This window comes from Phodopus roborovskii, unplaced genomic scaffold, assembly GCF_943737965.1.
Source record: "Phodopus roborovskii unplaced genomic scaffold, PHOROB, whole genome shotgun sequence".
Taxonomy (NCBI): Eukaryota; Metazoa; Chordata; class Mammalia; order Rodentia; family Cricetidae; genus Phodopus; species Phodopus roborovskii.
The window spans coordinates 11570732-11859089 of NW_026125397.1; the positions used below are offsets into that span (position 1 = coordinate 11570732).

The 288358-nt window shown below is 40.8% G+C and overlaps 3 protein-coding genes and 1 non-coding gene across 8 annotated transcripts; 1 reads left to right on the plus strand and 3 right to left on the minus strand.

Moving 5' to 3' along the window:
• Window positions 1-24191: 24191 nt before the first annotated feature.
• On the minus strand, window positions 24192-89456 carry LOC127215097 (tRNA (guanine(10)-N2)-methyltransferase homolog). 4 transcript variants are annotated; one of them, XM_051175481.1, is made up of 16 exons: window positions 89289-89456; window positions 85994-86111; window positions 83037-83106; window positions 81501-81627; window positions 66499-66564; window positions 63473-63546; window positions 61165-61246; window positions 60983-61075; window positions 60278-60412; window positions 59395-59551; window positions 50386-50466; window positions 47220-47384; window positions 46213-46285; window positions 45972-46103; window positions 36359-36479; window positions 24194-24702 (listed from the first exon to the last, which is right to left on the minus strand). In XM_051175481.1, exons 1-16 carry the CDS (start codon window positions 89439-89441, stop codon window positions 24571-24573), a joined length of 1779 nt encoding a protein of 592 aa, XP_051031438.1. In that variant the 5' UTR covers window positions 89442-89456; the 3' UTR covers window positions 24194-24570. The 4 variants fall into 4 exon arrangements, with proteins under 4 accessions (XP_051031439.1, XP_051031440.1, XP_051031438.1 ...); XM_051175482.1 differs by lacking the exon at window positions 50386-50466 and having other exon boundaries at window positions 24192-24702; XM_051175483.1 differs by lacking the exons at window positions 83037-83106; window positions 89289-89456 and having other exon boundaries at window positions 24192-24702.
• A 19025-nt stretch (window positions 89457-108481) lies between these two features.
• Ncoa7 (nuclear receptor coactivator 7) lies at window positions 108482-242397 on the minus strand. 2 transcript variants are annotated; one of them, XM_051175485.1, is made up of 16 exons: window positions 242070-242397; window positions 219392-219511; window positions 177557-177777; window positions 159781-159860; window positions 158068-158175; window positions 155117-155230; window positions 154271-154396; window positions 151841-152025; window positions 148354-149387; window positions 146947-147115; window positions 125262-125409; window positions 118386-118517; window positions 116874-117026; window positions 109932-110027; window positions 109494-109567; window positions 108482-109186 (listed from the first exon to the last, which is right to left on the minus strand). In XM_051175485.1, the coding sequence occupies exons 2-16, from the start codon at window positions 219448-219450 to the stop codon at window positions 109051-109053; spliced, it is 2835 nt and encodes a 944-aa protein (XP_051031442.1). In that variant the 5' UTR covers window positions 219451-219511; window positions 242070-242397; the 3' UTR covers window positions 108482-109050. The 2 variants fall into 2 exon arrangements, with proteins under 2 accessions (XP_051031442.1, XP_051031444.1); XM_051175487.1 differs by having other exon boundaries at window positions 148354-149354; window positions 242070-242396.
• Window positions 242398-249463: 7066 nt separating this feature from the next.
• On the plus strand, window positions 249464-249535 carry Trnae-cuc (transfer RNA glutamic acid (anticodon CUC)). The gene has a single exon. It is a non-coding gene; the product is annotated as a tRNA-Glu (tRNA).
• A 17172-nt stretch (window positions 249536-266707) lies between these two features.
• On the minus strand, window positions 266708-275907 carry Hey2 (hes related family bHLH transcription factor with YRPW motif 2). The gene is made up of 5 exons (XM_051175488.1): window positions 275590-275907; window positions 273518-273596; window positions 273315-273398; window positions 270728-270809; window positions 266708-267677 (listed from the first exon to the last, which is right to left on the minus strand). Exons 1-5 carry the CDS (start codon window positions 275670-275672, stop codon window positions 266992-266994), a joined length of 1014 nt encoding a protein of 337 aa, XP_051031445.1. The 5' UTR covers window positions 275673-275907; the 3' UTR covers window positions 266708-266991.
• Window positions 275908-288358: the final 12451 nt, after the last annotated feature.

Genomic DNA, 288358 nt, shown 5'->3' on the forward strand with positions numbered 1-288358 from the left:
CTTCCAGGGCTCAGGAGATGGAGGCAAGGGCCTTGTGAGCTCAGGGGAGTCTGGCCTACGTATGGAGAGCTTGAGAGAGGAGAGATTTTGTTGTAGGAACCTTGACAGAATTAAGATGCATTTTAATCTTCTTGAAAGATCCTAGTTTATGTGTAAACTTTTGGCAGCATCTTGTAATTTAAAATTCAGTCGTGTTTCAACTCAGCAAGAACTTATTTTTTGAATAATTTGAACTTGAATGTTCTTTGAGATTTATTTCTACAATCCACAGAACCGTCTGTTATGTGCTACGGGGCGGAGGGAGACAAGAAAACACAAATGAAGAGGTGGAGGGTACAGCCCTAGGGTGCTGGGCACCAGCATTCACAGGGCCTGGGTTCATTTCTCAGCCCCACAAAATGCATGTGCATATGTACAGACACATGTTACACAGAAGTAAGGAATCGTGTTTTCTCTTTAATTCCAAACAATGGAAGAAATTATCAGGACATAAGAACTTGTATATGCATGTAAGAGTCATGCTCAGAACAGTGTTAGCTCCTGTCCTGAGCACTTCAGAACAAAAACCCACATCACTGCTCCAACTAAGTAGATCTGACTCGAAACGTGAGATGAAATGAATCAAATATTTCTATCCACTAGCTCCCAGCCCATGCTTTTATCAAGGGGCTGTCAAAGTTCTGCAGAGCATCCTAACTTCAGCACGAGTGAGTGGAGGGAGGAAGGCCTGCTCAGATCACGTGGGTAGTTAGTACTGAGCTGGGACAGACTCTCACTTGCTGGTTCTGGGTGGCACCAGTACAGCAGCATCTAAGAAGTTGTCTAACATGAAAATTCCAGGCTCTGTTCAAGAACTTTCAAGTCAGAGGCTGAAGCATGGGGCCCCAGAAAGCTGTGCTGTCTAAGATTTCTGAACAAATCTGAGGTGTGCTGAAAGTAGAGATACCAGATAACACAATATGGAGAACATTCTAGTTGAGATGTGACTCTAATCCTGTGCCAATCCGCCATCTGAAAACTAAATCCAGTAACTTCTCTTTACTGCTATTGCCACGACATTTTATGTGCTTATTTTATTGTAATATTTATGTTAATTTCTTTGAGAATTTCATGCATGTATACAGTGCATTTTGCTTCATGCTCATCCCCAACTCCTCCCAGAGCTACCCCCACATCTCCCAACTTCGTGTTCTCTTTTTTTAATTGTTATAGCCCACTGGTTCTAATTTGTGATGCCTATATATATATATATATTCATTGGTGTGGGGCCATCCAGGGGAGTGTGGTGGACCAACCAGGGGCCATTCCCTTAAAGAAAACCAATTCTCCCTCCCACAAAACCCATTGACTGTCAATAAGGCCTCAACTAGGGGTCAGGGCTCATGAGCCCTTTCTCCCCCAGCGTTGGGTGTTGACTTGCTTGCTCTGTGTAGGTCTTGTGCAGGCAAGCACAGTTGCTGTGAGTTCATCAGTGCAGTGTTCCTGTCACACACAGAAGGCCGTTTTCTCTACTCCTCCCTGGCTTCTGGGTCTCACAGTCTTGCCTCTCTTCTTGGATTGCTCCTTAGCCTTAGAGGGAGATGCAGGTATCCCATTTGTGGCAGAGACAACACCATCAGTTATCCTCTATACTTTGACCAGTTGTGTTCTGCAGTGAGACTTCTCATCCTGATTGTTCTCGAAAACTCTGGTGAGAGTTCACTGGAACTTCAGAGAACAAAACAGAAAGCAAGCCCATTTTCTCCCTCATTGTTCAGGACACTGGCTTTTATTCTTAGAACTGGGCCTGCAATGAATTATCTGAGAAGATCTCAGAGATCCTTCACTATTCCACCAACACATGAGAAAATCAACCACTCACAATTCGTCTATGCGCCTTCTTTCTGCATTTCCGTGATTTCATTACTAAAAAGAATTCATAGCCTTTGTAATCCCAAGCTCTGTGGGCTTGCAAGTAAACTACTAAAAATGTTATAAGCTCAAACTAATTTGGTAAACAAAAATAAGAATGCAACTAGGACACAAAATGCCAATAGCACAAGTATCTTATGATTAAAACATGGCGTCTCATTTTCATGAGTTTTACAACTAATTAGAAAGATTTATCAGCTTCCAAGAGGAGCCCCCTGGAGGAACCAGGGCCGCACGCAGTGATTAATGATAACCAGTTTCCACACAATGTGGAAAACTACCACACTCTAACTGCTCATGTACAAAGAAGGACCAGTGTCTTGAAAGAGAATTATCAGGCTGAGGACACAATAAAACCACACATGATATTCATCTCCCTATGTCTTTCACGCAGCCTTCAAAGACAAGATCAGTTCTGATCAGCTTCCTAAGCCTTCCTGAGTAAGGGTTAAGGCAGTCACTGTGGCCTGCAAAGGTAAAAATTGCACCCAAACAGGTCTAAGCCTTTTGTGGGGTGCTGGGCAGATTCATCTCTCTAAACCTCGGTTTTCTCATGTGAATAATACTCTATACATATAACTTTTGTTTTAAGAATTATATAAAATAGCACTTAATGGAATACTTAATTCCATTTTAAAATAAATGCCTAGAAAATTATGTTGTTATATGATCATATCACTAGTGTTCAAATTCAGTTTCTGTGTGATCATGTCACTAGCAAGAACGCAACTTCCTAGAGAATAAAGGATGTTTTATTTAATATACTGGAAAGAAAAGAAAAAAAGGTAAGATAAGAGAGAAGAAAACATTCAAAACTAACCCCCAACTGATTTCTGTGGAGCTTCATTCTCTGTTTCAGGTTCCTGTTCTTATGAGACAATTTGATTTTTCAAAAACTTCTGCCTTAGGGACAGTGTAAGATCCTAAAGTCATTTTTATTCAGATTTGGAGAAAAACAATGTGTGAGTGTTTTAGGCACATGAGAGTGGGCAGAAAGAAACGAAGTAGAAGAAAGCTGGTCTGTGCTGCAGATAGTGTGGTAGTCCTCCAAAGGCCTGTGAGCTCTGACCACTCACAGCAAGCTGGAAACCGATTTGAACCTTGATCTTGCTGTGGAAATCCTGGAGTGAAAGCAGAAAAGGGGTGGGCCCTTGGCTCTCTAAGGGGCAGCACATCTGGATCATTGTCCCTAGACATTAATCTCTCTTTCCTGCATCTATCCTCTATCCAGAGAAGTCAGAAAAGTCAAAGTAGCCCATGGCCATTGTGTCATCTGTGTATTTAGTTTGGTTTTTATTTATGTGATTGTGTTTTTGTGGTTCCATTTAACTGCCCCAACTCCTTGCCAAAGGATCAACTGAAAACAGCCACACCTTGCCTCCTCTATTTGAGTCTTCAAAAACAGAGACCATTTTAGCTTGACATCTAGTGTAATTGAATGAATTTACTAGATGCCTAGTGTTAATGCCCTTGGTGAGCTGAGGACCCAGTCAAGGGTAGGGTAATCCAAGAGAAGGCAAGGAGGGAGAGAAGAGATGAAATCATTATTTAACAAGTTCTTTGACTTAGCATTCTTGTGCTCTCCTGGAAACCCCAATCGCACTCCAATGACATACTGTTGCAATCACTCCTCACTTCCAGAGTAGCAGACTCATTTATTGGGGTCACCTTCTCCGTGTGAAATCCCAAGTACTGAGTCATTTGCCTAGCTAGTCCTTGCCCTCTCACAGGTCATGAAATCAAATAGGCCTTGGTCCTATTTGACTTCACAACTGCTACCCCAGAGATGGTTCTTATAGAAACCAATGGCACACCTTTCCACACCTTCCTTCCAACCCTCTGCTCAGGAACCCTTCGACGCAGGGTTACTCTTGATTCCCCCCCCCCCCCATGGCTAAAGAAGACAGAATTCTGAATGTCTACACAGATGGCTCTCAGTCAGGCTTATTCTTGTCTTGACCACTGCCTGCCCTCAAATTGGGTCAATTCCCCTACAATTACCAGCGAATCTAGGCAAAAGTCTAGAAAACCCTGACTGCGTTCATAATTTAGCTCATATTATAGACTCTGTGTTTGTGTTCCCAATACCTCCTCCCAAATGTGATGCAGAAACTCTACCTCCCATTGAAACAGTGTATGGAGCAGTGATGGGTGGGAGGGGCCCTGATGTGGATCTTCTCACCCTGTCTGACAACAGGCTGGAAACTCAAACCCTGATGCCACAGAGTGCCAAAGGCACCAGAACCTGGAAACGCAGGCTGCAGGAGGGCCCTGACAGCAACCCAGGTAGATAAGCCATGGGCTGCAGCTGGCAGAGACACCACAGCAGCCAGGGCTGGCAACTTCCCCACAACTCTCCCCGGCTAGGCCTTTTCTGACCTTCTTTGCATGACCATACGCAGCCAACCAAGGACCAGCAGGCATGCTGTAAACCTGGGCAATCTGGGGATGCACTAACTTTGGTCTAGAATGAACGGGAGAGAGTTATTGGGGGTGTACATTTGGAATCTCCAGATGTCTTGGGAACATGTCACTCTCCACGTGGAACCTCTCAGGCTTTGGACCCAGATCCTGCTCCCTCCCTCCCCTATTATGACAGGAGCTTTGCAGGTTCTTTGTTTGCCCAAGTCCAGAGTGACTGAGCAAAAGCCTGGGGCAGCCAGCCTGCTAGACAAGTGCTCTAGTACTGAGCTCCTCCCCAGCCCTGAGTAATCAATCTGAATGCTCTTCCTCTCAAACAAGGGCGGCCGTCTGCCTAGGGGATTACCTAGGTAGATTTTACTTCTAATGGAAAAGCAGCTTGTAGTATCAGGTAATTACAGGTAATTATCTTTTTAAAACTGACCCTGCTCTACACCACTAGGCAAATGAAATTTTTTTTTAAAGCCTGCTAAACAAAAGATTACGAGTTGAAAATGAAGATTAAAGTTACTCACAGGAGGAACGCCCTGCCATTGAAGGTTCTTTTAAAGAAATATGGACTTTAGGACAGACATTTAACCATCTATTGGACTGGGTCACAGTGCACAAGCACAGCAACCCTTTCAGCATAGACAGGGTATACCTTACTGTTTTGTTTGCGGGTTTTTTTTGTTTGTTTGTTTGTTTTGTTTTGTGTTTTGTTTTTTGTATTTTTTTTTTTTTTTTTTTTTTGGTTTTTGGTTTTGATGTTGTTGTTGTTTTCCTTGCAAACGCCCAAGTTAGGGGCCTGACATTTGTTATCAGAGTATAATTTGAAATACAGGGTTTATTGAAGGTTGTTATCTCGTTAGCAACTGCCACAATTTACTGCATACATACTGTCAAGATTGTTTCTAATCTTTCCTTGTGACTTTTATTGTATCATGTGGGCAAATTAATTACCTTCCTGTGGGCCTGCCTCTCCACCTTCACAATTCAAGTCCACGAGGAAGTGTGATGCACGAGCCCCTGCGTCATTCCTTATGCAATCAAACTTCCCTTACAGCTCTGGCCTGTTTTGACAATTCGGAATCGGGATCCTAACTAGTCTTTTTTCAATAAAAACCTGGATTCAAAGCTGAAAGACCAGAGAAACAGAGCAGCAGCCACTGGAGAGTTCTCACCATTCTTAATTCTCCGACCAAAAGGAGCCAGATATTCTCTCTACCCTACCTTATCATGCCCCCTCTGTCTATAGTCCTCCAAGTCTCTATGGTTAACTAGTGGCTAGCTCCGCCCTCAGACTCTGTGCAATCTTTGTCAGAATACAAGCAAAATATCACACAACACAATCCTGCAGGAAACTTTATGGTACAGATAGAGAAGGGCAGGCGAGGTGGCTCAGTCGGGGAGCGGTGCACACAGTGCAAGCCTGCAGTCTGGAGTCCAGCCTCTGAGACTCACACAGAGGTGCAGAGAGAGAAAACTGGCTCCGCGCATGTGCACCACGGCATGCACCCTCCCCCCCCCCCCCCCCCCACTGTAAGAGGAGTAAATTTTAAAACGCTGAAGAACAGAAAATGTAGTAATCCTTTCTGGGACTCTTTTACAAATTCTCAAATGGGGCCCATGAACTCTGGTGTAGGTGAGGTAGCAATGGAGAACTCAGAGCCCTTAGAGCCCCCTGGGCGGCTGTGGGAGGCACCATGAGTCCAGAGTCTCAAGATGGTGACGCTTGTGCCCTTTCTCCCTCCAGCCCATGTCCGCCTTCGCTTGCTGAATCAGGTGGTACACCTCTTCTTTCCTCTATCCCCACGGGCTCACTCCCAACTTTCCCTCTACAATGGCTGCTTCTGGCTTTTCCTAATCCACTGAGTGGTGGAGCCCTGCAATTGTACCTTTAGGAATATAATATCCAACTTTATCAATAGGCGTAACCAAGGTGGCGTCATGGTCTTACAATTCAGAGGTCCCTCGCTGACTAAGCTCCACAGCTTGATCCAACATTCCATCCCTCACCCCTACTCCTAGATCTCTGACATCAGTTCTACTGTGATGAAACATTTAAGTCCCATGTCCAGGAGGCTCTCGTCTCCCCAGATTTCTGCCCAGAGCTGTAAAAGCTTTTGCTCAATAATTGTTTATGTTTTAGCTCAGAGTGATTGCCAACATCATTAAGACTGACAGGGCCTGTCCACAGACTATTGCCACTCAGAGGAACAGCCTCTGGCTCCATCTCAGCCTCCATACAGACCCATCTGCACATTCAGAAGTGTCCCTGGGGCATTTCTCTGCACATTTAAATTTTAGAAGAGAGAATCTAGTCTAGAAATGTCTCTTATAACACAACGTCAAATTCCTTCTTTTCAAATCCCAACTGTAAGATATCTTTACGAAGTCAGAAAGAACTGCCACAGAAATATTTCTTAATATGTTCTTCCGAATTCAGTTAATTGAAAATAAAGAAGACTTTCTCCCACATGCTCAGGGAAGATTAAGAGTTTCTACCTTCTGTTTTTTAAGGGTTTAGTCTGGGTATCCTGGCTTTAGCATGTCTTACACACACACACACACACACACACACACACACACACACACACACACATATTTCTGAATAACCTTTTGACTAGTACTTCACTATTTTATGTCATAAAAGTTTTCTTTTTGCTAGGTTATTACTGTAACATAATCTAGCCTGGAATTCGCTAGCTAATCCAATACATGGGTGGGGAGATTGTATAAAGTTATGAAGCTGAATGAATGAAGTAGAACTTGTCAATTAAGTAATCTTTGATCATCATTAAGTGGACTGGCCTGTGCAAATATCACCTCTTTTGTGTGCTAGACTAATAGGCTGTCTGTGTTCATGCTGGTCCTGGAGAATACCTTTAACTCTCTTAGAATGTGCAACCAGCACTTGAAGAAGGCCAGTTACAAGTTTAAAAACTTAAATTTGAACACAAACTCGATAAGGTGAAGTGTAAATTACCGCAGGACGATGGACTGGAAGCTGAAGCAACCTTCACACTGATAATAACCAAATGGGAATAATCCAAGCGGAGGCAACATGTAAAGCTGTTCTCCTTCACTGACAGCATGATGGGGAGTCTTCCAAACAGGAACCACGTTTTCTTGCACATGACACTCCTTTGCTCAGCTGAGGTTCTTTGCTGGTTTGGGTTTGTTTGTCTGAGACATACTCTCCACTATGTTAGACACAATTGATCTTGAACTCAACATCCTCCTGCCTCAGCTTCACAAGTCCCGGGGTTACATTACAAATGTGTGTTTCCAGAGGTCTGGCTTCTGAGGTTCTGGCTTCAGCAGGCAAAAAAAAAAAAAAAAAAAAAACGAACTAAAGAGTATGGATATGGGAAAGGACAACAGGAGAGAAAATCAGAACTCCTTGGCACATGGTGGCTGTAAGCGACGACTCGTATACTGTCTTTCAGAGTTTGTGACCCAACAGTGACAAGCCAGAAGGTCTGGATCTATCTATGTAGCCCCTGGTCCTTTTGGCCATTTTCATAGAACAAGTGAAATTCATCTCAGTGGAAAAACAACACACTTCATTGATATGGCTACTCCAGTCACTGGAGGGAGACAGAACTTGGCTGACAGCCCTGTGGCCCCCAGGCTTCTGAAGAGGACACTGTTATTTCCAAATGGAAGGCCAATCCAGCAGCTGAAAGGATAGACAGACCACTGCTTCATTCATTCTGAGAACTGTCAAGAAAGTGGGAAACAAGGAAGTGCATGAATTAGAAGCAAGGATTTACTGAGAAGCACAGCAAATGACCCTAGAGGAAATAGGGCCCTGTTAGCTAAAATAAATAAATGATTAACCTTGATAACAGGCTTTAAGCACTTTGCTGATGACCTCAGGCATCTTTTCCCTCTGCTAGCAGATAAGTAACACATGGTTAACTTGAGTTTAGAGCCTCACTTCTCAGATTTTAATGTCCATATAAATCTGATCTGGGGATCTGGTTGAAGCCCAGGTTCTGACTTGGCAGGCCTGGCATGGGGCCCGAGATTTCTCACTTCTACAAACTAAGGGTGGTGCTCATGAGGCTTGTTCACAGAGGACCCCTTGAATAACAAAGTGCCTGGAGACCACCCGCCCACTCTCTCTCACACACACACACACACACACACACACACACACACACACACGCACGCACGCACACACACACACGCACACACACACACCACTGTGCAGCCAAGCAAATCTGTGACTCTTCACTTACATTAAGCTATCCTTCATTACAACTACACTACTCATCAGTAGTTCTGGTAAGAAGAGGCCACTGGCCTCCCGGCGACTTTCAGAAACACTTGATGGGGAAGGAGATGAAGTCACCACTCCAATGCAATGTGCATTTCATTTACCCGAGTGGCTCTGAGTACAGACACTTCATAGACAATGCTTTTGTCTTATGATCCTAGAGCAGGCAGGAGGCCAATGTTTCCTGCTCAAACAGCCACTAGACTAAGGATTCTAATAAACTGACATTTCCCCTGGCCTCTAAAAAGGGCACCATATGTCATGGGAGCTGAGGGAGGGCAGTCATTTCTCAATCAAAAGAGAAAGGCAAAGCTCTGAGACTCATTGACTGCATGCCTTCCAGGTAGAGCCCTGAGATGACTCTCACCTCCAGTGATGACTTGTCACATCCAGTGAGCAGGGCTATGCAACACTGTGAGTCATGCCATTGTTTGGTCTGTACTCTATTGTGGATGCACTGAGCCGTGGGGAAACATTGTGAATAACTTCTTCTTTCAGGTTAGAGTGTGTCTCGGGATCTAAACTCAAGTCCCATGCTCATGCAGTGGGACCTGACGGCTGAGCCACCTCTCCGGCCCCCTGGGGTGATTCTGCTACTCTTCTGGAGCAGGGATTGGAGGGTGGAGGGCTTCTTGCATTCTTGCTGTCTTTGTCAGTAGGACACCTTGTCTCCCTGGTGAGGCCTCAAAGATGAGACAGAAAGCAGTGCTCCTACTGGTGAAGTACCCAACAAGCCTGTTAGGTTCTTTGGTCAGTGTGATGACTTTCAGAATTACAGTGTTCAAAAGGATTCTGACTTAATTAAGTCCATGCTTGCTAACAAATCCGAATCTCTTTCAATCAATGGCTCACTCTTAACAGCTCCTGAGGTTTCTACACAGAGCAGCTAACAGAATAGGTGTCCCTCACCTCCATGTGCCCTCCGTACTGTCTGATTCTTTCTCTAACACTGAAGGCAAGTGAGTTCAAGGATGATTATCCAAAGACTTAATCATCATCAGAAAGCCAAGGCCACCATAGGCACCACTGGACAGTTACGGGTGAAGTGGTATCTTCTTGCCATGGTGGTTGAGGAAAAGAAAGAGGAGAGAAGAGAGCTACTAAGACTTGTGAACCTGGGGACCATTCCAGTGCTGTGCTTAGACTGATTTGTAAAGGGAAAACAATGTACAAAGTAAGTTTGTTTATTGATTCTCAGCAATAACAGCAACAACAACTGTCACTTTGAATAGGATAAACACTCTAAATGTCAAAAGCTCAAGGTTCCATTGGTAAACCTGCATGAGAACTCATTGATTAAAAGAACATCGGTCCCTTCCATAATTACTATATCATGCAAGATAAATGTGACAATGCATGATACAGTAATTAAATTTATGTAGTACTCTTATGTTAACAACCAGATAGACTCCACGCTTCTATCTCTCTGGCAGTTTTTCCGAGGCCAGGTGCAGGCCTGCAGACGTGAGAGCCTGTTATCTACATCCCTTGCTTCCTATCTCATGTGGATAAAGAGGGCTCCAGCCCCTGGCTATCAGGCCAGTGCCCTTCACACGTGCACATTTAGCAGCATGACAGAGTCTACATTCCTTCCGCGAGTGCAGCATCCTCTGAAGTAAATGGCCAGCTCTGCCCAAGGACACTGGGACATCAAGCCTGGAGCCCTCAATGGCCTGTATTTTCTCCCAACTCACGCACCTTGACCCTATCGTTCATAGACGGGAAACCACTTTACAAGCCACGAGGGCACCAAGCAGCCAGGGAGTAAGCCTCTGCTGACCCCAAAGGTGACAGACCAGGCAGCTATGGACGATGTCCCATTCTTTGCTTAGGCGTGCATCTCGCCTCCACTTCAAGGCAGGTGGTGAGAGAACCAAGAAAGGTCTGAAAACTTCCAGAAAACAAACCACCTTTTCTCCATCACTATTGGAACCAGCAGCCTCTTTCAGAACCGGAAATGAGGGAATCAAATGCTTCTCACTGACAACATCTTGAGCAATTCACCTCCTCACTATAATTCTTTGCCTGATAGGGTTAACATCAGGATTTGGGTCTTCACCTCCCTGGTCTTATTACCCTATTGCAATGACTTTCGAAACACATTCGTCCGCATCACCTCTACAGATTCCTATCCCAAAGAAGATAACAAAGGAATGCATCTTCTGTTGACCAGAAATGCGACCTTAGATGACTGAGTGCCCTGCTAGTGTCAGTTCAGTCGCTGCCATGTTGGGATGTGTTAGGTCAGTTGGGATGTGTTCTTGCCATTGCTCTACATGAGTGTTGCAATTCAGCTTCACACTTGGGCTAGACATTATTTGGCAATGAGCAAAGCCATGTATGACAGTGTAAGGTCTCCAGACAGAGAAACTGGGTGGCCAACCCCCAGGTCTGGAAGGTGAAAAGAAGTGAATTTTTATTCAAGGCCCACTTTTGAATTGTTTTGAGTTTTAAACCATGTAAATGCATTGCCTAGTCCAAATTTTTAAGCTAAAATTTCCAAAGAAGCCATAGAGTTTTATGGAACACCAAGGGAGCATGGAGAGAAGGTGGTGGACCTTTACAGGCACTAAATGAACATTAGAAGAAAATAATGAAGGCATAAGAAGAAGTAACATGCACCAAGGCAGGAAATTTTTATATTAAACTTCCTTTACCATCCGCACACTCACTCAGTGCACCCTTCAGAGAACAATACATAGGAAGTCTTTTTAAAATTATTATTATGTATTTTATATGTGTGCTTCGTGAGGTTGCGTGCCCCACACGCATGCAGCTTTCTTCATAGAGCAGAGTGTGCAATCACTTGTGCTTGTCAGATGTGGATGCTGAGAGGAGAACCCAGGTCCTCTGCATGAACAGTAAGTGCTCGGAACCACTGACCCATCTCTCCAAGCCCCTTCTGAAAGTGCCACTAAGGGGAGGCAGAATAATTCTACTTTTTAAGACAGAAAATATTTTACTCGAGGATTCTGTGTCCCTTTTCAGTCTAAGAAACACGTGTAGTTCACTTTAAGGTCCAAGCAGTTGGTATGTGATGACAAGGCAGTAATGGTAAGGACAAGGCAGGGGGAATGGACAGAGGGTGTTGAAGGTGCCACACCAGGAAAATGACTAGAGAAGTCTCCCCTTCAGTAAAGCTGTTGAGAACGCTACCCAATCTGGTGACTGGAAACAGGCTGAGCATCCTCAAAAGGCTCCTTGAAGGACAGGAGAAAAGGAAGATGGGGAATTACGGTGACATTTTTGTTTTGTTTTGTTTTGTTTCTTTCAGGAAATACTCAGTGCTTTCGGAGCCAGCACAATGGGCCCCACAGCCAAGTTCTAAACTGGGCAACACAAACGATTTTTCATTTATGACAGATCGCTTGATGATGACCAGTAAAACACCCTTTTTGTAGATCAGCAGGGTTTCAGAACCATGACACTTCAACAGCTCGTTTGTCTTGGAGGGGAAGAGCAGCGCCCTGAGTCAGTGTTTGTGTCCTTCCTTGACGATAAAGACAAACATGAGCTGGCAAGCCACCATCCTTGTTTTCATCAGCTGCTTTTCTGTAGGCCCACACCGTCAGCTCTGTGTGAAGAGCGCAGTCAATAGAGAACCATCTTGCTTGCAGGAGGCCAACTCCAGACTGTTTCTTGGCTCCGGAGCAAGTATCTGTCAGTCAGGGTCAGGGAGGTTTCTGTTGCAATTCCTCGAGAAATCGCTTACATATTCTAACTGGGAATCTAGGGGAACTTTCCAGATGGGGACACAGAAGCACCAAGGTGCCAGCGCTTTCCTTCCAGAAGCTTTAAGTACATAGCAATGTGGAGGAGGTCATGAACCGTGACCCAAAATGGAAGGCGAAATAGACTTTGGTGCAGTGGCAAAGCTACCAAGAACTTGGCAGTAGGCCTTTAGTATGGAAGTCGAGCACCTCAGGCAAGGACGCCATTTTGAAAGATGTTAAAGTTTCCTTAAGAGCTGTGACATCACCACAGGTCAAGAATGCCACAGCGAGTGAACCTCCCTGATTATGAATAGATTTTTGTAACATGACCTATCAGTTATTTTTCTGTTGCCATGATAAAAAAAAAAAAATATCCTGACAGAAACAACTTAGGAGAGAAAGCTCTTGTTGTAGCTTACTGTTTAAGGATACAGTCTATTACGGTGGGAAGATCAGGGTGGCAGCAGCTTGAAGTGGCTGGTGATATTGCATCCACAGTCAAGAGGCAGACTTAAGTAAATGCTGCTGTTCAACTCTGTTCTTCCCTTACACAGTCTGAGATCCAGGGACAGCCAGAGAATGCCATCACCCATAGTAGATGGGTGGTCACTCCTCAACCATTATTGATAAACCCTTACAGGCATGCTCATAGGCCCGTTTCCCAGGTGATTCTACCACTACCCATTGGATAACATGTTTTAAAATCCTTTAGGATCCAACCAGCACAGCTTCTCCTGCTTTGTTTCTTCTCATCATCAATATTTAATTTCAAACACACAACTACTTAACCGTTAACAAAAGGTTTTTTTCTAGACCCTGTCCCTTCCACCTAGAACCCCTTCCTTCCTGGCCTCACTGTTTCATGTCATCTGGTGACGTCACTTCCTCTTCAGTTTAGATGTTCCCCTCTCTTACCCCAATCCTCTCCCACCACTTTTTAAACTGCAGGCTTTATTCTTCATCGGGAATGGTCCGGCCAATCAACCAGAAAAAGGTGTGCCATTTGCAATAAGCCTGGAAGGGGAATTATGCAGAAGAAAGAAAGAAGGAGAGGAAGGAGGGAAGGAAGAAGAAAGAAGATTTGTTGTGGCTTCCATGGAAAAGCACAGGCAAAGCAGGAGAAACAGGAATAGAACTAACTGGCTTGAAGAATTTAACTGGATTTTAGAATTTGGGACTTGCTAATGGCTCAATGGATGAAGAAGCACTTGCCATGCCAGTGTGAGGATTAGAGTTTAGATTCCCAGGTAAAATGTGGCAGGTGTAGCAACCACTTATGACCCTCTCACTCTGGAGGCAGACAGGCAACCCTAGAGGCAGGTTGGCAAGCTAGACTCTCCAGAATTGGTGAGCCCTGTGTTCGGTGGGAGACCTGCCTTGATAAATAAAGTGAAGGGTGATCAAAGAAGACATTTCAGGATTTTGCATGCCCATCCATACATATGGCTGCCCACACACATGGGAACACATATACATACATATGGAAAGTAAAAATAAGTTTAGCAGGTTCTGAGATGTAGGCACTTTCCCTATTGCCTTATATTTGGCTGTCGGGTGATTAAATCAGGGAAGTATGTTAAAAGAGGTGGAATGTCAGAGTACATATGAAAGACACAACAAGGAATGCAAATCTTCTAATCTCTAGGGATGGGCTAGTCTCAGGGAGAGTCATACCTCTAAGGTTAGCAAAGGTCTTCATGTCATAATGTCAGAGGAGCATGGCTCCTGCCCTCTCCCACAGTTGAACTTAGTCAGCTGTGACGTCAGATCATCAGGGATTTGGCCTAGGGGAGGAGTCACAACACTTTGACTTTCTTTCCCACATCTAACTTTCAGACCATAACCTCACTGAGTACAGGGGCTGCCTTTTCCGTTGCTGAGAGGTCAACTTGATAGGCTTCCAGGTCTAACATTAGGACCCGCCCAGCTAGGTGACATGCCTTGCTGCATGATGGAGCCTCGTGGGCCACCTGAGTCCAGTGGAAGGGGGTCATGTCTTCACCCTAACACTGCACAACACCAATCTCTCTCCCCCTTCCTTCCCCTAGGGACCTGTTTATCACCAGGAAGGGTCTTTTGTTTTAGTTCTGAAAGCCAGATTTCAGGCAAACACAAGCTTGAGCTGTTTTCAAGTTCTTGATCTTGTTTTTCAAAAGCTAAGCAAGAAAACGAACTAACAAATTCGAGATCAAAACCATTTTTATTCATTTATCTTTCTCCCACAGATAAAACTGCAGAATTAAATGTCAAGGGGCCTTGTGACATTTCTGGCAGTACTTCTGTGTGCAGCTTTTAACTAGGCAGCTTTAATCCAACTTAGTAGGGAGTTCAGAAAAGGCTTTGGGCTAGTCCATGGCTGGAAAGACGTTGCCATGAACTCTGCCAAATGCATGCACATGGATACATAAATAAGGGAAGGAGAATTAAGATTGGTCTTGGCAACATTTTTAATAAATTTAAAAAAAATAAAACCTCAGATTTAATTAATGTATATTATGACTGACTCTATACATTGTATGTTGCTGCCCAGAACCTATTATGTAGTACTTTCAATAGGAGAAGGGAAGGTGTTATAATTTTCATTTTAAGGAATAAGAGAGAAAACTTTCTTATATTCTGAGTTCAAACACTGGTGGCCTGTATATTTCAATACACCCATTTTTCTTAGACAACTTTATAATTTAAGTCCTGATTTTATATATATATATATATATATATATATATATATATATATATATATCTTATATAACAGATAGAATATGTCTACCATCCAGTTCATGCAAAAAAAAAAAAAAATCCTTGCCCCAAAGCTAAGGTTCTCAGCAACTTCGAGTGATACAGTGATGTTCCATCTCATTAGTAATTTGAGCATAAATTTCTTGTAATAAACTTGGAATCGCCTGATCCGGTCTCATGAGTATTGAGTCATGTCAAGTTCCTTTGCCAAACACACATATCATTTAGGGAGAAAAATGCCACAGAACAATCTTAAGAGTTACAGAGAAACATCCATACAAGATGTTTCCACTCCTCACATTAGGAGTCATCGTCTGACCCTGGTCTTCGCTTTGATACAGAATGTCCCTCAAAGGACATGTGTTACAGATTTTACCAGTGTGTGACATTCTCGGGGAGGTGCCCGAATATTTCAGCTACAGGGCTTAACCAGAGGAAATTAGGTTACTGGGCATATCCTTGAAGGAGATATTGAAACACTGCCCTCTTCTCTCCCTGATTCTAGACCCCTATGAAGTGAACACGTTCCCTTGGTCATGCACTTCAGGCCATGATGCATTCCCATGCCCTAGCCCTGGAGTAACTTGATCCATTCGGAACACATCTTGAACCAAGCCCTTCTAAGGCTTTCTCACTCGGATGGCTCCATACCCAGAGGGCTTCATCTACCTTCAGGCCAGTACTCTACCCTTCCTGTCCCCTACCTCTTCCTCCTTTACCTCTTCCTTGTCCTGCTCTCCTCTTCTTCACGCGTGGTGACGGGGATCGAATACTCAGGATCTACTACAATAGAGACATACTCCTAACCTTGGGAGTCTCACCTCTATTCTTACCTCCTGTCTTCCTATACCACTACATCCAGAGTAGTGGTCACTAGAGCCCTCCCTGGCACTTTATTTTGCTTTTTTATCAATTTCATTTCTCCAGGGAGACTGCGTATTTCATCTGGGGTGATTTGAACCCATGTGGGGAACTCCAATAGGCACTGACCAATCACCAACAGGCCAGCTTTAGAAGTGGTATAAAGGAAACACTGAGCCGGGTGGTGGTAGTGGATGCTTTTAATCGCAGCACTCAGGGTGCAGAGGCAGGCAGATTTCCGAGTTTGAAGCCAGCCTGCTCTACAGGTCGAGTTCCAGAACAGCCAGGGCTGCACAGAGAAACCCTGTCTCAGAAAGAAAGAAAGAAAGAAAGAAAGAAAGAAAGAAGGAAGGAAGGAAGGAAGGAAGGAAGGAAGGAAGGAAGGAAGGCAGGCAGGCAGACAGGGAAGGAGGGAGGGAGGAAAGGAGGGAGGGAGAGAGGAAAGTAAAGGAAGGAAGGAAGAAGGCAGGCAGGGAGGGAGGGAGGGAGGGAGGGAGGGAGGGAAGAAAGCTAAAGCCAGCTGTGGTGGCCCACAGTGGTAGCTCTGGCATGTGGGAAGCTGGGGCAGAAGGATCTGTTCAAGGGCAACCTGGGCTACACAGTTGAATCAAGATCACACTGAGGTACAAAGTGAGACCCTCTAAACAAAGAAAAGAAAGATGACACACAAAAACTACTACATAATAGATACAATTGATATAGGGAAAGGCTAACCCCACTGAAGGTAGAGTAACTGGAATCCTGATTTTCCTGCTTCAACTGGAATACCGAAGCATGCCAGAGAAAGAAATAGACAGAGTTGTCACTAACTTCTTTTGGGCCGTGGTTTGTGGGGGAAGCTTCTGAGATTCAGACTCCAGTTATAAACCCCACATCAGTTGAAGGACACGTGTCCGACACCAGACACAACATGACATTACTCAGAGCTAAGTTTGAAGCGATGGGCTGAGTCTTCCCATCATGAGAAGGTGTGGGAAAGGGCTGTGCCAGGGAAAACAGAACAGACAGAGCAAACTCACAAAGCTCAGAAATTCCAGATGCCTGTGGACGGCAGGGAACATGAGACATTGATCGAATGCCTTGACTCTCTGCCCATGGTTGAGTGGCTTTTGCAATAAAACATATAGCGCTGTCATACCAAATGGTCCAGAAGGCCAAACACATGAAATTAATTAGTTTCAAGAGCCAAGGTGGGTATGGCTGATCTAAATGGAACAACACCACTGTAACCTGAGAAGGTGTCAGTAGCAATGGCACAGACCAATAGCTCTAAGGAGGACGCACGGCGTAGAAATGATCAATCTTCCAGGAGCAGGAGGGAAACGCTCCCCATGCAGCATGGTGTTGCTTATCACAAGGCCAGGACTCCCAAGTCTGGTACCAAATGGTAACTGCTGCCTCAGAAGCACAACATCTACTTTGTGTCCTGTCTCTAAGTGTGGTTGTGTTGCCATGTCTTGTCCAAGGATGAGTCCTAGTAATAGGGATGACAATCTGGGTGGTATGGCCAAGCCTACAGATTGATTCTGGTGTCTTCGGGGAATGGATTTCTATAGATTGACCTAGACAGTTCTATTAGCACCCACAATTATTCCTACTGTCGGAAGGCACATGAGTGTCATCTGCCAGGGTAGCTTTCTGAATGGCAGATCAGGTCATACCACACAGCAACATCTAAAGACTAAGAACACATCTAAGATTATTGAGGAGGGCACTGATCAGGGCTGTGAAGACAATCTTATGTTCCATCTACTGAAGACACTTACTTCTCTTTCCTGTCTATGGTTCCCCTTTTGTGTGCATGTGATATATTTATTTATGTATGTATGTATATATGTACACACACACACACACACACACACACACACGTGTAATATACACTTTTCCCACAAGGAAATGTCAATCCCATCCCTAGTACCTTCCTTAACCAAACCCAGGTCCGGCTAAAATGTGAAAAATGAAGAGACAGAGTACAGGCTTCCATGCCAGCATGTAAGGCTCTATCCCTGCTCTGTTTTAAATAATGGCAGCTGTTCCCAGCTCAAGGGGAGAAGGAAAGAAGAGAGGGAGAAGAAAGGTGGTAAAGAAAGGGAGGAAATTTTAACCACTTTGCTCTGCCAAAGGAAAAAGCATAAAATGATATCCATTACACCACTGTGAACCATTGTGATAGCAGAGGTTTATTTTAATCAGAAGGGATTTAATTCCAGAAGGGAAGGTCCACCCAACTCTTCCCTGATTATAACAGAAAGAGCAGAGTTTTCCTGGGGGGGGGGGGTTGCGAGACCTTAGTCTTTATGTCAGTTTCCCATTCTGTACTTCTTGACCTTCACTGACTCTATAAACTCAATGAAGAACAGGAGTGGATGTTAGGTCTCACACTCAGGACAAACGGCTCACTGAGCTGCCTACTAACAAGATGAACGCCTCATCTATTTCTTCTCCCAGAAGTTTGTTTCAAGGGTATCTCCCCGAGAGCGAAAGCTCCATGAGGGCAAGAATCCATTGGGAAGAAAAACAATTTTTATTTACATCTCTGGCCTATTTGGGGCGGGGGTGGGGAGTGGGGGCGGTGACAAGAAAGACAGCCGGAGGAGCAGCTGAGCCATACAGAGCCCAGTTGTTGCCATGTTCCCTTAAAGAGCCATGTGTACCCTGCTACCTTAGTTCCCAAGAAGATGGCCAGAGTCTTAACAACTCACCTAGTTCCTGCCTACTGGAGTATAACCTTTTCCTTTCCCGTGCTCACTGTGTGCATGACTGATCTGCAGGTGGACCTTCAGCCCACTCGCACTGTATCTTAGTCTTGTCTAAGTAGAATGAACTGGAGCTAGCCAGACCACTGAGGAAACACTGCAAAGCCCACATCCCACCAGCCCTAACCACAGAAAATGGGCTGCAGAAAGAAATGGGGACCACTTGGGTCTTGGGGCTTTGAGCCTGCTTCTGGATATCTGCCATGCAATTACTACCTCACTCATCTTAGGGTTTCTGTTGCTAGGAAGAGGCACGATGATCATGGTAACTCTTATAAAGGAAAACATTTATTTGGGGTTGGCCTACAGGTTGGAGGTTTAGTGCATTATCAACATGGTAAACATGGTGATGCACAGGCAGACATGATGCCGATGAACGAGAATTGTACATCTGCAAGCAGCAGAAGACACTTGGCTTGAGCATTGGAAACCCCAAAGCCCACCCCTAGTGACACACTTCCTCTAACGAGGCCACGCCTCCTACTAGTGCCACTCCCGGGTGACCAAGCATCCTAACCTATGAACCTATGGGAGCCATTACTCCCACACTCCTCGTGAACAGGAAATAAGAAGACTGCTCTGTGACCTGGTTGGGCCTGGGGGCTTGTTAGCAATCCCTGAGGACTCCCTTCAAATCCTGTCATTTGGCCAAAAAGCTCATTCTTTCTAGGAAACAACATCTCTGTCAGCATCATACCCTCATCACCAAACTCTCAGAACTGTAAGAGGTTCAAGACTTTGCTTTTTATAATCCAGTAAGTTAACGGCCAGTTGCATGGATGCTGACAGAAGATATGACCTTCCCAAATCATGCACAAAGAATTTTATAATTCATGTCCATCAAGCAGCATGATAATCAGTATAAGATTGAGGTGATGGAGTCAATAGGTTCAAAGAGATACTTTTACACACAATGGGTTTTATCACAAAGGAAAATAGGTAAACTTAGAATGATCTTTTTTTTTTTTTTTTTTTTTTTTTTTTTTTTTTACTCTGAAGAGAAGACACAATTTTCCAAGACTGTGTGCATGCTTGAGCTCTGTTCTGTGACTTGTAGGAGGAGCCTGAAGAAAATCTCTTCCAGATTCCCAGCTCATTAAGGATCAGGTCCATGTCTCACTTAGATAGACATAGAGAATGCAAGAGTTCTAGGGAGACACTCCTCAATAAGTGTATGCTACAGAAAAATGAAAATAACAAAAGCAACACTGGCCCTCCTAAACCCCACATATCAACTTGCTGTTTGTACTGAATGCATTCCAATTTGTGGTGAAATATTCATGCCACGATAGACTGAATGCCTGTTCTTTCATGTGTGAGACCAGACATCACTATGAGCCCAAGCTGAATTCAAACCCATGATCCCTGTCTCAGCCTCAAGAACAGTAGTATTAAAGGTATGTGGAGTTTTGTGGGTTCCAGTCCATGAGTTATACACAAACTTTAAGGGGTTCATAGACTTTAGCGCTCATCTGGTCCAACTCTGACCCATTTCAACAATTTACAGCTTGAATGGCCATCAGAGCACAACTTCAATATCATGAGTACCATTGATATTTCCTGTTTTCTTTTCTTTTTAATTTGCTTAACTTCACATATAGGCCCAACAAATCTTCATGGCTAACAATGTGTTAGTCAAAACAGTTCTCCTGATAAACCCATAGGAAGGTTGAGGCAGTTGATTAAAGGGGAGATTCTAAATTTAGAGGTTAAAAGGACAAAGTAGATCCCTTTCAAGCTATTCAGTTCAGCATGATTAAAACTTGATTAAGTTGGTCCACAGAAAAGTATTCTAAGCACATCCCAATATGCCAAGAAACTAGGGAATGAGTTACAGAAAGGAGGCTGGCGTACCTTAACATTCATACATACATTAAGCTCCACTTTGTTCCATGACTCAAGCTTCTTAAGAGACTGCCATAACAACTAAACTCCATCCTCCTAAGAGCCCGTCTACAATAGCTTATGAAGAAAGGGATAAGAGCCAAATTCCAGGTTGGCCTCAATTATGTGTAAATGTCAATGTGCTTTTCCCACACAAAGAAACATATGCAGGTCCCGAGGCAGACTCTGTTAAAGGAACAGTCAGGTTCTTTCTAAGTTTGTTCACCCCAAAGGACAGACAGGAATGTGCTGTTTCTGTGATTCTATTGCTAGATAGAATCACAGATATGTTTATCATTCCATTATAATTCTTTACACTCTAGACTTTACGTGTGCAAACCGCTCTGTTTTAGAGAAGACTTCAGTGTTTTAGCAAAGTACAAATAGCATCAGTCTAGTGTTATCGTGTCATGTGTATGTTCTGGATTAAGGAACTTTTTTTTTGTTTGGATTATAAACCACATTACTTGATAAATATCTGAGAAAAATGGGAGTGGGTGAGTTGGAAATGAATGTGAACTTCACTTATTCTGTGAATACAATCCTAAGAGGGGAAATGCTTTTTGCAAATGTTTAGTTTTCTAAGTATCTTTGTAATGGAGCAAAACCATATTCTTGCAAAAAAAGTGCCAAAGTTTTCATTTTGGTGTAATTTATTCTCTTTTGGTCAGTAAGGTCACCAACGAGGTCAACAGCTTCCTTGCTAACACCCACCTCCAGTCCACCCTTACACTGCCCTGAACTTTTTTATGCTCGGCTTTAACTACAAAGGTTTGGGGTCTGTTTGTTTTATTGTTTGTTTGTTTTGTTTTGTTTTGTTTTAACTGTGAGAACTGCCAGAAGTTTTATGGCTCAATGGGTAAAGTGCTTACCATGAAAGTGTAAGGACCAGAGTACAAATACAGGACACATAGAAAGCTGGGGTTAGTGGTAGTTTGTAATCCCAGTTCTCCTAAGGTAAGCTGAGAGAGAACAGGTGACCCCTGGCGAGCTACCAGGCAAGCCAGCTTGGCATGTATATGCAGGGGCCATCGAAGAGACCCTGCCTAAAGCAAAGTAGATGATCAGGACCAATACCCAAGGCTGTCCTCTGAACTGTATACATACCCACACATAGGCACACATCACTCAATCACACACACGCACACACGCACACACACACACACACACAACCCATATACACATAAGAATGACTAATGTTGGGTTTATGCGCCTTTTCAAGAGAAATAGAATAAAATGGCATAGAAAGGTAATTTCTCAGTCATCTCTAATCGTAAATAAACATTATCATTTATTCCGTATCTCTTTGAATAAAAAGTACTTGGTATTTCCAGCATACCATGTTAGAAGTTCACCTAACATCAAAGGCATCATATTCAAAAGATAGAGCTGCTTATATTGGCACCTAGGTAATACAGTGTTAACATTTAATTTCCTGATGCTAAAAGCAACTCTACCCTCAGCTTTTAATGTATACTGAGTATAGAACATAGTACCTTAGAAGATATTTCTGTCCCAAAACTCAAATATTCAATCCAATCAAATAACACACTCAGTACATCAGGCAGTGACATTAACTCATTCTACTTTTCTACATCAAACTCAATACAGTTTCTCGTTGGAATCCTCATTTTTCTTTCACTAATAGGGAATCAAGATTTGAGGGAGTTTTCTCAAGGGAAGTAGTGGCAACCTTGAGTTACCTCCCAGAGTTTAGTGTCTAAGACTGCTTTATTGCTCAGTCCGTGTATTTAAGGTTAGTCATAAGGAGATTGGTTGGAAACTGGCTCAAAACAGGCTCATGCTGGGCAGGAAGAGGTCAAGAAAATTTTACCAGATTTTAAACTTAAAAAAAAATCTTCTAGCCACTTTGGCTAAACAAACCCAAGACCACCTACTCCACTATTTCCCTGCAGCTATCACAGGGGGTAAAAAATTCTCAACAGAATGAACAGGAAGGAGGTGCTTCTGATGAGGCACCACTAAGGTAACCATCTGGATTTTATGGCTATTTAATATATGCCAGAAACAAAATTACATACTTTGTCATATTATAAACATTAAGTAGACCAGTCCACAGACCACCTACAGTTCCCTTTCAGAAGATACTGCAAATTTCAAACTACAGATCTTTGTTAGGAGATATTAGGAGCTATTCCTACTGGTAAATGCATGAGGAAAAGGTCACCTATCAACCAAAACCATTTGTAACTTATGCAGAAAATGAAGGTTTTAATTTTATAATAAAAAAGCTTGAGGGCCAACAAGATGGCTCAGAGGACAAAGCACGTTGTGCCCAAACCTAACAACCTAAGCTCAATCCCCAGAATCCAGAGTCCCTACAACAGTGGTTCCTTTCTTCTATACACACACACACACAATTAATAATAAATTAATTAAATAAAAATTTACAGGAGAGAGCATTAAGAAAGGCCTACAACCTAAAGTCACATTAATTAGAAAGTTATCTATCTTCTATCAACTTTGAAGCAACTATGTATGTTTAAGCTTTGAGTGACACTTCTGGAATAAGAAGCCGAACTTACTGATAAGTGTGAAAATAAACCACACAGTTGGAAGAATTGATATCCAGAAATCTTCAATTAATTAACTTGTAAGGACAAAGAGTAAAAGTAGTGTTGTGATTTGGATTAAGTTTTGAGACAATTCACAAAAAGGGTTTTAACCAAAAATTTCATGTTCCAATTGAGTCAGCTATGAAGATTCATACCCATTCCAACAGAACCTCAAAAACTTAAAAATAAGATGGTGCATAACAGAAATACTGCAAAGAAATCCTCCTTGGATACTTTTAGATTTTCCCCCAGAGTAGCACAAATAATATCCAGAGACCCAAACAAGACAACCTGGAAAGGTTTCAGAGTGCCAAAATCCAGTGCCACGTGACAAGACAAGCCGAACTCTGTGGAACACCCGGCCTCCACCCAGAGCACTAGTCTTTCACAGCTCCTAAGCCATGTAAGTTAATATCATTAGTTCATAAAACTCGGCAGTCACAGTAAAATAATAATAATAATAATAATAATAATAATAACAACAACAACAACAACAACACAAATAAAAATAGGCTCTGGTTAAAAAGAAAGGATCCATTTACTGCCTACCCGCTGAGGTTCATTTGACCACCAAAAGTAGAAAGCTATCAGCATCTAGAATTAATGGGTACAGTGGTTTTTCAAAGAAGATATTTCTACAATGGACACAATGTAGACTCAGCAAAGTTTCTCCTTCAAGAAAAAATATAGCATCTTTTCAAAGAGCACTGATCAGGCTCAATAACATTATGGGGCCCTCGGGGATATGAGCAGTTGTCCCTGCTTCTATCAGTTGTTTCTAAACCAAAAACTGGGGGGAGTTAGTTAACTTGACCAACAGTCAAGTTTTAGGAATGCAAGAGCAAATCTGAGGTGCAGATGCAGGGCTCGGGCAAAGGCCCTTGAAGGCGATGGGGTTGTAATCTCTGCGGTTCTCCTCTGAGCCTTCCTCCCAGCAAACATGGCCACTGTTATTACTGACTTGCATGCACTGTTGGTTAAACATTCCTTTTCCTAAAAGCTCTCCATGAAATGAAATGAGAAATACCAAGTACCACATAATCTTTAGAAATTCTCAGGAAAAGTTTATTGGTGACAGTGAAAACAGATACAACTAAAAACCAAACCAAGCAAATTTACAAAATGAAAATATTCTAAATCACTCTTAATTGCCTATTATATACCTGGGAGATATGACTAAAAAGTTAACAATATTTCCTTTGTAAAAAATATAAACACTGAGTCCATCTATATGTATCTGTCCCTGAAATTTAACAAGGTTCAAAAGACATATCAAAATAGTCTCTAAAACAAAGACCATTTTGAAATTATTCAATTTTGATTTATAGCAGTTATTTATATAAAAATTTTAAATCAGCACAGGTCTTCCAGATCAAACACACAAATTCACATCCAAAAGTCTTTTCCATAAAATGCTTATTCTTTCTTGATTGTCAACATAATTTTCATTCTTGGCTTGATTTTTCTTCCTTGGCAATTCTTTTTGTTACACCACTAAAGTATTTCTCACGAAAGGAATTATGACCTTGGTATGGCAGAAAATGATCACTCAGCAGGTGTGAATACTGGTCCCGGTTCTGGTAGGATAGAAAATGCAAAATATAAAGACATGTAAATTATTTCTTCAGTTTCTTTAACCATGGCAGTCATTCACTCTAAGTGAAATCACCGCCAAGGTGCATTTGCTTGGCATTACTGTGAACACACATTCTACATCTGCATCACACTTGAGAATTCAAGGCAGCTTCACTTTACTTCACTGGATACTCCGAACTCTGCATGAAGGAGACACTTCTATTACTCAGGGCAAAGAGAAAATTCCAGAGACTACAACTACCTTGTCATTCCCGGTTTAACACACACTGACATCTTCAGGGCTATGGATAATACCAAAGAAACTTCTACTCAAGGAAAGAGGAATGTACCAAGGAACTGTGGTGGTTCTGTGATGTCATAAAATCACACAAAGCTGTACACTATATCCACATCCATTAGAGCAACAACGGATTCTAACACAGGAGATGCCAATGCAGGGTGAAGAGTGGGTTCCATATGCACAGACTTCACAACCAACAAGGTCTGGTGCTCAGACTGATAGTCACTGAGCACTGGGAAAGTCAATCTGGGTCAGAATGACCAGCATCCCAGTTTAGATGAGAGAAGACTGCTGGAAACCATGAAGCAATAGCTTCTCACTCAACTTCACAAACGATTTCAACTTGTGAAACAAATTTAAGTAAAAGTAAAGTTCCATGTCCTATGTATTTCTTTAAACTCATAGTCACTTACACATGGACTTTTAGGATTTAGTTTAAATTTACATATCACTTTGCTGAACGATACCTTGCTTTGTTCTCTGGCCCAAAAGAATCAGAACACTGACAAGTCCTTCCCAGCTCTGCCTTTCTGTCCACTACTCTCCCTATGGCCCCGTAAAGCCACATGACCTCTGAAAGCATACCGTGGAGCTTCATGGAATACCCTTCCCAGTGAGAAGGACTGGGGGACCAGAAACATGACTTCATCAAGGAGGGAGAGCAAAAGCCAAGTATTGTGGAAAACAGGCTTCCTTTACACACTACAGAGATAGTTTGACAAATTATCATTGAACTAAAGGAGACTAATGAGACAAACATACTACAGAACCAAGAAATGTCCAAAGTGCACTATAGGCACTGATGAAAATATCACACCAGTATTTTGAACAAGAAAAAGAAAAATGGAACTCTAAGCAGTAAGTGCAAAATAAGCCCTAAAAGACTGTTATTTTCCTCAGGCCCTAGAAACAAGGCAGCAAAGACAGAAAGGTGGTCTTGGACTATTAACCACTGAAATGCAAGTGCTCAGGGAATAGCCTCATTCTCTTCATATCACAAGAAGCAGAGAGGAATCTGTGTCCGGTACATGCCTGAGTCCTACGCTCACAAGTCCACTTTCAAGATCACCTATCCCCCAACTGTGAAACAGAAATTACACAAACTCCTGGAGCCCCAAAGCTCTAAATCCCCTACACAGCCAAGGATCTGGCAGTCTTGCTCTGAGATAAGCCAGACAGCTCAGGGACTGTGGCTATAATTTCCACCTACGCAGAAACACCCCAACTGAAAAATGTTCCTCTTGGAACATCCATCATCATATACACAGAAATGCCACATAAAATAATATCACCACAGTTCGAAAAAAATAACAAATTTGATTTGTGTTTCCTCTTTTTTCTCCTCAACCATCGTCTTCAGTTCCCTTTACTGGGTTCACACTTGAGATGATGATAATCAACTCTGCATATTTTCCATCATCTTCACTATTCTCTATTCACATCCGCTGCTCAGGAATATCTGGAGGGTTTTTGCTTCGTTGTCCTATTTTGAAGGCCAGCGTGTTTCTTTGAATGGGGAAGAGTATCCTCAAGCAACAGTCTTTGCTCTTCCTCATTCCCCCAAATATGCCTGGTGTCTGACTTTTGTTTTTCTCTAACAGTTCCAATCCTGTCTATAGCTGTCAACCACGGTGTCATTTATATATCACAGAACCTCAATTCTGTTTTAATAAACATGAAATACTGCAAGCATATGGAAAAAAATAAATAAAAAAGCACATAGGAAACACCCAAAGTGAAAACTGTGGTGACGAAGATTAAAGGACAGCTTTGCCCAATTCAGTAGTCATAGTGCCATTAGTACAGTAGCAATCAGAGAAAAAGAACAAAATATTACATCTCATTACACTATTGCCTGCTGTCATTTCTTAACCAGTAACTAAATGTCAGCAGGAAAACACAGACGCTAACAGCTCTCAGACCTCTTCCCATTCAAAGTCAGCAACTGTAAATGTTTCAAGAAATAGACAAGTTCATTCAAAAAAAGAACTAGTATGGATTTGTTATCAACTGAGTCTTGTCTAAGGTAATTACTTAATTTTCTGCATTCTTTTCATCTACATTTTGGCGACGGAGAAACAGATTGAGAGAGCTTTACCAATCTGCCACAAGCCATGCAGCTGGAATGCAGTACCACCAGACTGTGGCCAGAGTCAGACATCAAAAGCTCATGCTTTCTTCATTATACCCCTGTTCGTCTTAAAAGCTACAAGTTATGCGAACATAGATAACTGAGTCCATTTCCCACATGGCAGATTAGTGGGTCCTTTAAAAATGGAGTTTGACTTTTAGAGGCCATTCCTCCTGAAACAGCAACGTTATGGTAGCACACACTTCAGATCTCAACTTTAAGGCAGAACCCTTTTACCACTTTCCTATCAGCACTGCTAATTCTAAACATAAGCCATCTAGGAATTCTACCGCACTGGCCAAAGGAGCCTCACAAGCCAATGGTTCACTTCTATGCGCACACTACCCTCTGCTGGCGGACAAGGACAGTCCTTCATGGTATTTCCTGATGTGGACTGAAACCGTTTCCAGCTGAGAAGACTGTACATTCTGCTTCATTTGCTGTTTGTAAGACTTGACTGTTCAGAACGCCTACAACCCTCACATGTCCAGTAGGACCTTGTTACTCACACAGCATTATCATCTGTGCACATCATTTCACTCATAAAGAATGATGTAAAAATAGGAAAATATACATGCACTTCATAGAGTCTAAACTGTGTGTAAACCAGAAATGCAAGTCATTCTGTAGAATGAGAAAGGAAGCATTCACAAAGTCATCAATATTCAAGGGAATTGTGTGTGTTAACGTATTGTTTTCAGTTTTGAGGCAGTGTCTCTATTTACAGCCCACATTGTCCTTGAAATCGCCACCTTCCTGTCTTTTCCCCCAGAATAATCTCCAAATTATAAGCATGCATCATTACACTACATAATTTTATTTAAAATTTTGTACGACTTAATGCTACATAAAAAGGCAGGATTAACGGAATTTAAATGGCATTAAAAGGAAAGTCCTGTAGTAACATTAGAAATTGCCATTTTAAGTAGAACTAATGGCACTTTGTATTAAAAATACAAAGAATGTATTTTTAATAGTGCATCTCAAAAAATAAGGCACACTGTTTAGACTGAAAATTTTCCTAATCATCGCCTTCACTCAGAAGTTTGCCATTCTCTTGATCATCTCCTCCTCAAATAAGGAAAGATATTAAGTTTTCCAGTTCAGCTGCTTTTTTTAGTTTGTTTTACACAGAAAGTAAAGCCTACAAGACACTATAGGATTAAAATTGTGTGTCCTGATGACTTTTAAAGAGTAATGGTAACATTTTATTATTATTTAAACAGGGAACTCTTAGCTAGCTCTCTAATTGCCTGTTCCTAGTCTTCCTTAAGATGGTGTAAATTTTGTTCAGTTTGACTGTTTTAGTTTAGATGAAGGGGCCCATATAATCATTGAACAGTCACTATTTGTTGCTGTGCACTCGCACATGGTGAGGGAAAGAATGGAATTCTGTGAGTTCACAGGTCCTGGTGGGAGACAGACATACAATGTTAGCCCTCCAGGCACACATTCACACTGGTATTAAAGGGTGGGGTGAGACAGCAACCATGGGAATATAAAGAAGTGAAAGGGAAGGGCAGGGTTGGCTTCTCTAAGGAAAGCGCACTCATCCGAGCGCTGCAGAATGAAGGTAAACCTTGGAGTGGAGGAAGACACTCAACAGATGAGAGTCAATGTAAAGACACTGAAAACAGAAAGGCGAGCCCACTTTAGAACCTGAGGAGACTGAGGGCTAAGGCTTACTGAACAAAGGATGATGTGACACCAACTGCACATTGCAACATTGCCAGGAACAGATCAGAGTGATCTACATGTTATATAAGAATCTGTAAATTGATTCTAAACTTCTCAGAGTCATCAATACAATTTAAAAACTAGACTTTTGTTATCTATTCCCTTTCTGAAAAATATCCTGGCCACTGTCCAGGAAATAGTGGAGGGAGAATGTGCAGAATTAGAGAAGGCAGCCAGGAGACTTACATAAATAAGGGAGTATGGTTTCTTAGGAGAAGGAAGAGGGGAATATAAATATACACAGGAACAGCAGCAACTCAATCATCCCAATCTAGATTCCTCAGAAGTCTTCCTTAACTCCATCACCTCCATGCCAATTATCCGATCTCCAACCACACTCTTAATTCACTCACATCCTCTGCAGTTTCATATCCTATGGCTTCTGGATCATAGCTCATTGTTGCAAAGTTGTTTGGGGCCTCCTCAGAGCATCCCACAACTCAGCCTTACCTACGTCCTGAAGCCAGGGTACCCTTCATGAAACATCTGTCACCCTGCCAATGAATATCCTTTTCAGGCTGGTCATCACTGGAAGGATAACCCGAACCTGGTGTATAAGGCCTTTCATGTGGGCAGCTCTGGTTCTTCAGGGACACCCGGACGCCGAGCATTCTACTGAAACTGAAGTATCAGGATTCCCTGTATATCCCACAGCCCTTCTCATCCCTCTCTATCTTACTTAAAATGACAGCTACCTACTAAGTGGCCCTAGCTTTTGCCTCGAGCATTATCTGCTTTGTATTTATGCAGCACCTCTCACACATCTCTACAAAGCCCAACACCTTTAAGTTGGAACCATTTTGGTGACTTCCTCCTAAGGAACAGGCTCTTAATGGATAAGGACTAATCCTGATCTGCTTAAGCACAATACTTGACAAATAAGGTCCCACGCATGCAGGTCGATTGATGTGAAATGCAACGACGTCCTCTGGGAGAGCATATAGTCAAGTTAAGGAAAGAAAAATATACAAAAATAGGAAAGGTTAATAAGTGTAAATATGCTCAGTGACACTTCTCACAGCACCTCCTTCAGAATTTCACCTGTGCTCAAATATTAACAGTATGTTTAGTCTCTCAGCAAAAACTCAGTCACAGGGTACCAACGTCCTCAACTTCCTCCCCACACCGGACACCTAATCTCTGTGGCTCCTGCTGACTTAACCCTGAAGCCTCTTCTCGTTCACCACTGAGTACCCTTAACCAAAGTCAGTATTCTGCTTCACAGTGCTTCTCCCTGCTGAGCTAATCTTACAGGATTTCCATCAGTTAACTGATAACCACCAGTCAGATACCTAAGGACAACAATTAACTTCTACACTGCTTGCTCTAGAGGCTTTGGGGAGTGTTCACCTCATACTGTCAGCAAAGACTACAGGGCTGGTGAGACAGAGTTAAGCAAGTGTGAGGAAGAAGGCAAGGGGATGGAAGAGAACAGCAGCAGGTTGGCTTTCTGTCTCCTAATCAGCAAAGAGTGGAATGAAATGTGAACGACAGTACTGGATATAATGGACCTCAGTTCAGCTTCAGGGTAATTACCCATGTCCGGCTTTTGTTTAAAAATCCTGCTCTCCTTATCAAAGCTTTCCACTGTTCTACATCTGGTACTGGACAGTAGCCATAGAAACCACTTGTGCTAAAGTTATACAACTATAAACAGCACTAGGCCATTTCCAAACCAAGGACAAACAGGTCAAAAGTCTGGTATCTACTACCATTATTTCTGTGGTGTTGTTCTTAATGGGAACATAGTAAAGGTGAAATCTTTATCCTTACATTATATATCCACATTTATTCAGCTCCTTATAATAATTATTTAATATATTAAGTTGTCTAAAATCTATGACATTACATTAAAATTTTATCTAGAGTCTCAAAATGACTGATCATTAATAAATAAACTTTGGGTATTAACATTCAGCACAGAATTCCTCCTAAGTGTAAGATGAACAACATGGACATGTTCATGTTTAGCATGATGATACAGAAGTATGACTGATTTCCACATGTATGTACTAAAGTTCATACCTTTATAAATGCAAAACTCAATGTCAAATATTAAAATAGCCAACACACAAGATAAAAGTTTAACATCAATTAACTAAATACTGCATATATTTAATTAGAATTAACAAGAACCTTTACCTTCTTAAAGGGCAAAGGATAAATAACATACAAAGACATGTGCCTATATGCAAATTAACACTTCCAACTTTAGTTCTGGAACAATATGGATCATGAGTGATTTTTTTTTTTAATATTTCCACAAACAATTAAAAGAAAAACTAGTAAAGATGTACATGTGTGTTAAGGCAAAACTGTTTAGCTTAGGGGCAAATTCAAAGGCAAGCAAGACCTGGCTCTTGCATAGGTCAGAACTGGGCTATAACTGCTGGAAGGACATATTTACAACAACAAACTTTTCTAAATGTTTGGAGTACTGCACTGCTCTGTAATCTTGACCTCATAGTGAGGATAGGCACATGCACTTCCTAAGTATTTACCGACCTGTACATTTATTTGCTGAGGAAAACGCAAATAAAATCCGAACACTGGATTCTAGGAGTCATAAAGTGGAAAAGGGATGCAAATTCATATTTGAATTGGAAAACATTTACAAAGCAATTTTAAGTCAAATATCTATGGGTATAAAGAGAAAAAGCTACAAAGTAGAAATTCTGTCACTCACACAAGAGTCACAAAGGAAGCTCCCGAGACTGTACACCGTGCCCCATTTCCTTCATCAACGCATGCACTGGAGTGCCTGAATCAAGTGAGCCCCACCAATGACTATTACACTATGTTTTAATACATTTTGCTATCACTGCTCTAGAGCTTGCAGAATCCTTGTCTACTCTGACGTTAGTGAGCTGCCTGCCCCTGCACAGTAAGACTTAATAGCTATTAGCATGTGTGGCAAGATCCATACATCTGAACTCATCACCCTTGTGGGACTGGTGAGGAGCTGACCAACTCATGGCTTTGTCAGTTTGCTTACCAAATCATTGAACTGAAGAGGAACAAAAGAAAAAATGGCGACTCTCTAAGATTTAAACCCAAGGAAAAGTAAGATTAATAATAAAACCAAATGTCTAGGAACTGAATTCAAACAACATGAGACATGGCATTACTATGCCCCTGTCACTTTCTCAAGACGTCTTCAAGTGTGGCATGCCAAAACAAAATGTATAGACATATTCTGACTTCCCATGCAAAATATTGGAAAGGTTATCTTTTCCTCCCTCATATGTCATATTATGACAGCAATGAACATTGGACAATTAGGCCTAGACAGAGTTGGTGTTCAATTATTAGTTCTTATATAATGTAATTCTACTCAATTTTATTAAACAATGAATGAGTTACCATCTACCAGTAAGTAAGGCACAAAAGCAAATCAGGTACACATGCTCTACTCCATGATGATAACGTATTTATATTTAATCAAGTATCTACTGCAGAGGAGCTGAGAAAGGTTGCTTGGGGGGGGGGTTCTTTTCTTTCTTTCTTTTTAATTTCAAGGCTCTGAAGACATGTGGCTCCATGATTAAAAGAGCATATTATTCTTGCTGATGACTAGAGTTCAATTCCCAGCACCCACATTAGGTGGCTCACAACTACCTGTAACTCCAGCTCCAAACTTCTGGTTCTAGTAAGTTCTATCATCTGGTTCTAGTAGGTTCTGAAAGAAGCCATTGAAAGCATACTGCTTCTATGTAGCTTGCACTGACTGCCTAACTGTTGTATACAATCTGCTCTAATCTAGAGAATTAAGGAGATTAGAATTCTTTTATTTTTGGAGATCAATATTTTATTCAATGAATTTTATGTAAGAAAATGTTTCATAGAGTCATCACAACTATACACAGCACCATTAACTGTGTGCCAATAAGAACAGAAGAATTAACCCTAGTAAAATATATTATATCCTGTCACGGCATCCTGAAATGGTGGCATTAACTCAAATGGATTGGAGTGTTTATAAACAAGCACCAAGAAAACATGGCACTTAATTCACTTAGTTTCTAGAATGTATCAATGAAGGACAATAACAACAAAAAACTGGATTCTTATCAGGCATCTTCATAATATTGACATGAAATAAAGAAATCTAAAACTATGGCCAATGATATAAAGATACAAATATCCATATTCATTAGACAATTTTATGGCTCATTTCTACATTTTAAACAGTGGGAGAACACTTTAACAATGTATCAAGTAACCCTAACTTTAAACTAAGTGCAAACAAAAATCTAAAATTAATATTCATCCACTGCCAAAATCAACAGCACTGAACAAGTCTGAGAACAATTTGTCAGACGTGTGAGAACTGTTTGACAATTCTGTCTACGCCTGTGTTACAAAGGGCTGCGGTCCTGATGTAACTGCAGACACTGCTCAGCAGGAAACAGAAGGCAGAAGTGAAGAATGAATAAAATGAAACAGGACAGAGGAGCACATCAACATGACACTGACAGTCATTCCCACACTGCTTACTTAAGACTTCTTACTAATGAGAGCCTGTACCAATGTGACCATTAGGAGGAGGCTTTCCCTTATTTTAAAAGACATCGGCTTCACCCAGGTGCGGTGGGACAGCACTGAAGCAGCAGCAGGCACACCTCTGAACTGGAGGCCAGACTCATCTACATGTGAGTCCGGCACGACCAGGACTACAGTGGGACACTGTCTCAATACAAGCACACATGCACACACCTGCCTCAAAGAAGAACAGAAATAAAATGAAAATGGGAAACCAAGCCAGAAGCAGCCGTTTCTAAAGGCTGATACACCAAAGGACAGTGAGCTTATCATTTTAATATCCAATAAGACGCTCAAAAGCCTGTTTTTCTTTGACTTTGAGATAAATTTGCTTACAGAAGTACAAATAAATTTGTAAGAAAATTTGTAAGAAAAATGGTAGACTTTCTTAAACTAAGCCCAGGAGAAAGCATATATAAAATCAGTTCACACAAGACCCCAGTTTATTGTTGGTTTCAACTTCCATAAACATAGGAATGGATAAGCATTTTCTTCATATCTGGGTAATTCTTTGGCGCACAATTTATGTAGAACTGCTATTTATGTAGGCATCATGAAGGAAGCTGGTGTCACACAATTGGAATTATATCATCTACAAGTAACATTTCTGTTTTATACAACTGTCTCTTTTGTCCTGACACATAATATATTAGCTACTAATATTATTACTAACTCAAGTGATTATGTTAAAAGCTATAATTTATAGAAATTGTAAAACTATTAAATGATCCAACACTTCACTTCTCTTAACATAGCAGAAGAAAAACATACATATATAAGAGACAGCTCTGACTGGAAAGGGAGAACAAGCATCTCTAACAATAACCAGCCTCAGGTGTCCTAGTTGATATGGTTAGCATAGCTATATCCAGAAACAGGGCCTTTGAGGCAGTAATTAAGGGTAAAAAGATGTCACAATGGTAAAAAGAGGGAGTAGAGATGACACAGGCAGATTGAATAATGAAGGCAGTATGCGGGCAGTCTCACCTTCTAGAAAGCAACCTTTGCACTTTCTACTTCCACAAACGTGAGAAATTTCTGTAATTTAAAATACCCCTATTTGCTTATAAATACTGATTAATACAGTGATTTGCCAGCCTTTATGGAACAAAACCTATAGAGACCCAGTTCTATCTTGCATCAAATAAAAAGAGCTTAGTGTCTTACAAAGCAAACTGAATCCAGGAACTTGAACTGCGATCATTTTCCTATTTCCACATTTTAAAAGCCACATTTATTGACTTATTTCATACTGGAGTGGGTGCATGCGTCATAAACCAGAGGACATCGTATGAAAGTTGGCTCTCTCCTTCCGCATGGGCTCTAGGAGTCAAACTCAGGTCATCAGACCAGCAAGTGCCCTAGTGCCCTTATCCACTGAGCCAGCTTGCAAGTTCTCAGATCTTTCTCAGCAGCAGACTCTGTCTTGTCTTCTAAAGCACCTGTGTTATTTGTTATAGAAATATTAACTCTACTCTTACACTCTTGTTTCACTTATCTCTAACAAGTATTTAGTTAGATTACATAATCACCATAATATTTCTACCTGGAATAAATAGTCCTGAGAACAGTACAAGTAACTCTGGGCAAACAGAAAGTTTAGCTGGTACAAGGAAGCAAGGCTACCATCATCATCAGTGGGTTTGCAGTCAGAGTGGCCAGCACTGATTAATCAACTGCAATGGACAGTAACATAACGGGGCTTCTACTGGATTTGAAACTGACATTTTTGAAGGTTTCCACTCTGCCAATAAATATGGAAACCAATCTCGGGAATTTCTGAATCTGCAATGTTCTAAATAACTAACGGTAAATCATTAGAACAGTAAATCATAGGAATAGTACTTGATTTCCACAAAGGACTCTAGCTATCTATTGTCTGAATATGAATTGCAGAGATGAGACTGGAATATGAACAGGTAATTGTTTTGTTTTGTTACTACTACCATGCATTCTCATCATACCACATATACACATACACCCCATAGAAATACCCACACATCCAGTAGATAACCATCAACTACTTATCTAGATACATGCTGAGTTTCCTGAAGAGTCTTAATGTTGGTGTCTAATTACTGAGGATAATTTAAACCATGCTGAAAACTTTATAAACATTATAAAACATTATAAAAATGATTAGTTAAAACTTTTGGCATACAGTAACATAAATGCAATAGTTTAGGAAAATCTATTTAATAGATAGGAACAAGATAGGAGAAAGATTCAGATATGTCAACATAAGCCAATTATGAGGTAATAAGGATCTGAATTAAAGATAGGTAACGAATGGGAAAGGGATAAAAGACGCAAAGTGACAGATACAAAAGGCAGTGTGTAAGTTACTACTGGGGAAGACCTATAAGGTATATATTAGATGATAATCAATCAAATGAAGAGTAGAGATAGACATTACAAAATATTCAGACACAACTACCCTGCTCTGCTTGCTCTATAAAAACGTGGCTTGTCCAAACAGCCAGTGCATTTGAGAGAGTCTGTCTAGAGAAGGACCGAACAAAGGGCATTCTGTCATGGTACTAAAATTTCATTCAATAAGGTACTTTTTATATCACTTCTAATCTGGAAAGAAAGTAACAAATAGTTTTAAAACTTCTTCCTCAAACTTGAGTGTGAGTGTGTGTGTGTCTGTGTGTATTTGATAAATACAAACATTCAAGTGTACAGTCATGAAGTCCTGCTTTGCAACAGGACATCTAACAAAGCCCACAACCTCAGTGAATTTCTTTCACTCTCCTAGCAAAGCCCTCCATCCTACCACAACCAAATGACACAAAAAACTCCAACTTCTGTTTCTTCCTAAACTTACCTATATTATCAAAATCAAGACTAACATTTCCAAATCCTACTCCAGGAAAGCTGGATCAAGTTTTGATTCGTCCAGAATTTATACCAAAAAAAAAAAAAAAAAAAGTAGGCAACATACCTCAAATTCTTTCACCTTTTCCATTGTGATCAAGCGCCTGGCTGTGTGACTGGAAAGCTTCTGTTCACAATTGCTAATAAGTTTCAGGCAAGGGTGCCAGGGCACCATCTCTTCAGTGTACCTGCACAGAAAACTGACCGTTAGGAACAGTCACATCAGCAGCAGTCACACCGGCACCATGGAAGTCAAGTATGGTTCCCCTACAACCCAAAAATGATCTATCTACTTGTACTTTACAAATATTTTACAAGTGCCAGTACCAAAACATGTAGTTCAGTATTTTAGCCCTTGAAGGGAAGGACAGAAGGACAGACAGCAAGAGATAGTAGAAGGGAAATAGATGGAGGGTGAAGTAGGGGAGAAGGGAGGATCTACCCGTACGTTTTAATGAAGAATAAACAAACCCCAGAACTCCAAAATGGTGATTACACCATAAAGGGTCCACAAAAGGGTGATTACACCATAAAGCAGATTAGACAGATTTATACTCCACAGCTAACCCTTGTCAGTCAAGAGGGATGAGTCACCTGGAGGTTTCTGTAAAGTCTACAATAGCATGCATATATTTTATACTGCAAATGAAGCATCCCTAAAGAACATTAATGACATCTTAAGTCTAAGTTATTTATAAAGTACTTCAAATTAACTAACGACAAATAAACACTACAGACTGTGTTAGCCCCCAGGTCACACTCATTAGAAAGTAACACTGAGGCCAAGACACTGAGTAGTGCAGAGTGTTGCTACAGGGCAATGTGTACATGAACCGAGATGATTCCTACCCAGAAAGCAGGCCAGTGAACACACTAGTCAGGAGCCTGCAGAAGAACGTGATGGATGGAACCCGTTAGGAGCTGAGTACAGAAGAGTAGCAGGAAGGGGCCCTCCCTCTGCTATGTGTGCAGGCTTTATTTCTCCTTTGAAACCTTTATGCTTTGTGTAGTCTCTGCTCACATTTGTTACACGGATAATCTTAACCCTCCCATTCAAAATGGGAAAAGTACTGACTAAGAGCCTTGAGCCCCGTTCTAATGTGTCAGCATCACCCTGACCGCCGCTCTTGGGGACTCCTCTGTGCGTCTCTGACCTTCAACTATCTCCTCTCACCGCTGCAATCACATACTCAAACCCTTCACCACTCACGCACCAAGCAGCTTTCATGCTGTACTTCACCCATTATCAGCGGAAGGAATTCTCTTGTCTTTGCCCTTCCTTAGGGAGCTCATGACCATTTCAGTTTTACCTCATCTACTAAGTCTTCGTACTTGCTCTACAGTCAGAAATAATGTACTTTTTAATAAAACTAGCCCATATCAAATTCAGAATCGCCACAGAAAATACTTATGACATGAAGAAATAACTTACACACCATGACTGAGTAAATTTAAAAATGGAAATAGAAAATATAACTTTGAAATGAAGCTTATATACAGCAAAATCCATGGGTATCTAAAAGAGTGTCTGTCATACTTGAGAATGATGGTCCCATATCCCAGCCCTTCACAATGTAAGAATGTTAACTTTTTAAAGAAATTTTAAAACTTCCATTGATACTGACTCGTGTTTTCAAAATGTCACTTAAACAAGCATAAATGCAAATTCCTTATATCTACGTCTCTTATATAATTATAAAACCAAAAAAAAAAATCAAATCCAAATATAAAAAGTAATTTAAAGTAACATTTATGACATGAATAATGCTAATATTGCTCAAATAAAGTTGCCAGTAGCTAGCTTTCTTTTTTGAGTGAAACCTGGTAAGCACAAACCACAGCATTTTTTTAAAAGCATATAAACTATTGTTTCTTTTTAACCATTAAGGAACTACCTTGAACTACCAACATTACTGATCACCAGCCTCTTACAATCTCCCTCAGTATCTCAGACTGGTTCTAGGACACCTCCCTCCTCATAATCCAAGGATTCATTCAAATTAGGAAATATATGTAATAACTATAATAATCTCCTGTATTCTTTAAATCACTCTAGATTACTCAGAATACCCAATACAATAATAATGTGACTTGCTAAACTGCATTGCTTTGGGAATGGCAAGAATAAATCTGTTCAGTACACATAAAAACTATTATAACCCAAACTCCATTTTGCATCTAAGATTGGCTGAATCTAGATATAGAAACCACAGATATGGAGAACCAACTGCATATTAATGACCAAATCGATGGAACAACATATTTTCAAAATAACATACTGAAAAAAGTTAAAATAGCAGCTTAAAAACATCTTTGGTGCCCTCCCTGTGGAGTGGAGAGGGGTAGGATGGGAGGGTGGTCGGGGGGCATGGGAGGGAGGGAGAGAGAGAGAGAGGGAGGAAGAGAGGAAGAGGGGGAACTGGGATCAATATGTAAAATTAGAAAAAAATAAAACATAAAAAAACAAAAAACAAACAAAAAATCTTTGGTGTATATAGTGTATTTCCTAACTGTTTGAAAACTGTTAAATCTATAGTCTGTCTACACAACTATAACAATACTTGATTCTGTTTTTATTACAGTTATCCTATAATTTACCATCTATTTAAAAGTGAAAACAGCCCAAACAGGCAAATCCACACAGAGTTCGATCAGTGGTTGCCGAAAGCAGGAGGGGTGGTCCCTTCCACACTGGGTTTCTTTGGGAACAATGAAAACATTTAGAGTAGGGCAGTTGTTCATAATGGAAATGGTTGCACAACTTTGTGGAAATACTATAAACCACAGGAGAGAAAAGTGTACGGTGGGGATTGCATGAATACAAATTACATTCCAACTTTTTTAACAGCAAAAAGAGTTGTATACATAAGCCCCTAGCTCATTCATAAATCAATTTTCATAGACACTCATTTCCTTATAAAATTTCATGTTTTAATTTCTAAACGTTATCGATCTCACCTGCGACTTAAAGCAAATTGCGAATTTACTGAACATTCTGAACTGCTTAAGGAATCATTCTTTCCTATTTCCTAGATAAAGATGAAAAGCATGTCCTGTTCACTGATATCAAGAGAATTATGGCCCACCATAAATTTCCTAACCACATTCAAATTTCCAAATCTTAATTTGAGACCCGTTATTAGTTTTTATTTTTTCTTTTCTTTTTCTTTTTTTTTTTTTTTTTTTGGCCATCATTCATTTCTTATGTGTCTGTGAGAGTATACATATGTGTCTGTGCACATATGTATGCCACCTACATGTAGCTTTCCTAAGATGCCACAAGAAGGCCCATGGCTGGAGTTACAAGCCAGTAATGAGCACAGCTCAATGAGGCTGTGGGAACTGACCTGTGGGTCCTCTGGAAGAACAGCAAGTGCTTTTAACTGCTAAGCCCATGTCCCCCACTCTCATACTTTAATTGACAATTATAGCAATAGCTATGGGATATAAGGTTTTGATATATGTATGTCATATTACTTTACTTATTTAGTGAGTGTGCACATGCAAGTTCCACAACACAGCTGTGGAACTCAGAGAACTTTCAGGAGTTTTCTCCTACCACATTGGTTCTGGGTATCAAACTTCAAGTCACTGGGCCCATGCAACAAGCATCCTAATCCACTGAATCATCTTGCTGGACCTGCCATCACTTTCCTCAATACCAGTAGGAGATAGATTTTGTCCTTCACAGCCAGTTTAAGAGTTAGCTGGCAAAATGAAAGTAGCTAACGAAGCTCTATATGTGGGACCTGAGCAAACAAGTGCAGTCACTCAGGAGCCGTGCAGCTCTGAGGACATCACACCTGAGCCACATCTATGCTGCGCTGCGGATGACAGAGCGAACGTGTTCTGCGTCATTGCAGGCAGTGAATAGTAAACCCAGAAAAATCTGAATGTAGTGAAGAGACAACAGAGATTGAATAAAGAGCATCAGAGGCTCTGAAAATAATTCAAATACAAATCAATAAGGAGAGTAAACTCAACAGTACCCTTCCCACTTGTTCTAGGCACACAGCTGGCAGAAACTGTCCCGCAATGAAATGTCTAAAAACAAACAACTAGGTGGAGCCCATTCCTGGCACTGGAGGTTTTACTTAGTGGCAAAAGCTGTCTAGTTGGGGTACAGTCTCCCTGTTACCTGGTGACGCTTTAGACTTCTTTCGTGTGTGTCAACAATTTCCGCTTCTTCTGTAGCAAGTTTCCATACGTCTCCTTAGATGGCCCTCAGTGTTGGTTGTCACTCCACATTCCCTCCGTTCCCATTTAATCCTCCTGCTCCAATCCTGGCCCCCGTTTCTCCATAACTGTATATTCTATTTCCCCCTCCCTGAGAGATACCCTGCAACCACACCTTCCCTCTAGTCCAATGGTTCTCGACCTTTAATGCTGCAAACCTTTCCTACAGTTCCTCATGCTGTGGTGACCCCCAACCATAAACTTATTTTCATTGCTACTTCGTAACTGTAATTTTGCTACTGTCATGAATAATGTAAATGGCTGTGTTTTCTAATGCTCTTAGGGGAACCCAGTGAAAGGGCCACTCAATTCCCCTGGGGTCATGGCCCACAGGTTGAAAACCACAGTCTTGGTCTTGATCTATATTTCTGTGGTTATATGATTTCTGTGGTTATATGATTTGTAGTGTTCCTATCAAATGTTTAAACACTAACATCAACATACAAGAGAAAACATATATTAATTATCTTTTGGGGCCTGGGTCATGTTTTCTAGCTCCATCCCCATTTACTTGAAAATTTCCTGATTCTATTTAACAACTGAGTAATATTCTGTTGTAGTGATACTCCACTTTTTCAGCTTTGTTTGAGCACTTATTTCTTACTGGCCAATAGATATACTATGGTTTCCAATTTTGTGTTTTCTGAACTGTCTGTTTCCTTCCTTCCTTTCTTCCTTCCTTCCTTTCTTCCGAGAGAATTTGGGGAAGGGAAAATGGTAATCAGAATATATTGTCTGATTTTTTTTTTCAATTAAAAACACACAACAAAATAAAAGAGAAGGAATTGATACAATTTTACACTATGTAGCCCAGGCTAGCTTTGACCTTGAGATCCTCCTGCCTCCAAGGCCTGAGTACTGAGACTATAACCAGGGGCCTTCATACCCAGCTCTGTGTCTGTACCCTGTAGTTGTAAGTGTTTAGACATTTTTCCTTGTATATATTACTAGAATAGAAAAGTCACTGAAGTAATATACAGTGGCTACTTGTTAAGGTCTCCAGAAATATAGTTAGTTTAAAACCCTTGAATTTCACTTTAGGTGAAGCGCTGTAAAGGCTTGAAACCTAGGCATGAAACATGTGTATTAGCCTATAGAAATCACAGACGCTGTGATTCTCATGCAACACAACACTGTCCTGTGGGCACAATGTGCCACTGCCTCTTCAACTGGGGGCAGCTATGTACAAGACTGGGCCAGTTAAAGTTCTGTCAGAGGGAGGGGCTCACAGGGCCCACATCTCTAAGACTCACAGGCAATGGTTACTAGAGGATAGGACTTAGGAGGCCCCACCCCTAAGGATATACAGACAATTACCAGCTGCTGTAAGAGATTCTTTTACTTCGGTGGTGTAGCAGTACATAAGTTGCCTAAGTTTCTGTAAATAACCCTAATTAAAAACATTGTTTTTACTAAGCTAGACTGTGATGGGAACATTTCTATGCTGTTGTTGGGACCATGTTTAGGACAAAGAGACATTTGTTCATGTCCTCTTAAAGAAAAGTTCACACAACAATCCACAAGAGACCCCGGATCAGATCTGTTAACGCTCCCTCACCAAGACCACTTCCTTGTTCTGAGGGTGTCATATCAGGACTTTAGGAACAGAAATGCAATATTTGGCACCTAAGAGGAACACAAAAGATCCAAAGCTCAGTATGGGAGAAGTTGCTTTGTCCCTACTACAGATGATAAGACATCTAACCATGTCCTGGCTGTCTTCCAGGAAAAGGGGGAATTATAACAGGAAGGGGGAGATGGCCGGCATCTTTCATGTCTGCGCCTCATTTAGTTGGTGAACTGAATAAAGAAGATGAAATGGAGGTAGGGCTGCCTCACTATTTCTTACAGCTGAGTGAGAAGGGTCAGACTATAAAGAGCACATTCATACCAATACTAAATAGTGTCTCCTGCTGTGCAAAACCTTGGAACCTATGGGAAGAAAAGTACTGGCATGCTCAAGTCACCAAACAAGACAGGGCTGATCCACTGGAACTTAAGAAGTTAGTCAATCCAGCAGAGATACTGGGACTCTGTTTGGCTTTGCTCGGCCCTACAGTGTGTCTGATCTTTATGATGTAGGAGACTCTAAGCCTTTAATGAAGATATGCTTCTGAAAATAAGGCAATTTCTCTATAATTTGCATGAATAGAAAACAAATCTTTGGGTTCTTTTTTTTTTTTTTTTTTTTTTTTGGTTAAAGTGCCAGAGAAGATTTTGCAAAAAAGAAATACTAAATAACCAACACAAAGAGCTCTTAACAAGCAATGGGAAACTCAAACCCCATCAAGGTAAATAGAGTACCTCAGGTTCAGATGACGAGTTAGAGGGTTCTATGTACATGATTCTTACCATTGGAAAGGGAAGCTGAAAGGGTGATGTCCAAGTGTGACCGCTGTGATTCAGAGGACAGTGAAGAGAGCTCATGAGCGGGAGGGACCCTGGAGAACACTCTCATGGCCATAACATGAGGAAACCGAGGTGATACCAGTGCGCGCTTCCAGATTCTTAATCCATTTCTCGTGAAGCACGAAAGTTCTTGACTTTAAATTCACTGTCTAATACACCAAATGTCAAGGGTTTCACAAATGTAGATTTGAAGAAAAAAAAGAAAGAAAAACCAAAACCCATCAAATCTCCAAAGGCAACTTGGAAATGAATGCTTTACTGTCGGGATTCCTTCCTGTCATGGGTTTGACAACTTAGCTAGCATGTTAAGTCATTATACATTAGCTTGCAATAGAAATTCAGACTAATCTGGAAAAACTCTTTCAACTAGTGAAATACCTGGGAAAGAAAATACTTTTGAAAACTATTTTACTAACATGGATTGTGCCAGTGAATAAACTGCTTCAAATAAGGTCATGTACGAAAGAACTTGGAGGAAATTACATCGATCTGTGCTTGCACAGAAAATCTGTCCTAGGGTCCTTTAAAACTTTTAGGGGACTCTCGAGATCTGACAGAACTTTGCTAATGTGTGCCCTAGCCTTACAGGTACGTTGTGCCTTACTTGTGGTAAATTATCATATTTCCAATATGCAGAGCTTGAGTTCGTGCCACTCGTTATGAATTATCTTCGTTCCTTTAGACACTGCTTCCATTTGATTTCTAATTATTGGTTTTAAATACCAAATTAAAATCTGGTTTGTTGGTTGTTGTTTTTTAAATGATTGTTACTTCAATAGTATCCTTGTCTCACGTACGAGGTCATAAATAAAATGACTCTGAGGTGTCTAGTAACTTGGGCTGTTTGTAAGTGTTCCATCAATCAAGATGGATTAGGAAAAATAGAGCAAATGATGGGTTCTGTCCAGGTCTCAAAAGCAAATGGGGCAGCATTTGTGTCGAGCTGGAGTTCCGAGTTCCCAGGGGAAAAACTGAAGAAAGCCAAAGAATCCCAGGATGAGCAATGAAATGCTTCCCTGTGACTAATGACCCTAAGACCCCCACACAACAGGCTTTTGCTACTGATGTTGATTGCATATGAGAACTGAGTTGTAAGAGTCTAGGATGATGTCTAGATGTAAGAGTATGGAAGAGTAAAGATGTAAGGATCTAAGAGCCTAGTAAGATGAACATACTAATCCATGATTCCATACCACTAAATATAAGTGAGTAAATGAAGGGAAGATTCTTGTAGAATGCAAATTTTCAAATGCATAAAGAATGAAAAATACTTTCTCATTTTGCACCACAACAGTGTGGTAGTGATGTTGTAATTTTGTAATACAATGCAACAAGCCCCCCCCCCAAAAGTCATCAATGTGAGCAGGACTTTGATAGAGAAGATAGTGTAATTTTTAGAAATCTCCCATAAAACAGGAAAAAAATAATGATTCAGAGACACCAGACAAAATGAAATGGCCAGATGATCGGAATTAAGATGATTTATAAAGGTGACAGATACTAAGATCAGTTTTATGATGCTCTCACAAAGAAAACATTTTGGAAACATCATATGAGCCCTGGTGGGGGCTGGAATAGTTTGAATCAGAATGGCCTCCATAGGTTCATATATTGGAATGCTTGGTTCACAGCTGGTAGAACTATTTGGGAAAGATTTGCAGATGTGGCCTTACTAGATGAATTGTGTTACTAGGGGCATGCTGTGAGATTTCAAAATCCCACACCAATCTCTCTCTCTCTCTCTCTCTCTCTCTCTCTCTCTCTCTCTCTCTCTCTCTCTCTCTCTCTCTCTCAAATTCTCAGCTAAGTTCCCTAGCACTATGCCTTGCCTGCTTTTTGCCATGCTCAACACCTTAACAATCACAGCCTCTAACTTCAGCAACTGTGAGCCCCCAAATCACATGCTTTCTTCTATAAACTGCCTTGGTCATGGTGTCTCTTCACAGCCATAGAAAAAACAAAAACAAGGGTCTAAACCTGGAAAATCTGAAAGGCTACCATGAACAGATGCCACTGGCAGTACCAATGTTGATTTCTAGTTACTGCAGAACTGGTGGCAGACGGAGAGGCATCATGGTGCATACAGGGGTAGGAAGAGAGCATTTGCTCATAACTCTCACATGGGTTCAGAAGAGATTAATGTAGCCATATGTAGGTGTGCACACCTATAATCCCGGCACTCAGGTGGCAGAGATAGGCGGCTAGGAGTTCACGGCCATCCTGGGCTACAGGAGACACCACCTCAAAAACAGCAAAACAAACACACAAAGAGAGATTAATAATAATGGTGTGTACAGAATAGAGGAAAGGCCACATATGTTACGATCTAGAACATGTGCAATGCTTCTTCTATAGATTTGAAATGTCTTTCAGATTTGGATTAAAACAAAAAGCAGCTCCTCCCTATCACAGGTAGCAAATAAAGAGCTAAGAGACCGCAAGGAAATACAAGATTTTCAGGCAGCATTTAGCATAGGAAAGGAAAAGAAAAAGATACCTGGAGTACCCCAACAGACTGCTGTGAAAGGCCTTGCTTTCCAAACAGAGAAAGGTAAGATTTTTCCGGGTATATGTATTTCTTTCAACTATTTTCTTTAAACATTATATGCCCCAGACTAACCTCAAACCCAGGAGGTAGTCAAGGATGACTCTGAATTCTGACCATCCTACCTATAACTTCCAAGTTCTGAGATAGCAAACATGCATTATCATGCCCAAATTTTCTGTTACATAGTCTTTTGTGAATTTTCTAACAATTATTTTTTAAAAATGAAAAGGTAGTCTTAGCTCAACCCCCTTATAGGAACAGTATGAAAAACATATCTGGCTCAAAGGCTGTGGTTTGTCAGTATCTTATTTAAAAAGGTCAAAATAAAAATCCAACTAGTAAGGGGAAGGGGATTATTTTTTACTAATATAAAAGCTACTGATAAATAGTAAATATAAAAACATGAGCAATGTTAGACGTGAGGAAAAAAGTATGCTTAAAACATGCAAATACTATAGAAAATGACATGAACACAAAGACTACATACTCTGGTGTGTATACTGGTAACCAATAGACTAGTCTTCCACCCAGTACCAGGGTCTCAGCTGCAAAGTTTAACAGGTCAAAAAACATATCACTCAGATGATAACTCAAGGAGACAGGAACGTGGCTTTCTGGACTAACAAAGAACAAATATTACAAATCAGTAAAAAGTTTAAGATTGCTCACAATAATTATAAAAACAAGTTTTTCAGAGTAATAACTTGTTACATTTAAATTTCACTTACCATTTTTCGATTCCCTTTGGTATTTCCTTCTGTGAACCTGATCTTCTTGTAGATTCTCTGATACCATAGGGAGCTAGGCAGGAAAAAAACCAGCAAGACAGTGAAGTTAATCTGTTGCCAATGAGGGACAGATACACATTGTGTGCAATCAAATGTGATATCCACAGAAGGGAAAAACCCATCACCCAGGCATTATTGCACCTGAAAATATTTAACACAAAATGTTCAGGGAAGAACAACTATGCCTTCAAAATGTCCATGGTATAAGGATCTAGTAAAGCTGTGGACATACTGAAGGAAAGGGAACCCAAAACTGCTAAATGCAATGCCTGACTCTAAAGTGAACCTGTATTCAAGGAGAAAAAAAAAAAACAACAGTTCATAACGTTGGTGATTCAACTGACAAAACTGGCTAATAAACTGTAGATTAAATTATTATATTAACATATTAAAATTGATTGCTATACTGTGGCTTTATTCTCAGAAAATCCACACTAAAGTATAGGAGGAAAAATACCATACTGGGCAAGCAAACAGTAAATAATAAAAGATCCCAAACTGTCATAATGCACATTGCACATTCAAAAAGGCATCTTATTGCCATAAAAATTTTCTTGTTTGACTGGAGAGATGGCTCAGGCTCAGTGGTGAAAGCCCTGGCTGCTCTTCCGGATGACCAGTCACAGTCAATATAAAAATACATGCCTCAAAAAATAAATGGAGGGGGAAATGGATGGCAAATTATGTACAGCTATAAATATAGACAGGAAATATATTATATATATATATATATGTTTCCTAAAGTAGAACCATAAACCCTTAAATGCTTAGACTAACAACCTGCCTTCTAGTCATCATTTTTGTATTGTTTGTATGTGTAGAAGAGTGGGAAGGCCCCATAAACAAGCGGGCATTTCTTCTCTGTGTTGATTGATCTACTTTGTACTTAAAATATACCAATTTCAGAAAACTAAAGCCTTTCCTACTTTGTATAAAAATAAACTCACGATCTGTGATGATTGCATCAAAATATGTTCCCTTCCTCCAGGAAGGCTTAGAGGCATCTGAAACCAAGACATCAAGGTAAAACTTCTCTAAGCCATACTGACGAAGATTTGCCCGGATATTTTCATCTGGTCCTCGCCACTTCTGATTTTTCCTACTTGCCTTTCCTAAAAGAAAGAAAAGGCAGAAAATTATTCCAAAGAAAATTATTCTTTTCTTTAGTTCATTTGTAATCTTAATTGTATGCATACAATTATGGAAGTACTATTTCACATTATTACTCTGAACAGTAAAATACACCTTAGTAAAATGGCCAATACTTTGTAATATTCATAACTAAGTAGAACATGTACCTTTCCCACAGCAGTAAAGAGCTCTGTGATGAATGTTTGGTCAGATAAATGAATCAGAAATGAAGAATGTTAACTTGTAAATCGCAGGGGCTTTTAAGCATCAAGAAGGCAGACAAATGGAAACTTGGCTGATGAGAGGTCAGTGCAGAGACAGAAAGGGAAGAAGTTGAAAACTTAGCATTTAGGAGACCTAAGTGGATAATGATGTCAGTGGCAAGATCAGAGAAACCTGAAGAAATAGACAGCTTAATATGTACATTTTGAGATACATAACCACCACACACACACTACAAATACACACACAATGCACACACCACACACACCTCTGCCTCCCTTTATCATGCACCACATGCCCAGCAATTACGCTTATATAACTATACACTTTTGCATTATGATCAATTTTACAGTAAAACAAAACTTTAGAAAAAAATCAAAAGGAGGAAAAACTCCAAACAACATTCAGTATGGTAGAAACAGGGACTTAAAAAATGGATGCTAGCCAGGCAGTAGTGGGGCACTCCTTTAGTCCCAGGACTTAGAAGTCAGAGGCAGGTGAGCTCTGAAAATGAGGTCAGCCTGGTCTGCAGACAGAGTTCCAGGTGCCAGGAGAAAAATAATATGTAAACAGAGATGAAGGAAAGCCCCAGGGTCGTAAAGAGACAGAGATGAAACTGTGAGAAGAGTAAAAGCAGCAGCACCCAGTGAGAGCATCATCCTGGCAAGAGGAAGGCTTACAAAAGTCAACACTGCAGAGCAGGTTGGCTCTGTGCCTTTAGTGGGTGTTTCAAGCTAAGCGGAGGCTACAGGTGCTGCAAGATCACAATTGAGAAAGAAGACCTGCAGCAGATAGCAGGCCTTCCGGCAGCATTGGAGCAAAAGGAAAAGGAAGCTAAAATCCAGCTAAAGGGACCCTTATAGGACTGACAGAAGAGAACTTTCCAACTAGGAAAAACATGAGACTATTATACAGTATAAACTAAGAATCAGGGACAGGGAGCAGAGGACATACATACCTAGTAACTGGACAAACTCTAAGAAACTCTACTCAGTTAGAAATCTATTCCCAGTAGACTGAAGGCTATGAAATAACTTTTTAAAACATTTTAAAAGCTCTGTGTAATAATTACATACTAGGGTACGTTCCAGTGTTACTTACTCTAACATAATACGAACAAGACTATCTTTTTCTAGTTAGCCCATTTCTGAAAAATATTCAAAACTATACTTTTTTCCCTTAGAAAATATTATCAAATTCCTTAAGGGTCAAGGTATAGTGTGACAAGTTATTAATAATATGCCCAACAGCTTCAGGAACAGAAAGTATACAAAAACCTCACCTTTAATAATATACTGAGTGAGGTAAATTGTTTTAAGAACTCATTAATTACAATAGACAAATACGAGCAGAGACACTTTCAAAAGCACAAATGTACCTTAGTATATTTAATACTGTTTCATTATGAGAAATACACTTTTTCACCCTGATTTAATTCCATCCAGTCACATAAAATTAATGAAGCTTTTTAATTTTTAGATATTTTTCCACAACCTCCAAAAAATCAAAGTTACGCTCATTAAAGGCAGAATCTTGAAATCTGTAAATGCCTCAAGTGTTTCAAGTATGTTCTGGTCACAAAAAAAATCTAAATTTTTAAATGTATTCAAAGACAAAATATCCATCCAATCTATATTCATAGCATCAATGGCAGTAATCTTAAATAGAGACTACATATGTTTTCTTTTGTTTTTTAAATGTATTTTTATGTTATTTTTGCATGCATGTATGTCTCTGTGAGGGTGTCAGAAGTTGCCATGTGGGTGCCGGGAATTGAACCTGGATCCTCTGGAAGTACAGTCAGTGTTCCTAACAGCTGACTCACTCTCTAGCCCCACATATGTTGACTACAAAATGGCCACTCCATCTCTTTCACCTTCTCCTTCCCAACACTGAGGCTCACAAACCTCAGTTTGCCTTTTTTTTTAAAAAAAAAAAAAAAAAAACATATTTGATTAAGATGACACGTTCCTGGCTGGGGATGGAAAGAGTTTTTTTTCCCTTTTTGCAAATGAAAAGCACTTTATTAATATTCCCATCATTAGAGAGAAAGGAGTACAGTTCAGAAGGTAAGGCCCCAGGCAAACACTCCAAGGCACCAGGCTAGTGAAAACCTAAGCAAATGTAAGAATGCTGTGACAGCCCTCCGAAAAGTATCCTCTGTAATGTTAGTGGACACCATACTGCAGAACTGTAACTAAGAAACACATTAGTTGGATTTGGGTTGTAAATTCTATTAATCACTTACTAAAGGAATGTTACTTCCAATTTGTACTCTCATCAGAAAAATATAAGACACTGATACATAGTCTGTCATTTTATGCCACAAACCTCAGACAAAGTCATTTAATGAGAACAGCTGATGCCTGGCTTATCTTGGTCATTCTCTCACTAGTTATAAATACAAATTCAATAGTTTAAAAATAATCTGGATTATGCTAAAATGTGTATCATAAAATTAGCAAAATATGCCTTATAATAATTCCTACAGCCATTGTTTTCCATATTAAAAAAGAGTACCTTCAAGGCTGATCTCATTGTGCATGCAGTTCTTAAGTAGGATTATTCATCTTAATATTCTTCTAGTTCACCTTGTATACCCTGAGTGACAATGTCATAAAATGTAGATACTCAAAGAAGTTTTGAGTAAAATTACACTAAAATGTTGTGCTTTAAACACTAAAATGTCACATAAAACTATTATTTTAAAGGCCCATTTGGCTTAACAACAAAGACTTTAACGTTGTAAGTTGTACTCACCCAAGCCATGAACCGTGTTGTAGTCTATGTCCGTCCCACACACATATGCACCAAAGTGAGCAGATGCTATCAGGAGGCCACCTGGAAAACCACACAACTGTGACTATTAACCAGAGTCCCGACTAGTGTTCCTTTCCTGATCTCATTTGATCCAGAGTCTTATGAACTAGCTGCAGGCAGAGTACTCTGGAATGACACCAAGCCAGTTAAATTTAGAAGGGCTCAGAACTGAACAAATAAACCCGAAACTGAACTCGCTAAATTGGCCACAAAGCCGAGCATCAGTGCACATCATGGTGGTGTTGTTTCATACCACCCAAGCAACACTACATTCTTGTTCAAAATAATGTATATGTAGACATTATCAGGTTATCTTAGATTGCTTAAAAAAAAAAAAAAATTAAAAGTGAACATACAAATCTGCAAGTACAAAGATCTAAAATAAACTAATGACTGGGCTTGAGTTTCAAAGAACTAATGTGAACATATTTCACATGTGTAATACTAACTTTAGCGAGTTAAAACATGGCCTCTTATAAAATATTGTCATGTAATTTTCTCTTGGTATAAACTCTAAATATGAACTTCTGAGTAACTTACCTAATTAATAAATTTTTCTGTTAAACAGTGCTATGGCTAAAGTAAGAATAATGTCCCAATATAAACTGACCAGACTAAGGAATATGACAGATGTAACTGGTTCAACAATGAAGGAAAGTTTAACTATTAAAAATGAAATACCTTAAAAGAAAAACAAGTATTTTTAAAATTTTAAGAAAAATTCACAAAGTTAAATAAAAATATTAATAACTATTTTTCATTAAACCACATTTTTATGTAATTTGTGCTTGATCAATCCCCAATTACAATACAGAAAGAAGACAGTCAAGTAGAAACAAGAAATTCATTCTTAGACTACAAAGTAAGCACAGACTTGGACAAAGGGCAAAATCTAGGGTTTTTCTTTCCATCCTTTTAAAATTTAACCTCTAAAAATTTAAGATGTACAAGGTCTTCACAGGTTCAAAACCTTCAAATCATAGATCTACAGCCATTTAAAAAATAGTCAGGGAAGAGCACTTTGAAAATGCACTAATTAGTTTCCTGCTGTATCTCTTGAAGAACATTGGCGTCAAAGTGCAGTGGAAACCAAATCCTAGGTCTTCTCATGCTAACCCCTGAAGCATTTGTGTGAGATGCGGCGTAAAAGAGACCTCAGAACTCTCAGTAAAGAGACGGGATACTCTGTGGGAGGAAAGGTACTGTATGTGATGACTTAGGAGCCTCACAAGGTCACTTCACGCAAATCACAAGGAATTACTACAATTCTGCCAATCAAGGCAGATACTCACCTAGAAGAACTAGTTGTCAAGGCAACAGAAAAGCTTTCCTGTGCTTCCTTAACCAGAACCTTATCCATTGCTTAGTGACTTTTGAGAAGACTCAATTTACAGTATACTGCTGAAAGGAGACGAATAAGCTGTTAGACTCACCTGTTACCTTCTGTCTTTCAAGCTTTTAAGTTTTTTAAATAAAATCATAATGACTTGGTTTCTCTGAATTGATCACTGGGTAATCACTGTTAACATCTATTGCTCTTTCAATTGCAGCAGCTTTTGCATTTTGTTATACCTTATATGGAATTTTCTTGGGCAGATAGATAAAAACAGAGGGTGAAGTGTTGAGAAGGGAGGAAAATGACTCTTCCATTTTTGTTATCCAAAGTAAACTATTAATACCACATCTGTGAGTTAGACTAACACTCAGTGCCTCAATATCTTGCTACTTAAACAGTAACCATTTTAGGGTTAGTGTATACCTTATAGGCAAAAGAATACAATGAGTGGAATTTATTCCACACTATAAAACTTCATTTATAGGTTTTTACCTGTGGAGAGCTAAGGGGAAAGCTTTGAGACTGTGAGGAATTGCAAGACTAGGCTTTGGTTTTGCTAAAGCAAAAGAAGTTGGTAACCCCGTTGCGATTATTTTTCCTCTCTACCTGTTTTATCCCTCTGAAAAACAAACTCGAAATGAACCAGCAGTCTGAGCAAAAGAATATTGCCAAAGGTAGCAATACAACTACACTAACTGAGGCTTTGGGAAAAGGAAACTACAAAGAACTATGGAACAAAGCAGGAATGCTGTAATGATCTACTGCCTAGTCCTCTTTCCCATCCTGCAGTTTCCTCTCAGGACCAAGTCAATGTCCTCACCTGGACCTTATGCCAATCATTCTGCGATGACAAAATTCAAAAGGAGCTGTAGTATTTTCCTTATGCCTACAATGTCTCCTTGGTGGACTCTTACTCCCAGAACTCACTCACCTGAGAGAAGGTAGGAGTCAAAGCTATGGCTTCAGAGCTATGTGCTACATAAAACACTACACACATTTACAAATTTAACCTTCAATTCTCTTGCTGCTACAATAGCAATAGTTTACGAATATTTTGGAAATTAGCCCAAGAGGGGACTAGAAAATAAGTTCATAGTCAAACATTTCATCATCGTTTTGTATTAGCTGTATCTAACGTGTTCATCAGAAATTATCTGTATCCCTACGAAAGTAACAGTTAAGTAATAATAGTAACATAACAGTCCACTGAATGTCTGTCTACCAGTTTTCAAGTAATATTCTAAGATTATATGCACATATTACCTTCCTTAATCTTTACAACATATTACTATGGCCAACTTATATGGAACTGCAATCTAGACAAGAATTTTGTCCCAAGTCATGTTGGAAAAGTACATTCACACTATTTACTCTTTTGTTTAGTCTACAGTACCTCCTCTGGGGTCAGCAGCAATTGAAGTTAAAAAATAAAATAAAGCTAGCTTATATCACACTAAATTACTGGTGTAGTGTTAGATGTCAAATGCCCTCCAGAGAAGAGTGTGTTGAAGTGCTGGGCCTCATGGTGGCTCTGTTGCAAAGGGATAATTTGTCTAGAATGTGAGGCTTAGAAGGAGGGCCTTATTCTAATGAAGAGGATTGCAGAACCCCGGGTCTTCCTCCTCCTGCTTCTTGCCTACGAGGTCAGCAGTTAAATCTACCCTGTGTTCCTTAACTCTGACATCAAACAAGAGCCTACAAGCAATGGGTCTGCCCAGCTGAAACTGAAGCAAAAAATAAGCCTTTTTCTTTGTAAGTTATATTATGTATTTTGTTATAGTAACAGAAAGTTTATCAGCATACCAGTTAGATAAAATAGAAACAAATTCTGTTACTAAGCAAATTAGGTAAACCTCTGCATCCAGTTAATAATAGTTCAAGCCAACAAGGTATTGTATATTTTCATGCTAACCTTAATAGTGTACTCCCTTCACCATTGAGATTTGCTCCAATGGGATGTTTCTTCTATACTTGGAAAATGAAAAAAATGAAGTATTTTAAAAGTAAATGAAAAGAGACTATATTTGCCAAAACGGAAAGAAAGGTATATAACTCTAAGTAGCAACAGATTGTCTAAAAGAAAAGAAAAGATGTTTAGGTAAGAAAAGATCTCAGCCTGCTTGGCACCCTTGAGAAAAATCACAGCCATGACTAATTCAATGATGTGGGATGTCCTTCTGCACACAGCAAATGTGTTGCCTTTACTGATTGATGAATAAAGCTGCTTTGGCCTATGGCGGGGCAGAATATAACTAGGAAGGAAATCTAAGCAGAGATCCAGGGAGAAAGAAGGCAGCATTGGGAAAGCCAGCAGCCACCATAGAAGCAAGATGTAAGGTAATGCCACAGCCACATGGCAATACATAAAGTAATGGAGATGGATGAATTTGATAATCAGCCTGAGCTAATAGGCCAGTTTGTAATTTAGTATTAAGCCTCTGAGTGGTCACTCAGGAACTGGTGAGGAACAGAAAAGCTCTGGCTACATTTGGGAAACTGTCCGCATTTCAGTCTGGACCATTAAAAGGAACACACTTTAATTAAAACAAAACAAACAAAAAAAAACTCTAATATTTGGAAGCCAAACATAAAACCATCAAACAGAACAGAAAAACTTATGGCCAGGAAGAAGGCACAGGGCTACTTCTCTAGTCCTTTCCAAGATACAAGCTGTCTGTGAAGCAGTAGTCCTATAAGGATACAAGCCATAAGGACTCTCTGTGTGAAATTAGGGTTTATAACCTGTTTCAGAACAGAAGTGTCAAAACTGACTTACATTCTAAAGCCAATTTAAACCATAAACACAGATTATGAGAATATATGTTAGTGGCAGATCTTGCAAAGATTCATCGATCAGTTGACCTTACTTGTCTATGTAAAAGTGAAATGATCAAAATAGGCTGTCTACTGTGGGAGCCACCCTCAGCAAGCAGTGAGATACCCTGAGCCCTCACCGTGCAGGCGGCAGGGAGCTCGACTGCTGTGAAGATGGAAGCTTCACTATATTGCCATACTCAACTGCACCAAGAGACACATACTTCCCTTAGTTCCCTATTATGACAATAGCATTCTTAAACTCTAACCTAAATGCGCACACTAGTCATTTTATACACAAATTTCATGTAATTCCACAGTATTGTTTTTACTTCATAAAAAGGGCTGGTTTGTTGGTTTGTTTATTTTAAAGTTTAAGAATGAACCAACAAGGTGGCTTGGTGGGTAAAGTGCGGGTGGCAGAAGCCTGATTGCCTGGAGTGAATCCCTGGGACCCACTCCACAAAGGTGGGAGGAGATCCAACCACAAAATCATGCTGGCTTTCACATACCTACAATGGCATGCCTGAACCCACAAACATACATTTCACACACCTGCTTGTGCACCTGCACAAGCACACACACAGAAAACCACAATGAGAAATACAAATTTTAAAGCTTAAGAACAAGATAAAAGAGTTAAGAGCTGAGCCTCTAGAGAAACACAAATCATAACCATTGTTCACATCCAAAAGAATAAACTCCAAATGGACGTGAGTTCTGAAACAAAATACAGTGTCAAAAGGCCTAGAAGAAAATATAGCTGAATCCTGTACAAATTGATTACAGGGAAAACTGTTGTATGACAAGAAAGCAAATATTGTCGAAGTCAAATAACTGGCAATCTGGAAGGAAGTATTTGAGATTTACTACAGAAATACTGGAGGAGAATGTGCTAATATTTCTATGAAAGAAAGCGTCTTTACAAGAGGCTGGAGGCAAAAGACAGAAAAGTCTATCCAAAAATACCTGTATAATGACCCTTAAAAAGCCTAGATGACATATTCAGATGCAAATTAAGACTGTATTTCAATAACATTTTCACCCAACCAATCAGGGAATCTTCAAAAGCTTGATAGTATAATCTTAGTAGTAAAACTACAGGAGAACAAGAACTCTCTTACATGGTTGCAGAAACCCAAAACTGAGTAACAGGAAAATTCATTTAATAGACTCTAGCAAAACCATGTATTCCCCTTAACCTAGCAATCCCACTTCCAGAAATTTATACCAGTACTAGAGCCTCAAAATTACAAAAGTGTGTGTTTATATGATTTCTCCTTGTAAGCATTATTTTCAAGTATAAAATACTGGAAACTATCAGTACCCAGGTATGTACTGGAGATTATCTGAACAAACTACAGAATACATTCATGGATTAGAAGTCTTTTAGAGAACAAAAATGGGCTGGAATGTAGCTCTGTGATAGATTACTTGTGTTATTTCCAGTGCCACAACAACAAAAGAATGACGATAATCTCTGAAGAGGAAGAGATTTCTAAGAAATACTGTTAAATGGAAAACAACAACAGCAAACAAAAAACCAAGAAACATACAGAGTATCAAACATGAGTACGAGTAAGAAATTTTACCTACGTAAGTATTATCACTGGGAAGAGAAAATAGTAGAATCCACTAGAAAACAAGTTCGTCACCAAGGGAAGGGACAAAACGGAGAGCACACTACTGTGTAGATACGAGTTAACCTCTGCATTGTAGTAAATGTCAACATAATAAAGAGGAGTAATGGCAGGAGCAGAGGACAGAGACCTAAGACTAAGAGCAAGCTACAGCGACTGAAACCAAGTGACTTTGAAAGGAGAAAAAGCAAGCACAGTATTTGAATTTATTGCTCCTTAAGCAAGGATAGAATTGAAAATATGGCAGGAGTGGGGTTTGGATGAGAGTATCCCCACTAGCTCAGATATGTGAACACTCGCTCCCCCAGCTGGTGCCGCTGTTTAGGAGGCACCAGTTTGCACCAGTTTGCTTGAGGAAGTATGTCACTGGGCATGGGCTTTGGAAGTAAAAGGTCTTGTCTATGTCCAGTGTGTTCCTTCTGCTTGCTGCTTATGGTAAAAGATGTCAACTCTTAGCATCCTTGTTCCTGCCACTGGCTGCCATGCTTTTCCATCATGATGGATTCCAATCCCTCTGGACCCATTAAGTCCAAATAAACTCTTCCATCATGACCTGCGTTGGTCATGGTGTTTTATCACAGCAACAGAAAACAAATACAATAGGATTCTTTTCCCCCAGTGGCATGCACAAAACATTCTTGACTATTCTAGATAATTACAGAGCAAATATTTTGAACATAACAACCAGGGTTCTCCGTGAAGAAAAAGGTATCCATTCACAAGGACTGGAATAGGGTGAAAATAAATCTGTGATAATCAGCAGAAATATCTGGTCCATGTATAAACCCATGATTTCTAATAAGTCTATGTGTAGGTTTATACGTGTTAACACACAGGAGTATTTTCATGTATATTTCCATGTGCACTCCCAGGTATATTAATGGACACACATGTGTATTTCTTTGCTTACCCTCTGAGGAGTTTTAGAACACACTCTTGATTTCTGATACCATTTCCTCACAAAAAGGAACAAGGGTTGCTGGGAGAAATGGCTTTGGCATGAAAAAAGATAAGCCAGAAATCTTAGAAGTTCTCTAAGGAAAAAGAAAGAGTAATAGGTCACCAAGACAGACAGATTCAGTGTGAAAGGGCTAGGTAGAACTACTCTAATTTGAAAACGTAAATAATGAAGGGATATCAGGACTTATAAATGACCTGAGGAAAGGGGAGACAGTCATGTTAATAAGTGAAGTTAGCAACAGGAAGTGAAGAAAGATTTCTTGTTTACAAAATGATGAATGTAGATCACTAACACAGAAGTGCTAGAATGCAAACATCAAAGCAAAGACTGGCTCAAACAAGAATCTTGTCACTGGATGCTAAATCTGACTTGTCATGATGAGGAGATATCTGGATAAGGGTAAGTATATTTACAAGTTCTTTATGTACCTCACCACAAATGTACTGACAGCAAGAATATAAAATAAAACAGTAACCACCATATTTAAGAAAATTCAATTCAATTGGTACCGTGATGATTAAAAAAAACAGAAGGGTATGTTAGCCTTAGGAAGGACATAACATCTCTAGTAGGAATGTATAACCCATTCAATGAGAGAGATTCAATCAACTCAAATGAAAACTATTTTAAACTTAAAAGTGTTAGTAATGTTCCAAATCAAAATAACGTTGACAGTAAAATATAACACCCAACTACAGAATATAATATATACATTCAAATATATATAAAACTGGTACTCTTACTAATGTATACTGATGTATTTGAGAGGAATGTAATACAACAACCATCAGGAGCTGGAGAGATGGCTCTGTGGTTAAGAGCACTGGTTGATCTTCCAGAGGACTCACGTTCAGTTCCCAGCACCCACATGACATGTAAGGCCAAACTTAAGTAGACAAACAAATTTTTAAAGTAAAAAATAAAATACACATAACCTTCAAATGATTCAGGAAAAAAATATAAACAAAATAAAATGATAAGGTAAAGGAAGCCAAATGTAAACAAAATTTAAGCTGGGATTGGATATGTGGATATTCTTTGTTCTTATAACTTGTAAATAAACTGAATATTAGTTCCAATAACAAGCTCAAAATGTGAAAGAATGTGTTTAGGTAAATGAACATAGAGAACAAACTGAGAGTGGGATCCATGGAGACACACCGGAGTATAAGAAAAATGCACTGGTGAATTAGTTCAAAACAGATTACAAAAAACACCTTCCATCCTCTAGGAATTCTAGACCAGATACTATTTCTCCCTAATCACATTTGGTCACAGTCCTGAAGTTAATGCAAGCAGTGGCCGGTAAAATGTATGCAGAGGCAGAGACTGCTCTGCAGAAGCAATGAATACATGAACTCCTGGAGTCTGAAGCTGCAAATACGGTACACTGCATAACTCTGATCAGGTCACATAACCTCACGAAGACTTTCAAAGTGTCTACATGCTAGCTGTCTGTCATCAGAATTGGAGTACAGTATAGTTCCTGACACATTTACCCATCCCTTGCATGCCCACTGCTGCAGTGGGGACAGCTGCAGTGACTCTAACTGAACAAGAACAATGGCATTAGTCGGACAGAAGTTAAGTAAGAGTGCTGCCTGCCTAAGGGCTACATCAAGCAAGAACACAATCTGAGAAAAGAAAAATTTCAGAATTAAATGAAGTCAACTTGGAATTTCAGGCTTTCCACAGGTTTAATTAGGAGCGATCCCAGGGAAATTCGAAAGGACGTGGGTTACGGTATCAGCACTCAGGCTCTAGACTATGGCTACTTAGTCACCTTTAGTTTCACACTTACTTAAAAACAGAATCAAAGACATGCTTTCCCTCTACCCAAATACATAGCTTTTATTTAAAAGCATGAATATTTTTTCTTTTTGTTTTTTTTCCCCATTCTTCCTGTAAGAGTTTTCCTAATTAAATAAATAATGATTCTCATACATTTCTACAATGTATGGTTATACTGCAAGACATCTGAGAAAAAAATAAGTCTGATGCTCCCCCCAGTGGCTTACTTGGAATAAAACTTATAATACTCTAGTTACATCCATCAAGTGGCAAAGTGTTAAATATTAGCTATTATACAGGAAAAGTTATGTTTGTCAATTCAATCTCTCACCCAAAACATACTATAATGTTCAGTGCTATAAATAAGCAAAATCTATGCATTAGTGTAACAAATAGATTTATAATACCTGTTCCAACAAATGGATCAAAGACAACATCGTTTTCTTTCACTTTTGCATGGTTGGCCATGATGAATGATAAACCAGCATCCATGCTCGTATTTCCAATAAAATGTCTCTTTTTGACACTATATGACTCAATTAGCTCTCTTTGCCCATCTGCAATCTAGAACAGATTTTTTTCAAGTTAGTCTAACTTATACAGCACAAACTCAAGATAATTACTGACAATAAAAATTACAGCACCTTGCTAATGAGAACTTTTTCCACTTATTTTACTGTTTTAAACTTACTCCTTTAAATTTAAAGGACTAAGATTTTTTAGAGTCAATCCTTTAACTTCTCTAATGCCTTTCCACCTACTTTGTGCTTTCAAACCAAGTAAGCATCAAATTCAGATACAATTATTCTAAGGAGTGGTCCTGAGTTTTCTCATCTCCCTCTGCTCTGTCTCTGAAATGACAGGAGCTCATAACATGGCTCTTAGCTTTCATCCACCTATTCCAGCCTCCAGGAAGTAAGCACAACACTTTATAACTTAATTTTCCCTTAGAATGGAAGACTCAGATTAGAGATTTTCATAAGATCACTGAACCAGCTCAGCACTCTGCCCTCTCTCTGCTTCAACAAGCTCCTTATGTTTCACAGGGATCTTTAAAAATCAGAAATTATAATCACATACTTTTTGGCATTTTTAATACATATAGAGTTCTGACTCTCAATTGCTTCAAATTTTTCCATATTAAAAAAAAAATCAAATACAAAGGCATGGCATTCTTCTTTTGCTCTGGCCTCATGAATACTTGACCTGTGCTCTACCACTGACCTGCATCCCCATCCTGTATTTAGCTTTTAAAGAAAGAGGTGAGCTAGGTAGAAAGAACTTGCTTACCCATCTACCAAAATAAATATGATGTGGACTCTCCGGGATGTGGTTTGGATCCAAACCATAGTCCTCCAAAACTGAGAATACATGCTGTGGTTTCTTTAAGTTCACTTTTCCTTCAAATGGTAGAAATTCAAGGCCCTAAAAAAAAAAAAAAAAAAAAAAAAAAAAAAAATTATCAAAGAATCATAGAAAACAGTGCTTATCTAGCAATATATGCAGTGTGGGTCTGGTGTCAGAACTACACAAGATAGCCACAAACAACATGGAAAGCACCTAACAGATATTATACACCATGTGGATTATGCTCCTTGTTAATAAAAACACTGATTGACTGTGATTGACTGATAACAGGGTAAGAAGAAATTGGGTAAGACAACCTAACACAGAGAGAATTCTGGGAGGAAGAAGGATGGAGTCAGAGGAGTTGCCAACAAATGGAAAGGAGCAGATGAACATGAAATGCTAATAAAGGTTCTGCTATGTGACAGAGCATAAATAAGGAATATGAGTTAACTTAAAAAATAGAAGAGGTAGTTAGTAATAAGCCTGAGCTTCCGACAGAGCACTTGTAAATAATAACAACTCTCAGTGTGCTTATTTGAGAGCAGCTGCGTGACTGGAAAACTCCACTTACAACTAAATATTTATATATATCAACAGCTAGAGTGTATTCACTCCATAGGCCTTGGTTTTGTTAATTTCACTTACATCTATTCGTTTGACTTTTTCTTCTTGCGTCAATGTTTTATTAAACGTGTGAATCTTTATTTTATATGTAGACTCTGAATGCAGAAATGGAGCCTAAAATAGAAGCAGATAAGTTCTGTAAGCTTATGAATGTAACAGAATATGCATACATGCCTATGTAAAATTCACATTTCACTACGCACCATCTTCTCCACAGGGTAATTGTTAAGAGAAGTATACAGCTCCTCAGGAGATTTTCCATGACCCCATAGTTCAAATATAGACCTAGGAAATAAATGGTTGGTACTAACCTCAGTAAAGAACTTAGTTCAGACAGCAATCCATAATAGTTATTTTCCTAGTTCTTTATGCTTGCTACATTAAAACAGTCACTGGCCATGCTTTCCAATTTATTAATGAGAAATATACACACTGGAAACAAGTAACAATATAACGCCAAATCATATAAAGAAGATGAACATTAAATGAAAGAAGGGAAATTCAACATTAAGAGTTTTTCCAATTTTTCATCACTTATACACATATACAAATACGTAAATATACATACACACATATGCTATTAAGGGAAACTAGGGATTGACCCAGGGTCTTCTGCGAGCTAAGCACTCTGTCTACCACTGAGTTATACCCCATGCCCTTTGCATTACACACAATACTGAATTAAACAATGCAATAAAATCACATGCTATTTTAAGAAAAGACACAGGAAAGCAAAATTTTCTCAATGTCTTCCCCATTAAAAGGGGGAAGGGTGGCCAGAGAAAAATCCTATCATTACTTTTTAGCTATTATTTGTTAAAATTTACTAAATAAATTCAAAATGCTGAGCACTAACAAAGTAAGTACCCAGGATTTGCTCTATGTTTCACTTTTGTGGTACGCATAAAATATTCCATTTTAAAGGAGCTAGAGAGACCGCACAGTGGTTAAGAGAACTTGCTGACCTTTCCAGAGAACCCAGTTTGGTTCCCAGCACCCACATCAGGCAGTTTACCACCTCCACCACCCCACTCCCTACCCCACCCCAACCCTGTAACCACAGTTCTAGGGGATCCAACTCCATATGAGGACATCTGCACACATGTACACACACAGGTATTCAGGCAAAAAGCTATGCATATAACATAAAAATATAAAAGTAAATCCTCTAAAAATCTATACTAAAACTATTTGAAACTAATTTTAAGCCTAATTTAACCTTAGAAAATTTTGAATGATTTTTCAATGTGTCCTTGAAAGTCTATTTTAATCATCTGTAGGTTGTAAAATACTGTCCTTGAAAGTGAATTCTTCTTCTATTAAATTTGGAGCCAGCAAGTAATGACACTCTTACTTAGCAGTATCGTAAGGCATATCTCGGCCACAGAAATGAAGAACGACCAAAAGTAAAGCATTATATATCTTATAATATTATATAATTATTCATTTTATTACTCATGCATCAAAAGAAAGGAGCTTTCCATTTATATGTTCTGAGAGCACAAGTAACTATTTTAAACTTAATATCTCTTCTGAAATCCAAATACCTAAAACAGCCATATATTTTAACATGAAAAGTAAAGTAGTATATGTACAAATAGTGGTTTTCATTTTTTTGTTATTTCTATATTCTAATCATGTACATTTAATTACAAGATTGTTAAGAAGCTACAGTTTAAGAAACTAGATTTAGAATTAAGCATACATCTCAATAAGATAAAGTTAGATGAATATGGAGGTAACAGTCATACCACATTACAAAACATTACTAATCATGTGGGGGGGGTGCGTGCGCGCGCGTGCGCCCGTGCGTGCATGTGTGTGTGTGTGTGTGTGTGTGTGGCACACACCTTTAATCCTAGCACTCAGGAGGCAAGTGGATCTATGTGAGTTCCAGGACAGCCAGGGCTACACAGAGAAACCCTGTCCTGAAAAAAACAAGGAGAAAAATAATAATCCATTTCTCTAACAAATATATCTCATGACAGTTCCCATATTTCGCCATCTTAAATTTACTAATCTGATCATTCAACTAAAAATGGAGAATAAGAAAAGCAGTTTTATATTTTGTAAAACTTGGTTACACTAAATGTGGCATTCATTCTCTGCAAGAATATGTCATTCAGCCGGGCATTGGTGGTGCACCTTTAATCCCAGCACTTGAGAGGCAGAGGCAGGCGGATCTCTGTGAGTTCCAGGCCAGCCTGATCTATAGAGTTCCAGGACAGGCTCCAAAGCAATACAGAGAAACCCTGCCTCAAAAAACAATAAACAAACAAGAGTATGTCATTCCTTACCATCCTCCTACTAAACATGGAAGCATTTGTCACCTCAGCTCTAGAAGGTAATTCTCTGTTCCCTCATCACCATCTATGCAACTTCAAGCTAAGATGATGCCCACTCTGCTACCATCCTTTTAGCCTCTATCTTAACCTTCCACAGCAAAAACCAGAACATATGGTTATGAGACCATGTCTATGCACAACACACAACATGAGGAGTTTCTCTTACTTGGCACATACTGTCCGTTTCATTAAGTTTCTTGCAATATCTTCAGAGGGAATGCTAAGAATCCAAAATGGAGACTGAAAGAAAAGAAGTCATGCAAATTACTACTCAAAGGCTACAAGATCTAATATGCTTTGATTCAAGCAGCCAACAGGAAAAATTCATAGTTGCCATGTAAAAATGCCTGACCTGACTCTAATCAAAATAAAAATTATTCTGATAATAAAATGTTAAATCATTTTAGTAGATAACTTGTTAAGATAATATATTACAATATAAGAACACTTTTATAAATGACTCCATAAATGAAAATATCAGTACACTTTTAAATTTACTTTTAAAAAAGAACAACTAGTTTCTATGTATTTAGATATTCCAGACTGGCCATATACTCAAAGCACCAAGATCCTCCTGCCTCTACCTCCCGTGCTGAAATTATAAGCCTGGGTGTGTTATCCACTTTAAGATTAATTTTCACTTGCCTGGCAACTCATTTTCTGGATACCTATGGCTGCAGGTATCCTGTGAATTGATGATGACGTAAAGCCATGGTGCATATTATTGTTATTAACTTGATTTTTTTTTTCAAGACAGGGTTTCTCTGTATTGCTTTGGAGTCTGTCCTGAACTAGCTCTGTAGACTAGGCTGGCCTTGAAATCACAGAGATCCGCCTGCCTCCCAAGTGCTGGGGTTAAAGGCATGTGCCACCACAGCCCAGCTGCTCTAACTTGAATTATTTCACCATTTTATTTGAGATAAAAAGCTTCATCAGTGTCAACAAGGCTTCTTAACCCTGTGTCCCAGCACCCCACATACAGGGTGGTAAGCAAGCTCCACCCTTACAGCCCCTGGCTGGACTTGGCCAAGCACGCGGTGCTCTGACAGTTCGCCATTCTCACACATCCACATTCTCCCTCCATTCTCCTTTTCAGAGAGAACAACAAATGGCCAATGGCAGGAGACTTCAATTTAAGGCCTCTCATCATTTTCTTGCAAAAAATGACTGAGACTCATATTTAATCTGATATTGATACTACACTACAGAAATATTCAAAATAATTTAAACAAAATAAAGCATCTTAACTTTTGATACATACCACACATGGTCTACTATAAATCCACCTTACCTGAACTTTCTCTATCATCTGAGAGCACATTCAAGTGGACTTCAAAAACGCTGAATGAAACTGGGCAATGGTTGCGCACACCTTTGACCCTAGGACTTGGGAGGCAGAGGCAGGCAGATCTCTGTGAGTTTGAGGCCAGTGTGGTCTATAGAGCAAGTTCCAGGACAGCCAAACTATTAGAGCAACCCTGTCTTGAAATACAAAATGCTGGATGATCGTATTTTCAAGGCCAGTGACAATGAAGTATCCTCAGCAACTAAAAATTTCTCTCATGTTTTGTTTCTTAAATATTTTGATTTTAAGATATTCAGATTTTTTGTTTATGATATTTAATATTGGACTTGGTTTCCTTCTTTTTGGGGGGTGGAGGGGGTCAGGGTGCAACAGGCTCTCTCTACAGAGTTTTGACTGTCCTGAAACTGGCTGGCCTCGATCTCAGAGATCCTCCAGCCTTTGCCTGCCAAGTGCTAAAGGCATGTACCACCGTACCTGTCTCCTGGTGAATTTCTAAGTAATGAAAATAATTCAAATCTTGGTTTCTGTGAAGCTGTAAATGAAGATACCATGACCTTTCACTTGATCATGTCTTCTTGCTGTCACTGTTTGTTTACCCTAAAACCCTACCTTATTTAAAACCAGTGTTTAAAAGATTCAAGTGTTTCTACTGCGTGTATGTGCATAGGTGTATTTGTGTGTGTATTTACATAGGTCAGTAAAATTTGGATAAAAAAAAAATCTAATTACTAATTAAACTTTAATTCCATTTACTCTAGCTAGAGATACTAAAAAATTTGGGTTAGTTCTTCTTATCCAAATTATACAAAAGATACCAATCTCTAATCACAACATATACTGATGGTTCTTGATTTAATCTAAAATGCCCTATAGTACAATTAGCATGGATTACAATTTAACTGAATTATATTTGTATTTTACTAATTAAAAATGGGGTACAAAATTAGTGACTTCTTCCAAAATCCCATTTCTAATCTTGGAAATATATATAAAACAGTTCACAGAACACAAGTAAGTGTAAATATAGGGGGAAACAGTCAATCTAGGTAAAACATATATATATATTTTAGTTATTTTTAAATACATCTTCCTTCATCTGTTACCTTCACCACATTAGTCCAAAATGCTCTTAATTATTTAATTTTAGGTCTAGGAATCCTATCATATATCATATGTAAATGTTGTACCAGATACAGAAAGAGTAAAAAAAAAAAAAAAAACTTCAGATCCAGATCGTGGTGATTAATAGTTTTGATATAATCCAGGAGTTTCTTTCTTAATGGTCTTTAACCACTATTCCTGTCCCCTGACAACTGCTGTGCCCACTGCTCAGCCTCATCTACAACAGAATGAGCCTTCCTAACTACAAATGACCTTATAAACAATATACGGCCCCATAAGAGCAAAGTGTGAGTCTTGGCCAACAGGGCCAACTGTGCGGAGCTGGAAAGCAGCTGTGTCTGCAGAAACCGACTTCTACGGAACTGCAGCACCTTATTTCGGACTGGCTTCAGAACCCTTGTCCACCTGTGTGTCAAAACTGACATCCTGAGATTTAAAAAAAAAAAAAAAAAAAAAAAAAAAAAACCCTTTGAAATTACTAACTTATTGGACTACTAGCTTCCACCAATCAAAAGCTAAGATGTCACCAGACAGCACTTTCAGCCTATAGAGAAGCTTCCTCCATTTTTGCTGTAAGCACCTCTCCGATGTACTAACCAACCTTGATTTATGACTTCCTTTGTTCTACAAAACCATGAAGCTTCCACACCAGAACATGGAATTTTGGGTAACCTAAATCTGTGTTCCCAGACTATGGTCACTCAAAATGGCTCCAAAATAAACTACCTATTCCTTTCTAAAAAAAAAAAAAAAAGTCACCTTACCTTTCCATAAGTTTCATGATTGTTAGTGAACTGGCCTCCAAACAGTGATAGTAAAGACTTTATTTCCTGTATTGAAAACACAGAGAAAAAAAAAATATATAGTTATTGTCTGATTAAGAAATGTCCCCCAAGGGCTCATGTTCTAACCAGCAGCCTTAGCTTGTGGATCTACTTTGAGTGCTGTGACACATTGAGGGGTCAGGGCATTGAGGGGTCAGGGATGGCTACGTCCATCACAAGAGGAAGGGTTACTCCCACGTGATTCTAACCTACTCTGTTTCTTGATGTGTATCAAATGAGCAAGTTGCTCTCTCATAACCCTAATCCGCTATACCTTATACTCTCTAAAGTCATGAGCCAAAATAAACCTGTTCCATTTGGTTGCTTCTGTTGCTATTTTGTCACACCACCAAGAAGAGTGACGACGATGTGAGTTTTGAGCACTTTAAACTCAGTCTGCTGAGAAAAACAGGTCTAATTTTAGAAATAAAAGAGTAGGTTGATATCTACTTGAAGCATTTAGGTTCCAACGTCGAACGTCGGGCAATTGCAATGTGGAGCTCTGAGATTTGTGTGGTCCTCACCATGATTAGGCAATTTCTGAGAAATTTTGTACATGAACTGCTATAGGATTTCATCAGGGACTGTCCTTGCTTGTGAAGGTAATAGGTGTTTACAGATGCTGCAGATTAGTAAATAAGACAACAACTAATTAAAATAAAATCAATTATTAATCATGATTTGAAGATGCTTGGAAAAGAAAGAATTAGCTAGGGAGCATAATTGTGAATTCAGTATGTACAAGTACATGGTTAACCTCCTTTCCCAATAGTAGTAATACATGAATATAGTAATTTTGTTTCTTTATTTTTTCAGACAGAGTCTCCTATAGCCAAGGCTACTGTGAGCTGATTCACATGCCTCCATTTCCCAGATGCTGGAATTACAGGAATGTGCCACCATACCTGTTCACGGTAGATATTTTAAAAATCTGACCAAACAGTACATATATTCTTCGAAGGATTATTCAAATACTTTGCCTTGTAACACTGACAAATGAATTCTATTCCTCCACACTGGCCCTATGGAGGAAGTAACTAAGAGGTAAGTGAACCCTCTGCTGGTTGCCAACACTCTCCTTTCCTCCCTGCCAGGTCCTAACAGCAAGCCCACAGCCGTCAGGAGAGGAAGATAGCCACGCCATCAAGTCTCCCATTTCAAACCAAAAAGAATGGGAGATTTGAGCAACAAATTCTACTTCCAGCTTTCCTTTGGCTTTGCGTCAAACTGTTTCTTACATTAGAAAGTTATGAGTTTCAGGAAGAGTTGGAGGTGAATACAATCAAAACAAATTGCACGAAAACTTCAAAGAATAAAAATATTAAGAGGAGTGTGTGTGTGGATGGGTAAGTTCAATTCAAAGATGTGGATGGGTCCCAAACCAGCACCGGCGATCCATAAATCAGTGAAGACGGCCCAATGGCTCCTTTACAACATGAATAACACATGAATAGGACACACTATGAAACATCGAGTATGACTACAATTGCTTTTCAGGTCTCCTAAATACTAGCACATCCTTTGACTCTCCATCCTTCCCATGTCAGTTGACACAGCTACCTGATGGGGTAGCACAGCCATATGTAGAGATCAGCCCAGAAATGGAAACATTCCGACACAAGGAGGTGGTGACTGAGGCTCCGTTCTCTCCTAGGTATACTCTCTTGTACTTCCCCTTCTCATACTCTGATAAACAAGGCTACCTTCTGTCCCTTCCCTCATTTTTTGTTCATTTGCTTGTTTGTTTTTGTTTTTATTTTTTTGAGACAGGGTTTGTCTGTGTAGCCCTGGCTGTCCTGGAACTCACTTTGTAGACCAGGCTGGCACAGAACTCACGGAGATCTATCTGCCTGCCTCTGCCTCCCGAGTGCTGGGATCAAAGGCGTGCGCCACCAATGCCTGGCTCCCTTTCTTCATTTTCATCCTCTCAGAGTAACCTTTCTTTTTAACACAAAGCACACACATTCAATACCACTCCTCTCTGCTCTCTAAGCCTCCGCTCTCTCCTCATATCTGAGTCCCCTATGTTTGAAATGTCGCAGAGTCTCTTTATTTTCCTTTAATGTCAATGCTTCCAAGCATTTGAATTTGGTCTACCTTCTTAATGCCTGTTTGTACGCTTACAAAAGTAAGGCAGGCCTGATGGCCTTTGGAGTCTGGAAGTATGGGGTCCCCCCCCCCCCCCCCGAGCTGGGGTGTAAGCCAGTTTCCTGATGAGGTGCTGGGCATCAAATTCAGGTCCTCTGGAAGAGGTGTGAGTGTTCTAACCAATGAGCTGTCTCTCCGACGCCACTGGCTCACCACTTTTAGAACTTACACTTGAAGAAACCACACCTTTTCCTGGTTTTCTTATGCAGAACAATCACAAATATGTATCACAAGTCTAGATTGTTCTCATCTCCTACACTGCCGTTCTACCCCCCCCCCTGCTCGTACTAGGTTCATTTCTTAATCATTTAACATTCCAACAGATTCTGAAACGGTTTCAACTTCAGTCCTACTCTTCATTTAGCTTTCTATTGAAAACAATCTAATTCTACCTCTTTATTTCTAAACTCTTTAATCTCTCTCCTTAGCAGTCTCTGTCACATAACCGGTGACAGTAATGGGCAACAGTTTACACTTCTAATGTACTTGTTTCCTTGGCCCAGGTAACTAATCCTGTGATCCAAACGCCACCGCCATGAAAGCCCCCACCCCTCGGTGGATCAGAATGCTTTCACGAGCTGCCGCGCGTCCTGGGCACCGGCGCCGCCCACCCCTGCTCCCAGGGCGCTGCAATGATGCTCAGGCGTCCGCGGCCCTCAGCCTGAACCGGAGCAGAGCTGCCTGTCAGCACATGCGCGCCGCGGGGCGCACGCGATTACAGAAACTCTGGAGAATGTTTCTCGAATAAAAAGCGGTTTCCCACGTTCACCGAACGTCACCCTGGAGCCTCCCACAGCCTGAGCCTCGCGTTTCGGCCTTCTCCCACTCCCCCGAGCGGCCTCAGGGTGTGGACCGGCAGCCCGGGACGGGACAGGACGGCCGGGTGAGGCCCCGCTCCAGCGCGTGCAGGCAGCGAACGACAGGCAAGCTGTGGCCGCAGGAGGCGGCCCGCACCGCGCGGTCCCACCCCGGCCCGGCCCGGGGGACGAGGGCGTGCGGCCTGCGCGGCGGGTGCCCCAGGACGGCTCACCGGCAGGCGGAACTCCAGGTGCTCCTGTGCCATGAGCAGCAGATACCTGTTCAAGGCGCCCGGCAGCGCCATCGCAGCGGCGGCCGTGCGCCTGCGCGGGCCCGCCCCCTTCTCGGCCCGGGAGCCGGGTTTCCGCTGAGGCAGAGTCCGGGCCGGAAACGGAAGCTTGGCAAGGAAAGGGGTTCCCCTACATGACACGCCTGGTGGGGGTCGGGATGGAGTCCGGGGGTCGGGGATGGGATGGGGGCAGAGGCAGACCCTGCTGTTTCCAGAGGCGGCGCTACCTTGAGATGCTCCCCCAGTGAGCAGTGCGTAGTTGTAGGCGCCTACCCGGGTAATCCCTCAATTCTCAGAGATGCTCCACTTGCAGAGTACTACCGACTCCCTGCTCACCTCAACTCTCAACGGAACCCGAAAGCTCACTGCTGTGTGAAGACTCCTCTAACTACCCGAGATTCCAGGCCTCACCCGCACCATGCTTTAACACTGAGTGTACTTTTTGTGATTTTGCAAAAAAAAACTTTTCTACAGCTGTCAATAATGTGACCTTGGCTTGCTGTGCACAGAAACCCAACACAAACCTTCCTCAGACTAGTACTCAATAATTACAGTTATATACATGCACAGGCAATGGTAGACCAAAAACATTGGCGGGAGTTGCCCTAATGGATGGGGCTAACATCAACAGTTTGTAAGATACTTAGCTACCCATTCTACAAGTCTCATTACTTTTAAATACTGAACCCTTTGTCCTGTGGAGAGCTACATTTTGGGATTGTTTGCATTCTACCTTGATAACACACGCTGTATAAAAGTATCCTTCTTCTCCCTTGCACCATGTGCCAAAACATAGTGGATGCTTAGTGGTAGTGCTCAAGACAGTCACATAGTGTGGTAACTCTCGTAACTCACACCTCAGTTCCACCAATATCATCCCTATGCTCTTAGCAAAATTGTGTAACATCTCTGAGCATGTTTCCTTATAAAGACGGGAATATCGCCGCCTATACATGACTGTTACAGCATGAGGCCAATAAATGCCATTGAGAAAGTTTTTTTTGGGGGGGGGATTTGTTGTTTTGTGTTTGTTTTTGTTGTTTGTGTGTTTGTTTCGAGATAGGGTTTCTCTGTGTAGCCTTGTCTGTCCTGGAACTTGCTCTGTAGACCAAGCCCGCCCCGAACTCAGAGATCCACCTGCCTCTGCCTCCCAAGTGCTGGGACTCCCAGGGAGAAAGTATTGTTTTAATGAGAATTCCTGAAAAAAAAAAAAAGAAATTTGCATTTGTCAAGAGTTGCTAAAATTCCTTCACAGAGTGCATGTAAGCAACATCTATCCCTGAAGGTCCTAAAAACAAACCAAGGCACAGTGTCATAAAAATATACTCTGGGAAACCAGTTTGTTTTCTTCCAGAGAATCAGCTATAGATGCTTCTACCCCAACAAGCTACACCTGAATCGCCTTTACTGAGCAAGAATGAGGGCTTACCTGCAGCCAAGGGGATGGATGTATTTTCCCTTCCCAGAATGCCTAGTCCCTGGTGCAGTGTCTACAAAGCAGCTGCCAGGACATTCTGCTGAGTCTACCTGCCTTTCTGGATCATGACTCAGAAAGATATAACTGTTCCTTCTCTCTTTCTTCCTTTCTTTCCTCTATTCTTTTTTCTTCTTTCTTTCTTTCTTTTAGGTGGTAGCCAGAGCATAAGTATGCTTTTAAACTCCCTTAACAAATGTTTTGGGCTGCTTGGCTTTTTTCCTAAAGCTCCTCTCCCAACAGGGTATCGGCCTGCCCCCATGTGGCAGATCTCCTTTCTCATCTGTGTGGCTTCAAGACTTACAGTTTGCCTGCCCTGGAGGCTTTTTTTTTTTTTTTTTAATTTCAATAGTCAGGTTTCTGTTTGAGCTCCTTTTTTGTCCTCAAGCTCCCATTTTTGTCTGTTCTTCAATTCTTTTTGTTGTTGTTTTTCGAGACAGGGTTTCTCGTAGCTTTGGAGTCTGTCCTGGAACTTGCTCTGTAGACCAGGCTGGCCTCCAAATCACAGAGATCTGCCTGTCTCTGCCTCCTGAGTGCTGGAAGTAAAGATGTGCACCACCAGTGCCAGGCCAGTTCTTTTATTAATGATACCAAGAATCTTAAGAGGTTACCTAGGTTTCCACAATATCATAGGATATCTTCCCAGACTGGCTATGATTTCCATAGCAGACTCTCCTGGTCCATTATCACTATGAGATGCTTAGAATTCATCAGTTACAGATGAGCAGGAGGCACTAGTTCATCTACCTGAGCTGGTAGTGGCTGGTGACTACTTCTCTCAGAACTTTGAGAGTTGCACAGTTACAGGTCATTTGCTATATGACTGTTATAGTTTGAATGTAATTGACTCCTATAAGTTCATCGGGCATAGCACTATAGGTGTGGCTTTGTTGGGGTAGGTATGACATTGTTGGAGGAAGTGTGTCACTGTGGAGGTGAGCTTTGAGGTTTCATATATACTCAAGGGACATGCAGTGTCTCAGGACACTTTCTGAAGCTTATGAATCAAGATGCAGGACTCTTGGCTCCTTCTCCAGCACCACATCTGCCTGCATGACACCATATTGCACCATTATGATAATGGACTAAAACGCTGAAAATGGAAGCCAGCCCCAATTAAATGTTTTTCCTTTGTAAGAGTTGCTGTGGTCATAGTGTCTCTTTGCAGCAATAGAAACCCTAAAACAGTGGCTGAGCCCAGGATTAGAAAAATGTGGCAGTATCAAGCCCCAAATGACTTATTAGATAAGGGCTTTATGTCTTAAACCAATAAGATAGAGAATTTTGGAAGGAGGCACAGCTGTCCTCTTAGAAACTTGATTCCTTCTTTAAGACTAATATCCTACAAGCAGTGAAGATCCTGGCACAGCTTCCTGTTAGAACTCAGAGACCACTCCTGGGAAGCAAGGGTCCGAAATTGCAGAGAGGAGTTTTCTGTTGTGATTATAAAATGCCACTTCACTTATGAGTGATGGGAGATGCCATTCTGTAAATATGTTTCTCTTATTGGTCAATGAATAAAGCACTGTTGGCCAATAGAAGAGCAAGACAGTAGGGACTAGGAGACAAGGAAAATTCAGGGAAGAGGTAGGAGGAGATTCAAAATGTAGGACCAAGAGAACAGAGGTCCCGCCCCTCTCTCCAGTAAGATAAGACTGTAAGACCTGCAGAGGGCATGGACCCTCAAGCCCCAACTCAGGAAAGGCGCCCCCCCACACACAAATCACTCACGAGAAGCAGTCTTGATGTAAAAGCATGAGGTATTTTATATTCCAGTGCACTGAGGTTCGCAGCCACACTCCACGTGGAAGTAGGGGACTAGGAACCCTGGGTACAGGGTTTAGACAGCTTTTATAGGGTTACAACAAAGCCGGCGCATCATAAACCAATCATCTCATAGCATCCAGTGCGGATCAATTAATTTGAACTATCCAAGCCCAAGCTTAGCCCAGGAAGTCTGCTTTCACTAGGGCTTCTGGGTAGTGTGACAAGGCTCATTTCTTGTTCATTTACTCACAAGTGCTGTCGTAAAACCACCCTGTCGTAAACAGTCAAGAATGTGACCTTTTGCCTACTCCTGGGGTCAGTGGAGAGTTAAGCTAAAATTTTCCATCCTCACAAGACAACATGGAAATACTTAGATTGAGCTAGCCAATAAGAAATGATAGTAACTGGCAAACAGCATTATATCAATTACAGCGTCTCTGTGTGTTATTTGGGGCTGGCGTGGCACTGGGACCAGGCCAGTGGGAAAAACCATTCGTAACAAAATGGTGACCAACGTGGGGCACAAACCCACAACCCTGAGATTAAGAATCTCATGCTCTACCGACTGAGCTAGCCCACAAACATATGAGACTAATAGGACACAAAATCAAAGACACAAAAACTTAACAACTCCCAACAAAAGAGCTCATATGTAACACCAAACCATGCATGCATGTATCTCAGGCAGAGCACCCAACATCTGAAATGGGACTGGACATCACAGAGTACCAATGAGAAGACAAGTTCTCTTCAAACTTTCACACAGGCATGAAGGCGCACACCAACAAATCCCATCCCTTGGTCTCAAGACACTCCAGAACTAATCTGAGGCCCTAACTGCAAACCCTCATAATTTCCCTACTGGTAAAAAAAGTTCTGTGTGTTTAAAGAAAAAGAAAAAAAGCAAGTAAGCAAGGAAGCAAAAAATGTGTTGGAGAGTCAGCTTTCTCTTTTAATCATCCTTAAAATCCAATCCTGCTATAATTCAACTATAATAATAAGTTTAGGACTACAAATTTACAAATAAGTATGTCTGCCTGATTGAGCTAAGCTCCTTCTCCAGGAGCATGACTTCATGTGGGCCAGGAATGTTGGCTCTAACTAAAGCTTCAAAGAACTATTAAAAACAAGTCTAATGAAAAGGGGAATTTGTTCTAAAGGAATGTTGAGACGAAGATAAGTCAGCAAGATGAAGGGGCTATGTGACACTTGCCTATGACCCTGTCAATTTGGTTATTAAATTAAGTATCTAGTGTGGCTGGATTTAGAAACCCAAGAGTTTCACACTTAATGTATCATGGATATGGATATCACCAAGTGAACAAGGCTAGGAATATCAGCCTGCATGCAGGCTATCACATTAACTTTTGGATTGAAAGTTATCTGATTGGATTGAAAGATCATTTGAATGTTTGGTTCCCATGTGGTGACACTGTTTGGGGAAGGCTTAAGAGGTGTGGCCTTGCTAAAAGGAAGTGTGTCATTGGGAACCAATTTCAAGAACTTAAAAATGTATACCATTTCAAATTTGTTAGGAACTAGCAGCCAGCTGACCCCCGCCCCAACGATGGGCGGGATGCTCATGGCCATGTCATCCCTATGTCAGCTTTACCTGGCGCTTACCTGGTGGCCAGAGGACTCAGTTACGCATGCGCAAGTCCCCTTTAAAAGCAAGTGCCCCACACCCCCCCCTCTCTCCTGCTTTCGGTTGGCCTCTAGCTACCCCCTCTTTCTCTCCCCTCTCTCAATAAACTCCACGTGGGCGCTGAGGTGTTTGTGTTTCTTAGGCATTAGCTGTGCAGCAAAAGAACAACAAAATTTGCTTGCTTTACTTTCTGCTTGAAATTTAAAATGTGAGCTCTCAGCTTGCTCCAGCCACCATGCTTGTCTGTTGTCATGTTTCTCCACTGTGATGGTGAGGGCCCCATAGCCTCAGGAACCATAAGCCCCAAACAAACACGCCCTTCTGTAAGTTGCTTTATCCATGTTGTTTTATCACAGGAATATTAAAGTACCTAGTGCACTGATCTTAGGATTCTCAGTAAAACCTGAGTGTGTTACAGTAACATCAGTATCTGTAAGGTACTCAGAGAGATACAGTGGATATGCTGTCAGACATACACATGAAACACTAAAGTAATAGATAAAGCAAAAAGGTAACCCCCTCAATTGCAAAAAGACATCAAAGTCCAATCACAAGAAGTACCCCAACATCTTGGCTACCCTATACAGAAAGTCTATGCTAGGAAAATAAAATACTGTGTATGGGAGCTGCAAAAACTGTATTGTTCAGCAGCTGGAAATGAAAGATACCAGAGAAGACCTCACAAAGTCAGGTGTGAGCTTAGAATTCAAGAGTTAAAAGACTTTAAAAGAAGTGTTTTATTGTACAGTAAAAATGACTGGTACATGGCATCAAAAAGTAAAGCTAAAAAGCCTAATGAGTATCTTGAGGTTTTGAAGAGCAAAGGAAGTACATGATCAATGGGGGGGAGGGGGGTGTGCATTGAGCAGAAGACTAAACTAGCATTTCACCACTGATTATACCATGAAACCTAACTTAGTAATTTAGTCACTTGACTTAGTGAAAATTCTGATGAAAACTCTCAAAAAGAGAAAGTGCAGGCATAGAGGCCAGTGATGAGAGTCTAGGAACATTCAAGAGAAGAAGGATGAGTGTCTGCAAAAACAGACACTGGAGCTGAGAGTGATGGGCCAACTTTTAGTTCAGGTGCCATCATGACAATACATGGGACCAAAACCTATACAAATTTGACAGCAAAGACTTTAGGAGCCAGAAGGCATAAGAGAATATTCAAGCAAGCAATTATGTCTGTTGGTGTAACGGGCTCCGAATAGACTACAGAGTGAACAAGGAAAGGGACTGGAAGACCAAGAGTAAGCTACCACCATACTCTCAGTAAGAAATACCTGGTCATGATCACAGCAGTACAGTACTGGTAGGAAGCGGCCAAAGTGTGAATATATTGCCAACAGATCTGTTAAGTTAGGTACAAAGTATAAAAGAGTCTGCAATGAGTCCAACACTTGTGATCTGAGCACTGAAAGACTGGGGTTGTCGATGGCAAAGATAAGAAAATAGAAGAATTGATTGAGGATAGGAAACATCCTAAGTACAATTCTGCCTGAACATATCTAGCTTATGGAGTGGTTTAATTAATGCATGATAGTGGACAAAGCACAAATTTTACTTGTGAAGTTTTAACTAACTAATCAAATGAGGAGCTGATTCTTAATCAGAGGTGAACTAAGCCATTGTCATTAAGTTAATTTAAGTTGAAATGTGAATCTTTTTTGTATTTATATTTCTAGTATAAACAGATGAAAAAACAAATATCTATGTCATTTCACTGCTTTTGTATACTTGTATCTAGTACATACTGAAATATTTAAAAAGTATCTGACTGCAAAATAAAATAATACAATAAAATAAAGACTGCTATTGCGGTGGTTTGAATGACAATGTCCCCATAGGCTCATGCTTGAATGTTTGTTTTCTAGTTAGAATTACTGTTTAAGAAGAATTAGGAGGTGTGGCCTTGTTGGAGGTGTGTGGCTAGGGGTGGGCTTTGAGGTTTCAAAAGTCCAGGTTAGCCTCGTGTCACTCTCTCCGCCCACTGCCCGTGGGTCAGGGTGTAGAGCCCTCAGTGTCACTCTGTCACTCTCTCCGCCCACTGCCTGTGGATCAGCTACTGCTCCAGCACCACATCAGTCTGCTTCCCGGCTGGCTGACCATGAAGTAACCCTTTAAAACTGTAAGCAAGCTCCCAGTTAAATGTTTACCTTTAAAAGAGTTCCTTTGATCATTGTGTCTCTTCATAGCAATAAAACAATAAATAAGAAAATTCTTGATCTGTGATTCTTTTTATGAGAGAAAAGGTGTGTCTCCATCTCCAATGGTGAAATTTTTATGCAGTCCAATTTATTAAACACCTTTGAGTTGAATTCTTGATTTGAGTAATATTTAGAGAGTGTAGAGAAATAAATTTGACATATTACCTCCTCGTTTTTATTTTTATTTTCTTCTAGTTACTTTACCATAATTTTATAATTATACATTAGTATCACATGCATAAATAATATTATAAATACCATTTTAAACATTTTAAAGACAAGTTATGTGGAGGTTTGCATAAGAACGGAACCCATAGGCTCATATATTTGCATGCTTAGTCACCAGGGAATGGAACTGTTTGAGAAGGATTAGGGAGGCCTTGATGGAGTAGGCGTGGCTCTGTTGGAGGAAGTGTGTAGCCCATGGCAGGTCCAGTGTCTCTCTGCATACATATCAGGAAGCAGCTCCCAGCTACTACTCCAGAGCTGCCTGTATGCTGACAATAGGCTAAACCTATGAAACTGTATGCAAGTCCCCAACTAAATGCTTTCTCTTAAAAGAGTTGCCCAGGCCATGCTGTCTCTTCATAGCAACAGATCAGTGTCTAAGGCACATTATTAATTAGCTTTGTTTTGAACTGATATTGTAGATGGGTAACCAGTATTCAAATGCTACCATAAAGGCTAAGTGGATTTTTTTAACTGTAATGTGATTATTCATCTTTACAAGAAAGTATACATTTAAAATGTTCTTTCAAGGATTTTATTTATTAATTTTGTTATCTCAGTGTATGTGTGCATTTATAATAGGCAGGGAGATCCACAGAGGTCATGTGTGCAGCTCAGAGGACAATTCTGTAGGCTCCTTTTTTTTATTTTCTTTTCCACGTTTACATAAATTGAGATCAAACACATGTCCTCAGGGTTTTACTGTCAGGCAATAAGCACCTTTACCCACTCTGCCCTGTGAGAGGATATAAACTTATACAAACACAATCAACCTGCTACTTAAGGCATTTGAAAAGTTCCTTGACCACCTTTCATGCACTACCACCATGAGGTCAAATACATCACTGCAAGTTCAGAGTAAAACATTCAAAGGTTGTACCTTTCCTGAAGTTTGTCCTGTTTTCACTGGTATAGAAAAAACTGTGATGGTTGGCTATGTAAATGATCAGAAAGATATTATACAAGGCAGTGCTGTAAAAACAATAAATCTAATTTTGAGAGCCTATAGCCTCTACATGCAAATCCCTTTCTGCACCTCTAGTGAATAAGCTGAAATTCAAACATTTGTAAAAATATACAGTGGAAACAGAATTCAAGGTTCTCAGCTTCCCACCACTGTTTGACAGCCTAACACTGAGTCTTGAATTTAGGTGCTGTCTACCTATTCTCATAGTGGTCTCCCTTTCACAGCCTCTTCCCTGGACATTGTCACACTTCCCACACTAAAATCGAGGAAAGTATTTTTGCTTCACCCCATAGCATTGGCAACTGACCCCTATCATTTCTTTAGTTCTGGACCCCAATAGTGTTTGGCATTTATTAAATATTAAAAAATATTTGCTGAATTAATTAATTTTAATTAAAGTAGAGAATGCTTGACTATAGATATTTTAAACAAGCACTGTAATAGTGTTACTTAAAATTACTTAATATCATGCTAAAACAATAAACTAGAAATCTCAGCTGATTTCTATAATGCATTAGTCTTCATGTTCCTTTCTCGCTGCATACATAACACTATTAGACACTACTAGACAAGGTAGAATCGTCTTTCAACACCTCATCTCCCTTTAGTCACTACTGTGTCTGTAGATACTGCTAAAGGACAACTCCCAAATAAACACACTTCACTAACTGATATACCAATATTATTAGCACTATGTATCAAGATAAACTCCTCATCTGTGTCTCTTTCTACGTTCAAATCAAATCTTTCTTCATAAGACTGAGTCTAACCACTGGTTACTTTCTTTTCCTTTGATACAAAAGCACACCACATGACAACTGTCTCTATTAGTTTTCATACATTACTAATTTGTGTTCTAATCTCCTGACAGGTAAAATTACATGTAAATTTTGTTACAATAACCATGTTGTTGGTTACTATGGTTATTTAAAATTACATTAAAGTAGTTGCCTCTTATCTAAAGCATCACCTGTGACCTGACTTTTATAGTGTCAGTTGTCTGTGGCTAACCCAAAACATTAAATGACAAAGTAAAAGCAATAAACAATTAATATATCTTAAATTACATGCAATTCTGCACAGAAAAAAGAAATTTCACATCAACCCACTCTATCCTACTTGGGATATGAGCATCTACACTGCTTTATGCATTACCCACATATAGTAACCAACTATTATCTGATTAACTGTCGCAGCATCCATAGTAGTTGTATTCAACTTAATATGGCAACAAAGCACAACCATGAACACTTGCAGGACTTTAATTTTATCTTGTTATAACTGCTCTATTTTATTAGTACTATTATTAATCTCTTATTATGTCTAAAATAAAACCTGAACTTTAAAAAAATATAGAATGCACCCTGATTAGCAGAATTTGTATTAAGTGAACTGTTAGTTATAGTATCTTAGGCATAAAACCTTATGTAAGTAAGCATCAAAACAAAGAAGTAAGGGACAAAGTACTCACAATAACTATATTACAGATCTCAGAAAATAGACATTCAGAAAAAAATGTAAGGCTACTCAGTGGTAGTGTTGTGTATACTCAGCAAACCTTCAGACTGCAATCAGACTTCAAAGAGAGCAAAGTAATAGCTCATCCTGAGTCAGGTTAAGGAACTTTTCCATGGCTCACATTTTTATTTTCTTAACTTTTCAAGCCAATAATCAACCTGTAATAACAATAAGAAAAAAAGAACAAACATGAACATATGGTTCTTTCAAGTTACCTCTGCCTTTATAGTAGATAACTATGTCCTTGTGACACCAAAGAGCAAGGAACTACATATTTTGATCCTTAAAAATACTTTACAAAAAGAAAATACAATAGTTTTTAATACATAGAAAAGACACTATAAAAACAGGCAGATTCCAAACTACATTAAATATTAAGAAGTTCCTACAAGAAAAATAAATGCAACATTAAAGATTTCTTTAATGAGATATATAACAAGCACATATTACTAAATGAAATAAGTCAATTTGAAAGGTTATATCCTGTAAAATTCCAAATATAAAAAATTCTGAAGGCCCAGTGTAGTGACACACACACTGATATCCCAACACTTGGGAGGCTGAAGCACACAGATCTCTATGAGAAAAAAACCCAGTCTGGTCTAAATTCCAGGGTACCCAGAACATAGTGACCCTGTCTCAAAATAAAAGAAAAGAAAAAATAAGGACGGAAAAGAAAAAAGTAAATTTTGAAGAGGAAAAATTTTGGAAATGTTAAAAATTTTAAGTGGTAACTAAGAAACAGAAAGAAGAATAAAACTGAGAGGCAAAATGTGGGGGTCTAAATGAAAATGAAAATGCACCTTACACTCATAGGGAGGGACATTATCAGAGGTATGGCTTGTTGGATGTAGTGTGTCACTTGAGGTTTCAGAGGCTCCAGCCAGGCCTAGTGGCGTACTGTCTTCCTGCTGCCCGAAGATTCCAGATGCAGTACTCTCAGATACCCCTCCTGCACCAGTCTGCCCGCACACCTCTGTACTTCCCACCATGACTACACTGGGCTACACCTCTGAATTGCAAGCCACCCAATTACATGCTTTCCTTTATAAGAGCTTCCGTGGTCAGGGTGATTCTTCACAGCAGTAAAACTCTAACTAGGACACAAATCATAGAGGGCTTTTAGGGAAGTGAAACCATTCTGTGTGGGCCTACAATGATGGACATGTCAGACATTTGTCAAAACCTACAGAAAGTACACCTGTAAGAGTGGAACCTAAAAAGGGCTTTGGATAGTGATGGTGTATCAGTGTTGGTTCTTTGATGACAATGGTAGGAATGTGATTTGAGGTAGACTGTGTGTATGTACCAGCAGAAGAAATATGAAAATACTGAACTGCATTCAGTCCCCAGGTTCTGCAGAGCAAAAAGAACATGAGCTTTTTAAAAATATCTGTGTATGATCTTTCAAGTAATAAAAGCTGGAATTTATATTCAGATCTGAATTCTGAAAGTTCTGCTTTTCTATGTATGTCCATCTTCTCATCTTATAGAGTTAGATTGCCCGGAAAATTCCCTCAAATTAAAAATATTACTTGGAACTGGGAATTATATCATGAGCCTACAATCCTAAAACCTTATAAGACTGTGGTAGGGGGATCCCAATTTCAAGGTCCATCTGGATGACACGCAGAAGACTCTGTCCCAAAATTAAGATGAGGAAAGGGTTGAGATATCTCAACAGAAGAAAATGTTGCCTACTAGTATAAGATAACCCTGGTTCAACATGCATCAGTGCAAAATAAGTAAGTGTATACATTTTTTGGATATGTCAGTTTGTTAAAATCAGTGTTCAAGCCAAATAGACCCTAACAAGAAAAAAACCTAACAAGACAAAATCGAAAAGGAGCAAACACTTTAAATACGTTGGTATGCTACTGTATGATGGTATTACTTACTGTGACAAACCAGTAAGAATCTGGTCTGTAAATCAACTTTGATAAGAAGCCAAACTGTTTGACTGGTGCTATGACATGAAGGTGCAGATGAGAAATGGAACAGAATGGTGGCATATGGAAACCCATTCTGAAACAGAAGACATTATTGACAGTTACTTCTCAAGTAGTTTGAAAATACTCATAAATCATGTAAGATTAAAAATATACAAAGGTTAGCAAATTACCATTCATAGATGTTTTGTTGTTTTCTTTATGCTGTTGAACATTCCCCAAGTCCCCCATGCTGAAGTTTATAGACAACACACATATTTATCAAAGAAAGCGTCATACAACCTCTGTAGAGTGTGAGTTGCATTATTGCTAGTCACTTCAGTACTTATCATAATAAGCTTACTTCTGAAAAGATATGCTCCTGTAAAGCAAATATACTAGACATTCAGATATCGGGCCTTTATTTTAAGACACAGCCAGTAGATGGCAGGCTTTTACCTCTAATAAAATACTCAGCCAGTAACCAACATTTCTGTAGTAAGATCAGTCTGATCATTACAAAAAAAAAAAAAAAAAACCCTTTTGCCATCATAGAAGGTTGTTAAATACTAAAACAATTTAGATTATGTTAATAATTTCTTGCTTTATAAAACATTTATAAGATTATTCTTTTAAATAGAAAATCATTTAAATTCTTTTAAAAAAAAATCCAATGTTATGGGTTTTTGCTCAAACTTTGTTAAATGCTAGAGTTCAGTTCAGGAAGCAATGAATGCAAGTTAATTTTATGCTAGAAATGTGCTGGTATACACACTCATGCATGTCCAGAAAATGACATTGAGTGTCCTGGTTACCAACTATCATGAGGCAGGACCTTTTCTGAGCCTGGAGCCAGAAACCCTGTCTCTGCTCCCAACCCTGCTGGGGTTACAGGTAAGCTACAGTCATGCCCGGGTTTTTGCCTGAATTCTAGGGACTCTAACTGGGCTCCTTAGGTCTGTACTGCAAGCACTATTATTCACAGAACCTCCTCATCGCCAATGGTTTTGGTTTGGTTCCCCCCTATCCCCTTTGGTTTTTTGAGATGGTTTCTTTATGTTGCCATGTCTGACCTAGAACTTACTTTGTAAACAAGGCTGGACTTGAACTCAGAGATTCGCCAGCCTATGACTCCTGAATACTGGGATTAAAGGCATGTACCACCACTGCCCAGCCCATCAATGTATTTTTAAACCATGTAAGTTTGCATAAGTAAATTCACTTTACCCAATGTTAAAGAATTAAAATATAGAACAACAAAAAAGGGAGGACTTTTAACTACTTTACCTACTTAGTGTTTATGTACACTTGTCTGTCCAAGCACAAGTTAGTTTCTGGAAGCTATTGAGACATAAACAACAGTCATAAACACTATCAGTGAAGCATATTCTCACTTCAAGGACACTGTGTCAGAGGCTCAGACTCTGGCACTGCTACTTCCCTTCCCATGAAAAACAAATCTCATAAAAATCAATTAACAACGGTTTCTACATAAAGCATACATACCTCACATCTGTAAAATCGGTGAAATGATTCCTCTCAAGGACAGCTTTGCCAACAGCTACCATGCTCTCAACTGCGGGACAGCAAAGAAAGGATGTTATACTATGGGATACAGGAGTACACTTCTTTGGGGCATTTATTTTGTCTTTGCTTGTCTTTTTCTGGTATCTTCTTTAAAAATTAATCACTTTTACTTTATGTGTATGTGTGTGTCCAAGTGTATGCTGTGCACCATGTGAACAGGTGTCGGACCCCTGGGAACTAGAGTCATAGACAGTTGTGAGCTGCCTGTAGGTGCGAGGGACAAAACCCAGGTTCAGTAGAAAAGCAGAAAGTGAAAGGTTTTTGGATTTTTTTTTTTTTTTTTGGTTGGTTGGTTTGGTTTTTTGAGACAGGGTTTCCCTGTGGCTTTGAAGCCTGTCCTGGAACTAGCTCTTTTAGACCAGGCTGGTCTCAAACTCACAGAGATCCACCTGCCTCTGTCTCCCAAGTGCTGGGATTGAAGGTGTGAGCCACCACCACCTGGCCCACAGAGAGTGTTCTTAACCTCTGAGCCATCTCTTCAGCACCTTTTCTTTGGTAGACATTTAAGTTACTGATTTTAAAAGGTATTTCTTCTCTACGTATACATACCTGTGTGTATGTGCTGCATGTGTGAAAGGAACCCACGGAGGCTGGAAGTGTGTCAGATCCCCGGAGCTGGAGTTACAGACAAATGTGAGCAACCCAGCATGGGTGCTAGGGACAAAAGGACCCTTCTGCAAGAGCAAGAAACACTCTTAACCACTCTTAAGCTCCTTAAGACTTATTTTCTAATATTAGTATTCAAAGCCACAATTTTTCCTTTAAGTACTTCAGCTATATTCCACAAATTTTAATGTTGTGTTTTTATTTATTTATAAACTCAACAGTCTTTAGTTTGAATTATTTAGAAAAATGTTATTTTATTTAGAAGTTCTTCTTTGAGGGCAGGAGAAATGGCTCAGAGGTTAAGAGCACTGGCTTCTCTTCCAGAGGACCCAGGTTAAATTCCCAGAACCTATATGGCAGCTCACCTCTGTCTATAACTTCAGCTCCAGAGGATCTGACACCCTTACACAGACATACATGTGAGCAGAACACCAATACACATGAAATAAAAATAAATTAAAAAAAATATTTGTCTTGGATACATGTAATAACTATTTAGAAGTCTGTTTAACTTTAAAATATTTACTGCTCTGCGAAATATCTAATTTAATTGATCATAGTATATTTTACAAGATTTGAAACACATAAGAGCTATGGAGTTTGGATGCTTTGAATATGATTTACCTCAGTGAACATGTGCTCTGAAAACCAGGCAAGTAATTGCAATTCTACAAGTGTCAATAGCAATAGCCGGACTTGCCATTGTTATCACAACCTTCACATACATATTAATTCTGTCACTTTATAGATTACATAACAGTTAAGTTCAACAACTATTTAAGATTTTGATATGAAAATATCCAAAGAAAAGCAAGAGAGCAAGCAATATAATGATATTCCAAATCCTATTAGCTTCAATATTTATGACATTTGATATGTACCAGCTATAATAAGTAGCTAATAATTACTAATTATTACTAATAATTGCTGCAGCCTCTATTCTCCATAAGGTTACCGAAGAGGTTATATGATGTCTAAGAAACAGTCAAGGAGTGAAATGGAAATTTTAGTAACAAATACACAATCAGGTAAATATAGGTTATATATTATGTCTATAAACATAAATGCTACCTTGTGGTTATAAATCATGTATGTTCTAAAGCACATGGAAAGAACTTCAGATAACTAAAGAATTTTGTAGTATTTACAAACAAGTTTCAAACTGGTAATTTAGTCATCTACATGCTCATGAACAACACCAAGATTTTTCTATCTAAAAGTTTTCTGGCCTAATTTAACTATGTTGTTGGCTACCAAACAGTACTAATCCCAGGCCATGGTTAGTTAGAAAGGCTACTAAAAAGACTTGAAATAAACTGGAAAAAGTTTTAGGAAAAGATATCAGAAAATGTCAAAGAAGGCACTGAGGAGGAAATACAGAATAATTCTGGAAGAAATAAAATTCAAATCTCCTTTTCAGAAGCTGAAAGTTCAAAACTAAACCCTCATAACTAAACTCTGGCACTAAGTTATCTGCATCTGGAACTGTCAGGTAATGTAAGCATAAATATGTGTGTGCGTGTGTGTGTATTGTGTATATATATATATATATATATATATATATATATATATATATATATCAATCATCAGAACATGTTTAGAATTTTTTGTAGCATTTTCCAATTTCAAAGTCAAGAAAACTATCATTTAAAAAAGCATAAAGCAAAGCCAGGCATGGTGGCACACATGTGTGCCTTTAATACTAGAACTCTTAAAGCAGAGGCAAGCGCCACCTCTGTGCTGTGGGTTCTATGACAGCTAGAGCCACATACTGAGAGCCCATCTCAAAAATGAAATACTATCAAGCATCATTCCATTTCCTCTTTAAAAATTAAATGTCATCGTATCTGAAATTTGCTTCAAATATTTTGTGGCAGGTTACTACATAAAAGAAGAAAAAAAAACATTGCCACAAGTTTATAATTAAAGTTGGAGATTATACTGTTATGTTTTATTTCTAATTTTTTAATAGAATGTATCACATGCTTTTAATCTCAGTACTTGGGAGGCAGAGACAGGTGGCTGTTTTTGAGTTCTATGCCATCCTGGTCTATAGAATGAGTTCCAGTAAAGCCAGAGCTACACAGAGAAACCTTGTCTTGAAAACCAAAAGAGAAAAAAAGAAAAAAAAAAAGGGGGGGGGGGAATGCTTCAAACATTCTTAACTTTCTTCGTGATAATTTTACTATACCTTTCCTCATCGCCACTGCCATCATATTTAAAGACAATGCAATGTGGTATAACCACAGAGAACACTGTCATCATCTTACCCATTTCTATTTGATCTCCGTTTAGTTCCTTGCAATTTCTAATATGCTTCTTTGGCACCACAAGATAATGATGAAGTGCAGCTGGTTTGATATCTCTGAAGCAAATTAGGTCTTCATCCTGAAGAGGATGGCATGTTTTGTTAGTAAAATTTTAAAAATCCCAACATTATTCTGCTGTGCTGTGACTTAAGCACTACAAATCCACAAAAGGAAAATGGTATCTATGTTACAGTTCCTGCCTGTGAGCAATTTTATGACTGTGCCTTACTTAAATTCACAACACAAGCTTCAGTTTCTGTCATGAGTTATTTATCACATTAAGTCAGCTTCAGGGGACAACTATAAGTAAAATTCACTAAAACTTCCTTACCAGAAATGTCAGTTTTAGCCAGTGGTGGTGCACACTTTAAATCCCAGCACTTGGGAGGCAGAGGCAGGTGGATCTCTTTGAGTTCCAGATAGGCCTGATCTACACAGAGAGTTCTAGGACATCCAGAGCCACACAGAGAAACCCTGTAATGGGAGGTGTAATTCTGTAAATGTTTCTCGTATTGGTTAATGAATAAAGCACTGTTGGCCAATAGGAAAGCAAGAAAGGTGGGACTAGGAGACAAGGAGGATTCCGGAAGTAGTAAGGAGTCAACATGGAGAGACTTGAGAGAACAGAGGTCAGGGCCCTCTCTCTGATAAGGTGAGACCACATGGAAATACTTAGATTAATAGAAATGGGTTAATATTTAAGATAGAGCTAGCTGATAAGAAACTAGTAACTGGCCAACAGCTTAATATCTAATACAGCGTCTATGTATGTTAATGTTATTTGGGGCTGTAGCGGCTGTGGGACCGACAGGCAGGAAAAACTACTCATAACAACCCTGTCTTGAAATACCAAAAAGAAAAAAAAAAAATTCACTATACATTTTCCCATCCCTACTGTACGCTTTCTTCACTAAAAATAAAAGTTAAACCAACAGTTTTTCTCAGGAAAATTCCCTGGACACTGTTATCCATCAATGCTCCATCCCAGGAATTAGAATTAAATGTCATGAGAACCTCACACCCCTACTATTAATCTTAGTTAGCTAATTCAACAAGCACAACTACATTTTGAAGCATTTTATTTCAATCTAAGCACTGATGTCGATGGAGTATTTTAGAACAGGTTAGGAAAAAACCACCATACCGTGGGCTGGGGAGATGGTTCAGTGGGTAAAGTGCAAGCCTTACAAGCTGGGAAGCACCACACAAAAAGCCAGGTATAACATTGCTAGGTGGTGGAGAAGGGAGGGTCCTGGTGGGGTATGCTGAGCCTAGTGAGTCTATCAAATCTACCAGCTGCAGGTTGACAAGACTCTGTATACACACATTCATTCTTTTCCTCTTTTGTAGTTTTGGTGATAAAACCCAGGGCTTCACATGCATGGCAAGTTCTGCCACTGAGTAACACCTCTGGCTACTATTACTTCCCAGAGCAAAAAAACTAAAAAGAAGCCAATTGTCTATAACTGAGACAACACTGGTAAACTATGCCATACACTACTGGGACACGAATGCAAAGGATCTCTACATAGCTATGAAATTATTTTTATGATAGTCTAATTTTTCTTTAAAGCAAGGAGAAGGAAAAGCTATCTTGAGTACGGTTCTGTAAGGTTCTACGATGCTGTTCTGTTTGGGTTTATTTTGTTGTTGTTTTGTTTTTTAGTTTTTTGAGACAGAGTTTCTCTGTGTAGCTTTGCTGGTCTGGAATTCAGAGATCTTCCTGTCTCTGCCTCCCAAGTGCTGGGACTAAAGGCATGAACCACCAATGCCTGGATCTGCTTGTAGTCTTATAGACTATTCATGAACTTGCTTCTCCTGATCTTCCATTATTTTTTCTAACAAATACTTCTCAAAATTATTATCATTATTTTGCTTAAAAGAGCTACAATCATTTCTTTCCAGTTATTGTACCTTGATGTTTAAAACAAGGAAGTTCATGTGAAAGAATGTCTTAGTACCATGCTAAGGTGTCAATACAATTTTGATGAACAAAAGAGGAGTTAAATTAGCACTGAAATATTTGCTGAGTATGACCTCAAACATGGTGAAATTTAATCTAAGATTTCTGTTTTTTTCCATTTTCTTTTTCTAAGAGGCCTCCTCCTTTTTTCTCTGTCTGGCCTTGACTGTCCGCAAACTCACTCTGTAGATATAAGGGCTGTGGCACAATTGCCCAACTATTTCTAAGAGCCCTTAAAGATAATTCCTATCAATATTATGAGATACAAATGCCAACCATGGTATTTATGTATATTATATGTATACCTGTGTTGCATACACAAAGAGTAAGATACTGCCTTTGGAATGCGTATGCTCTCTGCTATGACTATGTGGTTTATTTACCCTTTGCTTAAATGAGTTCTGAAAAATACAATAGGAAAACTATACAGAGATCTCTGAAGAATTTTCTCTGACTTGTGTTGGAAAGGTTTCCCAAACAAATTCTTCATAATGCTGGTAACTCTGATTATTCCAAATCAAATAATTTCCTCTGTACTTAATTATGTAACTATACCAGAACTTGAATAAGCCAAATCGGTTCAAGTATTTACAACAAATATGTGTGATGAGAATTTCAAATGCAAGATGATTATTCCCTTTAAGAAGATTAACTCTTTATTCTGGATGATGGGGTATTAAAAACAAAAAAGTTACAGCTAGAGGAGGTGGGGGGGAATTATGGAACAATGATCTCTCCAGGTATGGCAAGGCCGTTGCACTCTAGGACTAGCAGCGGCTACGATTACCTTGATCTGCACAGGACTGAACCTGTCCATATCTTGTAATGAAGAGGGGTTGGAACTCATGGTTGATGGGGGATGACGTGACATTAATCTTCGGCGGTGTGGCCGGCTATTACAAGCCATGAGCTGTCAAGTGACAGTTCGACTTCAGATCCAGTCCCGGAAATCCCACCCCAGCCTATTTTCAACCAAACTTCTTCCACGCCCATCATCTGTTGTCTGCTGTCTCCTCTCTACCGGTAGTAGAAGTGTGCCGAATTTAAATTCACTATCTAGAGAAGAGGGAGGCCAGAGCGCCGTGGCGTGGCAAATGCGCGCCCAGGGAGGCGAGGGTGCCCGACCCGGACGGCTCAGATCCCTCCCAGCAGAGCAGTCAAGGGGTCGCTGCAGCGCTCTGGGTGCCAGGGAGAAGGGAGTCACGGAGCAGTCCAGCTGCCCCACGCAGCGGCGGGTGAGCGGGCAGGGCCGGGCGCTCGGGCTCCCACCCACCCCGGCCTATCGCCGCCCACCTCGCAGTGCAAGAGTTCAGTGTCGGGTTCCTTCCCCGCCGCCATGCGGCAGAACACGCAGGTGCTGTCGTAGTCCCCGGACTCCGAGGTCCCCTCAGCCCCTGCTTTGGAGGCCACCGGCTCCCCAGCTCCGTCCACTCGCTTCTCAGCCATGGCGCCCGGGAGGCGACGTCAAGACCAGACGCGCAACGTGAGGTCGGCCGCGCGCGCCGGCGGCCCTGGAGTCGCCGCCCCTGCCTGGCAGGGAGTTGGCGCCGCGCGGGCAGCGCCAGACTCCGGGTCACGGAGCCAAGCGACGGCGCGTGGCCCCGACCCCGGCCGCCATTAGAGGGCGAGCGGGGACGCCTCTAGGGCGAGCCACGCCCCTGCGCGGCGCGCCGGTGATGACGTGTCGCGCAGCCGCAGAAGCCCGCCACTCAGACGGGGGGGGGGAGAGGCGTGGCAGCTGCCGGTAACCTTGGTCTGAAGAGCAAGAAGGACGTTGTTTCCCCTGCCGTGATAAGAAGAAACAGCATAAAAGTTTGTTTTTGCAAAGTCATTGTTAACGTGTTTCCCGTGGGCTTGTACAGCCACAGTGGTTTCAGGATCTGAAACTAAAAAGCGGCCAAACTGAACTTCCACACCTGTTTACTTTTGGTTGTTAACCGTACAATGCAAATCAAAACAAGCATCTTTCCTATCACATATAGGCCAAAAAAAAAAAAAAAAAAAAAAGACAGTACCTGAGAAGTTCTCTTTGGTTGTCTGATTTGGTTGGTTCATAGCAGGAATTTTCTCGTTTTCCCTACGATTTAGGAATTTTTTAATTTAATTTAATTTATTTATTTGTAACTATCATACCCACAGAGAAAGTACCAGTTCTTAAATATGGTTTGACTTCAGCTTTTTACAATACATGACTGAGCACCAACTATGAACTGTTTCTCTAATTGTGAAGCCACCCAAGAATGACTTTTTTTTTTTTTTAATTACAGCTGTACAGAAAGAAATGGATTCAGGGTTTTTTCTTGTCACTCATATAAATGATGACACAGTTCAAATGACTAATGCTAGAGTGCATAGAAAACTTTCGTTGTTGTTTTACACTTTTGTTTTGAGAAGAAATCTGGATGAGTAGCTGAGGCTGACCTCACCATGCCTCTTTCCTGCCTCAAGCCTCCTGGGATTGTGCTGGCCACATTTCTCTTTTGAGGCTGAAATTTTACATAGACTCACTTATTATAATAATGAGAATGGTGCTTGTCGATTTAAAAATAATAATTAGTGTGACTTTGCATTCACTAATGATTTTATGTGAATTATGCTGTCATCCAACATAACATGTGTTAGATGAAAGTACATGCACATTCAAGACAAGTTTTATTCACTTTGTAGCCAGCACTTGGGTGGAGAGTCACCATAGTAGCATCACAGACCCTAAGAAGTAGAGGTAGGATTCAGAATCAGGAAAGTAGACCTTGCCAAATTTAAGTATTATTGTTTTCCGTGTGTTATTACACTTTCATATGGCTCTGCTTTTTGTGTTTTTGGATGTATGTTTTATATATAATATACCTGTATTATTCTCATATATTTTATGTATAAGTACATATATGTACTTATCCATATATGTACTTGTGCTGCCTCTTGGAGATGGGAAGGGGGCTGATGTACAGATCCTTTTGCGGCTGTAAATGCCCTTGTCAGCTTTCTTGACTCTTAAGGCCATCGAGTTGACGTTGGCTTTGGGAAGGGCAGGGACTTCATTCTTCACTCCTGGTGCTATCAGAGTGTAAAGGTATAAGTAGAAATTTTACAACTGTCTGATGAACAAAAGCAAGACTTAGGTCCGGGGCTGTCAGAGAAACACTTCTGAGTTATGAGAGATGCACATTCACAAAGAAGTCCTTTGTAGTAAATGCTGAAAGAAGTAAAGATCAGGAGTCTCATATCAGGGCTTGGTTGCAACAAAACACCAGAGTCTGAGATTTTGAATTAGGCATTTAGAGCCCTGCCTGCATTCTTGGGGATTTCCTGGGATAGAGGCTTACACACAGTGGTTATAGGGCAAAAGAGTTTTAGTTCTTAGTTCTTTACTGAAGTGTTTCTTCCTGAATAAGGTCAATGCCGACTAACCGTGCAACCTCCACCTGACCCCTTCCTTCCTCTTTATCTTGCTCTATATTTTTCTATTGCACGTCAATTTCCACATATTTGAAATTAATTAGTAATGTGTTACATGTATTTAACTTTTATGCATTTGCTTTAGTATGTACATTCATTCTTACTGCTCCATCTCTGCACTGGCTGGTTTTATGTGTCAATGTGACACAAGCTAGAGATATCAGAGGAACGCACTTCAGTTGAAGCACTGCCTCGCTGAGATCCAACTGTAAGGCATTTTCTCATTTAGTGATTAATGGAGGAGGGTCCAGCTCATGGTGCATAGTGCCTTCCCTTGGCTGATGGTCCTGAGTTCTCTAAGAAACTGAGTTGAGCAAGCCACAGGAAGCAAGCCAGTAAGCAATACCCCTCCATGGACTCTGCATCTGCTCCTGCCTCTAGGATCCTGCCCTATTTGAGTTTCTGTCCTGACTTCCTTTGGTGATGAACAGCATTGCTGGAGTGTAAGCCAAATAAACCCTTTCCTCCCCAACTCACTCTTTGGTCATGCATTTCATCACAGCAATAGAAACCCTAACTAAGACCATCTCCATTGAATGTCATCTCTATGGCAATGATGTTTTGTGCCCATTCATATATGTACCAGCAGTAACCCCACTACACTAGAGTAGTCAAGGACTACTATAAGGATTTTTAAATCTCATAACTGGAGGGCCGAAGCTGCCATTCACCAAGATGGGGGACTCTGTGGGACTAACACGTCGTGCAGATAGGGAAGATCAGGCATTCTGTTCTGGGCATGCTACACTGAGATGCTCTATCATCTGAACTGATATAGTAAGGAGTTTAAAACTCCTAATGTCTTAAAAAAGGTTCATGTCACCGATCTTAGTGGCAAACGCTTTTAATACCAGCACTTGGGAAGCAGGGGCAGGTGGATCTATGTGCATTCGAGGCTAGCCTGGTCTACATAGTGAGTTCCAGAGCAGCCAGAGTTATATAATGCAACCCTGTCTTGAAATCAAACAAGCAAACAAAATGTCTTGACACATTTATATTCATAGCAGGCCAGTTGTTTCTGGTATTTATATAAAACAATGGTATTTGTTCTGGCTACTTTTATATCATCTTGACACAAACAAAAGTCACTGGAGAGGAAGGGACCTCAATTGAGAAAATGACTCCATAAGATCTGTCTGTACGCAGGCCTGAAGTGCATTTTCTTATTTAGTGATTCATTAAGAATACACCATCCCACTGCGGGTGGTGGTCTTGGGTTCTATAAGAAAACAGCTTTGAGAAAGCCATGCGGAGCAAGCCTTCTCCATGGCCTCTGAATCAGCGGCTGCCTCTAGGTCCCTGCCCTATTTGAGTTCTCATCCTGACTTCCTTCAATAATGAACAGTGCTGTGGAAGTGTAACCCAAATAAACCCTTTCTTTCCCAAGTTACCTTGCTCATGGTATGTCATCACAGCAACAGTAGCCCTAACTAGGACAGCATTTTTATAAAAGAAAGAGCACAGTGAACCAGGTGATGGCTACGCAGGCATTGCTATAGTTTGTATATGGTTTCAGTATCCCACAGTCATAGGATAGAAGCTTGATCTTCAGAAAGGAAGTGTTGAAAAGCAATGGGACCTTTAAGAGGTGGGTCTAATTGAGTCACTGGGGAGGTATCATCCTCAGAAGAGGCTGACTTAGTTCTTCAGGAGTCCTGTTTGTCCTCAAGAGAATGGTTGGAGAAACAAACTATATCTATATCTATATATCTTTATCTACATGCCTAGCCTTTAAATCTCTCTTCCTGCTTCTCTATATAGTAGCTCTCACATATTCCCACATTGTGACACTATCTGCTATGAGGCTTTCCCCAGACATAAGGAGATAGATGCTGGTGCTGCCCTTCTCTTCCTTTTGCATTTTTTCTACTCCTTCCTGTTGGGGGCGCAAAGGTCCTCGCACCCACAGATCACTGGGGAATCCAGGGTTGTTAAACACACATCTTCTCAATGGAGGAGATGAAATACCAGTTTAACTAACAAGATGGCTGGGGATGGATCTTATTAATGACCTGATGATCTTTCTGCTATCTGTGGAGGCAGACTTCCCCGAATTCCCAGACCCTTCCCTTCTTGGACTGCTTCCGGTGGACCTCTTCCGGTTCTGGGGGAAATGTGACGTGTTCTTTATAGTCTGTTGACACTCATGCTATCTCAAAGAGAGCATACTAGATGCTAGGCTTAATAGCTATAGAGCCCTCCCTCATGGACACATGTACTTTGTAAAGGAGTTTCTGTGTAGTCACACCTTAAGCTTATTGTGCAGCTGGAATCAGAATGATCGCTGCCTGGAAACCTTTTCCCGAATTGACCTGTGTTTTAAATATGCTGGCGCCTGGCATTAGACTCCTGAAGTCTGTTCCAAGTTGATGACGTGTGTCAGTATGAAATGGGTTTTCATTCTCAAGTTTGCTTCCCTGCCTGAACCTGCAGAGTTCCCCTCACCTCCCTTCCTTTCTGCCTACCTTATAGCTCTTGCTGGCCTGGCACTTGCTATGCAGATGAAGCTAGTCTCGAACATGTGTCAGTCATAACCAGCTTCCCACCTCTGCCTCCTGGGTATTGGGAATATCGGCAAGCACCACCACACACCCAGCTCTTGGTGCCATGCTCTTGAACTTTCAGACTTTTGAACTAAGTAGTCTCTTTGTTTATGAGAAACTCATCTCTGCTCACTGTTCCTGCAACTGACAAGGGACTAAGACACGTGTCTCAGAAATTCATCGTGCCAGTTGCATCCACATGTTGTGGACCAAAGTAAGTTGCATAGCTGACCATGACCTCATCAGAATAGAATAAATATAATCCCACCACTGGAAAGGCAAACTTAAAATAACAACACTGTGGTCTGCCATGTCAACCTGACACTAAGTGACACATCATTGCTAACTGGATATCTGAGTCCAGGATGGAGATGTAAGTTTTAGAATCTTCAATGTACAGGACTTACATCCATGAAATTAGAAGAGACCACCAAGAGAAAAAAATATAAAACAAAACATTTCCAAGGACTAACCTGGGGCCATTGAAGCTTTTCGAGATCATAGAAATGAGAGATGGTTAAATGTAAAAGTAAATAAATAAGATGTATAACTAAATATTGAGATACAGGGAGAGAATCAATGGTGTGCTGGGGGCAAAACAGTGTTTCAAGTAGGCAGGTTTGATTAACTTTAACGGCTGCTAATAAGACAGGGCCTGGGAATGAAGCAAAGGTCACAGGGAAAGATGATAGAAAGCGAGTTTATGGTTGAGCCTCCTCAAAGCTGGGTGCTTTAAGAAAGAATGGCAATAAATAAATAAATAGATAAATAAATAAACAGCAGCAGATATGAACAGACCAAAACATAATTTTAGGGGAAAAAAGCAGAGACACAAAAGATATCAGAAACGGAGCTACAGTAATAAAGACACGAAGAGCCACAGATGCCAGAGTGGTTGAGGAAAGTGACTATTGCCAAGAATGCATGTTTCCATGCTTATCTATCAGGCGTCTCAGGTCCTCACAACTAACAGCCCTTTCCCTCCGGTTTTCTTAGCCATCTTCACCACGTTTAAGCTCTGGCATACTTGCTGTTGTTTTCTGTCTTCTTTTCAATGCCATCGTTCATCTGCACATGCACTGCTAAATTATCCCACGAGTACACGCAGTTTGTGTCCCTTGTCTGACAGATGCGTTCTGGATGCTCCTGGGCTTCCTGCCCTTACAATGCAAACTCCCTGCATGTGGCATGTGGCCTTCTCCCCTGTCATCCAGCGTAGCATCTGCTGCACAGTAGGCAATAGCAAAACGCCAGCTGAATGAGAGTGGATGGGTCGATTTTGCAGTTAGAAAACAGACTTTGTCTTGATATCAGACCTGGTTGTATAATTTTCAACTGAACTTTTCTCTTTGTAGGTTTGGTTCTCACAACACTTCAAACAAATAATTTTTTTCTCTAATTATAACTTCAGATATCAATTCATAGCAGTCTTCTAAGGAGAGCAGTTCCCTGGCAAACTGCCAAGGACTTAAGCAGCTGCTAAGGATGAGGGGCCCGGACCAACTGACACCCACATCCTTTCTCAAGAGGGTCCTTGGCTATCTCATCTCAAAGAGAAGCCAAGTGTTTTCAAAGTGCACAAAATAGATTCCACGAAATAAATTACCTACTGATTTAAAGAGACATTTTTAAAAGTATCTAGAAATGCCAAAAATGTCATTGGAAGATAAATGGCTACTTGGGTACATGTATTTCCAACATACTTGAAAAATAAGACTAATAATTGTAGCATAGAAAAGCGTTTTAGAAAATAATTAGATCAAATTGAAAATCTGTAGTAAAAAAAATAAATGTGTTAAAGGAGCTAGGTGTGGTATGAATGTGGATGGATTCTCCTCTTTCCAGAGGCTCAGCAGGGAGGATTTAGAATTGGAGATTAGCCTATACTAAAGATGAAATGGAGGGGAGGGAGGCAGAGAGGGAGAGATAGGAGAGGTGGGCTAAGGCAAGAGGATCACTGTGAACTTCAGACCAGCCTGGGCTACATAACGACTTCCAGGATAGCCTGTGTTAAATTGAATGATTTTTGCCTCAAAATACCAAAAATAAATAAAATTTAAAACACACACACACACATACAAACCTAAGCAACTAACATGAAAGTAATGAGTAAAAAGTATAGTCAGCTAATCTATGGGAAATTTATTCAACATTATTATTATTATTATTAATTGGATTTTTCAAGACATGGTTTCTCTGTATTTCTTTGGAGCCAGTCCTGAAACTAGCTCCGTAGACCAGGCTGGCCTGAAACGCACAGATATCTGCCTGACTCCTCCAGTCTGGCCTCAAACTCACAGATAACTGCCTGCCTCTGCCTCTCTGCCTCTGCCAGGATTAAAGGTGTGCACCACCAATGCCTGGCTCAATATTCACCCTTATTAGAAATCAAGTAATTCATTTTTATAACTGCAGTCAGAATTCAGAGTTATGGGTAAGGAAGTGTCACATGCAGAGATGCAGTGTACATTACATTCCCGATGACATCATCGGAGAATTTAAGGAGTGAGGATGGGAGGGCAAAGGATATGGGGAGTATAGAACTTTATGAGGGGAAAGCCTAGGACTCTTGATACTTCCTGTGTAACAGACAGAAACAAAGACAGGGAGAACTGAAGCCATCAGAAGAGGACAAACTCCCTCCAAAACGATGACGCATACATTTGGCGTCCTGCCTGTTTCCAAACACAGTCTGTGTTCACATCAAAGCTCATTTCCCATTTACATGCTACATCTTGTCCTTTCCTGCCCACTCAAGAACACCACTTCAGAAATTCCCCCATTGTGTTCTGCGTCTTCGGTTTTCTTCCCTCAACTGGATCGCTGCCATGTGCAAAGAGAGTACAACGTCTCTCACATTCAAAAACTAAAAATAAAGAACTCCCCCCCCCCCAAGTTTACTTTCTCCACTCACCCTTATCCCAAGCACTTTCTGGATTTGCAGGAAAATTTTCTTTTGTTTTAGACAGGTGTGTGGTGGTGAGGTACAATAGCCATCCAGCAAAGGCAGATGTGGAGGTCCAAGTTCTATGCCCTCTATCTATCACTGTCTACCTTTTTGGTTTTTTTGAGACAGGGTCTCCCACTGAGTCTGAGCCTCACTGTTTAGCCAGTCTGTGTCAGTGAAGCCTGGTGCTCTTTTGTCAGAACTTCCACCATTGGGTTATAGGCAGCTACTACTGTGTCCAGACTTTACGTAAGTTCTGGGAATTCACACTCAAGCCCTTACCTTTACGCAGCGTGGGCTTTACCAACCGAGTCTGATGCCATCACCCACAACAGCAAATCCTGTGGGGGGAAAACCATACCTGCCACCGCTCTCCAATATCTCATTCCCCCTGCCATTCCCAACCCAGTCCTTTTCCTAACCATTACTCCACCCAAACTCCTTGCAGCCAAATTCAATTATTAATCCTTGGTTCTTTTCTCAGAGAAAGGAGGAGAGCCTGAGACCTGTTGGTAGCGTTTGGAACGTTTTATTGTTTTGTGTTTTTTAATTATTCTCTCTGTCCTTAATGTGCCTACTCTTGTTTTCTTCTTGTTCTTAAGCCCTGACTATATTTTCTGTGTTTTCCTTCTAACTGTCAGAGTCCTTCAGGGTTAATCTTTGATCGTTGTCACAGACCTTTGATCTTGTCTAATGGCAACTCTAATCCCATCACCTTTCTGCTTACAGCTTCTATTCCTGTGACAAGTGAGACAAGGTAACTTGCAGTATGCCATTCCAGCCAGTGCTGGCAATCCTAAACTCAAACCTAAACAAGCTGCAGAAACCTGAGCACTTAGCCACTGAACTAAGGGAACAGCCTACACTGACAAGATAACAGGGTACCAAGCTTAGTGTGATGCTGTTAAAGAAGTACGTGAAGATTCATGAGGTTACGTTGCATGGCGTATTCTAAAGAGATAAATTAAGAATGTGGTTTTTATTTGTAGGGTATATTTTTATCAATGAAGATGGATTACTTTTGTCATAAGAAAAACATCCTAACAAAATTTTTGTTTTCAATTCAAGTTTTCATATTAGCCTCATTTCTTTTACTAATTCTCTACTTTCAAAATGGATCTCCATGCCCTGGGCAGTCTGCCCCAGGTACCGAGGAGAAAACACAGCCATCTGGAGCCTTGTGGCGCCAGGCAGTCAGGCACTATTACAGTGAGCAAATGTATGGAGTGATATCAGAGCGAGAGAGAGAGAAAGGGAGACAGAGAGAGACAGAGACAAAGAGACAGAGACAGACAGACAGAGACAGAGACACACAGAGAGAGAGGATGGTTCATGTCCCGTGGAGTGGACAGAGGTATTTCTGAGGAGGTGAAAGCACTTAGGAGTGGGCTGGGGTGGGTGGCTTGATTGTCATGGTGATGTCAATCTTTACTTGCAAGTAAAGATGTATGGACACAAAAAGATATACTGTGTGACTGTGTCACACTACAGTTTCCACAATGAGATTTTTCTCCTTTTCTTTTATTAAAAAATAAACATTTTTTAATTTTTGCCGGGGAGTTTATAAGAGCCAAGGGTGGATACGAAAAGATGGTGAAATGAATAGGATCAAGATGCATGATGTAAAAGACACAACAAATAAGAAAGTTTAAAAAATGTTGCATACAGCTTATCATTGAAATTAAAAACCTCATTTCCTAAGTGTTGGTATCAGAAGGTTCAAGGCATTTTCTAGCAAATCTCTTGGCATTTCTGGTGAAAGTGAACTGTTAAGCTGCTATGACTGTGCCTAACACAGTTTTGTGTCTCCAGTTTCTAGTAGTATGTAGAGTTGGTGGGTTTGTCTTAATCCTGAAGCCTTTCCACTTGCATGGTGACATGGCTAGTTAGAAGTTAGCCATCTTGGAAATCAATGAAGATAGACACCTCTTCATACACAGGAAGCTTTCTATGTCCTCAAAGCAAATCTTAAGGAAGAGGGGTACCAGAATTGTACCTCTGTTATCCTTGGAGATTGGAGAATGGTGGGCACTCAGCACTCTAGGGGATTTCCAAATTCTTATGTCTTAAATCAAAAATTAGGCAGAGACATGTGGATAGCAGCAGACAGGAACAATTTGTTAAGAAACAACACACTTCCAAGAGAGGAAGATGACCAGAGCCAGGAGGTTGAGGGAAGGCCAGAGTGAGATCTTGCTATCATACCCCTCCCCCTTTTTAAAGAAAAACAAATTCTAGATAGAAATAACCTGAACATACAAAGACCTTCTCTAGCTTATAAATACAAGGACCAAGGCAAAAGAAAAATATAGATAATCATACCTCTCTCTGCATAAAAAAATACAGCAAAATGGGAAATAGTAAAGCCTGCACTATTTGGTGTGTGTGTGTGTGTGTGAGAGAGAGAGAGAGAGAGAGAGAGAGAGAGAGAGAGAGAGTGCACGTGTGTGAGCATGTGTGTGTATACATACATACACACATATAAGTACACACATATACGTATGTATATATACACTCTCATCTGTTGGAATGAGTGAGTAACAGAAGGGAAGTGCAGAGTGCTTATTTGTAGGAAAGGAGACATTTCCAGCTTCTGATTATTAGGCCACTTAGAGTGCTCTTGAAGAAATACTGGCAGGTGGCCCAAAGTCCCAAGTTGTAGATATTTGAGCTTTGCTAAAAGAGTCAGGTGAGTCTTGGTCTGTTGTACTCAAGTAGAAGCTCTGTAAATCATTAATGGTAGAACAAGGAAAACGAAAAACAAAAAAAAAAAAAAAAACCTTCCTTGTAACAGTTTCCCCATTCCGGCATTCCTGCTACTTCCTGATAAGCAGCTTTTGTTTACTTCACTCTGGAATACAAAGGAGATACTTCTGTTTTTTGTTTGTTTTGGTTTTTTGTTATTGTTTTGCTTAGCTCTTTCATATAATAGAAAGAAAGAAAGAAAGAAAGAAAGAAAGAAAGAAAGAAAGAAAGAAAGAAGGAAAGAAAGAAAGGGGTGGGCATATCCTCAAAGGAGGACAACAAAAACCATTGAAAGCAAAGCCTTTTTTACAAATCAGGAACAAGGTTATACTTGTCCTCTGCTTTCCATGTAAAGACACTCTGCTCTATCCAACTGTGATGTGAGCTACCTAGCAACTCTAACATGACTTTCTATGTCATTTTATGATTTTGTAGGTGTGTTTGTATCCGAAACAAATTTGATTTTGATAACCGTTTAGAGAAGAAAGGAAAAGGGGGAGGAGAAAGAGGAGGAGAAGCAGAAGACATTGTTTGCTTTATTTAGAAACAGAGCAAACGAAACCCAAGAAGATGAATCAGTCCAGCCAGGATAATTTACTTGATGGAAGATAGAGGGATTTGTCTGCAAGTCCTTTCCATCGCCCCAGAGGCGCTACCCTACCCTTATCCCCAAAAAAGAAACAGCACTTCCAACATGCTGATTATTGTCAGTCTTCTTGGCAGTTTCATATTTCCTTACAATCTCAAGGCCAAAGCAACTCCTCTAAATCAGTCATCATGGATCTGTCTGGTTATTGTCAAACTAAACTAAATGCATACTGGATGCCTTGGATTTGTATCTTTTTTTTTTTTTTTTTTTTTTTTTTTTTTTGAGACAGGGTCTCTCTGAAAAGGCCTGGTTACCAGGCTGTGCTGGAACCCACTATATAGATCAGGCTGGCCTTGAAATATCCAGCTACCTCTACTCCCTCAGTGCTGGGATTAAAGTCTTGTACCACTGGGTCCCTGGAGTTGTATCTTAATAAATACCAAGTATGGTCAAATAAAAGAATGGAGATAAGTTTATTGCCTGCAAGATGAAAAGCATGAAAGGCACTTTCTTTTGTTATTCCTACTTATTTTTGTGTATGTAAGTGTGTTTTGCCTGCATGTATGTATGTGTATCACATGCATCCTTGTATCTACAGAGTCTAAGTTGGAAGACGGCATTTGATCTGGAACCAGACTACAGAAGGCTGAGAACTGCCATTGTGGGTGATGAGACATGACTTCTGCAAGAACAGCTGCTCTTAACCAATGAGCTATCTCTCCACCCCTGAGTGGCATTTGCAGAACAGTGCCTTCAATAAGGGAAACTATGTGTAAGGAGCATAAAGGAAAGCCCTTTAGACATGAGCACCTCTCTGGGCATGCTCAGTTTAAGATCATAATTTAAGACAAAATGATGGTAGACCCATGGAACATGTTCAAGAGGTTAAAACTGTGGAATGAAATCTCCTTGGGCTTGCTTAGCTTTCATCACAAAATTTTGGCGGAGAACAAAAGAGAGGACATTTAAGGTGGACTGAAAGAGATGTTAGTATGCCTGACTTGTTTAGCGACTGACTAGATCTTTTTACTGGTGACCAAACTTTCCCTTAAGTCTCATCCCCAAACCTTTCCTATCTAGGCTTCATTGTAAGTATTCTCACCAGAATTCCATCTGCCCCATAGAAGCAAACTGTCTTCTTACCTTGCCTGAAATCTACCCTTCATCCAAGGCTGCTGTAACTCTTGAGGCTTGATAAGCAAAACCAGCTTATTCTTCATACCTCCCAGTGTGCAGAGAGAGGTTTAGAAGCAAGATTGGCAGCCTCCTGTCTTCCGTCTATTCTTACCTACCTTCCTACATAACCGCCCAGCAATCTGCCTGCTACAGTCTGAAGCACAACCACCACTTCTATTGACTCCTAGGTTGTTCTCCCACATGTATGAAACTGGCTCCTGATTCACAAATACTACCAAGGTCAGACCTTTTTCCAGGAAAACTTCCAGGCCCGTGAGTCACACCTCTCGAACACCTGGGGCCCCGTGCCCTTTGACTGCATTTGCTCAGGACATAGTGCACTCCTGTGGCAAACTCCTGAGATTGTGTCCACTCAGACTCTATGAAATGTGAACTTCGTACCTGTGCAAGGACCGTTCCCATTACTAAGGTAATTTCTGATGTTAAGTTTTCTCCCAATTCTTTCAGCTGCTCTCCAGCTTTCTTCCTCTGTAGCACATCCTAAAGGTCCATCACTTCCCCCAGTGGCTCCTGGAAACTTACCTGCCCTCCCTCTATCTTGCTGTTTTATTTAGAAAGGAAGTGCTACTTCCTGTGATTATGGAGTGGTGAGGGGTTGACAGTGTAACAGGGGAGTTAGGCCCCCTCAATTTGACACCCATTTTTGCAATTTTGTGTGATTCCAGCTTGAACAATTTATTTTATTTTTGGGGGGCTTTCATTTCTTCATTTAGAAAATACAATAGTATTGTATCAAGCTCTCCCATTTGTATCAATTTTAAGACTGATAGTATTTTCAAAGTGCTTAGAATGATGCTCAGAACATCAGGGCTCAGTAGATGTTTCTCTTATTATTCAAAGAAAACTGCTTAATGTTTTCTTAAAAAAAAACAAAACAAAACAAAAAAATCCCCAACCAAACCAAACCACTGCAAACACACATGTACTCTGCAAAGCAAAGCCACAAACTGACAAAAAAAAAAAAAAAAAAAAAAAAAACCACGCCTTTTAAATTCCTCTTCATGGTTATTGCTAGTTCAAGAAGAGTTAAGGAAATACCTTTGTAGGGCCCATGCCATTTTGATACCACATTAGCTATTGTTCCCATCAGGCACAATCATGAGTCACAGACTGACTAATGTCTTTTATTATTGTGTCAGGAACAACAAGGATGTTATGTGACTTTTCCAAGATTTTTGTTTTAAATGTCCAGAAGAGGTGTCACAGAAAAATGAACATAAGAATGGCTAAGAAACAAATGATTTAAATGCTTACTTTAATTGTAATTAGAGAAATGTAAATTATCGGAGACAATACTATATAAGAGTGAAGTCCACCAGTGTCACGGGAAGAATGAGAGAGGATGATGGGTTTGAAAACGGTGCAGTCGCTTTGAACACTGTGCTTCTATGTGCAGAGTCAAATATTCACTGAGTCCAAAATGCACAAAGCCAAAAGCAACCTGGTCCACACAGATAAATGCTAAATCTACATATGGGTATAAAGATGAAATATATCTACAGTAACGTGAATGAAATCTAAGAGGCAGGATTGAAGGGGAAGGGAAAGAATATGACTATAACAGTAAAATATACTGCACAGTTATGGGTCCTTTAATCAAAGCACGTGTTCTAAAAGATGTGTTGTCACTGTGGGAACACCATCACCACGACATATATTTGTCCCAACTAAGATGGCCACAATGTTACCAGACAATATAATCTTCAAGAACCACAGTTATATATGTAGTCTATTCATTTTCAAAATAGATGATATATAATGGAATAGTGACATTTTTATACTAAGACATTTCGTTTTCATTTTGATTTTTCCAGCAGGATTCTTCTGTGCTTCATTGGCTGATTTCACTCTCCTGAGCTTGAAGGGTCTTCCAGCTTTGTTCCCCAGAGCAGTAGGATCACAGATGCACAGACACTCAAATGCACCAGGTTCTAGCCCACTTACTTTCATAATGTTTACTTGTGATTGGTACTATTATTCTCATTTTATAGAAGCTGAAGCAGAAAGAGTTGAAGTAACTTTTACTAGTATTTGGAAGTCTTAAGGTCCAGCTAACATTTATCAGGCACAGCACAACTTTGTCTATGTCATGTGTGTCCTGATAAAAAGATCCCTTGTAAAATTAAAGAAAAAAAATTGTCTAAAATGTATCCTCCCTAAGTCACAGTGAGACAGAACAGGATAATCTAATTACTCACATCCATTTAATTTTCTCCTAATCACAGCTGAAAAGTGCAAAAATCTGACAGTCTGATCTTCATTCAAATGAATCATTCTCAGGGAGCAATTTTGGAAATCTGGAATCACTGCCAATATAGTAAATTCCTGAGGCTCTAGAACTATCTTTTATGTATTTTTCTTAACATATGCAAAAAAATCATGTTGTATAGGCACACATACACATCGTATTCAACTTTTACAAATTCAGTTCTTCTTTATTTTTAAGAATTTCACACAATGCCTTTTTGATCACATTCGCCTCTCCCAACTCTTCTGAAATCCAGTCCCCATCCACATCCATCTGACTTTGTGTGTGTGTTTTGTTTAAACTCCTAAGAGAAATTTGAGCTGCCCAAATATTCTTGGATGTGTGGTACAGCCACTGGGGTATAGCCAAATTCCCAGAAGCTACACCCTTAGAGAAAACTGACTCCATTCCCCAGCAGCTAGAAATTGCCAAGAGCTTCACAACTATTCATGGGACCAGTGCCCAGCTACCCTGGGATTTGGTCTGGCTTGGGCTTGCTCATGTCTTGTGCATGCTGTCGCAACTACTCAGTTCATATGTAAAGTACCCTGCTGTATCCAGAAGACACTATTTCCTTATAGTCACCCATTATCCCTGGCTCTTAGGCCTTTTCTGCCCTTGCTCCCACAATGATCCTGAGCCTGGGGAAGGTATGTGGTATCTGTACAGTCTCTTTTTACTGTACCATGGCCCCTGTGGGTTAAAAACAATTTACTTAAATAGAAGCATCTCTGATGAGGGTTGAGAAATCCATTAATCCATGGGTATAACAGTAAGTTAGGACTTGGTTTAAAACTATGTCCATTTAAAAGAGTATAGTATTAGGTTATATACCTCATGGTTTCTAGTATAGCTTCATCACCCTTCATTCAAATTCATGTAACAGTTGATACTGAAAACTATACATGTGGCTAGGGGTATGAAGACTAATATTTTTAAGGATGACTGGCTATTGAACAGCGCTATGTAAGACATTCTTGGTGCTTTGTTATTCTCTTTCTTCCTTTCTTCTTCTTTTTTTTTTTTATTTGTGTGGGTTTGGAGCCTGTCCTGTAGACCATGCTGGCTCAAACTCACAGAGATCCACCTGTTCTTCATCCTGTACGCCTCCACTGTCCAACATTGCCACCCCCAGGCTCATTATTCTTAATAATTCTGAAAATGAACATTTAATTCTGTGTAATAACTGAGTTTTTGGGTTTGTTTGTTTGTTTGTTTTCTTTCCCCATGCTCTATTAGGAATTGTGGATCTATGCCTTGTCAAGAGTATGGAGTCCCTACAGAGCTGCCATTCAGTGGTGTGTGGTGTGTCTAAACTAGGGCCAAAACATGTGCAATGGTTACATAAGATAAACAGACAAGGGGCACGGTGAGGGGATTAATTGCCTTTAGTTTGGAATAGGGCTCAATAGTCCTATAAAGACCTGCTAGTTTTTTTCAGTATGTGAAGGGTTCCAGGAACTTGACTCACTAGCTTTTTAATGAACTGACTAGCTAGCTAGTGGGAGATACACTAAAACCTTGGGGTGGCACCAAACTACAAGGACACATAATGATAGAAACTCATCAAAGTGTGAAGAAATAGTTTCTTCTCATGGGGAACTCAAACTTCACTGAGTCTTAACATTAACATCCTACACTAGAGCTGTGCAATTAACTATAGTAACCCCTGGTCACATATGGCTATTTGACTTTAAATAAATTAAAATTATATAAATTATGAAAGTCCATCCACCATTGAAGACACATTTCAAGTGTTTTGTGGAAGTATGTATTTGGTTCTTCTCATAGAGAACAAAGATCTGGTATAATTTACATCTGACAGAAATTATTAAAATATATTTATAAAAATAAAGTCATGGGCTTTATCTGCGGGGAGACATTGTACTGCTTCAGTGGCCATTGTAGGTTTGCTTGTTTCTCTTGTCTTCATTCATTTTTTGGTAAATCCTATATTTCAGGAAGCTTACCCACTTATTTTCTAGGTGGTCTATTTCTTGGAATGTGAGTTCTCAAAAATATCCTCTAATGAGCCTCTGGATTTCCTTAGTCACTGTGGTGACATACCTCTTTTCATCTTTATTAACTTGGTTCTTCCTTCTCGTTGGCGAGCAATTTGTCAATCTTGTTTATCTTTCAAAAGGACCAACTCTCTGCTATACTGATTCTTTATATTGTCCTTTCAGTCTCCATTTCATTACCCATTCTCCTCTGAAGACTGTATAAAGAACATGTGTTCCACATACACCATAGTATTCAGTCATAAAGAGGAACTGTGTTCTTGCAGGAAAAGTTAAGAGTGGATAGCATTATGTTAAGCAAAATAATCAAGAAAAATATTGCATATTTTTCCTCATATGTGCTGTCTAAATAGCTGTGTGTACAAGAACACCCATCCACACCCACAGCCATGGACACAGGCATACACATATGCACACAGCGTGAAAGCAGAAGGGACCATTTAGGAAATGGAGGGACACAGAGATGATGGAAGACACATATGAGCAACACACACAGTGTATTTGTAAAATGTCATAAGGAAATTCATAATTTTGTACAAATATATTTGAATAAGTAAATAAACAAATGGTTATTTCTGAAATAAAATTTGTGGTACATCTCCATCATTGTAGAAAGATCCATTGACCACCAACAAACACTTCCTGGATGTCCTCATTGTTCAAAGCAGGAGGACCTGCCTGCTTTACTCTCAATCGCCAGACACCTTAGGATGCAAGGCCAAAGACAATAAAAACGTTCACTGATTACAGCTTACTACTGGTTATTTCCTCCTCTTCCCTCTAGTACACCCTCAAATAGGCATGCCTCATCATACTTCAGTGCTCTGTGCCTTGGACACATTGCACCTCTTTACAAACAAAAAGTTTGTGGCAAACAGGTCTATGGACACCATTTTCCCAACAGCCGAGATAATCGCTGAAAATTTTAATAATGAAACAGTTTTCAAAAAATGACTTTTCTTACTATTTTTCACGTGCATGTTTATGAGGGTGAGACTGTGAGTGTACCTGTCTATGTACATGCACATGCATGAATGCAGTTGCCTGTGGAGGAATACAATTTCCCTGAGCTGGAGTTACAGGCAGTTGTGAACTGCTAGACATAGAAGCTGGGAAGTGACTCAGGTCCCCAGCAAGAACAAGAAGCTCTGTTAACTATAGAGCCATCTCTCCAGGAGCAAAATGGAGTATTTGTAATTAAAGTATGTACATTGTTTTAATCCTTATGCCATTGCATGCTTAATAGACTATGAGATAGTCTAAACACAATTCTTACAGGGCTGGATATAAAAAACAGCATGACATGTGCCCCAAAATGGATCCTGTCATGTCTCTGAGGTTGGGCTGTACCAAATAAATGGCTGATGAATGAATTTTCTTCAGGAAAGAAATTCACACTGAATGCATAAATTCCTTTATTGAAAATATCGGAATAGCACTGCATTACATGTAGTTGATATCCATAATGAAGGATCACACATTCCTGCTCAGACAATACTGTTTTAAATAGAGAATACAGCATCTGGATATGCTCTCACGAGTATAGCGTCATGAACTAAACTAGGTAAGAGTGATCTATAGGCAAAATAGCCATCTTGTTCATTAACAGCATATGGTTACAAATGGCATAAATGGTGAACATAGTCACCACAAGATATTCCTGGGATCTCACCGACTCATGTGTATGAGCAGACCAAATGCAAATTATGTGTGTTTTAACCAAGAGTCCTCAATGGGAAAACTTGGGTGGAAAGTGTGTCTGGTCTACAGATTTAAAATTTTAGAGCATTCATTTAAACTAGCATGGAATGGCAGCGAGTATAACAATTGGTGACCCGACAGAGGTCACTGGACATTTTGTTTTCTTACAAGGAGGCTAAAATAGAAGAAAAATTTAAAGACAATATTCTGAATGTAAACAGATATGTAAACACAGTGTGCTAATTTTCCTTTTAATGATCACTGGGGAAATAATTTGTGATAGACTACTTTTCAGCTTTGGCTATTATTTAAAAAAATTTTTTTTCCCATTAGTAGTCTTTGGCTTTCATAACAGGGTGGCAATCAACAAGTTAATAATTTTATTTCTTACTGATTAAAATAAAAGATGTCTTATGGTGTGAAAAATGAGTTTCTATTTTTAAAAATAGATTTTTTTCTTTCAATTGTGATATAAATGCAATTTTTTACATTTTTTTCCCCAATAGAATTCCAGAAACCAAGAAAATTGGTCCAACTTGACATTTTCATCTGACATTAAAAATGGAGAAAATAAACACTCCCCTTTAAAACAGAGGGCTACTCATTAATGTAAACACCTGGAAGGAAACTATATATATATATATATATATATCAAAGCAAAGAGAAAAGTAAGAAACTAAGTTAGTTATTACTACACAATTTCATAAGAAGCAAAACATTCTCTTTCCAAAAATGGGGTTTGTTGTATGCCCATGTTGATAAAGGTTCCCGTTTTGATAAACACCAACTTACAACTGTGAGAGACGTCAAATTCTGCTTCACAAAAATGCTTAGGGCATGAAAGTGTACTTTAAAACATAAACAAAAAGCTGTTCTATAATAGTTATATCAATGAACATTGGTAATGAGCTTTGGAAAATTCATATATAGAGAGATAAATAGTCTTAAGACATTAAGACTATTTCACCCTAAATAATCAGGGCAGAAAAAAAAATGACTATCAAACTATACAAGTCAAAAGAGACTTGTTCCCCAAACATAAGCACAAAAGGTACACATTTCTTTATTTCGGGATTTGACACATTAAAAGAAAAAATGCCAACATATTTCTGACAATATACTAGCAATAATAAATAAAATAGTTAAAAAGTCAGGTATTCCCTTTAAGTGCTCTGTCCTTTCAATTCCTCTAAATCAGATTCAGTGTTCCATCCATGGCAAACAATAACTATACATTTGGTAAATTATGTTGATAAATACACAAGGCAGGTATATATTTCCACAGTATCTTTTTTTTTTCACAGTTACCAAAAATAAAAATTGCATTCAACTCATACATCTATAAACACTCTGTTTTCTCATGGTGAGGATTTGAAAGCAGTGGAAGTTCAAAGTCTCTTAACGATCTGGACTTCAGATTTCTGTCTTCAGCATCCGCCCTTGGCGGGTACCTTTCAGAATCTTTCTGCATTGTTATCACGCTCTGAGATGATGGCAGAAAGAAAGCAATGCTGTGGGATGAGGCAGCCAGGGCTGGGGCTCGTCTTCCAGTAAGAGGGCTTGTCTGACCCAGTCTTTTTAATGTTATGTTTTAAGGCAGCCTAAATGTCACTCAAATGTCCATACCTCTAGGTCCTGAACTATGAAGTCTTCTTTTTTGGAGAGGATATCATTATTAAAAGTGCTGCAAGAGTTACTGCGTCCGTGGTATAAGTCAGCATCTAGCCACAGACCAAAGCGCCCCCTGTAACAAGGTTAAAGAAGAAAGTCACTACACTGACATCCCTCACATGGCATGTTCTCTCTTCCTTTGCCAGATTTTCTTTCCTTCAGGCAATGGCAGACAGAACTCTAAGCTGCTCACCGAACAACAGCAGCTGCAAAGACAGGTCTCCCAGGAAGAACACATAGTCTGTCTCTCCAACACATTCATCCATCACTATCTTTGATTCTCAGTGCCCTGTGTGAGTGTACTGCCCTAAGTAATCTAAGCAAGTAGACTAGCTGGGTCAAAGCCGAACCTCCCGCAACAAAAAGCACAGGAATCTTACCCTCCACCACCGAGTTCTAAAGAACTGATGTCTCCATTGATAAAATACGAGTTCTCACCACTCCACTTAAAGACCTAGGGCAGAAACACAAGACAGCGATAGACATTTCAATGTGGGGAGTTAGCAGAAATGACATCATGTTGTGTGTAAGGTAAGCACACCGGTGACTAAGGAGGCATTTGACAGAATGCCACAGTGAGGTCACCAATGATTATGACATAGTAAAGACCATTCCATAATGTGTTGGCTCTGACCTTCAGTCTCTTCCCGTATCTCAGACTGAGAAACTCCTAAGGTGGGGTCTCTGGGTAGTCTGTGTGCCACAGTGAAGGTTCAGGTGACAGACAAGGCATCTGCTAGCAGTGTCTGGGCACCCCACCCACCCCGACTGCTGACAACACAACACTGGCCATTCAGGGACTTCACACACGCAGGTACCTTGAAATTAGGACTGAAGGTGTAGAGAAATGTCTCGCCTGTGCCGTAATAGTGGTCACTGAACTTGAAGGGATGAGTTGCATATGCCCCAAATAGCTATTCAAAGAAAACAGAAGAGGTGGTTATTTTAAAAACTAAACTCCCATAGAGAGGCTTTCTGAAATATTTTTGACACACTATTGTTCTGATCTTATAACTCTTCCAGCAAAGGTTAGTACTAAATTAGAACTCTTAAGTGGGGGGGAAAAACATCAAACAAAGCAATTACCACAATATCCCCAGCTCTAACTGGAACCCATGTGGCCAGGCTTCCTGGTACATGGAAAATCCATCAGAGAAGCTCAGAGAATATATTTGTTAAAGGCCAACAATTCAGCCATTAAAAGACCGCTGAGCCAAATATGGAGAACAACAAACAGATGCATGCTATACGTGGACATAAGTGCTCGACGGAACACAATCTCATCTCTAGAATGACTTAGTTTATGTTTACTTTTGTTTCTTGAGGCAGAGTCTTATAATATAGGATAGGCTAGCCTGAAACTCTCTATGTAGCTAGGTTGACCACTAGCCGTCCACACACTGTGCTTGCTTTGGCATCTTGAGCTTATAGGTGTGAGCCATCATGTCTGGCTTTCTTATGTATTTTATATGTGAGATCCAGGCTGGACATTGCCCCAGAGGAAACAAACTTTCCTCCCTTTCAGTTTTTAATAATGAGTCATAAAGTGCTTAAATATGACAGATCAGTATACTTAGTTTGAATGACTTTTAATAAACAAAACAAAACAAAAACAAAAACCCCTGACTTTAAATGTGATGTGTTTACTGTTAGTATTTAGGCTTTTGTAATGCCTGCCTTTGGAGTCCTGATAGGCAGGGTACACCCTCAGCTGCTGCCACCAAGAGATTCACCTGCCTATTCACCATGTTCCCTTTAAAAGGGCCCTGCCCACCTCCCTCCCTCCTCCTTCCCTCCCTCCCTCCCTCTCTCCCTACTCTGTCTTCTTCCTTCCTTCCTTCCCTCCTTCCTTTCTTTCTTCCTCTCCCTCTCTGTCTTTCCGTCTTTCCTTTTCTTTCCCTCTCTCTCTGCCTCTCTTCCCTCTCTCCCACTGCTCCTGTCCCCGGGGAGACCAGTCTCTCCACTCCCCTTTCCCTTTTTACAATCCTTTCCCCCAATTAAAAGGAAAACAACAACCCTCTGCTTGAACTCTGTCGCATGGCATCCTTTTCTCTCATGCTGCTTTCTCTCATGCTTTTTACATCATTGATTCTTCTTCTATTTCTTATTGGGAGGCAGGCGAGTAATGTTACAGAATATGGCCAGGGGCAGCCTCAGCTTTCTGCCCATGTGTTCCCATGCTAATCAGTACACATGGATACGAGTTTGGAGATGGAGATCTATATATATCCACTCAGTAATTCATGTATCTTCCACTCCAGAGCATACTTGAGAAACACTGCTTTAATAGAGGTTATTTGGAAATGTCTCACTTTTTTTTCAAAAACACTACTTCAACTGTGTCAAAATCCCTGTGTGCCCCCTTCTTCACTAGCTCTATTTAAAACACTAAACATTAGAGATTTTAACGCTAAATAAAGATTTTCATACTTCCTAACCCCAGATTTTCTCTACAACTGCTAAAAACAAAGACAAACAATATATATTTTGTAATAAAATATAAAAAATTATTTTATCTTCTCTTAATAAAAGCATTGGAGCTAGGTGGTGGTGGCGGTGCACACCTTTAATCCCAGCACTCGGAAGGCAGAGGCAGGTGGGTCTCTATGAGTTTGAGGTCAGCCTGGTCTATAAAGTGAGTTCCAGGACAGATAGAGGTGCAACACAGAGAAACCCTGTCTCGGAAAACCAAAATAGCAACAACAACAACAAAAACAATAGTAATGAAATTGGGATACAATAGAGGGGCATCTTTTTTAAAAGCATGATCTCAAAATGTGACAAGAGGGTAACAGGTGGGAAATAGGCTCCTTTTAGACTCTCCCACCCTCTACAAAATTCTAAATAATATTTCTCAGCTAAATGATCATGGAAATCTACTTAAGGACTCGAGTAATACCAGGGCTATGTATTGGGTTTGTTGCTCAGGAACTATGTAAACAAATATCTATACTCTTTGTTCTATTTATTTAGTGCAAAAGTACATAAACCGATTTGTACATAATGAAAATCCAATACATTTAGGCAATAATTGGAAAAAGAATCTATACAATGAAAGAAAACTGGAAAATGATATAGTGAAGGTTAATATGATAAACATGTGAATGTCTTAATGTTCTTTCTTGTTCTTTTCTCTCAGCTTCTTCTTTCTTTCTTTCTTTCTTTCTTTCTTTCTTTCTTTCTTTCTTTATTTTTTGGTGGTACTAAGGATTAAACTTAGGTTCTCACACCTCACACATGCTAGAAAAGGACTCTGGCCTACCACCCGAAACTTTTTATTCTTTTTCTTTTGAGATAGTTTCATGTGCCCCTAGAGTAGCTGCAACTGCAAACCTGAATGGCAGGCCTGCTCTCAACTCAGCTCCATGAGTAGCTATAAAATAAGAAGTAGTAGCATTAACCGTCTTAACAGTTTGCTTTGGGTCTGTAATCTATATGGGTACAACATGGGTAACAACAGTATCATAAACAGTGGGATGGTGAAATATTATAATAGAGGCATGACATTTCTCTGCCTCACCAATGCTGTTAGCATGAACTCCGGTCTATTAATTGCTGAAGAGCTGCTATTCTAACAATTCCGTGTGTTATAAATTACTGGATAGTTTGCTTTGACTGCAAAGGGGCAAAGATACTGTCCTCAGTGAGTTTGTGAAGTTATCCCCAACTCTAAGATTCTATTTATCTCTTTTCCAGATTCTTTCTGGTAAGAGACTCAAAACAGTGTAGCTCATTGTCTTTGTGGAGAACTCAACTCCTCTCAACTGTCTAGAGCTAAAATGTAATCACTGCTGGGAATGCCCTTGGCCTTGAACTTCTGTATACTCATCTAAAGCCATGCCCCAGCTCCGTGGAGAGGCTGTCAGGGATCCAAGTCCTATGGCCAACCTCTCCTCCTGGAACGAGTTCCTAAGCCACTGAACTGGAGCTTCGGCTACACTTCTCAGAAAAACAACTTTGCTCTATTAGCCAAGTGCAGGTCTGGCCTTGGCTTGTCTCAGACAATGCGCATCGAATGCTGGACCAAGAACAATGGGGCATCCGGTATTCACAACCCGCCATCTCTCTGACAAAGCATCTACCACAGTAAGGACTGCATGGAGGAAAAGGGTCTTCTACCTCTAGGCCATCCTTATCTGCATTTTCATCTCTTGAATGCTGAGCTGAGCAGGGGTTTAAGAAGTGCTGGGCGCCTGGCCCTGGAAGGGACAAGTGACTTGTAGTGAGACAAGAGGGAACCCCAACTCCTGGGCTACACAGACCCAGAGAAAAACTTCAGGTTTGAGCTGGAGTTGATGGAGGGATGGGAAGTGGGTTGTGTCTCAAGTGCCAAAGAATTTCATTGTTATTACTGAGATTCATTAGATTTTCTTGAATAAATATTTCTTCATTTGCTGCATGCCTTGAGGACAATTTCCAGGGACTTTAAAGCATATTTGTTTTTATAATTCCCAGCAGTCATGGTTCGTTCACTGATTCTGTACAGCTCCTCACTCTCATTCTGCATTTGTAACATTGGCTTCTAATAACTCTGTTATATTCCCACAAACAGCAACGTCTCCTTATTTCTTAGGGTGGAGGAGCTGGAATGTCCAAGTGTCTTCAATTGCTCAAGCATCTCTAGGGCCCAAGTTCTCAACCCGTGGATCATGACCCCCAGAGGAGTTGCATATCAGATAAGATTATAGGTATATCAGTTATGATTCATAACAGTAGCAAAATTATAGTTACAAAGTAGCAACACAATAATTTTATGGTTGGGGGGGCGGTCACCACAACATGAGGAACTGTTAAAGGGTCACAGCATTAAGAGAAGGTTGAGAGCTACTGCTCTACTCTCTGACAAAAGCTAAGCTTAAGACTCAGGCCTCTGTTATAGCATCACTGGCAGAGAGCTTGGTGAGACTGTGCCTCATTGATAACTTCTCAATATGGTCCTTTTAGTCTTCAAGTTTGATATCACTGATAAACAGATAGGAAACTAATGTACATTTTGTAACCAATTTATGTGTCTAGTCATACTTTATCTAAGACATAGCACCTTATTTTTCTAACATTTCATAACTTCCTATGCGACTTCACTACACTTTTATTATTTCAACTTTCACTTTAACTATACTCGTTATTCATTATTAAATGAGATGTTATCAGCCATGATCTAATAATAGTAGTAGTAATAATAATAATAATAATAGCATCTCTCCTTTCCACAATTCTTATTATTGCAATAAAGCCATAAAGACCATGTCTTCAGTGACCTCATCAGGACCATAACCTTTTTTTATTTATTGTGCAGCCCTGACTGGCCTGGAACTCACTTTATAAACCAGGCTGGTCTTGAACTCACAGAGATTCACTTGTCTCTGCCTTCCGAGTAATGGGATTAGATGTAGGTTACATGGTTATATATATTTCTTTTAAAAGTATCCCAGTTATATCCCTTACTCAGGCAGGTAAGTTGACAGGACAGAGAACTATGCTTCATAGTTAAGATGCTCCAGGAGCAACACAGGCTGAGCAACATGAATCTGAAAACTTCCCAAACCGCAAAGTTTCTGAGTGCCAACATGATACCATAAATAGAAAAATCTGCACCAAGAACCTGTTTCATGAGCAAAAGTGTGTGTGTGTGTGTGTGTATGAGTGTTGCTGTGAAGCAACTGTGATCCCATCCCTGAAGATATCTCCTTATATATATATATACAAATATTCCATGACTCTCCCAAATCCAAATTTCAAAACAATTTTATCCCAAGAAGCTTGGATGAAGAATGTCCAACCTGAGATGTCCTGTACTGTTGGTGCCCATAAAGCTGGCTCCACTCCATCTTGACTCAAGGGCAGAGAGTTCAAAAACTGTCCTTAGTAAGTCATAAGGTCAAAAGCATAGCTACAGTAGGATTTTCAATCCTCAGACCTAGTCTGAGATGTGGTTACTCCTGATCCTCAAGGCCAGATAATGAGGAGTTGAATCTAAGACATGGTTAGTGAATCCTTGGAGAAATGAGGAAAAGTCTGTTCTGTATACATGATACCATGTTCCCGTTTTTGGTTAAGGTATATAAGAGTGGTGAAAAATAAACTTGAGGCCTTCAGCATTCAGTATTAATTGAATCTGCCCTCCTGACGTCTATTCTGGGGTGTCTCCCATTTTCCTTTAACTCCTTTAGCTAGCCTTTCCTTAGTACACACTCCCCCTACCCGGTATGAACGTCGGGCTGCCTGGCTGGCTCTGACTGCAGCCCTGAAAAGACAGCTTCCCACACTGTACAGAACAGGTGCTGATTAGCCATAACCTGATTGATGAATTAATTAGTTAACGATCTTGCAATGTAACAGCCTGATTGAGCAGCAAATGGCAGCAGTCTGCATGCATTCCATGCACAGTGTAAGCTGATTTGAAGAAGAACGCGATGGTGTAGAATGAATGGGCTTCTACCCTGCTCGAGCACATCACAGAAAGGGTACCCACCACACAGGTAAGAGTAGTATCAGGAAAGGATTTCCCACGGCTGCTGAACCACTGGACCCCAGAGCCAGATCACAGATGCCTGACCATCCCCCACCCAGGAAGCAATATCAGTGGGCACTAGCTCTGGGAAAAGACCCTTGGGAAATCTCTGGGATGTCATGGGGATTGTTTTTGCGACTATAGACTTGACTGTCCCTTAACTTCCAGGTTTAAATAGCTGAAGGTTATTGCTTTCTACTCCATGGTCAGCACAAGGAGAAGATTCCTTAGGATGTAATCACTCCATTTTCTTTAGATTAGGATTTCAAATACATCAGCAAACAAAAACAAGAAGGAATGTACATAAAGCAAGCATGGCAAAACCCATTTAGGTTGAGCATGGGAGTTGCTATACTAGTTTCTCTACTGTTGGGTGTTCTTTTTTCTGCCTCCCTCCCTCCCTCCCTCCCTCCCTCCCTCCCTCCCTCCCTTTCTTTCTTTTTGTTTGTTTTCTGACACAGGGCTTCTCTGTATAGCCCTGGCTGTCCTGGAACTCTCTGTGTAGAGTTCAAGCTAGCCTTGAACTCAAAGAGATCCTCCTGTCTCTGCCTCCCAAATGCTGGATTAAAGGCATGCACAACTGCTACCTCACCTGTTGGATAGCCTTAAAATTTATCACTAAGACACCTTTTCAGGTGGGGCTATAGTTTAGTTAGCAGAGTTTGTCGGGCATGTATGGAGTACTAGGATTAATTCCTAAAACCATATAACCAGCTGTGTAGCAAACACTAATAATCTTAGCACTCAGAAGGTGAAGGCAGGTGATGGGGGATGTCCTTCTGTATGCTGTGAATATATGCTTCTCTTATGAATATATGCTGAATGGTCAGTAGTCGAGCAGGAGGTACAGGTAGGGCCACCAGACTAGGAGAATTCTGGGAAGAGGACAGGCAAGGAACAGTCACCAGAGAGACATCCCATGTAGCTACTGGGAAGGTAGGATGTCTGGGCATTCTCCGGTAAGATAAGGCCATGTGGAAATATGTAGATTAATAGTTATGTGTTGATAATTAAGAGAGAGCCAGGCAATAAGAAGCCTGAGTCATTGGCCAAACAGTTTATAATTAATATAAGCCTCTGTGTGTTTATTTGGGAATTAAACGGCTGCAGGACTGGGTGGGACAGAAATTTCCATCAACAGGTAGGACGATCAGAAGTTCAAAAGCACTCTAGGTTATATACCCCAAGCTACATGTGACCCTACTTCCAGAAGAACACCCATGTTCTCTGTGAGAGGAACAGGCCTCACCTGGTTATCCATGTCTTTGATGACCAGCAGAACAGGACTATCTAGAGATGCTGATTTTCTATATAGAGTTTTCAAGCTTGTTCCATGCTCTAACGTGCTGTAGGCCAGTCTCCATGGATAGCCTTGTACCCTGGCTGGAAGGCATCGGGCCAGCTGCCAATCCAAGGAAGAAATACAAACAGGCATCTTAACTACTTGTCAGTCATGAACCAGTACATTAAATAAGTGCCTGTGGCATGAACTAAAGAATCATGTACTTACATCTTGACCTGTTTTGCCCTGGCAAACATTTGTTCTCACTGGCCAAGAAAGAGAAGGGAAATCTGGACAGTGTTTCCCTTGGCCAGGACACTGCCCAGAAGATGAGTCACTCACTCAGAGTCTTATTGTGAGCTTCCAAAGTCATCCTGCAGTCCTGTGTTTCTCACTGATAAGAGACATACTCTGAGAAACATCTTCTGAGACGATGGGGTAATTGGGATGTCTCAGAAAATTCTTAACACAAACCAAAGAAGCTACAATATCACTGGATGATTATGTGGTGCATCACAGAGCAAAGTGTCCCTATTAGTGCATGACTGTATATTTGAAGACTCCCACGGATCAAGCTGGCCAAAGGGGTATTAACTAGAATAGTCTTCCCTTTATAGTTAAATCTGGCTTTTGTCATTTTCTATTTTTCCAGTTGTTCTGATTTTGCACAGGTTTAAAGCTGCTATAGATCAAGCAAGGAGGAACAGATGTTTGATACGAGGGTTCAGAGGGACCTTGCTCTGACATCTCTCATCTATATTCAGTTTAACCTTAGACGCGATAAATACTGATTAAGAGTATCCAAGAAATGTTATCAAAGCAGTTATGAAATGTAATGCATTTGAGCATTGGAAATCAGCCCCAGTGGCAGCATGAAGCCCACCTCTACAGGTGTCTGGCCAGGACTCTGGGCTTGCCTGGTGTGAGTCTTAAAATTTCAAACATTCACATCCCTAAGCTAATTGGTGAGCAAAGTAAGAGATGCCACATCTAGCTTACTGAGCACATAGTATTTCACAAAATTCAAGAGGCAGACTTTTCAGAAAGCACAAAATCTTCCCTGGAGGCAGGTGGTGTATTCATCACAAAGCAAGAAAGTTCATGTGCTTTATTACATTTTTAAAAATTAAAGCCTAAGAAATTAAAGGTATTTACACTAGCTAGGATGAAGTTGGATCCTTTTTAGGTGCATTAGGACTATGGGAGATCTCATTCCCCCCCCCCTTTTTTTAATGTTAAGAAATGCCTTCTCTTCAGGTTTGGAAGGAGGATGTGGAGGCCTTGTCAAGCTTCCCATATTCTCAGGAAGGCTATGGGGAAGGCTGCTGTGACTTTTCCTAAGAGGGAAAGGGCCTGCTGCCTGTGGTTAGGCTCCACATCTCCACTTGCTCCCCTGACTGTTCCACTGGTGGCCATGGGCCACGGACACTTTTTTTGAGACCTGGAAGGCCATAGTGCTCAGTCTGAGAGGGAATTTACCTGCTCGACGTGCATGTTCTCCAGGAGGGCACTATGGGGCTGCAGGATGGGCAGTCCCTCCTCCTCCTCCTCCTCTTCCTCATAGTAGCTGCAAGTGCTCTTCCTTCGTTTTGCCTCTTCAACAGTGATGATCTGAAGCGAGGACAAAAGCAACCCAATGTAGAGGATGAGGTGCGCTTTCCCACAAACTACCCCAACACACAGCTGACTGGAAAGGTGGCGTGCTGGGTAGTAGGAGATAAACAGAAAGGGGCTTTGGGGAAATGACTACTTTTCAAACGCAGAACAAATGCAGAGTTTAAACCGCGACAGCTGAGCATTTAGTATGCATGATTTCAAGTCACAGGGTTTCCACTTTTCCTCTTGCTGCTGCATGCTCAGACCATGTGTAACTCCACACACGTTTGCAGCCTTGAAAACAAACACTTCAGTCAGGCTCTTTTAGCCTGCGTGTACAAATTTAAATTGTGAAGGAAATAATCAGAGAGCCTTCAAAAAATCTATATAAATAGGGAGTTGGGAGTGAGAAACAGAGTTTTTAATCAACCTTCCTGGTTGTGTACATAGCAACCAAGTCTAATAGAAATAATGAATGATAGCAGCTACTGGAAGCAAACGGGAGACACAGAGAGCTTTACTTTAAATTACAACTAGGTTATGATTTATTCTACACAACTCACAACGATCACGCATTCCCCTTCTAAATTGAAAGGCATTATATTACACACATCTATTATTTAAATACAGTTAGGTTTATGAACTCGCAAAGTCCTCACCTTTTGTTCCCTTAAGTTCTCAGTAAATCACCACATGGCTTTGAAACATTAAGAGTTAACTAACTAGTTCTCTAAAATGCCCAGGTACAGCGGCAGTGACAGCTGTTATTACAGAGAAAAGGTGTCTCATTTACATCTAGTGAAAGTTATCAGGTGATGCATTGTTTGGCTTCCAAAATGCACAGTGGCATGCACAAATTATTCATTTTCTGAGCCGGATTTGAATTTCCCTATATTCTGATGGAGAAGTTATAGAAACACTTTCAAAGAATCACAAATCTAACATTTTAAACATATAAAACAAAGCACTTTGTTTTTGTTTCTATTTTCAAACTCTGCAAATTATTAACAGTACACAATGAAACTGTGAAATGGAAAAAGTCAAGTCCAGGATGTTGGATTTCAGAGAGAGGGGGAAAACCCTCCACAGCAAGTACAAGACCATGCTCTGGGTGAGATGCCAGCACAATACTTCCTAATAAGAAGGATTTCACCACATGGCTGTGACAGAGCGCCTACCTACCCGGCACGGGACACCTTCCACCTACCTTCACAAAAGGCTCTTGGTCAGGTCTGGCACAATAGAAAATCTGAATGTCCAGGGGCAGTCCTCTGCCTCTCATTGTGCTGGGAGAGTAGAGACACTGTGGCTACTCGAGAGAGAGAAGCAGGTCTTTCTCTGGCTGCCTGCACACCAGCCACTGGCTGCCAGGCTGAGCTACACTGTTTTTCAATATCTAGCTTCCTGAACGATTGAGTTTCTGTTTCCCTCAGGAGGGGGGTTCAACGTTTCTACAGGAACACACCCAAATTAGGATTTAGAGCAGGCACACTTCCTGTCAGGCAGAGCGGGGAGTATGTAAAATGACACTTTCACCTTTGAAACCCACGTCCCAACAGTACAATAAAACCCCATTGTTCCAGGGTTTTTTTTCCCCTCTCTTCTGGAACCAACTCTTCATCCTTATGCCCTCTGGGTAGGTAACTAAGCTGTGCTTACCCTGTCTCTTCAGGGTTTTCCTTCAGCTCCTTCTATAAGGCTAATCCTCCATTTTAAATGTGGTGTCGTTTCCCAGCATCAGTTTGAATCTTAAAACAAGCAGAGCCTCTAACATAGGTAGGTAGGCTCACTACAGTGACATTAGTTTCTACGGTACATTTAGAGTTTGTTGGCGTGGGCTACTTGGAAGAGTGCAGGCACATCTGATTTACAGGAGGCTATGAACGATGCCGTCTTACGTGCAGTTTGACAAAACAGGTGGCCATGTACAGTTTATCTTTTTACACTGCAGACTGCGTCTTAGCGACTGATAAATCTGCCGGGTCCTCCTTTGTCTCTCAGATCAGATGGCAGGTTTGGACAGCAACGCAGATCTGCAACGGATCAGTTTTCACCTGTCTTTCTGTTACTCTTCTACACGGCTGGGGACTTGCAGTCCCAGGGGCTGCTGGAGACTCAGGGCCCTGGGGTAGGTTATAAATAGCACTCTGGAGATGAATGGACATCACATGTCAGCCAAGGACCGATCCTCCATGTACACACCTAACAGCCTAGGGCAGAATCACTTGGATTCTGTGCCTGGGAGAAGCAACTTTTTCAGTGCCTGGCATTTCATGATAGATCACATTAATTAAGTGCTTCCTGGATGCTGGAGAGTGCCAACATTTATTAGGCGCTTCCTTGTTCTGGGCAGTACCAGGTGCTTTGCTAGGCACAGGGACACAAAGCAGTCCTTAGTTTCTATGGACGAGTGACAGAAGATGAACTTGTAAACAAACAAATGCCAGTACATGCAATAAAGAAACTGACAGCTCCTGAGGCTCAAGGGAGGTTGGGGACACCTGGTGTGTCCCGAGAAGGCTTATTCACAGGGGAGAGGGTGGTTCCCTCTGTAAGCAGGGTGGGGTGTGGAGAGATATACCGGGTGCAGGGTGCAGCAAGAGACAGACACAGGCTCCAGGTTCATGATGGTGTAAAAAGAAAACCGTTGGACAAGAGACAAGGGAGGTGGGTAAGATCTGGAAATGTGAGGAACGTTAACGTCTTGAAAGGGTCTTGTCACATAGGAGAGAACCTCTAAAACCTTGCTGTTTTGCTGATTCATTTTGGAGCTCTGAAGAATATAGATTCTAACAGTCTTCCTTTAGACTTACTAAAGCAATATATCCTGAGGTGAGGGTCTAGGATTCAACATTATAAAAATCTAAATGGCTGGAGATGTGGCTCCATGTATAAGACTACTTCCTGCGAAAGCACTGATACCTGAATCCAGATCCCAGCACTACAAAAGGCCAGCCAGGATGGCCACTTGAAGATCTGTAGCCCCAGAACCTTGGTGGGTAGAAACAGGAGGATTTATATGTTCAGTAAGCTTAATGTTCAGTATCCCAAAGGAATACAGTAGAAAATTATGAAGCAGGACACAAAGGATCCTTCTCTGGCCTTCTCAAGCATGCACAGGGACATGCACACTAGTTAGGATGTATCAGACATCATCCATCCCTTCATACTCACATACACATACACAGAGAGAGACAAACACCTGAAATCCCCAAGGAGTTATTGCATCGATGGGCAAGGTGATTAATAATTACTATAGGCCATGGGCGTGGAAAGATAGGGACATGGTACTGAGAGCTTTAAGCCTGAGAGTGTATGATCATCCTTGTGTATTAAAATGGTAAGTAAAGTAGACAATGCACACTTAAGACCTTTCAACATGATGGAGAAAATCTCAGAAATCACTCAATAGTGATGAGGAAAATTATTACAAAAAAAATTCAACTACAGAACTAGTTAAAAAGAAACCTAGAAAACTATAAACAAAAGCTACCAATAAAATTAAAAGACAAACAGTAAATGAAGGAATATCTGTCAAATAGAGGGGAAAAAAATCTCTTTCAACACAAGAACTCAATGTTAGGGTTTGCATATTAAAGACTCTGCAATAAGATATTTACATTACAGGTCACAACTAGCAAAAGTATAGTTATGAAGCATGGATGACATAATTTTATGGTGGGGGGGTCATTACAACATGAGGAACTGTATGAAGGGTCACAGCATTGGGAAGGTTGAGAACCACTGCTCTAGAGAAACAAGCTGTAAAACTGAGAACTGGCAAGTGGCTAACTTGTGTATAAATGTGTTCATTGCACAAGTTCATTGCAATAGTCAAGTAAATGAAAATTAAACTGCAGGATAACATTACTCACTTTCCAATTTAGCAAGTATGTTTAGGAAGAAGAAAAGGGAGTAATATTGACAATCCTTTCTTCTGGCAGAGACACAGTGGGAAATTCCTCACACTGCCGGCAAACTAAATTGGTGACGCATAAAATACAGGAGCATTAGAAATCTACTGTCCTTATACCTCATAATTTCCATCCAGGAAAAAAAAAATCTAAATAATTGAGGTTGATCTCATTCTTGTGAAATGATTGAAACAGCATATTGATTCAAGTGAGAAACAATAAATTATTACAGATATAAAACAGGTAGAAACTAGTTGGAGGGTGGTGATGCATGTTTGTATCTATAATTACAGCACTGAGAGTCTGAAGCAGGAGATCTTAAGCTTGAGGCCAGGCTGAATTTGAGTAAGCTGCAGGCCTGCCTAGACCTATCTAAAACAAACAAACAAACAAACAAACAAAGGCAACCATTAAAACCGAGGCTCTCAGAAACTTAAAACAATTCTTACGTGATGTCAGGTGGGAAAAACCATGTACAAACTACTTAGAAAATAATCTTTTTGTTGATTGAAAAGGAGGAGCCTTCCCCCTCAACAGCTACTAAGACCTGAAACAAAATAGAAAATACATTCCAAAGAGATATACGAATGTGACAAGTATTATTACATTTATGTTTAACTCTCTGTGTACTACTTTTTATGGATTTTTTACAATAGGCACACATTGCTTTTATAAAATGAAGACATAAGGTGTGCTTGAAGATCTCGAGTATGGGTGAAGATAGGCAGGTGGGTGTGCTGGGACTGGAATCCAAGTGAGGTCAGAAATCCTGGCTGAATAAGGAAGGACTGGCTAGGGAGATTGGTGGAAGAGTCTGCAGCATTTAAAACCAGAGTTAGCTTGACATTGGTGGCACACGCCTTTATTCCCAGCACTCGGGAGGCAGAAGCAGGAGGATCTCTGTGAGTTCGAGGCCAGCCTGGTCTACAGAGCTAGTTCCAGGCTCCAAAACAATACTGAGAAACCCTGTCTCAAAAAAAAAAAAAAAAAAAAAAAAAAAACCTAAACAAACAAACAAACAAAAAACAAAACAGAAAAAAACCAAAAATACTGTAGTGAAGGTGATTGTGACTAGAGAGGAGCTCCCTAGTCAAGAGGATAAAGAAGGATCTAGTATTACACCTGGGTTTGTGGCTTGGACGCCACTAAGATATAAATATGGGGGCAGAAACAAGAATTCTGGAGGATAATGAGTTATTCCTGAATATGCTGAAGATTAAAAGCTTGTTATCCTATGGGATTTCACAAGTCTCCTTCACAACCATGAAGGTGAGGAACAGGGGTGTTTTTCACACACACACACACACACACACACACAGATATGTACAGACACACAAACACATGCATACACATAGACACACACACAGAGGATATTAAAGGAGATGGGATGTTTCTTCCTTTATTTTTTTCTTTAAGAAACCAAGGAAATACTATATCCTGGTGAAAGATAAGGAAGCAGACAGGAAGGGGAAGGCCTTTAAAGACACATAAGATAGATAGCTGTGGTTAATAAAACAGAAGTCAGCCTTAGAGAAGAAAAGAGCTTCTCCCCCCCCACCCAAACCCCCAGAGCCATAAACTAAGAATGCAACCGTTGATAATTTAAAATGCAGGGGAGGGAGTACCAGAAAGTAAATTTGTCCAATTGCTGCTTCTTCATAAGACAAAGGCAGGCCAAGCTGTGGAATACATGGATGCTGCCTGGGATGCATGGATGCTGAAGTGAGTACGGAAACTTACGAGGAATGGTGAGAGGTTAGAAAAGGGAGGATTTCTAGTTATGAGTGAGGGAGGACCCAGATGGATTCAGAAATCATCCACCCACCTTGGTACCATTCTCCCTGGTTTGTGGCTTTTGCGTTGTTTTGTGCTTTGAGATGAGCCCTAGCCATGCTGCCTCGGTTGATCTCAAACTCTTGGACTCAAGTGACCCTTCAGTTTTTGTCTATGGAGTAGTAGGACACCAGGTATGTGACAGCACGCCTAGTTTGTGGTTGTTATGTTGTCTGTGCATTGACACAGACCACCTATGATCAGAGCAAGTGTGAGTGTGAGTGTGAGGTATTCCCCCTCCAGGAATACAACGGTCTAGACAGCTATGCAGGATGGAGGGACCATGGAGCAACTCATGTGCCCTGATATCGGCAGTGGGGATGTCCCTGAATTCATTCACCATTTCCCTCATACAGAAGGGCAGAGAAGCTCTGAGAGGTCTCAGGTAGATACAGAACAGTACGGAGTCAAAGGACCAGGCTTCAGAGAGATCCATAAGACAAAAAGCAGGCGTAAACGAGGAGGGAGTGAGAGACACTCCTTTGTCCTCTCATTTGTCATCTCAGTTCTGTAAGTTCATCACACGTAGATACCTATCTTATCCATCTTTATGCTACCTCCTCCCACTCTGTCCCACAAGGGGTACTTGACACATGATGGTTTAATTGGATGAATGAAACTCAGGCTTGGCAAAACTGTAACTGCCACTCAAATCAAGCTTATATCATCTTTTTAAAATTTAATTTAATTTTATTTTATTCTTGTTGTTGTTTTTGTTTCGAGACAGGGTTTCTCTGTAGCTTTGGTGCCTGTCCTGGAACTGGCTTTGTAGACCAGGCTGGCCTCAAACTCACAGAGACCCACCCGCTTCTGCCTCCTGAGTGCTCGGATTAAAGGCGTGCGACACCATTGCCCGGCTTATCATCCATTTTTATAAGTCACACGAGACAAAGTTTCAGAATGTATTCGAAGTGGTTAGAAAACTAAAAAAAGAATATCAGCTTTTCATAGCTTTTGGAATCTGAACATCATTTTGGGGCTATGACAGTCTATTTCCGACTCAGGTGTTTACCTCCCAGCTCTTGGTGGTCGGCTCACTGAAGAAATTGTCAATCATGTTCAGTTCTTCCTTCTCTACCACCACAAAGCCTTGCTCCTTGGCGTCTTTCCCATAGACATCTGGAGACCATTGAACAAAGAAGGTGTACAAGTGATCCACCCTGGAAAACATGTTCGTGATATGTGTTAACACCAAGTCCACGTTCCTGGCAGGCGTCAAGAACGCCTTGAGTACCTGCCCCCAGCCTTTTTCCTGCTTGGCAGATTTGTTTCACTAAGTAGGAAATTCCCCTCGGTCAAGGCTATCTTTGTGAGTGGCTTCCAGAATCAGAAAGTAAGAACCCACAAACAAAGCCAAAGCCCACGGGCATCAACCGCCATTGAAACTGCCTCCATCTGAAAGAAAGATCAAGAGAAGGGGCAGAAAATGGAAAACCCCAATGACATATTACACCAAATGTTTCTTCAAGATGTTGACCTGAGGCTTAAGCTGGAAACAAAGACAAGCTATGGTCCAAAGAACCTTTCTATAGCACAAGATACATTATATACAAGTTTTATAGAACACTCTAACAAAAACAACACTATTTTACCACTGGAAAGAGACCTATCATCTGCGGCACAAGCATGTCCTTTGCTTCCTGTTTCTGTTCAGGACACATATTTCTGAAGCATATCTCTGGCTGTGATCAACAAGGAAATGGCTAGCTGCTCAGCAGAGGATGGGGACTCTCAGTGGCCCAACGTGGACTATCTACCCTGCATGGACCAGTCACAAACACTAGGTTCTTTATTGATACTCATGATAGCAGGGGATAGGACAGCAGGGAGGAGGATTGCATGGTTCTTAAAGTCTCCTTTATAATTACGAAGCAATTCCAAGTTGAAGCGACTGTTTGGAAGAATGTCAATTTATCATTTCTGTTTAAGAAGCTTTGATTGTATCAGAACACTGTCACAAGATGGATACGGGTAAAACAAATACAATCCCCACCCCAGTTCTGATCAAACTGCTTTAGGCTCTCACTTCCCTATCTGCTCTTGCCCATATGTTTACTTGGTAATACAAAGCTTCCTTTGTAATGGGAGCCAAGATATAACTGCATTATATGTAACATTACATAATAACTCATTTACTGCATTGCTAGCCTTTGTATGCATCCACACTGAATAAAAATTAATGAACCATACCTAACCTGCATTTCTACATCGTCAGGATGTTAGCTTATGGATTTCTTTCATTATATAAATAATGTTGTGAGGAAAACTGCACAGCCTATATCTTGTACATCTTTTAAGTTATTTTCTCAAGAGTGGTTCCCAGAAAGGGATTACTAAGCCCAAGGGCATGCTTTTACAGCTCCAGATTGATCCTGCCAAACTGACTGTGAAAGGCTGACACTGGATTTTAGGCTTTCCACTTTATCCTTTTATAAAAATGAGTTTATGTGGGTTACACGGATGGCTCTAATTTTCTAATATTACACAACATTAGTAAATAACTGTTTAAATTTTAAGTGAGATTGCAATGTTTAAACTTTATATCACCCAGTGTGCATTTCCTTGAAGATGAACATGTTTCAGTGTTTTTTCTTCCTGGTGGTAGACATTCTTTTGTATGTTGTGGTGACACATAACCATAAAATTGGTTTTGTAGCTACTTCCTAACTATACTTTTGCTACTGTTGTGAACTGCAATATAAACATCTATGTTTTCTAGTGGTCTTAGGCAAGCCTCGTGAATAGGCTATTGACTCCCAGTTTGAGAACCACTGTTTTATGTAATGTCAATACCAAACACCATCAACTATGTTTCTGAGCCACCCCTCAGGTGCAGTGTCAGAGTCAGCTTCCCTGAGTGCATGTCCTCAGGGCAGGCTCATCCTTGCCTATGGTGAGGAGTGAAGGGGTCAGCTCTCTTGCTGTAGAGGGCAGCGAGAGGTAAGGCCAGCTGTCCCAGGGGCTGGCTCAGTATGGCCCTCTGATTTCATCTCACATTGTTCCTAGAGCCTCCTGAGGTGCCACTGGCCACAGACATCAACACAGACCTCAGGTGAGGCTCGATCATGGAACTAGACATGACCCTTGGCAGTAGCTTAGGCCCAGATGACATCCTAGCTCTGGATGAAAGGAATGGCCACATAGCTGGGAATGGGTCTGGCCGCTATGTGGTTGCCGGACACCACCAAGGCCTCAGATTGCAGCCCCAACTCTTTGTGACCATTAGTGGCAGTGTAGGACCCAGACTATAGGTCAGACCCCCAGTTGCAATATGGTCCTTAGCAGCAGCTGGGTCTGGATATCATCACTACCTCAGCGGCAGTGTGGCCCTGTGACACCAAGTTGGCCCTTGTTCTTGGGTGTCTGCACAGCCTTCAATAGTAGGAGGAGCATCGGACATCAGCACAGATCCTTGCTGCAGTGGGGCCGCGGACCCAGACATGGTCCTGGGCTGCAGCCTGGTATTGGATAACATCCTAGTCCCGGGTGGTAGCACAGGTCACCCATATCTGTGCTGTGTCCCCCCACCCCCTCCAAGCCTCAGGCTCCAGCCCAGATCCCGGGCCTCTGTATTGGTCCTACTGGTAACCTGTGCAGACTCTAGCTACAGCTGGGCCCACTGACCCAGACATGACCTCAGGCAACAGCTTGTCAACATCCTTGTTCTGAATGGTAGTTAGCTCTGGTTACTCAGATCAGGGTGGTTCTGATGGCAGCATGGCCCCATGGACACCAAGAAGGCCACAGGATGCAGCCCAGACCTCAGGCTTCATGTGGCCTTTGGTGGCACTGTGGGGACATGGGCATCAATATAGACCTCAGCTGCGGTAGGATCATGGGCAGAGGCATGGTCCTTGGCAGCAGCCTAAGCCTGGCTGTTACCACGGCCTCAGGTGATGGCAAAAGCTACCCAGATGAGGACAGTCACAGTGGCAGCATAGCCCCTGAACCCCATCCTGGCCCCAGGAGGCAGCCCAGCCTACTGGAGTCACCACTAGACGGAAACAGAAGCCATGGATATAAAAACGGACCCTGGCTACTGTAGGACCAGAGAACTACACATGGCCCGTGCTAACTGCCTGATCCAGACATTGCCACAGTCCCAGGTGGCAAACAGACCTCCCTCCCCAGTCTCAATCACAATGGACACAGGTGTCAAGCTGGTCTCCAACATCTGCCCAATCCTTTCCAACTACCTTTCTTCCTTTATGTGTCTTTCCATGGGGTATGGACCACTCTACCTCTATAATGCTCCTAATTCTCCACCCCTTATTTACTTAAAATGGGGGGGTCCCTGGAGACTTTCCTCTTGCATACTGGGAAGGTGCCGTCTAGGTCCTCTCTCTACCACCCAGCTTTTTAAAAATGTTTGAGTCATTTGAGAATTCTGTTTAGATCTGTACTCCCTTTTTAAACTGGGTTATTTCTTCTCATCAAACCTAGTGTTTTGGGTCCTTTACATATTTTGGATATTACTCCTCTGTGTAAAATCAAACAAAAAAAACCTTTTCCCATGCTGTAGGCTGGCACATTGTCTGATTGACAACATCCTTTGCTGTACAGAGAAACTTTCTGGTTTCATGAGGTTCCACTTGTTAATTGTGTTTTGGTCAGAACATCTTTTCCTGTGCCAATGAGTTCAAGGCCTCATTTTCTCTTCTATCAGGTTCAGTGTATCTGGTTTTAAAAAATGTTGAGGTCGTTGATCCATTTGCAGTTGAGTTTTGTGCATGGTGATAAACACAGCTCGCTTCATATTCTTCTACGTGCAGCCGCCCAGTTTGACCTGCACCATTTATTGAAGGAACATTCTTTTTCCAGTGTGCATTTCTGCTACTTTCTCAATAAGTAAGTGTCTGTATGTGGTGGATTTATGTCTGGGTCTTCAATTTGATTCCAGTGGTCAACATATCTGTTTTTGTGCCAATACCATGCTGTTTACTTTTTTACAGTTACTACAGTTCTGGATTATAATTTGAGATTAGGAATGGCGATATATCCAGGTCTTTTATCATTCACATTGTTTTTAGTTATCCTGTTGTGTGTGTGTGTGTGTGTGTGTGTGTGTTTCCATGTGAAGTTAAAAATTGTTCATTCAAGTTCTGTGAAGAATTTTGTTGGAATTTTCATGGGATTTCAGTGATTTTGTAGATTGCTTTTAATAGCATGGTCATTTTTTTTACTATATTAATCCCACCAGTCCATAAGCATGGGAGACAATTCGGTTTTCTGTTATCCTCTTCAGAGCCTGAAAGTTTTTATAATCCAGGACTTTCCCTTGCTTGGTTAGTGTTACCCCAAGATATTTTATTTGATGCTATTGAGAAGGGTGTTATTTTCTTGATTTCTTTCTCAGTCCCTTTGTAATTTGTGTATAGGGTGTCTACTGATCTCTGCGACTTAATTTTGTAACCAGCTGCTTTTCTGAAGGTGTTTGTGAGCTGAGGAGGTTTGCTGGTTGAATGTTTAGGTTTACTTATGTATACTATCATATCACTTACAAATAAAGACATTTTGACTTCCCCCTTTCCTATTTGGTCCTCTTCACCTTCTGCAGTTGTCTTATTGATCTAGCAAAGACTGCAAGTTCTGTATTGAATAAACATGGAGAGAGTGGACAGCCTTGTCTTGTTCCTGGTTTTAGTGAAAATGTTTCTCTCCATGGAAGTTGATGTTGGCTGTGAGCTTGCCGTAAATGGACTTTATTATACTAATGTATGTCCCTGTATCCTTATTCTCTTCAGGGCATTTTTTCATAAGAGGGTGTTGGATTTTGTCACAGGACTTTTATGCATGTCTAATGAGATGGTCAAGTGGTCTTCAGTTTGTTTATATGATAGACTACATTTATCCATTTATGTATGTTGAACCATTGCATCTCTGAGATGAAGCCTACTTGATTACAGTGGATGATCTTTTTGAAGTGTTCTTGGATTTGGTTTGGTAGTATTTATTGAGAATCTGTCTGGGTTCACAATGGAAAATACTTTAGAATTATTTCTTTATTGTGTCATTGCTTTGGGTATCAAAGCAATGTGATCTTACAAAAAGAATTGGACAAATGTTTCTTCTGTTTCTAGCATGTGGAAAAATTGGGATTATTGCTTCTTTGAAAGTCTGGTAATATTGGGCACTAAAACCATCTGGCCCTGGGCTTTTTTGGTTGCTAGACTTTTAATGACTTCTCCCATTCACTAGGGGTTCTAGGTCTGTTTAAACTGCTTATTTGATCTTGATTTAACTTTGGTAGGTGGCATGTATTGAGAAAATTATCCATTTCTTTCAGATTTTCCAGTTTGGTGGAATATATACATTACATACATACATGCATATATTGTATGTCCTTATGATTCTCTGAATTTCCTCAGTTGTCTGCTCCCATGTCCCTGCTCTTGGGTCCTTAAATCCAGTTCACCCACATTCACACCACTGCGGCCAGTTCTACTTTTTTGCCAGGTGAAGTGCAGCCCCCCTCCCAATTGCTGTAGGGAGCACATGGGGGGGGGTCAGCTCTCCTGCTCTCATGTACCCAGGGCTGGCTCACCTGCCCCTACCAACAGTGTCAGCTCTAGTGTGGTGCCCAGGTGGGGTGTGGGGTCAGCTCTCCTGCGTGCTGTAGCTGGTGAGGGCAGGGATAATTCTCTTGCTCTCTTGATGGGGGGTTGGACTCTCACCTACCACAGGTAGCAAGGGGTAGGGTGGGGGGCATCTTTCCCTCACCCACGAGTCTCTGTCTTTTTTATTAGAGACTTGAAACCACTGAAGTTGGGAGACACCAGAGTAGACGTAAGTATTTGTTGATTCTTGTTATTTTGTTGCAATTCTCAGGGCCCACTGAGGAGCCCCACTCAGGGCTCTAGTGGAGATATATTGTCCTGGCCATTATTGATTTTGTCTTTATGCAGACATCTAGGCATCTGTGTTTGGGAAGGCTGTAATCTAGATGCTAATATCCGGTTCTTGTCTTTGTTGTGTGGGTGTCCATTCCTTTACTTCTATTGCCCTCTCTGCTTCTTAGGAGGGTGTGGTGGCTGTGTGCTGCCTGGTAGAAAATTCTTCTGGGAGGCTGCTAGGTGCGTCCATTGGTTGTTGTCAGTAAAATGTGTTTCTAGGTAGCGGTGGCTGACACTTAGGAATGTGGATGGGCTCAGAGTGGTGGTGAAGAGATCCATAAGAGGGGGGACAGAAGGGTGTTCCCCAAGGAGGCTGGGATGAAGCCATGAGCTGGGGGAAGGAAGTTTGGAGGGGAAGCTCTGTGTGATCCACTAGAGATGGAGTAGGGGAAGAGGGGAGGCTGCATCAGATGATCTGCTACAGGTCTGGGGATGAGACTAGGGGAATGGATTTGGAGGAGAGGAGAAAGGGACAGATCGGCAGTTAGCCCAGCTGCTTTCCCAGCTGGAGTGGCCAGCTGGTTCCCAGGGAACGCGTGCTTAGCCATCAACGGAGATCAACGGAGACAATTTTTCCTGCAGCAGATGAGAGCAAATACAGAGACCCACAGGCACACATCATCCAGAGAGTGAAAGGCCTTGGGACACACAGCCCTAACAGGTTGTCTCCATCAAATCCCTCCTCTCAGGGCTTAGAAAATCCTGTGGAAGTGGGGTCAGAAAGACACATACGTACGTACATACATACATACATACATACATACATTCTCTTTCTCCTCTCTTTTTACTCTACAGGTATATATTGTATATATATATCATGGCTTCCAGTTTTGTGTTTGTATGGAATCCGTAAGTGTGCATGAGTGGGTCTCTGGGCCTATGTTTCTTGTAGCTTACTTCTGTTTGTTTTGTGCTATTCCAATATATTAGTTTTGTTTATCTTTTACATGATACTAACTATCTTGTATTATAATAATCCTTTAGAAGCCTATTTATTTTCTGATGAGGTACAGAAAGGGAGGTAGCTCTAAGTGGGAGGGAAGCTGGGGAGGAAGTCTGAGAAGTAGAGGAAGAAACTGTAATCAGGGTACATTATGTGAGGGAAAAAATTTCCCTGTCAGTCTCACAAAAAGGTAGTTATTATGAATACATATTTGTATTTCCCCTTTCTTTTATTATTCTTTATTTTATCTTCCTTTATCAATATACCAACAGCTCCCCCATTCTTTCTTTGTAGCTATCCAGTATCCATGGCAGGCTTACGTAGTTTACATAGCCATTCCATGTAGTTGGACATGTGAGCTGTTTCTCAAATATGCAGTCACAAATAATGCAATGAGCAATCCACTGCGAGTGTCACTTCACACAGGTACAGATAAATCTGCTGTTTATCTTCCCAGAAGTAGGGTTGAATTGCCTGCCATGCAAGTACTAGGCAAGCTCAACCCTGCTTTGCCTCCAGGAAACCCTGATTTGCTCAGACGTGTCCAAAGGTAGTGTGGCTGCAGACTTGGAATGCACAATCTGATGCGGTTATAATCATACAAACATAACTTTAGAAAACTAGATTGCCCTGAGTAGGGATTATATTACTTTTGGCCTGTACATCTCCCTCACAGCTGTACATTGAGAAAGCATGGAATTAATCACTTCTCCAGAGAGGTTTGATAAGTATAAAATTCTCCAGACTTTCTTTAAAAATGCAGCTCATTGTAAATAGTGGAGAATCAAATATACTTCTCTGTAACTTTTATAAAACAGCTATATGTTACACAGTGCATGTTCATATTAGGAGTTAAAAAAAAATCAAATTTGGGAAGCACAAATGGCTTCCTAAAAACTTGTGGCTGGCTTTTGTGTAAATAGAGAAAAGCAGCTTCAATACTTGGGATACAGTCTGCCAGTCCTTAATGTTGCTGGCAGCTGCGCTGCTGCTCACAGCTGGCTTGGCACTCACAGGCAGGCCCTGATGTTTTTTGTTGGCCATAAAAAAAAAAAAAAAAATTACAGAGGACATAAATCAGATGGGGACGCTGCTGTAGAACTCTGATAAAAACCCAAGTTGTCTAGCCACCAAATGGCCACACATACATCTATACTACCCCGAGCACATATTGCTTACTCAAGCACCATCACTATGTCTACAGTCTTCCCTTGCTTCTCGGTGAGCCTTCTTCAGATGTCTGACCCTGGAAGTGATTGTTTCCTGAGGATGGTTCACCTAGAGCAAAGCAGTGTCATCACCAGTTACCTCACTCAAAGCTAAACCACATAACTCCCCCCTAACACTTCTCCCTTCCACAGACTTCTAGTGCTCAGGATCGAACACTAGGATCGGTGATGCATTTGAAGAATATCTAAATGTATTCAAAAGGGCAAATCATGTGAAATGCCCCTATGTGCCTCACAAATAAAAGCAATGTAAGTAGGCGTGGATACAAATGTTATTTTGGAAAATGTGCTGCCACGGAGCCACGCTCACAGCCCTGAACACTCTCTTATTGGTTTCCAGTTCCCCCAGAGTGTGCTCCTCTACTGCACAGAGTTGTTAAGCTTTAGTGTGCTCTAGTGAGCACTGGCTGGAGGGCAATGCACCTGTGACAGAGCTTTGTGAGAGCCCAGCGACTGTCATTGCCCCTACTTTTCTGGAGTATTAGCTCTGGTTGGGATTGGGTATCGAATTCAACCCATTATCCTTATATCTAAGGGATGAAGGCTCTGAATTCAGCCATCGGTGTCCTATCCAGGACTATGTCTCCCGAAGTGAACATCTGGATTCTTCCTATCACAATGCAAATTATCCTCTTATTCCACATTGTTTGTGAACTATTTCCACGTCTTTTTTCCTGGCACTTCACTCTCATGGAGAAGTCATTGTCTAGGACGACACCGATGGAAGAAGCATTCACTTTGCCAGAGCTGTGAAACTGCAAGGGGACCGAGATGAGGGACAGCTTTGGACTGTTCTGCATCCCTTCTGAGACATTATAAGACACGCGAATTGTGAAAGTACAAGTCTATACAGATTTTAGGGAAAGAACCAATCTTAGCGACTTCTAGCCACTTCCCTTTTTGGTAACAGAGACATCAACATGCCCAGGGTCACCATCTCAATGGTTCTGCTCAATTCTAGAGGTAAATAAGATGAGGCTGACTTAGTATTTCACAGTGAGAACATAAATGCAACACTATCTGCTTGATGGAGACAACTGATTCCCACAACCCACTGGGAAGGTGAATTTGGGTAGAAGGCTAAAGAAAGGCAAAACTGTAATGGGTCGGAACACCCCTTAAGGGAAGCCAGCTTCATCAGAAGGTCAGTGTGACTGGAGCCTGTCTGATATGTTCTGATGGTCACAACAGAGGTAAACTCAAAGGACAGCATCCCATTCTCTACCTCATAATTCCTGAGGGCAGGGGGCTGGGGGGAGTGCTCCAGTCTCAGCCTGGTTATTTAAGGAGACAAATTTGAGCAGGCCACGATACTGATGCTGAAATTCAGACCATGCCTCCTGCCACTGGCCATGCTGGGGAAGGAAAAAGATGCATAAGTGTAGGTGTCTCTTTCTTGAGAGCCGTAACAAATGGAGGCTGGTGACTGAGAATGAGGATGTGACTTCTCCAAGGTATATTGAGGAGAAGGATTTTATTGTAAACATGAAAGAGAGCTTCTGGAAGAGTCCAGACTGAACCAGGCCACGAGAAGAGAGAGATGTGGGGAGGGCGGGGTGGGCGTGGGGAGGGCAGGGGGCGGGCAAGAGAGCAAAGAGGCCAAGAGTGAGGCAAGTGAGCCGCATAGCTGGAATGTTAGGGTTATCCAGGAAGGAAAAGCTCGAAGAAGGGGAGCGAAGCCCCTGGGATGGATGGATTTAGAGTACTGTGCAAGCTGAGACTGAGTGAGCCCAGAGGCCGCACATGCGCATTGGCGGCTAATGGTTAGCCTTTTGTCTTAGGTTTCTTTGACAAAGGTTTTGGTGTAAAGTATTCCTGTCAAAAGGTGCCATTATTTCTAGAAGTATTCTCAGCCAGGGCAGCAATCTGGGAAGCTCAGGCAAAGAGACTTTCTTAAAACTCTATCCCAAGCCTCTTCTAGGATTGCCAACTTTTCAATGAACGATCGGTTTTAGTTCTGGGTGTGCCTATGTTCAGAGTGGCATAGTGTGAAGGTAGTGTGAAGGAGCCAGTTGTGGGTCAAGAGAAGCCAGGCCCAGCCTCATACTCTGAGTGAGCTCTGGGCAGAACCGATGCTTAGGAAAGACAAGGCTTCCCATAGAGAAAAGCTGCACAGTGACCCTACCTGTCAAAGATTGCCCCGTATAAAGATAAGGAAACCAAAGAACGGCATTGGAATAACATGCCCAAATACTCCTTCCCTAGACATGTCCCAGCCAGCTCAAGCTGAGAGGCCTCTAAAAGAATTCTGTAGATAGGTCTATTCTTTGTTTCCACAGACAGAGGTCATACATCAATCACAATGACTTCCCTGGTTTGGGGCTTTTAACAAAGCTTATATAAATATCAGCAGTGCCCCTGCTGGCTCTCAGGGCCCCCATTCCCAGTTCCTATTTCTGTTTGTAAACTTCCCCATGGTGAGCACAAAGTACAATAACCCAGTACCAGGCCTCACCACTTGGTGTGTACACTGAACTTAGGGAGGTCACATGGCAGTGGACCCTGTCTCAATAGCTCCTGTGCCTGGGAGGCCACAGCGAAAGTAAGATGGCAAACTGTGAAGGTATATTCTGACAGGAAAGGCGCAGGTATTTTATTTTATTTTATTTTATTTCTTTTCAGACATCCTAACTACTATCACAGCCTTACTTTCAACTTTGGCTTCGCACATAATATTAATATGCCTTCACTTTGTCATGTAGTCAGGGGGCATCACCTGTGGCAAGTGAGGGAAAAGTAAAAGGAATGAAGAATTTAAACAATCTGTACCTCAAGAGAAACATTTTGAATTGACTTAAAATCAGTTCAAAGGTCCTCGGAGACCAAGTAGAAGGAATGAGTGTCCTATCCCAACCCTCTTTCAACCTTTCCTGTTTAATGTTTATAGTATGTGGCCTGTTTGGAGGCCAGGGAGCGGATATGACTGAATTACGGTTGCCTTGGGTTTACTTAGCTGAAGTCTTGGGCCGTTTCCTTTTACCTAATGGGGTTTTCCTAGCTGTTAGTTTCCAGAATTTGGTAGACCTCAAGCACTAAAACTCGGGGCCCTGGCTTCCGCTCTTGTTCCTCTGGATCCCACTTTGTCCATTACCTCCTTCCGACTACACTCATATCTTCTGCCTTCATGTCCGCTCTCTGCCTCAGTTTCCCCCCAGCTATTGGGTCTCTCCTGGATTCACACGATTCTAAGCCAATCTAGCTATGTTTTGACCCTGTGTGCTTGCTCCAGTCTCCCCCTCGGGCAGGCCTCCTTTTCTAACTTCTCCCTTCAGGAAGCTGCTCTTTGGGCTTGCTTGCTTCTTTGTGCAGCCCACGATCACACATCGCTCCTCTCTACTCCTCACAGTGCTGTTAGACCTCTCCCCACCACCTCAAGCTCTCAGCCTCTCTTGCCCGTGCCCTCTGTAAACGGGAGGATCTCTATTTCATGAGTGAGAGTCGCCCTGCAACTTCCCATAGTGACCTAGTTTCCCACAATTCCTTTTACTATCACCACCTTCCTCTCTGCACATTACCAGTCTACTGCTGGTCTAGGGTCCCCATTCTGTTCCTTTACTCTCCTACCTTGTCTATTCTTCTGTGTCCTTCATGTTGACCCTTAAACCTGCATGCATTTCTCCATCCAAAAAAAAAAAAAAAAAAAAAAAAGGGTTCTAGATGTTTTTTCCCCTGAAAGTTCCTTCTCATTCTCCATCTCCTTTTCTCTTCTTCCAGAGTGTATCTATCCTTTTGGCTAACATACTCCCTTTCAACTTTGACATCAGCTGTTTTGACCTATCCAGTCTGTGGTATGTGCTGTTGGTAAATCATGGCTGCCTCACACACTTCCTGAAAGGAGGCAGAGAGTTAAACATGCTGCTCCTCTTCTCACCATCTTAGCAAAACTGGTTTTCCCAAGTCACCAACTGCAAAACAACAACAGTATCTCAATCCGTTTAGCATTGACCTTAGAAAGCCTGTTGAGGCTTGAGACTTGACAGTGATTCACCTTGTGGTCTGGTCTCTGATGAATCAGCAGCCTTGGGACATTATCCAGGGCTGTGCTCCTAGCCCAAACCATTACTAGTAATTATAGCCACAGTAGCAGCCAACTGTTCCTGAAAGGTGTGTGTGTGTGGTGTGGGAGGTTGTACTGTGTTACAGGTAACAAGTGAGCAGAAAAACTTGGTCATGTACTGGGTCATGGGATGGAGCTCTGGTGCTGGAATGAGGCCAAGAAGAAAGGAATAACTATAAAATGCAAAGCCAATCACTTCACCTGGCTCTATAAAACTCTTCTAGCATCTTCCTTTATTGCCAAAGCTACATCTGAGACCCAGGCGAAAGATTTCCAAGGCCGGACCTTAGGCATGACACTGTACATGTAGAAATGCCCACTACACACTCCTGTCAGCCCATCTAACAATGATCCCTACTCTGACTCCTTGTGTCTATTGTATTGGTTTTCTGAATGCTTAGCAGAAGAAAACTCTACTTGCCATGCATTTCCTAAACATGTTTCTTTGGGCTTGTGAATAAGAATGTGGCCATAGTTAACAATACAAGGAAATCAGCTACTAAGAAATATATCTCACCTTTGGAAGAAAATCTCTCCTAACACAGCACCAAGACGCAGCTAAACCACAGGCTTGAGGTGGGACCTTTGAACGGGAGCTCAACCGACAAGGGAGCAATGAGGGGGCAGGGCCCGTCTGCTAACTGCATGGAAGGCTGAGTGGCTGAGTCAGAGTCCTGGCCATAAGCCGCAATGATTACATAGTACCTGATGGACACTATTCTCTAAAGTGTCAGAAGGTGTCCTCAATCACTTCAGAGTGTACACAGAGCACATTTTAACAGTTACATACTTCAGAAGGTATCATTTATAAATAAAACTAGCATTTATTCTTCTCATGTCATAGATACTATCAGAGCCTAAATAATAATAATAATAATAATAATAATAATAATAATAATGGATTTGTTAAAACACAGTGATTTGTGTTTTAAAGACAGCCAGGAAAAACAGCAATGCGGATGGTGTGCAGATAAGGGGCATACGTGGAGGTAGGCATGTGTGTGAGCAGCTACAACTTAAGATTTTGCCATCCGTGGCACTCCTCGATTATTAGTGAGGAAGAGGCAAGGACAGAGCTAGAGTTTAGAAGACTATTTTGTCAAGTAGCAAAGAGCAGAGGAGAGATGGGACCAAGTAGAAACAAGGCTTTGTTGCCATAGCTACACCTGAGCTCTAGGCAAAGACTTCTAAATAAAGGTCAGACCCTAGGCATGGCAATGTACATATGAAGTGCCCACACACAACCCTGCCAGCCATCTAGAGGTGGTCTTTTCTTATCCATGGGGGTCTGGTTTAAGACCCCCAGAGTATAACAAAATGGATAATACCAAATCCTATATGAATAACATTTTTATTATGATAACTATATAAAGTTTAATTTATAAGTTAAGTCCAATTAATAGGAGATTGTAGAATTATAATAATGTACAGTAATAACCTTTCTGAGTGTGGTATCCCCATCTCAAAATGTCTAGTAGTACCTCCTCACCTTCCTTCTTGTGATGATAGGGTGATTCAACGTTTACACCATAAGGTGAACGGAGGTGTGTGACAGGCAATAGGTTGCAGCATTGGGCTGCAGTGCACACAAGCACTGGCATCATCCAACTGTCCATTTTATAATCCAGATTTGTTATGGAATATTATTTTGGGATGGGTTACATTTGTTTATGCTGTGGAACATTTGTTTAGTGGTGCAAAGATGTGTTGCTTTCATTTGCATTGCATTTCTTTAACTCTGTGAAGCTGTGTTACTTCGCCTGTCTGAAACACCTGATTGGTCTACTAAGCAGCTGAACGGCCAATGTGAAGAAGGACGAAAGGAGACGTACGGCGGGCGGGCAGAAAGAATAGAGAGAAAAGGAAGAGGAAAGAGCAAGAGAACAAGGAGAGGCGGATGCTAGGAGCCAGCCACACACAGCCACCATGGAGGAAGAGTGAAAGTAAGATATTGCCAAAGTAAGAGAAGGGGAAAAGCCCAGAGGCAAAAGATAGAGGGGGCAATTTAAGAAAAATATGGCTAGAAATAAGCCAAGTTAAGGCTGGGCATTCACAAGTCTCCATGTGGATTTATTTGGGAGCTGGGTGGTGGCCCTTACCAAAGAGCCCCAAAGAGAAAAGAGTAAAAGCAATCAACAACATAGATTACTAGCAAAAGCTAGAGGTGCTGGTGGTAAACACAGGATCCATAGAGTAGTCATGGTGACTACTCATCATAGTCCGGTGGGATGGACTATGATGGCATCAGACTTCATCACTGCTCTAAGCTCCATGTGATTTAAAACTCAAGAATGCCTCCTTCTAGAGACTTCCATTTAGTACTTCATGGCTGTAGTTGATCACAGGTAACACACATTAGGAAATGAGACCACAATAAAGGAGACTATTGTACTTGAAATCTACTACTAAGTGTTCTTGTCTGACACAAAATGAAGGCGGACATGAAGAGAGGGTAGAGGGACTGAAGGAGGGAGGGGGGAAATGGCTACTATCAATTATGATGGAGATGTCCACTGGTTTGGTTGTGGGTGTATTTCACAATGGACAAAAACATGAAATGCTTTTGTTTGTTTGTTTGTTTCTTGGCTTTTCTGAGGCAGGATTTCTTTGTGTAGCTTTGGAGCCTGTCCTGGCACTCGCTCTGTAAACCAGGCTGGCCTCGAACTCACAGGGATCCACCTGCCTCTGCCTCCTGAGTGCTGGGATTAAAGGTGTGTGCCACCAATGCCCTGCTTACATGAAATGTTTTATACCCTGAAGATGTACGGTTTTTAATTGTCAACACTGCTTAAATATGGTTGAAAAAGTAGATTTAATTGTCCTCACCAAAGATATTAAGAAAGCTCTCTCTTGAGAATCACTGTGCAATACAATAGCTGCAGTTAGCAAATGGACAACTTAAAACTAAATAAAACCCAAATTTTATACCAACATCCACGTTACAGGCCTTGGGCTGACATTCTGAAAGCTCGATTCGGTAGCAGATGTGTTCTTTTTGATCTGCTTGCTTTTTACATCAAACAGTAGTTAATATTTAAAACTGGGAGATCTGGCACACATAATCTGTACTTCAGTTTGTTTGGACAAAAATAAAAGGATGGAGCAGCACAGGCCCACACAACCAAAGGCACAGAGACTGCTCTGGGAGGGCTCAGTCCCTGCCTGTGCCCTGAGCCCCGCAGTCCAGTCCCTCGGGCACTTAAACAGAAAACCTTCTCATCTGTAAGACCCTGGAGGTTGAAATAATATTAAAATGTATGTGTACCTGTTTTTTTGCTATATACACAAAACCTATAGTAGTTTCATTTCTATTTCTAAAGTAGGTACAGCAAAACAGCAGTAATAAGACATAAAAGCTGTATGAATGTTGTGTGTGTGTGTGCACATGCGTGCACACACTGCAAATATGTCTATCTTAATACCATAGTGTACCATAGAGTATCCAGACCACAGCTGACCATAAGTAACTAAAATTCCAAGAGCTGTGGATAAGATCCAGGGACCTCTGTGATTCCTTTGTACCTCCAAACACTATGCAGCACCCATTGGTGGAGATGAATTGGTGTGCTTCGAATAAGACCTGAAGCTTGTCTCGGAAGTGCTGGCCCCTGGTCCTCTACAGGAAAGCACAGCCACCACTCTGCAGTGTTGGCTTAGCAACAGGGTCATTTCTCAAGAGCACTGCGGGTTGCAGAGTCAATGGTTAGCTCAAGACATTGACTCGTACAAGACATAGCTCAAACAAAGCTGGCTACTGAAGTTACTGGAAGGTGATGAAATTTCTGGACAGATCAGTGAGTGAAACCCAAGGTGAAAACACCAGGAAAGGAATGAAGAGCAATCGACATCACCACAAGGTTTTGTACAGTAACTTTTTAGGAACAGTGGACATATTTACATGAATGACTCAAACATGTGTCTATCTAGCACTTTCCCTACATTAGTATTAAATAGGAAGATGCTGGCCTTAGCTAGGGATTCTTTTGATTTTCTTTCCTTTCCTAGCAACATTCTCACTTTAAAATGTCACAATAGGATCCTAGTTCAGGCTTGAATGTGCTAGGGGTAGAGAGAAGGGGGCTGCTTCAACCCCTAGCACAGAAATAGATGATAAAGAAAAAACAAAAGGAAAAGAAAGGCTTGCACAATGATATTCAGTACTTTAAAAAGCAGATTTTCTTTCTTTCTCTTCCTTCCTTCCGTCCTTCCTTCCTTCCTTCCTTCCTTCCTTCCTTCCTTTCTTTCTTTCTTTCTTTCTTTCTTTCTTTCTTTCTTTCTTTCTTTCTTTCTTTTTATGCTAAATAAACCTGGCTAGGCTGAAGGGAACCAAACTTGTTCCAGAGAGTATACTGTAATGGATGTTTGAAACAAGGGTTTTGTTAAGATTCCACCTTAACCCTGCTCCCATTAACAGCAAGGTGGCTTCTGATCAGAAAGTTTTTTCTTAGCTGTGGTTAAAGGTTGCATGCTAGAAAACTAGGTCAGCATGCATTGGTTTAATTTGTCCTTTGCTCTTCTGAGAAATGCGCTATGAGGAACACTTTGCTTAGTCTCCATAAGGGTCTTTACGACTTGGGCATCTCAATACTGTAAAATGAGTTGAATAGGAGAACTAATTTTCTTTATTATTATAAAACTAATTCAAAGCTCACTAAATGCATGCAGACAGAATTTTAGTCAGGAGGAGACACCCTATTAAACTAAGATAGTTTATATAACAATATACATGTGTGGCCTACATAGTGTTAAGACAGTATTCACGGAAAAGACTTAAAGCTATACATGTAAATAAAAATTAGAGTTAGCTATGTGGAATAGCTATGAAAAACAACTTTCTTTTTGTTTTTGTACTATCTACATAGTCTAAGTATTTTAGGTATAAGAACAACAAAATATGACTAAGTTTTATCTAGTAGGTCAGGCTCAGCTATTCATGCACTGATGTAACTAATACCATGAAATATGGATCATGACACACTAAGCACTATGCTATGTCATAGATGCAAAGTCATAAGAAAACAAAAGAATCCAAGAAACATGGGTAGCAGGTAGTATGTTAAATGTTATGGATGACTCTCATGGTTTGAATGAGACTGCCCCTCCATAACACAAATGCCACACATTCTTTCTCATCTCATCTGTGGGTACTAGCCTCAAGTATTTTTTTTTTCTTTTGCATGTTTAACTTGGTAGCATATGAGGAAATTAGAAACAGGTCACGGACAGTGGGTGTATACAGCTAAGGAGCTGGGATAATAGAATACAAGTTAAATTAGAGAAGGGAAATACTGGGGGCAGAAATGATGCAGACAGGGAAGCGAGGGGCCAGGGGAAGGCTTGACCAAAATGAATCCAAATAAATAGTATAAGAGGGGACAGTAAGACACATGAGATATGAAGGACATACACGGCCCAGGGAGCTAAGATTTAAGCAGGGATGAGGATGGGGGTAGGAGGTAGGGGGTAGGAGGTATGTTAAGCAAAACAAAGTGGCTGTATAAAGCCCTGGTAGTTTATTGTTATCTAATCTATCCATCTATCAATTTATCTTATAGATATATACATATGTGTGTATATCTGAATGTCCCACATTTTCTCCTGCACTCTCTCTAATCCAGATCTGGGTAAGTGGATACTTGAGCTGGAGGCCTAAGAGTGGCCATTCTATTTTGGATGTTAACAGGAACATTTTTTGTGAAAGACACATGTCAGTCATAATTATACACTGCAATTCAGATACTAGAATGATATCAAGACACAAGCATCTGAGAGAAGGAATTCCTGATTTAAATTAGATTAGATTATTGACGGAGTGGAGTGACTGCCTTCACAGTTACATGAAGACCAACCGTCCGAGCTGGAAAAGCTGGGATATTACAGGTGTATAAACTGACATCTGGAAATTGCACAAATATCCCAAGCACACCATTGTCATCCTCAGCTGACTCAAGGGAAGCACCCGACTGTGCAGAATGCAGTGGACACAAAAACAGGCTAAGGTTGCCATGTACTTAATCCACAGGAGAACATGAGTATGCTTCAGGTGGTATTACCTGATTGAATATGAAGGAACTACCAGCCATCCTGGTGTCATGGAGGTCTTGAATCTACTGATCACTTCCATCAAAGAATGAAACCATTATGTTTTGGACAGTTTTAAAGACAGATGCCTCTCCAATTTCTAGTGCCTATGATTTAATAAGAACTGCTATAGGAAACAAACAAAACAAAACCTATCAACCATACAAAAGAGGTAACCAGAGACTATGCAGGGGGTGGTGTGTGTCTGCTTTCTTTCTTACAAACGATTTATTGCTGGAGTTAAGGGACTCACGACATACTGCATAGGAATGATGGGAGATGTCATTCTGTAAATATATTCCTCTTATTGGTTAATGAATAAAGCACTAATGGCCAATAGGAAAGCAAAATAGGTGGGACTAGGAGACAAGGAGAATTTGAGGAAGTAGTAAGGAGGGGTCAAGATGTAGAAACTGGAGAGAACAGAGGTCTGGGCCCTCTCTCCAGTAAGATAAGACCAGGTGGAAACACTTAGATTAATGGAAATGGGTTAATATTTAAGACAGAACTAGCCAATAGGAAACACTAGTAACAGGCTAACAGCTTTATATCTAATACAGCGTCTCTGTGTGTTATTTGGGGCTGGCACGGCGGTGGCTCCAGGCTGCCAGAAAAACCTGCTCTAACATAGGAACAAGAAGTGGACTTGATAGCACTCATTTCTTAGTAATAATACGTTAAAAGGAAAAGTCAAACATCTACTTAAAGAGTACTGGGGACAATAGGAAGAGACAATGGCGCATGCATTTGATAAATTCTGTCAACCTCAGGATGGTTTCTTTTGGCCATGAGTATTGGGGTATTGGATGAGTCAAAGAGACACTTCTTGGAAGAATATGATGTCACATCTTTGTGAAAGGACAATGTGATCCAGATAGGAAGCAGCTAATTAGTGTGACTCAACCCTACCAAGTACACTCCAATAGATTCATGCATTCATTTAACAGAGGTGTGTGGAAATATTCTTTCTGAGGTAGTGAAGGAATCCAGAAACTACCAACTGAATGAGAAGGCACAGCATGTCACGCCTTAGCTTCTCATTAAGATCCTCTGATGACCTTAAGTTGAATAATTTTATAAATTATCATTAACATAAACTTCCTTTTCATACTTTCATAGAAGTCTTTGTGAGCTGAACTGTAGAACAACTCCATCGTCTGTCCTTTCTTAATCTAAAATGTGAATTTATTTAGGGCCAGTGGCACACAGAAATAAAGAATGAAATAATTGTGAGTAAATTCATTAATATTTATCACAAAAGCTACCATAATTGAAGAATGTAACATGTCTCTAAGAAAATATTTAGTTAATTAATAATGAGTTCAAGAAAGGAAATTATTTGCTATTCAAAGACATGCAAGCCATGACAGTGTAAAATACAGTGTGGCAGAATTCAACAAGTGACCTACATTAAGATGCTTGAAAAAAAACCACTTATATAAGAGGTCCAAGAAAAGTATTGTTTCGGCATTAAAACTGTCTTCTGTGTTAAGGAATGACAGGAAAAATAATTACATATTTGGAATAGCTAAATTATTCTACATGAGTTCTTGGTACACACAGTTCCCTTCTGAAAGAAATTCAATTTCCAGTTATTACAAATAATATATTTTCTCAGAGAAAACAATAAATATAAATTTAATCAATCTTGCTCTTTCTGTCTCTGTCTCTCTCCAAATGAAGTCTCTACAACCCACAATATGGCTGAAAATTTCAGTTTCTCTCCTACCTTTAAAATCATGAAGTAGACAATTATTTACAGAGATGGGTCCATTGACAAGATTCTACCAATTGCTATACATTCAGAGATTTGCATTTCTCCTATTGAACCACTTTTAAATAACTGCACGAGACATATATGCCCCTTACCCATAGTCCTAACTTCAAAACTTCCATGCAATCCTGGGGGTTACATGCATGGTGAAGGGGTATGTTAAATACAAAACAAACTATGTTTATTGCCCATGCTAATGTGGATTTGTACCTAGGAGAAAGAGGAGTTATTAGCAAATCCATTCATTAAAATCCCATTATTTTCACATTAAGCTATCATTTATTAAAATGAAGCAATTTTCCTGATGAGAATTACCACTTTGGGTAATAAGCAAGTGTGGCCTTGCTTAGGACTGCATTTGGCTTTGTGAGAATTCATGTTACAGAAGGTGAACGAGGGAGCTCTCACTATTTACTCATCAAACACCTATCTCGATGATACCTGATCACCAGTCTAGACAAGTAGGTGTGTGGGCTTCAGAGGCAAAATTAGTACAGTTGTTTGCATTTATTTTCTGTAAGTCTTTTTATTCTACCACACATACAAAAATAAATCAATTTTTAAAAAAGAGTATTTTCTAATTTTCTTTGAAAACTCCCATTTTATATTCTACAAACATGTCACTAGTAGTACACTGCTGAAGAATGTCTATGCCACTATTGTCTGTCCCCAAACCAATAACATCTCCTCTTTGGTGATAACTCAGAAACAAAGCTCTGCCCACACTCTCATGCTCACTGTAGAACTGATTTGTTAATAGCCAAGATGCAGCATTGACCTAAGTGTTCAGCCAGAGATGAATGGCTGAATGCAATGTGGCATGCGCATAGAAGAACATTAGTCAGCCATAAAGTCAACACAGGCCTGGGATCTGCAGCAACATAGATGAGCCTAGGGAGTGAAGTAAGGCAGATTAGAAAATACAGCATGCACACTCTGGACAGGTGTGCGCTAGAGGAAGAACTTAGTTCATGAGTACAAAATCAGTTAGATAAAAGGAATAAAGTCCAGAGACCTATAGCACAGTGGAAATGGTGAGAGTTTACAAAAATATATTCTGCATCTAAAAACTGCTACAAGAGAGGGTTTGCAAATGCTCCCTCCAAAAAGAAATGATGGGTTGTTTGAGGTGAAGGATATGCTAATTACTCTGGTTTGATCACTGCAGACTGTAGACGCATGTATAAATATCATACTCATAACTCATACTCATAACTACCAGTTTAAAAACACCCCTCCCCAACAAATAAAAACACAAATTCCTTAAAGGCATTACCGCCACTATCTACCCTGGGGATCTCATGCTGTGTTTCTCATGCGGCCGAGTCACGGGCACATCCCTCAGAAGGTCCTAGCCTCTTCAGCTCTCACACACTTAGGCACTGTAGAGACGAGCATCAGTCCTGTCTCTTTACTGCACTTAAGAGACTGCATCGGCTCCACCCCGCTCCTTTATTCCCACCAGAAGAGCATTTCTAATTTCAGATATTTAAGAGTTACCATCTTTGTCCATTTGAAAATCGACCTGGCAGGAGGTCATGACAGTGGATCAGCATATTGTACCTATGCCAACATGGTCATATGCACCCTTCTAGAAGTAGAAAACAACAAACCCCTGTAACTCAGAAAAATCTCTTATTGAAGAATAAATAGACATTTGGAGATAAGCGGTCCACGCACAACCGAACCCTTGACAGTGGACGCTCTTGGTTCTGCTCACCTCTCACGGGGAACAGCAAACCAGTACTCCGGCTGCTTTCTTCTCTTGCCGTACTGCTGAACCATGGCAGTGGTGTGACTGGCAAAGGATTTTCTCATCGGTTTTCCCACTTTGATGCACAGAAACATGGGTGGGGTCTTGCTCTTTTCTTCTTTTGAGGGAAGTATATCTGAATCACATATGAAAAAGATTCTCAATCCTGACAGTATGGGAGACAGTAAAACTTCTCAACTTACAAAGAGGGGTTGGCAATGGGCAGAAACATGATTCAGCAACATCCCATCAACCTAATGAAGCATCTGACTTCCTTTGCTACAGAAGGGCAACATGTTTGCACATTTCAAGTCAGTGGGTGTCATATGGCACGCTACATATTAAATTCAGCAAAAACCGCAAGGACAGGAAAAAGTCATGAAGAACCATATCACTTCATAAGCACGCATATCAATGAACAGTAAGGAGTAAGGCCTCATCCTACTACAGTGCTGGTTGGTTTAGAACTGAAATTTCTCAAACGCATTTTCAGCTGAGCATGGAGGCACACACACCTTTAATCCCAGCACTCAGGAGGCTAAGGAAGGTGGAGCTGAGTTCCATGTTTGCTCTGGTCTATATAGAAAGTTCTACCAGGGGTACACAGTGAGTCCTTCTCTCTCTCTCTCTCTCTCTCTCTCTCTCTCTCTCTCTCCCTCTCTCTCTAATAAAAAGCAGTTTTGATTTAGGCATTTAAGGTCTAAAAATTATTTGAAAGAGTCAATACTTCTGAAATACAAATCTACATTTAGTTCATCTTCTAAATACATACTGTGTCTTACAAAATTTTACCTCAATCATTAATGCTATCAGCAAGGGTATATTCTATTGAGAATACAACACTCTGAAATAATTATTCTACTGTTACTAAAGGTGCATATTTTACAAAGGCAATTATATAACAGAATATGAAGGTATTAAATAACCACAAAAATAATAACCCCCACCTAAAGTCCCCCAAACAAAACAGAAGGCTGGGGATGGCTCAGTGTATAAAATACCTACAGTGCAAGATAAGGACTCAAGGTCAGATTCTCAGAACCAGCATAAAAGCTAGGAAAGCATGTGGCCTGTCTATGACCCCAGCAATAGGGAGGAATGGAGTTGGGCAAGATGTTCAGTTGGCCTGGCTCTGGGCTCAGAGAGACACTTAACTTCAGTAAATAAGGTGAACCATGAAAAGACAACACAGGGTTTCAATGTGCGTATGCATACGCCACATATATAATATATACATGTATCCACAAACATGGGAACATGCATACATACATACCACACACACACACACACACACACACACACACACACACACACACACACCCCAAAACAAACCAAACAACCCAAACCCAACCAATCAACCAAACAACAGCTTACCTTCGATGGGTACCTGAATTCTCTTTAACAGCCATAACTGAATCTCAGATTTGTTATCCATTTGTGCACCTTGACAGCTCTTGTCCAGAGATGATTTCAAAGAATCCAGAGCCTCTTTGTTGTTGATCACATTTTCTTCTGCGTTAGGGTCCAGTTTCAGGGTCTCCCTCTCTTTTATCCAGATTGTACCTGGCTCTTTGTTACCCTCAGGTGGGGAGTCACCTGCTTTGGGGAGAGAGCTACTAAGCGTGATGTCTATTCCTCCTGGCTCCACCCTTTTGCTGTCATTGAGTTCCGACCTCTGTATATTTTCAGACAGCTGTGAGCCTTCTTTGTTTTTATTTAGGTAAAATTCAATGAGTTTAACTTTATCCAGATCTTCGTGGATCTTCAGGCTGCTTTCTACCTGGTTTTCTGGGGATCCGGACTGCTTGTCTACTTCTGGCACTTTATCTTGCTTCTCACAGGTTTCCAAGTCTAGGGCCCCCTTCAGTTCGGCTTCGCTCTCTAACCCCCTAAGGGCCAGGGATGACTGCACCTGCATTTTCTTTGCAGACACGATTGTTTGGGACTCGCTCTTCTTTTGGTCGTAGGAAGGGTGTACCTTCATGGGGTCTCCTTTGTCCATCCTACTCCCAGGCTCAGAAGAAAGTTCCTCCAGGTCAACAAAGTCATCATCTTCTCCCAAAAGGGAGTTTTCTTTGGCTGTAGATTCCAAGGCAGCATGAGTATCAGATGGTCCCTTGCTGAGCTGAGTCATGGAGGGAGATTCACTGGCTGTCCCCTTGGAAGGTTCCAGTTTCTTTAGTTTCCATGACTCGGAGCTGTCTGAGGGCTTCATCCGAGTGTATTCTGCTGACTCCTCAGGAGGGCCCACTGATTTGGGATCTAAGGTGAGGGATCTCTCCCCATTCTGCTGTCGTCTTTCCTTGTTAATGGACTTGAACTTACTGAATGGATTGATATCTTTTTCTGAAGCCAGGTCCTCCCATTCTCCAGGCCTGTACAGAGGACAAAGATCCTGAGGTAGGTCACTGTTGGGGCAAAATGGTGGATGTACATGGAATGTTAAAAATAAAACCAAAAACAAAGTGGAGGAAAAGAAAAACACAAAACAAAACTCAAACCAAAACTTATAGTACAACTTAAATTCATGCTAAAATGATTTCAAAATAAGAAAATGAAACCAAGAGATTGATCACAAAATAAAATACAAGTCAAAACTAAAAGGAATGGCAAATGGATGGACCATGTGAGTTGTGCCTTGTGCTAAAACACATGAATGCATTCAAAGCATGGAGATGGTACCCACAAGACTTTTCAATATGAAACAATGTTTTTGATATTTATGAAGGAAAGGGTAAAGGAGAGGGACAATTTTTGGTTCAATTATTAAATTTTTTTAAGAAGTCAAATGTTTCCCTTTTTCTTTTCTTTTTCTTTCTTTCTTTCTTTTTTTTTTTTTTTTGGTTATAAAATAGTAGAAATCAACTGCAGAATTCTGAAAGGCCACTTGATGTCACAGCTTCTTTACGTAAAACCAGTTATTTCTAGTTACACTTACTCATTTTCTAATTTAAAAAGCCCTATTACTAGTAAGAGCGATAACAAAAGTTAACTTCCATTATTACTGGAAGTAACAGGGCCTTATAGTTTAAAGATCTACAGAAATTTTATAGAGAAGCTCTTAAAATATTGCATGAGTTTTTAAAGCATTTTAAATTTTGTACCAATAACGATATAACAACTGGTTTCTTACACAAAACCTATTGTCCTGAGATATAGTTAGGTACTGCCCTTAATAAGAGATGCTTACAACCCAGAATTGAATTATATAAAAGATTTGCTAAAGGTGTTCTTTCAAGTTCAAAATAAATGGCCAAGACACTATCCATTTTAGTTAGATTGTTTGTTTGAGACTGGGTTTCTCTGTGTAGCATTGTAGAACAGGCTGCGGAGAAATCTGTCTGCCTCCAAAGGCCCGCCCACCACAGCCTGGATAGGTTGGTAGTTTGTTACTGCTTTTTATTGATGTTATTTTGATTGTTTACTTTGTAACCCTGACTGACTTTGTACTTAAAGCCCTCCTTCCTAGGCTTCTCAAGAGCTAGGATTACAAAGTGCACCACTACACTTGGCTAAGAAAAATATACATTTTAGGATGGCTGGCCCTATATCAAGAACCCCTGCATGTTTACCTACAACAGTAGTAGCACCTCTGCTGGGTTCACAGAGATACAAACCTCCTTTCTAAAAGGGATACTTCCAATTTCAGGATTAAGGATGCTTTCTAAAAGCACCAGTGGTACTTTATCCACTCCAGCTTTAAAATAAACGATCATGCCAATATAGTAACTAAGTCCCAAGTAGACCTTCTCCCTGGAGTTATATTATGAAAGTCATTTACATGGAAAGCCCAGACTTTTCCCAATGAGAAATGAAAGCTCATATAAAGTGTTAGGCTCTCCTAGATGGCTTTCAAAGCTTTAACTCATTCTTCAATTTAATAAGCATTCAAGTGAGCCTCTAGGAGCCTGTGCCAAAATATGGTTGTTACTAGTTGTTTGTGCTATAGTCATGAGAATATACTAAGTGGATGACCTAATACCAGCATCCCAGAAAATACTGAAGATGCATCAATTTCAGGGAAAAACAACTTAGTGTGATAGAGAATCCTACCATATTGGAACACAGAATTTCATCTAACAGATTAAAGACTGAGATGCCCTACAGATGAAAGATCTCAGTTCTTCACATCCTTGATTAACAAGCCAAAGTTTCTCCCATAAACATCCAAGATCCTTTATTTCTCCCCTCTCTTGAAGAATGACCTGCAAATATACTCAATTGCATCCCAATTAGCCTCCCAGCTAACCTTGCCCACCTCTCCATTTTTGTTCCTCTCCCCAATCCAAGCTGCCAGTTCCCCACGTGAGACTAATTTAACCATCTGCTTTTTAAGCTCGCAGCTGCCAAGCACCTGCTGGCGCAAAGTATACAATGGCATCAACTGGTTCAGCTGTTAATTAATGTTTTTCTAGACTTAGCCAAGCGACTAATGAGGGTCAATAATCCTCACAGTTGTTCCCTTCCTATTTTCTGAGCCAGCTGGGCCCACTAACTATCCCCCCCAACACAAAACACTGGAAAGGATGTTTTTAGCTGGTAACCCCTCACCCCCTCTCTCCCTCACCCCCTCTTTTCTCTCCTCTGTTTTTCTCTGTCTCCTCTTTTTCTCCAAGTACATTTCAGGCAACAATTTTTTTCCTTTATTATCTGGATGTGCAAGTTTCCTTAATCATCCGCACCTCCCATTTTTCTATTTATTTGTTTAAGCTTCACAACACAAAAATCTCTCCACCTTTTGGTTTCCCTCAACACAGTTCCTTGCTTTCACAATGCCCTAGCCTCTGCATATACCCTCACTTTGAAATTCTATGTAAAGATCTCAACAGCTCCTGGTCGAAAAAGGAGAAATGGTTCTTACGATGGCAGAGCATCTTTGATCTTCATGTGAGAAATGTCATTGTACAAGGCAATGGAGACCACCTCTTCCATGGGGCAAATGAGGCCATACTCTTCACACCCATTTTCAATAACCAAGGGGTCAGACTTATGAGGGTCAAACATGATATTGTTTGGAGTGACAATCATGACACCGCCAACCACACCCTGCAGAAGGAAGAAACAGGAGATATTACTTGGGATAGAAAAACATTCCCTGCTGTTACGAGCACTTTCCGGCCAGCCTGATCCCCACAGCCATGTCAGCCCCAAATAACACACAGAGACTCTGTATTAGATACAAAGCTGTTGGCTTGTTACTAGTGTTTCTTATTGGCTAGCTCTGTCTTAAATATTAACGCATAATTACCAATATATGTATTTCTACATGGTCATATTTTACCAAGAATGCCAGACTCACATCCTCTCCTCCTGAGATCACATCATCACTCTGTCTTATGTTTTCCAGAATCCTCCACCTCTCCTAGTCCCACCTATCTTGCTTCTCTATTGGCCAACAGTGCTTTATTCATTAATCATATTTATAGAATGACATTTCTTATCATCTCCTCTTTTCTGTTTAAATAAAAAGGTCTTTAACTTTGACAGTAAAATATATAACAAAACACTTATCAAATAAGAACTATAGTTAACAATATTTAGTCCATTAACATTATCAGGAATTAAAGAAAATATTTTATCATCTATCCTATCTTTGTGAGTCTAAAGTCTTACATGTAACTTATCTTTAATCCTAACTAAGGAAAACTAGAACCATAACTATCTGTCTTCAACTCAATCAAAGACCACAGAAGGATAGTATATAAACTCAATAAATGACAGAGACATCTTGCTACCTGGACAGTCATCCAAAGTTCTTCTGAAATGACATCTCCCATCACCCTGCCCAACATAGCATCTTTAATTACTTTGCCCTTCCACTGGCTTTGTGAGCCACCGTCTCCTGTGTGCCAATCATATCTATGCTAGCAAAGCTAGAGAATATGCTGGAAAGATCCAATGCTGGTGGCTGGGGAGGCAGCAGACAGTGACAGCTCCCTGTTGCTCACACAGCCTGTGTTGTCACCCTGCTTCATACACTCATGTGTCATGGGTCCCCATTTCTCTGTCAGAAAAATAACAGACTGTCCTAACCCCATTCATGATCAAGGACATACTGCCTTATAATCCTCCCAACAGCAAGACTTCACCATCTCTAGCATGTGGCTCTCATGGGAAAACAGAATGATGGTGCTGAAGACGAGCTAATATTTTTGTCTAAGACAATCACAGGTCTCATCCTCAGCAAAATTCCATATAAACAGCAAAAGGGAAAATTTGCAGTTCTAGTTTGCACAGCTCTATTATAGACATTAGGCAGTAGCCTGCAGATCTTCAAATCTGAAGCTTTATCAGATTATATTAGAGCGCCTGCAGATCGGGACGACAGTATCCATCAGGGATGGTAGGAGAGATTTCTGGCAGCTAAGTCAGTTGATAGCTTTGACCGGTCTTGTAATTATCTTGTGAATTGTTTTGCAGTTGAGGAATCATTCATTTTTGTTTTCAGAAGTTTCTCTACTATTGTAAATTTACTGATGTAAATCCTCTACTCTATGCACAGAATATTAATATAGATCCTTCTAAGGAAGTTTACTAAAAGTTGGATTTCTGTTTTAAACACCAACAATCTAAAAACTAAAAGCATGATGCAACTGAAACAGTATTTAATGATAACATTACCAACATCAACACAAGTTAAAAACGTCTCCTTTTTGATTAGCGGTTAGGCTCATTACACAAATCATCTCTTTTTAGTGTCACCCAACAGTTAAATTTTAGTGTCATTCTTATTTTATGGGTGGGGAAATTAGAAAACAAGGATTTTCAAATACCTTCCTCATGTTTCCTAACTAGCAAGTATTAAAGTTAGTATTTAAATCCAAGTATTTGCTGTACAACTCAAATGTATCTGCCTAACAGTTTACAGGTCAGAAGCTAAAATAAAAATGTCCTATAAATCCAAGATCACAAGGGATCATATTTCTTTTTCCTTAAATTCTTTTTTAACTTTCATTGATTCTTTGTAGACTTCCCATTACTCACCCCTGCCCTACTTATCTCCCCACCCCCCACATCCACCCTCTGCCCCTGCAGCAGCCCCCCCCCCAAAGGCCCAACATTTAAAAGAAAAACCAAAACCAAAGCAAGCAAACACAGAAAACAAAAATATATTTCTATTTAGTGAATATATTTCCTTCAATGGGGAAAAAAGTCAAGTAACCAACAACAAAATCAATGAATGTCAAATTCCGCACTTCAACTGTGGGTAAAATATTTTAATGGAGTTTTCCTTCCAGAAATGTCCAAGCCTATTTAGATTCCCTGACTGTTAACCTGTCACAGAGCATACCTTTCCATCTGTGAAGTAGCGACAGTTCATTTTGAGAAATTTCACAACACCTGGCTCATCTTCCTCAGAGGTTGATGACAAGACCCTCTCAATGGGTTTTAAGGCCTTTCTTGCTAAGTCAGCATCCTTATGAAAGCAAAAATGGCCAAAATTAGGAAAAGAAAATTAACCTATTCAAAACAGCTTACATATAAGTATGTTATACCCTCTTTTCCTCAGACATTGAAAAGGAAAATGATACATGTCCTTCAAAAGTAGCACACACAAAAGTTTCTCTACTATTTGTAACCTGGTATAAATTCTTGACTCTACGCAGAGAATATTCATAACTTTCTTCAGAAATTCTCTAAAAGTTGGATTACTTTTGTACATACCAACAATCAGAAAACTAAAGTCATGATGCAGTTCACATCATTTTCAATGCTAACAATACTAGCATCAATATGACTTGAAAGCTTCTACTTCCCAAATTAGAGGTAAGTCTGATAAGTATCCAGATTCAAACTGAGATAGAAAAATACATGTGAGCCCCTAAAACTCTTTCTTTAAACATCTTAGAAAATATTCGAGATGAATAAATGCATACTACGTCATGGATTCCAATTCCCTGGCAAAGCACAATGTACTCGACTGGGAATTCAGCTTTGGAAAAGGCATGCACCTTTATCTTTGAGACCTTTTGTAAACAGGTGTGCTGGGAGAGGATGAATTCTCTCAACTGATGACAACATCCCTAGCCTCACTTGTTTAGGGAAATTTTCAGATGTAATTTTTTAAGAACACAGTGTACTGATCTCTACCACTAACAGAAATGAATCCCAGCCTGTAAGGTGCTAGCATACATACAGGCAGCTTGTCGTATTCTGCATCTGATGATGACGGAGAGACAGTAGCACCAGGAGTGGATGATGACAGCCGTAAGGTACTAGAAGGGAAGTTGGCATCTGGCACAAACAGGACCTATAGGTAAGAGAGCATGACTGAGTGAGGGTCAAAGTCAGGCAACTCCCTAGTTCATACTTCGCGAACTCAAACATCTGCCCATCATACTCAGCGCCTCGGTAAGACCCAAAGCTTCCATTTCACTTATAAGCAATATGGGGTCTTCTGAATCACACATGAACTGTGCTAAGCAATATTAAAGGGCACAGTACAGTGGGTGCAGAACACTGATGTTGCAGGACAGGTGAGCATCTTGTCAGGGCCAGTGACGCCTAAACAATAGGAACTGGGAAGGAAGGAGGGAAGTTAGTCTCACTTCCCAGGAGGGAGACCGATACAGCTTGAGTATCCCTTACCTGAAATACCTGGGGCCAGTACTTCAGCTTCAGCATGTATGTATGCATGTATGCTGTATATATATGTATGTGTGTGCGTACATGTGTTTATGTGTATATGTATACATATGTGTGTGTGTTTTATACATATAAATATATTATTTATTGTATTATCTATGAATATATTAAATATATTTATTATACCAATTTATACCTCATATAAATATGTATCTATATAACTGCAAAGACTTTACCAGCTTTGATAACCTGAAAACTCCAAATCTAAAATGCATTATTAATACTGATTATATATGAGGAGAAAAAAAAGGAGCAACGCAGACTACAAAATATAATGCCCCTGTTAGGCAGAAAGGAGCAAGTCCAGGCCAGTGACTTTCAATCAGGCCCGAGAGCCAAAGTAGCATGGGCTTTGCATAAAGAACTGCATAAAACAGAACCAATATAATAATCCATAAGACTATCTTAAATAGTGTATAATAACTTCTGCTGCAAAACAGTCTGCTTCCTGAATTGGTATTACGATACTGTCTTTCAATATTCTTTCAATGAAACAGCTACATTTTGGCATAGAATCAAATATAATCTTCAAATAACGACCTTCAACTGCTATAGACAGAATTTAAAGCCCATTTAACAATTGGTCTCGCACTAACAGTGTTAGCATTCCTTCTTAAACCCCACTTCAGGGGGCTGGCAAGATGGCTCCGTGTTTGCTATACAAGCATGATGACCTGAGTTCATGAGTTCAAGCTTTGTAACCAATGACAAAAGTCAGATGCAGCGTCACATCTACAATCCCAGCACTCTTAACTAGATGGGAGGCAGGACCACGAGGGAGCCTGCAAGCCAGGTAGTCTTGATACACAGCAGAGCAAGAGTATAGAGGCAAGAGCAATGTTGCCCCAACCAACGAAGTAGGAGAGAGCTGCCTCCCCAAAAGGTCCTTTCACACTGACATGCGTGCACCCGTACTTACACACCCCCACACACAGAAGGGAAAAAAAAGAACTCATTAGAACCCAGAAAAACATACAAAACATCCTAAATTAATTGTTATTGTTATTTATTTGTTTTTAGATTTTAAACAGGGTCTCATTTACCCCAGTGTGGTCTCAAACTCCCTATGAACCTAAGGATGACTTTGAACTTCTTCCTTGTTTTTGGTTTTCTGAGACAGGGTTCCACTATATGACAGCCCTGGCTGTCCTGGAACTAGCTCTGTAGACCCAGCTAGCCTTGAACTCACAGAGATCTGTCTGTGTAAACCACCATCACCCAATCTTGAACTTTTGATTTTCCTTTTTCTATCTCCAAGATGCTGGAATTACAGGTGTGTGTCAGCACACTCCACCCTAAATTATTTTACTGAGTTTGCACATAATCTTTAGCCTTGACTTAATAAGTACTGTCTACGGTCTCCATCATGGGTCAGGTATACATTATTCAGAAATACCCCCATATTATAAAACAAGTCCGAAAGGAAGTGGTTAACATGCCTACTTTTCTGGAAAAGAGTGTACTAATTTCTGATAAATTTACAGTTCATTTGCTAGTTAATTACCTGATACTATGGGTGTCCTAATTTCCCCTTTTCAGAAGAGCAAAAATACTAACTACTAGGTGGCTGGTTTGAGTGTCTATTGTCTTCATACATTACAATGAAAATAAATACAAAGTATAGTGACAACATTATTTAAAGTTGTATTTGAGAAAACATTGTCTACTCAGGAAGAATTGGACATCCTGGTAATGTAGAGATGCATGTGCTAGTAAGTCAATAATGGAACCTAATGTGCTTACAAGACCCAGTGTTTCTGTGGATAAGGCTGTGTTTTGCCTCAGTGATGTGTTTTCAATATCCAAACTATTTAAATCCATTGGTTGAATGTACTTTTGGAGTGAAAAAACTCACAGAATATAGTATCATAGAGAGTACTGTATCTAGCTAAAGAAGCAGGATTATATATTTGCCAGTTTATTTATGATGACAAATAAGATACTAAAATCCTGAAAGACAATGTAGATTGGTTTTCTTGTCTTTATCTTTCTCAATGTCTTTTTCTTTGGTGGATAGACAATTATGGTACACATTAAGATTTTTTTTTTTTTTTAAAAAAATCTTTCTAAATTTACCAAAGAGTGGACAAAACTGCAATTGTAAATAAGAATTAAATATTCTAAAAAAAAAAAAAATCTGTGTTACATTTGACAGGGAACAAATTGTGTATCAATTTAAAACTCCTCTTGATACCCCAAGAAATGTTTCCTACCTAAGTTAATGATTGTGATAAATGTGCTAATCGTTTCCCAAATTCAAATCTATGAACTATTTCTATTAAGAAGCCTTCAGAATTCTTAGATCTAAGGAGATGAAGTTGTCTTAGTTCTTACAGATAGTTCAGAAGACAATTCTGTGGCACCAATTCTAAGTCATTTAATATGGAAAAAAAAGAAGGCAAATATTCTAAAGTAATATTAAACATAAAAATAATTAATTACCTGGCCTGGAACAATAGTGTGTGTGAAGAGTTTATTCAGTTCCACTAATTTATTGGGAGTGATGTTAAACTTCAGTGCGATGGAGTTGAGGGTGTCCTGGCTTCCAGCCTGCAACAGTTAAATGAACAAGCATCAGTATGTAAGGTGAAAACAAAACAACAAATAAAGAAAAGCAGAAATACTTTCAATAAATGACACCAACTGATTCATGATAGCAGTGGATGAAAAAGTAGCAGTTCCATCCAGATGTGCCATGAGAAAGAGGGTGATTAATTTTTCTTTGTCCTTTCTTGTAGTGTGGTTGCTCGACGTTGCTGTTGGTTTTGGGGTTTGCATTGAGATAAAGTTACACTCCACCCTGAAAAATCACTAAGTAGCCCAAGTTTGCCTCAAACTGGCAACCACTTTCATGCCTCAGCTGGCCAAGGGCTAAGAGTTTTAGGTGTGACCCCCATGCCTGTCTCACGTACAACACTCAATGAAACTACACACAAAAGCATCTTAACTTCAGTTCATTTCTGGGCTCCCTCATCTTCGGTGTTTACCCTGCACTAACAGAGTTCTAACTTCCTTTTGGTACTATCATAAAACACATCCGATCCCAGAGGTTTTCAGGCTTTAGGATCAATACAAGATGTAGATTGAGAAACCAGACCCTAGAACCAAAGGATTGGCTTTGAGTTCCAGGACTGCCACTCACTGGCTGCATGACTTTCTACACAGCAAATCTAAAAAGGGATTTATAAGAAGCATAGTCAAGCGAGGGCAACAATGTCTAACTCCTTCTGAGATGCCAAAGAACCTCTCAGCAATGAATTTAAATAGAGCTACAATTGTACGCTCAGATAGTATGAAGTCTGTGCTAATGACTTCATTACCATAATGGGATAGGCAAGTGCATGGCAAAGGACACTTGGCACAGTATTGTTCATCTGTAGCTTCCAAGTATATGGAAGCATATTCCCTGGCAAGTGCCAAGAATACAACATAAAAAGGGTCTAGTTTCTCCTCATGAATCAAAGAGTTAAGGCACAAGATAGACATTTGAAAGAGCATATCAGTGATCAGTGTTAAAATGACTAATTGATAAATGAGAGAATGAGACCTGATCTAGAATTTCTGGGTGGTGAGAAGAAGTAGAAATGGGCATGGAGAACAGGGAAGGTGAGTTTAAGAGTGAGAGCCTGCTTTGTATTAATACTTGATCATATTGCTTCTTTGAGGAGGAGAAAACATAGAGATCTAAAACAATATGTTAAGCAAGAAACAGACTGATGACTTTGGATCTTAAAGAAGATGTCTGGGAGAATCTTCTACAATTGATGGTCATAGCCATCTTGGAATCAATTCAAGTCATTTGTTTGTTTGGAGCAACAAAGCTACCAGCACATCCTTCACTGAAAATGTTCCTCCTCTAAATAAGAAAGTTCATCTTATTAAACCAGGTTCCAGTAGGGTGTGCATGGAGTGGTGAGGGAAGTGGACACCTGCATGGCCTTCCAGACAATCCTAAGGAAGGCTGATAATCAATGGAATGACAGAAGCTGTACCAGGGAGAAAACATGGTGGGAAAAGAAATGACTTAAAACAAGTCTTGAGAAACCACATAAACCACTTCAGAGTATAGTTAAAGAGCCAGGTAAGTCAAGGAGAAACAATATGCTTGTGCAATACAGTGGCAAAAGTCACCTAAGCTCCCCCAATCATACTTACAGTGTATCCCATGGTACCATGGGGCTTCTGAACCACCATCTTCTTCTCTTTTTTATCATGAGTTTTGCTTTGATTGTCATCTGAAGGATAAATCATGCATCAAGAGTAATTTCACTTTGAGGAATTAAGACAGACTATATCTACATTATATGAAAATCCAATACTAAATTGAGATAAAAATGAGAGCAGAGCTAGGCGGTGGTGGTGGTGTTTGCCTTTAGCACTCGGGAGGCAGAGGCAGGCGGATCTCTGTGAGTTCAAGACCAGCCTGGTCTATAAGAGCTTGTCCCAGGACAGCTCCAAAGCCACAGAGAAACCTTGTCTCAAAAAACCAAACCAAACCAAACCAAATGATACCAATAGGAAAATAGGTTGTAGGCAAAAATGGACCACACACATAAAGTACAGTACATCTGTGATCACCAGAATAAATGATTAATACTTGCTGCAATCAAGTAATACAAGGAAAAACATGGTAAGGTTTCCAGTTATTAAAATATTAGTTTAAATGGGACTATTTTGTGCTAATGAGGTTGCAGCAAATCAGTATAATCACTATATAACATATAAATGGTACATGATGCAAATGACTTCAGCCTTTTAGATAGATAATGGTTGATTTGTGTAGCAATAGCTGTAAGATGCTCATTCTCTAATTTAGTTATCTTTCTTTTAAGAATGTATGAAGCCAAACTAAAATAAAGAAGTACTAAACACATATTTCTTAAAACATTATTTACATTTTTAAAAAAGCCAGAAGAACCATAATTCTAACAATGAAACTGCAGATTTTGCTATGCTTTTTAGTTTTGTTTGTTTTAAGACTTTGAGAGAGGTTCAAGCATCGTGGGCTAGAACTGAACTTTCTGTGTAGCCAAGGTTGACTTTGAACTCCTGATCTTCCTGTCTCTGCCTGCCACACACTGGAGTTACAGGTGTGTACCACCACACTTGCGTTATGCAGTGCCAAGGAGCCAACCAGGTCTTTATGTATGCTAGGCAGACACACTAACCACTAAGATATCTTTGCGGATTATTCTGTTATTGTAGATAACTACTGCTGGTCTCATATGATCCAACTTAATAGCTATAGTTAAATACATTGTAATGTGCTTATCTAAATATCAAAAGCCATGGAGACATATTCCAAGTTTTATCTGGGCAGGAAAAAAAAAAATGCACATCAAAATGAGATGTCACTTTACACATACCTGACAAGTCACAGGAGCTAGATAGATACCCTGAGATCAGATGGTCTCGCAAGAAACATGAACCGCTACCAGAAACGTAAGCTGATTCAGTTGCTGCAGCTCAGAGCGCCTACTAGCTGTGCATCTAAACTGCAGTTTAGCTCGCAGATGCACAGGGTCTCCCAGGAGGGAAACACTTTATACACAGCACAATTATCTGCCTGGGGATATTCATCACTGTGTCCTCTGAGGCAGGGGGTTCTCTGACAGTCCAAGGCAGTAATTAAAAGTAACAAAGCAGAGGGCACATGGCCACAAGTTCACATCAAGAGGGACAGGAGGGGAGAGATAGACCAGTGTCAGTAATGTCCGTCTAAAACAGTCACACGTAGTTTTCAAGGGCACATAAAAAAAAAATTAAACACTCCCACCCAGAATATATTAGAAGGACGTGGCACAGAGATAAAAATGGCAGAGGAGAAACGGGATATAAACAAATAAATAATAAACAAACAAACAAATGAGAAGGAGCCTGTCTCTGACCCTTCATAACTGGCTGTAAGAAAAGAAATGGGAAAGACTCGGCCCTCTGCATTTGAAGTCCCGCAGGCACACAGTCCACAGAGAGATCATCATGTGGACCATATATGCAAAGATACAGGGATGCGGGCGAGAACAGGAAGGCAGCAGGACACGCAAATAGTTACATCATATAGGAGTTTTCTAGCTTTTCAATGTTCCCTATAACCAATATCTAAAATAAGACATCAAGAGCAGTGAATGAAGAAGGTGCATGACAGTTCATTCCTGTCACCTTCCCAGACCAGAACATTCTACACAGCTCATTTTCAAACAATGTAACCACAGGGTTTCTCAGAGTCTCATGACACATGTAAAAATGGAGTCACCTAGATCTGGGAAGGTGAACAATGAAATATTAACATTCTTCCTTTTTCTTAATGCCATCTTTAAGAAACTGAATTTTTTTGTTTGTTTACATGGGAGATGGACCCCAGGCTACCATTCCCAGAAACCTTCTAAGGCTATATGTTGTTGACTCTTTCTTTAAAAAGAAAAGAAAAACTCTGTGTGTGTGTGTGTGTGTGTGTGTGTGTGTGTGTGTGTGTGTGTGTGTACCACAGGGTCCATGCAGTCACAGGACAGCTTCCAGAGAGTTGGTTCTCTTTTTTCATTATGGAAAAAGCTATTGGTTAATGTATTCACTCATTCATTTGAGATGGGAGCTTCTCTATCCCAGACTGGCCTCAAACTCACTATGCACCTGAGGATGATCTGAACTCCTGATTGGCTTACATTTGCCTCCAGAGTGCTAGTATCACAACCACACCCAGCTTTATGCTGTGCTGGGGACCGAACACAGACCTCCTGCATGCTGGGCAAGCATTCTCCCAACTGAGCCGCATCTGCAGCATTGTGCGGCCCCTTGAATGTCTTCCATCTACTTTCTTCATGGCATGTCTTTCTCATCCACTCCAAAAATAATTTTTGTTCTTTGCTGGATCCAAGCAACACGGAGCACTATTATAGGCCCGCTGACTTGTGGACAGTTAATAGATTGCAAAAGTATATATATACATGCGTGTGTGCGTGCGTGCGTGTATGTGTGTGTTCCTTTCAGTATAGGTTTAATATGTACACTTGAATAATAAAAATCAAAAATGAAATTTACCTTCCACAGACAGAACATCAAATATATATTCCTGCTAAAACAATGACAGTGTCAGAACATGGTCCAAGAATGTAGTCAAATGAGGGGAGTCCTGACTGTTTGTAAGAAAACCAGACAAGAGTCTCTCAACCTCAGTTTCTTCAAAGGACAGAAATGTCCCTGAAATGTGTTTTTGAGCCCCTCCCAGGTCTATGGGATAGGCGAGAGTTTACTTTAGCTGCCGTTATACACCTTTTTTGACACTTTGATTGCCTTTTGATTGTACACTTTACTCGGGTGACTCTTCTTAACTCTCAGAGAATAAATCGTCTGATGCTCTGAATAAAGTTGGCTCTTGCCTGAGACTTCAGCCTACCTCATTTCCAGACTCCCATCTTCCCAGCTCCATCATTCTCAAAGCAATAGACAAGAAGGGCAATGAGCCAGGCAGTAAAATACTAACTACCTCCCTACACGTGTAAGGGCCAGAATCACATCTACAATGAAGACAGCTGGAGCATGGCACCTGGGATTCCCAACCCTGAAGGGGCAGAAGAAACGGGTAGATCTCTGGAGCTCGCTGGCCAGTTAGTCTGGCTGAAAGCGAGATCTCCACACTCAGTGGGGCCATGTCTCATAAAGTAAGGTAGAGCCCATGTAGTGTGTTCTGGGATAATAATTTTCAATAAATACATTAAAATAAAATAAAGTAAAATAAAATAAAAAACACTTGACATAGAGATCTGACCTCCCCACACATAGGTGCACACCCCTTCATGCCAGAGTCTAAGGATGTGAAATCCTTGAGGTAGAGCTCAAAGTGACCCCATTGTTGAATGTCTTGAGCTGTCATAATGATGTCTGGTACATAAGGTAGAATGAACTTCCTGATACAGATCAACTTCCTGGATATGTCTATTGTGAGTAAAACTTTTCACTGCACACTGTCACATTGGGAAAACTGCACGTGCCTACCAAAGCCACAAACCAAACAAAATGCTCTACAGCTGGACAAATAAAGAAAGCAGAAAGTACCTGGTCAGTTTTAAGAATAACCACCTTTCTGGCATTGTTGCAGAATGTAAGGTCTCACTTTATTTCTTACAGATAGCTAGAAAGATGGCCAACTCTGTGTCCCAGTGAATGGAGTCAAGACAGGCTCTGCAACACAAAGCCTGCAGCGGTAGAGATTTCTGGCCCTGGGCAGAGGTAGGAAGGGACAGGAAAGGACAGAGATCCAACTCTAGTAGTGAATGTGACAGCCTATGATTATCCTCAAGGATGCATGGGGTTTCTCAGTGACCTTAACAGCCTCAGGCCTCCTCACAATCCTTCTCTACCCACCAAATTTTAACTTTCCCCTTATTCTAAGGATTGGAAGCAAATAAGTAAATGTACCTATGCACAAAAAAAACGTAGCTATCCTTGATTCCTCAGAAACTGTTCTGAACAAGGTGATGGAACATTTAACTAGTCCTAGCTACAAGATAAAATGAAAATGGGCCATGTGAGACCCTGTTTCAAAACACCATTTGGGATGGGAATGTAGTTCAGTTGGTAGAGTGTTTGCCTATCTTGCAAGAATCCCCGGATCTAATCACTAACAATGTATAAACTGGGTGTGCTGATGGGATTACACCAGTCATCTCAGAGAGTGGGAAGTTAAGGCAGGAGGGACCAAACAGTCAAGGCCATCACTGGCTACAGAGTCTGAGGACCACCCTTAGCTAAGTAAGGCCTCAAGTGTTCTAAAAAATTTAAATAAATAAATATAAAAATATCTGGATACAACTCCAGACGGTGAAATAGTGTCCTGAGAAGCTACTCTTCAGAGGAGATGTCTCAATGACATTCAAATAAGAGGAAATTAGAGAGGCAAAGGAAAAACTGTCTGTGTCTCTAGATTTGAAAGAGCCCTACTTTATGTCCCAATACTGGAAACTGATGTCATTAACTGGAAATCAGATCATGTGCCATCTCATTTATATCACCAACATCTGACTACAATTTCACTTTGGAACAAAAAAAAAAAAAAAAAAAAAAAAAAAAAGTGAGTGAGTTTCATTGGTTTTGTGACAGAAAACAAGTTACCTGAAAGTTCTATATCAAGTCTGTCATCTACAACATAAAGAACTGTCTGATAATGTCACCAAGGAAACAGTAATGACCACTGAGGAGGCTCTCTGACCTGCTGAGCGAGCATAGAGCTTTCTTGAGGTGTCAGGCATGCTGGGGTGGCCTTTAGATGACGTAGGTGCTTCTGAACCATCCCTGGTCCTTTAAGGAACCTCTCATAACTCCAGTCAACACACCGGTTCATGAAGTTGGACTCGGTGGTCACTAGCTCTCTAGCTGGGATGAGCATCTGATGTTTGTTGTTTCCCCTGGACTGGTGTCACACAGTACACTCACAGGTCTACAGTGGCTGGCTAACTACCTAAAGTCATCCGAACCTTAGTTCAGAGGTGTGGTTTGGCCCTTAGCTTTTCTAAGGAAAAGTCCTTAGCTTTTTGAAGGACTATCAAGAGATTGCACAGGCACTACACAAGTCCCGTTACATTTTTCCATCTCCTGATGTGCTGTGAGGACAAGCCTCTAGCAGCAAATCCAGCAAAGCCTGGAAGGCTCCTGGACATGATTTCTCCCTAACAACTCAGTGTCACATGAAGTCAAATCTAGTTATTCATAACTGAAGAAAAATTCCTTTGGAATGGAGATAAACTCAGAAACAGCAGGGGTCATGGAGACAGTTTGGAAACCAGACAGATAAAGAAAGAATCACATAGGACTTCACTTTCAAACATTGGAATGTGTTCTAGGCTGCACTAAGAAATTAAACTCTCCTAAAGTAGACCCCTGTAAACTGACACCAGACTTTATATCATAAACCAAAAGCAATTACAAAAAACAAATTAGTGGACCAGAAATGTAATTCAGTGGTAATGCATTTGCACAGCATGTATAAGGCTGTAGGTTTGACAAGACAAATCAAAACACTAGCCAATATCAATATAAGAATCTCTTCGTCAGTGTTTATATGCAGTTATCTTGGAGTCCCTAATCTAAGTGAAGGATAAGGGTGTTAAGGACGAAAAAAGGAAAAACAAAACAAAAACCTACCTATTAGCTAGTTAATTTTTTCCCTAAAGAACCAACACCAACATCATCACAAGAATGTCAAAAAAAAATGATCAAATTGTTTAGAAAAGTATCCAGACTTTTTTGTTTGTTTTTTGAGAAGAGTTTCTCTCTGTAACCTGGCTGCCTGGAACTTGCTCTGTAGAGCAGGCTGGTCTCATACTCAATAGTTGTAATAGAAACGGAGTCAGGGAAGTCCCAAACATGATGCTGTCTGTCAGTAAGATGCCTAGCAATAAATATATCATAATAGCAAGATACATATTGAGTAAAGTCTAAAACTTCAGTGAGCTATATAAATTGGAGTTTACACAAAGGAAGAAGCATACAATGCTCTCACAAAAGGAATCTCTTCTTTATAACCACGACATTTCCTTTTCTAATTAAAATTTAGATTAAATGTTGCTTAATGAAAGATAAAGTTACTTTGAAGGAGAAATGCTGTATTTTTAATCAGCTTTATCTAAAAGCACAAATGTATAAAATGATCAAACTATATTTAAATGGATGTATTTATATTTTAAATATATTTTTCAGAGAAATAATCACAGAACCATACAGCCTGTTTTGTAAAGCTGTAGCAATTGAAACACGGCAGCATATAACTAAAAGATGGGCATTTCGTGTAGAGTAACATCACCATTAAAACCCAGTGAGAAAAGCTAGCTTACAAATACCATAGAACTTCCTCTTGGTGGGCATGTTTAGTTTGGGCATTAAATAGACGGCAGCCAATGACTCCAGTTCTATTTTTAATCCCCACGCAAATCTGAATAAACATGTAAAATAGGATGTCAATAAAGATTAGACAAGACAATTCTGGAAAAGCAATCCACCGTGAGAGAAACAAGAGCTTAAAGATAACTAAATGAGGCTAGGTAAACAGAAAAAGTTAGACCATTGAAATTCATACAGAGATTCAAGATTTTATCCTAAAGCCAAAGGTGGTAATATATGCATTTAGTCTCAGCTACTCAAAAGGCTGAGGCAGGGGGATTGAATGCGTTGAGGAGTTTGAGATCAGTCTAAGAAACACAAGAAGATTCTCTTTAAGAGGAAAAAATAATAAAAATTTAGCTCATAAGTGATTTCGAAGAAAATGACTTGAGTATCTTCATAAAGAGGTAACATATTCTCCCTGATGAGATTTCCACATCTCTTCACTTAATATGTCAATGTTGCTAATTAGAGTTACTGAGAGATGAATAACTCTAAAAAAAAAAAAAAAAAAAAAAAAAAAAAAGACTCTTTAAAAAAGAAACGGGCTGGGGAGATGGCTGCTCTTCCAGAGGACCTGGGTTCAATTCCTAGCACCCACATGGCAGCTCACAAGTGTCTGTAACTCCAGTTCCAGGGAATCTAACATCTTCACAACAATACACATAGAATAAAGTTAAATAAATTAAGTAAAAAAGAAACAGAAATGAAAAATATGTGTCAAGAATGACTACGCTCTGTATTTTACCCTCTGACACAAAGGAGATGGTGGAGTATAAGCTACTTCCTCCCTCTCAAGTATGGCACACCCAGTATATTACTATGATTGGTCAGTAAGACATTACTTAATGTTGTTAGTATTTAACCAAACTGAATCATACTGAGTGGAAATCTAGAGGCGTTCCAAGGGCAGAGAAACAGCCTGTCTTGAGGACTGTTCTATCACCTGCAGTGCCGCATGACAGTCCTAGGTGAGTAATGAATGCCATAACCCGTGACAGTCCCCAAACTCTGAATATGTAAGGACAGTTGTTTTGGTCAGTAGCTGGTTTATATTAACCATAAACCCAGTGGGTGTTTTGGGTATGCCTACACTTACGATTAACAATCCCAGTGACCCAGTACTTGTGAATTCACATAAATGGGTAAGTGCCAACTTTACCACCATTAACATTACAGCTTAGGGGAAGAATGTTCACCTGCAATCTCTTTTTTCTATACCAAGAAACAAGAATGTTCTGAGGGGGAGTATCAAAGGCATGAAAGCTGTGTTTTGTGCTGGCTTGGTTTTGCTCCAGAGTTGACTTGCAAGGATGAGAGCTACGCCTGAGGAGTCACTCTGGCTCTGGTGTCAGAGAGCAGGACATTAGTTTCTGTCACATGCTAGCCCACGTGTGCTTTGGTGAATTCCTTAGCATCTCATTTTTTAACTTTTTAAAACAGCCCGCTGCTTCCTGTTGTACATCATAAGGAGTCACCAGCCCACAGCATTCATGCAAAGACAATCTTTCCAGCCTTTCTTCCTAAAACTTGTTTCTTCTCCCCTCTCTCAACCTTTCCAAAAGTCTTTATTTTTAAAAAATCATCTATGTTTTTCCTACTTTATATAAATGGATCATGGGTCTAGTGGGATAAAGAGTTAAAAGTAAATATAGGAAACATTAAAAAGGCAGTTGCATTTGAATCAACATTTTTCAGAATCTGTGTTGTAGTCCGCTTGGAAAGTACCACAAATTGGTAGCAAATGAAGAACAGAGACCTAGTGTCCACCATTCTAAAGACTGGGAGTTCAAGATCAAAAGCCCAGCAAATGCCCTCACAATGTGCGTGCTGACTGTGCCCTCATGTTGTAGAAGGGGGCAACATAGCCTCCTTTATTAGGGACCTTAAATTCAATTACAAAAGTGCTGCCATCAAGCCCTATAGATTTCCTGAAAGACCATACCTGCAGATATGAGTGTCCTGAGAATGCTCACTTACTTTTTTTTTTACTTAAAAAAAAATATATATATGTGCTGGGTGGTGGTGGTACATGCCTTTAATCCCAGGACTCAGGAGGTAGAGGCAGGTGAATCTCTGTGAGTTCGAGGCCAGCCTGGTCTACAGAGGGAGTTCCAGAACAGTTTCAAAAAAAAAAAAAAAAAAAAAAAAAAACCCAAAACAAAACAAAAAAATGTACATGTATTCCATCTGTCTCTGTGTGTTTATATTTAAATACTTTGGCACCATGATGCATACTTAGAGGTCAGAAGACAACCTGGGAGAGTAGGTTCCTCCCACCATGTGGGTCCAAGAGGTTCAACTTAGGTCATCAGTCTTGGCAGCAAACCTCTTTACCAACTTAGCCATCTTCCTGGCCTAAGGCAGTGTACATCTTAACCTATGAATCTGGGGGGTGGGGATACAAATTACAACCATAGCACTCATTGAACAAAATAATAGAAATACCGCTAGCTCATCTGCCCCTCCCCCCCAGAGACAGACAATGTTCATCTTCTGCTGACTCTACTTACCAGCTTTAGGCCTCTGATTTTTATAGGTAGTTGTCTTTTTTAATGAAAATAGAACCATGCTTTAGAACTATTCCCAGTACATGGTTTTGGAAAGTCTTCATTTAATTAATTCTATGTCCCCATCATTTAGAAGATGGTACATAGCAATAATACATTTTATGTCACTTACTTTAATTATTCTTTAATGCTATTTTTAAAAGTACAATGGCAGTCACTGCAGTGAAATACTGTAATCTGACCATGACTGTTTCCTTACAGTGAACTTTAGCAGAAAGAACGTGTTGGGTTGAAGGGTATACAAAAAAGCAAGGCTCTTGGTAAAACTCTCCTCCACAAAGATTTAACCAGATTACACTTCGTCATCAATGTTTGTGTGATTCTGACCTTTATGTCCCTTCAAATTCCATTGTTGAAGTTCTCACCCCCGAGGTCATGGTATTTGGAGATGGAAACTAGCATATGACCAGATCACCAGGACACAGCATCATGAATGTGTCCAAGAGAGACCCATGCCCCGGCTTTCCCCCATGTGCCCGGTTCCCATTAGCCTTGATCCTGAAGGACTTTTCAGCCTAGAGACCATGATAGTTCTGCTGTTTACAAGGCACCCAGTCTCTGACACTCTTCCTCATGGTCTTTCCTGCCTTACTTGGCGATGACTTGCTTCTTCAAGCTGAAGCTACCACTAGTCTGCCGCTGTCCAACACGTGGGACATTTCTCAGGCTGTGAGATTTTCCACTGTACACAGCACATGTTTGGGGAACGGGACTTGTGTTGTACTGACAGGTATGACTGTGACTGGTCTAACCTCCAGGCTCAAGGTCAGATGTAGGAGAACTGGGTTTTTAACACACAGCTTCTAGGTCGGTAGCAGCAATTTTGTTTGTTTGTTTCAACAACAACAAGAACAGATTACAAGAGGCTATGCAGCTGGAGGCATGGAGGTTTCTACAGAATAGGGATGTTCTCCTTGAGGCAAAGCCGGAACAGTCACAGGAAGTTTTACAAGAGGCATTTGTTTCACTGCTACTAACTGACAGGTAGACACTCATCTCATAGTGGAATTTCTTTGGAACAATTTTGCTTTAGAACATGACATACCAGTGCGGATATTTTGAATGTTTAAAGTGAAGTAAGTTTTACAAGCAGGTTGGATAGAAATCTCATAGCAGTATTGATGCTGAAAGTAGATCATGCATTGGACAAACGCAAGAATGCCATCACACTGAAGCCCAAGCTGGAGGCCTGAGAAGCAAAAGTCTTGAGCAATAGAACCTTCTCTCTTCAGATCTCTGTGAACTTCTTGGAATGTAGAAACAAGTGGGCCCTTCAGACTGTGAAATACTTCTAAATGCCATGAGGCCAGAGAACAAAAAACCCATGAGATGGGCATTTCTCCCATCGGAGATACTCTCTTTCTGTTTTCTGTTCTTGTTTCTCAATATTTGTTCATCTGAGAATTACACAATTGGTTTTATAATTGATAAGCTTTATAATTTGTAATTATACAATTGTATAGTTGGTTAATTGGCATCAACATGAGGGACTAGATCAAGGTTTGGGGGAAGCTAGAATACATTTTATGTTCATGCTCATAACTATGCATTTTAGGTTTAATTATTATGAGGCTCACCACCAACCAACTTCTTTTCTTAATCTTGAAGCCAAAATTTTGATATATTTAACATTAAGACATTTCTCCCTCTCAGTGATTTATTTCAGGAACTATATTAAAAACCATTCAAGCAACATGTTTCTGGACACTCCTTATGTCTAAGACTGTCTTGTCTCTGAATTTGAAACATAACTTTCACCTCTCAACTGAAGACTTTCATTGTCCCATCACAGACAACTAAATCTGTGCTCTGCTCTCATCTCTGCTCCCTCACACAACAACCTCTTTTATTTTCTGTATAGTTCTGGCTGTCCTGAAATTCACTATGTAGACCAAACTGGCCTTAAATTCACAGAGATTTGCCTGCCTCTGTCTTCCAAGTGCTTGGATTAAAGGCATGAGCCATTATGTATGGCCTTGCAACAAAATTTTACACTTTCATCTAGAAATATTTTTTAAGCCATTTATCCATGACCCACAAATGCCTCCTACAGTTAACTTACACCTCTTCCTTCATCCTGCCCTACATAAGGTGAGCTCCTTCGATTTCTGTGCAAGTGTTTCTGCTCTTTAGTGTACACTTCCTGTCTCTCTGGGCTTTGATCACTGCTTTTGTTCCTATGTTTTTTCTTTTCACCAAGAATGTGTTTTATTCGCAGATCCTTCCTCCATGTCCCCTGACAACCAACATCTTCCTTCTTTTTGCTTTCCTCCTTAGCTATATTCCTGTGTATTCTAGAAAAATGTAATTAGGTCATTTCTATGTACTGGAAACTGAACTAAGTCTTGGTCATTCTAGCAAGTTCTTCACCATAAAGAGTCACCCACAGTCCCTTAAGAACTTGACACAGTCTCTTCACACGAGAAGTCTATTTTAACACAGTATCCTTCCAGCCATTCAAATCTAAAGCATAAGAAAGCTCTCTGCTCTGAGCAAAAGGTTATATATTGTTATAATTAATGGCCTGGCTTATTTATGTTTGGAAAAAGACTTACCAAAATAATATTATGACCTTGTCATTCTAAACCTGTCTGTGAGTTGAAACCAGAATCAAATGACAGATACGAAACTCACCATGTGGTTTTAAAGAGAAAAAACAAAACCCTTAGAAAAAGTGATCAGTGTGTGGAAAGTTGTTGAGGTTGTCACTGTGGGAAAGAACCCAGTCGTGGGTTACTTTCATGTTTTCATGAGAAACAAAAACCTACAGCCAGTGAAAAGCAGAGAGCTTCCGTTTTTGAACTTTTTCCTATTCATCTTCTGAATGCAGGATGGGAAACTGTGATTTACAGTGATGAAGACAGACACCATGGACTTGTTACTGAGAAACTAACTGGAGCTGAGTCAAGATGAAGATGTGTAACCCTGCACTGGGAGGCTTAGCAGAAGGGTCACAAACCTGTGGCCAGCCTGGGCTGCACAGCAGGACTATAAAAGGGAGAAAGAAAAAAAGAAAGAAAGAAAGAAGGAAGGGAGGGAGGAAGGGAGAGCAGAAAGAGAGAAGGGGAAGAAGATGTTTACAAAGAAGAACCACACAGCAAAGAAAATTTTCAAGTCAATCTTTGCCTTCGGTGATCTCAAAATGCCACGTTCTTACATAAGCCCTTCATGTTCATTATAATGGCCTCCCAAATAAAATTCTTTGCAAGTTTCTTCATTGCTATGCATGATCCTTGGCATTAACACTTTATAATAAGATTATAATAAAATAATGCGATATTTTAATAACATTTTATTCCAAGTTGCCTTATTTTCCATGGCTTGCAAAATCTCTCCATCTCTTCTCACCCTTACACTGACAGATATATATTTCAATTGAAGACGGTCCTCCATCGAAACCTCTGCATTTCTAATATTCCCATTTCACCTGCAGGACTTAGAAGGGAAGATGGGCACTGTTCTAACATTAATGGAAAATGTTATTGCTAATTTAATAGAGTTTGGTGCTTCAGTGAATTAATCATCTTTTGGGAGATTCTGAAATGCTCCCATGAGTTGTATAAAACTTGGCTCAGTATGGTTGCACAGACTTTTAATCCCTGCATGGCAAAAGCAGATCAGAGGGGTGGGGATATGGGGGACAGGAGGGCAGGGAGGCAGAGGACAGAAGAGCAGGGGGCAGAGGGTCAGGGAGACAGGGGGCAGAGGGGCCCAAGAAATGCCAGGAGGGTCTCTGTGAGTTTAAGGTTAAACCGGACTACAAAGTGAGACTCTGCCTTTAAGCAATTTTCTCAAAACTGAGTAATAGCTAATTCTTAAAGTATAGCAAGACACAAAACTACCAAAAACTTCTTGTTTTAAAAATATTTATTTTGTGTGTGTGTGTGTGTGTGTGTGTGTGTGTTGCCTGAATGCATGTCTGTGCACCACATGCATGCAGTGACCGAGGGGGCCAAAAGAGGGCGTTGGATCCTCTGGAACTGCAGTGACAGATAGTTGTGAGCTGCCACGAAGATACTGAGACCTGAACTTGGGTCCCCTATAAGAGCAGCAAATGTTCTTAACCTCTGAGACATCTCTCCATGCTCCCTATACAACTTCGTAAGCAATATAAGTAGTTTTTTTTTTTTAAGTTCTGTATATTAGCAAATATAAATGCAAGCACAGAGAAGCAGAATTCACTTGCTCTAGAAGTATTTTGATATTAACTGACTCTACATGCTATGCTAGATACTGGGCCTTGAGTTCTCTGATGCACTTTACCTTAATGTAATTACTTCCTTTCCTACTCTTTGTTGTTACAATGAGGCAATTCTAGTGACTTGACCTCTCTAAAACATTCTTGTTGGCATCTTATTGAGCTGTCAGGAGATACTCCTGACTTATTGCCCAAGGCTTCAGTGAGTCAGAGATAAATCTATCTGAAAAAGCAGAAAGAATATTTTTGTCATAATATCCTTCTGCAATGCCTACTATTCAATAAACATAGGGGGGGGGAACTCCTGTAGAGCATAGTGGCAGAGGGTGGCAGAGGCAGTTGAATCTGAGAGTTTGAGGCCAGCTTGGTCTACACAGTGTGTTCCAGGGCAGGCAGAGCTACACGGTAAGGTGCTGTCTTGAGATATAAAGAAAACAAAGTCCCTTATAACTTCTGTACCCAGGTAAGACAACTCCCACGCCTTTTCTGTCTGCATTTCTGAGCCCATGCTGCACTTCGCACCATTAGCTTCTTCTTTTGCATCTCTGTTGGTTCTTTGGATCACGTCTTTTACACAGACTCACATCGGTAAAGAACAATTAACTAGGCCCTTTGAGAGAAAGGACTTAGCCTTTCAAAAACACCTCCAAACAAAAAGTCCATCCCCTTCCTTCCTTATTCTTGAGTTTCCAAATGTGTCACCTACTGACTTTGATTTTTCTTCCTCAGATACTATGTTAATTAGCATATACTGCTCTGTCTTTGAGCAAAATTTCTCAGAACTTCATTTCCCTAAGGTCCTGTCTCAGACCAGCACAACCTGCCTTCATCAATTCAGATTCATCCATGAAATAACGGGGCTCCCCCAAGTCTGAGTTTCACAGATCTAAATCCTTAACAGACAAGAACCTCTCCTTCTCAAATTTCCTCACTCTCTTGCCACAGCCAGAGAGCAGCACCACAGAAATAATCAGGGCCCTGGGTCAGGAATGAATCTTGACTCAAGGTCTGATACTCCCCCTAGTGGTATAGAACCACATCCTGGGACGGGACTCTAGTTGGTGACAGGTTCTGTGAGGCCAATCAAATCTGAGCCCAAGTTTGTCAAAGATGGTCAAATTCGGTAAGAGCCAATGCAGCCTAAAATTTAGTGGTCCACTCAGAGGCTTGATCCCTGGACTGGATTTTCCTATGAAAGGACCCAAATCTCCAAGCCAGTGGCCATCACTGCCGTTCTTATAAGATGACATAATGACATCTCATCGCTACCAAGGAAAAACCACATGCCAATTTCAACTCGGTGACTGTACTGTCACCAATATCCTAGAGAATTCTCAACAAATAAAACCAGAGTATTCATTCATTCATCTATGCACTCGTCTTTCAGGACGGGGAAGTAACTGAGTTAGTGAAGTGCTTGCCTTGTATATATGAGGACCTGAGCTTGATCTCCAGTACACACACACACACACACACACACACACACACGCACGCGCGCACGCACGCACGCATGCACGCGCACGCACGCACGCACGCACGCACGCACGCACACACACACACACACACACACACACACAGTCTGATAGGATGGCCTATGTAATCTCAGCACTGGGAAGCAGTGATAGCCAGGCTACTACTCGATGAGTTACAGGCCATTGAGAAACCCTGTATAAAACACGAAGTAGAATGACACTTGAGGTTGACTTCTACACGTGAACACAGAAGTGTCTCACACACACACACACACACACACACACACACACACAGAGCACCTGTTATAGAAGAGATATTACAGGGTTTTAGTCATCCCAGCCTGCAAACAGAGAATGGATAAAATCATGAAAATGTAGGTGGAGATCTGGCCTGGCCTGGACAGAGCCAGGAAGGTATTCCCAGAAGACAAGCTAGCTGAACTGATCTTGTGGGGTCAGGAAAAGTTAGTGAAATAAAGTCAAAGAGTGTTATTTTAAACTCAATGATATACTTTCAACAGATCCTACTAAAGAAGAAAGTCATTTTAACTAGGCAGGCAGTCACACAAAACAAGACAGAATGCAACTTTCCTTAATTCTCGTCCTTCCAGAAGGGAGTACACTGATGCCTTAAATTGTAAGTGTAAGCATATTAATTACTCAGGAACCTCACTCATGTACAGGGCTATCAAGCACATTGGTGGATTGAAAGTAATGGCACCAGTTTAGCTGTAGGTCACAATGTTTAACCATCTGTGCCCTCTGTAGTACTAAAAGTTCCATGTTCATGGCTGAGGGCAGACTACTTCATCAGTCACTGTTGGAGCAATGGATGTGAGGCATCTCTCAACACCATCTTCCTTGATAGGCCTGGTCTCACTTTCTCAGTGCTGTGACAACATGCCCGGTAAAGTAACTGAGGAAGGAAGGGTGTACTGGGTCTCACAGTTTAATGCACACGCCATTCTGATGGGAAGTCAGAGCAGCAGGGGCTGCATCCTCAAGCCAGTAAAAAAAGAGCAATGGATATTTGTGCTCAGGAAATGGTGCTGCCCACTTTCAAGATGGGTCCTCCCACCTCAACTAACCTAATCAAAAGATTCCCTATAGGCTAAATAATGTCTGCCAGATGTGCCTGGAGGCTTGTGTTGGCGGTGATTCTAGAACATGGTAAGCTGACGCTAACCATCACACACACCATTAGGCCTATTGGGAAGTTGAGTTAGACACAGAAAGAGTTAGACACAGAAAGAGGACACACCTCTCTGTAAGTGCCATAATCTGGACCAAGTTCAGGGACTCCAGAGCAAGTCTTCGAGACCTCATCTCGTTGCTTTAACTGCAGGATGCTCTCTGCACACTTCTTTATCTTTTCTGTCTTTGCCTAGCAACGTTACCTATGTCATACCACATTTCTGCCTCCTTTGCAGTCACTGAATAGACTCCAGACATGCATGTGACAGAACAGTGGGTATGAGACAGGTGATCTAAGTACGGCTAGATATGCCATCATTCCCATTTTCAGCAATAGTTATTCTAAGAAACTCCATAACATTGTGGATTTATTCTAAATGACGTGGGGGGTTGTGGTTTTTTTTTTTTTAAGTTGATACACGCTAGACTTTGTCTCCTGCAAAAAACTGTAGTCATTACAGTACTTTTATGAACCTATTTATTTCACTTATATTCTATTTACATTCCATATATGTTCTATTTATAACTATTAAGGAAACAAGATGGGCCTGGGAATGGCTCAGTGGGTAAAGTGTCTGTTGCATAAGCTTAGGGATCTGAACTTTGATTCCCAACACTCATGTCAAAGGCTGGATGTGGTGATGGTCTCCTATAATCCCAGTGCTATGAGGCAGAGAAGAATTCTTGGAGCTAGTTGTCCAACCAGACCGGTCGAAAGTGAGCTCCAGGCTCAGTGAGACCCTATCTCAAGAACAAAGTTAAGAGCTGTAGCGAGATATTTACTTTGTCAGCACAAATGGCACTGACCACGCCCATTGGGGTGGGGACAGGGGCAGATACTATCTAGAGGAACTAGGTCTGAAGAAACCCCCCCCCAGCTCTCTCTTGCTTGCAGCATGGGGTGGGGGGGGGGGAGGAGAGCATCAGGAGACATCCTTGGGACTAGGAACCTGCTGGTGTTCATTTGTCTATGTTGTAAGTTATTTCTCTCTGAATAAACATCTTTTCATCCTATTTATTTTTCCTGATCCTTATTAAACCACAATAAAGAGCAATATAGAAAGGTTCAGAAGTCAACCTCTGACCCCTACATGCATGTACAAACAAGCACATTTACTTACACACACACACACACACACACACACACACACACTCAAAACAACAACAACAAAAAAGAAAATAAGCATATTTCTCCTACTGGGAAAATGTTTATCAGCATACAGTATGTGACAGACACACTGCTAGGCAACCAAAGTGTAAAGCTGAGTGGAGCACATTATTCACAGCTATCCTTTTATATTATATAATAAATAGAGCAAGAGCCAGGGACTCGGAGTAGCTGATCTATAATCTGGTACTGTTAATATGATAATGACTCATAGTTTATGGAAAATTATTACAGATTCAGATTTTTGAGGGTAGAAGGCTTTTTTTTTAAATTGTTTTATTTTTATTTTCTTATTTTGATATAGGGTTGGGCTTATTTACCCAGGCTGAACTGAGCTATTATTATTTTGAGACAGGGTCTCATGTAACCCAGGCTAGCATTAAATTCCCATTCCTCTAGCCATGTTCAGCCTGTGACAGATTTGTAAACAATGTATACCAGCAGTGTCACAAATACTCACCAATACTGTAGTATCTCTTTAGTTCGGTGCGCCTGATTTCCTTTAGCTGGTTGTTTTTTCTCTTCTTTTTCTCATCCGTGCTACATTCCCCCTCCACTGCAACGTTTGACTTGTCCTGGTCCAAAATGACTGAATTAGGATCCTCCTTCCCGGAATGACTCCTCGTGGCTGATGCTGAGACGATCTCTGCATTCTGTTTGGTTTGTTTCTTCTTTTTCAGTCTACAAATGGAAAAAGGGAAACCCTGAAGAAGTGCTATCTGCAATCCTAATTTTATGCTGTGGGGCTCTATCATGGAATTATCTGATACATAAAACACTACGGGCCCCACCCCCCAACTCTTGCTACACAGCACACAGACTGGCTTCCAGCTTATCATCCTGCCGCAGACTTCCAAGTGCTGGGCTCACAGGCATGTGGCGCCCAGCCTGGGTCTTTCTCCACCCCTCTTTGAGCAGAACTCGGTGACTGAGAAGCCAGGGAGTATACATGCGAGGCAAGCAATCTACCACTGAGTTTAGTCTTCCGTTCTGTTTTCACTTAAAAGGAGGAGGAGGTAGAGACGGAGGAAGAAGCAGCAGAAGGAAGAGGAGGAGGAGAAGTTATTTGAAGACAGTGTCTTGGAGGCCTGTTCTTTTCTGAAGGGAAATAAATGGAGAGTAGATCTGGGGGAAAGGGGAGGTTTGGGGTAGGTGGTAGTTTGAAGGTAATCGCACCCCATAATCTCATAGGGAGTGGCAGTATTAGTAGGTATGGCCTTGTTGAAGTAGGTGTGGCCCTGTTGGAGGATATAAAGTCTCCTATGTTCAAAACACCAGCCAATGTCTCAGTCTACTTCCTGTTGCCTGCATATCAACATGTAGTAGCTACCCCTCCAGCACCATATCTGCCTGCATGCCACCATGTCCCACAGTCCCACCATGGTGATAATGGACTGAACCTCTGAACTGTAAGTGAGCCACACCAATAAATGTTTTCTTTTGTAAGAGTCGCCATGGTCATGATGTCTCTTCACAGCAATAGAAACCCTAACTAAGATGTGGGAGGGGGAGCCATGAGTAGTAGAGGAGAGGATATGGTGGCTGGAATGAATTATATGAGAGAAGAATCTATGTTTAAATTTAAAAATCTATTTTCAATTTAAAAATTTTAAATTAGAATTTAAAATTTTTAATTTTCCAATTAACAAAAGAAAGAAAGGTGTCTTCCTTGGTTTTGATGCATATGGAGACAGGAGCTCAGGGAACTAACATATGTCTTGTCAAACACTAACTATGATACATGAACTTCCTTAGCTACCAACAGGCTCTTTTATAAGGGTTAGATGAAATAACATATGGCAATACCTAACACAAAGAAGCAGAAACAGAATAGCTAAATTACAGGGTTATAATATCTAGTGACATCAGAACTCAGCACTGTAAGATGACACATGTCACTTTCAAGCATGCCATTCACTATTGTCCCCAGAGCACCAAGGGCTAGAGAGCTGGGGAAAAGTGCAGGCGAGTTCATATTTCATCTCTTTGTGTGCCTGGCTAAGCACACACACAAACAATGCATGCACACACACAATTACAAATCAAAGTCAGCCACAGAAGGGATTATTTTCAGTGAGAACATGATTATTTCCTATCAGATATTTATTAAGCTATGTTAGTGGTGGAAGAATAGACAGCTCTTTGTGAAGGTAGGTCTCTGGTAATGTCTCTAATAAAATAAAAAAGAAAATCTGATCAAATTACGGTATGAGGCTTAATGCGCAGTGCCCTGGCTCTCTCTGTGTGGAGCGAGCATCTCTTTGTAGGGAGTGGTCTCTGCAAAGGCCTGAACCCTTTCTCAAAAAACACTGACCATATATGGATGGGCTGGCTGGTGCTGTTCTGTGTATTAGCTCATCAAAACCTGCTTGAAATGTACCTTTGCCATCATTCACAAATGATTTTTTCTTTTTCTCCTAGAAGAAAGCAGGTGCATAAAATTAGCTCTGTATCTTATCTCCTGAGATATGCTGTTTCTCCATGCTCTGGATTTTTCCACTTGATGTCCCCATTTCACCCTCTCCCTGTGATGATTAAATCCACTTTGATCTGGGGCATGAGTTTTCACAAGCGGTAGCAGCAGTGTGTGGGGACATCTCATTAGACACTAATTTTCACTTGTGGGAATTACAAAGTGGGATATGCTGTTTCCCTTGTTTTCTTTCTTCCTTTACAGATTATTGTTGTCAATGGTCCAGCCAAACAGTTGTTATTTCAGAAGGGAAAACGGGCTGGAAAAGAGTAACACCTACTAGTTTACAATAAAATAGGGTAAAACTTAGCGCCTTTGAATTTCTAAATCAGTTTTTTTGTTTGTTTGTTTGTTTTGACTAGAGTAATCTGGGTTTCTTCCTTCCTTTCTTTCTTTTTCTTTCTTTTTTGGACATTACCATTATAATTGGAACATCCTGGTCTTGCATCTGGAAGCAGAGCAATTTCTGGAACCCTGCTAGGAAGCCCTTCCTTGCAATACAGAAATAGACACTACCTCTTTTCCAAGGTTGAGTAACTGGCAGCTTCTGGCAGAGTTAATGGTCCTTGGACTGTGCATTTTGGAGCTTTTCAAGTTTTCTCCTTTGTTTTCAGAGTACTTCCTTTATTTCATCTAAGGTGTGTGTGTGTGTGTGTGTGTGTGTGTGTGTGTGTGTGTGATATGTACATGGCTGTGTGTTTGCATATGTGTGTGCACTCATGTGTGCATGTGTATGGAGGCCAGAGATCAACATGAGGAATATTACTTATAACTGGCCACCTTATTTTCTGAGACAGGGTTTCTCCCTGAGCCTGGGGCTTGTTTGAAAAGTACTGAAGGACATTTAGCATTTGATAGCTATAGGTACAAATGAAGACAACAAACCTTCATTTGGTTAGATTATACTTACTTTCTTTCAAATAAATCACGAGTCCAAGAACAACCAACCATTTTGAGTGCTGCCCTGGCCCCCACTGCTGTATTTAAACCCTGTCTCTTCTAGCTCCAAAATGTCCCCAGGAAATCAACCTCTCTTCTTGTTCCGGTCGCACTGAGCACATCAGACTCTGCCTGCCCCGTACTGTGTCCAGTACTGTCATTGTTATATTATGAGAGTGGTCAGTACTGTACCACAACATTCACGCTGTGTGAAACCTAGGAACTACTGGTGTGCAGCCACTAAAAGGGCTCATAGGAAACCCAGAAGGAGCGGGAGATGTCAGTGATAGACCTTCCTCAAGAGCAAAGGTGGCCATGATCTGAACTTCCCGTCTTCCCACAGCAGCATTGTAAAAAAATGTCTTTATTTGGAATCTGCAGCCTTTTCACATCATAGTAAAAGGCACTCACAAATGAGAGCATACTTCATTCTCTCCCTATTATAGGTTTTTCCACAGCTAACAGAACAATGCTAGTGTTAATTTGTGTAGAAGAATGAAAGCAGCTTCCTTACATATAGGGAATGAGTTTGGGACCCTGGCACTCACAGTCAGGACTCTGAAAGAGTCCTTTTCTGACTCTGCAGTCCCTTCTCTGTAGGAGTTCCTCTGTGTCTTGTCAGCAGTTCCCAAGTTAACCACTCAGCGACTGACTTAATTGGAAACGCTCTGCTGCTAGTTCAGGCTCGTTACTAGCTAACTGATATGCAGAGCAACACAGAACACCACCAAACTAAAGCCTGCACTGACACTAGCAGTGAGAGCTTCATGATGGCAAGGACTTCTTGTGTTAACGGATGCTTGGAGCTGAGGAAAAGTTCCCTTTTAATACTTCATTACTTCTTTGTGAATGACTGAATTCACAAAGAAATTCATGTTCTCACTGGGCTTCAAATCATTCCCCTGCAGGAAGGCCCCTTTACCTCTCCCTGATTAGTAGTGTGCTCTCAAGAGTAGATGCCCATCTCTTGCTGCAGATATTTAAAGAGAAGACATGCCAGCTACACAGGATTCAAATGTATTAAACAGATGTGCTGGGGATGCAGCTCTGTGGTCCAGCACTTACTTAGCATTAATGAACCCTTGGGTTCAGTTCTCAGCACTGCAAAAACAATACATAAGACCATAGCCTTCTTTAATTAATATTAACATTTGACTCTTTCCTTAATTTTAAATTTGAAGTCCATGTAGCATATAAATTTTACCTCAAAGTTGAGTTTTACTTTTTCAAAAAGATTATCAGGAAAACCTTGGGCCTGGGTTTAGTGGCATACACCTTTAAACCTAGTACTCAGGACAAAGAGATAGGTGGGTCTCTGTGAGTTTGAGGCTAGCCTGGTCTACATAAAGAGTTCTCCCTAGGTACTGCATGTAGTATAGAGATATACCCATAAAAATAAAAAGAAATGCATCTTCAAAAAAAAAAAAAAAAGAAAGAAAGAAAAGAAAAGAAAGGAAGGAAGGAACGAAGTAACGAAGGAAGGAAGGAACGAAGGAAGGAAGGAAAGGAGAAAAGAAAAGAAAATCTTACAAGATCTTTCTTTTAACAGAAGCTTAGGGGCTGAGTTCCAGAGCTGGCTTCCTATATGTACTTTACAAATGCAGGAGGCAGGCAATTTTATCTGTATCTCATAGATAAGGTAAGAAAGGCTGAGAAAATGTTTCCCTAGGTCACAGGACAAAGTTCAGCTGTGGAGCAGGAGATCACGAGTTAAGGCTAGTTCCCATTGTCACAAGGTTGGTAGGCTGCCCCTTCTAAGGGTGTCTACACAGCATTGTGTGTCTTTTGACTTTACAGCGCAATGCACTGGGCTAAGGAACTCTATGAACTCTAGAGAAGGGATGGCCTCATAGTCTTGGCAAGGTTGATGAAGAGTTCGTGCAGAATTTGATTTCAATCCAGATTTGGGTTTTGGCCTTGGGTTCCTGGGTAATGAGCTCTGTGACTTCCTTTGGAATTGTGGTAAAGTAAACAGAGACAAGGGACTGAGAAGGTTTTTTAAGTCTTGCCTGGCCTTAATGGTTATACTGGGCTGAAAAAAAAAATTAGGAAATGTGTTAAAGCTATTTTGATGTGTAAAAAAATTATTTTTTTAAGTCTATACTAAATCTACCTACCTATTTATACTTCCCTGTGTCTTCCTTAAGACTCACATCTGGGATTGCCTCTTTCCACTGTAGACTCCCAAGAGTTGGGAATGTGTCCAGAGTTCAATATGCTATACCATCTATTTATAACTTCTCTCAAAAAATAATAACAACAAAATAAGCCAACAAAAAATACACAATGTTCCACAGACTAATAGCTCTGGAAAGAAAAACACAAGCTGGGCATTGGTGGTGCATGCCTTTAATCCTAGCACTCGGGAGGCAGAGGCAGGTGGATCTCTGTGAGTTTGAGGCCAACCTGGTCTGCAGAGCAAGTTCCAGGACAGGATCCAAAACAATACAGAGTAACCCTGTCTTGAAAAACAAAAACAAAAATAAAGAGAAACATAAAGTGCCAAAGTTGAACAGCCACGGGACTATGTATTCATTCAGCCTTTTAACACTAAATTTCTTCCTCCAGTTGCCTTCAAGGGAAATAAATTCTAACAGAAAAGATGCAGTGTAGATAGCACACTGGTTCATTGAAAAATGCTACATAATAGTATTCTAGTGTCACTTTATTTTGTGAAAATAAAGGAAAAATACAACAAAATCTTCCCAGACCAACTATACACAGGTAAACACACACAGGTAGGTTTGGTGGATTCAGGATTATCGTTGGCCATGAAGGACAGTAGAACTTCCATAATTACATAATTTGGTACTGATTTTTTTCATATTTGGAGGGGAGAGTATTTTGTAATCACAAAGGCAAAAGCCAACATAATAAACAGCGGCTATGGCAACATTTTATTATTCTTTCTAACTTTAACTACTGCAGTGAATTAATGGACACAACCCTACCCTGTCCCACCCCCTTCTGCCTATCAGAGGCAGCTATCTACCTCCCTCAAGAGACTTTGCTCTGTTCCTTGGCTCCTCTGGCTGCACCCACCTCATTAGACCTCTTGACCCACAGAATGTAGGTTGTTTTCTTCTGGTTGTCTAAGCCTGACTCTTGCCCACCCACGTGTAAGCTAGGGAAAGCAATGGAATGAGCCCATCCACTGTATAAAATCATCTGTGTTGGAACAGTCTTTTGTTCCTCGGATATTGCAAGTTACTAAATGTAGACCTTGGGTTCCTTGTCTTTGACATGAAAATTAACTCGGTTTTTGTGGTGGTTGAATGGTAGAGGAAAGGCTTATTATTGACCTGTGATTGGTTCTCAGGAGCTGTAAAACACGAGCTACGTCTATGCCACTACAGTTATTCTTACTGGGAATGTTCCAAGGACACAAGTGAATGAAAGAATGTAAAAACAAAAACAGCCTAGCTAACACAAAAAAGGTACTCAGCATTATCGCAGACAATAATCCATGTTCATGTTCTAATTCTCACTGTGCATAAATTCTAACCTTTATTGTGAATACAGTCCCCGACACAGAATATCTGTTATCTCTAAAGTACTTGTTATATAACCACTTTTTTACATTCTAGTTCATTTTATGGCTTCATAGAGGTTTAGTTTTCTTCAAAATCCATAATGGTAAATATTTGCCAACTAATTTCAAACTTAAAAGCAAGGGGCAGGGAAAAGGTAGTCTTCGAAAAATCACTTAAGGGCCTGGGAAGCTCAGCAGTTAACAGCATATACTTCTTGTACAGAAGACCCAAGCTTGGCCCCCATGTTGGGCAGCCCATGACTACCTGTAACTCCAGCTCCAGGGGATCCTATGCATCCTAAACACACACACACACACACACACACACACACACACACACACACACTTGAAAAGTAAGATAAACCTTTAAAAGTTATTTATGAAAATTCTGCTTTGGAATTATGGCCAAATAAAAATAAAAATTATGAATATTCACTAAGAAAATCTATACATATATCCAACTCCAAAATCACAAATTTGAATTTAATCACAAATTTTAGATACGTGTTCTTTTTTTTTTTTCACTGTGTCTAACCATAAAAATGAGATTCTTCCCACTCACCAGTGGAAATGAAACAGCCTGAACTCCTATTCAAAAACAAGACAGGCTTTTGCTCTGTGTGTTGAATGCCCCACTGAGCAGTGTGGCTCCATTCTCTGAAGGTCTAGGTGCTATGGCACAGACTGGAAAAGTTCTAGGGTGGTTTACAGTTAGGAGAGTGGTAACACATGTGTTCCTCAGCGAATGGTAGGGTTCAATTCAGATTCAGATAAACCACAGTGTAAGTTAAAGGTGCACTTAAACACCAATATGCTCATCATAAAGACTGGAATAAAAACAATTAAGTTGCATCATTTCAAATGCCATATCTCTTAGCTATAAACTGAACCTGGGAACCATACAAGGGAGCTTGCTCTGGTAGGAAGAGAGATGGAGAGGAAGAAGGACAGAGAGAATGAATATAAATTGAGTCATTATGCTAAGGATGATCAGCCAATATGTAAATATAGTAATTACATATTGATTTTATTGCTTATCAATCAAGAATAAGCTGACAAACACAGAAAAACAGAAGTTAGTCCAAAAGAGAAATGTTAAGAATGGGAAATTTCTTGCTTTGCTTTGCATCATTTGCTTTGCAATGATGGATACTGTTGTCCATGGGGCTTACCCACTCATGGCTTACTGACTAGCGGTACTAATTCCCTATGGCCACTGTAACAAATTAAAACAAACCTGATGGCTAAAACCAAAAGCAGGCAAGATGGCTCAGCAGGTGAAGATGCTTGCCACCAAGCCTGATGATCAGAGTTCAATCCTTAAGACCCACACAAAAGGAGAGAACTGACTCCTGCAAGTTCTCTCTCTCTCTCTCTCTCTCTCTCTCTCTCTCTCTCTCACACACACACACACACACACACACACACACACACACACACACACCATAAATGTAGTAACAAAAGAAAGCAAGGATAAACAAAAACATGACACACTCTTACAGTTCTGGAAACCACAAGTCTGGAGTCAGTGGTATGAGGCTGAAATCAAGAAGCAGGCAGGACCACCCCACCCCTCCCACCAGTCTCTTCGCTTCCCTTTTTCAGCTGGCAGATGAGAAGTAGAACCTCTTCCTTCACCTTCAGAGACAGCAACTTAAGACTCTGACTTCCTTGTCCTTCCTCCTTCCTTGGGCAGTCTAGTTTCCCTCTGCCTCCTTATTTGTATGCTTTTGACTGCCTAGATATCTTCCCTATGTCTAGATCCCCAACCTAGTCCTACCTTCAAGGTCTCCTTTGCCATGAAAGGGATCATTGCTGGCTTGAGAGATCAGGCTCTGCATATCTTAAAGGGTCAAGATAGGTCACAAATAGATTTGTTTTATTTTATTTTGTATTTGTTGTTGCTCTTTTTAAGACAGTCTCACTCTCTTGCCAGGCTGGTTTTGAACTCACATTTATCATCTTGCCTTCAGACTCTTAGGATATGAGCTTTTTGTGACAGTATGGTGTGTTCTATGAGTTGGCTTGCCTTTTCAGAGCTGGGCACACTAGGCAAATGTACTACCAGCAGGTACCCTCTGCTGCTCTAATTTATTTTGAGTCCCAGTAGTGCATCCCATTACTGCCTTAGCTTCCATGCTTGAGTCATGACAATGCCTATGGTGTGCACTGTCTAGACCTGTTCACTGTCAGCAATGACTGGTCGATAGCAAATTTCAGAAGAGAAAAAAAGCACAGTGTTTGTGAACGACCACTGCTCTGACCCCTCGGGCCACAGGAAGAATATTACATTGGGAACTTCTGTTTGTGGTACCTCTAAAACTGCCTTTGGAAGTGGGGATACCCAAAGAAAATTTTAAAATGAATTTCTACGGGTTACATTTCAATTTCAGACAAAATCACTTCAATCTGATCAACTCTAGTTATTCACTGAAGTCTTTCTCTATAAAAACAAAACAAATAAAAAAAGCCCACTTTCCCTCATCCTTGGCCCTGCTGGGCCCACTGCTCTGGCTGACCATTTGGCCAGAGAGTGGGTCCAACATCCCCACCATCTCCTTGAACCTTCCTGGGTTGGCTCTGTGCATACTGAACCTTCCCCTCCAGGAACGACCAGCCTGCCCTCACCTGACCTTTGGGCTCCTTCACCTGCTTTCTACTGAGGTGATTCTGGGACCAGCCTAGGCTCTCTCTGAGTTAGCTCTGCATCTCAACCCCCTATAACCTTGGCCTGAGTGGTACAGTCCTGGTACTTCAGACATCTAACACCCAGAGCCTACCTTTCCCTCATCCTTAGTCCTACTGGGCCCAGTGCTCAGGAGTCAGCTCTGAGCATACTGGGTGTGCCATCTGCAGCCTCCCCACACCTGACCTTTGGGCTCATTTGCCTGCCTTCTGCCTGAGTGCTTGAGACCATCCGGAGCCTGCCTTCCCCACATCATTGGCCCTACTGTGGCCTCTGCTTGAGAGACCCCCAAGAGAGCTTGGACTATCCAGAGTTACAGACATGGATATCCTGGCCCACCTACACCCACTGGGAGAGCAAGGTAGAGAGAGAGATTCCACTTGCACCCATTGGAAGAAGCAATGGGAAGACAGAAATACAAGAAAACACACACCAATAGAAAGACCAGTATGCCACCACCAGAATCCAGGGACTCTACACCAACTAGACATGAACACACCAAAAACAGATGAAGCTGAAGAGAATGACTTAAAAAAATAATTTCATGAAAATGATAGAGGCCCTCAAAGATGATTGGAGAAAATCCCCTAAAGAAATGGAAGAAAAAAAAACAAACAAACAAAAAATTGGAGGAAATAGAGGAAAAGAACAAGCCAAAAAAAAAAAAAAAAATGCAAGAAATAAACAAATCTCTTAAAGAAAGTAAGGAAAGCCAAGAAAAGACAATCAAACAGATGAAAGAAACAATGTAAACAGTTCAAGACCTGAAACTGAAATAGAGACAATAAAGGAAACACAAACTGAGGGAATGCTGGAAATACAAAAACTGGGTAAAAGATCAGGAACTACCGATGCAAGCATAACCAAAAGAATACAAGAGATGGAAGAGAGAATCTCAGGCGCTGAAGACAAACTGGAGGAAATAGATTCATCAACCAATGAAAATCTCAAATCCAACAAATCCTTAACACAAAACATCCAGGAAATGTGGGACACCACGAAAAAGACCAAACCTAAGAATAATAGGCATAGAAGAAGGCAAAGAAGCCCAGCTCAAAGGTGCAGAAAACATATTCAACAAAATCATTGAAGAAAACTTTCCCAATCTGAAGAAGGATATGGCTGTGAAAGTACAAGAAACATACTGAACACCAAACAGACTGGACCAAAGAAAAAAGATCCCTCGACACATAATAATCAAAGCACCTAACATACAGAATAAAGAAAGAATATTGAATATTGAGAGCAGTGAAGGAAAAAGGCCAGGTAACATATAAAGGCAGACCTATCAAAATTACACCTGACTTCTCCATGGAAACAATCAAGGCCAGAAGGTCCTGGATAAATGTTCTACAAATACTAAAAGAGTCCAAGGATGCCAGCCCAGGCTACTATAACCAGCAAAACTCTCAAGCATTATAGACAGAGAAAACAAGATATTCAATGACAAAGCCAGATTTTCACAATACATATCTACAAATCCAGCCCTACAGAAAGTTCTGGAAGGAAAACTCCAACCCAAGGAAGTTAACTACACTCACAAGGACATAAGCAATAGATAATTACATTTTACTAGAACCCAAGGGCAAATATATTCACAATACCACCACCACCAACAAATCTAAAACAAACAAGAATTAACAATCAATGGTCCTTACTTTCCCTCAACATTAATGGTCTTAACTCACCTATAAAAAGACACAGGCTAACAGAATGGATAAGAAGACAGAATCCATCCTTCTGCTGCATACAAGAAACACATCTAAGCTTCAAAGACAGACATTACCTCAGGGTAAAGGGTTGGGAAAAGATCTTCCAAAATGGATCCAAAAATCAAGCAGGTGTAGCTGTCCTAATATCTAACAAGTTAGACTTCAAACCAAAATCAATCAAAAGAGATTAAGAAGGTCAGTTCATATTCAACACAGGAGAAATCCATTACACACAAAGTCTCAATTCTGAACATCTATGCCCCCAAAACAAAGGCACCCACATTCATAAAAGAAATGCTACTAAAACTCAAAACTCACATAAAACCTCACACCCTCATAGTGGGAGACTTCAACAACCTGACTCATGAGTCAGGACCACTAGACAGAAACTTAACAAGGAAACAAAAGAACTAACAGAAGTTATGTCTCAATTGGGTTTAACAGACATCTATAGAACATTCCATCCAAACACAAAAGATATACCTTCTCCACACGGAACCTTCTCTAAAATAAACCACATACTAGGCAACAAAACAAACCTCAAAAAAAAAAAAATTGGAATAGTTTCCTGTATCTTATCAGACCACCATGCTTCAAAGTTGGAATTCAACAACACAAATTGCAGAAACCCTACAAACTAATGGAAACTGAACAATGGCCAATTGCACCATTTCAAAATTAAATCAAGATCAGATAAGCAATTTAAATAGACCTATAACCCATAATGAAATAGAAGCAGTCATCAAAAGCCTCCCAACCAAAAAGAATCCAGGGCCAGATGGCTTCAGTGCAGAATTCTACCAGAAATTCAAAGAAGAGCTAATATCAATACTCCTCAAGTTGTTTCACACAATAGAAGCAGAAGGTTCATTACCAAACTCCTTTTATGAGGCTATAATTACCTTAATCCAAGCCACAGAAAGACACAACTAAGAAAGAACTATAGACCAATATCCTTTCATGAACATTGATGCAAAAATACTCAATAAATACTGGCAAATCGAATCCAAGAACACATCAGAGAACTCATCCACCATGACCAAGTAGGCTTCATCCCATGGATGCAGGGATGGTTCAACATATGAAGATCTATCAATGTAACCTACCATATAAACAAACTGAAAAAGAAAAATCATATGATCATCTCACTAGATGCTGAAAAAGCCTTTGACAAAATCCAACACACTTTCATGATAGAGGTCTTGGAGAGACCAGAGATTACAGGAATATACCTAAACATAATAAAAGCAATATACAATAAACCAACAGCCAACATCAAACTAAATGGAGAGAAGACAAGGCTGTCCTTTCTCTCCATATCTCTTCAATATCGTACTTGAAGTTCTAGCTAGAGCAACAAGACAATAAAAGGAGATCAAGGGGATACAAATTGGAAAGCAAGAAGTCAAACTTTCACTATTTGCAGATGATATGATAGTTTACATAAGTGACCCAAAAAACTTTACCAGGGAATTCCTACAGCTGATAAACACCTTCAGCAAAGTGGCAGGATACAAGATTAACTAAAAAAAAATCAATAGCCCTACTATATACAGACAATAAAGGGGCTGAGAAAGAAATCAGAGAAACATCACCCTTTACAATAGCCACAAAAAAAAAAAAAAAAAAAAAACATAAAATAACAAGTCAAAGACCTATATGCAAAAACTTTGCATTTTTAAAGAAAGAAATTAAAGAAGATGCCAGAAAATGGAAAGACCTCCCATGCTCTTGGATAGGTAAGATGAACATAGTAAAAATGGCAATTTGCCAAAACCAATCTACAGATTCAATGCAACCCCCATCAAAATCCCAGCAAAATTCTTCACTGACCTTGAAATGATAATAATCAACTTTATATGGAAAAACAAAAGACCCAGGATAGCAAAAACAACCCTGTACAATAAAGGAACTTCAGGAGGCATCAACATCCCTCACTTCAACTTCTAGTATAGAGCTATATTCCTGAAAACTATTGGTACTGGCACAAAAACAGACTGGTAGACCAATGGAATCAAATTGAAAGTCCTGATATTAACCCACACACCTGTGAACAGCTGGTTTTTGAGAAAATAGCTAAAAGTATACAGTGGTGGGAGGAAAGCATCTCCTACAAATGGTGCTGGCATAACTGGATGATGGTGTGTAGAAGACTGCAGATAGACCCATGTCTATCACCATGCACAAAACTTAAGTCCAAATGGATCAAAGACCTCAATATAAATCCATCCACACTGAACTTCTTAGAAGAGAAAGTGGGAGGTACCCTTGAACAAATTGGTACAGGAGACTGCTTCCTGAACATAACACAAGAAGCATGGACACCAAGATCAACAATTAATCAATGGGACCTCCTGAAACTGAGAAGCTTCTGTAAGGCAAAGGACACAGTCAAATGGCAGCCCACAGAGTGGGAAAAGATCTTCACCAACCCCACATCTGACAGAGGACTGATCTCCAAAATATACAAAGAACTCAAGAACTACTCATCAAAACACCAAATAATCCAATTAAAAAGTGGGGTACAGAAATAAATAGAGAATTCTCGATAGAGGAATCCAAAATGGCTGAAAGGCACTTAAGAAAGTGCTCAATATCCTTATCCATCATGGAAATGCAAATCAAGGCAACTCTTTAGACACCATCTTACTCCTGTCAGAATGGCTAAAATTAGAAACACCAATGACAACTTATGCCGGAGAAGATGTAGAGAACACTCGTCTACTGCTGGTAGGAGTACAAACTTGTACAGCCATTTTGAAGATCAGTATGGTGGTTCCTCAGGAAAATGGGAATCAGTCTACCATAGGATCCCGCAATCCCACTCTTAGGCATATATATCCAAATGATCTACATCCATGCAACAAAGACATGTGTTCAACTATGTTTATAGCAGCATTATTTGTAATAGCAAGAACCTGGAAGCAACCTAGATGCCCCTCAACTGAAGAATGGATAAAGAAGATGTGGTACATTTACACAAGGGAATGCTACTCAGTGGGGGTGAGGTGGGACACACACACACACACACACACACACACACACACACACACACACACACACACAATGGAATCTTGAATCTTGCAGGCAAATGGATGAAACTGGAAGAAACCATCCTGAGTGAGGTAAACCAGTCCCAAATTGAGGAACATGGTATGCAGTCACTCATATATGGATTTTAGACATAGAGCAAAGGATCACCAGCCTATAATTCACCCCACTAGAGAAGCTAGGATACATTCAGGAACCTAAGAGACTCATAGAAGTTCCTGCACAAAAGAGAAAAGGGACAAGATATCCTAAGCATATCATGAGCTGGGGAGTGGGTAGTGACTGGAGAGGGAGTTCGGATAAAAGGGAAGGGGAGGAGAGGAGAACATATGGGACCAGGAAGATTGATTTGAGGGATGAATAGAAGAGAGCAAGAAAAGAGATACCATAATAGAGGGAGTCATTATAGGTTTGAAGAGAAAACTGACATTAGAGAAATGTCCAGAGACCTACAAGGATGATCCCAACTAACAATCTGAGTAATAGTGGAGAGGCTACCTTAAATGCCCTTCCCCGATAATCAGAGTGATTACTACCTTATATGCCATCCTAGAGCCCTCATCTAGTAGCTGATGGAAACAGAAGCAGGCACTCACAGCTAAACACTGAGCCAAACTCCTGGAATGCAATTGCAGAGAGGGAGAAGTGATGAGCAAAGGGGTCAAGACCAGACTATAGAAACCCATAGACCCAAAGAGACAGCTGACCTGAACAAGGAGGAGTTCATGGGCCCCAGACTGATAGCTGGGAAACCAGCATTGGACCGACTCAGACCCCCTGAACATGGGTCTCTGTTAGAAGGTATGGGCAGTCTATGGGACTTTTGACAATGGAACCAGAATGTAACCCTGGTGCACCAAAGGACTTTGGGAGCACATTCCCCATGGAGTAATACTTCCTTAGCCTAGAGACAGGAGGGAGGGTCTAGGCCCTACTCCAAGTGACTTGGCAGAATTGATGATCCCTCCTGGAAGGCATTACCCTCCCTGTGGAGTGGGTGGGGAATGGGAATGTAGGGGGTGTTGGGGTGGGCATGGGAGGATGGGAGGGAGAGGGACCTGGGATTGATATGTAAAATAATTTAAAAAGTGATAAAAAACCAACTTCTTTAAATCTGTTCTTTGACAGTTTTGTATATGAATATGATGCATTCTGATTATTCCTCTCATTCACCACCTTTCCACACTTGCCAACATCGACCCCCCCCCAACAAGCCATTTTCCACACTTATAGCTCTTTGTTCTGTTTTATAACTCATTGATTTTGACCAGGTCTATGGGGACCATGGGTTTGGAACTACCTATTGGAGCTTGGTGGGTTCGTCAGTGGGTAGCAACCAAAGACAATGATCCTCCCCTGAACCTATCAGCAGCCAATATCATCATGGAGAAGTAACATACACACACACACACACACACACACACACACACACACTCACGCACGCACGCACGTACCACTGCCATGAGCCCCTCCCTCCCAGTTCCACGATTCTTGATAGGGTCAGTCTTTTTTTTTGGGGGGGGGGTTGAGACAGGGTTTCTCTGTGTAGCTTTAGAGCTTATCCTGGCACTTGCTCTGTAGACCAAGCTGGCCTAGAAGACAGAGGTCTGCCTGTCTTTGCCACCTGAGTGCTGGCATTAAAGGCATGTGCCATCACCGGATAGGGACAGTCTTGTACAGTCCCGGTTCAGGTAGCCATAGCTACGATGGGCATTTTAAAGCCCTTCTCTCAACTGGTCTTCTAGCTCCTACACTCCTTCTACTCCCTAATAGAGTTCTTTGGTGCACACAGAAATCTTATTCTGGTCAGGGCTTCATGTTTTGAAAAAAAAATTTTTTTAATTCAAAATGATTGATCTACTCTGACTATATTTAATGAATTTATATAAAAAATTACACCTGGATATAGTTTCATGACTCATTTTACTTACAACCAAATTCTTTCAAAAAATGTGCCGTCTTGTGTACATTTCTGTGAAAAACAAACAATTAACACACAACAATCTTGAAAAATCTCAAACCGAAGAAACATAAGGATATAAAAGGTTTCTTTCCTAGCATTTAACTCAGTGGTTCTCAACTTGTGGATCACAAGCTTAACAATCCTTTCACAGGGGTGGTCTGAGACCACCAGAAAACACTGATATTTACATAAGGATTCATAACAGTAGTAAAATTACAGGTATGGCTTAGCAACAAGAATAACTGTATGGTTGGGGTCATGACAGCATGAGGAACTGTATTAAAGGGTTGCAGCATCTGGAAGGTTGAGAACCACTGCTTTAACTTTTCTTCCTGCTAACTGCTTAGACTGCATAACCATGGATGAAAATAGAAGCTAAATAGTTAGCTCTGAAAACAACCCGTTGAGTACAAACCCTCCTCTCCAAGCCCATGAAGAGAAATGAAGCAGAAACAACCTGCTTATACAAAGCAAGCATGAGTAGCATAAAGTTAGAATTATCTGGTACTAACAGATTCACTGTCCCCTTACTTTAGAAAGGGAGTCCTATGGATTCTATGTGGGGTTTTTCTTTTTGTTTTGTTTTGAGGAATTTTAGGCATGCATACACTTATTTTTTTTCATGTTGAGGTGCTTAAAAAGTGTGTGTGTGTGTGTGTGTGTGTGTGTGTGTGTGTGTGTTAGGGGGCAGGTGCATGTGTGTGTGCGCTACTGTATGAATGTGGAGGCCAAAGGACACCTCAAGTGCTAGCCTTTGTCTTTTGCCCTGTTTGCACTGCTATATGCCTAGGCCACCTGGTCCACTAGCTTAAGGCAATCTCCTTCCCCAGCCTTCTGACACTCAGTATAGTCCTGCTTGAACTACAGAAGAGAGTCCTACCAAGCCAAAGGTTTACATGACTTATGGGATCCCGACTCACATACTCCACTGAGTCCTTTCCCCTATTCCCATTATGTGCTTTCAATGCCATACCCTACAAATGGCTTCATAACTCACTATTCTACATATTCCAGAAAGAACCATCTAACATTGAGTTTAAAAGTTTTAGAAATTAGTTTAGGCAGATGGCCTCAATTTATATCCAAGATACCCATTCAATGTATTAGATGACTTTTTTTCCCAATTGTTAAGTCCATCAGTCACAAATTGAATTGGCATAAAGAATCTTGTAAAACTTATTCTTTTCTTTTTCATGTAGAACACTGGGATAAGGATAATTCATTTGTATATAAGAGTGAACACAAACTCTTGTGGGATTTTGATCCGTTTGGGTCAATGACATTTGGGGTGGCAAGCCCTAGGGAATAGTCTTTGTCTTCCTGTGTGAAAATTTATAAGCTAAGAGAGAGGGTTTTTTGCTCTCTTGCTCCTGAGCTTGTTTGGGTGTTTGCAGGGGAGCAGATGGCTTGTCGTTTGTGCTCTTGACCCCTGGACAGAACACCTGGATGAAGGCAGCGAGATTAGCAGCAGCACTAGCCTGTTCTGTATCAGTGAGTGTTTACCCATATTTCACACCTAAATAAATTCTTGAGAATCTTTACCAGACACTAGTGGATTCACGCTACACAAAACAGACTTTTAAAAAAATGTGGCACTTGTTTTCATACTTCCGAGGGCCTATCTCCAAGATTAACAATATCCAATCAGATTTTGGTTTTGTTCGAGCCATCTGTGATCATCCCCCAAGTACACTACACTTCTCTTCCCAGTTCCTGGTCCCGAGATCCTAAAACTCTTAGAATGCTCTGACTAAGAAGTTATTATTATTATTATTTGTTCTAGGGATGACTCAAGACTGGGGAGGGGAACGGGAGGGGGGGGCAAATGCCCAGAGAGATTCAAGATGAGGAGTGGACATCACAAGACCAAAGTAGTCAGGGTGTTGGTGTTTCCAGGCCTCTGCCTTCAAGGATGATCTCAGGAGAGGCTGAAGAAACTGGAATAGGAATCCAGTCATTGGTGACCAATGACTTATTCAATCAGATCAACATTAAAAAAAAATTTCCATTAAATATCTCTAAAGGTCCAGAGAGCTTCTGGGATGCTGAGCTCATTAGGGCTAGAAGGCTGGTGTTCCTCCACAGAGGAGAGGATCACAGAAGGTCCCAAAATTCTAGCCAAGTCAGACAGAACTTCTGTCTGGAATATGAAATAACATCCTTAGAATGCCATGAAACTGGTAAAGACTTGCTTTTAAAACCAGAACTCCACTGTCTACAATGAGTGATGAATGAGTTAATGTGCTCTAGTTTGTCCAAGAGTGCTTCTTAAGATCCAAAGAAAGGAATGATGAGCACTCAAGATATGGCTATTCCACAGGAGAACCTGGATTTCAGGCTACCTTTTGAAGACCCAGGAGGTATGACTAACTGACAGCACCACACAGCAAAACAGGGTGGAGCCAGGCCACAACAGCCCGGGTTATCAACTAGCTTTTATTTCCTTCATTGTAAGTTGCCCAGCACCCAAAGTTGGAGCTTACCATGTATCTTCCACTCATCTGTCACTGTCTTAGTCTTCTCTGGTATTGGGTCATTTCAGACCATCAGGAGGCTGAAGCCTCAGACCATATGGTGCTACCTAATGCAGAATAACTTCCAATATTTTAAGGTGTGTGACTTTTGTTTATGCTGCATTTTTTTTAACTCTGTGAAGCTCTGATTCTTTGTCTGTCTAAAACACCTGATGGGCCAATAAAGAGCTGAACGGCCAATAGCGAGGCAGGAACCAGGACAGGTGTGGCTGGCAGGCAGAGAATAATAGCAGGAGAACCAAGGAGAAGAGGAGCAAGATAACAAGGGGTCGAGGACATCAAGGGCAGCCACCCAGCCATCATGCTACACAGCACTCCACAGAGTAAGATTTATAGACGTAAGAGGACAGGAAAAGCCCGGAGGCAAAGGGCCGATGGGATAGCTGGGCAGTGGTGGTCCACGACTTTAACCCCAACACTCAGAAGGTGGGGGCAGGTGGATCTCTGTGAGACCAGCCTGTTCTAGAAGAGCTACACAGGTTCCAAAGCTACACAGGGAAACCCTGTCTCGAAAAACCAAAAATGATAGATAGATCGATCGATAGATAGATAGATAGGTAGGTAGGTAGGTACGTAGGTAGATAGATAGATAGATAGATAGATAGATAGATAGATAGATAGATAACTAAATAAAAGCTGGCTAGAAACAAGCCAAGCTAAGGCCAGGCACTCATAACTAAGAATAAGCCTCCATATGTGATTTACTTGAGAGCTGGGTGGCAGGCCCCTCAAAAGAGCCAAAGACTTAAAAAAAAAAAACAACCAACAACAACTGAGTTGCAACCTTGCCTCCGGTTCACCTAAGGCTGTAACAATAAATTGCTTCTGTATGTGCTACTAAAGACACCAAATTTTCCCCCCAGTATCCCCGTGTGTGGTCCTTCACATCCTCACAGAAGCAAGACCCCGAAAGTACTCTGCCACTCAAAGAAGAGATGGCGTATGTTCCACTCATGAAGACAAAGAAACATGAAAGACCCCTTTTTTACACTGACTATAACACATTTTCAGGCCAACCACATGACACTTAGTGTGCAATTTAGTGTTCCACTTTCATACTAATTTATGCATCCTTTGATCTGAACCTTCAGTTCATTAATAGAATATGTAGTTTCTACATGTACATAATATCTATACATACATTAACAAGAAAGAGAAAAACATGTCACTGCAGCCTTTTCCTTAGTCTCATAACATGGCTATGGGTTTGCTTTCTTCCCTTTCCTTGTCCTGAGTTTGTTAACACACATGTGAGGACGAGGACAGAAGCAGGAAACGACACAGGACAGAAGAATAAGTAAAAGGGGATCTGAAGGGAAAGAGACCAGACAAAGACATTGGGGGATACTCTGCGAATTTGGAGAGAGCTTTGACACAGGTTTCAAGATGAAGGGAAGGCTGGGGAGGCAACCAAGAGTCACTCAAAAGGTAAAGCCAGGAGAAGAGAGGACCCGTGAACATTTTATCAAATGAGGTAGAAAAGCCCAAAGAATGAGATGGCTTACATCCAGACACACTGGATCATGTGACACTGAGTCTCTGATCTGAGGATATGTAGAGACAAATCCAGTCCCAGACTTTAACTTTCTATGAACCAGTAAATCCCCAAAGGTACTTTGATCTGTTTTCTGTTGCTTGCTACTGAAATTTGCATACGAGGTAAGGGTCTTTTTTTTGTTGTTTTGTTTTCCACATGAATGACTCCAAAATGTAAGCTGGTGAGTTGTGCCTGGCTGATGGAGGGGAAGCTAGTGGTTTCTATCATATGACCCTAAAATGAACGCCTGAGTGTTCTGAGGCAATGACTGCCAGTCACTGAGTAAGAGGTTGGCTTCCTGCGTGAGTTGCCTACTTCATTTCAGCCTCTGGTGAGCTCTTGGAGGGGGAAAAGCTTGGGCTGGAATGATTCTGTTGAGAGGAAAGCAGAATCTGCCAGGAGCAAATCTTTGTGTCTGTAACAGATGAAAGTCCAGTGACCCTGGTTAAATAGCAACCGCCATGACTCAGTAACTCACCTCCACCAAGAAGTTAGCTTAGGTAAATGGTAACATATTTACAGCTCTAAAGAGCTACAGAAGTGGACAACTAAGTAAGTCTAAACCTTATACACAGATCCATTCTTTAAAGAATGAAAATCTTTAGTTGTTTTTTTATGAAACCTCTTGTTTTTTTTTTTTTTTTTTCCTTATTTTTTATTTTCAGTGCTGAGTGTCGAACCCAGAACCTCACACATGCTGGTCAAATGCCCTGCCACTAACTTACACTCTTAACCTTCCATACCTCCTAACAGCATCAAGAGAATAAACTGTATTATGACCATATTTAATAAGTATTAATCACACTTCATTCGGTCATTTCATTTGTCCCTTCAGTCACTTTGGACACACGGATAAGTGATTCTTAGAGCGCTCTGGTAAAAACAAGTATCTCTGCTTATTTTCTAAGAAAGCCACCCACACATTTCTTTGAACACTCTTCCACAGTGAATCATATTTCAACTTCATTTTAAAGGTCCTTTCGTAATATTGTTCTTATGCATGATGATTTTTTAAATAATAGTTTAAACTTTACAGGTTAGCACAGTAGTTTTCTGAAAAGTCCTTTATTTCTCCCAGAGGAGACCTGCAAACAGAAGCGGGGAGGGGGTGAACCAATCAGGGTGTGGCTTAAGGAAGGAGCCACAGCCTTCTGTCCACAGGCAGGGTATCAGTGCTGAGTCCACAGGGGATTGCTCAGCACGTATGTTAAAAGACGCATGGGCTGAACAAACAGGCTCCTTTTTTTAGGGATGTATGCTTCCTTGGGCTGTTTCATGAAAAATGCTGATAGCCAGAGCTGGGGTGGGCCCAAGTCCTAAGTCCTCAGAGAACTTATGTCTCCACCTCTACTGAAATACTGAAAGACCAGCTCCAATACTTTGTGCTTCTGAGAGTCTAGTCGTCTACCCACTTAACAACGTTGTGTATTCATTATCATTTGTATAACTTTTCATTTTATCTTTAACGATGTTAATAAATAAACTATACACGCCACTTGCCTTTGTGACTGCAAATCAACAAATCATGACATTTCTAGAACCGAAAACTTCAATGGATTCCAGCCAAAGTTTCATATTGAGAAATATAACCTGTCTTCATAATTTCTCCAGGTTGGGAACGTAACATATGTAAGATGGAAAAGCAGAAACAAAAACACTCTGGCGTTCTCAAGAAAATGTGAAGTCAGTAAGAGAATTTTAGTAGGTGGGACACATGACAGAAAAGTAGGTGGCCCAGAGGTCGCACTATGCTGTGAGATGACAGCATAAGGATGTCCCACGGCTAACATTTGGAGCATTAGGCAGTTTAAACAGGAGCGCTGAGATTCCTGATACCCTGTAGGAGTCCTAGTAAAGAACCTCCTGCATGGAGCAGTAATTCTTCAAAGGGGAACTTGGCCCACTGCTCCTCAGAATTAGTTGTGAATTTTCCATGGTCCACCAGTCAAAGCTCACAGGAAAACTGATCTTTTAGCATCCAGAAATCCTGAACGCTCCCAAGCCTTAACTGAAGACTGTCAACCAACAGCAAACAGACTAGTTAAAATCAACTGTTGTGGCCCCATAGACTCATTCCCCTACCCAGAGGGGAAATTTCAAACATAGGAGAATAACCAAGGATCTGCTACATGGGCAGCTTTTACCTGAAAAGTTACAAATGGATCCTGGGATTGTTTCACGAATCTTTGATGGGTTTAGTTTGTTTGTTTTAAGTGAGTACTATATTTAGAGAGATTGAAAGAAACAAATATTTGATCAAGGAAAGATACTTTAGTACAAAAAGGGTTACCAAAACAATTATTACAGAGGAACTTGTCAAGCACATGGTCAAGGGACTGATGGAAGAGACTAGAAAGGATTATCCGGTGCTTTTGAAATTCTCAAGATGAATCTTGAAGATTTGGGTCTTCAGTGATGTTTCAGGTTACCTTCCTAGTATATTTTGGCTATAAGTACAATGGAATATATAGAATTATTTAGTAGACAACGTGGAAGGACTGAACCCAAAAGACATGCTTGTCTCAGAGAAAGCAAAGTGTCTCTCAGGTTAGTGTCCCATGCAATACCTCTGCACCTCTGCAAGTGTGCACCTTCACAAGTGTGCACCTTCACAGTGTGCACTTCCTGAGCTGCCACACTTTGCTAGCCAACACTTTTTTGAAGTCCTTTCTTCTTGCCCTACAACTTTGCCATTTGCCAATCACTTTGTTTCCAATATTTATTCCATTGGATCAACTTTATAAACAACATATTACTACACTAGGCCATACATTCTTTTCTAGGAAGTCCTTTGTATATTTACTATGTTTAAAAAAATATATAGTTTAAAATCTAGAGGATTCAAGGGAAATGACTCAATAAGGATGACACATTCTTCACAGACAAAATTCTGTCAGCTCTACCACAAAGGAAGGCATGCCAAGAAGTACAAGTGGCCTGATGAAGTCAGGATTCACTGGGCAAAAGGATACACAGTTGAGCACAAAGGAAAGTAAAAATCAGGCAACAGAAACAACAATGGGAAGCTACAGCACTGAGCAAGTAGACACTTGTAAACAATGCAAAAGAGAGTAACTCAAAAGTGTCAGGGATGCTGAAAGGATGGAGACCAGGAACAGCAGAATCACAGCCTGGGGCACACTGGATATGTTAGCACACCAGAGAGGTTAGGTCGATGCAACTTTGGAGCTGCAGAAAATAAATATGTCAACAACTGAAAAGGACAAAGCTTCCACAGCTCGGAGGAAAATGAAACACAAGATGAAAGACCTAATCCCACAGGAAGCCATCCTCCGAGGGGCGGATTCATTACCAGTGAGCTCTGGTGCATAACAGGGAACTCAGAGTTGTGGAGCCATTACCAGTCATCTCTGGAGAGTCCCCCAAAAAATGTTAGATGAAACAAACAAACAAAAAAAAACTCATCAATTATGAAAACACACACAAAGAATCAGCTTCTAGGAATGGTACACTGAGCAGCCTGATAACTCCCACAGAAATAAACCAACAAGGATTAGACAACTGGTTTGTTACCTTTTGAGAATGTATGACCATGGGTACCAGATTTAGTAGACATAACCAGTTAGGATTTTGACAATGATGCTGGGTTGGATGTATTGAGACAAGAGTTCACAGAGTAGCATGTCAAGGTCTCAGCAAGACCATGAAAATGCCTGCCTCTCACTTTTAAGAAAAAGATGGCAACAGGTGAGCCACAGAATTTCGTTAACGGGAGTCACAGAAACAGACTTTTAGGAATTTGAAACCAGAAGTTATTTATTGTGCCACAATATGCAAACTTTTCCATCCTTACGGATACAGAAGCACAGGGTTCAGGTAGTATATTTCAGTCAAGATAGGAAGAACAAAATACATTTTAAGTATTAAAATTCAGCTTCAAAATCTTTGGAAGAACAGAACAGAAAAAAAAAGAGTTAAATCGAATTTTCACTCCCTATATTACTAGTGAATGACTGTTGCCATTGCAAATACACACACACACACACACACACACACACACACACACACACACACACACCTCACTCAACCAGGGCACACCAAGAAGGTGAAAACTGCATTCTGTGGTAACATTTCAAAACTTAGGGCATGGAGCCTGGAAAAGAAAAAGCTCAAGGAACACAACACTGTCTTCAAACACATGTAGCAATGACAGCATATAAGTAAAAGAGAAAATTTAAGTAAAAGAGAAAAATGGGAATATGTAGGAAGGAATAACATTTTTAACTGAAATCTGAGAAAACTTTCCAATGGTTAGAAATTTTCAAATAAGGAACTAGGACCTGGGGGATTCCTGGGGACATTCTCAAAGCCAGGAAAGGTCAAGTCCAGGCTGGAAAAGGCCTATGGTGATGTCAGGGAAACTCCAGTCCTCACAAGGTGGGCTGAAAGAATAGTTTTTTGACTGATGATTTTGTGATCTGGAAGTTAGGCATGGTACTTGTATTAGAAAAGTAGGGAAGCATCAATAATAGATGACAGGAGCCTGACAGGACATTAGAAAATGTCCTCTCCAGTGTCCACAGAGTGTCACCTAATTAACATATCACCTGATGCTCTTAAGGACAGGGAGAGTCCTCATAGGATCTTCCTATAAAGTTAACCCGCTGTGAAACACCACACTCATGGAAAGCTCTAGAGATACACTGAATGCAAGAAAGGAAATAAGCTACTGTTATCAGAGCTATGCAGACACAGGCGCTTCACCCTGTGTTGCTTATGTGAACATGGAGAAACAGAGCAGCTACTGGCAGCTTGCTTTCAGTTCAAAAGGGAATGCCACAAGAGGCCCATGATGCTCTCAAGAGGCACCATTCCTACGCCAGCATAACCACAGGTACCATCAAGGTCAGCTGTCTTCACTTGACGTACACATGAATGACTAGTACTCACCCACAACCGATTACACTAACACACTGAAATATTAAAGTCAGTTTATAAAATCGCCAATTTATTTTAAAAATTCATGTCAGTAAGGACAAATATTAATACCTCCATTAATTCCTAGCATTAGCGATATATCCATTTCTCTAAATGACATATAAAAGTTCCATTCAGTAAAATGTAACACATAGAAATGCTTCAACTATATTTAGACCAATCATATGAGGCATATTATAACAGTATCTTATTAATAGTTATGAAAATTTCTGGAAACTAATAATTTAAATTTTAGAATTAAAATTCTGAATCTAGAATTGTAAATTTAACTACTAAAAATTTAAAGGAACTTCACAGAAGATACTACAATTGAAGTTTTCTAACTATGGAAAAGGATTACTTTAATTATATTGATACTGAAGGACACTAAGAAGGTGTAGTTAAAAATAAAAGCTTTAGCATTAGACGAAGCAGGAAGAAATCTTGGCCATATCTCTTGCTAGCTAGCTGTGTGACTGTGGTAATTACTGTACTTTCTGATCTGGTTCATCGCCTGTGAAAATGAGACAAGTAATATCTACTTCCGCATTGGGTTGTTCTGAGGATCTATAATGGATAAGTTTGTAATGTCCTGGCACAGTGAACAAGAAACTAAAGAGAACCCACAATACCACCAATCTGCACAAGTAGAGCTAACACTTCCTCATTGGGTTGTTCTGAGGATCTATAATGGACGAGTTTGTAATGTCCTGGTACAGTGAGCAAGTAACTAAAGAGAACCCACAATACCACTAATCTGCACAAGTAGAGCTGTCTAACACAGTACAGAACCAACATGGCCAAGCTATAAACGACCTAGTGTGTGTGCCAAATGCCCTGCTTGGCCAACCTTGCTATCCTGACTTGACACAGAAGTCAATCTTCCAAGTTCCCTGGGAGATGTCTGTCAGATTGTCCCCATTAGCCAACAAGCACAATCTCATACGGCCTCCTCAATCTTTAAAACCCCCTTCCTTGGTTCCATCATCTCCCTCATGGCATGGCACACATTTCTGGTTTCCTTCCAGCCCCAAAGAATTGCCTACAATCTTGGACTCCATTCATATAGACCAGGCTTCTTCTACCTGCAGTCATCCATCAGTAACCTCCAAGAGGTCATGAGTGTGTGTGTGTGTGTGTGTGTGTGTGTGTGTGTGTGTACATGCACATATATATTCCAGCACTGGGATTACAAAAGCCACCATGCTTGGCTTTTCTCATATGGGTTGTAGGTATTGAACTCAGGTCCTAACACTTTCAGGTAAACACTCTTAGTGGAGCTATCTCCGTAGTTTCCAAGTGGTCAGTCTTACTGGATGCTTTTCAGCTGTCATCATGTGCATCATGTCAGCTCAGGGTTTAGTCTTCAGTCTTCATCTTCACTTATCTCTAGGATATTTTCCAAACTGCTTTTCCTTCCTTTGAAACGTCCTGCTCACTTGGTTGCTATGATTCCTCCTCCTCTGGGCTCTGCCTACTTCCCTTTCTGTACTAGACCACTAAGTGCTTTCATTTCAACTTGCTCCTGAGTTCTATCCTGTTGATCTTATGCTCTCTGCTATATGATCACATTTCTTCCCATGTCTGGGACCAAGAACTCTTAAACTTCCATATCAGTCCAAAACCACTCTGTTTTTTCTTCAGTCTCAGACACCCAACTGTGAATTTAGTGGTTCCATTGGACCATGACACAAGCATCCCAAACTTAACCCATGCCTACTTACATCATTGTATTTCTTCTCAAAACTGCTTTTTATGGTTTTCCCCTTTCCATATATCTAGTTATTCAGTCTAAGCTCCTCAATATACCATGCAAACTTGCACCATTGATCACTTCACTGTTGAATGTTTCTCTTTTAAAGCATTCTGTTCAAGATGCCCTGACAGTCTTGCAAATACAGGAAGGTTTTTTGTTTTGTTTTTTTTTTTTTCTTTTTGTCACTTTATGGCCTTTTCTGCAAAGCATTTCCCCTAGCTAGAAGAGTCAGTCTCCTCCTTTGCTCTATCCTCAGCCCACCTTCTAAATGCAAAGATTACCTAGTGCATTCCGGCTCATACCCAAATTATTAAATAACACTAATGATATGTATTGTCCATGGTAGAATATCATATGACATTTAAGTGCCATTTCTGTCCAGAGGTCATTCTTAAATATCCCTCCTGCTAAAGAATCCACTGCCTGTCTAAGTCCCTTTTATAATATCCTGCTGTTTTCCCCATAGTAAATGCAATTTGAATGGTTAATGCATTTATGCTTTGCTTAGTCTAATGTCTCTATGAAAAGTACACTTCAGCAGGCAGGGAGCACGTTTGCTTTGCTTGCCTCTGTTCCTGCTAGGCATAACAGATGCCAGATCATAAGGCCTTAGATACAAGTAATGCATATTTCGAACGCAAGCACAATCACTGTGTGATGCTGACAAATTCTCACATCGTATGCATCCAATAGCCAGAGGGGGTCATACACAAGCAAGTTCCATCACATAATACCAACACCAAAACGGTTTCTCCTGTGCATTAAAACAAGCAGCGTCAAAAAGGTAAGGTTTATATATGTCAGGTTCATAACCAGATTAATTGATAACCTCAGAGTTTCAATGATCTGCTAAAGGAAGTATGAACAGGGACTAGAGAAATGGTCCAGTGGTTAATAGTGCTGTTGTTTCCTGGCACTCAATCGGCACCTAACAACCATGTCTAGCTCAGCTCCAGAGAGTTGGTGCCATATTTTGACCTTGACATGCACATTCATACATGCAGAAAAAATAGCCACATAAACTAAAGTAAAACTCATTTTAAAAGGTTATGATAAATGTTTATTTTATAATATTATTTATTACATCTGTTACATAATGATATAATAGCATGTTACTTTATGTTTATAATATTATTTACTGTTATATTGATACACATTCTTATATAGTAATATTATTAATGAGTATGTTAAATATTTGAAAGAGTCTTATAAAATAATACATTTGCATATATTTATGTGTCTATATCTCATTTTTATACCTCTAGTATACTCACTTTTAGGCCTTTTGCCTGCATGTATGAATGTGTACCATGTGCAAGTCTGATGCCCACAGAGAGTCTCATGTTAGGAAAGGGCACTGTCTACCCTGGAACTGGAGTTTCAGATGGTTGCGAGCTGTCAAGTGCTTGCCGGGAACTGAACGGGGATTTCTGCCAGAGCAGCAAGTGCTCTAACCTCTCTCGCGCCCCCTATATGCCTACTTTTATAAAGGAAAAACATGTACATTGTATATGTCTGGTGGTATGGCTCAAAAAATTTAATTCTCAGCCAGGCAAGGTGGCACGCATCTTTAATCCCAGCACTCAGGAGGATATATATGCAGGTGAATACTTGTGAGTTCAAAGCCAGTCTGGTCTACACAGTGAGTTCCAGAACATCCAAGCCTATGTGGAGAGACCCTGTCTCAAAAAACAAGCAAAAAAATTAAATTCCCTAGTTATCTATCTACTTAACATTGTTGAGTTAACAAAAGCTAAAGGAAATGTTCTGCCCCGAAGGAAACAGAAAGGGAGCCATGGAAATGGAGATTGCTTCCACCAGGGACTGAGTAGCCTGTTTAATTACCTTCTGGGAACACAGTGACTACATCTGCAGTCTGCTTGCTTCTGCTGATGAGATTACCCTCCAACATCACAGTGTGTCTGCCTCCAATCACGCTATGTAACACCCTAAACAAAACCCCCGTGGTTAGAAGCTGTAAAGTGTGTGCACTGCAGTTGTCACGATCAGCCCAGATAGTCTCGCACACACAGAAAATGAGTGGAATGACAACTGGCCTAAACCATCCACAGCTGTCACCAGATGCAAATAACTTCATCTGTTCCAACAGGGACCTATTTTAGTTCTATTCTGCTTTTTACTGCAGGTGTTTTGTCTGATTAAATACATTTAAATATGTGGACAAATTAGATTTGCAAAAGTGAGAGTAGTGATTCAGCAACATAATATACTTCTTTAGTTTAGAAATAAATGGCTTTCAGGTTCTTTATAAATTCAAATAACAATCTGACCACCTACCCTACCAAGTATTCTAATAAATAAAACTAATTTAAGCATTTGAAAATGTTATTTGTATAATCCATATTCATCTGAGGGTCTTCCATATCTAAATGAAAGGGTCACACCATTCTCTATACCTTAACACTTCCTACCTCATCATATAGACATTGGACCACATTACTCATCTCCCTAACATCAAGTCATCTATGACTTATTCTTCTTCTTCTTCAAAAAAAAATCAATTGCATGTGCAAATAACAGAATATATTGAGTAAAACCCTTTCCTTCCCCTTACAGCTCGTGTCTCAGCAGCCACTAGATGCTGCCTTGCTACAGAGGAAACTTAGAAGTTCCTCCACCCAGCTCACTCCCTTTCCCTTTACAGAGATGGATGCGCTCTGTTGCCCACATCTTCACTGGCTGGCTTGATGCTGAATCAAGTTCTCACATCATGGACCAACCTGCACTGTGTCAGGTCTCCTTAAACCTGGCCTGCTACCCATTCCAGTTCTAATTTGACTTATGCATGAGGAGGAAAAAAGTGAAAACAAGCAGTCAGGAGTTCTGTCTGCTCACTAGGTACATACCACCAAGGGGAGTGCAAAGACCGGAGAATTAAAAGAATTCCATCAGCCTCAGAAAGAGAAGTACCTCTCGCTTGTGCCTCTTAGCCTTTATATAGCCACGAGATCATGCATGAACTAAGGAGAAGTGAAAGTATCTAGAGAGGGAAAGCAACTAACGAGAGGGGGAGGGCAAAGATAAGGGAGAGTGGGGCGGTGTGTGGGAGGAGCATAATCAAAGTATACTAAACACTCACATGTAAATGAAAATGTACAATAGGAAATAAACTAATGTTAAGTGCAACAAGAAAAGGAAGCCTAATCATCCATGCAATCTCTTTATTGGGCTGTAAACAAAGGAAAGGAGAAGTGTATACAATGCCCAAGTCCTGTCATCACTTTCGTGACACATATAACTAAGCTTAAAGATCCTAGACTGACTACAGAGACAAAATAAGAAACAAGGGCATTCCTGCCACACCACAAAAAGACGAGGTCAGGAGAGTTGTTGTTGCTCTTGTCAGGCAGTCACTTTCAAGTCTCCTTGGCAGACCATAGGTCCTCTTGCTTGTTCCAAATTCTTATGAAAACCTTTATATGAAAAATCAGAATATACAAACCTGGTGCATTTAATCATTTGTTGTTTAATGGGTGATACGCACTTACCCCTGTACTAAGAAACCAAATGAAATGCAAATCAACATGACTTCGAGAAGAATTCAACACAATGTGACCGAGATGTCAGATGAGACTTGACTGAGATTTGCATCCACCACTTACTTGTGTGACCCTGCACTAGTGGCATAACACATCTAAAATGTGACACCTGCCAATGCACTTGGAGGGCACACCATTAGGACTTAGTACCCGAGGATGCTGGGGCTTTTGTTAACCATGGATGCTGGGAGCACTTGGTACATGAGGGAGTTGGGAGGACAGCTGTTCACTGGAATTTGCAGGTGCAAGGTTTTGGGAGAAAAGGATGGAATGTTCTAGAGCTGGGCATGGTAATGTATACTCACAATCCCAGCACTCAGAAAGCTGAGGCAGGAGAATGGAAAGTTGGAAAGCTGTATGGACTGCATGGAGGGACTTTGAAGAAAAAAAGGAAGGCTTTGAGATTTTTGCTAAAATCACCAACAGCTGATTGCAAGTGGTAGCTATGAAGTTCCACAACTCAATACAAAGCATTTTCTGGTTCACAGCTCAGTTTTATCTTACATAATAAATAAACTACACTTATATATTAAATATATAACATTACATACATATTATATACATAATATATAACTTCTATGGGGAGTAGCACAAATATTCAGTTCATAGCCATGAGACAAAGTGATCTCAGTCACCACACTCAATGGTGAAAAACAACCTCATTCCCAGGATACTAACCAACGAGCCTTGTAGAACAATTAAGGCATTTTTTTAAAAGTCATTGTACAAAATAAAAATTATATATACATCTATATACTTAGAAATATGTTAAAGAAAATTTTTACAAGCTGTTAACTTGACAATATATAACAGACTCTACTATTTTCTACTTCATCCAGGTTGCCCACTATAAGCCATTCTGTCTAAGCCTAATTATCTGGTTAAAAAATGGAGAGATAATCTGAGCAGACATTTCCCTACAGCTTATATAGAAATGGTCAATAAATATATGAAAATGTGATTTTTCAGATGACTCAACACGTAAGGGCACCTGCTGACACGCCCGATGAAACAAATTCCTGGGACCTACACACACACGATAGAAGTTGTCCTGTGACCTCCACATCTACTTTGCTCACAAACCCAGATGCATCCACACAGATAGAAGTCAATAAAAACAAAACAAACAACACATTAATACAAATGCTCAGCATCATTAAGCATCAGGAAAATGAAATTAAAAAAAAAATGAGATGTCATATGATCACTCTTGGATTGAATAGCGAGGGCGTGGAAGACAGAAAACTCACACATACCATTGATAGGAATGAAGATTTGTGCAGTCACTATGGAAACCAGTACAGCAGTTTCTCAGAAGCCTAGTACGGTCAAGTAAGGTTATGCACTCCTGAAATCCTAAAGTTTGGGAAGTTGAGACAGAATGATCAAAAGTTCAAGGCCATCCTTGGCTATTCAGGGATTCCAGGGCAGCATGGGCTGCAAGAGAACCCTGTCAAATAGCTAAAAGAGAAGTATTTGAACACAAAGAAATAAATGCAATGTTTGTGGTTATAGTGAGTCAGTTACTCTGATATGACTATTCCATATTATATACATGTATGGAAATGTCACTCTGTAGCTCATAAATATATATGAGTATGTCTCAATTAAATATTTTAAATGCTACTTCCATCTACTGAATTGATTTCATGACTGACTTCCCCAGTGGGTTGTATCTACAGCTGAAAAAGCAAAGAGGTACTTGGCATTCAATCAAAATGCCCAGCCTGCTCCTTAAAGGAAGGCAAAACACATGATTCTAACTGCTAATAGCTGAGTGTTCACACGCTCGCTTCTAATCACTAGAAAAAAGTTAATGATTTCCTGGAAACATTAGCAGATCAAACTCAACCATAGATGTTTCCCCCAGTACTGAACAGTAGTACTCTGTAAATATTCTCTTAAGAGCTGCCTGATCTGGACTCCATCAAGAAAATAGGGAAGAAAAGATTTAAACAGTGTCCTGCATGTAAAAGTTGAATTGGAAATTAGTAAAATGGTCAGAGAAAGCAATGCTCTTGAGGTATTCTCAATAATTTTAAGATTATTAAAAGTCACCGAGTACTAAAAACTGTATGATGACAAAAACTGAGACTCACTAACCATTATATTCTGTGTTAAAGACAATGTTTCACATACTCTGTTTTTCACGTGGTCACCAGGCACGTGGTCACCAGGCATATGTGTTGGCTCATGGAAGGAGCACTGAACCATTACAGAGTCCTCTCCTGTCAGGTGGCATTTGGAGAGGAGGTTGACTACAAACAATAAACAAATCAGAACTATGTAGAAGGTGTCCCTGACTCCTTAGTCAGAGCTGTGGATGACTCCTGGCATGCTACCTACCCAGAGGCAATCTACATGGATCTTTGAATTGATCGAATAAGGTTCCAGTAAAGATAACTAAAGCATTTTACCTCCAAAACCAGGTACAGCTTTTATTACTTAGCATATTAAAACACTAGCATGGTGTTCTAATCCACCTGTCAGACAAGACAAAAAATACATAGTATGTGCGAGACAGACAACACGGAAGGGCATAAACCAACTGGAGATATAAACAGCCGGAGGAGGATTTGGAATTCAGATTCTCCATTTGAAAGCTAAGTGATTGCAAGGAGGGGTATATTTGATTTCCTGAACAATGGATTCCTCTCTGCATTTAACCCACGCATAAGATCAATGTGTACATAAAGCAAATGTTTGCTAAGGCACTTTGCAAAGGGCCAGGAAATGTTCACACTCACTGTTATCTTGTGTGAGAAGTTAGCACAGTTGAAACCAACAGAGTAAAATGAACAAGAATTAAGGAGGTGCAGAGGTAACACTGACCCAGTTCTTAAAACTTCCCTTTCCTTTTCATGTATCAACACAGTCAAACCTGTAGCCTGATGGACTATCTGAGTCCAGCTGGTAATTAGCGTCTCCTTAAATTTTGGACACACTGTGGACACTCAAACCTCTACCGGCTCATGGCCACCAGGGTAAAACAGTCTACAGATTTAAGTTTAAAGGGGCAACAGTTCACATGGAACCGCTCTGCCCACAAGGTGGGCTCTTTCTAGGATCAAGTACTGCTGCTCTGTGGGGCTGGAGACGGAGAGGGGCAGGGAGAGGATGCTCTCTGTCCTCACCCAGTATGGCAGCACAGCCAGTCAGAACCATTCAGGTGATGTCTTCCACACACGCTAAGGGTCTGTATTCAGGTCTATTTCTAATGAGAAACCACTCATTTGAGAAAGGATGCAATCTCTCTAAATTTAATTTAGAAAATGAAATCACTTAAATTCAAAACCCTGTCATAGAGGCAAAATATATAGACTGTTTTCTATCACCTTGTTTGGTTAATATTTTAATATTAATGTTATAGATGGATAAACCCGGTTAAACATAGCACATGATATCACCATGATACAAACCAGACACTTTGAAAAGATCCTTTATAAACAACTTGAAGTACTAGAGGCTACGATGAATTTTCCCAATTTAATTTACAAGGGGTTAACTGAGTTTTAAGCTGCCAAGATTGGCTATAGATGTCTGTTTCTCTCACACTGTTAGGATTAACATGTCACACAACCTGAGTTAACCTACAGCAGAATTCTTCAAACTTTTCCACACATAACTCCTTTTAATCTGAGGGACATATATGTGACCCTAGATGTGCAGGTATTATAAAACACAAATACACATTAAATATTTACTGATAATAAATCATAAACTCATTTTAAAATAATTTTGGCATATGTATAACTTTATCATTTATTAAAGCTGAAGGCAATGTTAATATTAATAAGACAGCTATGTTTATTTTTACACAAAAGATTAACTCTTAGCTTATTCCTGGACATACAGCGTTTTCAATATTCTTCAGAAAAGATCCAATTTTTACCTTATAACTGTCAAGGATGAGAGTGTCACTCTACAAATACAAAGCTCAGAGTGTATAGGTGTGTTTAAGACACCTCAGAAATTATTATATTACACATTATGTCCTAATTCCAAGCTTAAATGCATTTAATGATCTTTTTTAAATTAAACTCGGGTCAATGATTAAAGCATTAGGGTTTTTATTTATTTATTTATTATTTTAGTTTGTTTAAAACCAAGAGATATGGTGTTGGAATGATGACTCAAAGGTTAAGGGCACATACCATTCTTGCAGAAGACTTGAGGTCAATTCCCAGAACCCACATCTATCAGCACACAGCTGCCTGTAACTCCAGTTCCAGGGGATATGACATTCCTCTGTCTTCCCCACTCATATGGAGACACATGTATGTATACATAAGTAAATAATAAAAAATAAGTTTAAAGAGGCAACCACTATAACATAGTTTAATCTAAAGACACACTAATTTGATACTTACATGCTAAGGAATAGGAGTAGGTAAATATAAATCTTTGCTTTCTATAATTAAACTATGTTTCTATAAAAGCAAAGAACTTGTATATTTAGTAAACACACCACAGTTCAGAGCACACAAGAGTCTCAGATCAGAGCGGATGATCAGAGCTACATGCTGTGTGTTCAGATCCAAGGCTGCTGGGAAGCCGTGTGATGGCAAAGTGCCCAGAAGACCCTGGAATTCATTAGACATTTGATTTTGAGTTATACTTTGGTCATTCTAAGTCAAGAAACCTTTTATTGGCGCCAACCTTTTCAAGACCCCCACATTCAGTTATACCCCATCAGAGGTGTGGCCAGTTTAAGAAGCTGCACTCTACAAGCTGCTTTTAGCCACACAGGTGCCAGATGGCTCCGAGCAGGGTGACAGAGCACAGCTCTGGAGGGGAAGACAAAGGGGGGGGGGTGGTGAGATGCTGCTTTGCTGTCGACCTGATACCAGCATCTTTAGGTCTAAATCCTATTTGGGGATGAAGACTTTTATGTATCAGACATTTGGTATGGAGATCCTAAGGACCTGTTTCCAAAGCCTTTTTTTTCCATTAAGGAAAGAAGGAAGGTGGTGATGATCACAGATAAAGGTGACTAGCGCAGGCCTCTGGCTACCTCAACATCTTCCTGGTAGTACAGGGAGTCTGCAGCTTCGGCATGCCTCCCTGAAATATGACAGTGACATTTACTAACAGTCACTGAACCTAAAGTACTAAGCCAGGACATCCTTGATACTTTGCCTCATGGGCTTAGGGCCCAACTGTTAAATACATGGCAAATTCAGATTTCTCAGAGCCCTTTGGACTATATGATTCCCTTCATAATTTTTGAGTACCTAACTGTACTACCTAACAGTGTCTCTGGGAAGCATATGATTCCAATTTGGCTTATTATGTAACAGTTCCTTCTCCCTGATCTCAACAACAGGAGCAGATCACAGGATGAGAGCAGCCTATGGAGATGAGAACTGAGTGAGGATCAAAGTGCAGGTCTCCATGGATGGGAGGAAGGCCTGGGGTGAACCGTCTGAACACCAGTCTTCCCATGTCAGAACGGGAAAGTCTACCACTCATCTGATGGGAGATGTCATTCTCTTATTGGTTAATGAACAAAGCTGTTGGCCAATGACTAGAGCTTCTTATTGGCCAGCTCTGTCTCATATATTAATCCATTTCTATCAATCTAAGTATTTCCATGTGGTCTTATCTTACCAGAAAGAAGGTCTGGACCTCTTCTCTCACATCCTACATTTTGACTCTTCTCTGTCGACTACATCTCCCAGAATCCTCCTTGTCTCCTAGTCCTGCCTATCTTGCTTTCCTATAGGTCAACGGTGCTTTATTCGTTAACCAATAAGAGAAACATATTTACAGACTGGTATCTCCCATCATGTATCTTTAAGAAAAAAGTGAGTGGCAGTATCAGCTCTTAGCTCTTCCCCCCTGAAAAGGGGACTTAAGGATCATCTGTCTAGCTCTGTCTCTCCTTGTCATGGCCCCTGTCCCAGCTGGGATGCTTACTTTTCCCACATCTTGATATTAGTCTCACCCAGGCTGACAAGATGGCCCAGTGGGTAAAAAGCACCTGCTGAGAACCCTGACAACCTGAATTCAGCACCAGGACCAACACGGTGGAAGAGAGAACTGACTCTTTCAAGTTATCTTCTGATCTCCGCGTGTTCTGGGACTTGCCTGTGCCCCCCATACACATGCCTGCACACACACATGCACACATATAAACACAGAACAAATAATAAAAACTTTCAAATGTGTTATTTGTATTTAGCAACTGAAGAAATGGAAAGGATATTTCAAGGACTTGTCCCAGGTTGTTTAGTGAGGTGGCTTTCGCACATGGGGGCTGTGCCAGTAACTGGGAAGAGCTGGGGATTGCGATGGCCAGGTCAGAGGCCGCTGGCAGTAGGAGTGAGGAGTTATCTGAGGAGTGGGGGTGGGGTGCTCAAGTGTGCTGTGTACTCGCACCCATTGCCACTGCAGCTGCTGACAGAGGTGGTTGGGCCTAAGCTGCTGGCCCTGACAGGGGTGGGTGGGTGTGGCAGTTCTGCTACCGATGATAAACAAGAGAGGAGGCCAGCAGAACTAGCAAGACTGGGGAAGGCAAGCCTCTATGCACTGGGGTCTCCCTGCCTGCCCTGCCAGATCCTGCAGAGATAAAAAGTAACCTCCCACAAGCTTCAAGAACCTACTGGAAGCTACCACTTGGTTTAATGTCAGCAAGCAACCCTTGAGCCTGAGCCATTACATTTTCAAAGAGCTTTACACGTGTCTGTTTTCCTAAGCATGCGTGTGGGCAGGTACATGTTTCAGCATTTGTCATGGAGGTAAGAGGACACATTGTGGGAGCTTCCTTTCACTACGCGGATCTCTGGATGGAATTCGGAATTTGGGTCATCAGTCCTGGGGGCAGGCGCCATAACACCAGGTCTCAAAATATTTAAAGATAGGCTTGAGGTTCAATCTAGAAGTAGTGTGTCTGTTTAGAATATTGAGGCCTCAGAGCAATCCATAATCAAATCACGCGCATGGATGCATGTACTACGCATGCGCCCACGCACAGTATACAGGAGCCCTCATGAAAATCACGGGCTACAATGTCAAACCAGTGTGGAAGAATGGGAGCCCTACTGTTCACTAATTAAGAAATAAATGCTTGCATTTTATTGCATTTTAACAATGTAAAGGCAAGCAAGCAGGGCCGTATTACGTAATGATCAGCCCAGAGCACAGAAGCACACAGAATAAATTTATTTAATAATTTATTTCTTCATTTGGTGAGGAGTGTGTTTACTTTTGTTGTTGATGATGTTTTCAGGTGTGTGTGTGTGTGTGTGTGTGTGTGTGTGTGTGTGTGTGTGTGTGTGTGTGTGTGTGTTTCTCCTTTCTTTCTTATTTATTTTGAGACTGGATCTCACTGTATTAGTCCTGTCTGGTGGAAATTGCTATGTAGACAAACGGCCCTCAAACTTGTGGGAATCCCACTGCCTCCGCCTCCTGAGTGCTGGGATGACAGTTATGCACTACCACGCCTAGATTTGTATTTGGGTTTTCAAGTCTTGTTAAGGATCAAAGGGTAAATAAATACATAGTCAATACACTCTGAGTCTACAAATTCTTTGCAAAGACATGAGGAACAGTCCCACAAATCACTCAATCCAAATAAACACTTGCTTCAGAACTATAACTCAGTGGACACTGCTGATAACCAGGTGTCCAAGGCCACCCAAGGGGATTCTCACTCTCCCTCAGAGTGTTGCACAGCGATATTCCAAACCGCTAGTTCAATTGGAGGTGGGGCCTTACTATGTAGGCAAAGCTAGTCTGGGATTCACTTCCTGTTAAACTTGAGACCCTCCTCCCTCAGTCTACTTCAGTCTACTGCAGACTCTGGCATTCTTCCACAGATGGGCTGGGCCAACAGTCCCAAACTAAGCACTGAATTCCCTGATTGCAGATTGCAAGGCCTTTCATTTCTATCGGGTGCTAGGGATACCCTAGGAATACCATAGTGTGTGGCACTATGCCCATCCAAAGTAGACTCAGATTTAACCTTGCTGTAATTGAAAGGCACATCAATGGAGAAGTTTGGCAAAAGAGTATTTACCAAACAGAGTCATACAATGTTTATGAAACCGCATGATGAAATGGCACACATGAAAATTGTTGACTATTTACTAACAAGGAGAAGAAGCGGGGAAGCAGAGAAAAAACCGTTTCAAAGCAGTGTGGGGCCATCAGATACATACAGTGGTAGCAGGCTGAGCAGGGCAAATCTTGCCTTTGCATTTCTCTGGACACAAGAAGTGATTTGGGTAAAATATGTAATTTGGTTTACAGGAAAACTGTGATTGCATCAATCTGGCCTTGCCCTTGGCCTGACTTTGTGTTTCTGCAGAGATTGCTTGGACTTGCTTGGACTGCCCTTAAGCACACTGCCCCAGAAAAATCAGCCCTGGTGTTGTCAGAAACTGGCTCTCAAGTAGGTTCCATTGGGCAATTCCTCCATTAGGACAATCCAAGTTTCATCAGGAAGTATTTGGAAAGGTTTATACTCTACTCTGGGTAGATCTTTCTTTCCTTCTTACTTCATTCCTCTTTCCTTCCTACTTTCCATTCTTTCTCTAAAATGTTTTGGTTGCTTAACTCTTCTGTAAGATCATTTTGTTATTTTGCTTTTTAATAATGTCACCATTTCTGGCTTTCATTGTATAACTGAACTATAGGATAGCTCTCTCTCTCTTTCCCTCCTTCCTACCCTTCCTTGTCTTCTCTTCCTCCCTCCCCCTCTTCTTTCTCTCCCTCAAGCCTCTTCTTCCCCCCCCCCTCTGCATCTGCATTTCCCAGTGACAAATCTGTGACCTGTTTTTAAAGTCCCACTGACTTTTACCTCGATCTACGCCAGAGACTGCCGAGGTCACACAGATGCACTTTTAGCTGTGTGTTTTCCTTTGACTGTTTTTCAGAAGAGGGCAAGCACACATCACAAATCAGTGTGTGTATACGGGCTGAAAGGCAATGCCTTTTTCCAGTGTGGCTCTGAATGCTGGTCCAAGGGGCCCCTTTACTTTTTAAGGATAAGAAGTTAGCATGAAGCAGGTGATTCATCATCAACCAGGTTAGCACTGGAATCAGAAAATCACTTTATAGACAGACTAAAAAGCATTTTCGCTTTTAGAGCTATCTCCATAGGACAACTGTAGAAAAAAAAGAAAAAAAGAAGGGGGAGGGGAAGCCAAGAACCATGATTGAATTTTACATCACATCCAAAATTTAGCTCAAATTGGAACAAGGCCTTAAATACAAAATAAAATATTATAAAAAAGAAAGAAAGAAAGCCTTTAGAAAATAAAGCAGGAAGGAATAGCTCTAGAATCTAGGACAGGGACATAATTGTCACCTTGACAACTAAAGCACAATTCACAGTTCACAAAAGCAGAAACTGGTAAGATGGACAAGAACAAAATTTAAAACTATTGTTCTACTAAAAGAAAAAAGAAAACAAATAAATATATAAAAATAAGCCATCTCATAAAGGACTATACATAAAACACATATCAAGTCCATCAAATTCAACAGTAAAAGCCAGGAGATACAATTTAAAACTGGATAAAAGACATGAGAATATATTTCACTGATGAGCTAGAGATGGCAGTATACGTATGAACAGACACTAGTTTCATTAGGCATTAATTAAAACTGTGATGAACTATTAATGCACACTCTTAAAATGACTAAAATAAACACTGACATCATCAAATGCTGGGTCACTCATACATGGCTGAAGGTGGTACAATCATTCATTCTGGAAGGATCGGCAGTCTCTTACAAAATAAAACATTAATTTATTATTTGACTCTGCAACTGAGTATTTAACCTAGAGAAATGAAAAATGTTCACACAAAAATTTATAGACTGATGTAATAAGCAGCTGTGCTTGTAACAGCCCAAAGCAGAAACAATTTTCTTCAACAGAATAATGACTGAAAAGCTAACATCCTCCATCCATGGACTAGAACCATTTAACATACAGGAATAAATTATCAATAACTAATACACACAACAGCTAGGATGGATCACCAGTAAATTACAGAGAGGAAAATAAAACCTAATTACCATAAGTCATATGGTAAATGAATTCATTTATACAATAGTCTTGAGCTGAACTGGACTCTAGAAATTCACTAGTAGTTAAGAGTGTCAAATAGAGTGAAGGGCATGAATGGTCACAAAAGGGCAGGCAGGACGCAGTATCCTCCTTTAGGAACCAGTTCAAGTTGACTGTGATACTGGCCAGACAAATCTACTCACAAGATATAACTGCATATAACTAAATATGCACACACACACACACACACACACACACACACACACACACACACACACAGACTCTCTCTCTCTCTCACACACACACACAAATCTGGTAAACTAAACAGAGGTGGCATCCCATAAAAAAGTCAATGTCCTAGTACAACGTGTTACTACTAAGAGGAAGTAAATGAAGAACACAGGATTTCTCTAACATTACATATATCTACATAGAAATAGATAATTATGTCAAAACAGTTTTATAGTTCTTACCCTAAATGTACTATTTTTATAATGGCTCATCCACTACAAGGCTGATTTCTTCCTTCTCTTATGTTGTTACCCTCTCTAGTCCCAAGAGCAGGAAACACCCTGCTACAATAAATACTTCAGCTCTTGCTTTCTCAAGTGCCTGGTCTGGGATTTGTTATTCTGACTGTGGCACATACTTTGGAGATGTCCTTGTGTTTGAATGCTGACTCTCATACTGCATGAAATGAACACAGCATTTTCTGATTCTTATTTACCTTGTTTGCTCAACAGAACTGAAATAACCCATGTCCAGGACTTACTTTGATGATATACACTAAAGCATTCACACACAGTAAGTAATCAACCTGTTGCCCTTTTCCCATTAAAAGTCTAAACCACAGCTTAATTTCTGGATAAAGCCATTGCAAAAAAAAAAAAAAAAAAAAAAAATCTTTTGGTTTTAAGTCTTTTATTTAGAAAATGGGAACTGTATCTTTGCAAGCATAGATTTCAGGCTGGGGACACAGAGTGAGGCTAAATTTAGTTCTTAAGCATACCAACTTAGAAGCCCATGATGATTACTTGAAAACGAGGCTCTCTCTTCATTGATCATTTAAATATAGTTAGTGAGTGACAGCCAAGCAGTGGCTTGAACCTGTAGCTAGCAGATACCACAAACTATATCATAAATCACACACACATTAGACGAGTTGAGGCCGTAAGACTCGGACTCTAATGACATCATCTCACCCATTCCACCTACGAAATACAAGGTTCTTAGACATGATTTTCCGAAAAGCTTTAAATGTGTCATATTTTAAATTAGTGCCTAGCCAATTGAGTTTCTGACCTAGGAGCTAAGCACCCAGGATTAAAACTCCAGGGAAGACACTAAGCAAGAATTTCAAGCAACTCACAGGATGGCAGAGGACGGCTATACCCATCCATATAGAAAGAGGTCATTCCTCGGATGCTAAGTTTACAAAGGACAAAATGGAGGATATCTAACTTTTTGATCACCCGCTCTACTGCTTAACAATCTCACAGAATACAAAGTGCCAAGCAATTTTATGAGGTCAGAGTCCTCTTGAGTGTTATTGTTTTAAAGCACTGATACGATTTTTACAAAATAAATGCTTACCGAGCAAAATAACTCTGTTTCCGTTCCTTTTGTTCCTTCTTCTCCTCCTTAGTATCCATAATACACAACCAAAAGTGCAAAGTAGCTGGAAACGTCCTTTTTAATCAGTGAGTCATATTCCTGCAATTGAAAAATAAATAAATACATCAAGCGGCTCTAAGTCGAGACGTTTATAATGGCTAATAATAGGCAGAGTAAGGCACAGTAGAGTTGCATGGTCCAAAACAAATGAAGGATAAACTTTAACCAGGAAATAGTCACATGAGTCAAGCACAAAATGCAAATGGGTTGGGAGTGAGGCAAACCACAACACCAACATGAGAATGGTCAGCCACAAAGCAGACTATCGATGGGAAACCAAACTGAAATGCTTTCTTCATAATTAACCATGATTCCAAAATGAAAACTGCCACGGACCAGAAGTGTGGGGTAGTGGTGCATGATGCCACTTACTCATCTTTTAAATACTGGTCACACAATCTCTCTTTCCTAGTACTTCATGACAAATTGTTCTCACAGGTAAGTATGCAGGTAGCTCACTTGGGCGTATTACAGAAATGTGCTTTGCTCAAGAGTAAAAATAATGTTAGCCGGGTAGTGGTGGTGCATGCCTTTGATCCAGGACTAGGGAGGCAGAGGCAGATAGAGCTCTGTGAATTCGAGGCCAACCTGGTCTACAGAGCTAGTTCAAGGACAGCCAAGATTGTTATACAGAGAAACCCTGTCTCCAAAAACCAACATAATAATAACAATAGTAATAATAACGTCGACATTCTCTTTTATCTCCAGGAACATGCCATCATGAGGATCCCACCTGAGCAGATATGGGAAGGAAAGCACAGAGGTTTGGGAAACGACTTGGAATCTGTGGCTCTCTGCAAAGGCTCAGCCCCTCTCTAGCCCAGCCCAGCCCCCTCCACTATGCTTGCTGCAGTGGTATAAACCAATAATAAAAGCTTGTTTCTAGAGCAATCTTCCCTAAATACCCATTTCATCACACTATTCCTCTGCTCAAAATTCTCCATGTCCACTCACTACCAGCGTCGGCAAGTGAATTTCCTACAGAGCTTTCGTACTCACCCAATTTCACTATCTTCAAAAATCAAATTTAAATTTAAAAAAGGCAAAGCAAGTTTATAAAACAAAATTGTTTATGTACCTATTTCAATTCAATTCAGTTGCATATACAATATACATTATAGGGAAGGCACTATGATACATATTGAAGTTAAAGCTAAATGAGGCATTCGATTTGATCTAATGGAATCCACTGTCTTTTTTGAGGCAGAAACATAATTGGAATATTATGAGACATCTACTGTTTCAAAGGGGACACAGATGCCACAGGAGAATATAGAGACAAAAAAAAAAAAAAAAAAAAAAACACTCAAAATCAGCGTCCTAAAACATATGAATCTCAAAATGTCGTGTTGGACATGATAAACATGCAATTTTTTTGTCAATTAAAAGATGTAATGTTTTAAGTTTATTTTTAATTATGTGTGTGGGTTTATGCTCATAAAGGCAGGTACTTGCAGAGGCCAGAGACCTCTGATCTCCCTGGAATTGCAATTGCTGGCAGTTGTGAGCTGCGTTATGTGGGTGCTGGGAATCAAACACAAGTATTCTACAAGAATAGTGTATGCTTTTAACTGCTTACTCATCTCTTTAAATCCTAAAACCCTCAACATTAAAAAAAAAAGCAAAACAAAACAAACAAACAAACCCATTCAGCCCTGGATAGCCCACCTGATACCCTCATCTCGAATAGAAAGGATACCCGCGTGAGTGTGGGCTTCCCAACACACATACACGAAAGTGATTCAGCTTGAACCAAACCAAGAGAACAGAAGAGCTCCCTGCTGCCCAGTGCCAAGTGTGCGGCAGAGTAGCGTGGGACTGAAGGATAAGGTCCATGGAGGAAAGAGTTGTTTATCACCTTAAGGAGCCATGAACCATCATCCCAGCTAGGCATCCCATGCTCCCCACTCTTGGAGGCACTTGCTAGCCATCTCCCAGTGAGCACACCAAAGCCATGGACTGCACTTGCAGCAGGTATGCCATGAGCAAATAGTTCAGTGACTGTTGAAGAGAACAGCAATTGTTCTCATCCCTGATACACATGAAAGGAAGGCATCAAGGGATTCTTTTGTGAGGCAGCGCGGCATACTCATGATCAGACAATGACTTGGAAAAATGAAGAGAGCAGATTTGTGAGCAAGACCTTCGGGTTAAAATTGGTTAAGAGGAGAGGCTCACCACTAGGCAACAGTAATTGGTAGAGAAAGGAGAATGAATTTGAGGAATGCTTAGGAGGCAGACGAACTGACAGGAGAAGGAATGAACAAGGTCCATGTTCCTGCTTCGGGGACCAGGTGGACTGTGACAGCAGAGGGACCATTACTGTACAGGAAGAGGGGGTACAGTGCGGGGGGTGTGTATCATTCACTGTACAGGAAGAAGGGGTACAGTGCGGGGGGGGGAGTGCGTATAGGGAGATTGAGATCAATTTTGGATATGTATGGCTTCCAAGGACCTGTGGGTAGTCAGCTGGAGACATTCTATAGTCTCTAGTTAATTTGGTTACAATGAAAGCACAGAAGGGTAATAAAAACTAGAGGAAAGAAGAAGAGGAAACTTGCAGCATATGGTTACCATTAGCAGAAAAAGAAAGAAAAAATAACATGATGAGATCACCCTGGAAGCTCGGCATGGGCTGTGCCTTCAAAAATATAAGAATAAATAAGCAAATAAAAATTCATCCAGTGGGGCAAATAAACGTGAGCAATAACCAATGTGTGGCAGCAGCTTTGAACTACCTAAAAATAACCCTCGGGATTTAGAACATAAAAGGTTCTATTTTGATGAAGGTAACATTTGATAAAGTATTTGGGGACTGCAATAGTAAAGAGAGATGAGGGACCCCAGCAGGAGGGGCTACCTAATCAGAAGGGTAGGAGTGGAAAAAGGGAGTCAGTCAATCTTCATGCCGAATGCCATGTCATTTATTTCGGTCCATCACCTACTTCATTAATCCTTAGAGCCACTTCACTCAGAAATCCTCACTGTGTGGGGGGCAGAGAGAGACATCAATTCATTTCCCTTACTCAAGAGCACTGAACAGGGGTTTAGATTCCATTTGGTACACTTGGGTGCCTTGTAATAACCTGTGGAGTCATAAGCAATCAGAGATGAACCAGATAATGTAGGATGGGATCTACAACAGCCAGTGTTGCAGCAAAGACGGTGCCAGTCAAGACAAATGTAGCTGGTCCTATCAACCAGAACTGAGTTCAAAGAGCAGTGGGCATGGGAGCCAAACTACAGCGAGTCGTGGAAATTTATGTTCATCCAAGAGTCTGGGTGATAAGGATGGGAGCTGAAGGTCCAACTCTAGTTAGCTCTATTCCACACTACGGTTTGAACTCTTTCTCAACTCTACCCTTTTCTTCACTCCTTTCCTAAGCTTGAGCTTGCTTCCTTCTCCTGAGCAGATCTAGCACACGCCTTTCTTAGTGTGCTCCGTCCTCTCCCCTTCAGGAATGTGGTTCACCTGTTATCTGTTATCTCAGGGCATTGCATCATAGACTGTGTGACACTGCCTTCAGGCCAAACAGCACCTTCTGTTGACACTTCCTTTGACTTTCCCCAAGAATATGGTACTACAATTAGTAGAAAATGTTATTTCAGAGGTCAAATTAATCCAGAGTTGGTGATAAAAACTCAACATAAGGTAAGCTTTAAATGTGTTATATAATATACATATATATATGTATATACGTATATATGTGTGTGTGTGCGCGTGTGCGCGTGTTATATATATTGGGTATGTGTCCACATATATATGTGTACATATAACATACACATACAATCACAAATATATACACATATATATTTGATGTGTGATGTAGAACCCTTCCAGCTTCCTTCAGAGTCTTGAATGGACTCAAACCTAAAATGCTAGGCTCTCTATCCTCCCGGGGCCACATGACTTATTTTAAAGTTCTCTTCCACATGTCACAAATATGTTATAGTCTCTGTTTACTAGATTTCTCCTCGTGCCTAAAAATGAAATCATAGCAACCTAGTTGGAAAATGTTTTATATCGAAAGCTTGGCCAGAAGCTAATATTTCACTCTAGAAGGAAAATATTGATAAAAAAAAAAAAAACAGGCAAAGGAGGGAGAGAATAAACAATGGGAGAACCGGTATCGGTTGCTACTGTTCTGTTTAGAACTAATCAAGCCCCCTGCCCCCAATGATTACATTAATTATTGTGTTCATTTGTGTTTGTTTTCTGTGATTCTTTAAAGGAGACAGATACTCTCAGTTCAGCTCGAAGCACGGCAGCAGAGTAACCAGGAAGAGGTGGGCAGTGGACGGACGCTATGAAAATGATTTGCCTCCCCCAGCAGCCTTCACGCTTCAGTAAGCAATCAAAGCTCCCAACTCGGCCTCTAATGGGAACTACATTTTCCCGGGTAAGTGGTCATAATGGGCTTCTTAAAAGCTCTTCATTCATTTAATGTTGACATTTTCTCACATCAATACTCTCTAGACCAGAGTCTCCTGTATTTATGGGGCACTGCAGACCTAAAAGTATTTTCTGAGGGAACACAAGATAAATCTTTCATCTAAATGTTTTGTTTCTTTTCTTCTTCTTCTTCTTCTTCTTCTTCTTCTTCTTCTTCTTCTTCTTCTTCTTCTTCTTCTTCTTCCTCCTCTCTCTCTCTCTCTCTCTCTCTCTCTCCCCCCCCCCTCCTTTTTGTGATTTTTAACCAGAATGACCAGTGTCAACCTAAATTCAGTTCAGTTTCAAAAACACAGAACACCCTCCCCTCATTAGAGCTATGATACAGACAAGGTATTATTTCTTATATTACTAGTACAGTGTCCTCTGTGTGATGCTATAGTGCTGCTGACAGAATTCAAGAGCAGGACTGATGGAGACTCCCTGTCACAGGAAGTCAGTGTGGACTGATGGAGACTCCCTGTCACAGGAAGTCAGTGTGGACTGACTGATGGAGACTCCCTGTCACAGGAAGTCAGTGTGGGCTGACTGATGGAGACTTCCTGTCACAGGAAGTCAGTGTGGACTGACTGATGGAGACTCCCTGTCACAGGAAGTCAGTGTGGACTGACTGATGGAGACTCCCTGTGACAGGAAGTCAGTGTGGACTGATGGAGACTCCCTGTGACAGGAAGTCAGTGTGGGCTGACTGATGGAGACTTCCTGTCACAGGAAGTCAGTGTGGACTGACTGATGGAGACTTCCTGTCACAGGTGTCAGTGTGGACTGACTAATGGAGACTCCCTGTCACAGGAAGTCAGTGTGGACTGACTGATGGAGACTCCCTGTCACAGGAAGTCAGTGTGGACTGACTGATGGAGACTTCCTGTCACAGGTGTCAGTGTGGACTGACTGATGGAGACTCCCTGTGACAGGAAGTCAGTGTGGACTGACTGATGGAGACTCCCTGTGACAGGAAGTCAGTGTGGACTGACTGATGGAGACTCCCTGTGACAGGTGTCAGTGTGGACTGACTGATGGAGACTCCCTGTCACAGGAAGTCAGTGTGCACTGCACAGCACCACAAGGCTTCTGGACTCACATCTGTAGAACCTTGAGCTGGCAGGTATAACCAGTCAGGACCAATCCCCAAAGCCCATCAGCTGTCTTCCCAAAAGTATGCTTCCTAGTACACAAATAAAATAATGCCAGGAGCATGCGCTGAGGCCTCGTTACACTGATTGGGGCCACTTGAGAACAAACCGAATTGTAGCTTTTATACAGACATTTCCTTCCAGAAAATTACACATAGCAAAACATGACAGGTGTTCATTCTCACTCAGAGCCATATTTAAACAAAGAAAGGATATTCAAAATTCACTATTAACCCAGATCAGAAATTTGAATACTTTCCTCAACAACAATAAAAATCTAGAGAGAAACACATAGAACAAGTCAGGAGGCAACGCCCCAAATAAGTAAGTAATCACACACAAAAAGCAGCAACAACATAACAGAGGCAGTGTCCATAAAGACCCAAGGACTATGCCTGAACTAAATCCATAAATAAGGGAAGGTTAGGAATGTGTTGAGGGCATTTTTCTCCAGGGAAATGCACCTAAATGCTTGGATGGCAGAGTAAGTGGTGGGATCAATTTCAGTTCAGTTTCTCTTCCTTGGAAAACCTGAACTAAAAAAATGAGCTTCAGTGTGCTCTTAGTAAATAGTGAGAAAATCCCACCAAAAGTACTATATACTATAAATAGAAAGCCAGGTTATTCAACAACTTCTAAGAAGAGATATTCCTATGAAGTTTCTCCAAGACAAAAAAAAAAAAAAAAAAAAAAAAAAAACAGGAATCTAGAGTGATCAAATATGTAAGAAATGCTATAAAGCTGAAAATAAGCTTAGTTTCAACCGAAGTTAGAAAGAGGATTGTGTGAACTACGCACTAGAGGACATTGCAAAGATCTCAAGGATGATTCAGAAAAGGAACCGGCGACCCTGAGGTTCAGCATATCCTCAGAAAGACACTCATCAGAAACACAGACTGCATTCCAGTTGAAACATCTCCCGCAGGCCAGGTATTCTGCAGCAGATATGCAGAGGGAGGACAGCCTCGGGAAAGGCAGAAGGCAGTGGCTCATCAACCATTAGAGATGAAAAATGCATGCACTGGTGTTGGCAGATGCAGAGCACAGAGGGAGCAGCTGACTGCCTGGGATAGGAAACGTGTCAGAGACAGTCCTAGTGATGTCACTGCTGGGTGATGAAGGAGGGGCTGGGGACTCAACAAAGGAGAATTACAGACCAATTTCCCTAGTGAACATGGATGCAAAAATTCTCAATAAAATACTTGCAAAAGAAATCCAAGAACATGAGTCACACGTTGGTGGCGCACACCTTTAATCCCAGCACTCGGGAGGTAGAGGCAGGTGGATCTCTGTGAGTTCAAGACCAGCTTGATCTACAGAGCAAGTTTCAGGACAGGCTACAAAGCAATATGGAGAAACCCTGCCTTAAAAACCCAAACAAACAAACAAACAGAACCCAACAACAACAACAAAAATCGAAGAACACATTAAAAAAGATCATTCACCACTACCCAGAGATGCAGGGATGGTTTAACGTACATAAATTAATAGAAGTAATCTACCATGTACATAGACTGAAATACAAAACCATATGATCATCTCATTAGATGAACAAAAGGTCTTTGACAAAATTCAACACCCCTCGGTGATAAAAGCCCTAGAGAGATTAGGGATACAGGGATATTTCTCAACATAGTAAAGGTAGTTTTCAGCAAGCCCATAGCCAAAGAAATTCCACTAAAATCAGGAACTGACAAAGTTGTCTACTCTCTCCATATCCATTCAAGATAGTACTTGAAGTCTTAGCTAGAACAATAAGACAATTAAAGGAGATCAAGGGAATAGAAATAGGAAGTAGAGAGGTGAAAGTATATTGATTTGTAGATGATATGATAGTATAACAACTGACCCTAAAAGTTCCTATAGCTCCTATAGCTAATAAATACAGAAAAGTAGCAAGATACAAGATTAACACACAAAATCCAATATACTTTCTATATACAAAAGACAGACTGAGAAAGAAGTCAGGGAAACACCACCTTTCACAACAGTCCCAAATAACATAAAATATCTTGGGTTAACTCTAACCAAGCAAGAGAAAGACTTCTATGATAAAGATTTCAAGTCATTGAAGACAGAAGCTGAAGAACACATCAGAAGATAGAAAGATCTCCCATACTCATGCTCATGGATAATAAGTAGAATTGATATAGCAAAAAAAGCCCATTCTCCCCAAAGCAATCTGTAGATTCAATGTAATTACCATCAAAATTTCAACACAATTCTTCACAGTACTTGAAAAGATAATTTTAAGCTTCATATGGAAACACACACACACACACACACACACACACACACACACACACACACACACACCAGGATCACTAAAATACTCCCAAATGACAAAAGAATTGCTGGATTGCTGGAGTAATCACTATCCATGACCTCAAACTGTACTACTTAGGTATAGTAATAAAAATAGCATAATATCACAAAACGACATATAAATCAGTGGAATTAAGCTGAATACCTAGACATTAGTCCACACACCTATGGATACCTGATTTTTGAAAAAGAAGCCAGAAATGCACACTGGAAAGAAAGACATCTTTAACAAATGGTGCTAATTATACTGGATCAATACCTGATTTGACGTATGGACAACTCCATGAGATGGAACCCATATCCAGCACTGCTCGGATATCCAAGAACCTGAGGCTATATAGACCATGGACCTAGAGAGAAACCAAATACTACTGTTCTCCTAAAGGAATGCAGCAATAAAATGACCCCTAAACACATTATGATATATTCACAGATCTTGATCAATCATCAGAGAAGCTTCCTCATAGAGCAGATAGGAATGCAGAGAGAGAGAGACCCACAGTCAGACAACATGAGGAGTAAGAGACCTTGGAACACTTAGCCGTTGTCTTCATCAAATCCTTCCTCCCCTCAGGAAACCCTATGCAAGAGGAGGCAGAAAGAACATAGGAGCCAGAGGGTATGAAGGACAGCAAAAGGAATCAAGGTCTTAGATACAACAGAGCTGGACCACACTTGAACTCACAGACTCACAGTGACTGTGGCAGCACGCACAGGACCTGCATGAGTCTGCGCCAGACGGAGTTCTAGAACTGAAAGTGTCCCAATCCCTAACCCAGCAACTACTTCCAGAAAAAGAAAAAGGGACTCTCCAAGGGACTCTCACCAGAGAAACACACCATCTTAAGGGGAGGCCCCCTGACCAGCAGTAGATGGCCAGTGGACAAAATGAACTCAAAGGTGTTTCTGGAGGTTCTTTGTTTCATAATGTTAAGTCAGGCTGGGTTTTGTTTGCTTTTGGGTTTGTTTTTTCCTTTCCCCTACCTTACAGGTCCTTCGTGCATATATAAGATGGTTACAGTTTGGGGGTTTAATGGACTCCTCATATGTGAATGTGTGTCTCCACATCTGTAGGCATTTCTGGTGCTTTGTCTTTGCTGCCTTTTCTTGATTGGGTGCTTTGTCATTTGTCATGCTGCAATTTGTTTGGTTTTGATTTATTTTTTATTTTAATATTCCTTGGATGGCTGTTTGTTTCCTAAAGAGAGATAGAAAGGGTGTGGACCAGAATAGGAGGGAAGGTGGGGAAAACTCGGAGGAGTAGAGGACGGGGAAACCATAATAAACATATTATATATAAAAAAATTCTATTTTCAGTAAAAGAAAAAAAGAAGACGGAGGAGGGTCAGGCCATATGGGTCTCCATAGGTCCGGAAGAGGTGCAGCGCTTTCTTAAACAATCACTTCCTGTATGAGAATATCCTGTGTTACAGTGTTATATACCCTGCACACAGCTTCTTCCTGTATGAGACTATCCTGTGTTACAGTGTTATATACCCTGCACACAGCTTCTTCCCGTATGAGAATATCCTGTGTTACAGTGTTATATACCCTGCACACAGCTTCTTCCCGTATGAGACTATCCTGTGTTACAGTGTTATATACCCTGCACACAGCTTCTTCCTGTATGAGACTATCCTGTGTTACAGTGTTATATACCCTGCACACAGCTTCTTCCCGTATGAGAATATCCTGTGTTACAGTGTTATATACCCTGCACACAGCTTCTTCCTGTATGAGACTATCCTGTGTTACAGTGTTATATACCCTGCACACAGCTTCTTCCCGTATGAGAATATCCTGTGTTACAGTGTTATATACCCTGCACACAGCTTCTTCCTGTATGATAATATCCTGTGTTACAGTGTTATATACCCTGCACACAGCTTCTTCCCGTATGAGAATATCCTGTGTTACAGTGTTATATACCCTGCACACAGCTTCTTCCTGTATGAGAATATCCTGTGTTACAGTGCGCACAGCTTCTTCCTGCATGAGAACAGCCTATCCTCAGTGCACTCTCCAGGGAGCAGTGGAGCTCAGCCAGCTGCAGGTACTGAGGAGATGCGCACTTTGCTTTGGAAGACAAAGTGCAGGTTGGGGAGCCCAGCGCCTGGGTTCCATGGACCAAAGCATAGCAAAGGACAGCTGTAATGCGCATGCCTGTAATCACAGCACTCTGGAAGCTGAGGCGGGAGGATGGCCTCTTATTGAAGTCCAGTGTAGGATACACAATGTGTTCTATGTCAACCTAGGCTGACACAGCCATCATCCTGCCACAAGCAAGCAAGCAAGCACAAAATAGCCCAACACGCAATTATCCATAAGAGAAGAAATGAGCACAGTCTGAAATTGAACAAGCATTGTGAAGTGCTCTGACCTTTTGCGGGAAAAAACAATTTTCTTTCAAACTATAATTTTCCAAGAATCTGGGTCAAGAAACAAGCCTTCAGGGAATACCTTTTCCTTTTAAATGTTTATTAAATTGCTCCATATAAAAGGTCTCTGTAAAATCCTTTGTGAAATTCTCTGATAGACTGCATTGTTCCGTTACGTACTCTCCCCTCCCCCGATCACGTGCTTGCCATGCAGTGCCGGATGTTTATATTAGCACAGGGTTTTTTGGATTTCTGGTTTGTTTTTTCCTGTTGCTGTGATAAACTATTCTGACACAAAACTCAAGAAGTTTGCCTTGGCTCACAGTTCTAGGTGACAGTCCATTTCCAGCATGCGGCAGGAGCCAGATGGCCACATTGCATCCATGGTCCAGGAGCACAGGATGGATGTGTCCCTCCTTTTCATTCAGTCCAGGGCCATTCCTTCAAAATGGTGATGCCTCATGCAGGGTGTGTCTTCTCAATTCAGTTAAATGGGGCACAGGCCAATCCCCCATTGAGACTTCCTTCCCAGACAATTGCATATTTTGCTAAATCTACAAGTGACATTAACCGGCACACAAGAGGGTACTTTCCCATCCGCACCTGACCTGTCACATAATGTCTGGTCTGCAGACTAGACTGTGAGCACGAATAATGTTGCTTATTCCCACTCAGAGCACTGCGGTCTGTGGAGTCACCGCTCTCTACCTGGTGAACCAGCTTGGGGTGGCTGCTATTCCTCCTTCAGCTTGAGGACAAAAATAAAGGACATAGGGAACAGACCTGGCTCTCAGCCCTGCCAGTCTCAGTAGAGAGCAGCCAAACCGCAGTCAACCTGCAGGCTGGTCATTGTGACATAAATACTTGGGAGTCTAAAGCCACTGAGGTTTGGAAGCTGTTGTGAAGTTTTTTTAGGGCCCAATATGCATGCCTTCAGGAACAGCCTGACCCACATATGGAGTTTCATCAGAAAGACTGAAACTCGCACAGACTATAACTGTGTTTAGAGTGAGCTCTAGCCAGTCCTGGGGATCAGAACCCACAAAGAGAAGCAACCAAATGACACAAGTAGCCAAGAACCGTTCTTTTCTTCCAGCTGTCTTTTATCGCATATCCAATTTGCATAGAATATTTACTAAGACATCTACTGACACCTTGCACAGTTTGGGATGTTCATCCGAAGACTTTTATATCCCTTGATGTTACGGGTTGAATAGAATCACCGCCAAACCACAGATTGAACTCATAATCTCCAGTCTCTCACACTGGGGCTGTATTTGGAAAGTGGATTCCTGAAGGTGCAATTAGTCAAGATTAGGTCGTACTTCAGTGAGTGAAGCCCTAACCAGTGCAATGGCTTTCTTATGACCATGCATTAATACACAGGGAGAGGATGCTAGGTAAAGACAGTGGCAGGGCTTAGAGTATGTGGCTATAAGCCACAGAACGGCAAAGCCTGCGAGCAAGTGACCACAAGAAGAAGAGACAAGGAAGGACCCTCCACAGAGGGAATGGATCTTAGCTGAAAAGCAGACTGGGGGACATCTATCTGCCTTCAGAACAGTAAGAAAACATGTTTCTATGTGGTTTTAGATATTTTACGTTATGTGTTCTGAATGCTTTGCCTGCATGTATTCATGTGTACCACATGCATGGTCAGTGTCCTCAGAGGCCAGAAGACAGTGTTGGATTTCCTAGACTTGGAATGACAGTTGTATGCTTCCATATGGGTGCTGGGACTTGAACCTGCATTCTCTGTAAGAGCTGCAAGTACTCTTAACCACTGAGCCCCTACTGCTGTTTTAAGCCACATATTCATGGTGCATTGACATGACAATGCTAACATGAAAACACACTGATCTGAAATTACTTCTCTATATTTCCACTGTTCCCAAAATCATGCTGTTGAAAAATTTTACTTTTCCATCATGACTATTGTGTTACCGTCTCTCATCATTTAAAGGAAATACAAGAGCACCATTCAGGGAACTGGCAGGTACTACCTTGAATAACAGATATTAATCCAGTCCATACCAGCCACCGGGAGATAACTGCATATGAACTGACCTCATAATCAAGAAAAAATTTTAACATAAAAGTGAGTTGAGTGTATTCTTAGAATATATGACTGTGTAATACACCATACATGTCACATTTTAGCAATTTTCAACAGAGAAAATCACACTGTTAGGTCTCTCAGTGCAGTCTTGCATGACCTGTCATTTTCTACTTCATTCTTCAATATTCTTTCCAACCAGACTTTGAATCCTGGAAAGGCATGAAATGTGCCCATGCTGTGCAGATTAAGATGGGTTCACAGTGTGAAGTAGTTTTAATGACAGTGGTCCCCAAAGGTTCAAATATTTGAATGCTTGACCCCACAGTGGAACTGTTTGGGAAGGATTAGAGATTGGGGCCTCATTGGAGGAGGTGTGTCACTGTCACTGGAGGAGCAAATACAATTCCCAGGTAGCTCTCTGTGCCTCCTGCCTGTGGGTCAGGTTGTAAACTCTTAGCTACTGCTACCACACCTGCTGCAATGCTCCCCGCCATCATGACAATGAACTCTGGAACCAAAGGCCTCAAGAAACTTTTATAAGTTGCCTGGGTCATGGTGTGTCTTCAAAACAACAGGAAAGTAAGACACACAGGAACATGCATCACAGCTCCTAGGTGAAGCTGGACACAGGATATATGTGTGTATGTATGTATAGGTATACGACGTATATGTATATATACATTTCAATTACTGAAAGGTGAGTGTGCTCGGGTGTGTATATGTGAGACAGGTACCCAAGGAGGCTGTAAGACTGTTGGGTCACCTGGAACTGGAGTTACAGGCAGTGAGCAGCCTGGCAAGGCTGCTGGGAACCCAACCTAGGTTCCTGAGCCACCTCTCCAGGCCCAAATTTATTTTGACTTCTTGTTAAATAACAGAAACCAATCTTAGGCAATAGAACAATAGCTCATGTCATTATTTAGACCTCTACTTAAAAATCATATCCTACATCAACACAAGTATCTGAGCTTAAAAGTCCCATTTTAACAACAAAAAGCCCATGTCTTGTGCACTAAGATATACCTTACAATGTTATATGATGTAGAGATCAGAAAGATATAGACATTCTAAATTTTTCTTCTCATAGCTGATAGGGTGTATAAGTCCCATTTTAGAAGTACTGGTCTACACTTTAAGAGCAGTCATATAAAACTACTCCTGGGGTTTTTGTCCTTTCCAGAAAATAAAGATCTATAAACTTTTAATAAATTTAAAAACCTTAAATACATTCTCTGATAAGTTCAAAACTTATCTACACCAAATAATCTTTTTTTTAAATAGATGATAACAACTAGGATTAATTAGAACATTACTGGGCTCCTACTGTAAGTAAACTACCAACTGTGGAATCTGCTGAAACAGAACACTTTGGGTTTTAGATTTTTGGAGGAAAAATCTAGAATTAGATTTTCTTTTCTTTTTTGGTTTTTCGAGACAGGGCTACTCTGTGGCTTTGGAGGCTATCCTGGAACTAGCTCTTGTTGACCAGGCTGGCCTCGAACTCACAGAGATCTGCCTGCCTCTGCCTTCCGAGCACTGGGATTAAAGGCATGTGCCACCACCGCCCAGCTTAGAATTAGATTTTCAAGCTAATAACCTATGACTAAGAGAACAGAAAGTTGTAATACAAGAAGCACATACAAAGGGGATTTAATGAACCCAAAACTTATCAGTCATTCCTAAGGACATCAGCCACACAGTAACATCCTATGTCCTTGTGTGCCACATACACGTGGGTAATGCTGTCCTGAAAACACTGAAGGCCGGAGATCATTAAAAGATGCAGTTCCTGTAAGTTTACTGGAGGGACAGCAAGGCAATAATGCATGCCAGCATGTAGCCCCCTTAGGATGGATGGCTTGGATAGTGTTTGCGAAATATTAGCCAAATATGGATGGCTGAAAAAGTATGGCAGAAATTTGCAGCTAGGGAATGGAATGGAAAGGTTGCAGGCAGGGACTCGACTCCTGATGAGTGTGGCTGCTGTGGACAACACTCTGAAGCTGTGGAACCCGGGGCAAGTGTGGCGCCCTTAACACATATTCAGTATTCTCTGAGCTCAGTTATGAAGAAGTCACCTCCACTAAAGTCACATAAATCTTTTCACTTGTTCTACTTTTCAAGGGAGGTCAGGGACTGAGCTCACAGGTAGAACACTAGAGGCTTTGGGTTCCATCTCCAGAACAGCGACACACACACACACACAAACTTGAGACAGATCTATACACAAACCAAGAAAATTAAATGCGAGAAAATACCAGCAGATGATGTGTGGGTGGAGATACTGAGGAAGTGAAATTACAGTAGCTTGGAAGGGAAGGGAAAGTAAAATATGTCAAACTGAATATACAATCTGTAAAGACAAGGCAAGAATACAGAAATTCTATGGTATATGATTAGTAATATCCAACAATGATTATAAAACATGAACAAGTAAAATGTGAAAAAAAATAGAAATCACCCATGCTCTCATCAAATGGAAAAAAGTTGTAATTTTTTTATCATGTATTTGTCCTTTTTTTCTATGGAACATATCTTAAAATCAAATTAGGATTGCTTCTCTTGACAATCCCACCATCCCTATGCATGCCTCCCAGAGAAAAAGGACTTGCCACCAAACGCACAATCAGATATTTAGTTCAATTATGAATATCTCCCAAGTGGTTAAATATTGTCTAAAACTATTATTTTAATGACTAAGTTTACATGCACTGTCATTTTTAAAATGGTTTCACTGTTGGAATTTACTCAAATTTTCATAATAATACAACAAATAAGAGAATTGCTTACTTTGCATCAGGCAAGTTTCCAAGTACTTTACATAAATTATCTAATGTTCAGAGTGATGTGGGAGGTAAGATACTATTATTATCATTTGGCAGATGATAACTGAGGAATTAACCTGCCTAAGTTCACATGGGCAGTGACAGTAAGATAATCCTGTAAGTCACTTGCTCTAGCATCTTGCCTGACCCCATCAGCCATGCATGCCACTTGCCTCTTTATTTCCTTAGTGTATACTCAGAATCACTGGGCCCAAGCAATTCTAGGGCTAGACTATCTTCCATTTAACGGATAGCAACATGCCCTCTGACTCTGTGTGATATGAAACAATTTGTCCTTTGTCAGCATTGTCCCTGACTTTTATAATCTGGCTACAACAAACTCCATTTCTTCCATGCAAGCAAGCCAATGTCTGTTCACATCTTAACTATTTTAAGTTATTTCATGAATTTTCCAGTTTTCTTCCTAACTAGAATTTTTTTAAGTTAAGTAATATTAAATTGAAAATACTTTGGAATGTAACTCAAAACATCAAAGAATATTGCTAGCTAGCTATTTCAGTGGGACTTAATAGATGGGCCGTCCTTGGGGAAATCATCACAGCTCAGCTGTAAATATCTAAGAACACAGAACCAAGAAAACCCCTCCCAACAGACAGAGCCATAAACTGAATTGTGATTTTTTTTTAACCATGCAGTAGAGGCTATATAATATTCCAGAATGGTTGTCTCTGGTACTTGGAGCCCTTTCAGTTCCTTCTACCAACATGTTTGGGAAAACAAATCTGTAATTCTGATGTTTGCAAGGTGAGGTGAGAATTACAGAGGGAAACAGAGATCTGGAGAGAGCACCACCTGAAGAACTCTCCTGCAATCTTCCAGAACTACAAGGCATAAGAACCGGTTTGTGATGATAATCTACCAGCCAGAAATTTCACACAACCAGGGCTAAACTCTGTTAAAGACTGTTGTTAGTAGATCATGGTGGCCATCATTCCAAAACCCCTCCCAACAGACAGAGCCATAAACTGAATTGTGATTTTCTTTTTTTAACCATGCAGTAGAGGCTATATAATATTCCAGAATGGTTGTCTCTGGTACTTGGAGCTCTTTCAGTTCCTTCTACCAACATGTTTGGGAAAACAAATCTGTAATTCTGATGTTTGCAAGGTGAGGTGAGAATTACAGAGGGAAACAGAGATCTGGAGAGAGCACCACCTGAAGAACTCTCCTGCAATCTTCCAGAACTACAAGGCATAAGAACCGGTTTGTGATGATAATCTACCAGCCAGAAATTTCACACAACCAGGGCTAAACTCTGTTAAAGACTATTGTTAGTAGATCATGGTAGCCATCATTCCATACAAGGCATTTTGTAATAATTTGGTTGCCTGGCATGCCCTCTGGGTTGAAATTTAAAATGTTTAACTCACATAATAAGTAATTTTTAAGGATGGGCTTTTCCTGGACACCTCATGTCATCTATTGAGGGCAAAGTTGAATGCTTTCAACTTCCAATGGGGTGTGTCTTTCTTTTTGCTAGAGCCCAAAATTTCATGATACTCTCTTTGGAACTTTAGTTCCTTTAAGTACCAATCATAGAGATCAGCCTAGCATTGGAAGTATACAAGACTCTCCCAAACAAGGGTCATAACACAAAAGCTATCTTCAAAGAGCACCGACAATATTTGGTGAAGTTATTAAATTAACCCAGGAATACTAGAAATGATAAGGGGATATACAAATGGGGTGCGGGTGGGATGGGGAGGCAAAGGATGAGTGGTTAATACTTTAACCTTGTTTTGTATTGCTGGCCAGTCCCACTTGTTAATCAAAACCAGGTCACTTTGAAAACCAGGACAGTTTGACCCTTAGGAGAAAAGCCTAGTCTGCTAACTCTTGGGACAGAAGCCATGCGAGGGCCATTGCAGCTCTAAGCGTTACAGAATCTCAACTAAGAAAGGCCTCTAGAAGCAACACCTGAACGGTGTGGCTCGCTAACAAACGGAGACTAGTGGGCTTTTGTTGATTGTGACCATTTGTTTTGTTTTGTCGTGGTCTCACTAGGTAGCTCTGGCTGTTCTGGAACTCACTGTGTAGATAGGCTGGCCTCCAACTCACAGAGAGCCATCTACCTGCCTCTGCATCCTAAGTGCTGGGGTTAGAGGTGTACACCACCAGAACCAGATAAGAGACTGGTGTTTTCTAAGGAGATGGGGACAGCAAGAAGTGCACATGTACATGACATGACAACCAGTTTTACTTTACTAAAATGATATGCCTAACTTGGGGCCAATAAGAAAATCACATAGAGTTTGTGGTACAGGATAACACACTGAATTTTCATCTGATCTTTTATATGGTTCGGTCAACAGCGGAAGGGGGCTCGTCTGGGAATGGCTGTGGATCAATCAGCACCAAGGAGTAAGAGACAGGAACTGAAGTCCTCATGCATTGCAGGGACTGTGCACAAATCTCAAGAGGGAACTTTGGTAATAAGGCCAGTGAAGACACAAGCAGAAGAGTGCAGACTTGAGGTTCCAAGCACCAGGTGGTGGGGACAGGATGAGTTAGAGAAATAGTGGAGACAAATAAATAGGCTCTCTATTCATACTTTCATATGCACAGACAAAACAAAAACCCGCTGGAGTGTTTTTAACTACAATTTCTGGCTGCCCAAATCTCTAGCTACCCATGGATAGGAAAGAAGAGTCTCAGGATGAGGGAAAACTTGCACAGTGTACCTTGCAAGCCATAGGAAGACATTACTTAGTCTATAAAAGTACTTCTAAAAAGAATTGGAGGTAATTAAATGAGATGTCTCTATTTGAAAACCTAACTTCCTGATACATGTCAAGTTGCACTTGAATTTAAGCCAGAGTCCAGGTTTTCAGTGATAATGACTCACTGAGGGACAATTTCTATGTGAGCCTGAGAGATCAGCATATCACAGTATCACACAATGGTAAATAACTACTGACCTGGCAAGGTTCAACCAGTTTAAATTAGCTGTCGCAACTACACAATGGAAAGAGTCTGGCCAATTAACTTGGGAAACTCAATCATTTAAATATCATGGTAAATGAAAGACATGAGAATTACTATTGTGATTTATTAGAACAAGCAAGGCTAAGTCACGCAGTCATCCGACACAGAGTTGAGATTGACCAGCACAGTGACTGTTGAGATAGTTTGAATTCACCCTTTGGCTAAAAACGACTTTTAAAAAACTATAGAGAATCTTTTCTCTATGCTATGAGGTAGATACTCCAGATATAAGAGAATGGTCTTACTAACTCCAAATAGCCAAAGATGTGCATTCCTTCAACAGTTCAAAAATAGCTAGAATTTAACTTTACAAAAGTGGAATTTAGTTTTATAAAACTGCATGACACTCTTCCCCATTTGGCTCTGTACACAAGGACCAATATATCAACATTTTAATACTTGCTCAAAACTCACTTAATGTAACCCATTTGAAACGTGCTTATCAGAAATACTATGTGTCCAGAGGTCACTGCTGCAATTCCTTCATTTATGTGGTTTCCTGTTTTGTATTTTTTCTTGTTCCATTAAGGATGAATCATCTAAAATAATGTAAGTCAACAAAATATGAGAATTATAATTAGATAATAATCAGAATCAAGAGAAACAGGATAAAACTGAAGAAAGGAGGGAGTTAGAACACTAATACTATGATTTTTCACATGGTGACTAGGATTCTCCTCCTCATCAAGACAGAAAGGGAAACATCTGGTTCTCTCTTTGCATAGTGGGAATAAAGTCACACATATTAATTGTTGGTGGTAGGACTTGACTTTGTTACCTAGGGCTCCATGGAATGTTTTGCATAGACTTTAAACAGGAGCAGGGACCCTTCCCCAAACCCCATCTATGAAGTGATCTAACTAACAATAGTTTCTTTTCCAAGGTCTGCTCAGTGAACTCTTCACAGTGCACACAATGGAGGGGATATCAAGCATGCTGAACAAGGAAACCAAGACCCACAGTTTGGAAAGTTCTAGCTAGACTCCTGGTCTAGATAAGAGGAAGACTGTAGATAGCAGGGCTTTTGTTCAGCTAAACCCCTAGAAACAGTTTCTATCAGCTAATCTTATCTTTCTTGTTTTTTATTTGTTTGTTTTGTTTTTGTTTTTCACAAAGACAAGATTTCTCTGTGCAGCCTTGCCTGGCCTAGGACTTGCTTTGTAGACCAGGCTGGCTTCCAACCTGTCTCTGGAGAGCTGGCATGCACCACTACATCAGACCGATCTTATCAAATTTAAAGACAATCCATATTCTCTTGTATGTGCAGAAACAAATTCATTTCATGCACCTAGTGAGGAGACAAATACAATGTTCTTCTTCAACCTACATTCCCTTTTTCTGAAATGAAAGATTATACACGTTTACCTCTGTATATTCTCCCCACAATCCTATTTTGATTCTAGTATATAATTTAAAAAGAGAGTTAGGAGTGAGATTTAAGAAATACACATTTAACAAAGAACAGACAGGTTTCTAAAATGATAGCAGGAGCCTGGGATTGTAGCACACACCTTTAATCCTAGCACTTAGGAGGCAAAGGAAGGCGAATCTCTGTGAGTTCCAGGCCAGCCTGGTCTACAAAGGGAGCTCGGGGACAATCAAGGCTATTTTACAGAGAAACCCTGTCTTGAGAAATAAAATAAAACAAAACAAACAAAATGACAGCAGGAGAAAGATACAGAAAGGTAAAATGTAAAAAAAAAAAAAAAAAATCCTAGGCTTAGAATTGTATTGCTAGGGTGCACATGGAGGTAGGGTTGCAGCTGGCTCTGGAGGCAAAATGCAACACGTGAGTAGTCACGTTGTAGAGATACTGAATTTGCAGGACACAAGAGAAAAGGATTCCTTCTGCAATGAGGAAAAAGCTCTTGGTTGACTAATTCCATAATATAGCACATTATGAAAACGTTCAAGTTCTACGTGTTTATGGAACAAAACAACTGTCCCGAAGTTAAAATGTGAGATGTATGGGGGCCTGGATAGCAAGATCAGGGGCGGAGGACCTGGGTTTGATTCCCAACACCTACATGGTGGCTCACCACCTTGGCTCCAGTCTCAGGAGGCCTGATGCCCTCTTTTGGCCTCTGCAGGTACTGCATGCACACGATGCACAAACATCTGCAGGCAAGATGTCCCATACACATATAAATAAATAATTTAAAAAGGAGCAAAGGTGCATTCTCACCACAGGCTCTTAAAGAGCAGAAGGCAAGCAAGGAAGAGCAATGCAAATAAGTTGCTCGGCGTCCTTGATTATAAATAAGACTCTAAAAGTGGCTTTATCTTTATTGGGAATGGGAACCTGCTTTGTTTTCATCATCAATTATAACAATTCATATTCACAAGTTCTCTTCCCACGATTTCCTCAGTTCTCCCGCCTTTTACCTAAAAGTTTTCCTTCACCCATTTGAAACAATCTGATTAGATGTGAGAAGAAACAGAGTATATTATGTTTTAGCATACTGTGCAAAAACCAGTATTCTGGGCAATATTCTGGGTAGTAAGGAAGAAGATGCATCAAAATTAGAAGGTATTCACTGTCAGATAAGTGTGCTAAGGAGAGAATGAAAAGAAGCTAATAATGACTCACTAAATTCATGTGACAGGAAAACAAACACAAATCAAAACTTTCATACTGTAAAAGTAAACAGAAGGTTATGGACTTGTGTCCAGTTTGGTCCTTTCTGTTACTTTTCTTTCTTTCCTTTTTCTCCTAAGATATTCTGAAGCAGAAAAGGCACTGGATCTTCCAAATGTCCCATCTTATAGAGGAAAATAGCTAAAATGCTGTTTCTAGGGCCAAGCACAGAGCTCAGACGGGACTAGCCTAATACAATGGAAACCATGGGCCTGATCTTGGATCTGGTCCCTGGCATCACAAGAAGAAAAAAACTGAATCTCTGTGATTAAAATATATGTGAGGTCACTTTGCAACTATAGACTCTTAAATGTTTTATTTTCATTTTAGCCTTAAAACAAGTTGTTAATTATTAACCAGATCACTGCTCCTTCTGGAATTAACTTAAGATTTTTTTTTAAACATGAATTCTGCTTTCTAAATTGGTTTTGGAAGTATGACTGAAAGGGAATTGATGGCTATAATACTGGAAAATGGACACAAAGTGAACCTAAATGGAGAACAAATGCCTTCCTTGCTGCTGAAGCCATAAATGTCGATGAAAAATAAGCACGTTTGCCTGTTTAAAGAAGCGTTTTAAAGAATAAAGTTGCACTAGCAACAAAACAAAAAACATACTATCATTTTAAATGGTTGGAACACTGTGTGTGTGTGTGTGTGTGTGTGTGTGTGAGAGAGAGAGAGAGAGAGAGAGAGAGAGAGAGAAAGAGAGAGAGAGAGAGAGAGAGAGAGAGGAGGGAGATTCAACAAATAACCAACTGCTATTAGGCACCCAAAGGAGGGGAATTACAGAATGAGGTTAAAAATAAAGCATAAGATTCTGTGTCCTTAGTATTTGTACTGATTCCGCTCACCAAAATCTCTAATACGAAATCGTGTCTATAAAAGTGGAGTTTACAATGTTCCATTTCCCCCAAATTCTGAACCTTATTACTTAGTGTAAAATGGAAAACGGTAGCCTAAGAGGTAGCACTCAATGCATGAATTTAACTTCTACAACAGAATGGGGGTGGGGATGGGGTGGGGGCCTCAACCAGTTTCTCAGAAAGGCAAAGGTCAGCTCTGCATGGGAAGTGAGGCTGGAGACAAGACTGCCTCTGCTGGTTGACGAGCGCGTCTTTCAGAGTCTCAGCTCCCAACACCTGTATCAAACTTGCAGTTCTCAAACCCATCGGTTCCCGTTTGGTTTATCCTAAGAGAACACACTGGCCTCATCCATCACGTGAGTGATCTGACTTCTAGAAGGACCTTCCTTTACTGGCATCTAAAATAAAGTGTTTGCACCACTGATTTTATATACCACTTGTCGAGCCGTAAAATACAACAAATATCCACAATCACTCCTAAATACCGCTAAAACAACACCGTTGATCGTCTAAATTTTGGCAAAAGAGATAGGAGGAACAAATTCGCTGATCCTGCTTTTTAAAAATGCAATGACATAGTCTGCTAGAGCTAGTGAAAAAGGCAACGGTCTCCTCCTCCCCAAAGAAGCCGCGCGCCAACCTGTCCTTCCAAGCACCCCCACCCCCCACCCCGAGGATCCCCAGAATGTTGGCGGGAAGGGTCCAGCGCCCCTGCACCCTGGCTCGGCCTCGACCGTTCCAGCAGAGCGTTTCAGGTCCCCCGGGGGGCTGCGCCCAACATCATTAGCACACCTCAGTGCCCTGGCAGCCCAGTAGGGAGGCAAGTTTGGGGCTGCCGGTCGCGGCCCCAGGTTCTCCCTGGCCGCAGCATCAGCAGCGGGTGGCCTCCAAGGCCGGGCCCCGCCTCGGCCACCTACCTACTGGGCGGGGGCGCGGGCTCCGCGGGTCGGGGCGAAGTGGCTCGGGCGCACGCATTTCTGGGAGCGGTGGCCTCTGCCGCTGGGCGCGGGGAAGCGCATCCTCTGGGGTGGGAGGAGGGAGGGGACGGGAGAGGGGGTGGTGAGGATCGTGCGGCGAGGAGGAGCCAAGGGAGGCGACAGGAGCAGCGGGGTGCGCTCCTGCGGGGTCCCCAAGTCCAGGATCTGCCCCGAGCTGCCACGGCCCGGATGCGCGAGGCCTCGCCCAGGTGCCTGCAGCGGCGCCCACCGTCAGGGCACCCGCCGCGCTCGGGGCGGAAGGCGGGGAGCTGCGGTGGCGCGATGCCCGCCTCTAGCTCCGCCCGAGCCGGAGCGCGCGCTGCGCTCGTCCGCTGGGGTGGGGGCCCGAGAACTCCGCGGCCCGGCTAAGCGGTTCGGGCTGCAGCCACGGCATCCGCATCTTGCTGGCTCGGTGTGACCTCGCGGCCGCAGGCTGAACAGCCTGAGGTGGCGCGGGTTCCCCGACCCCCGTCCCAGCGGCTCCGCCCCGGAGAGCTGCGCGCGCGGCCTCCGCAGGCCTCGGCCCTTTGTGACGCTGCCCCGGCGATCGCCAGGCCATTTGTGTACCGGGAACGGCCTGCTTACCTGGCCCCCAATCGCATCCCCACTAGCTGGCTAGGGTCTAGATATTGGAGGGAAATAAAGCTTAGGGGTCCAGCTGGAGTTAGAGTGCCTGCTGGAGTCTTGGGGGTGGGGCGAGACAGGGTTTCTCTGTGGCTTTGGAGGCTGTCCTGGAACTAGCTCTTGTTCTGCTGGAGTCGTAAAGTCCCTTTACTTTCCCTTCCAGCTCTAGGACCATGGACCACCATAAATTCATTCTTCTGCCTTTTCCGGCGTTGCCTTTGGCAGCCGTGCCCACCATCTCCTCCCTCTCCCGTCCCCGGTTCAACATCCTGTAAGCTGCCAAATTGCAAAAATTATAGTCAAAGCAATGTAGCAATTGGGCAGTCCAGCTAGCTCTTGGCTGAAACCGAAGAGAAGCTTGGCGGTTTGCATCAGCCCCGGGGACTGTGCCTCTGAGCTTCCTCCCTGGAATTGGATGCCGCTCCCTTCACAGTCCCGTGACGAGCACTGCAAGATGACTCGGAGGATCTGACCGTGAAGATCACTCTTAAATACGGAGGGGGGATGGGGGGGAAGCCAACCAAACAAAACACAGCCTGGAGCTGGTGTGATAAGATTGGTGTGTCTGAAGCCATCCACTCAGTACGTAGCGGCCTCTCCAGGTTGCCACAGCTGCCTGGTGCTAGTCTGGAGGGTGGAGCAAAGCACTGAACAGTACTGACTTAAGGATTTCAGCTGCAGGTGATGTTATATGGTCTTGCAAATATGGAATCATCTCCTGGTGTGATTATGACGCCGGGTTTACATCTCTATCGTCTGAGTAGGAGAGAACTCTCCTTTTTCTTCAGTCACCGTTTTGGTAAAATGACTTAGGCTTTATAGCAGGGGGAAAAAAATGGATTCCCGAAATATACAAATGTTTCTGTTTGGATCAAAAGAAAAGCATGGCTTGAGGTCTCCAGAAGTTTGCTAGTGGTCTCACAATTCTTTGATATGTGCTTTTAGGTTTTGAAATCTAAGCTTAATGTTTAAAAATCCGAGAGAAAACACACACACACACACACACACACACACACACACACACACACACACACACACCATGGTTGCATAGTCATGAAATCCCAGCTCTTGGAGGGCAAGTTAGGAAGATAAAGAATTCAAGGCCAACCTCAGCTACTAACCTAGGCCATATGTTTCTAAAAGTAAAATAGAAATTGAAAAAGAAAGGAAAAACATCATGTCAAGTCCAGGATGTTATAAGGTAGCTGAGCTTTTGGGAGAGGGGGGTTAGCGTCTTGGGGTGGGAGAGTGCAGTGGCTGAGCTGTGTGGTCCTGAGTCTGCAGAGGGGCACACGACTCAACCCTGTTCTGAGAATGGCTGATGACTCCAAGGTCTCATAGAAGTGATATAGATCTGATAGTCCTGGTATTTTGCCCTAATTTAAAATGACCCCATTGCAGGGATGAAGAGATGCATAGAGATGCTATGAGAAATGGTGTGAAATCACTTGGGACAAGTACTTGGCAGTTTGCTTAACAAAGTGTCTAAAACTTGAGTGCAGTTTCTGCAGAAAACGTCACTGAGCTGCAGTTTCCCCTCCCTTGACCCCAACAGCACCCTTTTGTGTCTATGAACCCTTGGTTCTGCCAAGGAATAAAATAAGCCTTGATTTCTTTTCCCTTAGGCAAAGGTATAGCTGAGTGTGTGTTTTAAGTGGTGACTATGCTGAAGAGGTCTCCTCAGCCTCTCAAAAGCACGGCTAATAATGTCACTATCTTCACTAGCTCCCCAGGGATTACATGAAGTTTCACAGGCTAAGTATAGCTTGTCACTACAGTAGATGTCTGAGTAGAGTAAGAAGTTGATCTTCCATGGTTGGGGGAGTGGGTGCTCCTAACTTAAAGATTCTTCACGCATGCTTTTTCATTACCAGATATTGACTAATATATCTGAGTCTTGTCTTCACAGAGAAGTTAAAATTAAGAGTCTGTGTTATCCGTCATGATACCCAGCAGCTCAATGTGGCCATTTAAATTTAATAAAATACAATTAAGTTGTAATTTTTCTGTCTATATGTCAAACTTCAAGTTCCAAGGATCCAAATAAAACTTGTGGTTGCCGTTTGGACAGCCCAGATCATAGCATTATAAGACATTCCTTATTATAGGAAATTCTTCTGGAATTCTTGTCAAATTTCAATGGGTAGATAAGAGTTGCATAAAAGAATTGGAGTAATCTGAGTACACCTAAATCAAATACCATTAGAATATATGCTTAATACCATGAGAATCCTTCGGACTATAGCTCCAACATGTGCTGCTCTTGGATACATGACTAACTCTCTGACACTTCTTTTGTGTTCAAAGAGGGGGTGGTCATAGCACCATTGTTGGAGGGTAGATAAGGAATGACATAATTCATGAAGGGTACATAGAGTATAGGGTGTGTAATTACTAGAAGTCAGCTATTACTGGAGCAGCATGTGTTAGTGTAATAAAGGTTTCTTTTCAAAAAACTGTATCCCCGAACTGGACACTGTGGCCCATTTCTGTAATCCCAGCATTTAGGGAGGTAGAGACAGGGGGATTTTCAGCTCCAGGCCAGCCTGTGATGCATAGCAAAACCCTACTCTAATTAACAAGGTTAATTAATTAGTAAAATTTAATTTATTAATTAAAATACAATAGTCTCCATAACACCTCTCATTGTATCTGGCTAGGGGAAAGTGCTTGGTAAGTGATGAATTGTTTGTGGGGTGAAGGCCTGGGATAAATATAAAGATGGCTTCTTCTTTCTCTGATAAAGGGAAGTGACAGGGCAGCAATTTGAGCACACTTGTCATGTCCCTCTTTCTGTGACAAATAGTCTTTATATATTTACATACATGTATATATTTATTTATATATGACCAATATATAATCTATGTATATGTATATATTTATTTAAATATAATCAACATATATAATCTTTACATTATATATATTTATTTATATATAATCAATATATAATCTTTATATATTGAGACTTTTAAGTAAACAGAGAAGCAGGGAGCTCTTTGAGCCTAAAAGAGAGGAGGGGGAGTGAGTCACTTCATTTGTTCTGCCCTACAGATGGACAGACAGACAGACATACAGACACACACACACACACACACACACACACACACACACACACACGCATAAATCCTTAAAATTGGAGTCCTGTTTTGTTCACCGTGGTGTTCCTGGTGCCTTGACACAGTGCTTGAATTAATGAACGAAAAGCTGAGTCAGAATGAAGTCAAACTGCTAAGTAGAACTATCAATAAATTATACTTTAGTTTGACATAATGCCTTGATTTTTCTTCTGGTACAATAGTTTTATCCAACCAGAAATTGGCTTGCTTGTGAAAAAATTAATTTAAAAACTAAGTTCTTTATTATGTTGGTTTAAGATCATTTGCTCTTCTGCTTTGAAAAGAGTAGGACATTATAAGGGAAATACATCTTCAATGCTACACAGTTATCAAAGCAATAGGATGATACTCACATGATTAATATCTTTAGACTATATTGATAAAAACAGAAAATAGGTATAGAATGCTACTACTTGGTAAAAGTCCAAATGAGATCATATAAAGAATAGAAAATATTTTAACCCTCCCTAAGTTACTTTATAAATTACAAAATATACCTGAATTATCTTTGCCCAAAAAGTAACAAAGTTTTCTATGTATAGCAATATGCCAGAAGCCATAGGAACCAGACATAAAGTACCTTGAATAAACTCACAAAACAGAGTAAGAAGATGTGAGCCCCAAACAATTCATACAAATGAAATGAATAATCAGAGGAGGGGGGGTCTTTACAAAAGGAGAGTGAAACTAAGTGGTCACCGTTTCACAAACAGTACAGCAAATGATTTAGAGCAGTATCACTAACAAGCGGAAAACACAGCATCATAGTCCCAAAGGACCAATGTCTCTAGCTGTAGTTGCTGTTTCCATTATTTATTAATGACATGTGTAATTATAATACAGTTATGTCAGATGCCCCCACCAAGTGATCATACTTTACTATTTGCTTTCCTGTTAGTGCTTTGAAACGTACCAAAAGAGTAGCATCTTAAAGCATCCCATTATGTTACAGGGCTGTAGTTGAGGAGCCTAGTGCAGATCTCACTGGATAGACCAAGCCTGCTTTCTTTCTAAACAAAAGCTTGGGGAACAATCAGTCTCCCTGTCTTTGCCCACTTCTCAGGACACCTGTCTTCCTTGGCTCCTGGCTCCTGAGAACCTGCTCACTGAAGCCAGCAAGCCTAGCTGAATCTTTTACCTATCATACCACTCTGGGGCTCCCCCCCCCCCCCCCCCGCTTTCGCTCACAGAGACACTTGATGTTTGGGACTCTTGTAAGTGATCCAGTATAATTTTCTCCATCACAAGATGTAAAATTATTTTGCTTTGTAAGGTGGTTGTTACTATTGCTAGTTAGGGTTAGGGTTACTGTTGCTATGGTGAAACACCATAACCAAAAGCAAGTTGGGGAGGAAAGGGTTTATTTGGCTTACAGTTCTACACTGTAGTCCATCATTGAAGGAAGTCAAGGCAGGAACTCAAAACAGTGCAGGAGACTGGAGGTAGGAGCTGATACAGAGTACATCCCAGGGCTGGGGCAGGCTGTTGCTTATTGGTTTGCTCCTCACTGATTGCTTAACCTGCTTTACAGAACTCCAGACCACCAGCTGGGCCTTCTCACATCAACCCCTAATTAAGAAAATACCCTACAGGCCTGCCCTTAGCCTGATCTTATGCAGGCATTTTCTCAGTTAAGGTTTTCTCCTCTCCAACTACTATAGCTTGTGTTAAGTTGACATAAAACTTGTAGTTCAGGTGGCATGCTCTAGAGATGTGTATGGAGGAGGCAGTATTGTGCTGCTGTGCACAACATTACCAGTAATGTGAGGAGCTGGCACTGTACACAACTGATAAAAAGCACTAAAGCAAATGTATCATTTATGATAGTTTTCCTACCGAAAGAATTATCTAGTTTGAGAGACTTCCCAAAATAATTGTCCTCCATTATTTAAATAAAATTGATGTTAAAAGAAATTGAAACTTACAGACTAAAGAAATGAGATTTAGTTGGGTCCTGAATTTTAAAAAAAAAAAAACTATAAAATATATATTACAACAAGTGAAACTTCTGATTATTGATCATATAAAAGTATTGTATTGAATTTAATTTTATTGCTAGTGCTTATGAGATTATAAATGATAAAATATTTACATGACATTGCAATAACCTCATGTGGCTCAGAATAAAAGGTAAACTTGACAAAATATTAGCAGCCAGTGAATCTAGGTTATTACTGTAAGATAACATTATCCAAGTTATATACAGAACTTAAAATATTGACATAGCTACATTAAAACAGTAAGTACCAAAAACTCTGGGTATTCAATAGAACCAATATTATCATTGTTAAAAGGATCGATGTTTGCTCAAAACCAGACACCCAGTTGCTTTGGATAGATTACTGCTCAACTCAGAGAAACGCTATCTGCAGATCTTGGTCTACTGAAATTTCTTGGCCAAGAAAAGGGGGTGTGGGGAGTATTTTCTATATAAAAAGGGTTAGCACAGACCTTTAATCCCAACTCTCGGGAGCAGAGGCCAATGTATCTCAGTAAATTTTGAGTCTAGCCAGGGCCGCAACAGTTGACGAGACCCTGCCTATAAAAAAAAGTTTAGAAATGTCTTCAGGTAATACTTCATTAATTTTAGCAATTTCCTCTGATCTTCCAGTTTGTGTGTTTAGATAGTTTTATGTTGTATCAATGATTTAGTCATCATTTGAAACATTTGGTAAAAAGACAAGCGACAATGTTGAAGCCCAGCTCAGCTGATTCAGCCAAATCTCAACAATGGTTGTGGATACTGTGGGGAGCAAGTTCTTCGTGTATTCAAGCCGGCCTCGCCTCTTTCCACCGCGCAGCACAGTGGGGGCTCTGGGATAACATTACTCTGGGATAACATGTCTTCAGGGGTTGTGGATGGAGGCTGACTGCTTAGGAGGCTCTTTAACTCTTTTGGCATTTACAGTTTCGTGTATATTGAAGCGTCTGCCCAGATATGAATCTTTTGACTGTCATGAGGGTTACTCACAGCAAGCCTGTCACCCCAGCTCTTACAGCTGCGAATCACATGTGCCATAAAGGTCACGATCGCGCGATACATACATATATACTAATTTACATGCGTGATACGCCCTTTGGTACCTACATTTGCACACTACGGGCATTGTGGGGTCTTTGTGGGAAAAGCTCGCTCTGCCGGCGACAATCTATCATTAGATTTCCTTGGGTGTTTAATGGCACTTAAAATTCACACGACAGGAAAAAAGAAAAGACTAATACAAATGGAATCAGATTTGATTTGAAATAAAGTGTCTAAGACGGTTAAGAAAAGAGCAAAGCAAATGACAAGATCTGGTTAAAAAGTTTGACAGTAGCGTAGGCATTGAAATACTTCCAGGGAATGTAGGTAGACCAAAAGTTTTGTACAGCAAGCGGAAAGGAATCTGACTTTGATGGTTCTTAGCAGCTGTTTCCCTCTTAGCAGCTGTTGCAAGCTCCACCAGAAAGCTGAAAAAAACTGCCCTAGTTTCCGGTGCTCATTCTTACGGCAGTTGAACACACAGTTAAGAACGAGTGTGCCCTCTACAGCCTGGAAGTAGTTCTAACACTTTATATGGATCAAATAAAGCAGCATAAGACATCCTTTCAGGTTCCCTGGTGGTCTAGTGGTTAGGATTCGGCGCTCTCACCGCCGCGGCCCGGGTTCGATTCCCGGTCAGGGAAAGTACCTTTTTTTTTCTTCTAAAAGAACTTGCTACATAAGTCAAGAAGCATTATCATGACTTAGTTATTATAGCTGTTTTATTGTCGGAAACAAGATTCGATTCAAATTATGTGTCTATTTACTTATTGTCGACAATTAAAAAGTAGTAAAGGTCCCTAGTTATAAAGGACTTGAAATATGCTTGTTTATAAATTTGTTCATCTGTCTCTAAGACTGCAATTTCTTCCAGCCTTTGAGAATTATTTGGATGTGTATACAAGCAGGGATTTTTTTTCCTGTTTAATTAATTTTTTCTTTTATTATACATAACAACCACAGTTTCTGCTCCCTCCTCCCTTCCCGTGCCCTCTCCCTCATCCACTCCTTTGTTCAGAAAGGGGCAAACCTCCCAAGGCTGTCAACAGAGCAAGGCAAATCAAATTGGGGCAAGACCAAGCTCCTCCCTCTCAAGCAGGGATTTTTCGGGAAGCCTTTATTTACTCTTGAGTGTGTTTGACTGATAATATAAGAGTATCATTTTAGGGAAATTTATACTTATTTTGTACCATGTTTTCAACCAATTTCTTACACATTGAGAGCATATATTATTAAATGGCGCTGTTCCTATCTTTTTCTTTATAAATTCAAAAAGACCTTTTTGATAAAATTAAATGATGAATTGTCTGCTTCTTTAGTTTGGATTTTTATTTTTTATATTTACTTATTATTTATTGTTTGTTTATTTTTGAGACTTGGTCTCACTAAGTAGCTTGGGCTGTCCTGGAACTCAGTATGTAGACCAGACTGGCCTTGAATTCACAGAGACCCACCCTCCTCTGCCTCCCAAGTGCTGGGATTAAAGTCATGTGCCATTGTCTGACTTTTACTTTGTAGTATTCATTTTATATGCTATGTAACCCATTCAAGTATTTTACTTAAATTTTTTTCTTTCTAAGAAAAATCATACAAATACAATAATATTTTTACATTCAAATTGCCAGTCCACCAATCACATGTTACTCTGCAAGTTTATATCATGATTTGAATGAGAATTTTTATAACTCTGAGCAAACTGGAGCTTTGGCACTTCTCAAAAAGAAATAATGAAAATTCTGGACTCTAAGAGAATACAAACAGTTATACATACACCTTCACTCTTTTGAATCCTAAAACTTTGTTCTGTTTCATCCATTCTTGTTGTTTTTGAGATATTGGGATTTAGGTTTTCTGTTTTGGTTTGATGTTTTTCCACTTTATGCTTAGATCTAAACTTTCACAATGACATAAAACCTTGCAAGCTTGATTTCAACTACAATGCCCATTTGGCCTTCTTTTAGCTGTGCTGTGATGGACTTGGCAGAGGAAATACTGGGTGTTTGCTAACAGAAACACATTGGCTCTCTCTGAACCCAGGGAATATGGAGTTGGATTTTTTTTGTTTTTAGAAAATTTCACTTCACCATGCAATTAAGACAGAAGTGTGTTTGTTACCTTTATCATCCCCAACAAAATAATAGGTACCATGCACTGATTATTTGTGATATATTAAGCTCTTCAAAGACCCATGAGCCTGTGAATGGGCGCCAGCTGAAATCAGACCTTGAATGCTGGCTCCCAGGGTGAACAGAAGTCTGGTAGTATATAGGTTGCTTGAGAATGGGGTTCTGCATGACTATATTTGCCAGAGTTGTCCAGAAAGACAGAAGCCCTAGAAGATGGGAGATAGATAAATAGGTAGATAATAGATACATAGATGTACCTATTGATATAGGTAAATGGTATCTCATTTCTGTAACCAAGAGAATTTAAAAGGGGGAATTATTTATTTTGGCTCATGTTTTCAGAGGTGTCAGCTAGTCATGTCTGGTAGGGTACAGGGGAGCAAGAGAGGTGACACCATGGCATCCAGGAAGCAGAGAAGCAGCTCTCAGGGAGGTACGGCCCTCTAGGGACACGGCCTGATTCCCACAGGTCATCATCTCACAGCCATGTCATCATTTGAGGAAAGCATGAAGGGATTACTCCACTGATCTAGTCATCTCTGGAAATACAGCAGACATACCCAGATGTTTGTTTTGCTAACCATGGCATCTCTTATTCCAATTACATCGACAGTCTAAATCATCGCAGATAGGTAGCTGGAGAGGTAGACACACAGAAGAGAGTCATTGTGGGAACTGACTTTGCCATTATGGATGCTGAAAAGTGCCATATCAGACCATCTAGAAAGCTAGAGAGCCTGGAACAGCCATGGCTGGCACCATTTCAACGCTGAAAGCCTTCTAACCAGGAAGACTTGAGAGCCTGATATAAATCTTGGAATCCCAGACCCAGGAGTCTTAGTTCAGCTGTTCAGTGGCAGGAAGAGTCTCAACTCTTACACAGAGGACATTGTGTGAAAATACTTAGATTAATAAAAATGGGTTAATATTTAAGACAAAGCTCAATGATAAGGAACTAGTAACTGGCCAATAGCATTATGTCTAATGCAGCGCCCTTTTGTGGTTTTTGGGGCTGGCACAGCAGTGGGACCAGGCCGGGAGGGAAAAAATGCTTATAACAAAATGGCGTCGAACGTGGACCTGAGAACCTCCACTTAAAACTTAACAAAAGCTTTAAAAAGGCTTTTAGAAACAAAAGAACAGAAACAAGCAAGGCTTCTTGGTAGCAGCATTTTTCTTGGTTGGACTCTGATTTGCGATAGACAAGCAGAGATTTGGGCGGCTCCATTAAGGGAAATTTCTTGACTCAGCATAAGCAGCAAAAATCTCTGCTAGCAACTGAATGGTGTGTATGAGAGCTGGCAATGGCAGCAACCACATCTCTAAGCCGGCAGCATGCTGCTGGATGGCAGTGTAGAATAAGGCAGTAAGCACAGCTCTCAGTTCTGACAGTAAAATACCCACCACCATCTTGGATAGATAATGGCTAATACAGCTATGGCTTTCATTTTAGCAATGTTGTTGTTTACCAGATAAAAGACTCATGGCCACAAAAGATAACGATTTACAGTAAAGATAGATTCAGATTAAGGAAAACCTCTAAAGGATTACAGTGTGTTTTAAAATATATGTAGACTTGGGAGAGAAAAAGAAACAGGATAAAATGGTTTAAAAAAGAATAATAAAAAGAGAGTAGTTGGGTGTGGTGGCGCACGCCTGTAATTCCAACACTTGGGAGACAGAGGGAAGCAGATCTCTGTGATTTCATAGTAAAACTGGTATACAGAGTTAATTCCAGGACAGATAAAAGTTACACAGAGGAACCCTGTCTCAAAAAAATGAAAAAAAAAAAAAAATAGAAGTAGAAATAGAGTAATAAAAAAGCCACATAAAGATGGAAAGTACAAAAAGTCTGAATACTATATGCTTTTCTGTTATTTTTGTATTATTTGATTGCTGAGGAAATAGCAATAACTGTTAAAACAAATGCTTTTGGATTAATTCAATTTATATATTTTTAAATGCTTTGACTTCAAAATTTAAGTTCAAGACAGGTTACTGGGGAAAAGGATTTCTAATTTTGTTTCTACAGAAAATGAAAAGCTGTGGATTCCTTCCAGGCTAACATGGTTTGATCAAGCAAGACCTCCTGAAACAGAGTTCCAAGTGATCCAACATTCAAAACAGCTGGGACAAGGCAGCCTTGCAGACTACAGCCAGGATTTCCGCATCTTCTTAGGATCCCCATAACAGCGCCCCCTACCAGCAGGAAGCAGTTTTGAAAGAACGGACCCAAATTCCCAAATATTGTCTATAAATGTTAGTTTTCATTTAAATGGACTTGGTTATAAATGGTTAGTGATCACAACTAGTGTCTTTTTTAAAGGTAAAAAGGGGGTTATGGTATAGATATGGAATGGATTTTCATTTACTGATACAAATATAAGGTCAATTTTGTGATAGGTATATTTCTCCTCTTGTGTAGGTATTATGTTTATATAGCTCATTTAGAAATGTAATGTATATTGTAGTACAGATTATAGGTAATCACCTATAATAGCCAAACTTAGAGTTAAGTTAGTTAGGTTTTTAAGATATACAGAGATGAATCTGAGATGGATAGGCATTCTTCAAACCTTTCAAAGACCTACAGAATATGACATTTAAAGTGGTTTAGGGTTTTTCTTAACAGTGAGACATAACTGCTCCTGACAACACCACCTGCGTCAGAAAGGAAGATGGACATCGAAGAAACACGTCATGGAATTTGCTTTCAATATGGCAAGACTAGCCATTTGGGCAAGATACTGCTCTGTTTGACTTTATGAGGTATAAACTGGACATGCAGGACCCACAGAAAAGTGACTGCTGATACAAGATGGACATTGCTGGAGGATTCCCGCTTCATAGAAGAGTCTGTCAGACAGTCTGCGGGACACAGAAAAAAGTGACTGACAAACTGCCAATACAGGTAGACAGTTTAAAGTTTCCTACTTTACTAAGGAGTCTGCCAGATACAATATGGCCTATGGGCTGAAGATGGAACATTACAGAAGAACTTCGGGTGACTGACCAGGCAAGATGTCTCTGTCATTTCTAGAGTTTATATATTAACCTTCTGTGTTCTTTGATGGAGTTGAAGACAGATAGTTATGGTTATAGTTTTCCATAGCTAGAATTAAAGATAAGTTACATATAGGACTTTAGACTCACAAAGATAGGATAGATGATGTAATATTTTCTTTAAATCTCACTAAATGTTAATGGACTAAATATTGTTAACTGTGGTTCTTATTTGATAACTGTTATATATTTTACTATGTTAAGGTTAAAACCCTTCTTTTTATTTAGACAGAAGATGGGAGATGTCATTCTGTAAATATGTTTCTCTTATTGGATAATGAATAAAGCACTGTTGGCCAATAGGAAAGCAAGATAGGCGGGACTGGGAGACAAGGAGGAAAGAGGAAGTAGGAGGGAAGAGATTCAAGATGGAGGATGGAGAGAGCAGAATGCCAGCTCCTTTCTTCAGTAAGATAAGACCACATGGAAATACATAGATTAATAGAAATGGGTTAATATTTAAGACAGAGCTAGCCAATAAGAAATGCTAGTAATAGCCTAACAGAATTATATCTTAAAAAAAAAAAAAAAAAAAAAAAAGGAGCCAGAGGGCGCTTCCAGGCTCCTCCTCAGACCTAGTTCCACAGGTCACTTCCGCCCCTGCCTCCACCCCCCAATGGGCATGGCCAGTGCCACAGATGCAGACAAAGTGAATATCTCACTACAAGATTGACATTGTGTTCCATCCAGGACCTCAAGGATTGGCTGGCACCACAATCTTCCTTAACCAGTCCATCTACTCAGTACCTTACCTCCTGTGGAAGCCCTCCTGATGATCCTCCAGTAGAGTAGGGCAACAGTTATTACAATAACCACAGCTGGCATCTGCCATGAAGACAGCAACATCAGTTGGGCTGTGACAAGGGACACAGTGCAGGATGAGGTCAGACAGGAACATGAAGCCAAATTATGGAAGAATGAATGGCCTGCTTAAAAGTTGCAAATGAAATGCAAAAGAACTCGGGTCCAGAAGGCAGAAGAGTCATTGCAGATCCCATAATGTGTGCTCTGTCTGATGAGTAAATTCAAAGGGCACACTAAATGATAAGAAGGCTGAAATGCAGAAGGGCAGTGGGCACAGATGCTACGTTTCTCATCTCCCAGAGTCAGCACAACCAAACACTGACAGGAATTGTCAACTTAGAGTTGAAGGTTCAGAGTGAGGAGTCCCAAGCTTAGAAGCTTAAGTAGATTTGGAACCTCCCAGAAGGAGAATTCACAAAATGGACAGATGGTCAAGGAATAAACACAGGAGAGTATGCTAAGGAAATGCTAAGAACAGCATGACTAGTAAAGGAAGCAGCAATGATGTCAGACAGATAAAGGGACTTAAGAAAGAAGGGCCATTGATGGAGAGATTAAGCAAGAGCTCAGGTTGCTCTTCCTGGTACCCATATGGTGGCTCACAATCATCTGTATCTCCAATTGCAGGAAATTCAAACCCTCTTCTGGCCAGGCACCAACATGCATGAGATGATTAGACATACAAGAGGACAAAACATCCATACACAAAAAATAAAATAAAATAAAAACAAAGGTTAAAATTAAAAGCAAAAAGGAGTAGTAGGTGGTGGAGGAAGTAGTCTTGTGAAGAGGCTGAGGAGACCATGAAGGTGATGAAGCGAAGCAGGTAGCTAGACACTTGCCCAGTAGACTGTTGGGTTTGCAACAGTAAGTCTGCCTAGGAGGTCGTTGTTATCTGCCGGACTCTTATGAGCTAAGGTCTAATGTGAGGAAGAGGTAAGAGCTTTACCCATGAACTAATTATACAGGATGAACAAATATAGAAAAGCAAAAGAGGTCTGGAAAAAAATACAAAAAAACAAACAAGAGTATCCTTGTTGAGAAGCCAGAGAATGAAAGTATCTTTATTGTGCCAATGTTACCAGTGTCTTCTGAGGAAAGTGTTCATCTCTTCAGAGCTTCTAGGTCCTTTCTGTACAGTGAAGAAGCATATGGTCTCCACAAACGCTTCAGTGTTTACATTCACTCATTCATTCATAAAACAGGGAAACCTAGTCCATGACAGTCACTGTTGTGGCACTGTTCTATATAAAAATAAACATGATTGTCTCTGTTACAGTTGAATGAGAATCAGAGGAGAAAATGATCAAGGTTTTAATGGTGGCTTATAAATTTGGAAAGAAGTCAAAAAAGGAAGCCATATTGTATTCACATTTGGGCCAAGGATGGTGATCCAAGTGACAGTGTTTGCTGCACAGGTTGACATTTTTGACAAACGATGACAGATTCAGAGGTGATTGGGACGGAAGTGAGAGCCTGAAGACAGAAAACACTTGCTGAGAGACTGAATGCAGCCAGAAGATGTGGGTTTGCAGTTGGTTTGAGCTGGAGAAACAGGGTTTTGTCGTGTGAAGCCTGGCTGTCCTGGAACTCACTCTGTAGAAAGGGCTGCCCTCAAATTCAGAGATCCACCTGCCTCTGTCTCCTGAGTGCTGGGATTAAAAGTGTGCACCACCACCACCATGGATGTTCAGGAACTTCCTACAGGAGGGTTTTGTTTTGGTTAGTATCATCTTTATTGTTTTTTCCCCTCTATTTACTGTTTTTAGTCAAAGAATTACGTTTTTCTTAAGTGATAGGGCCATTTCGACACTGTGTCACATTACTGACCCTCAGCTTCTCCTTCTATCCAACACCCCCTCTCCCCCATTTTTTAGGTTTGGGCTTTTCACAGTGTCCCAGATTTCCTGGATGTTTTGTGTTAAGATCTCTTTTCTTTCTTTCTTTCTTTCTTTCTTTCTTTCTTTTTTTTTTTTTTTTTTTTTAGATCTAACGTTGATTGGTGGGTCCATTGATTGATGGATCTATTTCTCCCATCATCTCTTCAGCACCTAAGTTCTCTCTTCCATCTCTTACAGCCTCTTGATGATGCTTCCATCTGTACTTCCTGTTCACCTAGATTTTCCATTTCCTGAATTCCCTCAGCTTGTATTTTTGATTGCTTCTATTCTGGCTTTCTTGTCTTGAATAGTTTCCTTCACCTGCTTCTTTTTCTTGGCATTCTTTATGGGATTGGTTGATTTCCTCCAAGTTTTTGTTTGTCTTTCCCTCAATTTCTTTAAGGGAATTTTTCATACTCTCTTGAAGCACCTCTACCATCTTCATAAAGTTGTTTTTAAGCTGTTTTCTTGCCACATTGCCCTGACTGTTGTTGATTGTATTCTTGCTCTGGTGTTTAGGCATCTGGGTTTGGGATGATTGTAGGTCTAGATGCCGATTGCTGAGTTTGTCTTTGTTGGATGAGAGTTTTATTCCTTGGCTTTCCCCTCTTTTGGTCTTCTGGTCTTTGTGGCCTGAATTTTTGGCCATTTGAGGGAAAATGGAAAGTGGGTAGAAACAAATGCCATCACATTAAGTGGAACAAGCCAAAATCAGAAAAATAAATTCTGTGTGTTTTCTCTCTATTAAATTCTGGGTGTATTTATAGGAAGGACCAGTGGGTCAGGGGAAAAGGACAAGAACGCTGAATAATTGGAGGGCAGATGTCATCAAAGAACACTATACATCTATGAAAATGTCGTAATAGAACCTGCTATTGTGGTGATATATTTATGGTTTATTAAAGCTTGCCCGGGGATTCAGAAAGCAAAGTCATCCTCAAGCTATAGATATCAGGCAGTGGTGACACACACATTTAATCCCAGCAGCCAGAAGCCAGGAAGTGGTGATACTCACCTTTAATCCTAGGATTCAGGATTAAGAGAAAGATGGATCTCTGTGAGTTCAAGGCCACCCAGATCTACACAAGATTGATCCAGTCCTAAAGAAAAACAGCTCACACAAAGATGATCTCAGCACCTGGGATCACACGCCTTTAATCCCAGCACTAGAGTGGTATACAAGATAGGATCAGGGCCTTCAGTGGTCAGTACCAGGCATTCATTCTTCCGCCACACTGAGGATAGGAAGACATTGAAGTCTCAGGATTCTCCAGCCATGCCAAGGAGAGGTTACATTCTGAGATTCGGTGGAGCCAGAATTGCCTTTCGGTCTGAGGTAGAGTAAGAGCTAGTGCCCAGCTGTTTGCTTTTCTGAGCTTGAACACAAATACCAGTCTCTGGGTCTTTACTTATGGTGCTCTAATTATTTCGTTTAAATAATATACACTAAGCACAGAGTGGAATGGAAGTGATTTGTGTGTAGTCATACAATGTAATAATATGAAGTGAGAAAAACAGGGGCATGGAAGTGACTCCCAATTCACAGGAAAATATTTGATGTTAAATAATTAAAACTAAAAATTCAAATTTCTATTAAAATTAATATTAAGTATATTTTAAAAATATATCAGATAGCATTTGATCACATTTTAGATTGGGTCTTCTAATGATAAATGGCATTTATTGATGTATCAATGAATGTGACACTCTTAATAAAAGAAGGCATCCTGTAAATGTTAATTTATAGGAATAAGGAAGATGGAAATGGTTTGGGAACATATGGCTTTGTATGTACACATGTTCATGCTCATCTGATGATCTGAACCTACATGTGTGTTTTTCTTCTGAATGAGTTGGATATTTGTGTGAGATGAAAGTAAAAATAAAGGGATGTTTCAGCTAATTCTTGGAGATAATTGCATGGAATATTTAGCTGAGAGAATTTCTGCCTTCCTTTATAGCGGGGGGGGGGGGGGGGGGGGGAGGAATCACAGGCAGGTTGAAAATTGTCAATGTGAGCATTAACCACAAGAGGGCATCCTAGCCTCATGTGATTCAAATTCATTATCCAAGTAGCCTTGTTAGCTGCCATGAGAAATCAAGCATCCTTCCTTCCTTCCTTCCTTCCTTCCTTCCTTTCTTTCTTCCTTCTTTCCTTCTTTCCTTTTCCCCTTCCTTTCTCTCTCTCTTTTTTCTTTCTGTCTCCCTTCATTCCTTCCTTTTCTCTCTATTTTTAGCTTTTTTTCCTTTTCTTCTTCTTCTCCTCCTCCTTCTCATCTCATCAGTTGTGCTTGATTTGCTGTTGCATCAGAAAGTTTGGGAAGTCTTAAAAGCAAATCAAATGCCATTCTATTAGTCCAGTGTATGACATTCACCCATTCACTCCTCATTCAACCAAGCATTCAGGAACTCAGTCACTTAGCCAATCTGCACAAATACATGTTGAGCTGCTCTTTAGTACCAGACAAGTGAACACAGAGACCCTAGAGATATGGTTGGGCACAAACGCCTCGCTATCATTTGCTTTCCGTGTGGGAACAGTGTAAGCACACAATCACCATCTCAAACACCAAATTCTGTGAAGAATAAGAATACGGTCGAGTGATGCCACAAGGAGGTTCTGCACTGGCTAGTGACACCAGAGGAACGATGCATTTGACCTGAGACATGAAGATGAGGGGTAGGGGGAAGGAGAGACAGACACTCTGATTGAAAGGGTCTGGGCAAGGCTAAGAAGAAAACCAGGAGCTGAAAGAACCAGGAAGACTGGCTGGCACGTGAAAACAGACTAGAGATGGGCCTCTCACAGCTTTGCGAACCAAGCTTACACATATTGTCATCACAAGAGCCCCAGAGGACGCTGCTGCCGCACTGTGTAGGTGCCATATGAACACATGGCAAAGAAGTAAGCCACCCATACTGCCTCAAGTGCCTATGGCAGAACCCGATCCCACTGTCCCGGGCGGCAGAGTAGGAAATCATTTAAAAACAGTAATATCATTTCAAGCTCAGTAATATTAATCAGACTTAAGATTTTCTTTTAAGGAGACTTCCCCCGTGTGTTTATTCTGAATCAGATTAAAAACCATTGTTCTTGAAAACAGGACACATACTATATGTTATGTTAACAAACAAAATGGAACTGGTTATCTCATCCACAGCAAAACAAAATCAAATAAAACATAGAAGATGTGAGAGAAAGTGTTTACTTTATGGTCACATCGTCTTCCAAAGCCACCACATTTCAGAAACAGGGCCTGCGTATGCAACTGTGCCAATGTTTATCTTATATAGGGCCACAATTGATTTCGTGTGTGAGTTGAAGCATTGGCCTAGTTTATGTTCTTCTAGGTCTGTGAATCTATGACTTTACTCACAGAAAGAAATATGTGCTTGTTAGTAATTTAATGCAAGAGGGATAGAAGCTGCAGAATGCCTCTGGATGCATTAAATGCAGATGTGTGAGTGGCAAGTAGAGGTTTTGCATATGGACGCATTTTAGATCTTAATGAACTACTGTTTATTGACAGGCCACTACCCATCAGGGGTTCATACTGTTATTTAATCTTCAGAAATTCTTTGTGAGGTGGACTTTAACACAGCCTTACACAGATACAGAAGTCTGTTAAAGGTCCTAGAGTTCGGCCATTCCCCACCTTAATTTTTTGAGACAGGGTCTCTCGCTGAACTTGTAACTCACTGATTGCCTACACCAACTGCCAGTGAACTACCAGGATCCACCTGTCCCAAGAAATACACAACAAAACTGGCTACTTTTCTTTTTACTTTATGTTTATGGGTGTTTTGCTTGCATGTATGTTTATGTACCGTGTATGTGCAGTGCCTGCGAAGGTCCGAAGAAGGTATCGGATCCCCTGGGACAGGAATTATAGCTACTTGTAAGCTACCATGTGGGTGCTGGGAATTGAACCTGGGTACTATGGAAGAACAGCCAATGCTTTTAACAGCTGAGCCATCTGTGCAGCCCCAACTTTTTTTTTTTTTTTTTAATGTGTGTGCTAAGGATCTGAACTCATGCTTGCTTACCTAGCACTTTATTGACTAAGTCATCATCTCCCCAGCCTCTAAAAAGTTGAGTTTTTAAAAATGATATAAGGAAGTAGAGGTAAGTTCACTAGAATTATACTTACGGAATTCAAGTGATCTGTTGAATAAGTATCAAGAATTTTATTACATGCTAACATCTTAAAAGGGATTAATAGGCTTCACTAAAGTAATTAACATGAATTTTCCTAGCTGTGGCTGCAAAAGGTGTGATTTCCTTGAGCACACAGGCTGTGTGTTATGGTGTCCTTCCTGTGGCAACACAGAATACTCGCACAGACATTTACTCCAGAGCTATATAGTTGAAAAGAACAATTCGCACATTTCCACCCTTTCACTGCATCTTATGTAGGGTACGATTTGTGAAGTTTGTATCTCTTCTTGTCTTACATTCTGCATACGTGGACAGTGGCTGTCTTCTGGACCTTGGTGTTCTGCTAAGTGGCTACGCACCTTTATATTGAGCCACAGCATGCGTGTTTTGGCTGTGGCTGTCCTTCTTGGATAGCCTCCCCATTTGAGATTCATATCATCAGTTGTGAAGCTGTGAGGGGAGAAATGACCTCTGTGAACCCCATAACTCATGATTTTGGTGCCTGGATCTGTTCTCATGAGTCTTATGCTCAGGAGACACTTGATGTTTCAAGTCTGTCTCTTGGTCCACTACATAGGACTTGAGCATACATTGATTCAGCAGTAGTCACCGCATACTGGCTTCTCTTTAGACAGACACAGTATCCCTCAAGCCCCTCCTTGGTAGCAGCAAAAGATGAGTGTACTCCATTGGTAATACTTGTTTATTAACCTGGTTATTTCCCCATCTAATACTTAAACTGATACATCAATGCACTTATATATTTGTAATTTTCTACACTCATCATTCTGCTAGCAGAAAGATGTAAAAATAACAAAGTAATAGTCTGTGAGGTAAGCAGTGACCTCACACTGTTTCATTCACATTAGGAGTTGCTTGTAGCCTGATAAAAGTATTATGACCAAACAGTCTGTTTTACCATTTAGAAAGAAAACATATTTCTGTCATCTTGCCAGCTTATCCTCCCACCCTACAAAAGCCTGTTTATGGTACCTGGATGGGAAAGACTGGCCAAGATGAGGATGGATGCCAGCATCCTCTCTCAATACAAAGTCTACACAATAGCTTCAAGAAGTCCCCATTCATCATACTGTTTTGGTTGTTTAAGTATTAAGGTGTTTTCTAACAGGAGACAAAAGTTTTCAGAGGCGCTGAAGGATCTAGGAAGCAGAGATTTTGCAACATGGTAAAAAAAAAATACTTAGTTCAATAGTCAATTATTGGGAAAGAAGGGGTTAACTGAAGATAATCCATTTGCTAAAGGAGTCTATGAGCAATTTAATGTTTATCGCCACTCTTACTCAAGTGGAACCCTGTGAATGAGAGTCATTATTGGTGAGCGTTTTCCCCATCTGATAAAATGTCATTTTATTTTCACTGTAAGGAAGACCCAAAATGGCTACGACTCGAAGCCTAAGTAAGGCCATGGAGAGTCACTCCAATAAAGTTATTCAGTCTTTCCCGCCCTTAAGAAATGTTTGTGATGCTGTTGTCACAGGGTGAAAGAATGACAGCAGTGCTCAAGCAAGCCAAACAGTTTATGGACGGCCGAGAACTTAAAAACACAAAAATGTCTCTGGGCACAAGGACATAAGGAGGTTTTTGAAACATCGTGTACACATATTGAGTGCAGTCACTACAGAAACCACCCCCCATTCTAGGCTAAAGTAGTCAGGCCAGTTTAAACCCTTCCTACCTTTCCTAGGAAAGAGGCTTGCTCTAATGGGTGAGTTACTGGGCAGGTCATCACAGGTCAAATGAAGGCTTTCTTTTCCAGATGATGGACCTGCAATGTATAAACATCCTGAATAGTTCAGCATGCTCCTCGACCACACAACACACACACACACACACACACACACACACACACACCTCTTCTTACCTTTTATAAAATTCTAAACAGTTCGCCATTCCCACAGACACACACACACACTATATTTTATATTAATTTGTTTAGCAGCCTTTCTTAACTCTTCACCACTCTGCCTGACCTTTGTCAGTCGCCTTACAAAGATGGCCAAATACTCTTTGGTACCCTGTATAGAAGGTAAATTCATTTGTCTGAAAGGGCAAACTAGACACCTACAAAAGAGCATCATTTTTATATGGTATTATGGAGTAAGTGTCCTTTCACCTGCTAAGAAGGAGAGATGGTTGCTTCATGTTAAATCTATAGGCAGAGTCATTTTATGTTAATTAAGTCATTCCTGGTAGGTTGATATCATGGAGGATTTTAGGTGAGTATGAGTTCAAAGAAGAAAAACATAACGCCCAATCCATAGTGTAAGAGACCAAAGGTATAGGCTGGAAAAGTAAACAGGACCACATGAAGTTATTGTCAACCTGGTAGGTATGATACTGGACAATTAATATCATTTTCCAATCCCCAGGTTGCCAATATAACATTGTGACTTCTATAACAAAGTTATGGGATGGGGCTCGAATTAGGAAACAGGTTTCAAACATTTCTTGGGCTTAGAACATAACGTGACTGTATTTGTTATTAGGACTACATTTGAATTCCTTTCCAGTCCCATACTTTAAAGTGGTCCTAGTTCCAATAGTTACATAGCAGCAAAATTCCTAATTCCTTAACTAACTCTATTCTTGTGCTTTTCTTCGAAGTCAGAATAAGAACATGAGAGAAAGCACTATCTTGTGCTTAGAAAACCACTTTCCATGTGATCTCCTTTACAGAAGAATGCCTGTTAGTGATGTTCAAAGATGTATCCTTTCCAGGATTATAAACTATAGTGTTATAGTGCCAGATTAAACATCATGTTTGCTGGGATGCTTTGCTGCAGCTGTGGAAATATTCCTAATCTCAGGCAATTGCTTAGACCTCAGAAGGAACAGAAGGTCAAGCCAAACACCATTCTTCAGGAAAGGAAGTGTAAGTAGTGTCAGTGGGCAACTAAAACATGGTAACAAACAAACAAACAAACCCTATATCCTTAGATCATTAAGCTTACAGAATCATTTAAAGGAAAGCCAAAATAGCCCCCTTTATGCACACCATGCTTTGATTTCTAAAATTGTGTTCATCACTAGTAAAAGTATTAGTGTGTCAGTTCAAACCCAAGATGCATTTTCCATACCATAGTTAATTAAGCTATTTTTAATTAATCTGTGAAGTGTATATTGTAGAATTCATATTCCTTAAAAACTGATCTTAAATCAACGGACACAGATGGACATGGATAGACCCCTGGGAACACGGAATTAAGAAATCGGAATCTTCTCTGATGATGCCTCACAGATAATTATTCTTGCCTTGAGATAACTCATGGTTGGCAAAACAAATCAGTCACATACAAAAAAGGTAACCCAAAGGCTTCCTTCAGGTTATAATCCCTTCACACATGTGGACATAGCAGAGAGTGTCCTAGTTAATACTTGGACAGTTTTGGTATTACTTTAAAATTCTTCATATTTCTTCAAATAAAATAGGAAAGGTCTTATTTGTCAATGATCTCAAGAAGAGCAATACCCCTTGTTCAATATTGCCAGAAAAATTTTTTTGTATTCTCAGTGTGCCTCCCTTTGGAAGTCCCTACGATTCGCTAGTGCACCGGTTCCCACATACCTCCCCACACCTGAGGGGTATAGCTCAAGGCTGTGCACAGTTTTTTGAGTTTGGGGAAAACTGAAACTGCCCCCTTCTCCCTTTTAGATGCCATTGAGTTCATTGTGGAACTAACTTTTACATAAAACCCACCAACACATTAATACCTAAGAGTTCTTTGCTTTTCCGTAGAACAACTTTAAAAGGCCCAAGTCATTTTTGTTTTTGTAATGAACATGAAAATGATCACACTAAGAAAGAAGCCACGCACAGCTTTACACCACCCCAATAATATCGTAGAATTCATTGTTCAAAACCAAAAAAACTGTGAAAGTCCCTCCGCCAACTTTTGCACTGGAACATTTTGATAGGAATGGTGCAAAGATTTATTTATTTTTTTTATTTATTCATTTTGGTGGTTTTCGGCCCATGGCTTCAGTAGCTCTACTTGATTTTGGCTTTCTCTGAAGAGGGGGGTCACAACCACAACATCTCTACCGTATCAATGAAATTTTCAAGCTCATAGAGGACTGCCACCAGGATGCATGTACATGCCGGATATATATCCGCGATGTTCCACAAATACGCCTTATTTTTGAGATCAACAGTATGATACATTCTAGTTCCTTTCCTATGTTTGATATTCTCTGATTTGGAAGTCTTACATTTGTACCTTTCCAAGAGCCATATTTATGATCAAAAGATGCTACTTGTTATGAGTTCAATGCGGCAGGATTTTGATTTTTAGGACAACCTAAGCTACATAGCAATTCCAGGCCAGGTTAAGCCACACAGCAAGATCCTGTCTATAAATAAATAAATATGTAAATAAATAAATAAGGTACAACAAAAGGCAGAGGGAAATGATCACTCTTTGCCTTTATAATTCTTACCTATGCTTTAATCTAAGAGCTTCATATAGTTTATTTTCAAGTTGTGAATTCCATCTGTCAAATGATTTTGAAATACATGACACAAAACTATGGCTTAAAGAGTTAGTAGAAGGAAGCCTCATGTGAAAAGCATGTCAGCTTGCCATTCTGAAAAGCAACTCGCCCACACGAAATAGTCAAAAAGGACTTCATTTAATTAGTGAAATGCAGAGTTTTGCATAGAAAAAGATTACAAAGTAATACAGAAAAGACTAGATACAGTAATTTTAAAACAAATATTTATGAGTATAACTTTGCATAATGTTCAACATTCTCATTTATTGCTTTCTCCACACAGCAGAGAAACGAAGTGCATAAGAATACACGCTGTGTTCTTTATCTTTCGAATATAAAATCTCACGTGCTCAATTTCAATGTAGTAAGAGATTATTTTGTCATTTAAACAAGATTAAAAAAATCAAAACCAAAACACCATTATGTAGCTCTAGTCTAGGCATGGACAAAAATAATTTATGTACACTTCATTGCATACATTCATTGTGATTTGGGATCAAATGCAATTGCTAACTTGACCAAGGGCATTTAAAGCATGTGGTTTTTCTCTTCCAAATCTTTTCTCCTTATCTCATTACCCCCAGAAATGCAACATCCCCTGCCTCAAAAAGGGACAAGAACAGACATTACATGTTGTCAGGAGAAAACTGAAGAAGTTAAATATAAAATCATAGCCCAAATGTAACAGAATAAATTAATCTGAACTTGCCAACTAAAGAGCTTTTGAGTTGGCACCAATGAGACTCTGGTGGGCACACGGCAGGTAATTGCTTCGAGGTGCATTGCACACCTGTAAGTTTACAGAAAGAAACACTAGGTCCTAACCCATGTCTCACTGGAGTGTATGGGAGCTTGAAGGCAAAGCAGAAATGTCTGTTAATGTGGGCACTGGCGGAATTGGTTTTTACATCAATGCGTTGCTAAATATCTCTACTTAGCAAGTCTGTTTACAGAAGACAAAGACAAAACTATGTCTTTCAACTTAATTTCCATCAATCTTTATGGCCAATAAAACCTGCTGGTTTCTAAAGAGTCCTGTGTCTGCAGTCTAACACACGTTGTCTGTTCCTTCCCTTTCTCAACCTAACAGCCATGCCCTTCTGATCTCGTGCTCATTACATTCCTTAGCTCAGGCACTTAGAAAACAATATATATATATATATATATATATATAATATATGTATATATATTATATATATATGTGTATATGTATATCCCTTCTCGTTTCAGGAGAATTCGGGTATGGCATTTTTTTATTCTTTTTTTTTCCCCCCAAGTCAGAAGTATTGATGCACCACTGGATGATGACATCCATATATTTTCCGGAGAAAGCTAAATGGAAAAAGATGTGACGTTTTTAAGTTGCTGATGTCAGTTGCCAAGCTGCCTTAAACAAAGGGAAAAGCATTTCTGTTTGTGACGTTTGCTTCTCAAATCGCTTTATTGCTACTGAGTGGCTCTGTAGGTGTCTGTGTGGTGACCTTCAGGGTGCAGAGGTTTAGAAGCCGATTCTGAAATGGGCATTCAGTTACTATCGCCAGAAATTCAAGAATAACTTAAAAGGCTCCAACTTCTGTCCCCCAGGGTCGGTAAGGTTTACTGTTTGTCCCATTGCTTGTCTGCTGAGGACTGGAGGCAGCTGACACTGCCAAGGGTGGGCTGATGGCTGTTGCAGCAGCAACTGCGGCTGCTGCATTGGAGGGGAGCATGGGAAAGGCCCCGGCGAAGGACAGAGGGAAGCTGTGTGCAGCTGCGGTGGCTGCTGCGGCCGCGGCATGCACGGTGGCCGAAAGAGACAGGAGAGAGGTGGACAGAGGTGGCGCACATGGTGCAACGGTGCCTGTTGATGGCATCCGAAGAGCTGAATCTGCATGGGCAAATGTGGCTGTGAGGAGGGCAGAGCCGTGGGCAGGAGGCACTTCTGAAGACGTGGAGAGGCGACATGGGGTTGACTCCGATGTGTGGAGTCCGTTGGGTTGGAGTAGGGCCGTGGGGAGATGGTGGAAGGCTGCTGCCCAGTGGTGTGGGTGCAGCGGGTGGTGGTGGTGGGCCATGGAGGATGTCATCACTGCTGCCTCCCGCTGGGAGGCACAGGTACTGAGATGGGACACAAGGCGCACGCGCAGTGGATCTGATGAGTCAAGGCCTTCCACTGAGCTCAGGTACCTAGCCACTTCTGTCAAGCACTCTCGGAATCCAATGCTCATGAAGTCCATGGCGAGAGCATGGGCATCGAAGTAGCCTGAACAAGAGATGAGGAGAGTCAGAGGTGAGAGGGCGAAAGAAGGAAAAATGGCTTTGAAGAGCAAGCCCCCACTTAGGTTCCACTCTGGTCTCTTGAAAAGATAGGGTGGCTCTTTCTGAAGACACATTGGCTGCTATGTGCATGATTTTGTGCAGGACTGAAGAAAGGATACTCTGCAAGTAGCATGCACAACGACTTTAGCAACACTATAGTTAATCTAGGATCTAAATGTCGCAAGAAGAAAAATAATTAGGCAATTCGTGTTTCAAGTGGAGTGGGAGGGGATGTCTCAGCTTTAGTCTTGTGGGGTAATGACTTTCCTCAACGATACTTTTCATGGAAATGGAAAACGTTTCATGGAGCTGGTAATTTACAGGGCTTTTCCAGGACCGGACCCGGGACCTGTGCATTCTATGCCAGCACTCTGCCTCTGAGCTACCCCACTAATCCAAATCAGGTTCTTTACATCTTGACATCAAAAGCATTTACAACACATCATTCATGCTTTTACAGAGCAAAATTTGCCTGTTTCCTTTAGGCCACTTTATAGTAGAAGCATTGTGAAAAACTGTTGATATATTTATTGGGTAAACTAGAAGTGAGAGAAAAAACTGTTTGAGCAAACACAGCCACCAGGAAAACAGAGACAGCACCAAGATGAGCAAGAGGCTGTCATGAAGTGTGGGGTGTCATGAAGTAAAACTGGGTTTCATCCCAGACCCTGGAGTGGTCATTAAGCAAAGTCTCTGGGACTGGGGGTATAAGTTGCTCCATGTGAGAATATTGCACAGAGAGATTGCACTCCCCTGCCTTTAGGGTCCCCATCAGCCCCGTTTCACAGGAGGGATTAATGCTCAGAGTTCAGAGATACCAAAAACTCAAGATTTTGTTTCTCTCTAGAAATGACTATAATTCTACAGCAGACTGAAAGCGACACGCTAGCTTATTTGAATTTCACTGGTAGGTGTAAAGTGGCATTTGAGGATTGCTAGCTCTGCAGCTGTATGTGGCTGGGACTTGCTGTACCTTAAGGGATAGGGATCATTCAACTCCCATTCTGCTGTTGGAAGCAGAAGGAAATGATGGTGAGCAGCTGTCTCCTAAATGTGGGTCTTGAGCCAAGGATAACACATGCCTGTAACCACTTCATCTGTACCAGGGAAGTTCTGTGGCCTTCAAGCCAAATAATTAATTTACAACCACCTGTGAGGAGCCCTTCATCATTGTATCCATGTTACAAATGATAAAACTGGTGCTCAGCTATTGCTTAACTTAGCCCTGGGACAGAGCTTATGAACTGGAGAACCGGAAGTCACAGTCAGGCAACTGCTCTAGAGTCCGTGTCCTTTGCCAGCACACTGGATGCAGCTGGGAGTCTGGGCGCATGAGCAAACACTGGCAACTCCTCTTGATCAAGACGTTTACACATTCTTCTGGGCAATGGCCTCTGTAGTGACCCTGAAGTCAGGTGACTTACATGACATCTGGTTGGAAATGTCTATTCACTAACTAATCTGGGATGGATTTTAGGATTTCTCAAGTAGTCAGGAATAAGAACTAAGATAACACCTGTTGTAAAGCCAAGGGACAGTCTTTCTCATTAGGAGCACAACTCATGCCAAGCATTCGAGGTTCTGGTAGCAATTTCTCACCTCATGAATACCAGTGCGGGAAGGGGGGGTAGAGTAATCACATAGCTTTCCTTGTACCACTCCTAACTTCACTGGTCTCCTGAAATCCCAAGGCGGCAGGTGTAGAGGCTGTCACACTACTTAGGGCCCATGGAACATATTCTGCTACTTTAACCTTCTAAGACCAGCAGGTGGCTTCCAATTCAGGTCAAAGGTTGTAATCCAGTTGCGTGGGACAACCAACTTCTAAGATTTAACCATTAGCATCTATGTTATAAGGATATTTGCATCCTATACTCTTCTTCATTCATTCAAGACAGTTTCTTGAGACATTGTGACCTGAGGCAAATATATCATATGGACATCATGTATAGTAATCTTCCCTACAGACATGAGTAGAAGACGGTTTGAGTCAAGGCTAATACTTCCTGTTTTCAGATTAGTAAAAGTGACTTGCCTCTAATTCCCTGCCTTGCCCTGCCCTGCCCTGCCTTGCCCAGATCTAGGACCTGCAGACTGTTGAAGAAGCCTAAATATGATGCATCTAGTAGGCCTTCAGCATCCAGTTGCAGCACTGATTTCTCTATTCAGTAGTGAGATATTCTTAGCTGAGATGAATCTCAAAGGCATCCATAAAGAAGTCTGGGTGAGTTGGGAGGAAGAGGGATAATGAAATGTGAATGAATATTACAGCCTTCACAGTTTCATTCATCCCTAGTATAAGGGTCCAGTACAGGGGACATTCCACTGTGGCATGGGGTCAGTCCTGGATATCTACTCTGGTGAGGTCTCACTAGGAACAGCCTGTTATGTTGTTCTTTCAGCAGAGATTCAGTACCTGTACTTCAAATGTTGTGGTTGGTATAAAGTAAAAACAATAACAAAAATAATTCTAGAGTCACTTCCATTAAATAGCTAAATTATTTCAGTTCTAGCCTTGATTTAATAAAAGTGTGTGTGTGTGTGTGTGTGTGAGAGAGAGAGAGAGAGAGAGAGAGAGAGAGAGAGAGAGAGAGAGAGAGAGAGAGAGAGAGAGAGAGAGAGAGAGAGAGCTCCAGTCTTGCTTATATTTGGCTGTTTGTGTGTTTGTTTTAGTTTCCTGTGCAGATCCTAGCATGCACTTCTCAAATCCCAAACAAACTTCTGTCCAGGCTGCTGTGAAGGCAGCTTTACTCTCACAGTATTAGGGAAGCAAACACAAGTTCAGGGTCAAGTGCTTCTTTTGTTCTAGAAGTCCTTTCCCAGGAGTTCAATCCTGCCATTAGCATTGATTGCTCAGCTTTAATCTGGGGCTGCCCTATCTCAGCTTGTTAGGGGGCTGTTCAACTGTAACTTCCTTAGATTCCTTAGAATAGTAGAGAGAAAAGATGAAAAAAGAGGTAGAATGTGGGGGTGAACAATGGTACCAACTCTTACCTTTACCCCCTGTTGCCTGAAGCATCTTCAAATGATCCACAGTCATTTGCAATATTTCAGCCTTTTCCAGTTTAGCAGATCCCTTCAGAATCAAACAACAAAGTCTCATGAGTCCTACAGAAACTAACTTAGTACTCCAGTTCCAATTTTGCCTCTCATTATAAAATTCTATGTTTAATTTCATCACAGGAAAAACCTGAATTTCTTTTACTTTAAATTTTAATTTTGTGTGTGTGTGTGTGTGTGTGTGTGTGTGTGTGTGTGTGTGCGTGTGCCCGTGCGCACGCACGCTCACGCTCGCGCTGTAGGTATCTATGCAAGTTAGGGCACATGAACCTGTTGAAGCTGTTGTGAGCACCCAGTGTGGGTACTGAGACCAAAGTTTTGTCTCTCTTAACTTTGGAGCCATCTTATCAGCCTCCTAAGTCTTTCTAAACTTTGTATAAAAGTACTAGTTACAAAGTATAAAAGTAGCAATGACATCAGCTTGTAATGCTAAAGACCAGAACAAGGCAACGAAGAAATGATTTGTTAAACAATAAAAACAATTATATTCCTAGAAATGATTTGTTAAACAATAAAAACAATTATATTCCTAAGATCACTCTACAAACACTATACCAACAGTAAAAGTCTCAGACTTTGTACTGAATCTCTACCTAGATTATATATTTCATTAAGTTACATTCATTTGTCATTACTATTGAAGGCTAGAGCAGTTAAACAGTTGAATGTTAATTCTGGAGTATGAGGACATAGTATTTTAACAAAACATTGAAAGTAGAACATTTAAAAGAAGAAAATTCCATTGTTCTTAAGGTAACTTATAGATACCATTACTAAAAGAAACAAAATAGGAAAGGACTTTCAAGGTTACCAGCAGGTGTCACTGTGAATTCTAAGATCACAAACAAAAAGGACTAATTCAAAGTTTACTTAAAGAGCATCATATATGCCTAATGATTTTCCAATCATTCAAAACTGCTCTTAATAAAATAGTCTTGCAAATACATTTTCATTGATTGCTCCTCTTCTTAAAAGAAAGCGACCTTTGAAAACCAACAGAAACAAATGTACCACTTAGAGTGTCTTGGGGGCTGTGGTGGCTTCTAACTAACTTCCTAGATGAGTGGAATAATTAAACCAATATGTGGGTATGTTATTGTTGTTGTTGTTCTTTTGATGTGTGTGTGAAGAGAGTCCTGATGTTTATTTTAGGTTCTAGATTCCTATACTTGGTGCTTTTAAATTTTTTATCTCTTTATTTTTTTTATCAGCACCTAGTAAACAGCAGAAGTTTCAGTTCTTTAGCTGTTCTAAAGAATATTCTTCTCCTCTAATTGTGACAGGGCCAAGTCACTAGGGTTGGCAGCCAGATTTTGTAAATGGGAGTGCTTGTGTTTATGGTAACTAACTGCCAACCACTGAGTCTCGCTCCTAAAGTTTATGTCAATATTTATGAAAAAAGCCTAACAAACCAGGATTAAGAAAAAAGAATCACCCAGGTGACTGCTTCTTAATGTCACAATGTAGATAGTTCAGTACTTAAAAAAAGGAAAAAAAAATCGTAGTTATTGCTATGTTCATTTGCAGCAATATAATTTCACTTATAGTGTAGGTAAGTTATCAAAGACAACCTCAGTGTATGAATTGCACTATGCATTTTTCTTAAATATAGAATCAATAGCACAACATGTCATGCACTTTCCATTGTTCACCATTTCCATGAAGGTGTGTGAGCAGTTGCAGCGATGTCAAACCGCCACCCTGGATGGTCTCCAAGGGCTCTGTGGGGCTCCCTTTACAACGTTTGCAGAATCATGACGTAAGCAAACCAACAAAAACACGTAAACAACAACCTGACGTTTTGCACCCAATTTGGAACTCAATTGAAAACATTTTCGGCACAGAAACTGCTACATACAGAGACAGACCAGGAAACGAACCTTCCAAACCCATGAAAGAAAGTGTATTTGGTTTTCTGCTTTCGCAAATATGCAAAAGCTTTTTCCTTTTTATGTAAAGTAATACTTGAACTTTGAAAAAGCAGCATTTATGACTAATATGATTTTTACAAAACTCGCAAACTATGTCCCAAATCAAACAATGTTCTATTAATCCAAGAATTAAAAATGAAAGTGTCTTGCTAAATAAATTGTATTAGTATAATTTAGGAAACCAAAATAGAATCTTTACTTCCTTGACTTTGATTTGTTTTTTTAAAGAGTGCTTTCAAAGTTTGAGGGAAAAATGATATTTCACATATGATACATTTTTTTTTTCAAGAATACTACATGCAGTGCAATTTTAAACAAAATCTCTGCTGGATTCAAAGAAAGAGCAGAGAAAGCACCAGTCCTGTTACCCTTAAGGGGAAAATAAGCTAAAGAATGGAAATGTTTTTAACTTCATGATGGATTATGTTTTTAATAGTTTTGCCACAACAAAGCATTTTATTGAAATGGCTGTGCTCTGCTGGATCGGGGCGCACACACAATTATTTTAGAGAGCTCCAACAAGAACCCACATTCCCAGATGAGAACTCAGATTCTTTGAGCCTTTCTGAGGGGGGAGGGAGGTAACTTACTTGTTTTTCAAAAGCTGTTGGCACTAACCGTCTCAACTCAGATAAACTGTTATTTATTCGATCCCGACGCCTTTTTTCTATTATCTGTCAGACAGAAAGCAAAACGAAAGTTTAAGGATACGCATTCAGTAACATCATTCAGGACAGGAAAACAGCAACAGAGATATGAGTAGTAGACAGCATGACATTGGGGGGGTACTTACCCCCCTCCTTTTCTTTCTTGCCATTATCTGAGAGGTGGTTGTTGGTGAATTTGACCGCATCACTGAGCCTGCACTTTGCCTGTGAGAGAGGAAGCCTATGTCAGGTGCTGCATCAGAGTAACAATTGTCCCCCATGCCCACACTCATGCTTCATGCTACCCATCAATATTCAGGTTCATTGCACAGCTCATGTCTATGTTATTGTTTCTTCCCCTCCCCCCTTAGTTTTGGATTCCTTTTTAGTTCCCAGGTAGCAATTATGCCTTTCAGAGAGAGAGGGAGAGAAAAACAAATATTAGTGAGGCCTTGTGATGGCTTAGCAAGTTAAGGCAATGGCCACGAAGTTTGACCATCTGACCTGAGTCCCATCCCTTGTACCCATGTGATGAAAGAGAACCGCTTGGATTTCCACAGAGGTGATGGTGACATGCACCTGGCCACAACACAGTAAATAAATGTAATTTTTAAAATGCCACTGGGTGATTTAACTGCCAATTCAAATGGGGAAAAAAATGAACCTGAACTTTTGAATTCTCCAATGAAATAATGATGGGCAGTTAAGGTGGGAGGTCAGAGATTAATATGTCCTATTTCTCCTCATATATTTCTTAAAGGTCAACAAGCCATCTGATAATATGCCTCCTAGTCTCTCCTGCCAGACATACTGAACATCACATGAGTCCCATGATAAAACAGTCACCACACGTCAAACATGTTTCTAAATGCCACTTTTAAAACAAACTTAATACTTATAACATTCCTAAATTCCAGCAACTCATATTTGGTAACATAAAAAGGACAGGTTTTAAGTTTTGCATATTAACCTTTTAAAAGAATACCCTAACCATATTATTGGTAGGGAAGTTAAATTTTGGTTTAGTACTTTGCATGCTTAGCTTTGAAAATGAAACTGTGTTACCAGCCTTTAAACCAAACCTGAATCTCCGGAAGCTGCAATTCACCTCGAGTTTACTAAGAGGTATTTTTATACTGAAAAATCCAATCAAACATATATTTGCCCACAGAGTTGGTTATCTAATGTATATTCTCCTACGTGTATACATTAGTATATGTCGCTTTGAGATTCACAGTTACTATGATATGGTCTTGAATTCTCCAGGTCCTATCGTTTGTTCTCTTTCATTTTAGGCGTTCTCCTATTACCCCATCTTCTCACTTCTGGATCTTAATTCAAAACCAACTGTCCGGTTCTTTGCCCCTTCTCTACAGGTTTCTTCTTTTCACATGACAGCCTCTGTTTGAATTTTCTAAGAGGAGACACTTCAACAATGAGATGAGCATCTTTTTTGCCCTGGCTGTTTTCAGGTTTTTATTTCTAAGTCTTAAAATAAGTCCGCGGGGGAAAAAAAAAAACATTTTTCTATAAGCAGGCAGGATTGTGCTCTTTGAGTGACAACTGCAGATAAATAATTAAGGTGCTCCCGGGCATGCCAATTAGAAGCAATTATCGTTTGACCCGCCTTGGCTCTAAAATGCCTGGGTAATCTCGCTGTCACAGGAAACTGGAGGTCTGTCTTCTGTGATCACAACGCCGATCTTTTGGAGACTAAAGAACAAGCAGTCAAAGCAACACTGCCTCGTCCGCTCCTTACGTCTGTCACTCGTGCGTGGGTCAGCCAGATCACTCTGTCAACCTGCGCAGCTTAGCTTGTTTAGCCTTAACAACGCAGATGCTTTAATTTCTCAGAAGCTCAAGTCGCGATCATAGCTTCTTCCAAAACAGAAATCCAGTTTTTTGTTTTTGTTTGGTTTTTTTTTCTTTTGTTTTCCTTTCCTCTCCTGACCTATTTTGGAACTGTCCCTAAATACAGTTCGAGTGGCGGGGGCGTCGCCCGGACGTGCCTGTGCGCGTGCTAGCGCTGACAGTCCGGGACCCTCCCTCGCCATCTCCTGCACGCTCTCTTCCTGTGGCGTCCCTACCTCTTGGCCCACCCGACTCTAGCTCCGGGAGCATTCATTTCTCGGGGACAACTTTCTCCTTTCCACCCAGGAGCCCCGGGATTTCCTGGGAGCTCCAAGTTCCCGACACTCTCCCGCTTCTGCGCGCTCACCCGGAGTAATTGTTCTCGCTTCCCACGTCGATGGTCTCGTCCATGTCGCTTTCGGAGGTCGTCTCCTCGCAAGGGCGCTTCATCGCGGCTGGAAGGAGCAGCCACCAACGCCGAGCCGGACGCAGCGCGCTCCCCGCGGGACTCCTCCCTCCCTCCCAGCCCGGCTCCTGCAAGCGCGGCTCCCAGGGCGGCGCGGTCAGCTCCTCCAGACTCTTTCCCACGCCGCAGCCCAGCCTGGGCGCAAGAGCTGGCGCCAGCCACGCCTCCCGTGAGGGCGGGGTCCCTGTGCTTCTCCAGGCCCCGCCTCCCGGGGACGGCGTGACTTCTTATTGGCTAAGATGGAGGGGCGGGCCCGCCCTGGCCAATGCCCGCAGCGAGGAGCCCCCAGAGGCGTGGGAACGCGGCCGCGCACCTAGGAGCCCGGCGGTGATTTGGGGCGGCGGGCGCGGACGCGCTTGGGGCGGGCGGGCTCTGGGGGTTTAGACCCTTCTCTGCACGCCACGGTCTCTCCCGCCTAGTTTCTATCCTGGGTTTAAAGAATAACCGCTAGCGCGTGGCTGAGGCGTGTGTGACGTTGGGGATGGGTGGGGGAGGTGGGGCGGCGAGGCGCCGCGACCCACCCCACTCAGCTGTCCCTCCTCTGGACCCAAGCTGCTGAGTGGCTGACCGCAGCGGTCACGTTGACCCTCAGGGGATTTTGAAAGCTTTAAATCAAAGTTGCTTTTCAGCCTGCCAACTCCGCAGCCGCTGGGTTGTGGGCAGATAAGGACGCGCGCCTACCGGTCCAGGTGCCTAACTTCAGGAGGTTGGCCCGGTGCAATGTCGGCCACTTCCTTTGTGTCTCCGGTCACTGGGACTGGGGTGCAGACCGTCGGAGTAGATGGTAGGCTAACTGTTGGGAAGGATTAGCAAAGAAGGAGTGATTTCAGGAAACAATCTGAATAGGTTTTCGAGTTCAAATTTCTCGGACTTGGTCTATCCAAATTAAATGTCCATCCCCCCGCCCCCCAATTCCTCAGCTGTGTGCAGCAGCAGAGTTCTTGAGCATCTGGGGCGAGAAGATTCGTTGGTCATTGAATTTGTTTTGTGAGGCGTCCGTGATTAGTAGTTGTTAGTGCCTGGACAAAATGGGTTGTCTAAATTCTAGGTGTGTTTTCAGACTTTATTTCCAAGCTGCTGCTTCTCTCTGCAAATGGCCTGACTTTTGACGGACGGACGTGTCTCCCTGTGCTCAGGAAGTGAGAAAGACGGTCTTGGGGGGAGCCAGGGCGTTCTCTGCTGTCTGGCGCTGCGGCGGCGCAGGGTGGGCTGGTGGCAGTCCAGCGGGAGACTCCACATGGGGCTCTGGGCCAGCTTTGCTTGGTGGAAAAAAGCTTCAATCAATCACCAAGGCCCTACACCTTGCACAGATGCTGATCTTCCTGGAAATCTAAGGCACCTCTTTGACATTCTATTCCCTGGCTACACTAGACCTGGCGGGGCGGGAGAGGGCAAGAGAAAAAGAGACAGGAAAAGAAAGATTGGGTGGATGGAGAGGTGGAAGGAGCAACTCCAAGGACCTGCAACTAGCCTAGTTATTAAAACACAAAACCCCTTTCCTACAGGCCTTGGTCTCCTTTGTGCGGTCCCCACCGCGGTGCCTTCAATAACCGTGTGAACAGAAATCTGAAACTTTCCGTCCTGACTTTTCAAACTTAACTCCAGGCAAATCACAAGGTCATCGGGGACCGGGCGGGGCCTGGCAAGGCAGGATGGGGCCAGCGCTGCTGGAGCGCAGAGCCCTGGGTGGCTGACTCCCCAGCTCGGCACTCAGTTTCTGGGCGGGCGCCTTGGTGCTCCGTGGCCGCGGGGGCCTTATCCTGGCCTCAGAGCAGATGGCTTGAGACTGCTGGTCCTATACAAAGCAGGCCAGCACCCTGTGGAACTCAGGCTTCTGCAAGGATTATCAATCCAGCTGAGGTGAGCCCTAAAGCCAGTAGGTTCCAAGCCTCACACTTTCCCAGCTGGAGTCTGTGCTCCCAGCGCTCAGTAGACTTCACCACCACCAACCGCCCCCACCCCCGCCCTGAAATTAAGGTTTACCACGCAAGCACAAGAGCAATTAGTGGGAGCTTCCAAAAGCCTGAAGCAAAACCTGAAATCATCACGAGGTAGATGGGGGACAACCCTAAGAGTTTTTTTTGTTTTCTTTCCTCTCTTACTACACTAGTGTATTTAATTATAATGATTGCGAAAAATTGCAGCGGGAAACGGTTTGGTTGTAATAAAGTAGCAACTGGTTAAAGGTTTTTTTTTCTTTTCATTTTGTCTTTAAAGACTTAAGCGCTGTGCCGTGTCATAAAAATATGTCAGGGACCTTCGAAAGCACGCATGGATTTAATGGTTAGAATAGTGAATAGTTTTTATTTTTATTTATTTATTTCTTTATTTTTTTTTTTTGAGCAACGAGGGTCATACATTGAAAAAGTTTAGAATAGTGCCTGGGATACCGAAAACGTGTTTAGTGCAGAGAATAAACGTGGCAAACGACACTTTATAATGTCCAAAGAATGATCGTTAATCTTTAAAATACTTAATCCTAACTACAGTGATTTCCCATTATAGTTGTGATTCTGGAGGATCCCTTTTGCCTGTCTACTGCCTAGGCGCCTTTTCTGTGTTGGGTCCTGCATTTGGGTCAGAGGTAGAAACAGAGGAAAGCACTTCAGCCCTACTTAAAACAAAACAAAACAAAACCAGCTTGGGTGGAGTGGGGAGGAGCTGGGGTGTCTTCAGCGGGGAGAAAGAAAGAAAGCTTTGGAACTTAAGTTTCTTCTCCCCTCTGCGACTTCGTTTTTCAGAGAGAGTGGCTGGAAAGCTTACTAAGAACCAGGGTAGAAGAAAAGACGTCCATGTGCAGAGCAATCTGCCTTTCTTTCCTTTTGAAAGATGTGAACAATGGGATAATTAGACCGATAGATACGGGGCGTGGGGGGGGGGCTGTCCTAGAAACGAAATGCCATTAGGAAAGAAAGACCAGACTGACAGATCTAAAGGGAAAAAGAGATGTAGACCCGGGCGGCCTTCCCTAAATTGGTCATCTGGTCCCTGGTGCATAAGTGATTTAGTTCGCTGAGTATAGAGAGGAGCAGATGAGAAAGCCCAGAGATCTGGGGGGTGGGGGGAGGACGACCGGACTCAGTGGTTCGCTAACCCTCCGGACCTACCTGTTTAGTGTAACATGACTCTACCTACTTAAGTTTGGAGATCTTGATGAAGTCTTACCTTGATCCTTAACTTTGAAATTTTAGCATACAAACTAATGAAGTGATTTTTACCCCGGCTGTCCTAAAAATTCCCTTGAAGAATTTTGGGAATGAATCATACACACACACACACACACACACACACAGAGAGAGAGAGAGAGAGAGAGAGAGAGAGAGAGAGAGAGAGAGTATTTCTTGTGCTGCCTTTTGCTTTCGTTAGAGTCTTGTGACACTTCTTTATTTGCTTTGAGATGAGGCTTACTATTTCTTCAAAACCAACCAACCAACCAACCAACCAACCAACCAACCAACAAACAAAACAACCACCATTGGAGCATTTGCTTGTTTCAGAGTCTGCAAGGCATGGTATCATTAAAAAAAATATTTAAGTTATGTTCCCTGCGAAGCAAGGGCAATTCTGTTGTTCAGAGACCTTACGTTAGTCTGAGGAGTTTAAATGCAGACAGTTCAAACTGGGAGTCCAGTGCTTCCCCTATTTGAAATGTTAGCATGGAGAAGTCCCCCACCCCCTCCCTGGGAGGGCAAGCAGTGCTATGTTACTTGCAATTGCCAAGCAGGTGATAAGCACGTGCTGATCTGCAGGCAGCCTTGTTGAGCTGTCTTGCCTGACTACGAGGCTATTGTTGAGTAGGCACCACCTTGAAGTGTGTGAGAATGCTGCGCCCTGGGAGTGGAGGCCAAGGGCAAGATCCTTGTAAATTTCAATCCCTTTTCAACCTCAGGCAGGCAGCAAGCAGGCCAGTCTAGGGTCACTGTGTGACACAAATATGTGAGCCAGTAAAACAACACAAAGCCGAAGGCAAGGGAAAGTCTAGGCCCACCAACCTTGAAATCATGTCTGCAACAATGCATCCTTTTAGCAAGAGTTCTTGCCAGGTTAGCTGCAGCACAGTGTGGAGGGCATTCATGGCTAGTTCTTCTAGGAGCTGTTGCTCACCACATCAGAAATGGGGGCGGGGGAGGGGGGAGGTCTAAGCTCCCAAACTCCCTTTGCTAGAAGTTGTGTTGTTTAGGCTGATCTATACCACAAAGGGGGAATCTACTTAAAAGTGTTTCCTTCATGAGGCCTTAGTGTTACGAGGACTCAGCACAGGCCCAGGGATAAAGATGGCTTTTATGGAAAGTCCCTTGAGAAGAGGGCTCGAGTATAGAAAGGAACCAGTTTTCCATACCCAAGTAAGCAATGGTCAGAAGACTTCAGCTTCTGTGTGTTAGCTACATTCTTCCAGGGGGCCAAATTGATGTTGACAGGTTTTTGTGTAAAGGAATGTCTTTAAATTTCTTAGTCCTTGATGCTGGTTTGACTAGCAGGTCTTCTCTCCCCTCTTTTATAGATGCAGGGAAATGTGTTTACTTCTCTCATGAAAATGATTCTTAACTGCATCCCCATCTCTAAAACGATGCCAGGCATATAGTGGGTGTATAACAGGTGGTTTGGAATGAGTTTCTCATTAAAAGTAATGAATCCTGGTTTGTCCCACAAACACAGAATTTAAATTCAGTGGAATAATAAAATAAACACGAGCTAAAAGGCAATGAAGATATGAAGTGACTTCTTAACCCCGAGCAGGAAAGAGCTAACTGTGAATGGGCTCTTAATTTAGTCTGGAGCATCCTAGTGTCCAAGGCAGACGAGAACCATAAAGAACTTTCTAATTTTTATATTGGAAAAGTGAACATGCTTAGCTTTAAACACACAACAACGACAAAACTTTATTCAGAAACCGTATTCTAACCAAATTGCCTGGCTGCCTAGGTTACAGACTTGAAACGTTGAATTATTTGAAACAATTATTTTCCTTGTCTAAAATTCTTTCCTAAGGATCTCTATTAGTTATAGCAGGAAAAAATAACACTGACAGGATGTATACATGGAAACAATAGCTCCAAATGGCTGAACAAACCATCCAGTAAGCTGTCAGGATTAATTAATTGGCATGAACAGAACCAGAGTCTCACGGTGCTCCGAAAAGTAGGATTCTCTGTCGAAAAAGGGCTTGCTTTCACTTTAAAAAAGCAAATTATGTAAGTCAAGGAGTCTTGAATCTGTTAGGTTGACATTACAAGATGAAAGTAAAATAGTTTAAAACGATAAGTGTCATGGGACTATTAAAAGTATTTATCCACAGAATACAAATGAATATCTACATTTTCTTAGAGTACCTAGCAGAGCATTTCCATCAGATATGTTCACATTTATACCCTCATCATAGACTTGGGAGGTGTCTCTGAAAAGAAAAGAACATAGACCGAAAACAATTTACTAATTTTGGATTTTCTGTGGGGGGGGGGGGAGAAGGACCAGCTATTTTCAGGCCTCAGTGTTTTGTAAACCTACTGAAATATGGACTGTTTAAGAAACATTAAAAAGAAGAAAGCTTTTTTCCCCCATCCTAGACAGGGCTAAATTTGTTCTACTAGATAAGACTTTGACTGGTTCTTGGTATCTTTTGGTTGAATAGAAAGCATGGCAATTTGTGTCTACTGGTATGAGACATCCAAATCATTTAACAGCTTGATAATATATTGGAAATGGTAAATATTTTAAGGAGGTAGATCTGATGTTCAGTAATAGGTCATTATGTTTCCAGAAAATAAATACTTCAAAGGAAATAGTTTGTTGAGGGACTGCTGTGTTCGCCAGGGCAATGTACTTTGACAACAGAGTGCCATGTTATTTCACAGACAGCTTCAAGCTAACCTGCAGCGTGGAAAACAGCAGTGCACTATGTCTCAAACATGCCAGAGAGGCACAGTGTGTGTTTCCATGGCGCTTTAATTGAGAACATTATTAAGTTATGAATCAAAACTCCCAGCACTTATGATTTGCAAGTCCAGGATGGCTGGCAGACAGGCAGGAAGATCTGAAAGTCTGGCAACAGAAGACAAACTGTTGCTAAAATAATGCAAATGATATATGTGGGCATGTATGTATAAGTCTGTTTATAAATGCAAGTATCCACACACAAGGCACAGAATTAAAAGTTGTAAAATTGGTGGCATTTAAAAGACTGTGGTGACAATAATATGAGCCAGTAGCTCAAATCTGAGAGGGAGTGTGCTATATAGTTGAACACAATTGCACAGTGCGATTTACAGGGCTTATATATCTGGTAGGAGATTAATCTTTTTAAAAACCTCATTTACTATTTCGGAATCTGTAATTTCTTATCTTTGTCTACTCCATGACCTACATTTTAAAGGCAGTTTCTTCGTTCAGGGTTTAAAATGCAGAACCTTGGGATAACAGAGCTCAGTAGTTTGTAGCTCTCAGTGTAATGTGAATGAAATGGTGAAGACAGAGAGCTAGGAGGGGAAAGTAGATGTTCCCTGTGTTCAGATGGAGCTCCTTGAAAATCACAGGACTAATGCTATGTTGCTAAATTATGTTTACGTGCATTGACTCTGGTGGGACAATGAAGGTTTGAACAAAATTGAGAAGTTCTTACCATAAGACAAGTGGTGGTGATGACCATCTTTATGATGCCCATCTTTAATCCCACCACTCCGGAGGCAGAGGCAGGTAGATGGATCTCTGAGTTCAAGGCCAGCCTGGTCTACAGATGGACCTGGACAAAGAAACCCTGTCTCAAAAAAAAAAAAAAAAAAAAAAAAAAAAATTCTAACCATGCATTTAATTTTGGAGGCATCAATTCCTCAATTTTAGTTTTAACCATGACATGCTTTTCTCCTATTTTTAGAGTGTGGATTGAGAACAGCACAGTAAGGACTAGGAAGATGAAGCGCTCTCTCTCTCTCTCTCTCTCTCTCTCTCTCTCTCTCTCTCTCTCTCTCGTTGTGCATAGATGGTGGTAGTAGGGTACAATCTAAAAATGAAACTAAAGAGCTATAGGTAGATTCTAGCAGAGCTGTAGTCTATGTGATGTGCTGAGAACAGACAGACAAACCTTTATTAATCGTTGCAGGATTTTGTAGGCAGTACCTCTCTTCGTTTGTTCATTTCCATTTCCTGGCCACAAAAAGGTTGAATAGCTACTCTGAGCAATGTTCCACTGAGCAATGTGGGTGAGGTATGGTGAGTTAGATTCAATTCTTCCAATCTGGAAATAGTAGAAAAAATAATAGGGGACTCTGAACAAACAACTGTTAAATTGTCAAAGTCAAGGCCAAAGTAAGCAGAATACTGCATGCTGTGCACATAAAGATAGAAAAGATGGATTTGAGAAGGGGATTTCGGTAGAAGTCACTACAGTCTAGAGAAAAAAAAAAAAGACTTTTAAGGGTAGAGATGACCTAAGAATGTTTGTCTTCAAGAGCCTTTGATATTAGAAGCACATTGCTTTTACTTAGCTAGCTTATTGGGTGTCCTTACTTTGCCCTTAAGCATTCTGCATGATCCCTTATCTACTCCTCAGAGCCCCGTTTTCATTTTTGAAATTAAAACCTAACCGCATCATTTCTCCCCTTCCCTTTTGTCTCTCCAAACCCATACCACCCCCACTCAATCCCTCCCAAATTCATGACCTTCCCTTGAACTGTTTTGCACACACACACACACACACACACACACACACCCCTTTCTCATTCTGTTTAGTGTTGCTTGCACACATATGCGCTTAGGGCTATCTAATTGATACTTCATAACCAATTAGGGGGATCATACATAGGAAGGACAGTTTTTATTATCAGCATTCCTTAGTTACTTATAGGTCTCTGTCTATGGGTGAAGCCCCTTGAAATTCACCTCTTTCTGTGCTAACATCTATATTGGTTTTGTACTTCTTTGTGTCTTATTTAGGCAGCTATGTTGCTGAGGTATCACGGGCAAAGCTTCCCTGTTGTTTCTAGGAGATAGAATCTCACATCAGATTTCCTAGTCCTCTGGATCTTATAGTCTTCCCACTTTGCGTTCTCTTCTGAGATGCCCTCCAAACCTCAGGTGCACGAGTGGCTTGTACATGTATCTATTGAGTCTGCGTTCCCTATAATAAGTTATTCTCTGCATTTTGATCAGTTGTGTGGATTTTCATTTTTTTTCATTGCAAAATAGTTTCTTTGATGAGAAGTGAGACCTACACTTATTTGTGGGAATAAGGATAAATATTGAAAGTGCAATTAGGAATTAATGCTGGCTTAATAAAGTGGTGGTAGGAGGTTTTCCTATGAGATCTGTGACCTCACTGGACCAGGGAAGATGGGTAGGTTTCTCCCCCTTCTGTTACATAGGTCTTAAGTCCACTTAGACAGTTGTTGGTTACTGACAAGATATGAATGCCAGCCAGTATTGCACCCTTAGGGTGTCTTGGCATGCTCATCTTTGTTGGCATTTTTAAGCGTCATAGCTGGTAGGACTATTGTTTTCTTTCCTCTCTTTGAAGCTTGCACTGAACTAGTCCTTATGAGGGAGGCAGAAAGCTACAAATTAAATAGATGCCAAGACACAGGAGGGTAGAAGAACACATGTGACCTTAGAGAAAGGTGGAGTGATAGAAATGGAAAGAAAGTGTCTGGAGAGGAGATAGGAGTTAGGCTACAGGCAAGTCACGACAGAACTTTTGCTGGGTGTCTTCCCAATGTTCTCAAAAGCCGATAGGGCTATTAGAAGCATTACAGTAGGAAAAGAAAAAGAATGTGTCTTGGGAAATGGAATTTCTTTTTTCCTCGCTCCCTCACCTTCTCATGGGCGTGTGTGTGTGTGTGTGTGTGTGTGTGTGTGTGTGATGCAAGCATTAAGTATGTTTATGGGTGCTTGTGTCCAATTATGTGCACAAGAGGTCAGAGAAGACCAGTGAAGGACATCAGTATCTTTCTTTATTTCTATCTTATTATCTTGAATGAGGGTCTCTTATTGAACTGGAAGCTCGTTGTTTTGGCTGGGATAACTGCCCAGTTAGCCCCCATGATCTTGATGCCTCTGCCTATGAACCCATCCCGGATGTTGGCGCTGAAGAGCTGTGAAGGCATACTTGCCTTTTTATATGGCTGCTGGGGATTACACTCAGGTCTTCAGCTTCCACAGCAACTACTTTTACCCACTGAGCCGTCTTCCCAGCCTCAAAATGGGATTTTAAAACAAGGACTTGTTTATTTTATTTATGTGAGTGTTTTATCTGCATGTTAGTGCACCATGTGTGTACAGTGCCTGCTGAGGCCAGAAGGGGGCATTAGAACCCCTGGAACTGAAGTTATGGATGGTTGTGAGCCCCATGTGGGTATAGGGAACTGAACTCTGGGTCATCTGCAAGAGCAGCAAGTACTGTTAACCTCTGAGCTGTCCAGGTCTCCAGTTCTGGAAAACGGGGCTTTTGGTGGTGACTGTCTCTCAGTGCATTTTACTGTGGAGGTTGCTATAGCATGTGTTTTAAATGTCTCCAAAGGCCCATGTGTTGAAAACCTAGTCCTCCTCGCATGGCACAGTTGGTAAATGTTGAGACAATTAGGAAACTGTGCCTTATGGAAGGAACTTAGGCCACTGGAACTCATGCCCTTGAATGGGATAGTGGCATGCAAACTCTTCTTGTCTCTTTTTGATTCCTGGATTCCACCAGGTGGACAGATCTCTATCATGTGCTCCCACCATGACATCATGGGTCCCAAGCAACAGGCCAATGAACAGAATTTAAATCAATGAACCTGTGAGCTGTAATATACTCTCCTCCTACTCATGAACTGTTCATGTCAGTCATTTGTTACAGTAATGAGAAAAGCTAAAATTGAAGAGGATTGCTAGGTAAAACTGCTCTGCGGAAACACTGCTTTGAGTTGTGTTCTTTGTTTTTCCTTGATATAAACACACACACACACACACACACACACACACACACACACACACACACACAATTTCACTACCTTCTCCACAGAATACTCACATAACTATGCCAGGACTTGCATTTGAGTGTTTACAGATTTGTTTTGAAATCCATCATACCATAATTAAAATCAGGACATGGTTATACCCTCAATGATTAAGAGAACTTTCCTGAAGTGAGATTTTAAGCTTCATTGACTTCAAAGTAACACAAAGTACAGGGACACAGTTAGCTCTCCCTGGCTTTGTCCACTTCAATTCTCTCAGGGAAACACTTTTGCTACTTCTTGCTGAGAGAGAGAGAGAGGTTACACCAGTGATTCTCAACCTTCCTAATGCCGTGACCCTTTGATACAGTTCCTCATGTTGTGGTGACCCCCCCAACCATAAAATTATTTTCATTCCTACTTCATAACTGTGAGTTCCCCAAGGTTGTGAATTGTAATGTAAATATGTGATATTTCTGATGGTCTTAGGCTACCACTGTGAAAGGGTTGTTTGACCCCCAAAGGGGTTGTGATCTAATTATTGAGGATCACTGGGTTACAGTTACCTTTCTACAGAATGTCATAACAAACACTCATGGATTTTATAACTCAATTGTCATTCAGGTGTTATTAGACAACACCTCCTTTCCTGCTTCTATCCAAAGGCCTTGCTAAAATGGATGTTACTTGTATTTAAATGTCAACTAGCTGGAAAACAGCCATGATACTCACAAGGAAAAGACAAGACACACTTAAAGCTTTTTTTTTTGTAATCTGAGACCAGATAAACAAGAACAGTGTTCTGTCACCAGACAGGCAAGCAAGGTAGTGCTTGTCAAATCAGACAAAGGCATTTCAGCACTGACAACATTCCCTCACAAATTACTTTACTCCAAGTTCTACTTTTCTAATTAGCCACCTTGTGGGCTCTTTGAGGCCTCTGAAAGCAAAAAGCAACACAACCTGTGAGTCTTGTCCCTAAGGAAATCACTGTTCTGAGATCATAGTTACAAGGATCATGGCCACTTCCGTTTACTCATCACTATGTTCTTGTTTTTCCTATCTTAACAGCTTTATTCAATTTGGAATTTATTGTGCTATATTTTATATGTAGGAGTGAATGCTAGTTCATTCACACACAAAACACTAATGGATGCCTATGATATTCCAGGTATAACGCTCTTAGGTAGGTGATTGATAAATGACACTGTCAGAATTTTTGACTTCAAGAAGCCACTGAGCTTCTATTTATTTATTCTTTTACATCTGTCAGCAACCCAATAACTTTGTTAAAATTTTAAAGCAATGCATTTTAATAAATAATAGTAAGGCAAGGGTAACTTCATCACTGAGATTAGAAGTATGTGCCCACATACCTGGATAAGTATATTGGAATCTTACAGAATATCAGATCTTTAATGATTTAGTCTGCACATTGGAGCCCAATTTCTGGGATCAGGGTTGGTCTTTGTATTGGCTGTCTGTACACAATATTTTTATTTTTCAGATTCTTCCTGTGGTGATGATGCTTGTGGCATCTGTGGTGGGGAGAGAGTAGTTGACAAGTGTTGTGTGATTCATAGTGGATAGATAGGTATAAAATGGATAAGTCTTGTGAATGACCAAATGCTAATTCTATATGCACAATTCAAATATGGAAGAGGGAACTGAAAGCTGACATGCTTTGAGGGTATTACAGAAATGATTCATTTGGAAAATATATATTTATTTCTTCTCCTTTCTGTAGAGATAAGGATAAAATCCTAGAGGAAAGAAACCATTATTAGATTGGTGGTCTTTGTTCTTCCAATTGGTGTGTATACTGGAAAGAACATTAACTTTGGCATCATGCAGACCTAGGTTGAATTCCTCCCTCTGTCATTTAGTAGCATATGCTGTTTCAGCCATATTAAGTTTTCTTGTAGTTTCCTATCTGAAAAATGTAGCTTACTGATTTGATTTGATGATTAATTAAGTTAAAATTGAAACTCCTAGCATTACATAGTTCAGTATCAATTTTCTTTTCCTTTCACTACTAAGTGACAACAAAAGTTGTCTGTGCAGACAAAGGGCCTGTAGCACTGGATGCTTTTCTTTTTTCCTGCGCTTATCGTGAAGCCAATCCCTTAGTTTTTCACAATGCTTGATTTTTCTATGTATGGCTTCTATTTCATGCTTCACCAAATTATAGTGCTTGCAAAGTACCTTGAACTTTCTTATCACAAAGCACACAACAGGAGGTGTTCAATGCAAGTACCTTTTAGTCATGAACACTAGTCATTGGGGATGAAGGCTCTAGGTAGACACCAGCTTGAATTCTTCATATTCGGTGAGTTTTGTAGCTGCTGTCTTTAGCAATGTGGCCTTACTTTCAGTTTGTGGAGAACAACCAATAGCTATGGCAATAGCATAGGTCAGTTGGGGTTCCCATGAGACCCTTTTCAGCCAAGAAATCAATTAGATGGAACCCATCCTCAGTGATGGAGGCTTCATTTGGTGGCAGGAGATGTCCAGCTGGGGCTCATATTCATTTAGATTTCTTTATTTTCTTTTGTGTGTATGAGTAGTTCGCCTGCATGTATGTGTGTGTACATCATCTGTGTGCCTGGTGCCTGTGGCAGTCAGAAGAGGGCATCAGATGCCTCAGAACTGTTATGGATGATAGTGTGACACTGTGTGGGCACTGGGAAAAAAACCTGGGTCCCAGTACAAATAGAATGAATGGTTTTGGATTTTGTGTGGCATAT

What these genes read in the sequence shown, in the direction of transcription:
- LOC127215097 (XM_051175481.1), bottom strand. Translation starts at nt 89,441, where the DNA reads ATGGCTGAGAAGCGAGTGGACGGAGCTGGGGAGCCGGTGGCCTCCAAA. An exon ending in ATTCTTACTGGTTTGTCACA is followed by an intron (nt 66,565 to 81,500) that starts GTAAGTAATACC and finishes TTTTCAATACAG; the next exon opens with GAAATAAAGTCTTTACTATC. An exon ending in TGATGCAATCATCACAGATC is followed by an intron (nt 46,286 to 47,219) that starts GTGAGTTTATTT and finishes TTTCCTGCCTAG; the next exon opens with CTCCCTATGGTATCAGAGAA.
- Ncoa7 (XM_051175485.1), bottom strand. Translation starts at nt 219,450, where the DNA reads ATGGATACTAAGGAGGAGAAGAAGGAACAAAAGGAACGGAAACAGAGT. An exon ending in ACACTATTGTTCCAGGCCAG is followed by an intron (nt 155,231 to 158,067) that starts GTAATTAATTAT and finishes TCTTACCTATAG; the next exon opens with GTCCTGTTTGTGCCAGATGC. An exon ending in ATCAAAGATGCTCTGCCATC is followed by an intron (nt 149,388 to 151,840) that starts GTAAGAACCATT and finishes TTGCCCCAACAG; the next exon opens with TGACCTACCTCAGGATCTTT.
- Hey2 (XM_051175488.1), bottom strand. Translation starts at nt 275,672, where the DNA reads ATGAAGCGCCCTTGCGAGGAGACGACCTCCGAAAGCGACATGGACGAG. An exon ending in AGCGAGAACAATTACTCCGG is followed by an intron (nt 273,597 to 275,589) that starts GTGAGCGCGCAG and finishes CCTCTCTCACAG; the next exon opens with GCAAAGTGCAGGCTCAGTGA. An exon ending in CAACAGCTTTTGAAAAACAA is followed by an intron (nt 270,810 to 273,314) that starts GTAAGTTACCTC and finishes TTGATTCTGAAG; the next exon opens with GGATCTGCTAAACTGGAAAA.